Source organism: Pantherophis guttatus, chromosome 1 (genome assembly GCF_059756535.1).
Source record: "Pantherophis guttatus breed Tessera chromosome 1, ASM5975653v1, whole genome shotgun sequence".
NCBI classification, from domain to species: Eukaryota; Metazoa; Chordata; class Lepidosauria; order Squamata; family Colubridae; genus Pantherophis; species Pantherophis guttatus.
In genome coordinates, this window is record NC_142063.1 from 341,102,714 (window position 1) to 341,379,131 (window position 276,418).

The following is a 276,418-nucleotide window of genomic DNA, read 5'->3' on the forward strand; positions in this document are numbered from 1 at the left end:
GTGATGTCGAGTTGGCCCCACCCAGCCAGGTTTTGTGGCTCCCGGTGTTTTCTTTTCTGTGGGAAACAGGTCCAAATGGTTCTTTGAGTGTTTATTTATTTTTATTTATTTATTTATTTATTTTTAAATTTGTATACCGCCCTTCTCCCTGAGGACTTAAGGCGGTGAACAGCCAAGTAAAAGCATAAACTACAAACATTAAAATACAACTAAAAAGATATATATAAATTTGGCCCCATAATTAAAAACAATAACAAACAATTAAAAACATTTTTAAAAGTGTTAGGCCAGCCCGGCTTGCTGGAAAAAGAAGGTTTTAAGGGCACGGCGGTTTAAGGTTGCAGACCCCTGGCCTAACCCAAGCTACAGATATTCACAGGGTGTTGTCTTCAAAGAAAAACAAGGAAGTCTGCAAGGAATATAAATCCTTCCGTTCCCCACCATCCAGTCAGAGCTGATGAAGCTTCTTGGATGAGAAGTGAAACGTCTTCAAAGAAAAACAGGGAAGTCCAGTTGCCTCTTGAAAAAAAGCACTTTTGGGACAACCATGACCTGGATGACTAAGAATAGAATAGAATAGAATAGAATAGAATAGAATAGAATAGAATAGAATAGAATAGAATAGAATAGAATAGAATAGAATAGAATAGAATAGGGTAGGGTAGGGTAGGGTAGGGTAGGGTAGGGTAGGGTAGGGTAGGGTAGGGTAGGGTAGAACAGAACAGAACAGAACAGAACAGAACAGAACAGAACAGAACAGAACAGAAAAAATAGAAAAAATAGAGTGGAGTGGAGTGGAGTGGAGTGGAAGAGAAGAGAAGAGAAGAGAAGAGAAGAGAAGAGAAGAGAAGAGAAGAGAAGAGAAGAGAAGAGAAGAGAAGAGAAGAGAAGAGAATTGTATTGGCCAAGTGTGATTGGACACACAAGGAATTTGTCTTTGGTGCATACGCTCTCAGTGTACATAAAAGGAAAGATACGTTCGTCAAGAATCATAACGTACAACACTTAATGATAGTCATAGGGAACAAATAAGCAATCAAATCATATTAAGAAACAGTCAATATAAATCTTAAGGATACCAGCAACAAGATTACAATCATACAGTCATAAGTGGGAGGAGATGGGTGATAGGAACGATGACAAGATTAATAGTAGTGCAGAATCTTATATAGAATCTCCATTGACATCAAGCTATCTAGAACAGAATAGAATAACAGAGTTGGAAGGGACCTTGGAGGTCTTCTAGTCCAACCCATTACTCAGGCAGGAAACCCTACACCCCTTTAGACAAATGGTTATCCAACATCTTCTGAAAAACTTCCAGTGTTGGAGCATTCACAACTTCTGGAGGCAAGCAGTTCCATTGATTAATTGTCCTCACTGTCAGGAATTTTCTCCTTAGTTCCAGGTTGCTTCTCTCCTTGATGAGTTTCCACCTGTTGCTTCTTGTCCTGCCTTCAGGGGCTTTGGAGAATAGCTTGACTCCCTCTTCTTTGGGGCAGCCCCTGAGATATTGGAACATTTCTTCCATCGTAGCCAGGAAACTTACTGGTGCCTTGAAGGCAGCTTCTCTTTCAAACTAACCCATCTTACAGGGAGACTAAGACGGTGGAAAGGGGGAGCTTGGTAGGGAAGAAGCAGTTCTGGTTTCAAGTGAATTTTGGGTCTTTGAATCCTTTCAGCCCTAAACAATAGCCCCTCCCCTGTATAAACATAATGTGCATCATGTATTTATTATGTGCATATGTGCCCAGAGTTCAACATAAAATGGGTGGCTATATATGGTACATGTTTTAAATAAATGTATTATTAATTATTAATACACTATTAGAAAGCCAGTTTGGTGTAGGGGTGAAGGAGACTGTGAGTTCTAGTTCCACCTTAGGCGTGAAAGCCAGCTGGGTAACTTTGGGCCAATTACCAGGAGACAGAGAGTTCTAGTTCCTCTTTATATATGAAAATCATCTGGATAACTTTGAGCCAATCACCAGGAGCTGTGAGTTCTAGTTCTACCTAAGGAACGAAAGTCAGCTGAGTAACTTTGGCCCAATCACCAGGAGACAGAGAGTTCTAGTCCCACCTTAGGCGCGAAAGCCAGCTGGGTAACTTTGGGCCAATTACCAGGAGACAGAGAGTTCTAGTTCCTCTTTATATATGAAAATCATCTGGATAACTTTGAGCCAATCACCAGGAGCTGTGAGTTCTAGTTCTACCTAAGGCACAAAAGCCAACTGAGTAACTTTGGCCCAATCACCAGGAGACAGAGAGTTCTAGTCCCACCTTAGGCGTGAAAGCCAGGTGGGTAACTTTGGGCCAATCACCAGGAGACAGAGAGTTCTAGTCCCATTTTAGGTATGAAAATCAGCTAGGTAACTTTGAGCCAATCACCGGGAGCTGTGAGTTCTAGTTCTACCTAAGGCATGAAAGCCAGCTGAGTAACTTTGGCCCAATCACCAGGAGACAGAGAGTTCTAGTCCCATTTTAGGTATGAAAATCAGCTGAGTCCTAACAGTCCTAAAATGGGGCAAAACTCACTCAACCACTGTCTTGCTTACCAACGGAAATGTTGGCGCCCATTGTGGCTGTAAATCAAGGATTACCTGTCAATTTATTTTATTTCCTCAATTCGTTTGCCGCCCATCTGGTTGCAAAGAAGGCGACTCTGGGTGGCTCGGAAACATCTTAAATACAGATAGTCCTCGACTTCTGACTACAATTGAGCCCAGCATTTCTGTCGTTAAGTGAGACATTCGTTTAAGTGAGCTTTGCCCCATTTTACAACCTTCCTTGCCACAGTTGTTAAATGAATCACTTCCGTTGATGAGTTAGTAACCCGGTTGTTAAGTGAATCTGGCTTCCCCATGGGCTTGGCTTGTCAGACGGTCGCCAAAGGGGATCCCGTGACCCCCCTGGACACCTCAACTGTCATAAATATGAACCACTTGCCGACCGTCTCAGTTTCGATCACATGATCATGGGGAGTCTACAAAGGTGGAAACTTTGAAAAATGGTCATAAATAACTCCCTTTTTTCCGTGCCGTCGTAACTTCGAACGGTCACTAAGTGAACTGTTGTAAGTTGAGGACTACCTGTACACAAAAACAAATACGTACTATAAATAAATTCCTTTGCCAGGGCATTAAACACCCAGTCTTGATCTATAGAGGGGAGAGGGGAGTATCATTTGCAAGGACACCTCCCCCCCCCACTTCATTAACCCGGCGGATGGCGGGGGTGTGTGATGCTCTTTAAAAAAAAAAAATTAAAAAGCAAAGTCAACCCTTTTTAAATGGCCCATATGCTGCTGTTCCCACCTGTCTCCCCCTCCTCCTCTAGGGCACAGTTGGCATCTCCCCGCCATGGCAATGACGGTCCTACCCCCCCCCACTCCTCCTCCTCGCTGTGCAACATCCCACCTGCCCAGCCAGATGCTTCGCGCTTTCTCAGCCTGGTGAAATGAGGACACCAGAGCCCCCTCCCCCGCCTCCCCTTAAGCACCCAACCTACACACACAAACACACACACACACACACAAAGATGCACATCGCAGCCTGCCAATGCAATAGCGAGAGGCGTTTGCAAAAGGAGGGGGGGAGGCAGCTTCTGAAACAAGGAGGCTGATGACTACGATGGTTCTCGTTGTTGTTGTGATTATTTTTTTTTTCCTAACACGTTGTAGCGTATTTGTAAACATCGTTAATCCCAGGTCGGCAAGCAGATGGTGCCGTTAATTGCACCTGGGAAAGCAACGAGACCTCGAGGTGGATTGCATTTGCAGATGCCGATTAGAGCCCGGCGCGGTGGGGAGAGGGGGGGGGCATTCTGCAAAATCTTCCCTGAAGGATTGGAAATTCGAGGCAGGATAGAATTGGGGGAAGCAGAAACTCCAGGAAACGAGATTCCTCCACTGTTAGCCCGCGGAACAGATTGCCACATGAACCCAGAGGAGGGAATAGAAAGGGAATTTCCCAAATTTGCGGATGATACTAAGATGGCAGGAATAGCCAACACGCTACGTAGATGATAGGCTCAACAAGGAGCCTGGATAGCTCAACAGACTAAAAGCCTGTTATTAACATTCAGCTGTCTGCAATTATTGCAAGTTCGAATCTCCCCAGGCTCAAGGTTGACTCAGCCTTCCATCCTTTCTAAGGTAGGTAAATTGAGGACCCAGTTTGTGGGGGCAATAAGCTGACTTTGTATAAATATACAAAAAGATGAAGGCTATTGCTTAACACATTGTAAGCCGCCCTGAGTCTCCAGAGAAGGGCGGCATATAAATCTAATTAAAAAAAAAAAAAGAAAAAGATCCAGATGGATCTTGACAGACTTGAAAACTGGGCCCGATCAGTGATGGGTTTCAAATTTTTTTCCTACTGGTTCTGTGGGTGTGGTTTGGTGGGCGTGGCATGGCATGGCATGGCTTGGCTTAGTGGGCATGGCAGAGGAAGGACACTGTAAAATCTCCATTCCATCTCCAATCCAGGGGAAGGATACTGCAAAATCCCCATTTCCTCCTGATCAGCTGGGACTCGGGAGGCAGAGAATAGATGGGGGCGGGGCCAGTCAGAATTTTTACTACCGGTTCTCCGAACTACTCAAAATTTCCGCTACCGGTTCTCCAGAACTGGTCAGAACCTGCTGAAACCCACCTCTGGCCAGGCGTATGCACGGAAGGCCAGGCGCTTGCACGGAAGGGGCGCACGCAAAGCGAGCATGCACACGCGGGGCGAACCAGTGGTAGAAATAAGTGAAACCCACCACTGATGGTAACACTGCCTTTCTAGATAGTTTGAGGGTGTTGTGGGAATTACCATATTTTTCGGAGTATAAGACGCACTGGAGTATAAGACGCAGCTTAGTTTTTGGGGAGGAAAATAGTGGGGGGGAGGGAAATCTGCCAAACAGGTATTCACTGGCTAGCGTCCTTAGCCTGGTCAGCTTCAGCACATTAGTTTGCTGGTTTTTTATCCCCTGCTTGGGGATAAAAAAAGAGCTTCTGAGAAGAAGCAGCAATGAGAAAAGCAGGCAAAGCACAGCGGGGGGGGAAATCGCTTCACTCGCTAGCGCCTGGTTAAGGCTGAAAAAAAGCTTCTAAAGAACAGCTGAGAGTCGGAGCAAAGCAGGGAGATCACTTCACTCGCTAGCGCCTGGTTAAAGCACAACGGAAAAGTCGAGGGAGCAGGCAAAGCTGGGAAGATCGCTCGCTAGCGCCTCGGTAGGGCTGAAAAAAAGCTTCAAAAAAGCTACATTCAGAGTATAAGACGCACCCAGATTTTCAGCCTCTTTTGCGGGGGGGAAAGTACGTCTTATACTCCGAAAAATACGGTAGTTGTTTAGCAGAGTGATTCTATTCCACCATTTCTTTGATATTTAGCGTAACTCTTGACCTGCAGCAACCTGTCCTGTTGTCCTTGGTTGTGGCAAGCTGGCCTTAGTGAGTTGGCTCTGGCAGGTGGCCGTGGCAGTGGTGGGTTCCTCCTGGTTCGGCCCGGTTCTCCCGAGCCAGTAGCGGTGATGATATGACGTCATCGAACCGGTTCTGTCCCCCCGCAACTGAGCCCCCCCACAACTGAGCCCCCCCACCCCCCACGTTATTCTTACCTTTTATTTGGCTCCACTCCCAATCTATTGCTGCCTCCTGAGTCCCAGCTGATGGCTAGAGGGAAAAAAACTGTTTAAACTCTTGCCGCCTACAGCTGATCAGTGTTAAAAGAAAACAAATGAGTAGACCAGTGCCTGCAAAAATACCTGAGTAGATCAGTGCCTGCAAAAATACCTGAGTAGATCAGTGCCTGCAAAAATACATGAGTAGATCAGTGCCAGCAAAAATACCTGAGTAGATCAGTGCCTGCAAAAATACATGAGTAGTGCCTGCAAAAATACATGGGTAGATCAGTGCCTGCAAAAATACATGAGTCGATCAGTGCCTGCAAAAATACATGGGTAGATCAGTGCCTGCAAAAATACATCAGTAGATCAGTGCCTGCAAAAATACGAGTAGATCAGTGCCTGCAAAAATACATGGGTAGATCAGTGCCTGCAAAAATACATGGGTAGATCAGTGCCTGCAAAAATACATGGGTAGATCAGTGCCTGCAAAAATACATGGGTAGATCAGTGCCTGCAAAAATACATGGGTAGATCAGTGCCTGTAAAAATACATGGGTAGATCAGTGCCTGCAAAAATACATGAGTAGATCAGTGCCTGCAAAAATACATGGGTAGATCAGTGCCTGCAAAAATACATGGGTAGATCAGTGCCTGCAAAAATACATGAGTAGATCAGTGCCTGCAAAAATACATGGGTAGATCAGTGCCTGCAAAAATACATGGGTAGATCAGTGCCTGCAAAAATACATGGGTAGATCAGTGCCTGCAAAAATACATGGGTAGATCAGTGCCTGCAAAAATACATGGGTAGATCAGTGCCTGCAAAAATACATGGGTAGATCAGTGCCTGCAAAAAATACGAGTAGATCAGTGCCTGCAAAAATACATGGGTAGATCAGTGCCTGCAAAAATACATGGGTAGATCAGTGCCTGCAAAAATACATGGGTAGATCAGTGCCTGCAAAAATACATGGGTAGATCAGTGCCTGCAAAAATACATGGGTAGATCAGTGCTTGCAAAAATACATGGGTAGATCAGTGCCTGCAAAAATACATGGGTAGATCAGTGCCTGCAAAAATACATGAGTAGATCAGTGCCTGCAAAAATACATGGGTAGATCAGTGCCTGAAAAAATACATGAGTAGATCAGTGCCTGCAAAAATACATGGGTAGATCAGTGCCTGCAAAAATACATGGGTAGATCAGTGCCTGCAAAAATACATGGGTAGATCAGTGCCTGCAAAAATACATGGGTAGATCAGTGCCTGCAAAAATACATGGGTAGATCAGTGCCTGCAAAAATACATGGGTAGATCAGTGCCTGCAAAAAATAAATGGGTAGACTGGTACAGCTCTGCAAGCAGTTAAAAGCCTGGTAGACCAGTACCTCTGCTAAATCCTAAATAATTGTCACATGACCATCAAGCCACGCCCACAAAATAAGCCACGCCCACAGACCCCGTAGTAAAAAAATTTAGAACCCACCCCTGGGCCGCGGCGAATTGTCATAGACCCGCCTGCCACATGGTGCCACATAGACCCGCGTGCCGTGGTTGTGGCGAGCTGGCCGTGGAGAATTGTCATAGACCCGCCTGCCACATTTCCACACAAGCCATGTTGAGACAGACTAATGAAAGCAATCAAGATTTATTTGAGTTGGCTCTGAGAGACGCTGATTGATTAACTGAGCGAAGAAACTGCTGAACACCTATAATTCTGAAGAGTTTTGTCTCAGGTCTATGTATATACAGGTACAGGGAGTCCTTGACTTACAACAGCTGTTTCAAAGTTGCAACAGCACTGAAAAAAGTGACTTATGGCCCTTTTTCACACTTAATGACCGTTGCAGCATGTAATTGACATGTCAGTGGTGACATTCAAATTTTTTCCCTACCGGTTCTGTGGGCGTGGCTTGGTGGCGGGGTGGGGTCCTGTGACTGAGTGGGCATGGCCAACTTGATGTCACTCATAGCCACGCCCACTCAGTCACATGACCATCACCACCAAGCCACGCCCACAGAACCCGGTAGGAAAAAAATGTGTGTATGAGCACGAGAAGGGCTCATAGTGAATGCTGTGGCAGAGAGAAGCCAAACTTTTCTCCCACCATTCACAGTGGAGCTGCTGCTCCCTTTATGGTCCCCCCCCGGCCCCCTCCTTCCTGGGGGTCAAAGTACTTTAAAGGGACAGGCTGCCGCAGCTCCACTGTGAATGGAGGGAGAAAAGTTTGGATTCTCTCTGCTGCAGCATTTACCGTTAAATGGGTCAAGCGGCTGGAAGGGCTGAGCGGCATGGGCGGGGCCAACCAAGAGTGGTTTTTACCAGTTCAGTGAACCGATTCAAATCGTCCCTACCGGTTCGCCCAAACCGGTCGAAACCGGTCAAATTTCACCCCTGATTTGGACGCTTGGCAACTGGTTCATATTTATGACCGTTGCCACGTCACACGATCCCTTTTTTGCAAACCTTCTGAGAAAGCAAAGTCAATGGGGAAGCCAGGTTCACTTAACAACCGGGTTAAGAACAACTGCAGTGATTCACTTAACAACGATGGCAAGAAAGGTCGTAAAATGGGGCAAAATTCACTCAACAACTGTCTCGCTTGGCAACAGAAATGTTGGGCTCAATGGGGGTCATAAGTCGAGCACTTAATTTAATTTAATGCAATTTAATTCAATTCAAACTAGAAAACCAAGCGTCCAAAATAATAAATGAATACGGTAGGTACATCAGGAGATTTTGATTTTGATTTGATTTTGATTTTATTGGATTTATATACTGCCCTACTCCCGAAGGACTCAGGGCGGTGAAGAGCCACAGAATAAAACACATAAATACAAAATTTAAAATAGAATAAAACGAATTAAATAATTTGGCTAAGACAAATTTAAAATACCCAATAATTTAAAAACAAATTAAAATTTCCATTTAAAAGGGGAAAAAGATTTGCTGTTGTGTTCAGTAAAAATCCTTGCAAATAATCCGTGAAGAAACAACGGAGATAAGGGTAAAATAAAAATCTTGCAAACCACAACCAGCAAAATCACAGCGTTTTCATTGGGTATTAAAACCAGCAACTGCATACCGAACATTCGCAATCAGAAAACGTATTTCTGATCTTGCAGATATAACTTTTTTTTTTAAAGACAGTATTTTTTTACGACATGGAGCTAAGTGATTTTTATGTTACATATAAAGTTATATCACAAAGACAATAATATTTAGGCTTAAGGGGCAAATCTAAAATGGGAAAGAACATAAAAATGGGATTTTCACATTTAAAAATACTCAGGAAATGACTTGGAAGAGAAACAATGATCTACTTAATAGAGCGCATTCGTTGAACAGGAAGATAGAAACCCAGGAAGATAGCTAATTCCTCGGCATAGTTAAATCTTTACAATGGATCGCTCAATTTCCTTCTCTGATACTACTGGATCCTTTTCACTTCTCAAAAGGAGTGTTAAAGAGGGTGGGGCACAAAGAATAGAATAAGAGTTGGAAGGGATCTTGGAGGTCATTTAGTCCAACCCCCTACTCAGGCAGGAAACCCTATACCAGGGTATCAAACTCAAGGCCCGCGGGCCAGATTCGGCTCGTGGGAGTCTTCAATCTGGCATGCGTCGCCATCTTGTCTGCCAGCGAAAACAGAGCTCAGGAAGGCCGCGCACAAAACAAACCAAAATGAGAAATGTTTCCCCTTTTGCATTTGAGCATCCAAGAAGGGACAGGAAAGGAGAAAGGGAAAGAGGAAAGACAAAGAAAAAGATGGGAAAAGAGCAAGGAAGGGAAAAGAAGGAAAGAGGGGAAGAAGAAAGGAGAATGAAGAGGGAAGGAAAAAGAAGAAAAGGGAGGGAGGGAAGGAGAGAAGAAAGGAGGGAGGGAAGGAAGGAAGGAGGAAGGAAGGAAAGAGAGAAGGAAGGAGGGAAGGAGGGAAGGAAGGAAGGAGAGGAGAGAAGGAGGGAGGGAGGGTGGAAGGAAAGAAGGGGGAGGGAAGGAAGGAAGGAGAAAGGAGGGAGGGAAGGAAAGAGGGAAGAAAGGAGAGGAGAGGAGAGAAGGAGGGAGAGAGGGTGGAAGGAAAGAAGGGAGGGAGGGAAGGGAGGGAGGGAGGAGAAAGGAGGGAGGGAAGGAGGGAGAGGAGAGAAGGAGGGAGGGAGGGTGGAAGGAAAGAAGGGAGGGAGGGAAGGAAGGAAGGAGAAAGAAGGGAGGGAGGGAAGGAAGGAAGGAGAGGGTGGAAGGAAAGAAGTGAGGGATGGAGGAAGAAGGGAAAGGAAGGAAAGAAACAAAAGAAGGGAGAGAGACAATGGATTCTCCCCAGCCCGGCCCAGGCCCCCACAGGTGCGCCCGATACAGGTGATGTCGAGCAGGCCACGCCCATCTCAGCTATGCCCCCTCCCCCCCGAGGTCAAACACAACCCTGATGCGGCCCTCAATGAAATCGAGTTTGACACCCCTGCCCTATACTATTTCAGACAAATGGTTCTCCAATCTCTTCTTAAAAACCTCTAGTGTTGGAGCACCCACAACTTCTGGAGGCAAGTTGTTACACTGACAGTTAGAAAAATTAATCAGTGGAACAACTTGCCTCTAGAAGTTGTGCTTCTAAAAAGGGGCAGATCTTCCATCACACCATTACAGCTGGTCCTCAATTTATGACATAACCGAGCCCAGAATTATGGTTGTAAATTGGATCATCGGATAACTGCGCCTAATTTTACAAAATCTACCGTATTTTTCGGAGTATAAGACACACCGGAGTATAAGACGCACCTACCTTTTTTGGTGAGGAAAAGAAGAAAAAAAAATCTGCCTCTGCCTCTAAGCAATTTTGCCTCTTTGCAGCAAACAGCAAACAGCCTGCTTTACTTTCATTTTCGTTTTCAGCATAGCTTCATTAGCACAAGGGGAAAAAAATCTGCTCCAGCAATTTACCTCTTTGCAGCAAGCAGCAGAGCCCTACAAACAGCTGAGAGCAAATCAGCGGAGAGTCGGGAGGCTGATCCAATCAACTTGTGCTAATTAGGATGTGCTGAAAGTTAAAGGAGCTGTTTTTTCTTGCTGTTTGCTTGCAAGGAGGTAAATTGCTGGGAGGCAAAGGCCAAAGGATGGGGGCCAATGGGTGGGCGGGGCTACATTCGGTGTATAAGATGCACCTAAATTTTCATCCCCTTTTAGGGGGGGAAAGGTGTATCTTATACTCTGAAAAATACGGTATTTTCAGCCTGCGGAGCTGGCAGCGGAGTCGGACAGTGAGGAGGCTGAGGAAGAACATGGGCCAATCCTGGAGGCTGGGGAAGGCCCGGATGAGGGCTCTGCATCGGAGGCAGAGATGGGGCCAGGGCCATCGGGGAGTGAGGTGTGGACTTCGGAGCCTCCAGAGGCTGACAGTAGAGAGGCAGAGGAACAGGAGGAACCTGTTCCTACTGCACGCATGAGAAGAGCTGCCAGAAGGCAGGAGCAGCTGAAGCAGAGAGGACAACTCGGGAGTAAGGCCAAGAGATGATTGGCCCCTCCCATAAGGCTTAAAAGGCCAGCAACGGCTCTTTGCCTCTTTGCCGGAAAACAACGTTGAGAGAATTGCTTCTTGTTTTGGTGTATTTATTTCTTATTGGAGTCTTCTGCTTCTGAACTTTTGCCAAGAAATGCCTTTGGCAGTTTGCCTAATTATACCAAGGTCGGTGATAAACTGAGGAATGGTGTTTGGAAGAATTTGCTTTAATTTAGTTTGGACTAGGCTGAGAATGAGTTAATTCTCAGCTGTTCTAATAAAGTCTGTTTGTTTTTGAACTGTTTGCATTTAATACTAACTACTTGGACCTGGGTCACAACAGTAAAGCACTGTGAAGCAGCATATAAGTCTACGTGCTATTGCTATTTGCAGGCAAACTCTGCCCACTGCCAGGAGTTCGATCCTGACCAGCTCAAGGTCGACTCAGCCTTCCATCCTTACGAAGTGGATAAAATGAGGACCCAGATTGTTGGGGGCAATATGCTGACCCTGTAAACCGCTTAGAGAGGGCTGTAAAGCACTGTGAAGCGGTATATAAGTCTACGTGCTACTGCTAATGCCAGGGCCTTCTGCATCTGTATAGCCATCATCTTGATTTTTTTCATCCACTCCTGCAGATGCCTTTACTAGAAATGTTAAAAGAGCCTGTAGTACAGTGGTCTAAAGCACTGTTATTAATATCTGCTGCTTGCAATTACTGCAAGTTCAAATCTCACCAGGCTCAAGGTTGACTCAGCCTTCCATCCTTTCAAAGGTGGGTAAAATGAGGACCCAGATTGTGGGGGCAATAAACTGACTTTGTATAAATATTCAAAAGTATGAAGGCTATTGCTTAACGCATTGTAAGCCACCCTGAGTTTCTGGAGAAGGGCGGCATATAAATTAAAGCAAAAAAAAAAAAAAATGTTAAGGCAAATTATGGTTTGGAATATAATTGGCTCCAGAACCCAATTCAAGGTCAAATTTAATTTTCACTTCGTAAATCTTCGCCCGCATTTATTTAACTGTGCTCCCCAATGCTCAAAAATCCTAAACGTATCTCCTTCGTGAAGTTGAATTTTAAACTGTGTGCATCTTTGAGGCAGAGGTCTCCTTTGCGCTCCTGCAGAGGGATATTGGAGAACAGAAGAAAAAAACGAAAGAGGAATAGCAATTTTAAAATTCCTCCAGGCCTCTGAAATTGGATACGTGACCAAGCAAGGGCTGGAAATATTGGTAGTCCTCGACTTATGAATGCTCACTTAGCGACTGTTCGAAGTTATGACGGGCCTCCAAAAAGGTGACCCTGAGGACACAGATAAAACCTCCAAGTGCTTCAATGACTCTCTAAAAAGGATGCAAATGACCAGCTGTCTGCAAGGAATATAAATCCTTCCATTCCTCCACTATCCGGTCAGAACTGAAGAAGCTTCTTGGATGACAAGCGAAACGTCCTCAAAGAAAAAACAAGAAAATCCAGTTGCCTCCTGAAAAAAAACACATTTGGGACATCCAGATTCAAAGTTCCAATGGTTTGTCTGTCTGTCTGTCTCTCTCACACACACACAGAATCATGTGAATCAATGGTGGGTTCCTCACGGTTCGGCCGAGTCAGTAGCGGTGACGATATGACGTCACCGAACCAGTTCTGCCCACTCCACCCCTTGCCCCGCGTGTTATTCTTACCTTTTATTTGGCCCCACCCCCAATCTATTGCTGCCTCCTGAGTCCCAGCTGATTGGCTAGAAGGAAAAAAACTGTTTAAACTCTTGCCGCAGGGCTTCAAAGGGCCGCCCTACAGCTGATCAGTGTTAAAAGACAGTGTGGTGGTAGACTGATGCCTCCAAAAACAAATGAGTAGACCAGTGCCTGCAAAAATAAATGGGTAGACCAATGCCTCCAAAAACAAATGAGTAGACCAGTGCCTGCAAAAATAAACGGGTAGACCAATGCCTCCAAAAACAAATGAGTAGACCAGTGCCTGCAAAAATAAACAGGTAGACCGATGCCTCCAAAAACAAATGAGTAGACCAGTGCCTGAAAAATAAACGGGTAGACCGATGCCTCCAAAAACAAATGAGTAGACCAGTGCCTGAAAAAATAAACGGGTAGACCAATGCCTCCAAAAACAAATGAGTAGACCAGTGCCTGCAAAAATAAACGGGTAGACCAATGCCTCTAAAAACAAATGAGTAGACCAGTGCCTGCAAAAATAAATGGGTAGACCAATGCCTCCAAAAACAAATGAGTAGACAAGTGCCTCCAAAAACAAATGAGTAGACCAGTGCCTGCAAAAATAAATCGGTAGACCAGTGCCTGCAAAAATAAATCAGTAGACCAGTGCCTGCAAAAATAAATCGGTAGACCGGTACAGCTCTGCAAGCAGTTAAAAGCCTGGTAGACCGGTACCTCTGCTAAATCCTAAAGAATTGTCACATGACCACCAAGCCATGCCCACAAAATAAGCCACGCCCACAAAACCGGTAGTAAAGAATTTTAGAACCCACCCCTGATGTGACTGCATTTTGATGCTTGGCAACCGGCCCACATTTATAGCCGTTTGCAGCATCCTGCAGTCACATGACTGCAATTGATGACAATTTTTGCAGGTTTCCAGTGGGGGGGGGAAATGCTCATTGCGGACAATTGGAGGCTGGCCAATGTTGGTTATGAGATGGGCGGCTATATAAATGTTATGAATGAATAAATGTGTTTGCTTAAGGAGCACGGCATCCACTTTAAGACCACTGCAAAAAAAATGTCCTAAAAATGTGCCTCGGTTTACGACCGCCATTACGTGGGATGGAAATTCCGGGCTCCATTACAGTCGTAAGCCGAGAACTGACTGTACTTTCACTACAATGCCCAATACAAAGAGGAAACTGACCGGCCTCTATTTTGCAGTGGGGGGTGTGGGGTGGAAAACTAACTGCCTGAACTGGAAATCATGATTAAGAACCAATGCAAGGTGCAACTTTTAATCGCAAAATATACCGCATTTTTCGGACTGTAACACGCACCGGAATATAAGACGCACCAAGATTTCGAAGAGGAAAACAAGAAAAAAAATTAGTTTTTGGCCTCCGCGCATCTGGGTTTTGCCCTCCCTGGCCCCCAGCAGTATTTTGCAGGCCTCCCAAACGCCCTATGTGTCCTCTTTTTGCTAAAAAATTGGGCCATTTTTTGCAAAAACGGGATGCGTAGAGTTTAAGAGGCCTGCAGAGTGCTCCTGGGGACTGGGGAGGGCAAAAACATGACGTGTGCGGGGTTTGGGAGGCCAAAAATGGCGTATTTGGTGTATAAAATGCACCAACATTTCCACCCTCTTTTGGGGTGAGGGAAGTGCGTCTTTTTTTTTTTTTGACAAGTTTTATTGGTTTTTTCCCCCCAATACACACCCACATATTTTTTTAAATAAAGTATTGACCATATCATATCATATATAATTCATCATATCCAAATATATTTTACTTAGTTAACAGTTTCTGCCAAAGGGTTCTTTTTCCATATTTGTCAATCAAATCTTAATTTTTCTATTCTTATTTTTCTAAACAGTATCTTCTTTCACCCTCAAATTCTATTTTTTCTATTCTTAATCATATACATTCTCCTTAATTTTTATTAATTCAATCTTTATCTTAATATATTTAAACGTGTTCGGGGATGCCTTTTTTTCTTCCATTTCATCTTTTTTTGTTTTACAGCAATCTTTCTTCTCTTTCTCCTCCTCTCCCTCACTTCTTTTGTCCTTCCTACCTTCTTCTTCCCGCCTCTCCTATTCCTTCTCTACTTCCCCTTCCTTTCTCCCCTTCCTCCTTTCCTCCCTGCTATCTAACCTTCCCTCCTACTCTTATTCCCCTTTAGAAAAGTGTGTCTTATACTCAGTGGTGGGATTCAACCAGTTCGCACCTATTCGGGAGAACCAGTTGTTAACTATCTAGAGAGAGATAGAACCGGTTATTGGAAGAAATCTTATTTTGTTTTTTTCCACTTTACAGGGCTAATCCTGTAAGGAAGGCAGGAAGGAAACATTCTGGTGTTATCTCTAGCCTAATCTTTATTGCTTCTCTGGTTAACCCTTATTACATTGTAACAGCTAAGGCGAAGCGCCCAGCAACGTGAGTTACTCATGCCCATTGAGTTGGCCATGCCCACACAGTCACATGACCGAGCCATGCCTACCCAGCTGGTCATTAGGGCAGAGAACCAGTTGTTAAATTATTTGAATCCCACCACTGCTTATACTCCAAAAAGTATAGTAGTTTTCTCTTGGATTTTTTATCCATAGGATCGGCTTGTGATGGGGTGCATAGGGGATTATATAAAGTCAGATCAGGATGCCACAGAGAAAGAAATGGGGCTCTCTTCTCCACTCTTCGTGCCAACGAGAATAAATGCCCTGAGGCCTTGCGACAACCTATTCCACCCTTTTCTTCCAAGAGAAATTCATGAACACAAGACCACACCGCCATCTAGTGGACACGTCACGAATCCTTCCGATCCATCCCGCTAAAAAAAAAATCTAGCATGAAACCAAGAGGCTGCATCTTTTTTTTATAATGCGGGTTTTAAAATGCCGTCAGCTCCTGGCGGTTACGGATGAAAAATATTAAAAAGTTTTAAAAAACAACCGGAGGGTTAAATGATGCCTTTGCAGTGTAGGAGAAGTGGGCCCCCAAAACAAACTTCCTTCCCACCGTCATTCAGCGGTTTTTCACCCTGAATTTCTGACCTGCAGAGAGATTAAAAACTAGAAAGCGGTGACTTCCTTCTGACTTGGCAACTGAAGGCTTTTTTTTTTTTTTAATTTTGATTTATATGCCGCCCTTCTCCGGAGACTCAGGGCAGCTTACAATGTGCTAAGCAATAGCCTTCATCCTTTTTGTATATTTATACAAAGTCAGTTTATTGCCCCCACAAACTGGGTCCTCAATTTACCTACCTTAGAAAGGATGGAAGGCTGAGTCAACCTTGAGCCTTGGCGAGATTCGAACCTGCAGTAATTGCAGGCAGCTGGTCTTAATAACAGGGTGCTTTAGACCACTGTACTACCAAGGCTCCTTCACTGTACTACCAAGGCTTTGCTATAACGGGTGGATTACTTTGACGAAACTTTAGGCCAGAGGTCTTCACACTTGGCAGCTTTAAAAGACTTGTGGACTTCAATTCCCAGAATTCTCCAGCCAGCATAGCATAGTTGAAGTCCACAAGTCTTAAAGCTGCCAAGTTTGAAGACCTCTGCTATATAGGGATGCTATGCTGGCTGGAGAATTCTGGGAGTTGAAGTCCACAAGTCTTAAAGCTGCCAAGTTTAAGGACTCCTGCTTTCGGCATTCGAATACCAGGAAGGTGTTTATTATTATTCAGGCAGGACAAGACGCTCTTCAAATTTTGCAAAAGAGGATGCCAGGTACCCCTAAAGTTCCAAAGTGCAGATAAAGGACAAACAACATGGGGTGAAAATACATCCCAGCAGCCAGGCTGCCCCCGTTTTAGGGCTTTTTCCTCTCTAAGGTGCAGAATTCTTCAGCCGTCTGGAAGTCATTCTAGGCCAGGAGGTTGGTTGGCTGACTTTCCTGGTTGCAGTCTGTTGTAGTTGCAGACTCTGTGCCTTCTCCTTCGGATGCAGTGATTTTGGGATGGTTATTTCTCTGGTTGCATATGGCATGCAGAAGGATGCCTGAAAGAGGTGGGGAAAAAAAGGGAGGGGGTTGGAAGGAAAAAGAGAAAGGAGGGAGGGAGGGAGGGAGGGAGGGAGGAAGGAAGGAAGGAAAGAAAGAAAGAAAGAAAGAAAGAAAGAAAGAAAGAAAGAAAGAAAGAAAGAAAGAAAGAAAGAAAGAAAGAAAGAAAGAAAGAAGGGAGGGAGGAAAGAAGGAAGGGATAGAATAAAAGATGGGATGATGGAAGGAGTCGGAGAGAAGGAATGAAGGTGGATAAAGAGAAAGAAGGGAGGGAGGGAGGGAGGAAAGAAGGAAGGTGAATAGAGAGAAGGAAAGAAGGTGGATAAAGAGGGAGGAAGAAAGGAGGGGTAGATAGAAAAAAAGATGGGAGGGAGGGAAGGAAGGAAGGAAGAAAGGAAGGAGGTGTATAGAATAAAAGATGGAGGGAGGGAGGTGGAGAGAAGGAAAGAAGGGAAAGAGTGAGGGAGGAAAGAAAAGAAAAGATGGTAGATAAAGAGGGAAGGAGGGAGGAAGGAAGGTAGATAGAAAAAAAGAGGAGAGCAGAGGAGAGAAGAAAAGAAAGACAAAAAAGAAGGAAGAGGGAGAGAGGTGGATAGAGAGAAAGAAAGAAGGTGGATAAAGAGGGAGGGAGGGAGGAAGGGTAGATAGAAAAAAAGATGGGCGGGAGGGACAGAAGGAAGGAAGGAAGGAGAGAAGGAGGTAGATAGAATAAAAGATGGAGGGAGGGAGGTGGAGAGAAGGAAAGAAGGTGGATAAAGAGAAAGAAGGGAGAGGAAAGGAGGAAAGAAAAGGAAAGATGGTAGATAAAGAGGGAAGGAGGAAGGAAGGAAGGAAGGTAGATAGAAAAAAAGAGGAGAGCAGAGAGAAGAAAAGAAAAGAAAGACAAAAAAAGAAGGTAGAGGGAGGGAGGTGGATAGAGAGAAGGAAAGAAGATGGATAAAGAGGAAGGGAGGGAGGGAGAGAGGAAGGAAGGAAGGAAATATACAAACATATTAGCTGTTTCCAACCTCCTTTTTCTTCTCTCAGAAGCAAAACACACCAGACCGCATGAGAAGGCAAATCCTCTTACCGGCTGCCACTGACACATTTAAGGACTCCACCCCAAATTCCAAATCTCTTCCCGGAGAGATGGTCAGCATCTTGTGGCACAGCATTCGTGTCTCTGGAGATAGGCCGTAACCTTCGTTTCCTGTATGCACGTGACAAAAGAAAAATAAAATAAAATAGCAACTTAAATCTAGTGTTTCAAAACAGGGATTTATTTACTTTTTTTAGCACGCACGCCTCTGGGCTGGTCCCTCCCTTCTCAAACCCAGGTCTGTTGTGGGGACAGTGGGGAAGGTCGGACAAGGAGCTGGGAGACCCACATTCGAGGCTCTCTTCAGCCACAGTTGCGGCCCGTACGCGGCCTGTGCGGATTGTAGCTGATTCGGACAGCGAAGAGGCTGGTGTGGTGCTGCGCCAGCAGCCTGTGCAGCTGGCACTCGAGTCGGACAATGAGGAGGCTGGAGAAGATGTGGTGCCAGAGGCAGGGATTCAGCCAGGACCTTCAGAACCTCCAGAAGCTCCCTTAAGTGAAGAGGACGAAGAGGAGGAGCCTCTTCTCGATGCACGGGCGCACAGAGCTGCCAAAAGGCAGGAGTGGCTCCTCAGGAGGAGGTCTCCTCGAGAGTAAGGCTTACTCCTCGAAAGTAAGGCTTCAAGAGTGGCTAATTGGTCACTCCCTTAGCCTATTTAAGGAAGGACGACGACTGAGGCAATTTGCAGGGAACAACTTCGTTCACTCTCCTTCGCGTCCTGGTCTTAGTTCTCTTATCAGTTTCCTGCAAATTGCTTCTGGGCATTCTGCCAACCACAGTAAGCGTTCAGTTATTATTCTTTGAATTCTTGGTGGCTGTTAATGCAGTTAATTAACAGCTGTTGTTGTAAAAAAAACTGGTTTATTTAGTAAACTAAGGTTTGAACGGACTTTGTGTATGCTGCGTTCTTTGGGGTCCATAGCTGGGGCAGAACAGCTGCAGATGTTCACTGGATGTCTTTGAGCCAGTCGGTTTCTTCTGGCCCAGTCTACGGGTACAAGCAGTCCTCGACTTACGACATTCATTTAGTGACCATTCAAAGTTACGTTGGTACTGAAACAAGTGGCTTATGGCCGTTTTCCTCACGGCCATTGCAGCATCCCTTCATGGTCACGTGATCAAAATCCGGGACGCTTGGCAACTGACTCACATTTATGACGGTTGCAGTGTCACACCATCCCCTTTTGCGACCTTCTGACAGGCAAAGTCAATGGGGGCAAAGCCGGATTCACTTAACAACCGTGTTACTACCGGTAACTTTACCAACCGCAATGATTCACTTAACAATTGTGTCAAGAAAGGTCGTAAAACGAGGATGTTAGTAAATTAACAACTGCAATGATTCACTTTAACACAGTGTTTCTCAACCTTGGAAGCTTGAAGATGGGTGGACTTCAACTCCCAGAATCCCCCAGCCATCAGCGCTCAGTCGGTGAGTGGTGCTCTGCCTAGCCGGACCCGGGGGGGGGGGGGGTCCGCTTGGTGGGCACCAAGTGGTAAGAGGTGCCGGGCAGCTGCTCTCTTGCAAGTGGGGTGGGAGTTTTCAGGCGAGGGGAATGGATGGATAGATGGCAGTGGTGAAATCCAAATTTTTTTTTACTACTGGTTCTGTGGGCGTGGCTTGGTGGGCGTGGTGTGGCTTGGTGGGCATGGCAGGGGAAGGATACTGCAAAATCTCCATTCCCTCCCCACTCCTGGGAGAAGGATATTGCAAAATCTCCATTCCCACCCCACTCTGGGGCCAGCCAGAGGTGGTATTTGCTGGTTCTCTGAACTACTCAAAATTTCCATTACCGGTTCTCCAGAACCTGTCAGAACCTGCTGGATTTCACCCCTGATGGATGGGAGGCGGGCGAGCGCCAAGAACACTGGGGCAGCTCCCGATTAGCTCAGCTGATCTGTGGGTTGCCATTAAGGAGCCCAGCTGCCATTAGCTGACCGGGGAAGGGAAGGCCTGCCTTCTGTGTTGCCCACATCAAACTCTTCACTAGGGCTTATTTTCGGGGGAGGCTGTATATTTACGCCCACCCCAAAAATCAGGCTTGGCCTTATTTTCCGGACATGTCGTATTTTCGGGGAAACATGGTAGAAACTCTCTTCCTTTCCCCCGATCATTTCAGCAGAGTTACTAGGCCAACATGACAAGTGAAAGTTTAATTAGAGCTTTCGATTGATTAGCAATTAAACTGCCACCCAGCAAAACAAGAGCAGATGCTTCAGTTCAGACCTCTTGTCTTCGGCTCTCAGCTCAGAGGAAGAATTTGTTTTAAGAATTAGATGACCAAAGAATGCAGGGAGAAGGGACATTTTAAAAAAATGTGCTAAAGCCATGAACAAAAAAATAATAATGTATAAATACCATATTTTTCAGACTATAAGACGCACCTAAATTTACAGGAGGAAAACAAGAAAAAAATAGTTTTTGGCCTCCACTCATCGGATTTTCGTCCTACCAGGTACCCAGAATCACTTTGCAGTGTTCCACATGGCCTCTTTTCACCAAAAATGGGCCCGGTTTTGAGCTCCCAAGCCCTCCGTGTGTTGCATTTTCACCTTCCCAGGCACCCAGACGCACTTTGCAGTGCTCAGTTGCCAAAAACGGGCCCTTTTTCACTAAAAATGGCCCACTTTTTCGCCCACAGAGTGCTTCTGGGGGCCGGGGACAGCCAAAACGTGATGCGTGGAGGAATTGGGAGCCCAAAAACAGGCCCGTTTTTGACAAAAATGGGCCGTGCAGAGCACTGCAGAGTGCTTCTGGGGCCGGGGAGGGCAAAAACGTGATGCGCGGACGATTCAGGAGGCCAAAAAAGCCCATATTCCGTATATAAGATGCACCTAAATTTTCACCCACTTTTTGGGGGTGAAGGTGTGTCTTATACTCTGAAAAATACGGCATATAAAATTGTCTTTCTGAAACAATAGCTTCAAACTTAATCACAAGGAAAAAGGAACTGGAAAATTTTGTCCTAAAGAGAATGACTCTAGAAACATTGATGGTAGTGCTCAAAGAGCAACTTCTTGGCCCAACCCACTTCACAGGGATGTTGTTGCAGGGAAAACAGGAGAATTAATACATTTGCCGCTTTGAGTTGTATAGATAAGAAAGGTAAGATAGTAATAATAATAATAATAATAATAATAATAATAATAATAATAATAATAATAATAATAATAATAATACCGGAAAAATCACAAAGTACCGGGACTTACAAATTGAAGTTGAGCGACTGTGGAAAAAGAAATCGTGTGTTGTCCCGATTGTAATTGGAGCCCTCGGAGCAATACCCAAAGGGCTACCCCGCTATTTAGAAATTCTAAATTTGCCGGACTTGAACATTTTGACTCTACAAAAAACCACCTTACTTGGAACAGCTTACATCCTCCGACGATACCTTAACAGTTCCTAGGTCCTTGGTTAGGACTCGAGCTGCTGAGCTATTAACCAGCCTCAAAGGCTGTGAATCTCACTAAAGATTAACCAATAAATAATAATAATAATAATAATAATAATAATAATAATAATAATAATAATAATAATAAGATGATGATGATGATGATGATGATGATGATGATGATGGTGATGATGGTGATGATGATGATGATGAAAAAGGAGAAGGAGAGGTGAAGGAGGGAAGGCAAAGGAGGGAAGGAGGAGAGAAGGAAAAGGAGGGAGGAGAAGGAGGGAAGGACAGAAGGAAAAGGACAGAAGGAGATAGAAGGAGAAGGAAGGAGACAAGAAGAGAAGGAAGGGAGAAGAAGAGAAAGGAAGGAGAGGGAGAAAAGAAGAAGAAAGAAAGAAAGAAAGAAGAAGAAGGAGAAGGAGAAGGAGAAGGAGAAGGAGGAGAGGAGAGGGGAAAGGAGAAAAAGAAGAAAAGAATAAAGGAATGAGGAGTGAAGGGGAAGGAGAGAAAGAAGAAAAACAGGAGAAAGGGGGAAGGAGAGAGGGAGAGAAGTGAAAGGAAAGAGAGCGAAAAGAAAGAGGAGAGGGAAGAAGAGAAAGAGAAGGAGTGAAGGAAAAGGAAGGAGAGAGAAGAGAAGAGAAGAGAAGAGAAGAGAAGAGAAGAGAAGAGAAGAGAAGAGAAGAGAAGAGAAGAATTGAAAAATATTCCTCTACACTGTTTCCCATTCATCCAGGATTCAGGATCTAATTGGTGGTTCTTTTTAAGTTTCACCTTACAGTCTGACTACGATAAAAACACGATCAGATTCCTGATATCTCTCCCAATCTCCCTACTAACCTGCTGCTCTCTACAGGAGGAATCTCCTTTTCCTTACTGCTGGAAAGCAGTCTTCTCTAGATCTATTTGAACCAACAACAACAAAAAAAATTTTTCCCACACCGGAGGGAAGGTGGCAAGGATGGCCTTTCCTTGGCCCTCCCCCCCAACTTCTACTCCATGGAAAAAAAATACCTACCGAGTAACAGTAGGGTGGGTCCAGTCCAGCGAAAGTTGGAGCAAGTGACCACCGGAATGTCTTCCGGAATCTTTCCGTGGCCAACCGTCCCGAGAATTTCCCAGCCTTCTTCGGATTTTGTCTTGAGAGGGGGAGAGAGGAGGGAAAGAGAAAAAAAAAAACATCACTCAAGTTTCAGATCTGTGTGGAACATTTTGCTTTCTATACACAAAGCTCAATTCTTTTGTTTCCTGGAGGGAATAGGGAAAAAAAAATTCCTGGTTCGTTTTTGGTTAAGTCGCTATGCATGCTGCCTTATATAAAATAGCTAATAATCTACAGTTTCCCCCTGAAAATAAGACCCTGTCTTATATTTCTTGAACCCCGAAATAAGCTCTTGGCCTTATTTTCGGGGAGGTCTTATTATTTTGGGGCGCGTGGAGCAAGACGGGGCTTCTCTTGCCGTCTTACCTGATTTCCAGCTCTGTCTCCCTAACCCTAACCAGAGGAAATGGCGGGGATTGGCTGTGCATGCATTGAAATATTTTCGGGGAGGGCTTATTTTCAAGGGGGGGCTTATTTTAGGGCATGTGCTCAAAAGCCTGATTGGGCTTATTATCAGGGAATGTCTTATTTTCGGGAAAACATGGCAGGAAACAAAAAACAAATAAATAAATAAGAATAGTTTGTATTGACTAATCCAATGTTTCTCAACCGTAGCAATTTGAAAGGTGGGTGGACTACAACTCCCAGAATTCCCCAACCACTCAGAGTCACTTTAAGAGGGGAGATGGGCGGCATAAAGATTTAATAATAAATAAATATATGTATGCATAAACTCCCAGAATATCCCAGCCAGCATGCTTGTAGATGGGTGGATTTCTACTCCCAGAATCCCCCAACCGAGCCTGGTGGTGCAGTGGACTAAACTACTGTTAAAGTAGTATTTAGCTGCCAGCTGCCTGCAATTAGTGCGAGTTCAAATCTCACCAGGCTCAAGGTTGACTCAGCCTTCCATCCTTCCGAGGTAGGTAAAATGAGGACCCGGTTTGTGGGGGCAATAAGCTGACTTTGTATAAAATAGAGCACCGCTTAGGGGGTGCCAAAAGCCCTACTAAGCAGGTATATACAAAAGTATGAAGGCTATTGCTTAACGCATTGTAAGCCACCCTGAGTCTCTGGAGAAGGGTGGCATATAAATCAAACTAATAAATAAATAAATAAATAAATAAATAAATAAATAAATAAACAAACAAACAAACAAACAAACAAACAAACAAACAAACTGGTTGTGAATTTGGCTTTCCTCCTGATTCTTTCAACCCACCCGGTCGAATTTATGCCTGGGGGAAAACTGAGATTTTGAGAACCAGTTAAAAAACAAATCGAAGGGATTTGCACCATGTTTTCCAGTGTATGTGTGTGTGTGTGAGAGAGAAACGGGGGGGGGGGGGGGAAGAGAGACAAAAGAAAGAGGGATGGAGAAAAAGAGGGGGAGTGAGAGGGGGTAGAGAGAGAGAAATAGAGAGGAAGTGAGAGAGAGAAGGAGAAAGAGAGAGGAAGAGAGGGGGAAGAGAGAAAGAGAGGGGGATGGAGAATGGGAGTGAAAGACAGAGGAGTGAGAGGGAGAAAGAGAGAGGAAGGTAAAGAAAGAGAGGGGGCAAGAGAGATACAAAAAGAAGGATGGGGAGAGAGAGGGAGAGGGGGGAGAAAGAAACAGTGCAGGGGGAAGAGAGACAAAAAGAAAGAGAGAGAGGGGGGGAAGAGAGAGGAAGAGAGGGGGATGGAGAATGGAAGTGAAAGATAGAGTAAAAGAGAGAGGACAGGAAGGGAGAGAAAGAGAGGTGCAAGAGAGATACAAAAAGAAAGGGATGGGAAGAGAGAGGGAGGGGGGAGAAAGAGAAACAGTGCAGGGGGGAAGAGAGACAAAAAGAAAGAGGGAGGTGGGGAGAGAGAGAGGAAGAGAGGGGGATGGAGAATGGGAGTGAAAGACAGAGGGAAAAAGAGAGGGAAAAAGAGAGAGGAGAGGAAGGGAAAGAAAGAGAGAGGGGGGAAGAGAGATACAAAAAGAAAGGGACAAAGAAAGGAAGAGAGAGGGGGCAAGAGAGATACAAAAAGGATGGAGAGAGAGAAAGAGAGAGAGAGAGAGAGAGAGAGGGAGAGAGAGGGATTGTTTCCAACTTTTGCCCAATGCTGCCATCTCATGGCCATTTGTTGTATTAAAAGCAACTGGTACTCAAGCCATCCTTGACTTATGACCACAATTGAGCCCAACATTTTTGTTACTAAGTGAAACACGTGTTAAATGAGTTTTTTGTCCCGTTAATTTTTAGCAATTATTTGGCACTGCGGATAAACAACTCAAACTGGGTGCGGTTGCGAATGATTAAGGACAGGAGGATTATTACCTTAAGGAGATCTTGAACGTCATCAGTGCTAAATACATCAAAAACTTCCATGACGCCCGAGCTGGCTTTGCTGACAATGGGCGTCAGGGAGCAGCTGCAAATAGAAAAGCCACAGTTTAGGGGGGGAAAAAACCTCGAAAAGGATGACAAAATTTCACAATTACCGGTATCTCAAAAGCCACAAATTACAAAAACACTCACACCTCAGCAGAACAAAAATGGCAAAAAATCCCAACCCTAATCTGGTTGTTACAAGTTCAGTGAGAGATATGACAGAGTTACAAGGCATGCGATCCACAGTGTCACACACATACAAAGCGATTGCATTCTTCTTTTTAGTGGTAGACTATTACTGGAGATGGAGGCTCCTTTGCTGACTCTCAGAGCTAGTTATAGAATATAGAAGAACAGAGTTGGAAGGGACCTTGGAGGTCTTCTAGTCCAACCCCCTGCTTAGGCAGGAAACCCTACACCACTTCAGACAAATGGTTAACCAACATCTTCTTAAAAACTTCCAGTGTTGGAGCATTCACAACTTCTGCAGGCAAGTTGTTCAACGTATTAATTGTTCTAACTGTTAGGAAATTTCTCCTATAAATGTAGCTATAAATGCAATCTGGTTGCCAGCATCCAATTCAGTCACGTGACTACAAAGGGGAAAGACTTGTTGGAACTTCAAATCCAAGTTGTACGTAGCCCCTAGCTAGGTCTGTCAGAACTTCGAACGGCCACTAAATGGCCAGTCCTAAGTTGAGGACTACCTGTATCTGAAGGGCCATCGCCAGATAATGAAATCAGCCATCCTGAACCTGTTACCCTCCAAAGGCTGGGACAGCCACTAAGCGAGTACAGAAATGCTATGCAGGAATATTTATTCATTCATTCGTTTATTTATTATTTTATCCCGCCTTTATTACTTTATTACTTTTATAGGTAACACAAGGAGACAAATATCCCTAACACTCCTTCTTCCTCCTATTTTTCCCCACAACAACCCTGTGAGGTGAATTGGGCTGAGAGAGAACGACTAGCCGAAGTTGCCCAGCCAGCATTCGTGCCTAGGACAGGACTAGAACTCTCTCCATTTTCTAGTGATTGGTCCAAAGTCACCCAGCTGGCTTTCATGCCTAAAGTGGGACTAGAACTCACCATCTCCTAGTGATTGGTCCAAAATCACCCAGCTGGCTTTCATGGCTGAGATGGGACTAGAACTCACAGTCTCCTAGTGATTGGCCCAAAGTCACCCAGCTGGCTTTCTTGCCCAAGGCGGGACTAGAATTCACCATCTCCTAATAATTGGCTCAAAGTCACCTAGCTGGTTTTCATGCCTAAGGCAAGACTAGAATTCACCAACTCCTGGTGATTGGCCCAAAGTCACCCAGCTGACTTTCATGGCTAAGGCAGGACTAGAACTCACAGTCTCCTGGTTTCCAGGCCAGCATCTTAACCACTTCACTGAACTGACTCTCTTTTGTTCAACATTGTGTTAAATAATTATTCAACCAATATTGCTTTTTCCAGTCCGAAAAAGACCATCTCACCTGTTCCTTTCACTCATCACAATCCCGTCAACCCCTAGGAAGTGCGCCGTCCGCAGGACTGCCCCCAAATTCATGGGATCGTGTATCCCCTCCAAAACCAGCCAGATGCACTGCGACCCCTTGCCCACCAGGGCTCGGTGGAGTGGCCCTTCCTGCCATGCCAGGGAGCGAAGAGGGGAGGTTTCCAAGCATACTCCCTGATGGACACCCCCTTTACAAAGGGCATCTAAGATCTTCCTGTGGACCTTTTTCACCGGGATCCCATGTTCCTCGGCGTACTGGGAGAATTTTTCTGCCCCCGGAGGTGTCCTGTCTCGGCTCGCTTTGAGGAAGAGCTGGAAAAACGTCCGCTTGGACCGTCTGAGGGCCAAGGAGCAGGGAGCTGTCCCAAACAAAATATCCGAGCCTTTATTCCTTTCTGGGAGATGAAGACTTCTCTGCGGGTTTTTACGCTTGGAGACAAAATCGTCATTTCTCAGGTTCTGGAATTCTTCCTTAATGGTGGACGGTGCAGCTTTGGTGCGGAATTTTGGGAAGGGTTTATTCCGAAAGACATCAGCATGGCGGTTGTTTTTCTCGTGGGGACGCAGTGCGGAGTTCAACCGGTGAGTTTCCTTGAGTTTTGACGTTTCCGGGGAACGACCAGATTGCAAAGCTGCGATTTCTTGGTTGCTGACTTCCTGGAGAGGCTGATCTTCCAACAGCGGCGGTTTCTTCCACGCGGAGAAGTAGCGGGTGTTCTTAAAAGGAGTGGGGAGACGAATGACAAAGGGCAACTTGGCCGCTTTTCGGAAGCCGGCGTTAAAGGCATGGAGAGGGTTCATTCTACTGCTACTTCTTCATGGGTAACCTTAAGAAAAGAAGTGGTATATATATATACATACACTATTATTCCCCTCTTATTTCTATCTCTATTTTAACTTTTTTTAATGTTACCATAATATTCAATTTCTTTTCTTTTTCATCTTTCACCTGCTTTGTTATTCATGTTTCCCTTATTTAGCTCTTCACGTCTATTTATATTAAAGTTTCATCCTTCATTCTTTCATTGTTCAGTGTTTCAACATACACTTCTAGTACCAATCACGATCACTTAAACATATAGAGTAAATCTAATCCTGTTCTTTTCAACCATGCAATCCGTGTAATTCTACTATTAATACACATGCTTACATTAAAATATATTCTTCCATTATCTAATCCCCCATTAATTTTATCATTTCACTGCTAATCTTAAGATTTGTATGCATGTTTAATAATACCATCAGTCAATCTCTAATTTCCCATGCTTCATTCTTATTCGTAATTCCCATATTTCACTCTTCCTTATCTATTTATATTAAACTATTATCCTAATGTCTATCACACTACATACAAAATAATTATCCAGTCTATATAGTTCTAATTATTATTACACATGTTTTTGTTAAAATATGTTCACGGAGGATCTTTTTCTCTCTTTTTTCTATCCATCATCTCTTGCCTGGGCAAGGGCAAAAGCGAAATGTTTTCAATGGGGGAAAAAAATCAAGAAAGTCTTTGGAAAAAACACTTTTGGGACAGCAGATGAAAAGGAATAGACTGAATGGAAGATGTGAAAAAGGCAGGCATGCATGCACACAAATACATACACACACGCACACGAAATCCTCCTCCCAACCTGGCCAACATAAACCCTTAAGCCAAAATATTTTCCCTACTAAATTGCCATCGCTTCCCCATTACATGAGAATATTAGCTCAAGCTTGTGTGCACACAAGCACAGCTAGGAGTACCAAAGCCTATGCTTCCCAGCATATGGGGATGATGTATCCTGGAGCCTGAGCCATATAGGGAGCATCAGGCTGCAGGGGCCTCAGTCATAGTCAGGGAAAAGTTTCAAGATGCACCCAAAAGAGTTTAGGGAAGGAAGAATGAAATGTGGTTTATATCAGCATTTTTCAATCTCGGCCCCTTTAAGAATGCATGGACTTCAACTCCCAGAATGCCAAGCCAGCATGGACTCTATGACCGACCACGTAGATACTGCCCTGCTATGCACATTTTTGCTGGCATTTTTTTCTTTTTTTTTTCTTTTGCAAAGTCCTAAATATGCGTTCACCGTTTACCTGCTCCTTTCTCCGATCCAGAAATTCAGGGGTTTCTCGGCTCCACGTGGGTTGAATGAACTTCCGGGTTCAGGAAGGAACGCTCGTTTCCCGATCATAGAGTTCTCCCACGGAGATCATAGAGCGGCAACCGGAAGGAGGACTTTGTTTTGTTTTTGTTTTTTGGTGCCCCCTGTTGGCGGAGGATTAAGCGGCTGGATGCTCTTTCTTTGTTAGAAACCTTGAGCTTGATTGAGTGGCTGGGGATGATGGGGGTTGTAGTGGTAACCGCGGGAGGTTGGGTGGGAAGGCTGGGTGGATAGAGAATGTCGTGGGTGCGCATGACTGTGGAAAGGTAGTCAGGGTAGTCCTTGACCTACGACCGCAATTGAGCCCAAAATGTATGTTAATAAGCGAGATAGTTCTTAAGTGAGTTTTGTCTCACTTTACGACCTTTCTTGCCACAGTTGTGAAGTGAATCACTGCAGTGGCTAAATTAGGGGAGGTTTTTAAGAATAGATACTAGACAGTCACTTGTCTGAAATGGTATAGGTTCTCCTGCTTGAGCAGGGAGCTGGACTAGAAGACCTCCAAGGTCCCTTCTATTCTATTCTATTCTATTCTATTCTACTCTACTCTACTCTACTCTATTCTACTCTACTCTACTCTACTCTACTCTACTCTACTCTACTCTACTCCACTCCACTCCACTCCACTCCACTCCACTCCACTCCACTCCACTCCACTCCACTCCACTCTACTCTACTCTACTCTACATCCCATCCCATCCCATCCCATCCCTCTGTTCTGTTCTGTTCTGCTCTGCTCTGCTCTGCTCTTCTCTGCTCTGCTCTGCTCTGCTCTGCTCTGTTCTGTTCTAGTCTACTCTACTCTATTCCATCCCATCCCATCCCATCCCATCCCTCTATTCGATTCGATTCGATTCGATTCGATTCGATTTGATTTGATTCAATCCTATCCTATCCTATTTCTATTCCATCCCATCTCATCCCTCTATTCTATTCTATTCTATTCTATTCTATTCTATTCTATTCTATTCTATTCTATTCTATTCTACTCTACTCTACTCTACTCTACTCTACTCTACTCTACATCCCATCCCATCCCATCCCATCCCATCCCATCCCATCCCATCCCTCTGTTCTGTTCTGCTCTGCTCTGCTCTGCTCTGTTCTGTTCTAGTCTACTCTACTCTACTCTATTCCATCCCATCCCATCCCTCTATTCGATTCGATTCGATTCGATTCGATTCGATTCAATCCTATCCTATCCTATCCTATTTCTATTCCATCCCATCCCATCTCATCCCTCTATTCTATTCTATTCTATTCTATTCTATTCTACTCTACTCTACTCTACTCTACTCTACTCTACATCCCATCCCATCCCATCCCATCCCATGCCTCTGTTCTGTTCTGTTCTGTTCTGCTCTGCTCTGCTCTGCTCTGCTCTGCTCTGCTCTGCTCTGCTCTGCTCTGCTCTGCTCTGCTCTGTTCTAGTCTACTCTACTCTACTCTATTCCATCCCATCCCATCCCATCCCATCCCTCTATTCGATTCGATTCGATTCGATTTGATTTGATTTGATTTGATTCAATCCTATCCTATCCTATTTCTATTCCATCCCATCTCATCCCTCTATTCTATTCTATTCTATTCTATTCTATTCTATTCTATTCTATTCTATTCTATTCTATTCTATTCTATTCTATTCTACTCTACTCTACTCTACTCTACTCTACTCTACTCTACATCCCATCCCATCCTTCTGTTCTGTTCTGTTCTGTTCTAGTCTACTATACTCTACTCTATTCCATGCCATCCCATCCCTCGATTCGATTCGATTCAATCCTATCCTATCCTATCCTATTTCTATTTCTATTCCATCACATCTAATCCCTCTATTCTATTCTATTCTATTCTATTCTAGTCTAGTCTAGTCTAGTCTAGTCTAGTCTAGTCTAGTCTAGTCTAGTCTACTTTACTCTACTCTACTCTACTCTACTCTACTCTACTCTACTCTACATCCCATCCCATCCCTCTGTTTGATTCGATCCTATCCTATCCTATCCTATCCTATCCTATCCTATCCTATCCTATCCTATCCTATCTTATCCTATCCTATCCTAACGTGGTTGTTAAGTCAATCTAGCTTCCCCATTGACTTTGCTTGTCAGAAGGTCGCAAAAGGGAATCACATGACCCCGGGACACTGCGACCGTCATAAATGTGACTCAGTTGTCAAGCAGCCGATTTTAAATCATGTGATCATGGAGATGCTGCAACAGTCGTAAGTGTTGAAAACAGTCAAAAGTCACTTTTTTCACTGCCGTTGTAACTTCAGTCCCTAAACAAATTGTTGTAAATTGAGGACTACCTATATCAGTTGTGAAATCCAAGGTTTTTTACTACCGGTTCTGTGGGCGTGGATTGGTGGGCGTGGCAGGGGAAGGATACTACAAAATCCCCATTCCCTCCCCACTCCTGGGAGAAGGATATTGCAAAATCTCCATTCCCACCCCACTCCAGGGGAAGGATACTACAAAATCTCCATTCCCTCCCCACTCCTGAACCCGCTGGATTTCACCCCTGACCTATATGCATTGTTGGTGAAGAGCAAGGAAATTAATTTTAGGATTAGAGGAACCATATGAAAATGTCATTGAACAGCCAAGAAATGGGTCACTGAACAAATCAATCGGGTGAAATGCTCCCGGTTCGGACCGGATCACCCAATCCGGTAGCGATGGCGGCGGGTGTTTCGGAGAACCGGTAGCAAAAATCCCTGTGCGCACCTTCCCCCCATGCCCAGCTGAGCTGTGCAATCACCAGAGCCTTTTTTTTTAACTTTTAAAAGCATTTTTTTTACAACCTCTTCCGACGAAAAAATGCTTTTAAAAGTAAAAAAAAAAAAAGCCTCTGATGATCGCGCAGCTCAGCTGGGATCATCAGAGGCTTTTCAAAGCATTTTTTTCTGCAACCTCTTGGCCGAAGAGGTGGTTAAAAAAATGCTTTGAAAAGTCTCTGACGATCCCAGCTGAGTTGCCTGATCGGCAGAGGCTTTTCAAAGCATTAGAAAAAATGCTTTGAAAAGTTTTTTTTTAAAAAAAAAAAGTTGGCCACGCCCACCCAATCACATTACCCACCCACCACCCACCAAGCCACGCCCACAGAACCGGTAGTAACAAATTTTACATTTCACCCCTGAAATCAACCCAGAATCCTCAATCTAGGACCAGGCTCAAATTATCCAAGTTTGAAGACTTCATCCAAAGGCCCAGCTTTCTAGAGAGAGCTTTAATGCTACTAAAGATGGAAGGAAAGAGAATAGGATGAGCATTTTTCATACTGGAGGAAGAATCGTAAGACACACATTCTCCTCTCTTTATTTCCATGCCCCCCAGAGAAGGTAAACACCCCCCCCCACATCCATAGAAGTTGAAGAAGCTTCTTGGATGAGAAGTGAAACATCTTCAAAGAGCTTTGATGGTGCAGCAGATTAAAGTGCTGTTAAGTAGCACCAGCTGCCTGCAATTATTGCAAGTTCGAATCTCACCAGGCTCAAGGTTGACTCAGCCTTCCATCTTTCCGAGGTAGGTAAAATGAGGACCCGTATTGTGGGGGCAATAAGCTGACTGTATAAAAAAGAACACCGCTTAGTGGGGGGCGAAAGCCCTACTAAGCAGGTATAAACAAAAGTATGAAGGCTATTGCTTAACGCATTGTAAGCTGCCCTGAGTCTCCGGAGAAGGGTGGCATATAAATTGAACTAATAAATAAATAAATTGAACTAATAAAAGAAAAAACCAGAAAGTCCAGTTGCTTCTTGAAAAAGCACCTCTGGGACATAGAAGCTAAAGCAACCCCTGCCTCCCAGCCAGAATGGCCTCAAGTAACCCCGGTTAGAAGACTGAGACAGCCTGGATTGACAGGATTAAGGATTACATCAGAAAACACCAAGCCACACAGGATTTCCATTCCCCACTTTTCCCCAAGGAGAAAAGCCTTGATTCTGACCACTACCCAGGAAAACCAAAATAGGGACCATTACAATACAGAATCAGATAACAGAATAACAGAATTGGAAGGGACCTTGTAGGTCATCTAGTCCAACCCCCCCTCCCAAGCAGGAGACCCTACACCAGTGGTGAAATCCAAATTTTTTTACTACTGGTTCTGCGGGCATGGCTTGGTGGGCATGGTGTGGCTTGGTGAGCATGGCAGGGGAAGGATACTGCAGAATCTCCATTTCCACGCCACTCCAGGGGAAGGATACTACAAAATCCCCATTCCCAACCCACTCCAGGGGATGGATACTGCAAAATCCCCAACCTACTCTAGGGGATGGATACTGCAAAATCTCCATTCCCACCCCACTCTGGGGCCAGCCAGAGGTGGTATTTGCTGGTTCTCCGAACTGCTCAAAATTTCCACTACCGGTTCTCCAGAACCTGTCAGAACCTGCTGGATTTCACCTCTGCCCTACGCCATTTCTGACAGATGGCAGTCCAGTCTCTTCTTGAATGCTTCCAGTGATGAAGCTCCCACAACTTCTGAAGGCAACTTCCGTTCCATGGGTTGATTGTTCTCACCGTCAGAAAATTTCTCTTTATTTCTAAGCTGAATCTCTCCTTGATCAGTTTCCATCCATTTTCAGGTGCTTTGGAAAATAGCTTGACCCCCTCCTCTCTGTGACAGCCCCTCAAATGTTGGAACACTGCTATCATGTTTCTCCTGGTCCTTTTCTTCTAATCTAATCATCTCGTCTCATCTCAGGCTGATAAGCACCCACCTTTATCTCCCTTGACACGCTGCCAAGAACTAATTGGCAATTAACTTTGCAAGGCCACACGGAGCATAGAGTCAAAATGGAGCTTCAGAATTTAAACCGACGAACAACAGTTGCTTCCTGCAAAGGCTCACGTGCCTTTGCTCCTCTTTTATGTCTTATGGGAGGAGCCAATCATCTCCAAGCCCTACTCCTGAGTCGTCCCTTTTGTTTTAACTGTTCTTGCCTTCTGGCAGCTCTGCGCATGCGCACACTGGGAACAGGCTCCCCCTGTTCCTCTGCCTCGCTGATGTCCAACTCTGGAGGCTCCGGAATCTGCACATAACTCCCAGATGGTCCTGGAGTCCCATCTCTGCCTCTGATGCAGAGCCCTCATCCGAGCCTTCTCCTGACTCCAGGACTGGTCCATGTTCCTCCCAGCCTCCTCACTGTCCGACTCTGCTGCCAACTCCGCAGGCCGCCGGCGAATCATAACAGCTACAGAAATTTTGGCCTCAATTGTGGTCATAAATTGAGGACTACCCATGCTAAATAAAATGCCCTCTTTCAGTGATATTAAGGTGCGCACCTGGCACCTTAGCTTGAAGCCTTCCCTCCCTCAGCCATAGACTCTCATGGTTTGGCTTTGCTCCAGCCCCACCCGATATAGTCTACCTCACAGGGTTGTTGTGGGGAAAAGTAGAAAGGGAAGACGGATATATGTATGCTGGGAAAAACACAGGTCATAAATTAAATATTTCCAATTTTGTTTGGGAGGGGTTTTTTGGGGGGGAGGTGTTTCGTTCTAATCCCTGCAGTGTTTAATTTTTAACAAATCTTTAGCAGCAGAAGTTTTAAATCATTAACTGCATCCTACTGGGTCCTAAGTCCAGAGTGATGCTTTGGAAAACGATTCCCCTGAATTTGCCAAAGGGACATGTTTTCGACGCTAAAACAGAAGCAGGGAAGCGTGGCGGCTGAGATTAAATTAGGAACGCTTGTTACGAGGCTGGCCTCGGCCAGGAATTCTCCATTCACCTTAGGCAACCCACCGTGTTTTCAGCTTCAGCTCTGCTCTGCATACAACCTGAAAATAAAAATAAAGCTGGCCCATTTTGGCTAAATTTACGGGCACCAGGCTGAAAGTGAGCCTTATTTCTGGGTAAACATGTGGCAGGATGGGTCATTTTTACAAAATATTAACTCGACGTCTGTTTGTCAAAATGTTTGTTTGTTTCATGCCAGTTTTTTTAAAAACCCCAAAATTCTCCTTCCCAAATTGGTATTTCACAACTCATAATGAGGCAAGGTATTGCAAGTTTGCCTCCAGATGGAATGAGGGAGCAGGTATTAAAATATGCCTCTTGTTTGTGTTTGTGTGTTTCTATATATACAGGTGAAACTCGAAAAATTAGAATATTGTGCAAAAGTTCATTTATTTCAGTAATGCAACTTAAAAGGTGAAACTAATATATGAGATAGACTCATTACATGCAAAGCAAAATAGTTCAAGCCTTGATTTGTCATAATTTTGATGATTATGGCTTACAGCTCATGAAAACCCCAAATTCACAATCTCAGAAAATTAGAATATTACATGAAATCAATAAAACAAGGATTGTACATAGAACAATATCGGACCTCTGAAAAGTATAAGCATGCATATGTACTCAGTACTTGGTTTGGGCCCCTTTTGCATCAATTACTGCCTCAATGCGGCATGGCATGGATGCTATCAGCCTGTGGCACTGCTGAGGTGTTATGGAAGACCAGGATGCTTCAATAGCTGCCTTCAGCTCTTCTGCATTGTTCGGTCTCATGTCTCTCATCTTTCTCTTGGCAATGCCCCATAGATTCTCTATGGGGTTCAGGTCAGGCGAGTTTGCTGGCCAATCAAGCACAGTAATCCCATGGTCATTGAACCAGGTTTTGGTACTTTTGGCAGTGTGGGCAGGTGCCAAGTCCTGCTGGAAAATGAAGTCAGCATCCCCATAAAGCTCGTCTGCGGAAGGAAGCATGAAGTGCTCCAAAATCTCCTGGTAGACGGCTGCGTTGACCCTGGACTTAATGAAGCACAATGGACCAACACCAGCAGATAACATGGCTCCCCAAATCAACACAGACTGTGGAAACTTCACCCTGGACTTCAAGCATCTTGCAGTGTGTGCCTCTCCATTCTTCCTCCAGACTCTGGGTCCTTGGTTTCCAAATGAGATGCAAAAGTTGCTCTCATCAGAAAAGAGGACTTTGGACCACTGAGCAACAGACCAGTTCTTTTTTTCTTTAGCCCAGGTAAGATGCTTCTGATGTTGTTTGTTGTTCAGGAGTGGCTTGACGAAGAATACGACATTTGAAGCCCATGTCCAGGATCCGTCTGTGTGTGGTGGCTCTTGATGCACTGACTCCAGCCTCTGTCCACTCCTTGTGAAAGTCCCCAACACTTTTGAATGGCCTTTTCCTGACAATCCTCTCCAGACTGCGGTTATCCCTGCTGCTTGTGCACCTTTTTCTTCCACACTTTTCCCTTCCACATAACTTTCTATTAATGTGCTTTGATACAGCACTTTGGGAACATCCAACTTCTTTTGCCATTACCTTTTGAGGCTTTCGCTCCTTATGGAGGGTGTCAATGATGGTTTTCTGCACAACTGTCAGGTCAGCAGTCTTTCCCATGATTGTGATTCCTACTGAACCAGACTGAAAGACCATTTAAAGGCTCAGGAACCCTTTGCAGGTGTTATGGCTTAATTAGCTGATTAGAGTGGGACACTTTGAGCCTAGAATATGGAACCTTTTCACAATATTCTAATTTTCTGAGATTGTGAATTTGGGGTTTTCATGAGCTGTAAGCCATAATCATCAAAAGTATGACAAATCAAGGCTTGAACTATCTCGCTTTGCATGTAATGAGTCTATCTCATATATTAGTTTCACCTTTTAAGTTGTATTACTGAAATAAATGAATTTTTGCACGATATTCTAATTTTTCGAGTTTCACCTGTATAGCAGAGATCTTCAAACATGGCAGCTTTAAGACTTGTGGACTTCAACTCCCAGAATTCTCCAGCCAGCATATAGTAGCTATGGAGAATTCTGGGAGTTGAAGTCCACAAGTCTTAAAGCTGCCAACTTTGAAGACCTCTGCTATATAGGGATGTCCATGGGAGTGGGCGGGTGTCGGAAAAGACAAAATGGAAACCTGATTGGGCAATATTTTGCAGGTATCGTGATTTTGAGGGGGCGGGGCATCAAGCATCAACTTGAACTTTGCAAACCAGTGTTTTTCAACCTTATCAACTTTAAGATGTATGGACTTCAACTCCCAGAATTCCCCAGTCAGCAAGCTGTCTGCTTGTCCAAAACAAGATAAGGGAAGCCAGAATTCATCGTTGTACTTCAAAACTACCCAAACAGAGCAACTGGGGGGATTGGTGACATCTTACATGGTTGAGCCCCCAGTGATGTGTTTTTTGGAAAAAGATTAACAGAGTTGGAAGGGTCCTTGGAGGTCATCTAGTCCAACCCCCTGCCCAAGTAGGAGACCCTACACCATTTGTGACAGACGGCAGTCCAGTCTCTTCTTGAAAGCTTCCAGGGATGAAGCTCCCACAACTTCTGAAGGCAACGTCTGTTCCATTGGTTGATTATTCCCATTGTCAGAAAATTTCTCCTTATTTCCAGGTTGAATCTCTCCTTGATCCGTTTCCATCCATTATTCCTTGTCTGGCCTTTGAGTGGCTTGGAAAATAGCTTGACCTCCCTTCTCTCTGGGGCAGCCCCTCAAATATTGGAAGGCAGCTATCCTGTCTCTCCTGGTCCTTCTCTTCACTAGACTAGCCATGCCCAGTTCCTGCAACCGTTCATCGCATGTTTTAGCCTCCAGTCCCCTCATCATCCTGGTTGCTCTCCTCTGCACTTTTTCTACAGTCTCAACATCTTTTTTATAGTGATAAGAACATCCAATTGTCTTTTCTATACAGGTTGTCCTGCATTTACGACCGGCTGATTTAATGACTGTGCGAATGTGAAGTTTCCGAAAGATGCCCTAATTAATTCATGAGCCGTGAGCCGAACTTCAAAAGTTACGACCGACCCCAGAAAACGGAATTGGCAACCTGGATTTGAAATTCCAATACAGATAGTCCTCAACCTGCGACCACAATTGAGCCCAAAATTTCGGCTGCTAAGTGAGACAGTGATTAAGTGAGTTTTGCCCCATTTTATGGCCCTTTCTTGCCACAGTTCAGAGGTGGGTTTCAGCAGGTTCTGATCAGTTCTGGAGAACCGGTAGCGGAAATTTTGAGTGGTTCGGAGAACTGGAAGTAAAAATTTTGACTGGCCCCGCCCACATCTATTCTCTGCCTCCCGAGTCCCAGCTGATCGGGAGGAAATGGGGATTTTGCAGTATCCTTCCCCTGGATTGGGGTGGGAATGGAGATTTTACAGTACCCTTCCCCTGCCACACCCACCAAGCCATGCCACGCCCACCAAGCTACACCCACCACTGTATTAAAAATTTTTGAAACCCACCACTGGTGTCGTCGTAACTTCGAAACAGTCAACGGTCATGAACACATCCAATAGTTTTCTTGATGTGGTATGGAAATGGTTTGCTGATGGTTTGCCTGGTTTCCTCCAGCACAAACCAGACTTTAACCTGCTTAGCTTTATAAGTTAGTCTAAGCGAGCAGGTTTAGCAGACAGGCTTGGATTGAAATGTGATCAGTTTGTGGCATAATGTGTTGAGAGAAACTCAACTATGTTCTTGGCATGTTATGTGAACCAAGCCATCACCTGAAGTCATAAAAGGATTTTTTGGGGGGGATGTTTTATATGTATAGCCTGTTCATCCAGTTTTAGGGCTTCATGTGTTGCCACACCCTAACCAGAGTAGATATGATTTGGTCTAGTAGTTAAGGCACCTGACTAGAGAACAGGACACTGAGAGTTCAAATCCTGCCTGAAATATGAAAGCCAACTGGTTGACTTTGGGCCAATCACCAGGAGACGCTGAGTTCTAATCCCGCTTTAGGCATGAAAACTGGCTGATTTTGGGCCAATTGCCAGGAGACGCTGAGTTCTAATCCTGCCTTAGGCATGAAAACTGACTGGCTGACTTTGGGCCAATCGCCAGGAGACGCTGAGTTCTAATCCCGCTTTAGGCATGAAAACTGGCTGACTTTGGGCCAATCGCCAGGAGACGCTGAGTTCTAATCCCGCTTTAGGCATGAAAACTGGCTGACTTTGGGCCAATCACCAGGAGACGCTGAGTTCTAATCCCGCTTTAGGCATGAAAACTGGCTGACTTTGGGCCAATCACCAGGAGATGCTGAGTTCTAATCCCGCCTTAGGCATGAAAACTGATTGGCTACTTTGGGCCTAACACCAGGAGACGCTAAATTCTAATCCCGCTTTAGGCATGAAAGACACCTGGTGACTTTGGGGCCAGTCACTCTTTCTCAGCTCAACCCACCTCACAGGGTTGTTGTGGTAGGGAAAATAGGAGGACAGTGTACAGATAGTCCTTGACTTACAACAGTTCATCTAGTGATCATTCAGTTACAGTGGCACTGAAAAAAGTGACTTATGACCATTGTTCAGACTTATGACCATAGCAACATCCCCATGGTCACGTGTTTTATATTCGGATGCTTGACAACTGACTCACATTTATAACTGTTAGTGTCCCTATGATCACCTTTTCTGAGATTCTGACAAGCAAAGTCAATTGTGAAACCAGATTCACTTAGCAACCGGATTACTAATTTAACAACTGCAGCGATTCACTTAACAACAGTGGCAAGAAAAGTGCTAAAATGGGGCAAAATCCTCACTTAGCGACCTAAATCTTGGGCTCAATTGTGGTTGTAAGTTGAGGACTACTTGTATTGAATATGTTCAGCGCCTGGAATTATTTGTAAAAAAATATATATAATAAAGGCGGAATACAAAATAAATAAAACATAAAAATCCTATGATAAGTGTTATTATTCTGTTTAAAATGACACAAAGGGGCAAATGCTCAGGCACCTCCCAATACAACACACACAAAGAATAATTATTGCCTATAGGTGTCCCCCCCCCATTGTGCAAGGAAGGGCGAAAGTTGTGCATTTGTGACGTTTTTGTGCCAATGACCATGGCACACAATGTCATTGGAACTTGTAATGATGTCATTAAGTGAGGCTGCTTTAAAAAGACAAAGTTGGCAGCCACAATTGTACAGGTAGGCTTTAAGCTGAGCGACTGGATTTACGACCAGTCGCTTAATTTAAAGACCATTTGAAATTACAACGGATCTCCCAGAGCTACAGACAACTCATTTTCAAAATTACGATGGACACATTCACACACATGATCATCGGATTATATTCTGGGTGCTTGGCAACCAGCTCACTTTATGGCTATTGTAGCTTGATGATGATGATGATGATTTAGGAATCAAGCTATTCTCCAAAGCACCTGAAGGCAGGACAAGAAGCAACGGATGGAAACTAATCAAGGAGAGAAGCAACCTGGAACTAAGGAGAAATTTCCTGGTAGCGAGAACAATTAATCTGTGGAACAACTTGCCACCAGAGGTTGTGAATGCTCCAACACTGGAAGTTTTTAAGAAGAGACTGGACAGTCACTTGTCTGAAATGGTAGTGTCTCCTGCTTAAGCAGGGGGCTGGACTAGAAGACCTCCACGGTCCCCTCCAACTCTGTTATTCTATTCTATTCTATTCTATTCTATTCTATTCTATTCTATTCTATTCTATTCTATTCTATTCTATTCTATTCTATTCTATTCCAATCCATTCCAAATAAAGATTCTAATTCTATTCTATTCTATTCTATTCTATTCTATTCTATTCTATTCTATTCTATTCTATTCTAAAGTATTAATATTAGTATTATTGCTGGTTTCTTGGATTTACTTCTTGTTTCTGGCATAACGTTTCTCGTTCAGGAATATGACTGTCACATTCACTTAATGGCCGCTGCGTTTGCTTAACAATTGCCTCGCCTGATGACCGCAACTACTTACAACAGTACAGGTAGTCCTTTGACTTACGACCACAACTGAGCCCAAAATGTCTCTTTGTAAAGTGAGACATCGGTTAAGTGAGTTTTTTTGCCCCATTTTAGGACCTTTCTTGCCGCCGTTGTTAAGTGAATCATCGCAGTTGATAAGTTACTAACCTGGTTGTTAAGTGAATCTGGTTTCCCCATTGCCTTTGCTTCTCAGAAGGTCGCAAAAGGGTTTCACGTGACCTCGGGACACAGCGACGGTCGTAAATATGAACCAGTTGCCAAGCGTCTGAATTTTGATCACACAAGTCATCCCTGTGAAAAGCGGTCCTAAGTCACCTTTTTCTAGTGCTGTGCTAAACTTTGGTCACTAAATGAACTGTTGTAAGTCAAGGACTACCTGTATATCAACGAAAAAGCTGAAAATATTTGAACCTGCGATCCCAGCCCAACTCTGCTCTAACATGGAAACTGCTTCTAAGCTGGCTTGCTTTTGTTCATGTTTAATGGGTATTAAGGCTACTCCTCAGCGCCCAGAAAATATTGGAAAAATATTCTATTTGAACGGTTTGGGGCAGGGGTCTGCAACCTTAAACACTCAAAGAGCCATTTGGACCCATTTCCCACAGGGAAAACAAAAAACACAAAACACCAGGAGCCACAAAACCTGGGGGGCGTGGCCAACTGGTCACTCACTCCCACCCAGTCACATGACCCCCTAGCCATGCCTACCCATCCAGTCATTAGGACAGAGAACTGTTAAAAAATACCGGGAACCACAAAACCCGTTTCTCTCTTTCTCTTTCTCTCTCTCCCCCTCTCTCCCTGTATCTCTCTCTCCCCCCTCTCTGTATCTCTTTCCCCCCTCTATCTTCCCCTCTCTCCCCCCCTCTGTATCTCTCACCTCTCCCCCTCTCCTCTCTCTGTATCTATGTTTCTCTCCCCCTTATCTCTCTCCCGTCTCCCTATCTCCCCCCTCTCTCTCTGTATCTCTCTGTTTCTCTCTCCCCCCTCTCTGTATCTCTCTCCTCCCTCTATCTTCCCCTCCCCCTCTCCCCCCCTCTCCTCTCCCTCTCCCCCTCTCCTCTCTCTGTATGTTTCTCTCACCCTCTTATCTCTCTCCCGTCTCCCTATCTCCCCCCTCTCTCTCTGTATCTCTCTGTTTCTCTCTCCCCCCTCTCTGTATCTCTCTCCTCCCTCTATCTTCCCCTCCCCCTCTCCCCCCCTCTCCTCTCCCTCTCCCCCTCTCCTCTCTCTGTATGTTTCTCTCACCCTCTTATCTCTCTCCCGTCTCCCTATCTCCCCCCTCTCTCTCTGTATCTCTGTTTCTCTCTCCCCCCTCTCTGTATCTCTCTCCTCCCTCTATCTTCCCCTCCCCCTCTCCCCTCTCTCCCCCTCTCCTCTCTCTCTCCCCCTCTCCTCTCTCTGTATGTTTCTCTCACCCTCTTATCTCTCTCCCGTCTCCCTATCTCCCCCCCTCTCTCTGTATCTCTGTTTCTCTCCCCCTCTCTGTATCTCTCACCTCTCCCTCTCCCCACTCCTCTCTCTGTATCTATGTTTCTTTCCCCTTCTCTTATCTCTCTCTCCCATCTCCCTATCTCCCCCCTCTCTCTCTGTATCTGTGTATTTGTCTCTCACCCCTCTCTGTATCTGTTTCTCTCTCTCCCCCTCTCTTATCTCTCTCCCGTCTCCCTATATCCCCCTCTCTCCCCCTCTCTCCCTGTATCTCTCTGTGTGTGTATTTGTCTCTCCCCCTCTCTGTATCTATGCTTCTCTCTCCCCCTCTCTGTATCTCTCTCTCTGTGTATTTGTCTCTCTCCCCCTCTCCCCCCTCTCTGTATCTGTTTCTCTCTCCCTCTCTCTGTATCTCTCTCTCCCCCTCTCTGTATCTCTCTCTCACCTCTCCCTCTCTATCTCCTCCTTCTCTCTGTATCTCTCTCTCTCTGTGTATTTGTCTCCCTCTCCCTCTCTCCCCCTCTCCTCTCTGTATCTCTCGGATTTCCAAAGCCAGGGGAGGAGTGACTGGGAGGGGAGGGCGAGGGGCTGGGCCAGCCAGTGATGGGACAGGGAGCCACAGCAGAGGGCCCAAAGAGCCACATGTGGCTCCGGAGCCGCGGGTTGCTGACACCCGGTTTGTGGGGTGACCACCTAGGAAGAAAAAGACGGGGCAGCGTTTCGGTTTCAATGCATTTCCAGAAAATCGTACATTGGTTGCAAGTCCCAAAGGAAAGCTGAAGGAATCGGTTCATGAAACGTTCGCTGTCCAGATCTACTCTTGGTAGATTCCCCGAAAATCAGAATCCGGTGATGTAGTGTGCTGGGAACGGTTGCTTACAAATTAACCATGGTGGGGAGAACCAAGGGGTGAGTGGAGGAGTTATGGTGAAGGCTGGATTTTCCTGTTAGTTTCCACTGAGGTGAGCTCAGTTGAAGAGAGCTACGTGGGCGAAGGGGCTGTGGGTCAGGCCGCCCCATAAGGCCCTTAGAAAGTCATCCGTCATCTGAAGAAAACCCTGTTTGGAGAAAGGTTGTCCCATCCTCTTCTTCTTCCTTAGCTACGACATTTGTTCGGTGGGTCTCATCTGAATATCGCCGATCTGGAAGACACAGAGGGAGTTTGGTCATTGTTGCCGGGTGAAATTTGAGCGGGGAAATGTAGGTAGTCCTCAACTTACGACCCCAATGGAGCCCGCAATTGACGTGGCTGAGTGAGAAATTTGTTAAGTGAGTTTTGCCCCACTTTTACGACCTCTCCTGCCGCATTCAGGGGCGGGCTCCTGGGGATTCGGCAGGGTTTGGGCGATCCTCTAGTCAAGGATCGCCAGGGTTCGGCGAACCGCGAAATGCCACCCTTGGCTGGCGCCCACCCTTCCCCTCCCCTCTCCGGAATCTCCACACGGCCCGTTCATCATTCCAGATAAGTGCAGGGGGGCATGGAGGGTCTGGGAGGGCGAAAAACAGGCCTTCTGGAAGTTCCGGAACTCCGGAAACGGGTCTGTTTCCAGCCTCTGGAGGGCCTCCCGACCCCGGGGGGAGCAGTTTTTGCCCTCCCGGAGGCTCGAGAAAAGCCTCCAGAGCCTGGGGAGGGAGAAAAACGACCTGCTCCCTCACCGTAGTGCAGGCAGCTGACTAGGCCACGCCCACCATGGCCACACCCACCCAGCAACGGGGCAGCGAACCCGTTGCTAAAGGATCTGAAGCCCACCCCTGGCCTCATTCGTTAAGCGAATCACCACCATTCTTAAATTAGTCACACGGCTGTTAAGCAAATCCGGTTTCCCCATTGACTTTGTCAGAAGGTCGCCAAAGGGGGAATCACATGATTCCAAGATACTGGAACCGTCGTAAATGTGAGTCAGTTGTCGAGCACCCAAATGTAAATCACGTGTCCATGGGGATGCTGCAATGATCATAAGTGTGAAAATTGGTCAGGTCACTTTTTTCAGTGCCGTTATAACTTTGGTCACTAAATGAACTGTTATAAGTCGAGGACTACCTGCAACAAATTTCAAGGATCCTACAGAAGTGATGGTCACTTCTGGGCAGGGGTGAAATGCTCCCGGTTTGGACCGGATCACCCGATCCGGTAGCGATGGAGGCGGGTGGTTCAGAGAACCGGTAGCAAAAATCCCTCCCCCCCCATGCCCAACTGAGCCGCACAATCATCAGTGGCTTTTTTTTTTTTACTTTTAAAAGCATTTTTTCTACAACCTCTTTGGCCGAAAAAATGCTTTTAAAAGTAAAAAAAAAAAAAAAAACTCTGATGATTGCACGGCTCAGCTGGGATCGTCAAAGGGATCGTCAGCTGATGATCCCAGCTGAGTTGCCTGATCGGCAGAAGTTTTTTTTTCTTTTAAATGCCTCTGACGATCCAAGCTGAGTTGCCTGATCGGCAGAGGTTTTTTTTCTTTTAAATACCTCTGACGATCCAAGCTGAGTTGCCTGATCGGCAGAGGCTTTTTTTCTTTTAAATACCTCTGACGATCCAAGCTGAGTTGCCTAATCAGCAGAGGGTTTTTTTCTTTTAAAAGCCTCTGACGATCCAAGCTGAGTTGCCTGATCGGCAGAGGCTTTTAAAAGAAAAAAAGCCTCTGACAATCAGGCAACTCAGCTGGGATCATCAGAGCCTTTTGAAAGCATTTTTTTTAACAACCTCTTTGCCGAAGAGGTTGTAGAAAAAATGGTTTTAAAAGAAAAAAAAATTGGCCACGCCCACCCGGTCACATTAACCCCCCACCACCAAGCCACGCCCACAGAACCGGTAGTAACAAATTTTAGATTTCACCACTGCTTCTGGGATCTCCTTTTTAGGGTTCCTTAACAAGGGCGTCCAGCACTCACTAAGCCTGTTAGAGACTGAAGGCAGAAGTCTCCAAATTCAGCTTAAAACTTTTAAGACTTTGGACTTCAACTCCATAGTCATAGGAACCTGATAGAAGCAGATCAACATTTATGCATAGCATAATGTCATTGCATCCTTGCAGGGCCGGATTTTCCTATAGGCTAACTAGGCTTCAGCCTAGGGCCTCAAGATCAAGAGGGGCCTACACAGTGGTGGGATTCTGGGGGTTCTAGGGGGTTCGGCCGAACCCTTTGTTAAATTGCTGGCTTGCCCCGCCCCTCCGCACCACTATTTATTGCCAATAAATAGTGGTGGGCGAGGGGCGGGGGAGCCAGCAATTTAACAAAGGGTTCGGTGGTTTTTTTGTAATTTTATTGGCCCCCGGAGCTTCAGCATAGGCTAATTGGCCTTCCGGCTCTCAGCTGATTTGTCTCAGCTGTTTTGCTCAGGGCTCTTCTGCTTCCTTGCAAAGAGTGCTGATTTTTTTTCCCCCTAGCTATGCTGAGAAACGAAACTGAAACTGCTTTGCTGTTGCTGCAAGGTTGGAAAATTAGGCAGGCAGAATTCTTTTCTTTTTCCTCACCAAAAAAGGTAGGTGCAAACAATGGGAAATTTAGGGAAAAAGAGGAGAGTTCAGGATTTTAAAACACAAAAGAAAAAAAGCTCTTTAACTAGGGAATTGTAATAATTGAGATACTATTAATTGTATATTTCTGAAAGCAGAAATGGTTAAGTTGTGGTTTGGAGGAATATATGGGGGAAATTATTTGGTTTATTATTATTGGTAAATATAATTAATTCATTTGTAAGAAATTGGATTGCATGGAAATAATTGGAATATTCATGTTCATATTGATTAATATACAAAAAAGGTAGTTATATAACTAATTGATTTATATTAAAATGTTGAATTTATATTAAACAACTAATATTACATAATTAACTAATGTGAGGATGGATATAAAAATAGATGACAATGGGAAGGGGTATAATATAGAATAGAAGGGAAAAATTGAATTTGATTAAGATTAGAGATGAGGATGAAGGGTAATATTGGTTTTTTACAAAAATAGATGAGGAATAAATATGGCAAAAAGGAAATATAGAAATTGTAAATTTAATTGAAATGACTAAACACTGTTTAAATTTGTGAACCGGCCAAATACTCTGTTCAAAGAAAATACATTGTATGTTTGTATGTGTGTTTCTAATTATTGTTATTTATTCATATTTGTTCTCTTTTATTCTTTAAAGTTTAACAATTCATTCTTTATCTTAATATCTTTATATTTGTTTGGGGTTGGCTTTCTTCCCTTTCATCTTTTTTATTGTACAGCAATCTTTCTCCTCAAATCTACCACCTCTCTCTTTTCTTTCCTTCTTACTTTCTCTTCCTCCCTCTTCTTCTTCTCCTCCCTATTTCCTCTTCCTTTCTCCTTCTCCTCCTCTCTTCCTCCCTCTCTTACCCTCCCTCCTACTCTAATTTCCCTTCCTTCCTTCATCCCTCTCTATTGCTGTATCCTTTTATGCATATGGACTACTCAGAGGGCTGAAAAAGTTATTTCTGACTGGTCCTCGCACTTTTGACCAGTCCTCGAATTTACGACTGTCCTCACATTTTACGTTTTTGCCCTATCTTGTCACCATGGTGAAGAGAAGCAGTTGTGAAATGAGTGACATGGTTGTTAAGAAAGCTGCACGGGCATAAATGTGAGGATGGTCATAAGTGTGAGGACCAGTCAAAAATGCGAGGCCCAGTCAGAAATGACTTTTTTCAGCCCCCTGAAAAAAGTCTATGCACATAGCCACGCCCACTCGGTCACATGACGAGCTACCCACGCCTACACAGTCATGTGACCAGCTAGCCACACCCACCCAGTCACATGATTGCCAAGCCACACCCCCAACTAAGCCACGCCCACAGAACCTGTTGTTAAAAAAATTGAATCCCACCACTGGTGAAAGGGCCTCATAAGTGGAATAGCCTAGGGCCTCTTTTCATCTAAATCCGGCCCTGCATCCTTGAATTAGTGATTCCATAAAGTCAGAATATTTTTTTCATCCCTTGTGGTGATGTTTGGAGATGCCATTTCCTCCAGGGACCATCATGGAAATAATCTTCCCCCATCTTCCCACACATTTACAAAAAATATTCAGAGACTCCACAGTCCTACCTGTACATGAGGTGGGGCGCTGAGAACATATATTACAGCGTTGGCCATATCTTCAGCTTTTAAACACTAGGAAAGAGAAAGAAACAGAATGCAAAAAAGGATAACAGAATATCAGAATTGGAAGGGACCTAAGAGGTCTTCTAGTCCAACCCCCTGCTCAGGCAGGACACCCTATACCATTTCAGACAAATGATTGTCCAGTTTCTTCTTAAAAATTTCCAGTGTTGGAGCATGTACAGTAATAGCCAAAATTGTGGAAACCTTTTGGGAAAAGTGTATTTTCTAAAACTAGCTAATAACTTTTTTTTTAAATAGTCCCATAAAATTATATATCAATGCAAAGATAATTTAATCAAAAATGTAATGCAATAACTTTTATGAAGGATCTGCTATTAGAAGAGCAGTTACAGTCTAAAGAAGAAAAGTGAAATATGTAGAAAAAAACGAGATATAAAAAAATTATCACCCTAGAAAAAAAATACAAAAATTATCACGTCAGTTAATATTTAGTTGGGTAACCTTTAGCATGAATGACGGCCTTACAACGTCTTCCCATGGAGTGAACCAGTGGTGGATTGCCCCCGGTTCAGACCAGTTCTATAGAACTGGTAGTAAAACTGGCAGGAGGCTCCGCCCACTGACCCTGACGTCATCAGAAGCGATCTGCGCATGGGCAGAAGCAAGGCGCCTGCGTGAGCAAAGCAAGCACATGAGCGCGATCCTGTTGCGAACCGGTAGTAAAGGTAAATAGAACCCACCCCTGGAGTGAACCAAGTCTTTTAGTTCTGCAGCTGTTATAATGTGAAACCAATGGGGATTCTGGGAGTTATAATTCACTCAACTCTAAGCACACTGGCTGGGGGATTCTGGGAGTTATGGTTCACTCAACTTCAAGCACACTGGCTGGGGGATTCTGGGAGTCAAAGTCCACATAGCTTAAAATCACCAAGCTTGTGAAACATTGTACTGTACCATCTACCTTCCCGCTCACTCTACCAGCGTGACCTCACCGTTCAGAGTCCAAAATTACCTTAACGTGTCCCAGAGTTCAGGAATTTGGAAGCACAATCAGCTTTCTATCCAGGGCTAGAGGTAAGGTGGAGTCAAGAAGTCTAGAGACACCCACAATTCTAACCCCACATTACTCAGGATTCATCTCTGTTTGCCAAAATAGCCCAAAGATCTCTGCAGCTTAGCCAAGTTAGCAATAATGTTCAGCATTCATTCCGAGATAGAATAGCTTTGCTTGATGTTGTTAAAGGCATTAAAACTATACTTTTTCCAAAGGTTTTTTTAAAAAACTTTCTGAAAATAATATTTGGTGGGCTTTTTTAAAAAAAATGGTTTCCTGCATTTAGTTATTTTAATGTGGGTTGAGGAGGCGTATTTTATTTTTAAATCTATTTTGTAATAACTTTATCCTGCCAAGGTATTATGATAGGTAGAACAGAAATAATGTAAACAAACATATAATGCCTTGATAAGGCCACACTTGGAATACTGCATTCAGTTTTGGTCGCCACGATGTAAAAAAGATGTGGAGACTCTGGAAAGAGTGCAGAGAAGAGCAACAAAGATGATTAGGGGACTGGAGGCTAAAACATATGAAGAACAGTTGCAGGAACTGGGTATGTCTAGTTTAATGAAGAGAAGGACCAGGGGAGACATGATAGCAGTCTTCCAATATCTGAGGGGCTGCCACAAAGAAGAGGGAGGCAAGCTATTTTCCAAAGCACCTGAAGGCAGGACAAGAAGTAATGGGTGGAAACTAATCAAGGAGAGAAGCAACCTGGAAGTAAGGAGAAATTTCCTGACAGAAAGAACAATTAATCAGTGGAACAACTTGCCTCCAGAAGTTGCGAATGCTCCAACACTGGAAGTTTTTAAGAAGAGGTTGGATAACCATTTGTCTGAAGTGGTGTAGGGTTTCCTGCCTAAGCAGGGGGTTGGACTAGAAGACCTCCAAGGTCCCTTCCAACTCTGTTATCTTATTATACAACCCCAAGTGTGTGACATACTTGCACATGTGAAAGAAAGACATGTATGTACCTGTGTGTACATATCAGTCATATACGTATATAGTATATGTATACATATCAGCCGGTCACCAAAAAAACGAGAGGATAAAACCCTAAATTTATATTAATCGAATGAATGACTTCTAACTAAAGACCTATAAAATTGGTTGCAAAATTAATTGATTTCCTCTTTTGCATCTACCCAATATACTGACAGCAAAACTGAAGACTTTCCCCCACCCCCACCCCGAAATGACTGATGAATGAAGAGGTTGCTCTTACTAAGAACAGAAGTTGCTGAAAAGGAAGGAACAGGCAGGAAGTGCAAAGGTCTACTCAGATTATGGATTTCTTGGCAGATTAGCTTGAAGTTAAGTCTTGGCTAACCCATTTATAAAATCAATCTCGTATCTGTATATGCCAATAATCTCTCTCATATACAAGTGTTTTCTCACACGGAAACAAAATGAATAATTACAGTGATAACCTCCTTCTAACAGCCAAGAGGATACAGAAGAGGAGGGGAAAGAGAAGGGAGGAGATGGAATGGGGAAGGGGAAAGAGGAGTGGGGAGGGGGAGAAGAAAAGAAGGAGACGAGTGGTCCAGTGACTGATGATATTAGCTAGTTTGGGTAATAAAATCTCTGCAAGGAAACAACCAAGCTCAAAGAGCACCAAGGACTCCTCATTTCAATTATGAGCTACAAATATTTTCCTTTATTCAAAAGAGGAGAAAGAGAAAGTAGGGGAGAAAGGAGAAGGAGGAGGAGGAAGAGGAAGAGGGGGAAGCAGAAAGAAAGAAAGAGAAAGAAAGAAGAAAAAATGGAAAGAAGAAAGAAAGAAAAAGAAAGAAAGAGGAAAGAAGGAAGGAAAGAAAGAAGGAAGGAAGGAAGAAAAAAGGGAAAGAAGGAAGGAAGGAAGAGAGAGAGAGAGAGAAAGAAAGAGAATGGAAGGAAGGAAAAGAAAGAAAGAAGAAAAAAGGGAAAGAAAAAAGAAAGAGGAAGAAAAGAAAGAAAGAGAAAGGAAGGAAGGAAGAAAGAAGGAAGGAAGAAAGGAAGGAAAAGAAAGAAGAAAAAAGGGAAAGAAGGAAGGAAAGAAAGAAAGAAGAAAAAAGGAAAGGAAAGAAAGAAAGAAGAAAAAAGGAAAAGAAAGAAAGAGGAAAAGAAAGAAAGCAAAAAGGAGAGGAGGAGGAGGAAGAAGGAGGAGAAGGAGAAGGAGAAGGAGAAGAAGAAGAAGAAGAAGAAGAAGAAGAAGAAGAAGAAGAAGAAGAAGAAGAAGAAGAAGAAGAAGAAGAAGAAGAAGAAGAAGAAGAAGAAGGAGAAGAAGGAGAAGGAGAAGAAGAAGAAGAAAAGAGGAAAGGGACGATAGACAGGCTGTACCTGGAATGCTATATATCCAGTTTGAGGCATCATCAATCCAAAGGGACAGTGGCAAACTGAAGACTACTAAGATGGTGAGAAAGAGCTAAACAATTTGGGTATGATTAGCCAGAGAAAAAATAACTAAGGTAGAAATAGTAGCAATTTTTCATACAAAAAAAAAAAAAGGGGGGAATGGATTTATGCACCGTTACTCCCCCTTCCCAGGATAGGAATAAAATCCACAGAGTTTAAAACAAAGAAGGCAATTCCAGCTAAATCTATGGAGGAATTCCTTGACTCTACAAGCGGTCAGCCAGGATGCCTTATGAAATGGTGTCTCCTCCTTCCGTTGAGGTCTTCAAACTGGGTGATCATCATCTAACAAGAGTCTCCAAACTTGGCAGCTTTAAGACTTGTGGACTTCAACTCCCAGAATTCTCCAGCCAGCTATGCTGGCTGGAGAATTCTGGGAGTTGAAGTCCACAAGTCTTAAAGCTGCCAAGTTTGAAGACCTCTGAGTTCTCTAGCTGAGTGTTTCTCAACCTTTAAACCTCTCGACTTTAAAACTTGTGGACTTCAACTCCCACAATTCCCCAGCCAGCATGCTTAGACCTTACAACAACAAGAGTTACGCCTGGTTCAAAAAGCTGTCAATCTTCAGCCTTTAAAAGCCGTCTCTGCAGCCATTTCTCTTCTCTTGCCGATTCTCTTGTTTTCAACTCGCATCTTTTATTCTGATCAGTGAAGACCAAGGACGCCTAATTTCTAGGTCGTTACAGGTAGGCCTCGACTTACAACCACAACTGAGCCCAGAATTTCCTTTGCTAAGGAAAGGCAGTCGTTAAGTGAATTTTGCCCTATTTTACGACCTTTTTTGCCGTAGTTGTTAAGTGAATCACTGCAGATGTTACGCTAGTAACACGGTTGTTCGGTGAATCTGGCTTCTCCATTGACTTAGCTTGTCAGAAGGTCACAAAAGCGGATCATATGAGCCTAGGACACTGCAACGGTCATAACTATGAGACAGTTGCCAAATATCCGAATTTTGCTCTGGGATGCTACAACAGTTGTCACTGTGAAAAAATGGTGATGTTGCTTTTTTCCCCAGTGCTGTTACAACTTCGAACGGTCACTAAACGAATGGTTATAAGTCGAGGACTACCTATATCTGAGAAACTTGCCTTATGGCTGGATAAATACCTTACCATTTCGCAGGGAGGGAGGCTTCTCCTAAGACCAGATGCCCCCCAACCCCCCAATGCCAAAAATTACTATCAAATGAAAACTTAAAATGTCCCAAGTGGAAAATTATCAACAACCTTTGCAGGACAGGTAGTTTCGACTTACGACGGCAATTAGGAGCAGAATTTCTGTTCCTATGCAAGGCGGTTGTTAATTTGACTTATGTCCGGTTTTACAAACTTTTTTTTTTTTGCCAATTCTCTGCAGTTGTTAAGTGACTCATGCCGTCATTAAACAAATCCTGCTTCCTTCCATTGACTTTGCTTGTCGGAAGCCGGCTCGGAAGATCTCAAATGTTGATCACGTGATCCCAGGAATGCCGCAATCTTTATAAATACATGGCAGTTGCCAAAAGCACCCTAATTCTGATCACGTGGCCATAGGGAAGCTGTGACCATCATAAGTGTGAGGACTTTACTTCAGCGGCTTTACTTCAGTGCCGTTATAACTTTGAAGAGTCACCAAACCAATGATTGTAAGTCAAGGACTACCTATAATTATGTAAACCCAATGAAATTTGTATAAATTTAGATTGAATGGTAGGGATTTTTTTACCTGCCACCCCCAGAACCCATCCAATTTTGGGGTGCCCTGCCCAGAAGTTGAACGTGCCTATCCTAAACCCCAAATACAAACAACCTTACATTTCTCTTAACCAAAATCACCTCTCTATAGCTCTTTGGGGTTTTTTTCTTACCCTAATACTCTCATATGTGGCCGCAGCTCTTTCTGGATCATTATCATGCAGTTTAAAAGCGAATCCGGTCTCGACCAGACCTGGAGAAATACACTAAAGAAAGAAAAAAACAGGAATAAAACAGGAAAAAAGAAAAACAGCATCCTATTTTACATATATACACTGCTCAAAAAAATAAAGGGAACACAAGCAGAAGACATCCGAAATCTGAATGCATGAAATAGCCTTATTAAATACTTTGTTCGTTACATACAGTAGTTTTGTGTTCCCTTTAGTTGTTTGAGCAGTGTATAAACTCCTGTTTGTAAAGAACAAAGTATTTAATAAGGCTATTTCATTCATTCAGATCTCGGATGTCTTCTGCTTGTGCTCCCTTTATTTTTTTGAGCAGTAGATATATCAGTGGTGGGTTCCACTTCCTTCACTATTGGTTCAGAATTGTGACTGCATGAACAGCGCTTCTGCGCAGGCACAGACCGTCCGTGATGACATCGGGGCGGGTGGTGCAGCCTCCCGCTGCTACCGGTTCGTGCGAACCGGGTTGAACCAGTAGAAATCCACCACTGATATATATGTACAATATATATGTTGTGACCTGTCGGCTGCCAGCCCCTCCAGCAGCCAAATCGGAGGAGGAGGAGGAGGAGGAGGAAGAGGAGGCGGCGTGGGAGTCAGGGTCAGCATCAAGGCAATCGAGGGGGAAGAGGCAGTGGAGCTTGTAGAGAGAGAGAAACAGAGGCGGAGCCTGAGCCATCCGTCAACACTCAGATGGAGAGTCAACAGCCCCCAGGTCTGGAGGTGGCTGATGAGGAAGAGGAGGAACAGCTGGGTCCAGTGCCTGACGCTTGGATGCGCAGAAGGTAGAGGAGAGGAGAGCAGTGGAAATCTATGGGCCGGTCCTTGGGATGGAAGAGCCACCGCTGCTAGCGATCCACCCTAGCTGTGGGGATCAAAGGCAGGAGGCGGAGATGAATAGATGTGGCAGACAGGATGGACTTGTTAGCCTGCCGTGAGTGAGAAACATTTTGCCGGAGCTGCTGGCACTCCTGATAAAGGAATCTTTTGAGTTAACTTCAGAGGGTTTGTCGTGTTTGGGGAGCTGGTCCAGATGCCTTTTGGAAAAGCATATTTGGGACAACCATGAGCTGGATGACTGAGGATCTCCGTAGACATCTAAGTAACTCCAATCCGATGTTAAAAATAAATTCAGGGTTTCCTGCCCTAAGCAGGGGGTTGGACTAGAAGACCTCAAAGGTCCCTTCCAACTCTGTTATTCTATTCTACATCTTAATCAATTCTGGAAGGTTTACATCAATCATCTGGCCATGCCTATAATCTCTAGCCCGCTTTGAAGTTGATGTCCAAATATTCACGGAACCATGTATAAATAAATGGAATAAATAGAGTTATAAATAAAATAGTGGGGCTGTACTGAGTGGGAGTGATTAAAGTTGTAGCCCAGTGTTTCTCCATTGTGGCCATTTTAAAATGGCAGGACTTCAACTCCCAGAATTCCCCCAGCCAGCAAGGGAATTGCAGTTCACACATCTTAAAAGCATGCTGGCGGGGGAATTCTGGGAGTTGAAGTCCACCCATCTTAAAAGGGCCATGGTTGAAGGACACTACTGTAGACAGCCTGACTGGAAATTTGCCAACAATGCTCTATGCACATGGTGCAAACAAAGAGGACTAGCATCATGAATGTCCATAAACCTGGTCTGCTGATGAGGATATTCCAATCTGGTCCGTTTTGGAAAAGAGAAATCTATTCTGACTCACAAAGCAGGGCAGGGATGCAGGGAATTGAACCCAGGACTTGAGACAAGCAAAACAGTCCAATCAGAGTTACTCACGGTGGCTCGTATGTGTGTCTTTGCTTCTCTTAGTTCCTGCCGAAGCCCTTCGGTTAAAGCCGTGACAGCGTATTTTGTGGCGCTGTAAAAGTGTACAACCGACTCTGGGATGACCCTGTGACCGCCCATGCTGGACATGACGCAGGGGGGAAAAATGAAAGGCAAAAGAAGGGGAAAATATTTAGTATAGATAGTCCTCGACTTACAACCACAAGTGAGTCCAACATTTTGTTGCTAAGCAAGGAAGTTGTGCCCCATTTTACGAACTTTTTATTTATTTATTTATTTTATTGGATTCCTATACCGCCCTACTACTTTTGTCACAGTTGTTAAGCTTAGCGCATTGTAAGCCGCCCTGAGTCTCCGGAGAAGGGTGGCATATAAATCAAATTAAAAAAAAAAATAAAATCACTGCAGTTGTTAAGTGAAATACACACACACACACACACACACACTCACACTGCATGGATAGATAGATAGATAGATAGATAGATAGATAGATAGATAGATAGATAGATAGATAGATAGATAGATAGATAGATAGACAGACAGACAGACAGGCAGACAGACAGACAGACAAACATATAGATGATAGATATGGTAGATAGAGAGATTAGATAGATATATAGAGAGAGAGATAGACAGACAGACAGACAGACAGACAGACAGACAGACAGAGATAGTTATGGTAGATAGAGAGAGATTAGATAGATATAGATAGATAGACATATAGATGATAGATAGATAGATAGATAGATATAGACATAGATGATAGATAGATAGATAAACAGACAGATAGACAGACAGACATATAGATGATAGATAAATAGATAGACAGACAGACATATAGATGATAGATAGATAGACAGACATATAGATAGATAGACATATAGATGATAGACAGACATATAGATGATAGATAAACAGACATATAGATGATAGCTAGAGATAGACAGACAGACATATAGATGATAGATAGATAGATAGACAGACATATAGATGATAGCTAGAGATAGACAGACAGACATATAGATAGATAGATAGATAGATAGATAGATAGATAGATAGATAGATAGACAGACAGACAGACAGACAGACAGACAGACATATAGATGATAGCTAGAGATAGACAGACAGACATATAGATGATAGATAGATAGACAGACAGACAGACAGACAGACATATAGATGATAGCTAGAGATAGACAGACAGACATATAGATGATAGATAGACAGATAGACAGACATATAGATGATAGATATGGTAGATACGGTAGAGAGAGAGATTAGATAGAAGATAGATGATAGATAGATAGATAGACATAAATGAGAGAGAGAGAGAGATCTGTGTGTGTATGTATTTCACTTAACAACTGCACACACACATATTCACTCACAACAGCCACAACCTCATTCAGAGTGGCAGATAGTGAGGAATGCTGGGCCATGTAGTTCATGCTTGTTTTCCACAGCTTGCCCACCCAGAAGAAAGGGCCAATACAGGTAGTCCTCGACTTACGACCACAATTGAGCCCAGAATTTCTGTTGTTAAGCGAGACATTTGTTAAGTGAGTTTTGCCCCATTTTGCAACTTTTCTTGCCACAGCTATGAAATGAATTAGTGCAGTTGATAAGTTTTAGTAACCCGGTTGTTAAGTGAATCTGGGTTCCCCATTGACTTTGCTGGTCAGAAGGTCGCAAAAGAGGAGCACATGACCTTGGGACACTGCGACCGTCATAAGTACGAGCCAGTTGCCAAGCATCTGAATTCTGATCACATGACCCCGGGGATGCTGCAAATGTTGTAACTGTGAAAAACGGTGGTAAGTCTCTTTCTACACTGCCGTTGTAACTTTGAACAGTCACTAAACAAACTGTTGAAAGTCAAGGACTACCTTTATATGCATTGTCACAGATTTAGGACAGTTACAATGGTCTAATTGCAAAAATTCAGTTTTCCTTATTCATTCATTCGTTCATTTATTCATAGATGCCCATCTCATATCAGTGTGTGGCTCACAAAATTAAAGAATCACTGCCAAATACAAGAAACAAAATAAAGTAGACCCTAGAACTGTATTAAAATCAAATTAAAGAAATATCAAAAAGATAATCCGTGAGATTTGGGATATTTTCTTCAATTTAGCAATCTTTAGCGGCGCGTTGGTTACGCTGGATGGTCTGGTGGAAGGTGTAGTCCATATAAAGGACATATAAAGGATGCTGTAGGGCAGGGATGTCAAACTGGTGGCCTGTGGGACGGATGCATCACCCGCAGGCCACGGTCACCCCACCTCCGCGAAGGGGAAAAACATCGCAAAACGTCACATGACGGCAACGTGACGCAGCAAGTTTGACACCCATGCTGTAGGGGAAGGTTCCTTAAAAACCAGGAGATCGGGAATTCTAGCTTCCTTAGACATGAAAGCCTCTGGGTGACTTTGGGCCAATCACCAGTAAACTGTGAGTTCTAGTCCCGCTTTAGGCCTGAAAGCCAACTGGATGACTTTGAGCCAATCACGAGGAGTCTGAGAGTTCTAGTCCCGCCTTAGGCATGAAAGCCAGCTGGGTGATTTTGATCCAATCACGAGGAGACTGAGAGTTCTAGTCCCGCCTTAGGCCTGAAAGCCAGCTGGGTGACTTTGGGCCAATCACGAGGAGACTGAGAATTGTAGTCCCACCTTAGGCCTGAAAGCCAGCTGGATGACTTTGGGCCAATCACTAGGTGACTGAGAGTTCTAGTCCTGCCTTAGGCATGAAAGCCATCTGGGTGACTTTGAGCCAATCACGAGGAGACTGAGAGTTCTAGTCCCGCCTTAGGCATGAAAGCCAGCTGGGTGATTTTGATCCAATCACGAGGAGCCTGAGAGTTCTAGTCCCGCCTTAGGCATGAAAGCCAGCTGGGTGATTTTGATCCAATCATGAGGAGACTGAGAGTTTTAGTCCTGCCTTAGGCCTGAAAGCCAGCTGGATGACTTTGGGCCAATCACTAGGTGACTGAGAGTTCTAGTCCCGCCTTAGGCATGAAAGCCAGCTGGGTGATTTTGATCCAATCACGAGGAGACTGAGAGTTCTAGTCCCGCCTTAGCCATGAAAGCCGACTAGGTGATTTTGCGCCAGTTACTCTTTCTCTCTCAGGCCCAACCTTCCTTGCAGGGTTGTTGTGCGGAAAATAGGAGGAGTTAGCCACTTTGAGCTATTTATCAAAACAATAAAGGCAGAAAATAAATAAATTAGTTAAATAAATTAGTAAATAAGTAAGTAAGTAAATAAATAACTAAATAAATAAATAAATGTTCACTTGTGCAATTTCCCCACCTGTTAATGTTGATGATGTGTCCATCGTCAATATTTCTTTCCTTCATGGATTGGTAAGCTTCCCGCGTGCAGATGCTGACCGCTAAGATATTGACCTGGAAAAAACAGAAAGAAAGAGAAGGCGGCTGGAAAATCAATCAGGGGCTTTGGATTTAAATAAATTAGCAATTACCAGCCCTGTACCTAACTTTTCATGCAGTCCGCAACAGCCCCTGTGGGCCTCTATTGAGATCTCCCGAATAAATAGTCCCATCAAATTTTCTTTTAATGAAAAAATGAGGGTCTTAAGCTTATCTGCTCTCAATTATTTTACCGCTTTTCTTTTCCTCTTAGGTCCGTGATTGTGTTTGCTTTCGGGCAGTTAATGACTGTAATCAAAGGTTGGATTTTATTTGATAACAATAAACGCCGTGTTTAAATAAATGGGCAAAAAATATGCGAGAAGAACTAATCTTACCAGATTCTGATATTCCGCTCTGGGTGCTCAAAAGAGCTGGGCGCAAAAATAAATAAATAAATAAAATAAATGCAAAAACCGTGCAAGATTTTAAAACAAGGTCAAAAGGTGGCGCAACCTTGGTGATGTTCTGAGATGCTGGGGGGTGGGAGGCGCTGTTGAATGCTTATGCCATTGCTCAAACGAGGAAACAAACGGAGCAGGTCACTGACCTCTGAGGTAAATAATTTGAACAATACACTAAAGTTCAAATGAATAAACATGGCTTTACTATGGCCTCCTTCCAGGGAGGAGGAGAAGGAGGAGAAAGCACAAGGAGGTTGAGAAGGAGGAGGAAGAAGAAAAGGAAGCACAAGAAGGAGGTTGAGGTTGAGATGGAGGAGGAGGAGGAGAAAGCACAAGGAGGTTGAGGAGAAGGAGGTGGAGGAGAAGGTGGAGGAGGAGGGGGAAGCACAAGGAGGTTGAGAAGGAGGAGGAAGAAGAAAAGGAAGCACAAGAAGGAGGTTGAGGTTGAGATGGAGGAGAAGAAGGAGAAAGTACAAGGAGGAAATGGAGGTTGAGATGGAGGAGAAGGAGGAAAACGTACAAGGAGGAGGTTGAGGTTGAGATGGAGGAGAAGGAGGAGAATGTACAAGGAGGAGGTTGAGGTTGAGATGGAGGAGGAGGAGGATAAAGTACAAAAAAGAGGTTGAGGTTGAGATGGAAGAAAAGGAGAAAGTACAAAGAGGAGATGGAGGTTGAGATGGAGGAGAAGGAGGAGAACGTACAAGGAGGAGGTTGAGGTTGAGATGGAGGAGAAGGAGGAGAATGTACAAGGTTGAGGTTGAGATGGAGGAGAAGAAGGAGAAAATACAAAAAAGAGGTTGAGGTTGAGATGGAGGAAAAGAAGGAGAAAGTACAAGGAGGAGGTTGAAGTTGAGATGAAGAAGAAGGAGGAGAATGTACAAGGAGGAGGTTGAGGTTGAGATGGAGGAGAAGAAGGAGAAAATGCAAAAAAGAGGTGGAGGTTGAGATGGAGGAGAAGGAGAAAGTACAAAAAAAGAGGTTGAGGTTGAGATGGAGGAGAAGGAGGAGAAAGTACAAGGAGGAGGTTGAGGTTGAGATGGAGGAGAAGAAGGAGAAAGTACAAAAAAGAGGTTGAGGTTGAGATGGAGGAGAAAGAGGAGAAAGTACGAGGAGGAGGTTGAGGTTGAGATGGAGGAGAAGGAGGAGAAAGTACAAGGAGGAGGTTGAGGTTGAGATGGAGGAGAAGGAGGAGAACGTACAAGGAGGAGGTTGAGGTTGAGATGGAGGAGAAGGAGGAGAAAGTACAAAAAAGAGGTTGAGGTTGAGATGAAGAAGGAGAAGAACAAGAACAATGAGAAAGAAGAGGACAATTATATGGAAAAAGAGGAGGAGGTGGTTGGGTAGAGCAGCAGAAGAAAAATAATGACGAAGAGAAAGAAGAAACAAGAAAAGAGCCTTGGTAGTACTAGGGTTTAAGGCACCCTGTTATTAAGCTGCTTAAGACCAGCTGCCTGCAATTACTGCAGGGTTCGAATCTCGCCAAGGCTCAAGGTTGACTCAGCCTTCCATCCTTTCTAAGGTAGGTAAAATGAGGACCCAGTTTGTGGGGGCAATAAGCTGACTTTGTATAAATATACAAAAGGATGAAGGCTATTGCTGAGCACATTGTAAGCCGCCCTGAGTCTTCGGAGAAGGGCGGCATATAAATCAAATTAAAAAAAAAAAAAAAAAAAAAAAAAAAAAGAAACGATATGAAAGAAGTTGGTGGTCGAGGTAGAACAGAAGGAAGAGGGGCAGAAGAGTGAGGAGGAAGAGAAAGAAGAGGAAAATGACATGAAAGAGGAAGAGGAGATGGTGGTTGAGATAGAACAGAAGAAGGAACAGGAAATAAATCAATTATGTTGGCGCTGTCAATCGCTTGGATGGGCTGAGAAATCCAAAACTACAGAGCCACATACAAATACAAATTTGACTGTAGAAGATGTCAAGGAGCACACCAGCTCATGTGGAGGAACTTTAGCTTTCTTGACGTGCTGAACATTTTGGCAGCACGCCAAACACCCTCTGCGGATGGGTCAAGAAGGTTCCCTGGAGATTCCTTTCCTCCCCCCCACCAACTCACATCTATCATGGTTCTCCAACCCTCGGTCTTTCCAGACAGCAGAGGTTCTGGCCGTGCCAAGCCAGCATTGTTGATGCAGACATCAACCCCTTGATGGAGAGTCTTGATGGCGGAGAACATGGAGAGAATCTCTTCTTCCACCGAGAGGTCACACTTATATGGGATGAGGACGCCCGGATACCCAGCACTCTCGCACTCGGCTGCCAACTTCTGAAAGGGGAACAAGAAAAGAGAGTGTTCTCACTCGGCCTTCACAGACACAAGAAACAGACTCCCTGCAAAGAAAAATCACTATTTACTGATAACTCAGCGTTGCCCGGGTTTTTATGTATCCCAATCCTTACAGACTTTTAAAAGTATACATACAATATACACATTATATTGTAAAATCATACACAAAATCACTATAAGTCTTTGGGCCCCACCCTCTGTCCATCTGGCTGCCCATGCCCACCGGTAACCACCATCCGGTGGCAGGTGGCATTGAGGCTCCGCATGGTTGGCCACCAGGGTAACCACCTGGGCCAACACCCATCTGGTGGCAACAGTCCTCGTTGCTGTCCGGAATGACCCAGCGGGTAGCGCATGGCCACTGCAGAGGGCCACTGGGACTGATCAGCTGGGCAGTGCAGCCCCTATATTCATCCCAAAGGGTGTTAAGGCCGTATTACCCCCACAGTATTTGTTTCTAGAGAGTAAGTCATCTGTGTACCAAGTTTGGTTGAAATTGCTCGAGGCGTTCCAGAGTTATGCTGGAACACACACACAGCCGTTTATATATATTAACTGCCTTCATCAATAGAAAGTCCAAGCAAAAGTCCTGCAAGGAGTTAACTGAAAGAATAGTCCTTATCAGCTCATTATGATAAATGCAAGGCTGTGAGCTCCCAGCCAGGAGGCTGCCAATTAAGTCAGTTCAAACAGAGAAATAGACAAACTTCAATTCTGGCAAGGCAGGAAACACACAAGGAGCAAACTTTCCAGAAATGCGACTGGTTGTCTGCGACAACCAAACCATTCCACTTTCCTCCTATTTATTCCCCAGGCAGTCAGTGTCCACGTTTGTTTTACTTTCCAAGCTGGCTCATTGTCAGAGGTGGTATTCAGCCGGTTCGGACTGGTTCACCCTAACCGGTAGCGGAAATCACGGGTGGGCCCGCCCACACCCACGCCCACGCCCACATACCCCAGCTCTATGCCATCCTATTTAGGCACGATTTTGAGGCTGGGCACATGCATGGAAGGCGCACCGCGAGCAAAGTACATGTGCAGAAGGCTGGGCGCATGTGTGGAAGGCAGGTGTGCGTGCAAACCAGGCGCACGTGCGCACAAAGTGAGCATGTGTGCAGGGGCGAACCGGTAGTAACATAATGTGAAACCCACCGCTCCTCATTGTCCTCCATTATTCACCTCTCCTATCTGCTCTGTGCATACATAGATCTGGAACAGGCCCCAGCTGTTCCTCCTCCTCACTCATCTCTTGACTCCAAAGGCAGCTGCCTCTCTGGCTGGGAAATACCGGATAGCCTGGCTCTATCTCTGCATCCGACACTGAGCATCCATCAGCGCCTTCCCCAGGCTCCGGAACCTGCCCAAGTTCTTCCCCAAACTCCTCATCTGCTGGCAGCTGGCAGGCCACAACAGATAGAGACTGAGAGGGAATAACTGGAATTCATTCACATTTTCACGTTCCATGAAAACAAAAGTTTCAAAGTGGAGATAGGGGTGAAGCTGTGGTTACGGGGAAATCTGTTTGGTAGATATTTTGAAGGCGGTGATGGATCTGTAGGGGAGTTTGTGTACATCAGGATTAAATCTACGCCACTGCTTTAGACGACTCAATGCCAAAATTAGCATGAAGTCAAGAAGACAAGGTCTTACCTAACCACAGAAAGCATAAAATTATAACTTCCAGGAACCTTGGTAGTACAGTGGTCTAAGGCACCCTGTTATTAAGCTGGTTATTAAGACCAGCTGCCTGCAATTACTGCAGGTTCGAATCTCGCCAAGGCTCAAGGTTGACTCAGCCTTCCATCCTTTCTAAGGTAGGTGAAATGAGGACCCAGTTTGTGGGGGCAATAAGCTGACTTTGTATAAATATACAAAAGGATGAAGGCTATTGCTTAACGCATTGTAAGCCGCCCTGAGTCTCTGGAGAAGGGCGGCATATAAATCAAATTTAAAAAACCAAAAAAAACCCCAATGCCATTGCTATCTTTCCATCAAGAGAGCCTAGGTTTGTAATTTTTTTTTTACTTTTATTTTTTATAAATTGCTCAGGCTGGCAAACATATTCAACACACCTTCCTTCTCCTTTTGTTTTCCCCATAACAACAACCCTGTGAGGTAGGTTGGAAAGAGAGAGAGAGAGAGAGAGAGAGAGAGAGGGAGGGAGGGAGGGAGGGAGAGAGAGAGAGAGAGAGAGAGAGAGAGAGAGAGAGAGAGAGAGAGACTGGCCCAAAGTCACCCAGCTGGCTTTCACAGGACTAGAATTCATAGTCTCCTGGTGATTGGACTCAAAGTCACCCAGCTGGCTTTCGTGCCTAAGGCGGGACTACAACTCACAGTCTCCTCGTGATTGGCCCAGCTGACTTTCATGGTTAAGGTGGGACTAGAACTCTCAGTCTCCTCATGATTGGGCTCAAAGTCACCCAGCTGGCTTTCATGCCTAAGGCGGGACTAGAACTCACAATCTCCTGGTGATTGGCCCAGCTGACTTTCATGGCTAAGGTGGGACTAGAACTCTCAGTCTCCTCATGATTGGGCTCAAAGTCACCCAGCTGGCTTTCAGGCCTAAGGTGGGACTACAATTCTCAGTCTCCTCGTGATTGGCCCAAAGTCACCCAGCTGGCTTTCAGGCCTAAGGCGGGACTAGAACTCTCAGTCTCCTCATGATTGGGCTCAAAGTCACCCAGCTGGCTTTCATGCCTAAGGCGGGACTAGAACTCACAATCTCCTGGTGATTGGCCCAGCTGACTTTCATGGCTAAGGTGGGACTAGAACTCTCTGTCTCCTCATGATTGGGCTCAGTCACCCAGCTGGCTTTCATGCCTAAGGCGGGACTAGAACTCACAGTCTCCTGGTTTCTAAGCCAACACCTTCACCACTACACCTCACCGGTTCTATGCATATTATGCCTTTTTCTAGAAGTTGTTAGCCAGAAGAAGTGTTATCAGATTTCTGATTTAAGCACCCTAACTATATCCACCCTAAAATTGTTGGGGGAAATTTCAAGGTTGAGGCCTGTCTCCCGTGAACTGTAGGGAACGAAAAATAATTTGGAAATTATTTGAGATGAAATCGAAGCGAAGGAATGCCGAAAGGAGCATTTTAGACTTTATAGGGGACTGACTGTGGTATTATGAAAACAAACAAAAAAACCCAGAACTGAAAGAAGCTGTGTCCAAAGAAAAACAAACAAGGAAAGGAAGTTATAAATGCTGTGAGTTTGTTGAAAATACAGTGAGGCTGCAGATGTGAACGAGGTAGCTGGAGAAATACTAAAATATGGATACGGTTTGCATATAGAGTATAGAACAGAAAGGGACCTTGGAGGTCTTCTAGTCCAACCCTCTACTTATGTCAGGAGATCCTATACCAGTGATGGCAAAGCTGTGGCACGCGTGCCGAAGGTGGCACGCAGAGCCATATCAGTGGGCACACGAGTGTTGCCCTAGCTCAGCTACGGCCTTTCGGGCCTTCCGGGCCCACTGGAAGGCTATTTCCGGCCTCTGGAGGGCATTTTCGCCCTCCCCAGGCTCCTAGAAAGGCTCTGGAGGCTGGGGAGAGGGAAGAATGGGCCTTCCAGTCCCACCGGAAGTCGGCAAACAGGCCATTTCCGGCCACCGGAGGGCCTCCGGGGGGATGGGGAAGGCTATTTTCACCCTCCCCAGGCTCCAAGTAAGCCTCTGGAGCCTGGGGAGGGCGAAAAACGGGCCTACTGGGCCCACCGTGCCATCGCGTGCCAAAAGCGGGGGGAGTGCAGGGGTGTCACGCGTGCCTGCGTAGGGGGAGCGGGGTGCACTGAATTATGGGTGTGGGCACATGTGAGTGCGACCCCCCCTGCACTCCCCCGCTTTTGGCACACGATGGCAAAAAGGTTAGCTATCACTGTCCTATACCATTTCATTGTCCAGTCTCTGTCCCAAAGCTGCTTTTTCAGGCGGAAACTGGACTTTCTTGTTTTTTCTTTGAAGAGATTTCACTTCTCATCCAAGAAGCTTCTTCAGCTCTGACTGGATGGTGGGGAATGGAAGGGTTTATATTCCTTGCAGACAGCTGGTCATTTGCATCCTTTTAGAGGGTCGTTGAGGCCACTTGGAGGCTTATCTGTGTCCTCAGGAACCATTTGCACCACTCAGGTGAGCCTGAGGACCCAGATAAACCCCCAAGTGGCCTCCACGACCCTCTAAAACAGAGGTCTTCAAACTTGGCAGCCTTAAGACTTGTGGACTTCAACTCCCAGAAATGTCCCCTTAATTATTTGAGATCCTTGTGACTAAATATAAAAGGATTGTTTATGGCGGTAGCAGGGGTGTGTTGCCCGAAGTCTTAAATGTACATGTGGTTTTTAATCAGACAATGCCATGTTGTTGGCTGGCCCAAAGATCTACAATGAATGATAGATGCTATGATGCAACGAAGAGGAAGAATCGTAAAACGAACGTAGCAAAGTCCAAGGCAGTTGGTGTTTTGCAGGAAGAATGGCGTGAATGACTGCAAATTATACACAAATTGCAAAAAAAAAATAATAAAAAATACTCAAGATAAAGTAAGTCAATAAATAAGCAAGTAAGTGCAAGGATCGGTTGCCATTTTTTTCAGCGCTGTCATAACTTTGAACAGTCACTAAACAAATGGTCATAAGTTGAGGATTACCTGTGAAAGGAATTCTTTTGGTGGTAGAGCAGACAGATTCAGGAAAGAGATTTAAGCAGAAGATAGAGAACCATCACGCAGACATGGGACGGTTGCAAGAGTCTTGGATTAAGGAGGGGTTGGGCTAAATGACCTCTAGATCCTGCCAGCATTTTGGCCACAGATCCAATCAGACGCAAGCAGAATTGACTTTGACAACTGTACGGAAATCCAAGTCTTTTTCCCCCACTAATAAATGCATCCAGTTTTGGTTGCTGTGATGTAAAAAAGATGTGGAGACTCTAGAAAGAGTGCAGAGATGAGCAACAAAGATGATTAAGGGACTGGGGGCTTAAAACATATAAAGAACGGTTGCTGGAATTGGTTATGTGAATGAAAAGAAGGATGAGGGGAGACATGATAGCAGCCTTCCAATATCTCAGGGGCTGCCACAAAGAAGAGGGAGTCAAGCTATTCTCCAAAGCACCTGAAGGCAGGAGAAGAAGCAACAGATGGAAACTAATCAAGGAGAGAAGCAACCTAGAACTAAGGAGAAATTTCCTGACAGTTAGAACAATTAACCAGTGGAACAACTTGCCTCCAGAAGTTGTGAATCCTCCAACACTGGAAGTTTTTAAGAAAAGACTAGACAGCCCCTTGTCTGAGATGGTTTAGGGCAGGGGTCAGCAACCTGCGGCTCTGGAGCCACATGTGGCTCTTTCACCCCTCTGCTGTGGCTCCGTCACTCAAAATATGCGCCACAACCGCTAATGTGCGACACCCGCTGGCGTGCGATTTATTGAGCTTTTCAATCCCTGGTAGGCCAACCATGGATAAATCCAAGAAAAGAAAAGTTTCAGAAGAAAACAAAACGTTTAATTCAACTACTTATGCTAGTTTTGTGGCCGCTAAAGAAATAGTCAGGCATGGAAAGGGTTTTGTGGTTCCCGGTGTTTTCTTTTCTGTGGGAAACGGGTCCAGATGGCTCTTTGAATGTTTAAGGTTGCAGTATAGGGTTTCCTGCCTGAGCAGGGGGTTGGCCTAGAAGACCTCTAAGGTCCCTTCCAACTGCTATTCTATTCTATTCTGTTCTGTTCTGTTCTGTTCTGTTCTGTATTCTCTATTCTCTATTCTCTATTCTCTATTCTCTATTCTCTATTCCTTATTCTATTCTATTCTATTCTATTCTATTCTATTCTATTCTATTCTATTCTATTCTATTCCATTCCATTCCATTCCATTCCATTCCATTCCATTCCATTCTATTCTATTCTTACTCTACCCTACCCTACCCTAAATCACAGAATAAGTTGTAGTGCACACAACAGTACAGGTACCCCTCAATTTACAATCATTCGTTTAGTGACGGTTCAAAGTTAAAATGTGATTTATAAGCTTTTTCACACAAACATTGCAACATCTCTGTGGTCACACAATCAAAATTTGGATGCTTGTAATTATGGCGGTCGCAGAGTCCCAGGATCGTGCCATCCCCTTTTGCGACCACCCGACAAGCAAAGTCAATCGGGAAACCAGATTCACCTAACAACCGTGCTGCGAACTTAACAACTGCAGTGATTCACTTAACAACGGTGGCAAGAAAGGATGTAAAATGAGGCAAAACTCACTTAACAACGGTCTAGCTAAACTTTTGGGCTCACTTGTGGCCGCAAGTCAAGGACTTATCTGTATTTCTTCCTCAGATATACTTGCACCCTAGAACCGTGATGGCGAACCTGTGGCAGGCAGAGCCGTATCTGTGGGCACGCGAGCGTTGCCGTAGCTCAGCTCCAGCGCGCATTCACGTGCCGGCCACCTGATTTTCCAGCCTTCCGGGTCCACCGGACATTGGGAAACGGGCTGTTTCTGGCCTCCGGAGGGCCTCCGGGGTGGTGGGGAAGGCCGTTTTCGCCCTCCCCAGGCTCGTAGAAAGCCTCTGGAGCCTGGGGAGGGCAAAAAATGGGCCTACCAGGCCCACAGTACCATCATGTGCCAAAAGTGGGGGAAGCATGGGGGTAGTCGCGTGCGCATGCACAGGGGGGTGGGGCACATTGAATTATGGGTGTGGGCACGTATGCGCAACCCTCCCCGCACTCCCCCCACTTTTGGCGTGCAACAGCAAAAAGGTTAGCCATCACTGCCCTAGAATTTCCAAATACAAAGATCTGCCCCACTTTAACCCCTCGTTCTCTGGGAAAGCGTTACCAGGATGGGTAACCAGGTTCAACTTCCTGCCAGGCCTTCCCTCTGCATCGAATTCTTATAAGAACCACCACAATTATTCAGACTGCAAATTCCTGGTAGAGGCTATAAACGGCACCTTTGATCCATCCCTATCATGGATGCACCCATTACTTGTGTGCAGGGGTGAAATGTAAAATCTGTTACTACTGGTTCTGTGCGCGCGGCTTGGTGGGGGGGGGGTAATGTGACTGGGTGGGCGTGGCCAACTTTTTTTTTTTTTTAAACTTTTCAAAGCATTTTTTCTAATGCTTTGAAAAGCCTCTCTGCCGATCAGGAACTCAGCTGGGATCGTCAGAGACTTTTCAAAGCATTTTTTTTTACCACCTCTTCGGCCAAGAGGTTGCAGAAAAAAATGCTTTGAAAAGCCTCTGATGATCCCAGCTGAGCCGCGGGATCATCAGAGGCTTTTTTTTTTTTACTTTTAAAAGCATTTTTTCGTCGGAAAAGGTTGTAGAAAAAATGCTTTTTTAAAAAAAAAAATTTGATTTATATGCCGCCCTTCTCCAGAGACAATGCTCTAAGCAATAGCCTTCATACTTTTGTATATTTATACAAAGTCAGCTTATTGCCCCCACAAACTGGGTCCTCAATTTACCTACCTTAGAAATGATGGAAGGCTGAGTCAACCTTGAGCATTGGCGAGATTCGAACCTGCAGTAATTGCAGGCAGCTGTTCTTAATAACAGGGTGCTTTTAGACCACTGTACTACCAAGGCTCTTTGAAAAGTAAAAAAAAAAAAAGCCTCTGATGATCGTGCAGCTCAGCTGGGCATGGTGTGGGGTGGGGGCCACAGGGATTTTTGCTACCGGTTCTCTGAATCACCCGCCATCGCTACCGGATCGGACGATCCGGTCCGAACCGGGAGCATTTCAACCCTGCTTGTGTGTCTTGTAACACAGATAGCTGTCTTACAGGTAGTCCTCAATTTACGACAATGAAATCCAAAATTTCTGTTGTTAAGCGAGGCAGCTGTTAAGTGAGTTTTGCCCAGGGGTAGGATTCAAAATTTTTAATAACCAGTTCTCTGCCTGGTTGCTAGGTGGGCGTGGCCATGGTGGGCATAGCCTACTTGGCCCTCCTGCGCCATGGTGGCGGGGGGGGGGGGGCGTTTTTGCCCTCCCCAGGCTCCAGAGGCTTTCCTTGAGCCTCTGGGAGGGCAAAAACAGCCTCCCCCGGGCCCTGGAGGTCCTCCGGAGGCCCGTTTCCAGATTTCCAGAACTTCTGGGAGGGTTGTTTTCGCCCTCCCAGAGCCTCCACGCAGGCCCTGCATTTACCTGGCATCCAAAACGGGCTGCATGGAGACTCCTGGGAGGGGAGGGGCTGGGCCAGCCAGTCCTTGCACCTACCGGTTTGGCAAACCAGGTGTAAAATTAGCATCTGTTTCGCCCGAACCGGCTGAATCCCACCCCTGGTTTTGCCCCATTTCATGACCTTTCTTGCCATAGTTCTTAAGTGAATCACTGCAGTCGTGAAGTTAGTAACCCGGTTGTTAAGTGAATCTGGCTTCCTCCATCGACTTCGCTTGTCAGAAGGTCGCAAAAGGGAATCCTATGACCCCCACCCCCCCCACCTCCGGGACACTGCAACCGTCATAAATATGAGTCAGTTGCCAAGTGTCTGAATTTTGATCATGTGACTGTGGGGATGCTGCCCACGGTCATGTGATAAATGGTGACAAGTCACATTTTTCAGTGATGTTGTCGCTTCGGTCACTATATGAATGGTTGTAAGTTGAGGACTACCTGTATAAAGCCAAAATGGAGTTTTGTGTAAAGTATCTCAGGATATTCTGAAGCTCTTTGTGGGGAAAAAAAAAGAAAAGGAGGAAGACAAAATTCTCGTGTGGTGTTTGGCCACACTTCCTTCCTTCTTTCCCAGCCCTCCTGTTACCAGGAAGCCATGAATCACTGTTTGTATTTTTAATCCACCATTCTCATCCCATATTGCCAAGATTCCCATAAATGCATTCCTGTGTCTTATTCTAAGAGTCTCGGCTGACAAGGAAGATTTTAAAGTGACAGATAAATTCAGCCTTTCAGAATTCACCGTCAATCGTAAAGGAATTTATAAATAAATTTATGAAGCTATAAAGAAATTACTAACTAGACCATTTTGAAAAGGTACTTTTTCCAAAAGACAACTGGACTTTATTTTTTTTTCTTTTGAAAACATTTCACTTCTCATCCAAGAAGCTTCCTCAGTTCTAACTAACTGGTGGGGAATGCTCAGTTAGAACTGAAGAAGCTTCTTGGATGAGAAGCGAAATGACTTAAAGGAAAAATAAAGTCCAGTTGCCTATTGAAAAAGAACTTTTGGGACTAGGCCAGAAAGTGGGAGACTGGGAGTTGTAGTTCTGCCTTATCCAACATGGCTGGCTCAGGAATTCTGGGAGTTGAAGTCCACAGGTCGTAAAGTTGCCATAGTTGAAATGCCTCTCCTGAGGCATTGCAACTCAACATTTCAATTGTTACAATCCATGAAAGTCAATATAATTTCTTTTTTTAACCCTTTTTCTACAAACTGGCAGAGCCATCCAGCCCTGGGCTAATCCAATCAATCGTAACTATTTTACATGTCTTGCAAAAATCACAAGCCATGCTCCCTCTCGATGGAACTTCCAGCTTCAGGTAAAGTATACCTTTTAATCCCAGATGCTGAGAAGCACCATTTCCTTGCCTCATTCATAACACTGAAAAGATATCTTGATTTCTTGACTTTTTCCTTCAAGGGAGCCTGGTGGCTCAGCAGACTAAAAGCACTGTGGTTAACACCAGCTGTCTGCAATTATTGTAAGTTCGAATCTCACCAGGCTCAAGGTTGACTCAGCCTTCCATCCTTTCTAAGGTAGGTAAATTGAGGACCCAGTTTGTGGGGGCAATAAGCTGACTTTGTATAAATATACAAAAGTATGAAGGCTATTGCTTAACGCACTGTAAGCCGCCCTGAGTCTCCGGAGAAGGGCGGCATATAAATCAATTTTTTTTTTAAAAAAAGGGACTTCATATAGAAGAATGCACGATGCTCTCAGGTGACTTCCTTTCCCCTTCACAACAACACTGTGAGGTAGGACATTGTAAACCCTAGCATGATTGAGCCCAAGGACAGTCAGAGAGCTGACAATATTAAGAACCTTCTTCATCTGAATCTCCTTGCTCCCAAATCCTGTATCACATGGTCCAAAATGAAAATGGCTCTCGCAGATCGATGCACCTTTGGCCTGCCAGCTTGGGAAAAGAGAATTCTTTGCTAGGAATTCTCTAGGCCCCCCTTGGCAACCTATGGAGAATCTTGCCACCCAGCAGGAGAGTTTATTAATAAATGACTTAATGTTGACAATTTTTCCTTAACAGCCTGGTTAAATTAACAGCAACATAACCACTTAACACTTCAATGCCAGTAGCAAAATGGTACCAGTTGTTATTTGCAAATCCAGAGGGAAAATTATTGTTCTCCTGGGTATGCAAGCCTCATTGGGGGCGGGAATGGGGGGGGGGAGAGGAGGAGGAGGAGGAGGAGGAGGAGGAGGAGGAGGAGGAGGAGGAGGAGGAGGAGGAGGAGGAGGAGGAGGACAAAGATGGAAGATGAAAGGAAAGAATGGGGAAGGGATGAAAAGGGGGAAGGGAAAGAGGAAGGAGAAGGGACTGAGAAGGAAGAACAAGGAAGAACAAGGAAGGAAGAAGAGAAGGAGAAGAGACGGAGAAAGAAGAAAAGGGGAAGGAATGGAGAAAGAAGAAGAGAAGGACTAGAGAAGGAAGAAAAGGGAAAGACAAGGAAGAAGACAAGGAGAGCAGATGAAGAAAGAAAAGGGAAAGGGGAACAAATGAAGAAGGAAGAAGAGAAAGAAGGAATAGAAAAAGAGAAGGGAAAGAGGAAGGAGAAGGGATGGAGAAGAAAGAAAGAAGAGAAGGAGAAAAAATAGAGAAGAAAGAAAAGGGGAAGGGGAACAAATGTAGACGGAAGATGAGAAAGAGAAGGGATAGAAAAAGAAGGGAAAGAGAAGGAAGAAGGAATAGAGAAGAAAGAAAGAAGAAGGAATAGAGAAAAAAGAAAAGGGGAAGGGGAACAAATATAGAAGAAAGAAGAGAAAGAAAGGATAGAAAAAGAGAAGGGAAAGAAGGAAGAAGAGAAGGAGAAGGAATAAAGAAGAAAGAAAAGGGGAAGGGGAACACATGTAGAAGGAAGATGAGAAAGAGAAGGGATAGAAAAAGAGAAGGGAAAGAGGAAGGAGAAGTGATGGAGAAGAAAGAAAAAAGGAGGAGGAGGAGAAGGAAAAGGGGGTTGGCGAAGGAAGAAAATAAAGAGAAACAGAAAAAGAAAGAGAAATCTAAGGGGATAGGCAAGGAAGGAGAAAGATAGGAGAAGGGACACATTTTACCTGCCTTCTAATAAGGGAGGCGTCTCACCTTATCCAGTTTTTCCTACAGCTCACCTGGATAAAGCCAAAAGATTTCGGATACCCTTTGTTTCTCAACAACCAAAGAAATTTCCCTTTGCCAACCTGAACTGAAACACCCTCCACGACCTCCCCCAGAACAGTACAGGTAGTCCTCGACTTACGACCAACGGTGGGTTTCACATTATGTTACTACCGGTTTGCCGTGCGTGGGCACCAGAGATGGGTTTCAGCAGGTTCTGACCAGTTCTGGAGAACAGGTAGCGGAAATTTTGAGTAGTTCGGAGAACCGGTAGTAAAAATTCTGACTGACCCCTCCTCCATCTATTCTCTGCCTCCCAAGTCCCAGCTGATCAGGAGGGAATGGGGATTTTGCAGTATCCTTCCCCTGGAGTGGGGTGGGAATGGAGATTTTACAGTATCCTTCCCCTGCCATGCCCACCAAGCTACGCCCACCAAGCCATGCCACGCCCACCAAGCCACACCTACAGAACCGGGAGTAAAAAATTTTGAATGGTGCGCACGTTTGCTTCGTGCACACGTGGGCATGCTTGCTTCATGCATGTGTCCCCCTGGTGCGCACGCACGCCTGCCTTCCACACATGCTTGTGCTTTGTTCGCGCGTGTTCCTTCTGCACATGCGCCTGGCCTAGTGGTGGGTTTCAAAAAAATTTACTACTGGTTCTGTGGCTTGGTGGGCGTGGCAGGGGAAGGTTACTGCAAAATCTCCATTTCCTCCCGATCAGCTGGATTTGGGAGGCAGAGAATAGATGGGGGCAGGGCCAGTCAGAATTTTTACTACCGGTTCTCCAAACTACTCAAAATTTCCGCTACCGGTTCTCCAGAACTGGTCAGAACCTGCTGAAATCCCCACCTCTGGCCTGGCCTCAAAACCATGCCTAAATAGGATGGCATAGAGCCAAGATGGGGGGGGCAGGCCCACCCACTATTTCCGCTACCGGTTCCGGTGAACCGGTCCGAACCGGCTGAATACCACCTCTCCTTACGACCATAATTGAACCCAAAATGTATGTTGCTAAGCAAGACAGTTGTAAAGTGAGGTTCGCTCCGTTGTCCAACCTTTCTTGCCACACTTGTTAAGCGAATCCCTATCGTCTTGTTAAGCTAGTGACATGGTTGTTAAGTGAATCTGGGCTTCCCCATTGACTTAGCTCGTCAGAAGGGCACAAAGGGGATCACATGGCCCCTGGGACACTGCGACCGTCATAACTGTGAATCAGTTGCCAAGCATCTGAATCAGAGGTGGGTTTCAGCAGGTTCTGACCAGTTCTGGAGAACCGGTAGTGGAAATTTTGAGTAGTTCGGAGAACCGGCAAATACCACCTCTGACTGGCCCCGCCCCCATCTATTCTCTGCCTCCCGAGTCCCAGCTGATCGGGAGGAAATGGGGATTTTGCAGTAACCTTCTCCTGGATTGGGGAGGGAATGGAGATTTTACATTATCTTTCCCCTGCCACACCCACCAAGCCATACCACACCCACCAAGCCACACCCACCAGGCCATGCCACACCCACCAAGCCACACCCACAGAAAATTTTTTGAAACCCACCACTGATCATGTGACCATGAGGATGCTGCAACGGTCATATGAAAAACGGGTCATCATAAGCCACTATTTTCAGTGCCTTGTAACTTCAAACGGTCACTAAACAAACCGTTGTTAAGTCTGAAAAAAGTGACAGTTTTTCACACTTACGACCATGATCACGTAATCAAAATGCAATCACTTAGCAACTGTCTCATATTTATGACGGTTGCAGTGTCCCAGAGGGTTACGTTATCCCCTTTTGCGATCTTCTGACAAGCAAAATAAAATGGGGAAGCCAGATTCACTTAACAACCGGGTTACTAACTTATCAACTGCAGTGATTCACTTAACAGCCGTGTTACTTAATTAAGTGTAGTGATTCAGCCGTGGCAAGGAAGCTCACAAAGTGGGACAAAATTCACTTAACAAATATACCCGCTTAGCAACTGGAATTTGGGCCTCCATTGTGGTCGTAAGTCGAGGACTACCTGTAAAACTTTTTGGGGTGCCATCTCTTCAGAGAGAGAAGCCTAGAGCTGTATTCCCTCCAAAAAAGAGAACCATCAAGGAGGAAGAAAGAAAGGGTGCCAGGAGGAAAACAAAACGTGATTTAATTTACATTTGACATGGAAAGGAAATGAACGCAAGGCGGCTAATTACCCGTATATCTAATACTTCTCTGGTATTAAAATGAGAATTCAGTGGCAGCCGGCGGTGAATTACGGCCTTCGGTTCTCTGAACTGCCTCAGGCGCAGTGTGTTTTATTATATTGTGGATTTCATTTTCCGCAGCTTTTGTTTTTTAATTGCATACATCGCTCTGAGTCGTGTATCGAGGGAAGGATTGAATAATTGAATAAACAAGCAAACAAATATCCAAGCAACCCCTGAGGCTGGAGCCAAGCTTTCTGGGGACCACATTAAGGCCTAAAATAAAAGGGCCTTCCTACATTTTCTAGGATTTCTTCCTTACTCAAAATAGCATCGATTAAAGAATATTTGATTAATATCATCAAATGTGGAGAAGCTCCAAAATTTCTTTTAAAAAAAAACTTTGAGAAGAAATACACTTAGTCCTCAACTTATGACCGCAATTGAGTCCAAAATTTCTGTTGTTAAGTGAGACATTTGTTGAGCTTTGCCCCATTTTATGACCTTTCTTGCCTCAGTTGTTAAGTGAATCACTGCAGTAGATAAGTTAGTAACCCGGTTGTTAAGTGAATCTGGTTTCCCCATTGACTTGTTGGTCAGAAGGTCGCAAAAGGGGATCGATCACATGGCCGCCGGGACACTGTGACCATCATAACTGTGAATCAATTGATCTTGGGAATCCCTTGGTATGCCCAATTGGGAGCTCCTTTCGTTTCCTCATGAAATTGCCCATCGAAGTGGTACTTATTTATCTACTTGCAGTCACCTGCTGTTGGACGACAGGAGCTGGAGCATGCGATGGGAGCTCACTTCATCCTGCGCCAGCAACGGGTCTTGAACACGAGCCTGCTGATTGTCAGCCCAGCCTCCTAACTATATGAGCCACTGAGCTGCTAGAGATTTGCATGGCAAATTAACAACCATGGGAAAAAAATAATAAAATTGGGCGTGACTTACTTAACATCCACCTTGCTTAGCAACAGAAAATCTGGTTCCAGTTGTGGTCGTAAGGTGAGGACTACCTTTATTTTATTTTATTATTTGATTGAATTTTATTTATTTTTAAATTTATAAGGCCACCCATCTTAAGCAACCCTTGGAGGCTCACAACAACAATAAAATCAATCACCATAAAACAATAAAACAAATTTAGCAATTGAACCACTTTGGAAAATCGATCCAATTGGATTCCGATTCTCAAATTCAACAGCTGAATCTGTTTCCATTCAGATTTCTGTATCTAAAAAGGAACTGAAGCTGTGTGAAATGTAAAATTTGTTACTACCGATTCTGTGGGCGTGGCTTGGTGGGGGGTGGGAGGTAATATGACTGAGTGGGCGTGGCCAACTTTTTTTTTTTACTTTTAAAACCATTTTTTTGCTTTTAAAGCCTCTGACAATCCCAGCTGACTTGCCTGATTGGAAGAAACTTTTTTTTAAAAAGCCTCTGACGATCCCAGCTGATTTGCCTGATCAGCAGAGGCTTTTTTTCCTTTTAAAAACATTTTTTCTATAACCTCTTCGGCCGAAAAGGTTGTAGAAAAAATGCTTTTAAAAGCCTCTGATGATCCCAGCTGACCCACGCGATCATCAGAGGCTTTTTTTTTTACTTTTAAAAGCATTTTTTCAGCCAAAGAGGTTGTACAAAAAAATGCTTTTAAAAATTAAAAAAAAAAGCCTCTGATGATTGCACGCTCAACTGGGCAATGAGGGGGGAGGGCAGGGATTTTTGCTTCCGGTTCTCCGAACCGCCCTCCTCCATCGCTACTGGATCGGGTGATCTGGTCCGAACCAGGAACATTTCAACCCTGAGCTGAAGTATTCCAATAATTTCCATGGCATCAGGTTTGATCTGATGTTTCCTTTCGATGTTCCAGTTTTGGAAATTCAAGTTAATGGAACAGAATAACAGCATTGGAAGGGACCTTGGAGGTCTTCTAGTCCAATCCTCCTCCTCAGGCAGGAAACCCTATACCTGTGATGGCGAACCTATGGCATGCGTGCCACAGGTGGCACATGGAGCCATGTTGCCTGGCATGCCAGCTCAGCTCCATCAGCTGATTTTTGGCCCTTTTGGGCCCACCAGAAAAGGCCTGGGGGGGGAGGTCCGTTTTTCTTTCTCCCTGGCTCCAGATCTTCTCTATGCATCTGGGGAGGGCGAAAACAGCCTTCCCCACTCCCTTGGAGGCCCAAAACAGCCCATTTCTCAACTTCTGGTCTCCGAGGGGGTGGGGAAGGCTGTTTTTGCCCTCCCCAGATGCATAGAGAGGATGTGGAGCCAGGTGAGAAAGAAAAACGGGCCTACCGGGCCATGGCATGCCAGGAGTGGGGGGGAAGGGGGGTTGCGCTTGCATGCGCGTGGCAGGGCACATAGAATTATGGGTGTGGGCACACGAACGCACAAACCTCCCCCATCCCCGCCCCTTCCTAGCACACGATGGCAAAAAGGTTAGCCATCACTGCTCCATACCATTTCAGACAAACGGTTGTCCACTCGCTCCTTAAAAACTTCCAGTGTTGGAGCATTCACAGCTTCTGGAGGCAAGTCGTTCCACTGATTAGATGTGAATCAGAATCTGACCCTTCAAAATCATGTTTTTCAAATTTGGCAACTTTGAGACCTGTGGATTTCAAGTCCCAGAATTCCCCAGCCAGAATTCTGGGAACTGAAGTCCACGTGACTAAAAGTTGTCAAGCTTGAAAAACACTCTTTCAAAGGCTTACTATCTGTTATCACTTTTTTAAAGTCTCCATTTAAAAGGACATTCGGCACAAAGACAATCAGCAACTCTGCCATGAAAACATTTTAACCCCACCTTGTTAAAGTTTAAAAGCACACAAAGACGTACGTGCCCAAACATATACAGGGAGAAAAATCTTATATTGACTTCTGGCTCAAATACTCAAAGCCCACAAATCTTTTACTGGTTTGTAAACTTCTAAATACCTGATACTCCAAGTATATTTTTAGCAAAAGCAAAATCTACAATTGCCTCAAAGTTTTACATTTAGGAAGGAAACACGAAAGGTGTAAGAAGAGATTAGGCGAGACCTGACTCAAAAACAGTCACTGTGATATCACCACAATCTTAATTTCCAAAAAACACAACTCAATATTTAATTACAATTATTTACCCAAAATTCTATCAAAATGCCCATCCTGTGACCCATTACATTAAATCTTTAAATCCTAATCTCTTTTAACTAACACCTATATTTCTTAGGCTTATCACACATTATACTCTTCATTATACACAGAATCATTTCATTATTACAATATTATCATCTTCATTTTGTTATTCATATCAACAGTCACCTATTATATGGGCTGATATAATAGAGTGGTAAATGTTTAGATTAAGATATTACATAATTGTGGAAAAAAATTTTGTTTCGATTTTTATTTTGAAAGATGCAATGGTGGAGATTGGGAAAGAGCTCGATAAAGAGGAGAAAGCGATTGTGCCTATTCTTGACTGGATCAATGCTTTGTTTTTAAAAGATGTATTTTATGTTTATGTTTTAAAAAAAATAATAAATTTTAAAAAAAAACAGTCACTGTGAGAAGGACCTTGGAGTCCTAGTGGACAATCACTTAGCTAGCAGTGTGCAGCAGCAGCCAAAAAAGCTAATACAATCCTTGGTTGTATAAACAGAGGGATAGAATCAAAATCACGTGAATATTAATACCACTTAAAAAGCTTTATAAAGCCTGAGTAAGGCCACACTGCAATATTGCAACCAATTTTGGTCACCATACTACAAAAAGTATGTTGAGACTTTGGAAAAAGTTCAGAGAAGATCAACTAAGATGATCAAAGTCCTAGAGATTAAAACATATGAAGAACAGCTGCAGGATTTGGGCTTGGCCAGTCTACTCTAGATAAAAGAAGAATTAGGGGTGACATGATAGCAGTATTCCGGTATTTGAGGGGCTGCCACAAAGAAGAGGGGGTTAAAATTATTCTCCAAAGCACCAGAGGGCAGGACAAGAAACAATGGCTGGAAACGAATCAAGGAGAGAAGCAACTTGGAATTAAGGAGAAACTTCCTAACAGTGAGAGGACAATTAACCAGTGGAACAGCTTGCCACCAGAAGTTAGATGGAAACTAATCAAGGAGAGAGGCAACCTAGAAGTCAATGGCGAAGCCAGATTCACTTAACAACCGTCGCACTAACTTAACAAATGCAGTGATTCACTTATCAACTGTGGCAAGAAAAGACGTAAAATGGGGCGAAACTCACTTAACAAATGTCTCACTCAACCACAGAAATTTTGGCCTCAATTGTGGTCATAGGTCGAGATTATAATAATATTAGCCACTAAACAATGGTTAATATTAACCCCAATGCAGTGGTAGGTTTCAAAAATTTTTACTACTGGTTATGTGGGTGGCTTGTTGGGCGTAGCATGGCTCAATGAGTGTGGCTTGATGGGTGTGGCTTGTTGGGCGTGGCATGGGAAGGAAACTGTAAAATCTCCATTCCCACCCCACTCCAGGGGAAGGTTATTATAAAATCCCCATTTCCTCCCAATCAGCTGGGACTCGGGAGGCAGAGAATAGATGGGGGTGGGGCCAGTCAGAATTTTTACTACCGGTTCTCCGAACTACTCAAAATTTCCGCTACCAGTTCTCCAGAACTGGTCAGAACCTGCTGAAACCCACCTCTGCCCCAATGGCCTGAAAAAAAGCCATATTCACACCCCAGAACTACAAACTTGATTGGTTCATTTTAACTAAAGTTAAACCGGAAACCACCCCAAACTGTAAAGCAAAGGAGCGTCTGTATTTCCTCATGGAATTTGGCATCTTAAGAGTCAGTTGGATTGTAGTAACACAGATACTGCAGGAAATAAATAAATTAGATGCAAATCAAAATCGGGTTGGGATGAGATGAGAAATTGCAATTGGAAAAGGAGCCAGATCTAATCTTGTCCAATGCCCAAAACGGCACCAGAAGACAAATAAGATACAAGCCACAAGATTACAAAGGCTGATTTCATAACTTAGATCCTGGCTGCTTGAAGATGGGTGGACTTCAACTCCCAATATTCACCAGAGAGTCTGTTTTAAATTGGTTAGACTTCAGCTCCCAGAATTCTCCATCCAGCAAGGGAAGAATAACAGAGTTAATACCATTTCAGACAAATGGTTGTCCAGTGTCTTCTTTAAAACTTCCAATGTTGGAGAATTCACAACTTCTGCAGGAGAGTCGTCTTTCCATTGATCAATTGTTCTAACTGTCAGGAAATTTCTCCTTAGTTCTAGGTTGCTTCTCTCCTTGATGAGTTTCCACCCATTGCTTCTTGTCCTGCTCTCAGGTGCTTTGGAGAATAGCTTGACTCCCTCTTCTTTGTGGTAACTCCTGAGATATTGGAAGATGCTATCATGTCTCCCCTAGTTCTTCTTTTCATCAAACTAGACATACCCAGTTCCAGCAACTGTTCTTTATATGTTTTAGCCTCCAGTCCCCCAATCCTCTTTGTTGCTCTTCTCTGCACTCTTTCTAGAGTCTCCACATCTTTTTTACATCATGGCAACCAAAACTGAATGCAGGATTCCAATTGTGGCCTTACCAAAGCATTATAAAGTGGTATTAACACTTCACGTGATCTTGATTCTATCCCTCCGCTAATGCACACGGCTGGCTCATGTTAAATGATTGTCCACTAGGACTCCAAGATCCCTCTCACAGTTACTACTATTGAGCGAGGTGCCACCTATACCAATTTTTTTTTCTTGCCTAAATGTAGAACCTTACTTTTTTCACCGTTGAATTTCATTTTGTTAGATAGCGCCCAATGTTCAAGTCTGTCAAGATCCTTCTGTATCTTGAGCCTATCTTCTGGAGTGTTGGCTATTCCTGCTAGCTTGGTGTTGTCTGCAAATTTGATGAGTTCCTCATCCAAATCATTGATGAAGATGTTGAAGAGTCCTGGGCCTAAAACAGAGTCTTGGGGTACCCCATTGCGTACTTCCCTCCATGGAGATGCAGTTCCATTGAGGACTACACGTTGAGTGCGATTGGTCAGCCAGTTACGAATCCATCTGGTGGTGATGCTGCCTAACCCGTATTTTTCGATCTTGAAAGCATGCTAGCTGGGGAATTCTGGGAGTTGAAGTCCACACATCTTCAAGCAACCAGGGTTGAGAAAATAGGCCAAAAATAAAAATAAAAAATGATCTAAATCAAGAAGAGAGCACTCAAAAATGGTGATGATAATGATGGTGAAGAAGAAGAGAAGGAGAGATTTAATTGAAAGGTAAGAAGCCAATAGTCCTCTAGACTGCTCAAAAGACAACAACGCAAGACTTAAGTCAACTAAGCAAATCCAAGAAGATTCTACTTCATCTGTTCTCTTTGCAATAAATTTGGGAACAATTTTCTCTTATTTATCAGATGTAATTATCAATTATTCAACAATAGGCAGATTATCACCATCATCATCATCATGCACTGCAGATGTCTCTGCCATCTACACTGTACATCACGTTGCTTCTTGCTTGGAAAGCTTCATATCTACTGTGCCAATGGGGTTAGGTTTAACTTATTTATTGGTTAGATATTTATCTTGTCTTTATTATTTTTAAAAATGACTCAAGGCAGGAACATACCTAGTACTCCTTCCTCTTCCCATTTTCCTTACAACAACAGTCTTGGGAGGTGGGTTGGGCTGAGAGAGGATGACTGGCCTAAAGTCACCCAGCCAGTTTTTCAAGCCTAAAGCTGAATTAAAACTCACCGTCTCTTGGTGATTGGCCCAACGTCACCCAGCTGCCTTTCATGCCTGAGGTGGAACTAGAACTCACCACCTCTTGGTGATTGGCCCAACGATACCCAGCTGCCTTTCATGGCTGAGGTGGAACTAGAACTCACCACCTCTTGGTGATTGGCCCAAAGTCACCCAGCTGCCTTTCATGCCTGAGGTGGAACTAGAACTCACCATCTCTTGGTGATTGGCCCAAAGTCACCCAGCTGCCTTTCATGCCTGAGGTGGAACTAGAACTCACCATCTCTTGGTGATTGGCCCAAAGTCACCCAGCTGCCTTTCATGCCTGAGGTGGAACTAGAACCTATCTAGTGATTGGTCCCAAAGTCATCCAACTGCCTTTCATTCCTAAGGTGAGACTAGAACTTACCATCTCCTAGCCAGGCACCTTAACCACTAGATCAAACTGCCACTCCAAAACATCTGAAGGATGCCAGGGTGCCCATAAAGCAAGAAATAAAACAGAAGAGCTGGGCCTCTCCGGCAGAAAATTCTATGCTCCAAATTTCTCCCTTTTGGTTCTCTGAATTATTCCGGAGGTAGAGAAACGCTTTGCCTTGATTTCCAACAAAAGCAGACATTTGATTCAGACATTTGAAGAATTACAAGTGGGGGGGGGGACAACTTCCTAAGGTGTCACTTTGGTTTTGGCAAAGCGGTGTCACCTGCACATCCGCTGGAAAAAAAACAGTGAGTGTCATGCTTTGATCAGCAAGAATTCTTTAGAAATGGGAGGTCTTGTGGGGGGGCGGGGGGGGAGGTTGGCGACTTGTCAGCCAGGGGAGACACTCCCATATATAATCTGACAGCACAAAGGGGCGGAAATAAAGGCTTTGGAGGGTCTCTGGCACTTGAAACCCCCTCCTCACAAAAAAAAAATACCCGTCAGTCTTTTTCCTTTCCCTTCTGAAATTACTATCAAAGACAATGGCTTCTTTAAAAGTACCCTACAAAGAGTAAAAAAAAAAAAAGGGGGGGGTCATTGTTCCCCAGATTTCTAAATTCACCCTCCCTTAACAAAGGAAAAAGCGGGGCGGCCCCTTGCGAACAATGGGGCTGTTTCCTTCTATGTAACTCACCCCCCCCATTAATATGCTCCAGATTTCCCCTGACCCTGGAGAGGGGGGGGGTTTGGGTAACAAGCCACGTGCCATCTCTTGTCCCTCGCCCACCCATCCATGAGGGGAGGGGGCACCTTAGAGTTCTGCAGTCAGTAATAACCTTCTTTCTCCCCCCCCCACTTCTTGGTCCCTAAATGCACCCCAAACCTTCCCCTACTCCCCCAAGTATCTGTCCTCCTCTGAAGCTTTGTCTGCAGAAGGCAGGGCCGGATGGCTCAGAGAAAGCGAGCTCTGGGCTGGCGGGAGGGGGGGGGCATGTTGTTAAGATGGGGGGAGGGAAGGCAGAAGTCTCCCTCGAAGCCTTAGCTCAGCGCCTTCTCCTAGCGGAAAAGAGGAAGAAGAGAAGACCCCCAAAAAGAAGGATCCACCCTCTTTTTCTCTGTTGTTGGGTTTTTTTTGGTTTTGTTCTTTCTCTGTCCGTTTCACCCGCGGTCCTTCCTCTCTCCTGCCCTCCATGGCTCCGTTCATTCATTCCTTCGCTCATTCAGTCTCTGACATTCCTTTCTCCGTCAATGCTCCCGTATCTTTTCCCCCGCACATTTCCTTCCTTCCTTCCTTCCTCCTTAATGCTCCCGTATCTTTTCTCCGCAATTTCCTTCCTTCCTTCCCTCTTCCTTCCTCCCTCTTCTCTCCCGCTCCCTCTTCCTTCCTTCCTTCCGCCCTTCCTTCGCCTTACCTCTTCCTTCCTCCCTCTCCCCCTTTCTTCCTTACCTTTTCCTCCCTCTCTCCCTTCTCTTCCCCTCCCTCTCCCCCTTCCTTCCTTCCACCCTCTTCCTCCCTCCCTCCCTTCTCTTCCCCTCCTCTTCCTCTTCTTTACCTTTCCTTCCTTCCCCTTACCTCTTCCTCCCTCCCTCCCGCCTCCCCCGTTCTTCTCCCCTTTCTTCCTTACCTTTTCCTCCCTCTCTCCCTTCTCTTCCCCTCCCTCTCCCCCTTCCTTCCTTCCACCCTCTTCCTCCCTCCCTCCCTTCTCTTCCCCTCTTCTTCCTCTTCTTTACCTTTCCTTCCTTCCCCTTACCTCTTCCTCCCTCCCTCCCTCCTCTCCCCTTCTTCTCCCCTTCCTTACCTTTTCCTCCCTCTCTCCCTTCTCTTCCCCTCCCTCTCCCCCTTCCTTCCTTCCCTCTCCCCTCTGTCTTCTTTCCTTCCACCCTCTTCCTCCCTCCCTCCCTTCTCTTCCCCTCCTCTTCCTCTTCTTCTTCACCTTTCCTTCCTTCCCCTTCCCCTTACCTCTTCCTCCCTCCCTCCCTCTCCCCCTTCCTTCCTTCCTTCCTTCCTTCCCTTTCCCGTCTTCTTTCCTTCCACCCTCTTCTCCCTCCCTCCCTTCTCTTCCTCTTCTTCTTTACCCTTCCTTCCTTCCCCTTACCTCTTCCTCCCTCCCTCTTCTCCCCTCCCTCTCCCTCTTCCTTCCTTCCCTCTCCCCTGTCTTCTTTCCTTCCACCTTCTTTCCTCCCTCCCTCCCTCCCTTCTCTTCCTCTCCTTCCTTCCTTCCTTCCTTCTCTTTCTCTTCTTCTTTATCCTCCTTCCTTCCCTCCCTCCCTCCCTTCCCTCTCCCTCTTCTTTCCTTCCTCCTTCTTCTTTCCTCCCTCCCTCCCTCCCTTCTCTTCCTCTCCTTCCTTCCTTCCTTCTCTTTCTCTTCTTCTTTATCCTCCTTCCTTCCCTCCCTCCCTCCCTTCCCTCTCCCCCTTCCTTCCTTCCCTCTCCCTCTTCTTTCCTTCCACCTTCTTCTTTCCTCCCTCCCTCCCTTCCTTCTCTTCCTTTCCTTCCTTCCTTCTCTTTCTCTTCTTCTTTATCCTCCTTCCTTCCTTCCTTTCCTCCCTCCCTCTCCCCCTTCCTTCCTTCTCTCTCCCCTGTCTTCTTTCCTTCCACCTTCTTCTTTCCTCCCTCCCTCCCTTCCTTCCTTTCCTTCCTTCCTTCTCTTTCTCTTCTTCTTTATCCTTCCTTCCTTCCTTCCCTCCCTCCCACCCCTCCCTTCTCTTCCTCTCCCTCTCCTTCCTTCCTTCCTTCTCTTTCTCTTCTTCTTTATCCTCCTTCCTTCCTTCCTTCCCTCCCTCCCACCCCTCCCTTCCTTCCTTCCTTCCTTCTCTTTCTCTTCTTCTTTATCCTTCCTTCCCTCCCTCCCTTCCAGCCTACCTCGATCTTGTCCACGCTCCGGGCGCAGCCCACCACTTTCAGCCCGTGCTGCACCAGCGCCCGAGCCACGGCCGCTCCGATGCCCACCGAGGCGCCCGTGACCAGCGCCACCCGGTTCTTCCAGCGCTCCATGACCCCCGCGAGCCGCGCCGGCTGCCTGCCTGCCCGCCTGCCTCCCTCCGCTTCCCCCTCCTTCCCTGCCTCCCCGAAGCGCTGGAGCCCGGCCGGCCGGCGAAGCTTCTCCGGGGGAAGGAGGAGAGGAGGAGGCGGAGGAACCGAGCGGCGCACTCGCCTCCTTCTCCAAGGGCAGCCTCGCCCTTCGGCTGGCGAGAGAAGCCGGCAGGAGGCGGGGAAGCGCCGGCCGCGGCCCCCTCTCCCCTCCCCGGGGCAGGGTTGAAAGTTCCCCCTTGCCTTTGGCCAGCCGGTGGGGCCGCCTCCTCCCGCCCGGGGAGCAGCGCCAGGCAACGGCGGAGGGTTCCACGCGTGGGAAGCGGGCAAGGGTCGAGGCAGCCTCGGGCTCCTAGCCGGGACCCCCCCCCCCGACCTGCATTTCTGCCCTGCCCGTGCCTTTCCTTCCTCGGCAGCCCGGCAGTGATTGAGCCAGAGAAAGATATTTAAGGGGACTGGAGGCTAAAACGTACAAAGAGCGGTTGCTGGAATTGGGGGTGTCTAGTTTATTTTATTTATTTTATTTTTTATTTATTTCTTTATTTATTAATCAAATTTCTATACCGCCCTACTCCCGAAGGACTCAGGGCGGTGAACAGCCAAGATAAAATACAGATAATACAAATATTAAAAAATCCCCTAAAATTATTAAATATTTTATTTATCTTTTTTTGTAAAAAGTTTTATTTTAATTAAAAATAAAAAAAAACAACACACAAAGATCATCCTTACAAACAATCACAGACAGCATCTCAGTCGGTTAAAATCATTTCGTGCTTAGAATTTTTCCAAATCTCATCCTACAACAATTACTCTTTACTCAAATGGAAGATAGATATTTAAACATTTCATTGAAATTTCTTTTCATATATACCAGTGATGGCTAACCTTTTTGTCATTGCGTCCCAAAAGCGGAGGGAGCAGAGGGTGCATGTGTGCCCACATCCATAATTCAATGTGCCCCGCCCCGCCCTCCCACGCATGCACACGTGACCCCCCCACACACTTCCCCCTGCTTTTGGCACACAATGGCATGGTGGGCCCTGTAGGCCCGTTTTTCGCCCTCCCCAGGCTCCAGAGGCTTTCTAGGAGCCTGGGGAGGGCAAAAACAGCCTTCCCCAACCCCCCTGGAGGCCCTCCGGAGGCTGGAAACAGCCAGTTTCCCAACTTCCGGTGGGACCGGAAGGCCTGAAAATCACTTGGCCAGTGCGCGCATGTGTGCTAGAGCTGAGCTAGGGCAACACTCGTGTGCCCACCTATATGACTCCGTGTGCCACCTGTGGCACCCGTGCCATAGGTTTGCCATCACGGATATATACTATCTCATCTCCATACTTAATTGTCAAACCATTGATAAAATATCTCCCATATCAAATAATATTGTTGATCTTCCTGTCCTCTTATTTCAAATGTCAAATCTACTCATTTCAGCACAGTCCAACATTTTCCGAATAATTTCTTCATCGGTGATTATCTTCTCTCCTTTCCAATTTTTTGCAAATACAATTTTAGCCGCTGTTAAATGGGGGTGTTTAATTTGATGAAAAGAAGGACTAGGGGAGATGTGATAGCAGTCTTCCAATATCTCAGGGAATGCCCCAAAGAAGAGGGAGTCAAGCTATTTGTCTGAAGTGATGTAGGGTTTCCTGCCTAAGCAGGGGGCTGGACTAGAAGACCTCTAAGGTCCCTTCCAACTCTATTCTAATTCTAATTCAATTCTCCAAAGCACCAGAAGGAAAGGCAAGAAACAAGGGATGGAAACTAATCAAGGAGAGAAGCAACCTAGAACTAAAGAGAAATTCCATGACAGTTAGAACAATCAATGAGTGGAATGACTTGTCTCCAGAAGTTGTGAATGCTCCACACTGGAAGTTTTTTTTAAAGAAGAGATTGGACAACTGTTTGCCTGAAATAGAATAGGGTTCCCTGCCTGAACAGGACTAGAAGATCTCAAAGATCCCTTCCAACTCTGTTATTCTGTAGATTCCTTATGGTCTGGTCATAAAACGGTCTTTTCTTCTTATTCGCCAGTTGCAGCCCTTTCTGGACTGGGATGCCTTGCGCACAGTCACTCATGCCCTTGTCACCTCCCGGCTGGACTATTGTAATGCTCTCTACATGGGGCTCCCCTTGAAGAGCATTCGGAGGCTCCAAGTGGTCCAGAATGTGGCCGCGCTGGTGGTTATGGGTGCAACTCATTGTGCCCACGTGACACCCCTCCTGCGCGAGCTGCACTGGCTCCCAGTGGTCTTCTGAGTACGATTCAAGGTGTTGGTCACCACCTTTAAAGCGCTCCATGGCATAGGACCCGGGTACCTTCGAGACCGACTTCTGCCACCAATAGCCTCCCACCGGCCAGTTCGCTCTCACAGAGAGGGTCTCCTCAGGGTGCCATCGGCCAAGTTATGTCGGCTGGCAACACCCAGGGGGAGGGCCTTCTCTGTGGGAGCCCCAGCCCTGTGGAATGAACTGCCCCCGGAAATGCGTAAGATCTCCTACCTCCGAGTATTTCGCTGTGCACTCAAGACCCTGTTGTCCCGCCAGGCCGGGCTATCAGCGTAATAATTTTAAATTGGGTGTTTTAAATTTCTGGGGTTTTAAATTGAGCCGAATTATTTAATAATTTTAAATTATTTTAATTGATGTTTGTCTTGTGCTTTTAATAGGCTGTACAATGCCCTGAGTCCTTCGGGAGAAGGGCGGTATAGAAATAAAATAATAATAATAATAATAATAATAATAATAATAATAATAATAATAATAATAATAATAATAATAATAATTATTATTATTATTATTATTATTATTATTATTGATTAATCTTTAGTGAGATTCACAGCCTTTGAGGCTGGTTAATAGCTCAGCAGCTCGAGTCCTAACCAAGGACCTAGGAACTGTTAAGGTATCGTCGGAGGATGTAAGCTGTTCTGAGTAAGGTGGTTTTTTGTAGAGTCAAAATGTTCAAGTCCGGCAAATTTAGAATTTCTAAATAGCGGGGTAGCCCTTTGGGTATTGCTCTAAGGGCTCCAATTACAATCGGGACAACACACGATTTCTTTTTCCACAGTTGCTCAACTTCAATTTGTAAGTCCCGGTACTTTGTGATTTTTTCTTGCTGCTTATCTTCAATTCGTGCATCACCAGGTGTTGCAATGTCAATGAACCATACTTTTTTCTTTTCAACTATTGTTATGTCAGGTGTGTTGTGGACCAAGTGCCTGTCAGTCTGAATCCTAAAGTCCCACAAGATCTTGAATTTCTCATTCTCTAAAACTTTCTCAACCTGATGTTCCCAGTGGTTTTTGCTGTACTCAAATCCAAACTTCTGGCACAATTTCCAGTGAATGATCTTAGCAACACGGTCATGGCGTTGTAGGTAGTCAGATGATGATGATGATGATGATGATGATGATGATGATGATGATTATTATTTGGATTCAGTCTTGACTGGTGAGCCCCAGGGGGGGTGGACAGGCATATCCAATCTCCCCAACCTTGGCACTCCTGGCAGAGGGTAGGACAAGAAGAAATAGATGGAAACTAATCAAGGAGAGAAGCAACCTGAAACTAAGGAGAAATTTCCTGATTATTGGAACAATTAATCAGTGGAACAGTTTGCCTCCAGAAGTTGTGAATGCTCCAACACTAGAAGTTTTTAAGAAGAGGTTGGATAACCATTTGTCTGAAGTGGTGTAGGGTTTCCTGCCTAAGCAGGGGGCTGGACTAGAAGACCTCTAAGGTCCCTTCCAGCTCTATTCTATTCTCACAATAGAGGCAGAAATGGCCAGATGTGCCAGGTCAAAATATTTGTTGACTCAAGGGTGGTAGTGAACCTTTCATTGTGAGAAAGTCCTTGAAGAAGGAACATGGACTTCCAAGCCATCCTCAGCCATGGAACTTTCCTGTGGACTTAGGACTCGTCCTTTTTCTGCATCTGGCCTACCCCACAGGGTTGTTGTGGGGGGGGAAATGAGCGGAGTAAACACTATGCACGCTGCTGTGAATTGCCAGAGGAAAAAGAAGCTGTGGTTTTATTAACCTTAAATCAAATGAAATATAAATCATCATATAATCACAGTCTTTGGAAAAATAAGTATTGAGAGATAGGCAAATAATTGATAAGAGTCAGCCTCTCCCATATGCTATTCCTGGCTATAAAGCATTTACAAATTGGTGAACTATCTAAAATGAGCTTATATCACATGACCGCAGCCTCCATTTTGATTATTTTTTTGGGACACCCTCCAATAAATCACTCCGAATCTTCAATTGTAGTGATAGTCAAGGCTATGGTTTTCCCAGTTGCAATGGGTGGCTGTGAAAGTTGGACCGTAAGGAAGGCTGAGCGCCAAAGAATGGAGGCCTTTGAACTCTGGTGCTGGAGGAGACTCCTACGAGTCCCTTGGACTGCAAGGAGAGCAAACCGGTCAGTCCTAGAGGAGATCAACCCTGACTGCTCTTTCGAAGGCCAGATCCTGAAGAGGAAACTCAAATACTTTGGCCACCTAATGAGAAGGAAGGACTCACTGGAGAAGAGCCTCATGTTGGGAATGATGGAGGGCAAAAGAAGAAGGGGATAATAGAGAACGAGGTGGCTGGATTGAGTCACCGAAGCAGTTGGCATGAGATTAAATGGACTCCAGAGGATGGTAGAGGACAGGAAGGCCTGGAGGAACGTTGTCCATGGGGTTGTGATGGGTCGGACACGACTTCGCAACTAAGAACAACGAAGGATAGAAAAGTCCTGAATCTAACTTTGTGAAGCAAGGAAAGAAAACAGCTGACACAACAGACCAGCCTTTTCTCTAAGTACCTCCTGGCCATCACCTTCAAGGTTCATGTTCTCTACAGAAGAGTCTTCTTCACTGCAACTTCTTCTTGTCCCTGTTAAAGGCTGCGTGTGTCAAACCTGCCACCTGTAGCACTTTTTGTGGCTTCCCTCCGACGGTGTCCACTTCCTCATCTTCGCTTCTTCGGCTGAGCATCTGACAGCCAGGAGTTTTTGATCCTGACTGTCTCAAGGTTGATTCAGCCTTCCATCCTTCTGAGGTCGGTAAAATGAGGACCCATATTGTTGGGGTGGGGGGACGGGACAATATGCTGACTCTTGTAAACCACTTAAGAGCGTGCCGTGAAGCAGTATGTAAGTCTTAAGTGCTGTTGCTATCGTCAAGGAAGCTTCTGAAGGATTGATGGGGCTGGTGCAAAGGCCCGTCTTGGTATGCAGCAAGTGTGACTCTACACCAATTGTTATACACAATGCTTCCATTCTGTATGCACCCTGCATTTTTCCTGCCGTTTCAGCACCCTTCATTGAATGCATGCCTCCTCCCCAGTGTTTTTATCACAAAAATAGTTGCAGAGCAGGGGTGAAATCTACTTTCCTTCCCTACCAGTTTGGAAGTGCGCGGGCGCGTGTCACATGTGCGCACTGACCCTCTGCGCATGTGCAAACCCTTCTGTGCATGCACAGAGGGTAAAAAACAGGTTACTTCCTGTTTAAAACCAGGAAGTAATGACAGCTGGGTGGTTGGCCGGAGCCTCAAGCTGCCATCGCTACCGGTTCTCCGAACCACCGGCCGTCGCTACCAGTTTGGCCGAACCAGGCTGAACCAGGAGCATTTCACCCCTGGTGTAGAGACTATAGAACAGGGGTGTCAAACTCAAGGCCCAGGGGCCGGATCTGGCCCGCAGGGTGCTTAGAATTGGCCCACGGGGCCACCCTGAAACAGCAAAGGACCGGCCTGCAGTGCCTCTGCCAGTGAAACTGGAGTTGCAGGCGGCCGTCGCAGCCAAAAACAGAGCTCAGGAGCCCGTTTTCACTGGCAAGAGTGCTCGGTGACCCCGACAGAAGTGATGTCAAGCTGGCCACACGCACCCTGACCACGCCCGCTCTGCCACCCCCCCCAAGGTCAAACACAACCCTGATGCGGCCCTCAATGAAATCAGAGTTTGATGCCCCTGCTCTAGAAAGTATGTAGAGAAGAGCCACAAAGATGATTAGGGATCTGGGAGACTAAGTCACATGATGAACGATTATGGGAACTAGATATGTGTAGCCTAATTTTTTTAAAAAAAATTTATATACTGCCCTACTCCCGAAGGACTCAGGGTGGTGAACAGGCACAAAATAAAATACATAAGATACAAAAGTTAAAAAACATAATTAAAACCAGATTAAATAATTTAGCCCGAGACAATTAAAAATCCCAATAATTTAAAACAGATTAAAATTTTGATTTAAAAGAATTTTAAAACAGGGGAGAAAATTAGGCAAGGCTGGCTTGCTGGAATAGGAGGGTCTTAAGAGCACGGTGGAAAGTGCGTAGATCCGGGATCCTCCGTATCTCTGGGGGGAGCTTCTTCCAGATAGCAAGTGCCCCCACAGAGAAGGCCCTCCCCCTGGGGGCCGCCAGTCGACATTGTTTGGCTGACGGCACCCAAAGGAGCCCCTCTCTATGAGAGCGTACCGGCCGGTGGGAGGCTGTTTGTGGTAGTAAGCGGTCCCGTAAATAACCAGGTCCTAAGCCATGGAGTGCTCTAAAGGTGGTGACCAAAACCTTGAAGCCTAATGAAGAGAAGGATTAGGGGTGACATGATAGCCATTGTCCAACTCTTGAAGGGGGCTGTCACAGCGATGGGGGGGGGGTTGATTCACTCTCCGGAGCGCAGGACAAGAAGCAGCGGGTGGAAGCTGCTCAGAAGGACATCCAACCTGGAAATGAAGAGGAATTTCCTGACACTTAAGAACAATTAACCAGTGGAACGACTTGCCTCCAGAAGTTGTGGATGCTCCATCCCTGGAGGTTTTCAAGAAAAGATTGGACAAGCATTTGTCAGGATGGTATCGGCATTCCTTTCTTGGACAAGGGGGGGTTGGACTAGAAAACCTCCAAGGTCCCTTCTGCCCTATGGTTCTATAGCGGGGTTTGCAAAACAATGGTGGGTTTCAAATTTTTTTACTACCGGTTCTGTGGGTGTGGCTTGGTGGGCGTGGCATTGCTTGGTGGGCGTGGCTTGGTGGCATAGCAGGGGAAGGATACTGTAAAATCCCCATTTCCTCCCGATCAGCTGGGACTTGGGAGGCAGAGAATAGATGGGGGCGGGGCCAGTCAGAATTTTTACTACTGGTTCTCCGAACTACTCAAAATTTCCGCTACTGGTTCTCCAGAACTGGTCAGAACCGGCTGAAATCCACCTCTGATTCAAATAAACCGAAGAATTATTTCAGCCTAATGTAGAGTGCAAAAAGTGGTTAATTTATGAGGCATCTCTCCTGTGAAACCACAAAGTCTGGCGAATTTTTGAAAACGATGGTTAAGATAATCATAAACGGCTATATTGCATAAAATGCCAACCTGGGCCATAGCAAATAATTTCCAATATAGATATATAAATTATCTCCTCTTCTTTTTTTCCCCCGAGTTCCCTACCCCCTTCCCTTCCTCCCACCGGCCTTCTTTTTTAAGAGTTGGCAGATTAAAAACCACAGAACATAAGAAGCTTAAGAAAATCCCATTTAAAACACGAATATAACACAACATGGAGGCTGTGTTTACACAACACCCTGAACGGTAAACTAGTAAACTGTAAACATTTGAGCTGAACCTACTGAATGGCCTGTACAGTTTAGCTTGCTTAGTTTATGATTGAATGGCTCATGAGAACCCAGATTTTATTGGAAAATCCATGGTTGTGGATCAAAGCTTGCAACGAAGCACAATATCAAGTTTTAAAAAGCTATGTTAAAGCACCGCATATAAATGTGTCACACCTTTTCCTTTGTGCTTCCTTGATGCAAGCCTCTATTGCACTATTTTTCAGCTTCACTTACTTTTTGAGGTGTAGACTTCTCCTTCCCAGAATTCCTTAGCCAGCATGCCACCTGGGGAATTCTGGGAATTGAAGTCTACCCCTCTGATAGTTACTGAGGTTAAGAAATGTTGTTCTATTAGATCTAAATCTCGGTGTCAACCCTGAAGCTGGCCTGGCGGAAGCCATCTTGGAGCTTCAGTGATGCCACAAAATGGAGCTGAGGGATAGGGAGGGGGGGGGATTAGAGAGAGCTGGGGCTGTGTAGTCGAAACAAAATAACTTTCTCTTGGGAACCAAGGACGTTCTCACACCTGGCCGGAGAAAGGAGTGATGTGACTGGACCATGTGACTGGTTGTTTGGAGTTGAGAGGAAAACATTTAATTTTAATTAGGTGAAAAATTGCGGGAACCTTCAGAGTCCGTTTTCACCAGATATGTGCCAATATGGTATTTCCAATAAAGCTATTCCTTGAGGAATCGATCTGCCTCGGGAGTTTTTGCTTGATAGGGATCTATTACTTGGAACCCTGACACTCGGCATTTGGCGGTTCTCCTGGAAACATGCAATCTAAGAAAGGATGGGAGACCACCAGGAAATAAATAAAAAAAAAACCAACAACCCCAAAGAGGTGACCGTGGCAGGACACGCCTACACCAGTGCCAAGAAAAGTGCATGATGATAGTTGCAGAGTCTTCAGGAGTTTGTCTTTTATCATGATTACTGGATCCATAAGCCACAAACTACCCTGTTTCCCCGAAAATAAGACCCAACTGGAAAATAAGGCCTAACATGATTTTTCAGGATGCTCGTAATATAAGCCCTACTCCAAAAAATAAGCCCCAGTTAAGATCGTCAGCAGACAGAGGTGTTTAATACTGTATTTCCCCCAAAATAATACCTAACCGGAAAATAAGCCATAACTCGTCTTTTGGAGCAAAAATTAATATACGACCCAGTCTTATTTTGGGAGAAACACGGTATGGGATGCAAAACCAGTCTTTTTAAAATGATCACTTTGAACCCTCGCTTTTTTTCTCTGTTATGAACGAGGCAGCCTAACCAGCGCATTGCTGTATGCCGTGTTCTCAGCCTAAGTGATAAAATGTTATCGTTAAAAAAAATAATTTCAACCGCTAAAAATTAGACCTAACTTTCGGCATCCATCCGATTTCACGAACGACAGCAGAAACGAACACACTTTTTTTTTTTTTTTTGGCTTTTCTTATTTTTTTACTATGCATCTTAATAAATATTCTTTATTTTTTTAAATTTTGCACATCGCGCTTCCAACATATTACATCCAGAACATCTTTTTTAAATTTTCTTTTTTTGCAAATGGATGTCTTACTTTGTAAAATCTTTTTATATCGAGCTCATTGTCATTTCTGTACAGAATTATAAGTACAACATTACTTTTTTTCACTAAGCTGCTTTTTTTTATTTTTCCTGTTTGATAAGTGTCACAGTTAAGAGAAACATTGAATGAAAAGAGGTGGCTTTAAATTATGATAGTTTGGGAGGTGGGGGGGGGGGGGCTGGTCTCAATTCTCTTGTCAAAAATTATAGACCAGGAAGCCTGGAAATAAGGTCGGCAGGGAACTAAATTAAAGGGATTAAACTCAATTCCACCAGCCTCCTGCAGAGGAAAGAGAAGAAGGGAAGGGAAGGGAAGGGGAAAGGGCAAAGGAAAGGGGAAGGGAAAAGGGAAGGGGAGGGGGAGGGAAAGGAAAGAGGAGGGAAAGGGGAAAGGAAAAAGGAAAAAGGAAAGGGAAGGAAGGAAGGAAAGGGAAAGGAAAGAGGAGGGAAAGGGGAAAGGAAAAAGGAAAAAGGAAAGGGAAGGAAGGAAAGGGAAAGGAAAGGGGAGGGGAAGGGAAGAGGAAAACAAGGAAAGGGGAGAGGAAGGGGGAAGGTAGGAAAGGAAAAAGGAAAGAAAAAAGATAGAAAGAAAGAAAGAAAGAAAAGAAAACCACCGTCTTTTTTTTTCTTCTTTTTTTAAAAAGATACGATTTTGTTTAGTTGCTAAGAGAGACTGGTTTTCCGGAGAGAGAAAACGCGCAGTAGTCATTTTCGACAGTTTGACTGAAAGACAGAGCTAATTTTATTCGGTTTAGTTTGCTCCAGCTGTTGTCAACCAACCGCTGCACACCGGCCTCTTGTGATCATTCAAGCGGCAGTATCTGTTGAATTTCTCCTTCAGATGCTGTCGGTACCGTTCTCTATTGCTGTAAAAGGACTTGTTGTTGGCCATGAAGGACTGGATCTCATCTTGGGAGATGAATATTTCTTCATCGGAAGTGCATTCGGACTCATCCTAGAAAAGCACAAGGGAGAGACGAGAAATGCAAGTAGCCCCTCCACTTACCAACGTTCGTTTAGCGACTCTTCAAAGTTGCAAAGTTACCCCTGAAAAAAGGTGACTTACAGTGGCGTTTCACACTTACGGCCGTTTTGCAGCATCCCTGTGGTCAACGGATCAAAGCCCAGTTTTAACTTTGGGTGGCGGTGGCGCTGAAGTGAATGCACCCGTCGTTAAATGAACGCTTTCTAACCAGTGGGTTATTTGCAGGATAGCGATAGCAATTGCACTCAAGACTTATATACCACTTTACAGTGCTTTTCAGCCCTCTCTAAGCAATTTACAGAAGTCAGCACATTGCCCTAACAATCTGGGTCCTCTTTTTACCGACCTCGGAAGGATGGAAGGCTCAGCCAATTTTGAGCTGGTCAGGATCGAACTCCTGGCCGTGAGCAGTGTTAGTCTCTGCTCTATCTGCTCTATCGCAGTGCAGTCTGCAATAGCAATAGCACTTAAGACTTACCGTATTTTTTGGAGTATAAGATGTACCTTTCCACCCCCCTAAAAGGGGGTGAAAATTTAGGTGCGTCTTATACACCGAATGTAGCCCCACCCACCCACTGGCCCCCACCCTTTGGCCTCTGCCTCGCAGCAGTTTACCTCCTTGCAGCAAGCAGTAAGAAGAAACAGCTCCTTTCAGCTTCAGCACAGCCTAATTAGCACAAGTTGATTGGATCGGCCTCCCGACTCTCAGCTGATTTGTTCTCAGCTGTTTTGTGCAGGGCTCTGCTGCTTTTTTTTTTTTTTATTTATTTGATTTATATGCCGCCCTTCTCCGGAGACTCAGGGCGGCTTACAGTGCGTTAAGCAATAGCCTTCATACTTTTGTATATTTATACAAAGTCAGCTTATTGCCCCCACAAACTGGGTCCTCATTTAACCTACCTTAGAAAGGATGGAAGGCTGAGTCAACCTTGAGCCTTGGAGAGATTCGAACCAGCAGTAAATTGCAGGCAGCTGTGTTAATAACAGGGTGCTTTAAACCACTGTAATACCAAGGCTCTGCTTGCTGCAAAGAGGTAAATTGCTGGAGCAGATTTTTTTTTTCCTTGTGCTAAACAAGCTATGCTGAAAACGAAAATGAAAGTAAAGCAGGCTGTTTGCTGTTTGCTGCAAATAGGCAAAATTGCTCAGAGGCACAGGGAGATTTCTTGTTCTTCTTTTTCCTCACCAAAAAAGGTAGGTGTGTCTTATACTCCGAAAAATACGGTATATACCGCTTAACAGTGCTTTTACAGCCCTCTCTAAGCAGTTTACAGCGTCAGCATCTTGCCTCCAACAATCTGGGTCCTCATTCCATTCGGAAGGATGGAAGGCCGAGCCAACCTCGAGACGGTCAGGATCGAACTGCTGGCAGTCGGCAGAGTTAGCCTGCAATACTGCATTCTAACCACCACGCCATCAAGACTCTCAGCGGAAGTAAATTCTGGTTGATGGCAAAAAATAAATAAATGCTGAAAATTGTGGTCACATGACTGTGGGACATTGCAAACAGCCTTAAGCACCCAAATATGATCACATGACCGTGGGGGAGGGAAGGGAAGCACCACTGGAACTTTGAGCCTGGGTCCTAAACTCTGGGAATGTCTGTTGTTAATGTCAAAAAGTCACTAAGCCACTGCTGTTAAATCAAGAACTGCCTGTATGTCCTCTTTGAGTGACAGTTATCTTTGGACTTAATTGTCTAGGATGTATTTTATCCAGAGTCACAAACCATGAGCGATGCAAGAAGAGAGCCATCTTAGTCTACTATGGCAGAAAAATAAATAAATAAATAAATAAGCTGACTTTGTATAAAATATACAAAAGTATGAAGGCTATTGCTTAATGCATTGTAAGCCGCCCTGAGTCTCCGGAGAAGGGCGGCATATAAATCAAATAAAAAAAAAAAAATAACATCAGGAGCCTGGTAGCATCTTCTCTGACTAACAACTGTATTAAAAGGCTGGAGCTTTTGTAAGCTGCAGCTTACATTATGAGATGCCATGAGCGATTAGAGTCAGACGGATACAGTATTTAAATTGGATGGCTGAATGAATGAATGAATAGATGAGATAAAATAATAAATAAATAAGGCGAAATAAATAAATGACAAAGATGATTAGGGGACTGGAGGCTAAAACATATGAAGAACGATTGCAGGGATTGGATATGTCTAGCCTAATGAAGAGAAGGACCGGCGTGACATGATGGCAGTGTTCCAATATCTGAATAATAACATGAATAAATCAGTGGTGGGTTTCAAATTTTTTTACTACTGGTTCTGTGGGTGTGGCTTGGTGGGTGTCGTATGGCTTGGTGGGCATGGCAGGGGAAGGTTACTGCAAAATTCCCATTTCCTCCCAATCAGCTGGGACTCGGGAGGCAGAGAATAGATGGGGGTGAGGCCAGTCAGAATTTTTACTACTGGTTCTCCGAACTACTCAAAATTTCCGCTATCGGTTCTCCAGAACTGTTCAGAAACTGCTGAAACCCACCTCTGAAATAAGTGACTAAATGATAAGGAAATATATAAGGAAATGAACGAACAAATGGGTAAGTGAATAATTGAATAAATAAGTTAATAAGTAAGTAAGTGAATGAATGAATAAATGGGTAAGTGAATGAATAATTGAATGAATGAATAAGCAAATAAATGAATGAACAAATGAATGAATGAGTGAGTGAGTGAATAAGTAAATAAAAGATTGGACAAATGGGTAAGTGAATGAATGGGTATGTGAATTAATGAACCTCTCACTTTCCCCAATCTTACCTGAGCTAATACCAATTAATTCTCCCGATCATGAGCTCCAACATTTCTTGGAAGATAGAGACTTAACCACCCTGGTCCATATTAACCAAAGTTGCCTTCCCACTCCCCCCTCTTAGCAAAAGCAGACTACAAAGCCAACTCATCCTTGAAAGTCCCAAAGATGCTTTTTCAAAAGGCATCTGGATTTTGTTTTTTCCTGGAAGACAATTTGCTTCTCATCCAAAAAGCTTCTTCAGTTTCGGACTGAATGGCGGAGAATGGTCGCTAGCACTTTTTCTGAGTGGACAGTCCTCTCTCAACAGAGAATCAGAGGAGACCTGGAAAGGACTTCCGTTGAGGTCTTCAAACTGGGTGATCATCATCTAACAGGGGTCCCAAAACTTGGCAGCTTTAAGACTTGTGGACTGCAACTCCCAGAATTCTCCAGCCAAGCATAGTTGGCTGGAGAATTCTGGGAGTTGAAGTCCACAAGTCATAAAGTTGCCAAGGTTGGAGACCCCTGGACTAGAGGAGGAGAGAAGCATAACCCATAATTTCTGGTGGCAAGCTGTTCCACTGGTTAATTGTCCTCACTGTTGGGAAGTTTCCACTTAATTCTAGGTTGCTTCTCTCCTTAATTAGTTTCCATCCATTTTTTTTTTAATTTGATTTATATGCCGCCCTTCTCCGAAGACTCAGGGCAGCTTACAATGTGCTCAGCAATAGCCTTCATCCTTTTGTATATTTATACAAAGTCAGCTTATTGCCCCCACAAACTGGGTCCTCATTTCACCTACCTTAGAAAGGATGGAAGGCTGAGTCAACCTTGAGCCTTGGCGAGATTCGAACCCTGCAGTAATTGCAGGCAGCTGGTCTTAATAACCAGCTTAATAACAGGGTGCCTTAAACTTCTGTACTACCAAGGCCCTTTCTTGAGGAGTGGGAGAAAAACAGGCCTGCTGGGATGTAAGGATGCTGACCTGGCTGTCAGGATAATTGAGCCAGATCCCCATCAAATCAACAGGGTTCTTATTACAGGTAGTCCTCGACCTACGACAGTTCGCTTAGCGACCGCGCAAAGTGACAACGGCATTGAAAAGAGGGACCCATGACCGTCCTTCATTGGTTCTTGTCCTGCTCTCTGATGCTTTGAAAAATAAATTGATGGATACGACACTGCCTCTCTCCTGTTTACAACACAGTCCTTTCAGCAGTTCCAAAAAGGCTCCACGCCCATTTGCACTATTCAGGTGACCCCGAGGGCACAGAGAACCCTCCAAGTGGCCTCAGCGGCTCTCAGAGAGAGAGTGCTAACGACCAGATGACTGCTAGGAATATAAATCCTTCCATTCTCCATCATTCAGTTAGAACTGAAGAAGCTTCTTGGATGAGAAGCGAAATGTCTTCAAGGAAAAAGGAAGTCCAGAACCAACTCAGGAAGCTCAGACTCCCCGAGGAGCTGCTGATACAGTTCTACAGAGGAATTATTGAGTCTGTCATCTGCACCTCTATAACTGTCTGGTTTGGCTCTGCAACCCGACAAGACAGACACAGACTTCAGAGGGTAATTAGAACTGCAGAAAAAACAATGGCTACCAACCTGCCTTCCATTGAGGACCTCTATACTGCACGAGTCAAAAAGAGGGCTGTGAAAATATCGACAGACCCCTCGCATCCTGGACATAAACTGTTTCAACTCCTATCCTCAAAACGACGCTATAGAGCACTGCACACCAGAACAACTAGACACAAGGACAGTTTTTTCCCCAAATGCCATCACTCTGCTAAACAAATAATTCCCTCAACACTGTCAAACTAGTTACTTAGTCTGCATTACTGTTACTATTAATCTTCTCATGTTCCTATCATTCATCTCCTCCCACTTATGACTGTATGACTGTAACCTTGTTGCTGGTACCCTTACGATTTATATTAACTGTTTCCTAATATGATTTGATTGCTTATTTGTTCCCTATGACTACTATTAAGTGTTGTACCTTATGATTCTTGATGAATGTATCTTTTCTTTTATGTACACCGAGAGCTTATGCACCAAAGACAAATTCCTTGTGTGTCCAATCACACTTGGCCAATAAAGAATTCTATTCTATTCTATTCTATTCTATTCTATTCTATTCTATTCTATTCTATTCTATTCTATTCTATTCTATTCTATTCTCTATTCCTAATTCTATTTCTATTCCTATTCCTATTCCTTATTCTATTCTATTCTATTCTCTATTCCTTATTCTATTCCTATTCCTATTCCTTATTCTATTCTGTTCTATTCCTATTCCTATTCCTATTCCTATTCCTATTCCTATTCCTATTCCTTATTCTATTCTGTTCTATTCCTATTCCTATTCCTATTCCTTATTCTATTCTATTCTATTCTATTCTATTCTATTCTATTCTATTCTATTCTATTCTATTCTATTCTATTCTATATTCCTATTCCTTATTCTATTCTATTCTATTCTATTCTATTCTATTCTATTCTATTCTATTCTATTCTATTCTATTTCTTATTCTATTCCTATTGCTATTTCTATTTCTATTCCTATTTCTTATTCTATTTCTATTCTCTATTCCTATTCCTTATTCTATTCCTTATTCTATTCTATTCTCTATTTCTTATTCTATATCTCTATATCTCTATATCTCTATATCTTTATCTCTACCTCTACCTCTACCTCTACCTCTACCTCTATCCCTACCCCTATCCTAATCTTTGGGACAACCATGGCCTGGATGACCAAGAATCTCCACAGACGCTGGTCCTTGAGACTTACCAGGAGTTCCACCAAACTCTTCGTGCCCTTCCCTGATTCGGGAGCCGGGGCTGCCTCTGAAGATTCCGCACACAACAAGGCTGTTTTCCTGTGCTCCAGCCAAGGTACCGTAGGTGGCCCAGCTTTTTCTGTGCGACAACAGATTTCGGCATGGGGGTCTTTGGTCTTGTCTCGGTGGTAGTCTGTGTGCGTGGCAGTCCCCGGACCCTCTCGGTTACTTGTCTCCACCAGGCAGCTATTCAGCTTTTGGATCTGGAGGGGGAAAAAAAAATAGCAATAGCGCTTAGACTTATATACCGCTTCACAGTGCTTTGCAGCCCTCTCTAAGTGGTTTACAGAGTCAGCCGATTGCCCCCAACAATCTGGGTCCTCTATTTACTTGACCTTGAAAGGATGGAAGGCTGAGTCAACTTTGAGCCGGTCAGGATCGAACTCCTGACAGCAGGCAGAGTTAGCTTGCAATAGCCATAGCAATTATATACCGCTTTACAGTGCTTTACAGCCCTTTCTAAGTGGTTTACAGAGTCAGCCTATGGCCCCCAACAATCTGGGTCCTCATTTTACTTGACCTTAGAAGGATGAATGGCTAAGTCAACCTTGAGACAGTGGGAACTGACTCTCTGGCAGTGGACAGTTAGCCTGCAATAGCCATAGCAATAGCACTTAAGACTTATATACCGCTTCATAGTACTTTACAGCGCTCTCTAAGCGGTTTACAGAGTCAGCATAAAGCCATTTATTGTCCCCTTTTTGACGTCCAATCACTGATTGACTCCTTGGACATTCCCACTCTCTCTTGGGGGTTTATACTGAGCACTTTGGGAAACCCTGGTTTAGACCACCCTCTCTTAGACCAAGACAGCTAGGATTGCTCTGTTTTGTGGAGCTGGGCGGAAATCTACAAGGCAGTTTTGCAAATCTCCTTCCTGTTTCCTTCCTTCCTTCCTTCCCACACTTGGGGTTGTATAATATAATAACAGAGTTGGAAGGGACCTTGGAGGTCTTCTAGTCCAACCCCCTGCTTAGGCAGGAAACCCTACACCACTTCAGACAAATGGTTATCCAACATCTTCTTAAAAACTTCCAGTGTTGGAGCATTCACAACTTCTGCAGGCAAGTTGTTCCACTGATTAATTGTTCTAACTGTCAGGAAATTCCTCCTTAGTTCTAAATTGCTTCTCTCCTTGATCAGTTTCCATCTATTTCTTCTTGTCTTGCCCTCAGGTGCTTTGGAGAATAGTTTGACTCCCTCTTCTTTGGGGCAACCCCTGAGATATTGGAAGACTGCCATCATGTCTCCCCTGGTCCTTCTTTTCATTAAGCTAGACATACCCAGTTCCTGCAACCGTTCTTCATGTTTTAGCCTCCAGTCCCCTCATCCTCTTGGTTGCTCTTCTGTGCACTCTTTCTAGAGTCTCCACATCTTTTTTGTCCCTCCACATCTTTCAATCCCTCTGGTTTGCCCACCTACCCTCATTTTCCAACTTGCTCATGTCCCCGGAAGGGCGTCATTTGCCTATTTAGATCTATTTATATGGTCGCACAACTCAGATATAATTTTAGTTGAGAATAAAAAAGAATCATCGAATCAAATGAAAAAGACAGCAACCAAATACATAGCATTAAAACCAACAGACAATAATCAGAACTCAAAATCGAAGCTAATCCATCAGAACTAATCAAATCAGAATAATGAATCAGAATTCAGAACCAATCAAATCAGAATAAACAATCAGGAATCAGAACTAGTCAAATCAGAATAATCAATCAGAAAAATTAATCAGTCAGAAATCAGAACTAATCAATCAGAAATCCAGCTAATTAAAACAGAATAATCAATCAGAAATCAATACTCCTCATTCAGAACTAATCAATCAGAAATCAGAACCAATCAGAGAATAATCAATCAGAAATCAGATCTAAGCAAATCAGAACAATTAACTAGAAATCAGAAACAATCAAATCAGAATAATCAATCAGAAATCAGAACCAATCAGTCAGAACTAAAATATTTGACAACTCATCAATTGGGTATTCCCTCATCGTGAAGCAAGTCTTGGGGGACATCCATTTCTTGTTTTCTTGGGGGGGGGGCACTATCATTACAAAGGGAGGGGTCTACCCCTCCTGGGTCCCACTAAATGCAGAGTTTTGGGGAAAGGACCCACAGTCTGCCCTCTCTATTGGGGTATGTGGGAAGCATAACACCCCCCCCACACACACACACAAAGAAGGTTTCCCTTGGAACTGATGAATTCCCTTGGAGCTGCACTCAGCTCTGCCTCTTTAAGAAAGTTTACAAAACTTGGCTCTTCCAGCAGGGCCAGGGCAATTAGCAAACCCGATAACTGTTCAGCCATTTCATTTCTATATTCTCCAAGGCCTCATTATTACGTTTATCCCTTTCCCGTTCCATTTGGCCTTTACGAGACGTTTTAAAACCAAACTCCTCAGCGGCTTTGACGTGAGGCGGCCTCCTTCCAAAACGCATCGAACCAGCCAACCGGCCAATAAAATTGCAAATGGGATGATCTGATGATAAGACAGGACACTGGCGTCCAAACCACTTGGCAGCTTCATGGCTGCTAAGTGCGAAGATACTCAGGCTCTGCTCAAAACTGCACCGAGGTTCTTTTCGCCTTGGAAAGCAACACCCACAATGGTCCTAAAGGATTACCAGAGGCAAAACCAAATCTTTCCCCAAAAGGCAAGGAGTATGGGGAAAAAAATGCCAAACTTTCTTCTCTCAATCCATGAATTTTAGCCATACAGGTACAGGTATAATCCTTGACTGAACGACCACAAATTGAGCCCAAAATGTCTGTTGTTAAGTGAGACATTTGTGAAGTGAGTTTGGCCCCATCTTACGACCTTTCTTGCCTCTGTTTTTAAGTGAATCACTTCAGTGCAGTGGTGGGTTTCAAAAATTTTTACTACTGGTTCTGTGGGCATGGCTTGGTGGGCATGGTGTTGTGGCCCCGCCCTCTGAGCCTATCCCATCGGAGGAAGAAAGCTCCGAGCATGAGGAAGAGGAGTCAGCCAGGCCTCCCTCTCCAGGCCCCTCCCCTCTGGCACTGTCTCAGGTGCCGGCCGAGGGCGAGGAGATTAGCAGGGAGACAGGTGTCTCGGATGAGAGTGAAGGAGAGACATCATTCCTGGACGCATGCCTCCGAAGGCATGATAAACGATTGCAGCAGCTCAGGAGGCGTGCTAGGGATTAGAACTGAGTCACTGGACCACACCCCAGAGACTATATAATAGAGGATGATGGCCAGTGATCCCTGTGACGAACAAAAATAAACCTTGGATAGTCACTAGAGCATCGTCCGAAACTGCTGAGAGGAATATTTATTTTTGCTGGACTCTTGTACGCTGAATATATTATCTTTCTGTTTCTGTGAAAATAAAAGCACTTGGCAGACGGTGTGTATATCGCTGCCAAGTTGGAGATAAAGACTTAGGTGTGTGCCAAGTGCTTCCTTAACCCTCGGCTGGCTGTGTTTGTGTGTGTGTGTGGACGGGGACAGATCACATGGCTTGGCTTGGTGGGCATGGCAGGGGAAGGATACTGTAAAACCTCCATTCCCTTCTCACTCCAGGGGAAGGTTACTACAAAATCCCCATTTCCTCCTGATCAGCTGGGACTTGGGAAGCAGAGAATAGATGGGGGCGGGGCCAGTCAGAGGTGGTATTTACCGGTTCTCCGAACTACTCAAAATTTCCGCTACCGGCTCTCCAGAACTGGTCAGAACCTGCTGAAACCCACCTCTGCTTCAGTGGATAAACGAATCGGGCTTCCCCGTTGACTTTGTTTGTCAGAAAATGGGGCAAAAAACTCAAGTTAACCAATGTCTCACTTAACAACAGAAAGCTTGGGCTCGATTGTGGTCATATGTCGAGGACTGACTGTTAACTCATCAACTGCAGTGATTCACTTAACAAGTATGGCAAGAAAGTCTCTAAAATGGGGCAAAAACTCACTTAACCAATGTCTCACTTAACAACAGAAAAAACTGGCCTCAATTGTGGCTGTAAATCAAGGACTGCCTATACTCGTTGTCCGCAACATAGGATTGGTCCTTTCTCAACTTTAGCAACTTGAAGATGTGATCTGGCTGGGGAATTCTTGGAGTTGAAGTCCACCCATCTTCAATTTACCAGAACTGAAAAATAGTGTCTTATGCTTGGTTTTGTTTAATTAAAACTTACTCCCCCTCATCCTTTCTAACTTCTGTTTCTATATCTAGCCATTGATAAAATGTGTCCCATATCAAGAAATATTCAGTTTCTTCTTTATCTTTAATAAAGCAAGTGTTAATCTATCCATTTCTGCACAATCTAATATTTTTTTAATTACATTCCCCTCAGACGGGATTTCATCACTTTTCCATTGTTGCGCAAATACAATTCTAAATACAACTCGTTAAAGATGATTTTAAATGTTTTTAAATTTAAATTTTAAAATTTAAATTTTAAATAAAGATTTTAAATGTTAAGTATTAAGGTTATTTATATTATCATGTTATTATATTATTAATATGATGGTGACGACTAAATATAATGAAGATGTATAAATATGACTACCTAAACGAGCTACCCCCAGGGATACGACTGATCTCAGACCTCTGTACCTTCCGCCGGGCTCTGAAGACTTTTTTATTTCAGCAATCTTTTAATTGTTGAATTTTATGGGTAAGGGGTTTTAAATTGAGGGAAGCCAATATAAATTTAATTTTGTTTTTATAGTATTTTAATGTTTATATTGTATGTTTTTTAATTTTGGCTGTTCACCGCCCCGAGTCCTTCGGGAGAGGGGGCGGTATAAAAATTTTAAAAATAAATAAATAAATAAATAATAAATAAATAAATAAATGTAATTGTACCAAGAATACACACCGTTCGATGAAAATTGGGTGTTACATAAATAAAACAAATAAAACATGGGGGAAAAAATTCAAAATAGAAATCGCAAGACATCATGAAGAAAAAAAAAAAAAATTACTCCCGCTCATTTCCACCCAGATCCAAACACAAAAACGAGACATTCCTCTTACCCATTTATCCACACCTCTATCCAACTGCCACTCTATTCCTAAACTCACAAGCGTTAATTTATGGCTAATCTGGTTCCTCATTAACCGGCCTCATTGTCTCCTTTAAAAATAATTTTTTTAAAAAAATCACGCTAACAATGTTGGACAGCTTCTCTTGAACAATGATGCTGAACTCCCAGCCATGTAATCTGCTGCCCTCGGACTGGGAAGGGGCCCATGGGAACGACATGCACCGGGAGGAAAGAGGCCGAGGGGAGCCTGGCCAACATCCAAGCTAACCCTGAGCAAGCAAAAAAAAAAAAAAAAAAAACCCTGACCCCAAAATGCCCCCGCTTACGTGCTCAGCTTCACACTTCTTGTTTTTCTTTTTCTTCTTCTTGTTTTTGCCTTTCGTGTTAGTGTCTTCCGAATTCGCCCAGCATTCCACACAGCTGTCCCCATCCTCTTCTTTGTCTTCGCAACGGTGAATGCACGAATCATCCACTGCAAGAAAGAAAGAGAGGAAGGAAGAGGGGCTTGAGCAGGGTGGGGGAAGAAGACCCCCCCCCCCAGAAGCCAGGCCTTCCACCCAAATCGTGCTCCGGAGAGCAACCTTCCGAGTCGGGATCAAACGGGGAATTAGCATGGATTCATTATGTAAACACAAAACGGCAAGGGGTGGGATTCAAAAATTTTAGCAACCGATTCTCTGCCCGGTTGCTGGGTGGGCGTGGCCTACTTGGCCTCCTACACCACAGGGGGTGGGGTGGGATGATGGGAGTTTTCACCCTCAATAGGCTCTGCAGGCTTTCCTCGAAAATGGCCTCCCCCAGGCTCTGGAGGCCGGAAAAGGGCCCGTTTCCGGACTTCCGATAAGCTCATTTTTTTCCCTCCCCAGGCTCCAGAGGCTTTCCGGAGGCCAACCAGTCCTTGCAACTACCAGTTCAGAGAACCAGATGTAAAATTAGCATCCGAACTGGCTGAATCCCAACCCTGGTTTCACCTCCCATTATGTTGTGGCCCGCCAGCTGCCTGCGCGGATCGTGGCTGATCCTGACGAGGAGGAGGCTGGTGTGGTGTTGCGCCAGCAGCCGGCACTCGCGTCAGACAGCGAGGAGGCTGAAGAGGATGTGGTGCCAGAGGCAGAGACTCAGCCAGGGCCTTCAGAACCTCCAGAGGCTCCTTCAAGTGGAGAGAGCGAAGTGGAGGAGCCTCTTCTCAATGCTCGAGCACGCAGGGCTGTCAAAAGGCAGGAGTGGCTACTCAGGAGGAGGAGGTCTCCTCGAGAGTAAGGCTTGAGGATAATTGGCCACTTTCTTAGCCTATTTAAGTCACATGCCGTTAGTAAGTTTCTTGCTAGAAACAACTTGTAATTATCATCAGAGTATTTTTGGAAAAGTCTTATCGTATCATGCTTTCTGGGCTGGTTGCCAACCTTTGCCGGACTTTGGTTTATTCTTGCTACTTAATAAATTTGATAAGGACCGTTGGTGTGTGTCTATATCCTCCGGGAATCCGGAGCTGGGGCAGAACACATTAATGCCTTTGAGCTTTAGTCTTTCCGAGGTGACTACTAACTACTAACTAATAATATATAACATATGTTAAACATATGTAGAACGTCCCAAAGGTGTTTTTTTTTTTTTTCCAAGAGGCAACTGGACTTCCTGGTTTTTCTTTGAAGACGTTTCGCTTCTCATCCAAGAAGCTTCTTCAGCTCTGACTAGATGGTGGGGAATGGTGTTGTGACCTAGGCTTCCTGAGTCATTAAAACACACGAGTAGTCCCAAAAACCTCTTTTATTGCAACAGCTGTGAATTACGTTCGTTCACAGCTGAGTCCCAATTAGTTGCAAAAAGTCCTTCGGGAGAAGTCCTTCGGGATAATCACCTACCTTTATCTCGCTTGACACTCTGCCAAAAATCTACTTGGCAAAGCCACACAGAGTCCAGAATCAAACAGAGATGCCAACTGGGAACAGAATTAACAACGTTGCTTTCCTGCAAAGTGCCCATGTGCCTTTGCTCCTCTTTTAAGCCTTATGGGAGGGGCCAATCATCTCCAGCCCTTACTCCCAAGACGTCACTTTTGTTTTAACTGTTCGTGCCTTCTGGCAGCTCTTCGCATGTGCGCACTAGGAACAGGCTCCTCCTGTTCCTCTGCCTCTCTGCTGTCCGACTCTGGAGGCTCCGGAGTCCATGCATCGCTCCCCGATGGCCCTGGCCCCATCTCTGCCTCCGACGCAGAGCCCTCATCCGGGCCTTCCCCAGCCTCCAGGACTGGCCCATGTTCCTCCCCAGCCTCCTCACTGTCCGACTCCGCTGCCAGCTCCGCAAGCTGCTGGCGGACCACAACAAATGGAAGGATTTGTATTCCTTGCAGACATCTGGTTTCTTGGGTGAGAAGCGAAATGTCTTTAAAGAAAACCCAGAAAGTCTAGTTGCCTCTTTAAAAAAGCACCTTTGGGACCTGGATGACATATTTCCATAGACATATGAAGAACGGTTGCAGGATTTGGATTTGGCCAGTAGAGAAAAGAATTAGGGTTGACATGATAGCAGTATTCCAGTATTTGAGGGGCTGCCACAAAGAAGAGGGGGTCAATTTATTCTCCAAAGCAACAGAAGGCAGGACAAGAAACAATGGATGGAAAGTAATCAAGGAGAGAAGCAACCTGGAACTAAGGAGAAATTTCCTAACAGCGAGGACAATTAATCAGTGGAACAGCTTGCCACCAGAAGTTGTGGGTACTTCATCACTGGAGGTTTTTAAGACTCATCCTGCCCTGGCGCCCTTTTCTGAACATTCTCTGAGCTTTCAAGGATTTATTTATTTATTTTATTTCCCCACTTTTATTACTTTTATAAACAACATAAATAGGTTTTATAAACAATCTAATACTCCTTCTTTACAGCCCTTCCTTTCCACACAATAAGCACCCCATGAAATGCTAAGAGAGAGAATGATTGGCCCAAAGTCACCCAGCTGGCTTTCATGGCTAAGGCGGGACTAGAACTCACTGTCTCCTGGTGATTGGCCCAAAGTCACTCAGCTGGCTTTCATGGCTAAGGCGGGAATAGAACTCACTGTTTTCTGCTGATTGGCCCAAAGTCACCCAGCTGGCTTTCATGGCTAAGACGGGACTAGAACTCACAGACTCCTGGTGATTGGCCATAAAGTCACCCAGCTGGCTTTCATGGCTAAGGCGGGACTAGAACTCACAGTCTCCTGGTGATTGGCCCAAAATTACCCAGCTGGCTTTCATAGTTAAGGCGGGACTAGAATCACAGTCTCTTGGTGATTGGCCCAAAGTCACCCAGCCAGCTTTCATGGCTAAGGCGGGATTAGAACTCACAGTCTCCTGGTGATTGGCCCAAAGTCACCCAGCTGGCTTTGCATAAACCTTAATCTACTCACTATGCAGCCCCTTGTTTTCCTTTATGAGAAAAAGTCTACCTAAAAAATTGTAATTCTAGCCATTCCACTGAAATGAACAATGTACCAGGCTAAGTAGATCAATTCACTAGATTAATACAGCATCCACATCATGGTCACATTTAGGGGTTAATACTCCCTTAAAACTTTTTCTTTTTCTTTCTTTCTTTTCTTTTCTTTTTTTTTTGATGGGCCTTTAAGTCAGTCTTGACTTCTGGAAGATATTCCCAAAGGGAGGAAGAAAAAAAAACCAGAAAAAAGAGAAGCCACACAAACCTTTTACAGCATTCCTACCATTTTCATCGTGGTTGCAAATTCCTTCGGTGCAAGCGATGTCTGAACCCTCCCGTGAACCAGTTTCGCTGCCTTCCATGCTGGAAGAATAGCCACAATCGCTGCCATTACAGTGAGCAGATAAACCTGGAAGAGATATAAAGCATCAGTGGTGGGATTCAAATAATTTAACAACTGCTTCTCTGCCTTAATTACTGGATGGGTGGGCGTGGCCATGGTGGGCGTGGCCAGGGGGTCACTGGCCACGCCAGCACTCGGCCTCCTGCACCACCCTGGGAGCAAAAACGGGCTGGAGGAGGGATGCACCGGCCCCGCCGTGTCCCGTTTTGGGCCTAGTAGGCCTCCCTGCAGCCTCCTGGGAGCAAAAATGGGCCATATGGGGGGCGTGCACCCATGCCCCATTTTGGGCCTAGGAGGCTCCGTGCACTTACCTGGAAGGGGTAGGGAGGGGAGGGGCAGAGCCAGCCAGCAATTTAACTACTGATTCGCTCGAACCGGCCTGAACCAGTTGAATCCCACTGTTCACACGAACGGCCAAAGAAACAGGCTAGCCTGGTAAGACACCCCACCAGATCGGGAATCCACTGGCTTCTAATACAAGAGGTCCACAACCCCCGGTACGTGGACCAGAACCGGCCCGTGGCATGCCAGAAACTGGGCCACGCAAACAAGGGAAGACATGCAAAACCCCGTCCTGTCTGGTTCGCGGAAAAACCTTTCTCCAAGGAATCGGTCCCTGGTGCCCTAAAGGTTGCGATCCACTGCTCTAACATATACAATTTTAAACTTTACAACAGTTAAAGTGGTAAGAAGATAGCCACGTTAATGAAAGATCTGTTTTGGCCACCACTGTGTAGGTTTGTATGTATGTATGTTTATTTATTTGGGCTTATTAATGTGTATCCCGCCTTAGACATGTGCCTTATCATTTTTAGAAGTAACTTAAAAGTGGCAAAGTCATCCAACTGGTTTTTATGCTTAAGGAGGGACTAGAACTCACCGTTTCCTGGTGATTGGACCAAAGTCACCCACTAGCTCAAATGTCTAAGGCAGGACTAGAACTCACAGTCTCCTGGCGATTGGCCCAAAATCACCCAGCCAGCTCTCATGTCTAAGGCAGGACTAGAATTCACAGTCTCCTGGCGATTGGTCCAAAATCACCCAGCCAGCTCTCATGTCTAAGGTGGGACTAAAACTCATAATCTCTTGGCGATTGGCCCAAAGTCACCCAGCCAGCTTTCATGTCTAAGGCGGGACTAGAACTCACAGTCTCCTGGTGATTGGTCCAAAGTCACCCAGCCAGCTCTCATGTCTAAGGCGGGACTAGAACTCACAATCTCCTGGCGATTGGCCCAAAGTCACCCAGCCAGCTCTCATGTCTAAGGCGGGACTAAAACTCACAATCTCCTGGCGATTGGCCCAAAGTCACCCAGCCAGCTCTCATGTCTAAGGCGGGACTAAAACTCACAATCTCCTGGCGATTGGCCCAAAGTCACCCAGCCAGCTCTCATGTCTAAGGCGGGACTAAAACTCACAATCTCCTGGCGATTGGCCCAAAGTCACCCAGCCAGCTCTCATGTCTAAGGCGGGACTAGAACTCACAGTCTGCTGGCGATTGGCCCGAAGTCACCCAGCCAGCTCTCATGTCTAAGGCGGGACTAAAACTCACAATCTCCTGGCGATTGGCCCAAAGTCACCCAGCCAGCTCTCATGTCTAAGGCGGGACTAGAATTCACAATCTCGTGATTAGTCCAAAGTCACCCAGCTGCCTTTCATGGTGGGACTAGAACTCTCAGTCTCCTGGTCTCTAGCCTGGTGCTTTACCCACTAGCCCAAACTGCCTCATGTCTGTCCATCTGTCTGTCTGTCTGTCTGTCTGCCTGCCTGCGCCTGTGCAGAATGGTCTGTCAACATTCAGGAGTACCCACTGGCAGAAAAGCCTGAAGCATTCGGTTTGAATCTGCTGGATGTTCAATTAAACACACAAGGGAAGTAACACATGGCCCAATCTTTATTGGCTTGAGTTCAACAGAAGCTGGAGGACTACGGGTTCCATAATCCTGCTCTATCATAATAGCAGCAGGGCTGGATTACACCCTCCGCACAAATTCGGAGATTTTGCTCTCCCCATGGCAGGCCTTCCAAAGAACTACAAAGCTTTCTTTTCAGTTTCCGATTCACTTCGGCTTGCATCAGCCAAGCACAATGCTTGGGACAATCCGAGCTTTGATTACAAAAAAACAAACAACAACAAAAAAAAAAACACCAACCCAAAACAAAACTTAAAAAGACTGTTCCAAACAAACCACAGTCAACATAAACCACAGCTGAGAATTTGGCCGCAACACTGAACTGCGGTGAATTGAAATTAAAAACAAAAGCCTCCATCTCCTCGCAGCTGTGAAGTGGGAAGGAGCAAAAAGCCACAAATGCCATTATTGTCTTTTTTTTTTTCAAAAACTTTATTAAGATTTTTTAAAAAAACAAAAACAAAAGAGAAATAAGAAGAAAAATTGATTGAAAATTGGTTGAATTTTCTCTTTCCAATACTGTGCGTATGCCAATCTAGCGGCTGTAATTATATGGATCATTAAATGTGTCATTTCCTTTCTATATGGCTTCTTTATTATTCCCAGGAGGAAAATCTCTGGTGTTAATTCAATATCTTCATCAGTTATTTCATATAACCATCTCCTAATTTTATTCCAGTATCCTTTTGCTTCCGGGCATGTCCACCACATGTGAAAGAAGGTGCCTTGACCGTGGCCACATTTCCAACAATTGGGATGTATATTGGGATATATTTTCGCTAGTCTGGCCGGGGCTAGGTACCATCTATGAAACATTTTGTAATGGTTTTCCTTATATGTCACCGCTCTAGTCAATTTAAGATTTCTGTTCCATGCCTCCTCCCATTCCCCAAAATTTATATTGCGCCCTATATTTTTCTCCCATGCAATTATTTGGTTCTTCGTAACATCTTCGAACTTGTCATCGCTTAATAGATAATTGTTATTTGTTCCCATCAAGACTTTATCCAGTCCATTTGATCCCAGTTCTAAACCATATTGTTCTTTATCTCTCTGATATCTGGATTTTACTTGTGCATAAGTCCACCAATCTAAAGTTATTCCTTGCTCTCGTAAGATATCATTTGGTTTAAGCCACCCTCTTTCGTCTAGGATATCTTTATATCTGCCCATTTTCTCCCTCTCCCACCTATTTGGGTGGGTCAGGGCCTCCATCGTTGAGAGCCAATTTGGGATTTTTTTGTAATATTTTTGCCTAATCTGGGTCCATGTTTGTATCAGGGAATCTCTAATTTTATGTCTATGGAAATGTGTCTTCCTTTTCTTCTCCGTTTCCCAGATGTGGGCGTGCCAGCCTTTTTGCAGGTCATGGCCTTCTAAGGTAAGAATTCTCTTATTTTCCAGGGTGATCCAATCTTTTATCCATACTAGCTTGGCTGACCTGTAGTATGTTTCCCAGTCCGGGAGTCCAAATCCACCTATGTCTCTTTTGCCCCTTAAAATTTTAATGGAAAATCTCGGTTTTTTCCCCTCCCATATGAATTCTCTAATAATTTTGTCTAGTTCTAAAAAGAATTTTTTATCTAAATTTATCGGTATATTTTGAAATAGAAATAATATTCTGGGGAGGATGTTCATCTTAATTGTGGCTATCTTGCCCAAAAGTGAAAGTCTTATTTTTTTTTCCAGCTATCTAGGTCTTGTTTTATTTTTCTGATTAGGGGAATATAATTATCGTCTTTCAAGGTCGAACATCTTGATGTAATCCAAATTCCTAGGTATTTAATTTTTTTGGCAACCTGTAATCCTAGTGCTTCTTCTATCTCGTTTTTCTGGCTCTCAGTTGTGTTCTTGATCAATACTTTGGTTTTAGTTTTGTTCATTATGAAGCCTGCCACCTCTCCATATTTACTTAATTCCTCCAATACTTTAGGTCCCGACTCTATAGGGTCTTCAAGGATTAGGGCTACATCATCCGCAAATGCTTGCGTCTTATAAGTCTCCTTCCTGATCTTCAATCCTTTTATTTCGTCGTTAAATCTAATTTTCCTTAGAACAACTTCTAGGGCCAGAATGAACAGTAAAGGGGATAGGGGACAACCTTGCCTTACTACCTTACTAATTTGGAATGTTTTAGTCCTATCCCCATTCACCAAGATACTCGCCTTTTGGTTATTATAAATGGATTTAATCATCATTTCAAAATTTGTTCCGAATTTCATAATCTCAATTTGTTTAATCATGAATTTCCAATTTAGATTGTCAAATGCCTTTTGAGCATCGACAAAAATCAGAGCCATCTGTTTTCCAGGGTGTTCCTCATAATACTCTAGGGTGTCTAGTACAATTCTCATATTATCCCTAATTTGTCTCCCCGGTAAAAATCCATTCTGGTCTTTATATATCCAATTATTTAAAATCTTTTTCATTCTTTCTGCCATTATGCCCATGAATAATTTGTAGTCCGTATTTAGGAGCGAGATTGGTCTGTAATTTTGAATTTGTTTTGGGTCGGCACCTTCTTTCGGCACAAGTGTGACATGCGCCTCTTTCCATGACTCTGGAATTTTGTGGTCTAACAGTGCATCATTAAAAATTTCTACTAATTTCGGTTGGAGTATTTCTTCTAATTTTTTATATATTTCCCCTGGAAATCCGTCAGGTCCTGGCACTTTATTATTTTTCAATTTGGAAAGGGCTATTTTTAATTCTTCAATTGTAATCTTTTTGTTAAGCATTTCTTTCTCATCATCAGTTATTTGTGGGAGCTCTGCTTTTATCAAGTATTGTTCTATTTTGCCATCCGATATCTCCTCTTCTTTATATAGGGATTCGTAATATTCTCTCACCCTATCCCGTTTTTCTTCCTCATTAGTCAATAATTTGCCCTTAGAGTCTACTAAAGTATGGATTATTCCCCTTTCATTTTCCTTTTTTAATTTATAGGCCAGCCACCTCCCCGATTTGTTGGTATTCTCAAAAAGATATTGTTTCGTTCTTTTCATTCTTTGTGCCAACTCTTCTTGCTCCATGATATTTACTTTATGCTTCCACATCATCCAATTTTCTTTGGCTGCTTCATCTTCTGGATTATCTTGGAGTTTTCTTTCTGATTCTCCTATATGATTTAAGTACTCTTCCAGGGTCTTCCTTTCTTCTTTGTTTTTATGTGCAGTATATGAAATCACGACTCCTCTCAGGTAGGCCTTCATTGTGTCCCAAACTATTGCGCGGGATGTGCCTTTGTTTTCATTTTCCTTGAAAAAGAAATTTATTTCTTCTTTGAATTTTTGTATACAGTCTTTGTCGCCCAGTAATTTGGCATTAAACCTCCACCTCAGTATATAAATCTAATAAAACAAACAAAACAAACAATAAAACAAACCAAACTCAGAAAGCACAAAGGACCCCATAATCTTTCCTGGTCCTCCTGTCTGCAATCCCCACTTCCTTTATTTATTTATTTGTTTGTTTGTTTGTTTGTTTGTTTGATTGATTGATTGATTGATTTCTATACCGCCCTACTCCCGAAGGACTCAGGGCGGTGCACAGCCAAACAATAAAACACATACATACAAAATTTAAAAGTAGAATAAAATCAAATTAAATAATTTTGGCCCTGACAAATTTAAAACCCCAAACTTTTAAAACCAATTTAAAATTGAATGTATAAAATACTAAAAGATATTTAAAAATTAAAAATCTTTTATAAAAGAGGGAGAAAATTAGGCCAGGCCCGCCTGGTGAAATAGTAAGGTCTTTAAAGCGCGGCGGAAGGTGCGCAGATCCGGGATCCTCCGTATCTCTGGGGGGAGCTCGTTCCAGATAGTAGGTGCCCCCACAGAGAACGCTCTCCCCCTGGGGGCCGCCAGTCGGCATTGTTTGGCTGACGGCACCTGGAGGAGCCCCTCTCTATGGGAGCGTACCGGCCGGTGGGAGGCTATTGGTGGTAGTAGGCGGTCCCGCAAGTACCCAGGTCCTAAGCCATGGAGCGCTCTAAAGGTGGTAACCAAAACCTTGAAACGCACCCGGAAGACCACCGGGAGCCAGTGCAGCTCGCGCAGGAGGGGTGTTATATGGGAACGCCATGTCGCTCCCATTACCACCCGTGCGGCCGCACTCTGCGCCAGTTGGAGCCTCCGGGTGCTCCTCAAGGGGAGCCCCATGTAGAGAGTGTTGCAATAGTCCAGGCGGGAGGTGACAAGGGCATGAGTGACCGTGCGTAACGAGTCCCGATCCAGAAAGGGACGCAACTGGCGAATCCTTCTAGCACTGATGCTGTTACCTAGTTGGGTCAGGAAATATCTGGAAGAATACAACCAAGCTCAGAAAGCATTCAGGACCCCCCACAGTCCTTCCTGTTCCTCCTCCTCCCATCTGCAATCCACACTCCCTTGTAACACTGATGATGTTACCTAGTTGGGGAACGAAACGTCCACAAGGAAACAACAAAGTTCAGAGACCACCAAAGACCTCACAGTAAACAATACCCCAATCAACAGACAACCAACTCAGACGATCAGTAAACAACAGCCTAATCTAGGAACCACCAAAAATATACCCACCAACACTGATCGGTCAAGCTGCTTATATATAAACAGAGTGTGAACCCCACTCCCTGCTAGCACTGATGATGTTACCTAGTTGGGTCATGAGAGGTCTGCAAGAAAATAACCAAGCTGAGAGAGCACCGAAGACACCACAATCCTCCTCTTCCTTCTCCTCCACTATTCAAATCCCATTCCCTTCCAAGCACTGATGCTGCTGCTGTGGCTCTGTTATCTGAGCCTGTGTCATTGGCAGGAGAAGACTCCGAGAGTGAAGGAGTGGAGTTGGCAAGGCCTCCCTCTCCAGGACCCTCCTCTCTGGCAATGCCTTCGGTGTCCGCCGAAGGGCAAGAGATAGGGCCGGGGCCAAGCACGTCCATGCAGCCACAGATGGACAGTGATAAGGGTAATGAGTCTTGGCTGGATCCACGCCAGCGTCGCAGAGATAAGCGCGCACAACAGAAGAAAAGGCATGCCAGAGATTAGGCAGAGTCAACGGACCACACCCCACAGGATATAAAAGGGAGCGTGGTGGCCAGTCAAACCTTGTGACGAACAAAGCTGAAAGCTTCCACGCCATTCTGCATTGCCGGACTTTTGGCTATAGACTTTGCTGGATTATCTCTGGACTTGATTGACTCCGTAATTATTGAGCTGTTTCTTTTGATGTATCGGAAATGGGGAGAAGTTATCTCTCCTCTTTGTAAATAATAAACTCTTGGCAGGCAGCCACTAGGTTGTTGCCAAGTTCCGTTATCATAAGGAAAAGGATTTTGCCGGCTGGTTTGGTCTTTAACTCTTGAACGTCTGTTGGTGTGTGTGCGTGTGGTTGGGGACAGAACAGATACTACCTAGTTGGGTCAAGAGACGTCTGCAAGAAAACAACCAAGCTCAGAGAGCACCACACCCCGCATAAACAACTCGATTTGGTGATTTAACCAGAATTTGAGCAACCTCCACCAAGAGCTGGCTCCACCTACCTTTCTTTATTTTAGGTGAACCCAGTAAAGTGCCACCAGTGGGACAAGTGCACGAAGCATTCGCGTTGCTCACAATGACCTCGACGCAGCTGCTCCGCTCTTCCGGGCTGCCACAAGCTGTGCAGCTGGTTTCCAAGAAATTTTCCTTCAAAGAGACAGAAAAGAAATGTGAATATCGCAGAGACCCTGTTTGCGTGCATGCGCAACTAGGCAGTGACTTGTGCCGTGCAATCCGGCTGGTGCAAATGAGGGACTGTTGTGGCCCATACACGGCCTGTGCGGCTGGTGGCTGATTCGGACAGCGAGGAGGCTGGTGTGGTGCTGCGCCAGCAGCCTATGCAGCTGGCACTCGAGTCGGACAATGAGGAGGCTGGAGAAGATGTGGTGCCAGAGGCGGGGATTCAGCCAGGGCCTTCAGAACCTCCAGAAGCTCCCATAAGTGAAGAGGACGAAGAGGAGGAGTCTCTTCTTGATGCACGGGCGCACAGAGCTGCCAAAAGGCAGGAGTGGCTCCTCAGGAGGAGGTCTCCTCGAGAGTAAGGCTTGGGGCTAATTGGCCACTCCCTTAGCCTATTTAAGGAGGAACTTAAGGACTTTAAGGACTGAAGCAATTTGCAGGGAACAACTTGTTCATTCTCCTTCGTGCCTTGATCTTTGGTTCTTTGCAAATTGCTTCTGGGCTTTCTGCCAATCATAGTAAGATTAAGATTATTTATTCTTTGGATTTTTGTAGGCTGTTAAGAAAGTTAATTAACAGCCTTTGGAAAAAAAACCCCTTATTTAATTTAGTAAACTAAGCTTTGTACAGACTTTGTGTGTGCTGCGTTCTCTGGGGTCCGTAGCTGGGACAGAACAGGGACCATTTCACGTCGGGATCTTCCTTGGGAGCATCCTCAGGAAAACTGGGAAAGGTTGGGACCATGTGGGAGAGCTGCAAATGGTTACAGGTAGTCCTCGACTTACAACAGTCCATTTAGTGACCGTTCGAATGTTACAACGGCACTGAAAAAAGTGACTGACGACCGTTTTTCACACTGTTGCAGCATCCTTGTGGTCGTGGGATCAAAAGTCAAGAGACTTGACAACCGGTTCAAACCTATGACCGTTGCTGTGCCCTTGGGGTTCAGTGATTCCCCCTTTTGCGACCTTCTGACAAGCAAAGTCAATGGGGAAGCCAGGTTCACTTAACAACGGGGGGGGGGGGGGGTAACTAACTTATCAACTGCAGTGATTCACTGAAGAACGGTGGCAAGAAAAGTTGCAAAATGGGGCAAAACTCATTTGACAAATGCTTCACTTAACAACAGGAATTTTGGGCTCAATTGTGGCCGTAAGTCGAGGACTCTACCTGTACTTGTTGTCCGCAACATAGGATCGGTCCTTTAATGAACATTCAAAGTTACAATGGACCCACCAAATTATTTACCACCAATTTTCAAAGTTGTGATGGCTGCGCAGGCAAACCAGCAGTCAAATGATTAACTTTTGAGCGCTTGGCAACTGACTCACCTTTTTGGGTGTTTGCAGCGTCCTGTGATTTGCAACTTGTTGGCTAGTTTTGGGAGTTTACAGACAGTTCTTGACTTACAACAGTTCTTTTAGTGAGCGAAGTTACAATGGCACTGAAAAAGTGACTTATATGACCGTTTTTCATGCTTACGACCGCTGCAGCATCCCCGTGGACATCAAAATTTGGATACTTGGCAACCGACTCGTATTTATGACGGTGGCGGTGTCCCAGGGGGAGTTAAGCGATCCCCTTTTGCGACCTTCTGACAAATCAAATTGATGGGGAAGCCAGATTGACTTAACAACCTTGTTACTAGTTTAACCGTGGCAGCGATTCGCTTAACGACCGTGGCCAGAAAGGTCATAACATGGGGCAACCCCGGCACACTGCAACACGTCATAAATGCAGGCCAGTTGCCAAGCGCCCGAATTTTGATCGTGTGACCATGCAGATGCTGCAAACGGTCTTAAAAAGTTTTTTCAGGGATGCTGTAACTTTCCAACAGTCGCTAAAGCAGGGGTGTCCAACTCAAGGCATGTGGGCCAAATCCAGCCTGCGGATTGCTTAGATCTGGCCCTTGGGGCTGCCCTGGAAACAGGAAAGGACTGGCCTCTGCCAGCAGAAACGGAGCTCAGGGGGGCTGCACGCAGTTCCCCAGGCCCCGTTTTCGGCCTGGACTGCCTCCTGCTGCCCTCTGCCAGCAAAAACGGAGCTCAAATGAGTGCGTGTGGCCCCCCCTGGGCCCAGTTTTCAGCCGGGATGGCCTCCTGCAGCCCTCTGCCAGTGAAAATGGCCACCTGGGCCCCCAAAATCAAACACGACCCTGATGCAGCCCTCAATGAAATCGAGTTTGACACCCCTGCGCTAAAGGAATGTTGTAAGTCAAGGGCCACCTGCATCTCCACCCCGCTACGTTGTTGCCACCAGCTTCCAATTCAGGGAAAGACAACCTGAGGAACCTCCATCTCTCCCTCAACTTCAAAAACCAGGCCGCAATCCATTCAGGAGCTTAGCGTCCCTCACCTTTTCTTGGCTCCGCATGTCCTTCTCCTCCATCACTTGCAAAGGAGCCGGGATCTCGCAGACGCACTTATTTTTCCTCCGGTTCTTCCGTTTCTGGCGCTTCTTCTCCTGCTTGAGTTCTCGCACCCTCTCCTCTTCGGAGAACTCCTCGCACAGCTGCTCCAGCCGGCTGATGCCTTGCACCCTCTCCACCGCCATCTGCTTAGAAAGACAGCGATCAGCGGGGCAGGAAGAAGGTGGCGTTTTGTTGCTCCTTCCCTAAAACCATTATCCCTACACCGGGACCCTGTCTCCGACTCTTATTGCATCCGGTTTCAGATGCCAAGATATAAAAAACGATGTTGATGCAAAGCTGCATTTATGAAAGTGGCGGTTGCATCAGTGGTGGATTGCTACCGGTTCTCCCCGGTTCTTGCGAACCGGTAGTGGAAATTTTGAGTAGTTCGGAGAACCGGTAAATACCACCTCTGCCTGGCCCCGCCCCCAACCTATTCGCTGCCTCCCGAGTCCCAGCTGATCGGCTAGAAAGAAAAATCAGGGCTCATTTGACAAAGAAGAGAGAGAAAAAAAAACATGACACCGTAGCTTTAAATTGAGAAGCCAAGAAGCCTCTGAAATGATCGGCTAGAACCGATCCGCTCCTTGTAAACTGCTCAGTGGTGGTAGATTGGCAATTGAGGCCAAGCTGTCTGAAAGCGGTTTCTGATGCTCTCAGTGGTGGCAGAGCGGCAAAAAACTGTTTAAACTATTGTCGCGGCGTTTCAAAGGGCTGCCCTACAGCTGATCAGCAGTAAAAGGCAGTGTGGTGGTAGACCAGTGTGCTCCAAAAACAAATAGGTAGACTGGTACAGCTCTGCAAGCAGTTAAAAGCCTGGTAGACCAGTACCTCTGCTAAATCCTAAAGAATTGTTTGTCACATGACCATCAAACCATGCCCACAAAATAAGCCACGGCCAAAGAACCGGTAGTAAAAATTTTTAGAACCCACCCCTGGTGTGCATGCGAAACCATCCCTCTTCCTGTCCCCTGCTGCCCCCCAATCTGAGCTAGAAAGTTTGGAGATCTTTGTTCTAAGGGACACAGACAGTCATCTTCCCCCACTCAATTAAATTTTGTAGAGTGCTAGCAAAATTTATCGCTTCAACCCAGAATTCCACAGACCTCAATTATTTTCCTACTTCCTGTTTCTTTCCCTCCAGGTAATCAAGGGAACAAGAGCCGCTACCTCAAAGCTTTTGCGTAAAGCATCGACCCCCAGGTAGAAGAGCATCTGCCAGGTCTGTTCCTCAGCCCGAAGCTTCTGCCAGATGCGGTGCAGCCGTTCATAAAGGTGGATGCCCAAGCAGGTAAGGACCTCTTCTTGGGCAATGTCTATTGTCTTCGCGTGTCTTTCTCGTCTCCTGGTGAAAACAAAACGAAGACGGAAACATGGCAAGGAAGTCGTTAGGTGGGCACTTCTCCTTTTGCAACTCCAAGTTATTTTAGGAGTTCTCAGCAATCTGTACATCCGGGTAGACCTCGACTTAGGAGCATTCATTTAAGGACAGTTCGAACTTACGATGGCCTAAAAAAAAAAACCAACTTACGGGCCCATCCTCATGGTTATGACAGTTGCCTCGTCCCTGCAGTCACATGATTGCAATCCGGGTGTTTGGCAACTGACTCACATTAACGATGGGGTGAACTGTGTTGGGGGGGGGATCACACCAAGATTGCGATCTGCCACCTTCCCAGCCGCAAAATCAATTGGGGAAGCCGGATTTGCTTAACGACCATGTGATTCACTGAATGACCACAGGATTTGTTTGTTTGCTTGCATGCTTGCTTATTTGTTCTCCTTTTGTTATTTTGTTTTATTTCATTTCATTTCATTTCATTTTATTATTTTATTTTATTTTATTTTATTTACTTTATTTTATTTTATTTATTTATTTTATTTGCTTAATGTTTGAGAGAAAATTGTTATAAAATCGAATCCAATCATGTGATGACTCACTTAATAATTGCATCACCTAGTGGCCAAAATTCCACCGATGATCTAAATCCCACCCTTTTCATGGATTTGGGCAGTGGTGGGGTATGGGCAGTGATGGGATTCAGCCGGTTCGGGCAAACCGGTTGTTAAATTGCTGGCTGGCTCCTCCCCTCCCCACCCCCCCTTCCAGGAGTCCCCACGTGCCCCGTTTTGGCTCCGAGGTAAGTGCAGGTAGATCTACTAGGCCCAAAACGGGGCGCGGGCGGATGCGGCATAGTCCCCCCACGGCCTGTTTTTGCTCCCAGGAGGCTTTAGGGAGGCCTACTAGGCCCAAAACGGGACCCGGGGGGGCACCCCGCACGTCCCGTTTTTGCTGCCAGGGGGGTGCAGGAGGCCGAGTGCTGCCGGTCACACACCCCTGGCCACGCCCACCCAGCCGGTCATTAGGGCAGAGAACCAGTTGTTAAATTATTTGAATCCCACCACTGGGTATGGATATGAGGGAAAGGCCTCGGATTGTGATATTGGGTCTACCAACTTGTCCCTCTCAAGTTCCCTTTCTGAATGCCACTGGAGAGAAGTGATCTCCAACCAGGCTGCTTAAATTCATTTCTAATGGCCGAAACTTCACGGGTTTGTATCTCTTTAGAACAGTGGCCATTTCTGTGTCTGTGGACTCCCAACTCCCAGAATTCCACCGACAACACAGCCATTGTGAAGAAATCCGGCAGCTGAAGTCATAAATGTTAAAAACAGTCCTAGGTGACTTTTTTCCCCCAGTGCTGTTGTAAGTTCAAACGGTCACTAAATGAACGGTTGTTAAGTTGAGGACTACCTGGATACCATAAGGGAGAGACAGAACCAGCAACCAATCCATGAAGCAGCTGATGCAAACAGCTTAAGCTAATTTGGAACGCCCAACTTACTTTTCAAAAGGAACTCATGCAAAAAATATTCGTTTACCCGAACGTCTTAATCTTTCAAAAGCAACTTAGAACTAAGGAGAAATTTCCTGACAGTTAGAACAATTAATCAGTGGAACAATTTGCCTCCAGAAGTTGTGAATGCTCCAACACTGGAAGTTTTTAAGACGACATTGGGTAACCATTTGTCTGAAGTGATGTAGGGTTTCCTGCCTAAGCAGGGGGTTGGACTAGAAGACCTCCAAGGTCCCTTCCAACTCTGTTATTCTATTCTATTCTATTCTATTCTATTCTATTCTATTCTATTCTATTCTATTCTATTCCATTCCATTCCATTCCATTCCATTCCATTCCATTCCATTCCATTCCATTCCATTCCACTCTATCTCAAAAACCATGATGATGAAGGGTTATTTTTTTTAATGGAACTTTGTTTTCTCCTTTTAAATGGAAAAAAACAGGACAGGAAACTTGCCTTAATAAACACATTAGCGACACCCCCCCACCCCCCGTGAGTTTGCTTATTTATTTGACTTTTTTAACCCCACCTTTATTATTTATATAAATAACTCAAGGTGGAAAATTTACATAATATTCTTTTCCTCTTCCTATTTCCCCCACAACCACAACTCTGTTGTTTGTAGCAGAAGGGGATACTTCCTTAGAGCCAAGAGAAGGCTTAGTATGATGGCCCAGATTGTTGGGGGCAATGTGCTGACTCTGTAAACCGCTTAGAGAGGGCTGTAAAGCACTGCAAAGCGGTATATAAGTCTAAGTGATATTGCTATTGCAGGCAAACTCTGCCCACTGCCAGGAGTTTGATCCTGACCGGCTCAAGGTTGACTCAGCCTTCCATCCTTCCGAGGTCAGTAAAATGAGGACCCAGATTGTTGGGGGCAATGTGCTGACGTTGTAAACAGCTTAGAGAGGGCTGTAAAGCACTGCGAAGCGGTATATAAGTCTAAGTGATATTGCTATTTCAAACAGATATTCAGAGTTTTTAAACAAAAGTGCACTGGTTAAAACTGAGATGGTTCTCTAAATGTGATTCAACTGCATTTTCAGCTACAGATAAAGAATGCTGGGAAATATAGTCCAGTATCATGTAAAGGTGCACCATGGATTCGTGTACAGATAGTCCTCGGCTTATGACCACAATTGGACCCAAAATTTCCATTACTAAGCAAAAGAGTGGTTAGGTTTTACACCATTTAATGACCTTTCCTGCCACAGTTGTTGTGAATCTCTGCAGATATTAAATTAATAACATGGTTAAATGATGTTCAAGGTTATCAACATTGGGGGGGAGGGGGGACAACTGAAGCAAACTCAGTATAATAAGCTTAACTTTAAACATTCCTAAAAGTTTCCCCTGGGAAACTCAAGTTATTATAATGCACTGTAATAGGCAGGCCATTAAGCAGGAAGCCCGTAAAGACGTCAAAAATGTTTGTGGAGGGGAAAATATTCCAACCACAAATGCTCCATTCTCATCCAGGAGTAAAATGGGATCATCAGAAGTACTTTAAAGTCAAAATGGCTGCCAAAATGGCTTGTTGCCAAGTTGTAGGATGGTTCCGGTCAGTTGATATGAGGTTTTGAGAGGTTGGAATGTGTTAACTGAAAACATTCTGTGTCGTTTAGAAACCAGGATCAGAAATGGATTTATTGACTTCTACCCTGCCTTTATTATTTTTATGACTAACTCAAGGCATCGAACATATCCAACACATCTTCCTCCTCCTACTTTCCCCACAATAACCCTGTCAGGTGGGCTGGGCTGAGAGAGAATGACTGGCCCAAAATCACCCAGCCAGCTTTCATGCCTAAGGTGGAACTAGAACTCACTGTCTCCTGGTAATAGGCCCAAAATCACCCAGCCGGCTTTCCTGCCTAAGGCGAAACTAGAACTCACCTGGTTTTCATGATTAAGACTGGATTTGAACTCAACGATCGCCTACTTTCTAGCCTGGCGCCTTAACCACTGGCCTAAACAGGCTCTCTCAAACTGGACTGCAGGCTGATTGATAAAAGAGATTCCCCAAAGAATCCCTTAAAACAGGGGTCCCCCAAACTTTCCAGTTTGGTGGCTCGGCCCGGCACAGGAAGGGGAAGTGTGAGTGGCAGGCACATGCATGCACACACAGTTTAATTGTACGAGCGGCCCGCACACGCGTGAAGCTCTGCTCTCGCAAATGGAACTCGGCACGTGGGCAGAGAGCGCTGGTGCTCACACGCGAAGATCCACTCGTATGGGGACAAGTGTTCTCCACTTGCGTGAGGGGAGCCTTGTTGCAGGCAAGCAGAGGGAAGTTTCACGCGCTTGCCCAGTTCTCCCATAGCCCGGGTTTCGAACAGGTCGCGGCCTGGGGTTTCAGGACCCCTGCCTCATAAAACCACTGCTTGTGAAAGGAAATTGTTTGGCTTGCGTGGCGAACCCTCGTCCCAGCAGCATTGAGCAAACCCACTCAGAAGGCCCGTGCGCCAACACGTGCCAATAGCGCGGCAGACCAAGAGAGAGCTACGGCAGGCTGGCAGTCATCACAATGTATATCTTCGAGACAGAAATATACATTTTTTTTGAGGGGGGGGAAAAAAAAAAAAGAGAAGCAAAAGCGCTAGAAAGCCCAGTCTAGCCAATTACATACTCGTACCCTCCTGCGAACTCGGGTTCGGCTCGGCCGAGGAGGTGGGCGATGAAGTCGGTCTCGCAGCAGACGTGAATGTGGTGCTCGTGAGGGCAGCAGCGCAGGCCCTCGTAAAGGGTGGCGCAGTAGCCTTTCTCTTTGCTGCAGTCCAGCTCGCCGATCAGGATGGTGTAAGCCCGCAAGACTTTGTTTTTGCAGTCAGTGCAAAACCTAGTTTAAAGAAAAAGGGGGAATTATAGTATAATGCTTAATAGAAAGACATTTTTATGGGGTAAATAGTATGGGGGTTTTTTTCCCCTTAGGATGGAAACACTTGAGAGAAAGACTTTTTTTTTTATGCTAAAAGTTTTGTAATGATGGACAATTACCATATTTTTCAGACTATGAGATGCACCTAACTATAAGATGCACCTAAATTTAGGAGAGGAAATCAACAAAAAAAAGTTTTTAGCCTCTGTGGGCCCCATTTTCAGGCCTTTTCCAGCCTTTTTTTTCTGGCCGTTTTCTAAGCTTTTTTCGACTCATTTTTGGGGCTTTTTTGGCCCATTTTCAAGCCTTTTTTGGCCCATTTTCTGAGGCTTTTTGGTCAGTTTTTGAGACTTTTTTCAAGCCATTTTTTTCCAAAAAAAATTGGCCAAAAAAAAAAAAAAGCCTTGAAAACGGGCTGAAAAAGCCTCAAAAACGGGGCAAAAAAAAAAAGCCTCAAGAATGGACCGGAAAAAAGCTCGAAAATGGGGCATGCAGAGGCAAAAAAATGGCTGGCAGGTGGGCTCATCAATATTCGATCTATAAGACGCACAGACATTTTCGCCCCCTTTTGGGAGACAAAAAAGTATATCTTATAGTCCGAAAAATATGGTACATCTCAAGACGATTTAATGAATTTAGTAGTAAATATTCATTGAATTACAGTATGTGATCTATGAAATAGTGACTTTTAAGCTCTGACCATATTCTTTATTTACTCATATTTTATTTTCCATCCACAATGGATTTTTTCTCTTTTTTCTTCCTTTTTTTTTTTTTTTTTGGTTTACTTACTTATTTTATTCTTTAAATGTTTACTGACCCACACAGAGTAAAATGCAGAGGAGGAAGAGAAGGAGGTTTCCAATCCCAGTAACGTACCTGTGTTTTCGGAGGTAAGTTTCTAGTGTTTCTAATAGACAGTTAGAATCGATTAAGACTACTTCATCTCGACATTCCTGTGACATGAGTTCCCATATATCCATCCAGCAACCTCTGAAGAAGAGTAAAAAAAAAAAAAAGAGAGAGAGTATTTATTTATTTAGGGAATGTACATGACCATCCACCTCACTTGAGTAATTCTGGGCGGCATATACAAAAAAAAAAAGTAATTCTGGGCGGCATATACAAAAAAAAATCAAAAAAAAAAAATCTGTACAAGCTGGAAAAAAAAAGACCACAAAGCCACATACCCACATTTGACACAGCCGGGCATGGGGGGCTCCATCCCATCCCATCTCCATCCCACACTGGGAGGGACCAAGTATGAAGCCATGAGAATTAAATAACCAAATAACCAGCATTCACAAAACAATTTCCAGTAGTTTGCAAGACAATATTTTTGATCTACAGGTAGTCCTTGACTTATGACTGGTTGCTTGGTGGCCATTTGAAATTACAGATGATCTGGAAATAGCAATAGCACTTAAGGCTTATATATGACTTCACAGTGCTTCTACAGCCCCCTCTAAACGGTTCACAGAGTCAGCCTCTTGCCCCCAACGATCTGGGTCCTCATTTTACCGACCTTGGAAGGCTGAGTCAACCTTGAGCCTGGTGAGACTCGAACTGCCAAATTACAGGCAGCCGGCAGTCAGGAGAAGTAGCCTGCAGTACTGCACTCTAACCACTGTGCCACCGCGGCTCTTCCATCGCGGCGGACCAGAATTCAGAGTTTCATTGATCAGACCCAATGGTGACATGACCAAACTTTGAATGCTCAGCAACTTGGACACATTTATGGCTGTTTGGAGCATCCTACGGTCACATAACTGTGTTTTACAATGATTTTACTGAAAAATGGCACTTATTTTCAATTTTCGACAAAAGCAACGCACAATAGCTAACCGTTTGTTTAAGAAGTGCTGCCCAAAAGGCCATAAAATCACGTCGGCCACATGACCGACCTGTTTTATGAATATTATAACTTAGGACCTCATAAGTAGTCCTTGACTTACAACTGTTCATTTAGTGACTGTTTGAAGCTACGACGACACTGAAAAAAAAAAGTGTCTTATGATCGCTTTTCACTCTTACAAACCTTTGCGGCATCCCCAGGGTCACGTCATCAAATTTTGGATGCTTGGCAACTAGGATATATTTAGAACGGTTGCAGTGTCCCTTTTTGTGACCTTCTGACAAGCAACGTCAATGGGGAAGCCAGATTCACTTAACAGCCACACTGCTAACTTCATAAATGTAAGTGATTCACTTAATAACACTGGCAAGGGGGAAAAAAAAAGTAAAATGGGGCAAAACTCACTCAGCAACTGTTGTGCTTAATCGCAGAAATGTTGGGCTCAGCTGTGGTCGTAACTTGAGGGTTACCTGTTAACGGGCGAGCTCCATTACAGTCATAACTCAAGGACTACCTGTATGAAGTTTTTTGCAGCATTCACTGTTCGATTGTCCCAAAGGTGTTTCTTTCAGGAGGCAACTGGACTGTCTTGTTTTTTTTTCTTTGAAGACGTTTCGCTTCTCATCTAAATAGCTTCTTCAGCTCTCACTTGGATGGCCGGGAATGGATTTCCAAGAAAAATGGCAGACTACAAGCACCATTTGCACTTCCGTTTGAGATGCAGACAACACAGACTCATCCCCAACAGCCTGCACCTGCGTCTTCAACGGGGAAGGGACAGGACAGAAAACATCCTGCAGCCAAGTAGGCTCCACACCCATTTGCACCACTGCCTCAACGACTCTCTAAAAGAATGCAAACGACCAGCTGTCTTCAAGGAATATAAATCCTTCCGTTTCCCCACCATCCAATCAGAGCTTCTTGGATGAGAAGTGAAACGTCCTCAAAGAAAAAACCAGATAGTCCAGTTGCCTCCTGAAAAAGCACCTTTGGGACAACCATGACCTGGATGACTGGGAATCTCTGTAGACTTTCTTTCTTTCCTTCCTTCCTTCCTTCCTTCCTCCCTTCCTTCCTTCCTCACCATCCAGTCAGAGCTGAAGAAGCTTCTCGGAGGAGAAGTGAAACGTCTTCAAAGAAAAACCAGAAAGTCCAGTTACTTCGGGGACAACCATGACCTGGATGACTGGGAATCTCCATAGACTGACCTTCCTTCCTTCCTTCCTTCCTTCCTTCCTTCCTTCCTTCCTCCCTCCCTCCCTCCCTCCCTCCCTCACTTCCTTCATTTCTTCTCCACCATCCAGTCAGAGCTGAAGAAGCTTCTTGGATGAGAAGAACCATGACCTGGATGACTGAGAATCTCCGTAGATTGACCTTCCTTTTCCTTCCTTCCTTCCCTTCCCTTCCTTCCTTCCTCCTTCTCTTTCTCACTTCCTTCATTCCTTCCCCACCATCCAGTCAGAGCTGAAGAAGCTTCTTGGAGGAGAAGTGAAACGTCTTCAAAGAAAAAAAACCAGGCAGTCCAGTTGCCTCCTGAAAAAAGACCCTGGGGACAACTATAACCTGGGTCACTGGGAATCTCCTTAAGACTTTCATTGTTTGATGCAGTCCATTCCTTCTCCATCTGCCTTCCTTATGCCTACATTGGCCATCCTTCAAATGAAGACCTCCTCTCTTAATTTTCTAAAGGGAATCGTTCTACCAGTGCCAACCTCTTTTAAAAGACTCTTGACTTTTACCCACGAAAACCTGTTGAAAACCATACGGAAGTAGGCTTATTTGCTTTATATCTCTGAGGTTTTGGCAGTCTTCAGTTATTTTAGGCCTTGGGGGTTGAGATGTTCCTCAACTTACAACCATTTGTTCAGCCACTGTTCAAAATTACGATGGCAATGAAAAAAGGATTTGATCGTTTTTCCTTGCGCTTCGGACCATTACAACATCCCCAGAGCCAAGGGATCAAAATTAAGGTGCTTGGCAACCAGAATGTAAGTCCTCGACTTACAACAGTTCCATTAGTGGCCGTTCAAAGTTACGACGACACTGAAAAACGTGACTTACGACCGTTTTCCCACAGTTGCAATCTTTGCAGCATCCCCATGATCGCGTAATCAAAATTCAGATGTTTGGCAACTGGTTCGTACTTAGGACCGTTGCTGTGTCCCAAGGTCACGTGATCAACCTTTGGCGACCTTCTGACAAGCAAAGTCAATGGGGAAAACCAGATTCACTTAACAACCGGGTGACTAACTTATCAACGGTGGCAATTCGCTTAACAATGGAGGCAAGAAAGGTCGTAAAATGGAACAAAACTTAACAGGTGTCTCAATTTAACAGAAATCTCAGGCTCAATTGTGGTCGTTGAGGACTACCTGTATCTATGATGATGGCAGGGATGTGTGTCATGTGACTGCCATTTTGAGACCTTCCCAACCCGCTTCAGACAAGCAAAGTCAATGGGGGAAGCTGGATTCACTTAATGCTGCATAATTCATTCAACAACTGCAGCAATTCACTTCACATGAGCCGTGGTGGCGCAGTGGTTAGAGTGCAGTACTGCAGGCTACTTCTGCGGACTGCTGGCTGCCTGCAATTCGAATCTCACCAGGCTCAAGGTTGACTCAGCCTTCCATCCTTCTGAGGTGAGTAAAATGAGGACCCAGATTGTGGGGGGCCAGAGGCTGACTCTGTAAACCGTTTAGAGGGGACTGTAAAGCACTGTAAAGCGGTATATAAGTTTAAGTGCTATTGCTAAGTGCTAACAGCCAGGCCAAAAACAGTTGTAAAATTGGGTGCGACTCACTGAACAACCACCTTGCTTAGCAATGGAAATTCTGGTCCCAGTTGTGGTCGTAAGTCGAGGAGTACCTACTGGTAACTTCAAATGTCTCTATTTCTTCTTTGTTGCTGTTTTTTACAGGGTTGGATTTTTTAATCATTATAATTCTGGCCCTACCAAACTGTCTATAGCTGGGTGGCATTTGTGTTTTGTTTTATTTGGTTTTGCATGAAATGTACACAACCAGGTACAGGTAATCCTCGACTTACAAACAGTTCATTTAGCGACCGTTCGAAGTTATAACAGCACTAAAAAAGGGGACTTATGACCATTTTTCACACTTACGACCCCCAGGGTCATGTGATTTACATTTGGATGCTTGACAGCTGACTCACATCTATGACGGTTGCAGTATACCCTGGTCATGCGATTCCCTTTTGCGACCTTCTGACGAGCAAAATCAATGGGGAAGCCAGATTCACTTAACAACTGGGTTACTAACCGAACAAGTGCAATGATTCACTTAACAGCTGTGGCCAGAAAGGTTGTAAGATGGGGCAAAACTCACTCAATAAATTTCTCACTTAGCAACATAAAATTTTGGGCTCAGTTGTGGTCGTTAAGTCAAGGACTCCCTGCATCTATTCGCATTTGCGTGCTTTCGAAACTGCTAGATTGGCAGGAGCTGAGCTGAGGACGGGAGCTCAGCCCATCGCGTGGCGCTCGGGTCTCAAACCCGTTCGAATTGCTAGATTGGTAGGAGCTGAGCTGAGGACGGGAGCTCAGCCCATCGCGTGGCGCTCGGGTCTCAAACCCGTTCGAATTGCTAGATTGGCAGGAGCTGAGCTGAGGACGGGAGCTCAGCCCATCGCGTGGCGCTCGGGTCTCAAACCCGTTCGAATTGCTAGATTGGCAGGAGCTGAGCTGAGGACGGGAGCTCAGCCCATCGCGTGGCGCTCGGGTCTCAAACCCGTTCGAATTGCTAGATTGGCAGGAGCTGAGCTGAGGACGGGAGCTCAGCCCATCGCGTGGTGCTCGGGTCTCAAACCTGTTCGAATTGCTAGATTGGCAGGAACTGAGCTGAGGACGGGAGCTCAGCCCATCGCGTGGCGCTCGGGTCTCAAACCCGTTCGAATTGCTAGATTGGCAGGAGCTGAGCTGAGGACAGGAGCTCAGCCCATCGCATGGCGCTTGGGTCTCAAACCCAGGTTGCCGGCTTTCCAGCCGACAAGCCCAGCATCTTTACCCACTTAGTCACTGCGGCGCCCTATTTAAGAAACAAACAATTCAATATTTTCTGGTATGGTTTACCTGCTGGCTCCCTGGAAAGGTCCACAGTAGAAAGTGATCCTACATTTGCTCTCCTTCCTCTCTTCTTCGCTAGATCTCTTATCTGCACCTAACTTCTCTGTGCTCGGGGTGCTACCGTTCCCTTCGCTAGGGTATACAGCATTAAAAGAAGAATTCAGAGGCATTACCACTGTGTCAATGGATGTGTTTCTTTTGTGGATCCTTCGGCCTCCCTGGCCCCTTCATAAACCCACCTTTCAAACCCTCATAAAACAGAAAATGGATTATGCCCCAAGAGCAGAACAACCAGGCCTCCATCTGTGGTTATTGTACTCTGCTAAACTAATCAACGAAAGAAAAAGGATGAGCTGAAGAAGCTTCTTGGATGAGAAGCGAAACGTCTTCAAAAAAAAAAAAAGACAGAAAGTCCAACTGCCTCTTGAAAAAAAAAAAAAAAAAGCATCTTTGGCATAAAAAGGACGAGGCCCCACAACAGCATCAAAAGAGCCACACAGGCTTAGGATGGACAAGCAGAGCAATTAAAAGAATAAAAACAAAATAAGCCTGGAAATTTGGTAACCATTGAACAGCTCCATAAGAAGTGGTGGGATTCAGCCGGTTCGGGCGAATCAGTTGTTAAATTGCTGACTGGCCACGCCCCTCTCTGCCCCACCCCTTCCAGGAGTCCCCACGCACCCATTTTTGCTCCCAGGAGGCTGCTGGGAGGCCTACTAGGCCCAAAACGGGACGTGGGGGGGCGGGCACCCCCCACGGCCCATTTTTGCTCCCAGGGGGGTGCAGGAAGCCGAGTGCTGCCTGTCACACCCGCTGGCCACGCCCACCATGGCCATGCCCACCCAGCCGCTCATTAGGGCATAGAACCAGTTGTTAAAATTATTTGAATCTCACCACTGCCCATCAGGGTGCTTAAAAACTTGCCTCCTTGCAACTAAAGGGGAGTTAAAATTCAGTTTCCAGTAAAAGAGACGGAAGGGAAACGTCAGAGCTTGCTGTGTACAGGTAGTCCTCGACTTACGACGGTTCACTTAGTGACCGTTCTAGGTTACAATGGCACTGAAAAAGATGACGTGACCATTTTTCACACTTACGACCGTAAAAGCATCCCCACGGTCATAGGGTCAAAATTCAGACGCTTGGCAACCGACTCATATTTATGACGGCTGCAGTGTTCCGGGGTCATGGAATCACCTTTTGCGCCTCTTTCTGACAAGCCAAGTCAACGGGGAAGCCGGATTCACTTAACAACCCATGTTACTAATTAAACAACTGCCGTGATTTCACTTAACAACAGTAGTGAGAAAGGTCATAAAATGGGGGAAAACTCAACAGCTGTCTCACTTAGCAACAGAAACACTGGGCTCAGTTGTGATCGTAAGTCGAGGACTCCCTATACTCTGAAACCCACAGAGTCGATTTTTATTTTAAAAATCGACTGCAATTTTTATTAAAAGTTCATACGGGAGGTCTGAGGTCCTCAGAAAATGTTTTGTAGAGGGTGCTAAAGGTGATTTTTTCAAGAGGCAACTAGACTTTCTGGTTTTTCTTTGAAGACGTTTCGCTTCTCATCCAAGAAGCTTCTTCAGCTCTGACTGGATGGTGGATAACTTGCAAGGAATATTAATCCTTCCATTCCCTACCATCCAGTCAGAGCTGAAGAAGCTTCTTGGATGAGAAGTGAAACATCTAAAACATATTTTATTTTTATTTTTTAATTTTTTAGTTTTTAAGTGTTTTGTTTATTGTTTTTAATTAATGGGGCCAAATTTATATATGTATATTTTAACTGTATTTTAATATTTGTACTTGATGTTTTTACTTGGCTGTTCACCGCCCTGAGTCCTCAGGGAGAAGGGCGGTATACAAATTCAAAATAAAATAAAAAATAAATAAAAAAAGCAATGGATGGAAACTAATCAAGGAGAGAAACAACTTAGAACTAAGGAGGAATTTCCTGACAGTTAGAACAATTAATCAGTGGAACAATTTGCCTCCAGAAGTTGCGAATGCTCCAACACTGGAAATTTTTAAGAAGATGTTGGATAACCATTTGTCTGAAGAGATGTAGAGTTTCCTGCCTGGGCAGGGGGTTGGACTAGAAGACCTCCAAGGTCCCTTCCAACTCTGTTATTCTATTTCTATTTCTATCTTCAAAGAAAAACCAGAAAGTCCAGTTGCCTCTTGAAAAAGCATCTTTGGGACAACCATGACTTGGACGACTGAGAATATCCATAGACGATTTGTAGAGGGGTCAAAATTCAATTTTATATCCCCAATGCTGTCACTTGCAATTGCATGCACACCCCAAAAATAAACATTAACGCATGCTCTGATACAACTTTTTTGGGGGGTAAAAATATCACTAAAATGGATTAAATTGCTCGTTTTGACTCATCGTGCTGGCTGGCTAGAGAAGATCCCCACTAAGACAGTGCCACCAAGGGGCAATTATTGGTGCCAACATTCGCCACGGGTGTTTATGCTCCTAATTTTTCAACCTAAACAAACACGGCCTTGGTAGAGAAAAATCTGTTTTTAACTCTGCTTTTTTTAACCTTACGGTTTGATGGCAGCGGGCACAAAAAATAACCATTATTTTGCCCCTTTCTGCTTTCTTTGTACATCCAGCAGTTTACCAACTAAGCCACTTCCTGCCAAGGGGTGTCCTAAGATGTGCCCGGAGAACCACCATCTGACTGGCACCCGTTTCGTGAGTGTGCTTCGTATTAACACTTACCCCAAGGGTTTCGGTTTGTGAGTGTCCAACGAATGCAATTGGCACCGCTTGTTCTTCTTACTTTTCGGAATTGCGTCAATCATTTCATTTAATTTGGACCTTTGGGGGGGAGAGGGAGGAAAGAGGGAAAATGGGGAAAAAAAACATTAATAAAAAACCCCGAAAAGTCTGTTCAACATTATATTTCCTATCCAACATGATTTTGTACGAAGTACAGATGCTCTTTCATAAATTTTGACTGTACAGGTAGTCCTCAGCTTACAACAGCTCATTTAGTGACCGTTCAAAGTGAGAAGCAACTTATTATCATTTTTCACACTTGCGACCATTATTTATTTATTTATTAGTTCAATTTATATGCCGCCCTCCTCCGAAGACTCAGGGCGGTTTACAATGCACTTATAGCAATAGCCTTCATTCTTTTGTATATACCTGCTTATTAGGGCTTTTGGCCCCCCCATAAGCGGTGTTTCTACAAAGTCAGCTTATTGCCCCCACAATCAGGGTCCTCAATTTACCTACCTCGGAAGGATGGAAGGCTGAGTTAACCTTGAGCCTGGTGAGATTTGAACTCGCACTAATTGCAGGCAGCTGGCAGCTAAGTGCTACATAACAGCACTTACTCCGCTGTACCACCAAGGCTCTTCTTGCAGCATCCTCGTGGTCATGTGATCAAAATTCAGACCCTTGGCAACTGATTTGTATTTATGACGGTCTCAGTGTCCCGGGGTCACACTGATCCCCTTTTGCGACCTTCTGACAAGCAACGTTGAACGGGAAACCAGAGTCACTTAACAAAACTGAACAACTGCCGTGACTCACTTAACAACTGTGGCAAGAAAGGTCCTAAAATGGGGCAAAACTCACTTAACACCTGTTTTGCTTAGCAACAGAAATTTTGGGCTCAGTTGTGGTCATAAGTCGAGGACTGCCTGCATTTTGAACAGATGAACAGAGTTGGAAGGGATCTTGTAGGTCATCTAGTCCAACCCCCCGCCCAAGCAGGAGACCTTACATCATTTCTGACAGATGGCAGTCCTGTCTCTTCTTGAAAGCCTCCAGGGATGAAGCTCCCACTATTTCTGAAGGCAACTTCTGTTCCGTTGGTTGATTATTCTCAGTGTCAGAAAATTCCTTACATCATTTGTATAATGTCAACAGCTATCTTGGGATTGCGGCTAGCGTGAGGTTTAGGTGTGGACTATGTGGGTAAAGGAGTGGCATAATCCACATCGGAAACCAGAGTTTGCCTAAATCAAGACACGCCAAGATGCATGGCGTCTTGGCTTGCATCTTGCCAAGACGCCATGCGTCCACCACATATGGTAGTATGTTCCTAATTTGTGGCCGCATCTCCAACACTTGGTAGATAAATTTGAAAACATTTTGGCCAATCTCGCTGGGGGAAAATACCATCTATAAAACATTAACTGGCTAACTGAACAACTGGAGTGATTCACTTAACAACGGGGGTGAGAAAGGTCGTAAAATGGAGCAAAACTCATTTAACAACTGTCTTGCTCAGCCACAGAAATTTTGGGCTCCACTGTGGTCATAAGTCGAGGACTACTTGTATAGAGACAGCTTGATAAAGGCTTTCCTCGTTTTTTTTGAAAACAAAAATCTTCCCACACCAGTCCTGAGTGATATGGCAAGGCGCTGGCCCTCAGCGATCTTACCCATGCACGTAGAAAAGCGTGTAAAGCTTCTTGGCATCCCTCATGCAGCTCGGAGTGACAGACAGAACTCCCTTGGACCCGACCGTGAGGGGCTCAAGAGCGGGATTGCCGGACTCCACCAGCTGAGAGAAGAGGCGCTCCACGCTACGGCGGCAGCCGACGCAGGGGACAAGCTGAGAAAGGGCGCTCAGGACTTCGCGTGATGTCGCCATCATAGCGATACTCAAATCTTGCTGCTTCAGCATGCTATGCCTCTGCAGAAGGGAAAAGAGCAAGGAATTCTTTAAATTAGAATAGAATAGAATAGAATAGAATAGAATAGAATAGAATAGAATAGAATAGAATAGAATAGAATAGAATAGAATAGAATAGAATAGAATAGAATAGAATAGAATACTTTATTGGCCAAGTGTGATTGGACACACAAGGAATTTGTCTTTGGTGCAAACGCTCTCAGTGTACATAAAAGAAAAGATACATTCGTCAAGAATCATAAGGTACAACACTTAATGATAGTCATGGGGTACAAATAAGCAATCAAATCATATTAGGAAACAGTCAATATAAATCTTAAGAATACCAACAACAAAGTTACAGTCATACAGTTGTAAATGGGAGGAGATGGGTGGTGGGAACGATGAGAAGATTAATAGTAGTGCAGACTTAGTAAATAGTTTGACAGTGTTGAGGGAATTAGTTGTTTAGCAGAGTGATGGCGTTCGGGAAAAAACTGTCCTTGTGTCTAGTTGTTCTGGTGTGCAGTGCTCTATAGCATCCTTTTGAGGGTAGGAGTTGAAACAGTTTATGTCCAGGATGCGAGGGGTCTGTAGATATTTTCACAGCCCTCTTTTTGACTCGTGCAGTATACAGGTCCTCAATGGAAGGCAGGTTGGTAGCCATTGTTTTTTCCGCAGTTCTAATTATCCTCTGAAATCTCTGTCTGTCTTGTTGGGTTGCAGAACCAAACCAGACAGTTATGGAGGTGCAGTTCAAGGCAACACTGACCATCATAGGTTGGAAAATAAAATTAGTTTGCTTGTTTGCAAAATTTATACAGCCACGCACCTGAACAGAGTAACAGAACTGGAAGGGACCTTGGAGGTCTTCTAAGTCCAACCCCTTGCTCAAGCAGGAGACCCTCTACCAGCCAAACCAATGGGTGTTTTTTCTATCACGGCAACCTGGTCTACCCAAATATGGGAAGGGGCATACTGCTTTTATTTCTTTGTCAGTAAATATAAATTCAACATTCAAACCAGGGGTGGGTTCCAACTTTTTTTTACTACCGGTTCTGTGGGCATGGCTTATTTTGTGGGTATGGCTTGATGGTCATGTGACAATTCTTTAGGATTTAGCAGAGGTACTGGTCTACCAGGCTTTTAACTGCTTGCAGAGCTGTACCGATCTATCTATTTATTTTTTGCAGGCACTGGTCTACTCATTTGTTTTTCGAGGCACTGGTCTACCCATGTATTTTTGCAGGCACTGATCTACCCATGTATTTTTGCAGGCACTGATCTACTCATGTATTTTTGCAGGCACTGATCTACTCATGTATTTTTGCAGGCAATGGTCTACTCATGTATTTTTGCAGGCACTGATCTACTCATGTATTTTTGCAGGCACTGATCTACTCATGTATTTTTGCAGGCACTGGTCTACTCATTTGTTTTCTTTTACCACTGATCAGCTGTAGGGCGGCCCTTTGAAGCCCCGCGGCAAGAGTTTAAACAGTTTTTTCCCCTCTGGCCATCAGCTGGGACTCAGGAGGCAGCAATAGATTGGGGGTGGGGCCAAATAAAAGGTAAGAATAACATGGGGAGTAGGTGGGGGGGTGCAGAACCGGTTTGGTGATGTCATATCGTCACCGCTACCAGCTCGGGAGAACTGGGCCGAACCGGGAGGAACCCACCACTGATTCAAACCAATCGTTGTCCAATCTCTTCTTGAAAACTTCCCGTGTTGGAGCATTCACAACTTCTGGAGATAAGTTGTTCCACTGATTTAATTGTTCTCACTGTCAGGAAATTCCTCCTTAGTTCTAAGTTGCTTCTCTCCTTGATGAGTTTTCATCCATCCATACCATTCTCTTCTTTTCAAAGAAATTAAACCAAAGTCCCTTTTGAAAAAATCGAGACAACCATGACCTGGATGATTGAGAATCTCCATAAACATGTCCAATCTCTTCTTAAAATCCTACAGTGTTGGAGCACCCACAACTTCTGGAGGCAAGTTCTTCCACTGATGAATTGTTCTGACTGGTTCCAGGTTGCTTCTTTCCTTGCTTAGTTTCCATCTATTGCTTCTTGTCCTTCCCTCAGGTGCTTTGGAGAATAGCTTGACTCCCTCCTCTTTGTGGCAGCCCCTCAAATATTGGAAGACTGCTATCATGTCTCCCCTAGTCCTTCTTTTCATTAAGCTAGACATATCCAGTTCCTGCAACCGTTCTTCCTATGTTTTAGCCTCCAGTCCCCCTAATCCTCTTTGTTGCTCTTCTCTGCACTCTTTCTAGAGTCTCAACATCTTTATTGTCAGCATTCTGATGCTGCCATAAAAAGACGAGGCTTGACGTTTCACCTACTTATTTTCTCTGTAGATAATATCCCCTAGGAGATGGGATGGGAGAGGGGAACATTCCTGTGGGTTGAGGTCAGAAGCTGGGGAGACTGACTTGGAAGATGGCCAATGAGAAGATGAGAATTGGGGAACGGAAAGGGAAGGGTTTGTGGGTCAGAGGGTTAGTATCGGCTACGACGAAGTCCGGGCCAGATCTGTCGTACTCAATAAATAGAATATATCAGCAAAGATTAATTATTTGGGAGTGCAATTTATTTGAGATGACATCGAAACCTGACATTTATATCATGGTGACAAAACTGGATGCAACATACCATCTTAAACAAACGACTCTGGGTGGCAACAAATAATATATAAAAATCATAAACTAAATTTATAGCACTTAAGACTTATATGCCACCCCACAATGCTTTACACAGCCCTCTCTAAATGGTTTACAGTCTCAGCGCATTGACCCCCAAAAACCAGGGTCCTCATTTTACCGACCTCGGCAGGACGGAAGGCTGAGCCAACCTTGAGCGCCGCCAGGATCGAACTTGAGTTCTTCCTATGCTTTAGCCTCCCGTCCCGTAATCATTTTTGTGATTTGAAAGCCCCAGCGCTTGGCTCTCGCAACGCAAGAGAGTACCGTACCTGAATGAACTGCTTCAACTGGCCTCCATTGTGCTGATGTCCATCGAGGTTTAGCATGTTATCAGGAAACTCCATCACCATCTGCACGAGAAAAACAACATGGACAGTTGAGTTCTGGGGTCAGGGGGAAGCAGACACTGGAGATCCCATGTGCCATTTGTACTGTTTCTTTTGCCCCGGTGATGTCCATCATTACATAAAACACACGCACATAAGTATCTATGGAGATTCTCAGTCATCCAGGTCATGGTTGTCCCAAAAGTGCTTTTTCAAGAGGCAACTGGACAATCTTTCTTTTTCCTTGAAGACGTTTCGCTTCTCATCCAAGAAGCTTCTTCAGCTCTGACTGGACGGAGGGGAATGGTAGGATTAATACTCCTTCTGTCTGTAAACCTCCAGGTGGACTCAACGACTCTCTGAAAGGATGCAAATGACCAGCTGTCTGCAAGGAGTACAAATCCTTCCATTCCCTACCAACCTGTCAGAGCTGAAGAAGCTTCTTGGATGAGAAGTGAAACGTCTTCAAAGAAAAACCAGAAAGTCCAGTTGTTTCTTGAAAAAGCACCTTTGGGACTACCATGTCCTGGATCACTGAGAATTTCCATAGACATTTGGTGAGCAAACCTTGTCCTTCCTTAGACACAAAGCCAGCTGAGCATCTTTTGGACAGTCAGGCCACCTGTGACAAAATTGAACAGCTGTCATCTTGCAAATCTTTCAAGTTGCCATGAGCAGGAGGGAGGGAGAACTGATAAGATTTCCCTAACTGAAGCTACATTCCATAGATGCTTTCTTACCGCAATCAGTAGGGAGGGTGTTGGATTTCACAGCCAGCCAAAGTGGTTAATTGGAGAATGTGATTTACGATATGGCCAGGGAGGAGAGGAGAGACAGGGTCATAGGGGAACGTAAATCTACGTGGGATTAGTTCTAACTGCATCTGAATATTGCCGAAATGGTGCTCCTAATAAATGACTGTATTTCTTTTGAAGTTTGGCTCATGGCTCATGAATTAATTAGGGCATTTTTCGGAAACTTCACAGACAGTTAGACAACCCTCTCTGAACAGCATGTGGGGGGGGGAGGGAAGGGCGTGTGTGTGTGTGTGTAAACAACACCATCTATCTCCAGTCTACAACACAGTCCTTTCAACAGTTCCAAGAAGGCTCCGCACATCCATTTGCACCACTCAGGTGACCCTGAGGACACAGTCAAAGCTCCAAGTGGCCTCACGGATGCTCCAAAAGGATGCAAATGACCAGCTGTCTGCAAGGAGTATAAATCCTTCCATTCCCCACCATCTAGTCAGAGCTGAACAAGCTTCTTGGATGAGAAGCAAAACATCTTCAAAGAAAAACCAAGAAAGTCCAGTTGCCTCTTGAAAATAGCACCTTTGGGACAACCATGAAGTCAACTTGCAAAGCTTTCAAGTTGCCATGAGCAGGAGGGAGGGAGAACTGATAGAGCTGATCGATTTCCCTAACTGAAGTGCATTCCATACATTCTTCCTGACCGCAATCAGAAGGAGGGTGTTGGATTTCACAGCCAGCCAAAGTGGTTAATTGGAGAATGTGATTTATGACATGGCCAGAGAGGAGGGGAGAGACAGGATCATAGGGGAACGCTACGTGGGATTAGTTCTAACTGCATCCGAATATTGCCGAAATGGTGCTCCTAATAAATGACTGTAGTTCTTTTGAAGTTCAGCTCATGGCTCATGAATTAATTAGGGCATCTTTCAGAAATTTCACACATGAGCTGAATGACTGAGAATCTCCACAGAAATCTACCCAACTATGCTGGCTGAGGAATTTTGAGAGTTGAAGGTCATAAGTCATAAATCCGCCAAGGTTGGATTCCCCTTATCTGGGTGGTCATTAAGAGTCAATACCAATTTGATGGTTCATCATCCATCCATATATAGACGATCAGAAGTTGTATCTGAATGTGACCTCCAGTCCTGTACAGGTATTCCTCGACTTACGACCACAGTCGAGCCCAAAATTTCTCTTGCTAAGCGAGACATTTGTTGAGTTTTGACCCATTTTATAAATTCCTTGCCACAGTTGTTAAGCGAATCTCTTGCAGTTGTTGACTTAACAACTGGGTTGTTAAGGGGATCTGGCTTCCCCGTTGACTTTGCTTGTCAAGGTCACAAGAGAGGATCACACAGCCCCCGGGGATGCTGCAACCAACATAAATACATGCGTCCGAATTTGGATCACGTGACCCTGGGGATGCTGCAACGGTCGTTAAGTGTGAAAAATGGTCGTAAGTCACTTTTTTCAGTAAGTATAACTTCAAATGGCCATTAAACGAATGGTTATAATTCGAGGCCTACCTGCAGGCTGCGCTGACCTTGCTTGCACCTCAACCTTGAAGAGTTCAGTTCTAAAAGGAGCAACAGGTGGCTAAGCCTTATGACTTTCAGGAGGGCAACACAATCTCAAGGTCCCCGTTGCTCAAGACCTTCTTAAAGGGACCACGACGGCATGCATTCTGGCAGCACTCTTTCAAATCAGTCTGCCCCTTTAAGGACTTGTTTATTCATTTATTTATTTTTTTTATTCAATTTGTATCCCGCCCTTCTCCTAGTGGACTCAGGGCGGTGCACAGCCAGAACTAAAACACATACCAATACAAAATTTTAAAATTTTAAAAGAATTACATGACTTTGGCCCAAAATTTAAAACATTCAAACTAAATCCCATTGACAATTTAAAAAGCTAAAAAAAAAAGGGGGGGGGGATTTCACGCCAGCCCTGCTTGATGGAAAAGGAAAGTTTTTAGGGCACGGCGAAAGGCCTGGAGATCTGGTATCCTTCGTATCTCCGGGGGCAAATCGTTCCAGAGGGCAGGAGCTGCCACGGAGAAGGCCCTCCCTCTGGGGGTTGCCAGCCGACATTGCCTGGCTGACGGCACCCTGAGGAGTCCCTCTCTGTGGGAGCGTACTGGTCGGTGGGAGGCTGTCGGCGGCAGAAGGCGGTCCCGCAAATACCCAGGTCCCATGCCTTGTTGTGTTACCCCCTTCTCTTGTAACACAACAGCCTCTTTGTTTTGAAGGTGAACAGAAATGCTTGCGCTGCCACAAATCAATGAAAACTTCAACACAACCACAGAAAGTTGATGGGAGTTACAGGACATCGCTTAATGATTGTTCGAAGTTATGATGGACACACCAGGGGTGGGCTTCAAAAAATTTAGCAAGGGGTTCTCTGCCTGGTTGCTGGGTGGGCGTGGTCTAGTCAGCCTCCTGCACCACGGCGGGGAGCCGGCGTTTTTGCCCTTCCCAGGCTCCAGAGGCTTTTCTTGAGTCTCCAGGAGGGTGAAAACAGCCTCCCCAGACTCCCGAGGCCCTCCGGAGGCCGGAAACGGGCCTGTTTCCAGCCTTCCCAAACTTCCGGTAGGCCCGTTTTTCGCCTTCCCTGAGCCTCCGTGTGTGCCCTGCACTTACCTGCATCCAAAATGAGCTGCGTGCGGACACCTGGGAGGGGCAGGGCGGGGTGGGCGGGGCCAGCCAGGAATGGGATTTGGGGGTTGCCCCGGTCACGTGATTGCATTTTGGCCATTTGGCAACCAGCTCACCTTCATGGCTATTTGCAGCATCCTGTGGTCAAATGACCATGATTTGGGGGGTGGGGAATTTTTTTTTTTTTTTGCTAGTTTCTGATGTTTACTTCCAGTTTCTGCCAAAAAAAACCCAACCACCCATTGGATTCACCCAATGGATTTCCTTAATGACGGCAGCATTTGCTTAACGACGCTTTGCTGAACAACTTCTGCAAAATATGTCAAACCATCAGTTCCGGCCACATAACACCTCAACTTAGGACTGTAATGATGCCTCAACTTATGATTGTAATTCCAATTACTTCCGTTTTCCGGCCAAAAATGCCCACTAGGTTAAAACGGATTCATTTAATGACTGTGGCATTTGCTTAACCACTGCTATGTCCACTTAACTGCCACAAAAAATGTCAAAAAATCAGGTGCGGCCACATAAAGCGTCTTCTTACGATTGCAATGATGTACGACCATCGTTCCTGGTTCAATGATGGTCATAAGTTGGGGACTATCTTTGTAATGAAACTAGGGCACGAATGAGAGTACGTGGAATGCCTAATGAATACAGGTAACTTACAACAAGTCATTTGGTGATCAAAGTTACAACAGCACTGAAAAATGTGACTTACAACCGTTTTTCACACTTACAACCTTTGCAGCATTCTCATGATCGTGTGAACAAAATTCGGACGCTTGGCAACTGTTTCGTATTTATGACGGTTGCAGTATCCCAAGGTCGTGCAATTCCCTTTTGCGACCTTCTGACAAGCCAAGTCAATAGAGAATCCAGATTCGCTTAACAAGCCTGTTACTGACTTAACAAATGCAATGATTCACTTAACAACGGTGGCAAGAAAAGTCGTAAAATGGGGCAAAACTCACTTCACAACGGAAACCTTGGGCTCAATTGGGGTAGTTCAAAGACTACCTGTATTAGGTATTTAATTTGGAACTTTTTCCAAGCAAGTCAAGGAGCTGTGGTCAGGTAGTCCTCAACTTACAACAGTTCATTTAGTGACCGTCCAAAGTTACAACGGCACTGATAAAAAGTGACTTATGACCGTTTTTCACACTTACGACTGTTACAGCGTCCCCACAGTCGTGTGATCAAAATTCAGACGCTTGGCAGCTGACTCATATTTATGACGATGGCAGTATCCCAGGGTCAGGTGATCAGCATTTGCGACCTTCTGACAAGCAAAGTCAGTGGGGAAGCCGGATTCACTTAACAACTGTGTGACTCATTTAACAGCCGCAGTGATTCACTTAACAGCTGGGGCAAGAAAAGTCATAAAATGGGGCAAAACTCACTTAACTAATTTTCTCTTAGCAACATAAATTTTCGGCTCAACTGGGGTCATAACTCGAGGACTAACAGTATAAGTCAAAGTGGTGTTGATATTGCTAGCCTTGTGTAAGAATTTGAAGACCTGCCTTTGCTCCCAAACGATGGAAAAAGATAAATTGATGGCATGTTTTATCTGGTTGAGTTTCATAATTTTTAAAATGATTTTTTTTAAAAAAAAAAATTGATTTATATACCGCCCTTCTCCAGAGACTCAGGACAACTTACAATGCGCTAAGCAATAGCCTTCATACTTTTATATATTTTTACAAAGTCAGCTTATTGCCCCCACAAACTGGGTCCTCAATTTACCTACCTTAGAAAGGATGGAAGGCTGAGTCAACCTTGAGCCTGGTGAGATTCGAACTTACAGTAATTGCAGACAGCTGGTGTTAATCACAATGCTTTTAGTCTGCTGAGCTATCCAGGCTCCTTCAATTTTATACAGGTAGTATAAAACTTAGAGCCACGGCCGTTCCACGTTACAACAGTACTGAAAAATAGTGACTTATGACCGTTTCTCACACTTATGACTGTTGCAGCATCCCCATGGTTGTGTGATCAAACTTTGGGTGCTTGGCAACCGGCAATGTATTTACCATACAGCTGGTCCTCGACTTACAAACAAGTCATTTAGTAACCATTCAAAGTTACAACAGCACTGAAAAAAGTGACTTAGGGCCGTTTTTTTCACACTTAATGACCGTTGCAGCATCCCTGTGGTCACGGGATCAAAATTCAGATGCTTGGCAACAGGTTCATACTTATGATGGTCGCAATGTCGTGAGGGTCCTTTGTTCAGCTTTTGCGACCATCTGACAAAGTACAAGTCAATAGGGAAGCCAGATTCACTTAGCAACCCTGTTACTAACTTAAGAATTTCAGTAACTCACTTAACAACTGTGGCAAGAAAGGTCGTAAAATGGGGCAAAATTCACTGAACAAATGAATTTCACTCCGCAACGTAAATTTTGGGCTCAATTATGATCGTAACTGGAGGACTACCTGTATTTAAAATATTTGCAGCAGTGTTTCTCAACCTTGGTAGCTTGAAGATGGGTGGACTTCAACTCCCAGAATCCCCCAGCCAGCAGCGCTGGCTGGGGGATTCTGGGAGTTGAAGTCCACCCATCTTCAAGCTACCAAGGTTGAGAAACACTGATTTGTAGCAACAATTGTCACTTGCCACTACCCTAGGGGGGGCATGCCAGATTTGTTCAATGACTGGCCGGTTCACTATTTGCTTAACAATCACGGCAAAAAGGGTCATAAAATGACTCACCTAACATATGCCCTGCTTGCCAATGGGGCTCAATTACGGTCGTGAGTCGAGAACTACTTGTACGTCTTAATTTTGGATCGAGAGCTGCCCAGGCATGGTTGAAAGATGGACGGCTATATAAATGTTTTAAATAAATAAATAAATATTTAAGGGCTAAGAAGCATGCTGGTCAGGTGCCTGCTCCCAACTCACCTTTGCCCCCGGTGCCAAATCCCTGGATTTCTCAAATTGTCCTTTGAGAAGATCAAAGGTCTTTGAGGAAGGACCTTGTCGGCTTTTTTTCTAGCGCCAAGCAAAGGCCTTTGACCTAATCCAACATTCCTCCGTCTTAAGTCACAAGCAAGGGTGCCCTCTCTTTGCAAGCATTTCTTTTAGATCGTATTTTATTCTAATTGTATTTTAATTGCGAGTTATTCCAATCTCACTTCTTTTACCAAACCTTTGTAATGATTTGTCTTTGGAATTCTGCACTTGATATGGCCCAATGGGCTAATCAATAAATAAAATTGAATTGAAAATTGAAATTGCATTTCTTTGGTCCCTCTGCCCACTTCTCCGGGATTAGGAAAGCTACCAAAAGCTGCTTTCTAACAATACGGAGGGCATCTTAAAGCTAATAATAAATAAATAATGAACCCTGATTAAATTTTTATGGATCAAATAAAAATTGGGTGTCTTCGAACAGCTGGGGAAAATGCTGACTTCTGAGGGGGGAAAAATAGCCAAGGTTGACATTGTTAACGCAATCCTTAAGACTGGGATTTTCATCATAAATTGGTCGTTAAAGCACAGCAAGATTGTATGACTGGTCCTGATTTTACAGTCCTTTTTAACTGCGTTAATTAAAATAGAATTCTATTGTTAATGGAATAGAGTAACAGAGTTGGAAGGGACCTTGAGGATTTCTAGTCCAACCCCTGCTTAAGCAGGAAACCCTACACCACTTCAGACAAATGGGTATCCAACATCTTCTTAAAACTTTCCAGTGTTGGAGCATTCACAACTTCTGGAGGCAAGTCGTTCCACTGATTAATTGTCCTCACTGTCAGGAATTTTCTCCTTAGTTCTAGGTTGCTTCTCTCCTTGATTAGTTTCCACCCATTGCTTCTTCTCCTGCCCTCAGGTGCTTTGGAGAATAGCTTGACTCCTTCTTCTTTGGGGCAACCCCTGAGATATTGGAACACTTCCCTTGAGGTCATCTAGCCCAACCCCACAGACGGCGCAGGGAACCAAATTAGAGCAACCCTGACAGGCAGTCTTGAACACTTCCAGTAAACGAGAGCCTACCACCTTGCTAAGTCATTCGTTCTATTTTCAAACCACATCCCTGTACCTTTTTAGAACTAATCCCAGGTCTTCTCGGAGATAATTATCAGAAGTTATATTTAAATATAATCTACCTACAGATCCAACAGTGACCTTTATAGAGCAAAAGCTTCTTTTAATGCTCCACCTTTCTGAATTTATCTTCAGCCGAGATGCTTAGCACCGGGGGTGGGGGTTCAAAAATTTTAGCAAACGGTTCTCTGCCCAGTTGCTGGGTGTGTGTGTGTGTGTGTGTGTGGCCATGGTGGGCGTGGCCTACTTGGCCTCCTTCATCACGGGGGAAGGGGAGCGTTTTCGCCCTCCCCAAGCTCCGGAGGCTTTTCTCGAGCCTCCGGGAGAGCGAAAACGGCCTCCCCAGGCTCCGGAGGCCTTTCCTAAACTTCCAGTAGACCTGTTTTTCGCACTCCCCGAGTCTCCGTGCACGCCCTGCACTTACCTGCATCCAAAACAGGCCACATGGGGACTCCTGGGTGGGGCCAACCAGGAGTGGGATTTGGGGGTTCTCCGAATTGCACAGAATCTTAGCTAGAGGTTCTCCCGAACCCCTGCGAACTCCCAGCAACTCACCCCTGGAGATGCTTAACGCCCTGGTTGTGCCCGGCTGAGAAATGGCAGGCAGGGAGCTGCCTTGCACAATCAGATGTCCCTTCACAACTATAAAGCACTTCAGAGAGACTGCTGGGGTTAAGACAGGGGCTGTTTTCCAAGGCAGAAGAAGCTGGTGGGCAATCTGTTGCTAAAGGATGCAGGCATCACCAAAACCCAGACTTTTTCATTAAACGGCCAAAATCTCGCACAAGCCTGGCAACTCTCACCCACGGGATCTCATCCGGGACACTGAAATGCAGGAAGGTTTGAGCCATTTTTATGGGTTTTTTTTTTTTTTTTAGTTTGGGAATGTATTCCTGGTGATGAGAGACTCTGATGTGGAAGTCCTTGGCACTCCTTGGACTTTGGTGGTTTGCAGGCAAGACATTTCATTCGCCCCAACTCGGTCCCTTCGTCGCTAAGTACAGGCAGTCCTTGAGTTACAACCATACTGGAACTTGCCCAATACGGTTCGTAAGTCATAAAACTGATTGTCAGGTGACCGACGCGATTTCACATTTTTTTCGGCGGTCATTAAAGGAAAGAAAAAGGGAAAAGATTTTGGTTATAATGGGGAGAATTATAATTGCTAGATATTGGAAATTAAATGTTGACGTAAAATTAGAAGAATGGTACAATGAAACATGGAAATTTGCATTAAATGATAAATTGACTTGTGATATTAAAATTAGAAGTGGTATATATAAAGAAAATGTTTTTTGGAACACTTGGCAACCATTTGTGGACTTTGCACTTGGGAGATTGGATGAATCGGCACCAGTACCTTATCAAAGAGATTTCTGGAAGAATTGAAGACTTCAATTTCCTAAAACTTCCTTTCCGTTTGTATAGCACGTTGGGGGAAAAAAAATTTTCTTTCTTTACTATTGATTTTTTGTATTGATTTTTTTTCCCTTTCTGTTATTCTTTAACAATAAAAATACAATAAAAAATTAAAAAAAAAAAAAAGAGAAAGGGAAAAGAAAAACAGCCAAGGGCTGAAGGCCAAAATTATTTGAAAATTATTTCACCTGTCTCACAAGTGTCGGTATCTGTGGGAATGAGGGGGGAGAATTCCAAATAAATTGGAAGTGGCATATAACAACGTAAAGCATAATTTTATTTAGAAAAGAAAAAGAGCCAAGGGCTGCAGGCCAAAAGTATTTGAAAATTATTTCACCTGTCTCAAAAGTGTCAGTATCTGTGGGAGCAATCGGGAGAATTGCAAACAATAAATAGTGAAAGCATTTTTAGTGTTGCCGCGAAAAATCCTTTGTATGTGCATTGTAACATTGCATGGATGTATGAAAGGGACTGACCTTATGGAGTGACTGCCGATTCTTCGTGTCCCTTTCTTTCCAGTGACAATTACGGTGTTTCTTCGAAAATACAACTAGGTCTTAATTTCTTTTGACTCCCGAAAAAACAGCTAGGCCTTCTTTTCGAGGGGTGTCTTAATTTTCCCCCCATGCGCCTGGCCTGGCCACCGGGCCGCTTCTTTTGCAGCCGAAAAGAGAGAGCGACGCGACCCACGCGCCTCGCGCACCCTTGCCTATCTGTAACGGTCACTCCAGCTACCGGTAGCCGTCCACCCAAAAAAAGCCTGCCGTCGTCCATTCCGGCAAGCCTGGCCGCACATGCGCTTAAATAGGGCCAAATTTTGGGGGTAGGTCTTAATTTTAACTCAATTTTAACGGATCTTCTTTTGGGGGTGGGTCCTGTTTTAGGAGAAACCCGGTAGTTACCACGGTGGTGAACGGTTGTAAGTCGAGGATTACCTCGCGGTCCGCATTTTCTCGTTGTGTTTGGCAAGTTTCAGTTGCATGAACACTGGTATTTTTAAATAAATTGTGTTTCCGAACAAATAAAACAAATGGCTTACTTTATTGCAGGGCCTTGAAATTGGAACATTATTGTAGAATGACTTTTGTTGGGCACAGTTCCACTGCAAACTACTCATTGCTGAGGTGATGACCTCAGAAAGGAGAACTTTATTTTCTACCTTATTTGCACGTCACGTTAGAATTAGAATAGAATAGAGCTGGAAGGGACCTTGGAGGTCTTCTAGTCCAGCCCCCTGCTCAAGCAGGAGAACCTGTACCAAGCGGCTGTCCAGTCTCTTCTTAAAAACCTCCAGTGATGGAGCACCCACAACTTCTAGAGGCAAGTTGTTCCACTGGTTAATTGTCCTCACTGTTAGGAAGTTTCTCCTTCATTCCAGGTTGCTTCTCTCCTTGATTAGTTTCCATCCTTTGCTTCTTGTCCTGCCCTCTGGTGCTTTGGAAAATAATCTGACCCCTTCTTCTTTGTGGCAGCCCCTCAAATACTGGGATACTGCTATCATACTGATGTTTCTTTCTTCAATCAACGGTAAATTACAACTGAGCACGTATGAAAGGGACTGACCTAAAGGTGTGACCTCCAGTTCTTCATGGGCCTTTCTTTCTAATGACAATTACCGTAGATACCACAGCCATGAAATCGTTGGCTATGGGTGCTGTTTTGCTGAAAACCAGAAGTAATCGCACAGGTAGCCATGTTGACCAATGCTCGAAGTGCGGTCACACAACCACAGTGGACGCAACCATTAAAACTTTGAATCCAGATCATAAGTTCCCCTTTTTATCAGGTAGGTCATAACTCTGAACGACTAGTCATAAGTCAAGGACTATGGGTGGAAACTCATCAAGGAGAGAAGCAACTTAGAACTAAGGAGGAATTTCCTGACAGTGAGAACAATTAATCAGTGGAACAATTTGCCTCCAGAAGTTCTAAATGCTCCAACACTGGAAGTTTTTAAGAAGAGGTTGGATAACCATTTGTCTGAAGCAGTGATGGGTTGCTCCCAATTCTGTCCAGTTTTTTAGAACTGGTAGTAAAACTGGCGGGAGGCTCCGGCCACCTGCCCTGACATCATCATGGGTGATCTGCGCACGCGCAGAAGCGCACGACCAAAGCAGAACCGGTAGTAAAGTTAAGTAGAACCCACCCCTCGTCTGAAGTGGTGTAGGGTTTCCTGCCTAAACAGGGGGTTGGACTAGAAGACCTCCAAGGTCCCTTCCAACTCTGTTATTATATATACTGTATATTTTTGGGGAAACAGGATATATATATCCTGTTTCCCCCAAAATAAGACATCCTCTGATAATAAGCCTAATCGGGCTTTTGAGCGCATGCACTAAAATAAGCCTCCCCCTGAAAATAAGCCCTCCCTAAAAATATTTAAATGCAGAGCTGGAAATCAGGTAAGATGGCAAGAGGAGCCCCATCTTGTTCCACGCACCACAAAATAATAAGACCTCCCCGAAAATAAGGCCAAGCGTTTATTTCAGGATTCAAAAAAATATAAGACAGGGTCTTATTTTTGGGGAAACACGGTGTGCGCGCGTACACACACACACACACACATATCAAATTTATATTTGCTGATAAAATAAAGGGAGACTAGTATAGATCTATTTCAAGCTATTTAGCTCTCATCAGCTAGCCATACCCTTATTCGGATTCGAACTTGGGCTAGCTGGGTAGCCCAAGTAGCTAGTAAGGGTATGGCTAGCTGATGAGAGCTAAATAGCTTGAAATAGATCTATACTAGTCTCCCTTTATTTCTTTATCAGCAAATATAAATTCGGTATAAAATGGTTTGTCGTGAATGCGACTGCTTGAGGGCTCCTGGATTGGAGCTGAAAGGCAAAAGGGAGCAGAATGCCCCCTCCCATATTGGGGTAGACCAGGTGCCTCAGCAGAAAAACACTGTATGTATGTATGTATGTATGTATGTATGTATGTATGTATGTATGTATGTATGTATTTCTCTTTAGCCAGGTTCTTCCTATGTAAACCAAGATTTTTATGCAGCCCTAGTTCAGTGAAATCCCAATCCACTAGTTTCTAGGCTTTTTTTTCCAGCAGCCAGCAAGCTCCCTGCTGCCCATTGGGAGACTAAGGAGACTAAGATAGATCTCTTTCGGACTTATAAGCCTTCATCAGTTAGCCACACCTTCATCCCATGTATCCTCCCTGTAAAGGTACAGTATTTGTTTACGTAGGAAGAACCTGGCTAAAGAGAAATACACATAAAGACCTACGAAAAGAAAACATATATATACACACACACACACATACACACACATACACACTACCTATAACATCGTCAAGAGCACTGATGATCTTACCTAGTTAGGATCATGAAACATCTGCAAGAAAACCATCAAAGCCAGAGGACACCAAGCCCCCACAGTTCAACCCTAAAATCTAAATATTTTTATCTTCCATCGGAGATCCAGGGACTTTCTAACACGCCACTGGTGCAGTCTAAGAATGTTTCCCTTGGACGTTTCCCAGTTCGAAAACTCTCTTTTGTGAAATGGCACCCGAGGCGTTAAGGCAATTGCCACCCTCATCACAAAACTGCACTCACGAGAGACACACCCACCGCCGCCTTAGAAAGCAACCGCTGCGATGATTAAAATAAAAGTGCTTGCAGTTGTGCGGTGAGTTCACGAAGCGATTCAGGCTGAGATCAAAGGGCCCCTTTCAAGTGGTCTGCCTGAAAATAATAATAGAGGACTATTGTTTTCCAGGCTTAAGCGGAGAAACTCATTTAATTCCTATTAATGACAAGGCTGGGAAAACTATAATCCGAAGCATACAAAGGGCACCAGGTTTCCATCTCGGTTAATACTGAACAACCACAGTAGCTAAATTGGCCTTTGGCAATATGGGAAGTCCTCGACTTACAACCATTTGTTTAGTGACTGTTCTAAGTTACAAAGGCACTGAAAAAAAAAGCGAGTTATGGCCCTTTCCCCCCCCCCACATTTACGACAACTGAAGCATCCCCAAGGTCACATGATCAAAATACAAAGTGCTTGGCAACAGGCTTGTAGAGGTAGTCCTCGACGTAACGACCACACACAACTGAGCCCTAAATTTCGGTTGTTAAGCGAGATATTTGTTAAGTGAATTTTTCCCCCATTTTACGACCAGATGTTCAGTCATTGGATTAGTAAGATGGTTGTTAAGTGAATCTGGCTTCCCCCATTGACTTTGCTTGTCAGAAGGTCGTAAAACAGGATCACATGACCCCGGGACACTGCAACCATCATAAATGTGAGTCGGTTCCGAAGCATCTGAATTTTCGATCACACGATTGTGGAGATGCTGGAAATGTCGTAACTGTGAAAGGCGGTCATTAGTCACTTTTTCCAGTGCTGTTGTAACTCTGAACAGTCGCTAAGTGAACTGTTGTAAGTTGAGGACCTGTATTTTTGATGGTTGCACTGCTCAGAGGTCATGTGATTGCCATTGTAACCTTCCCAGCCGGCTTCCAACAACTCAAGTCAATGGGGGAAGCCTGATTCGCACTCCGAGCATCCAAGCGCATGTTGTCCTTGACTTCCAACCGTTTATTTAGTGACCAGTTCAAAAGTGACTTACAATCCAGTCCTTGCACATACAACAGGGGTGTCAAACTCGATTGCATTGAGGGCCGCATCAGGGTTGTGTTTGACCTTCGGGGGGGTGGGGGAGTGGCCAGGGTGGGCGTGGCCAGTTCGATGTCACTCGTGTCGGGGGCACCTGTGGTGGCCCGAATGCTCGGCCAGCTACAATGGCTCCTGCAACCCTCTGCCAGCGGAAACGGAGCTCGGGAGGGCCACCCGTGGCCCACCCGAGCTCCGTTTTCGCTGGCAGAGGTCCCACAGGCCAGATCGCAGTTTCGCTGTTTCCTGGTCAGCCCGAAGGCCAGATCTGGCCCACAGGCCTTGAGTTTGACACCCCTGACCAGGGGTGGGTTCTAAATTTTTTTTACTTCCGGTTCTGTAGGCGTGGCTTATTTTGTGGGCGTGGCTTGATGGTCATGTGACAATTCTTTAGGATTTAGCAGAGGTACTGGTCTACCAGGCTTTTAACTGCTTGCAGAGCTGTACCGGTCTACCCATTTATTTTTGCAGGCACCGGTCTACTCATGTAACTTTGCAGGCACTGGTCTACCCATTTATTTTTGCAGGCACCAGTCTACTCATTTGTTTTTGGAGGCACTAAACTGCCTTTTACCACTGATCAGCTGTAGGGCCGCTCTTTGAAGCCCTGCAGCAAGAATTTAAACAGTTTTTTTCCTTATAGCCCATCAGCTGGGACTCGGGAGGTAGCAATAGATTGGGGGTGGGGCCAAATAAAAGGTAAGAATAACACAGGGGGGCGGGGGGGGGGCAGAACCGGTTCGGTGATGTCATATCGTCACCGCTACCGGCTCGGCGGAACCGGGTCGAACCGGGAGGAACCCACCACTACCCCTGATATATAAGAACTGTGGTCGCAGCCTTCCGAGGGTCACATGACTGGAATTCAAAAGCTTAGCAAGCAGCGTGTATTTACAATGGTTGCAGCATCCCAGGGTCACGTGACAAAGTCCATGGAAGCAGGATTCGCTTAATGACCTCATGATTCACTTAATGACTGCACTGATCCCCTCGTAAACCGTGGCAAAAAAAAAAAAAAAAAGTATTGAAATCCTGCACGAGTCACTTAACTGCCTTGCTGATCCTAATTGCAGTCATAAGCCAAGGACTAATGACCGGGATATTCAGAAAAATAGGAAAATGGGGGACTTCTCATTCTACCCATTAAAATCACCAATTTAGACCAATGATCCTAACTGGGCCCTCCTTCTGCCAGCCTGATCCAATAGCCTTATCTCCAAGTAGAGGTTGGCTAAGCTACCCGAAAATAAGAAGCAAGCAGGTTAAGATGGGAGTTGGAAGCCGTGGATCAGGGCCTGGGTAGGAGAGTTAAAAAGAACGCAGCCCTGAGAGAGATGGGGGGAGGGAAGGCGGAAAAGGAAGGGGGGAGGAAGGAAAAAAAGGAAGGAAGGAAGGAAGGGAGGGAAGTTAAAGGAAGGGTGGAAGGAAGGAAGGAAGGGAGGGAAGTAAAAGGAAGGGTGGAAGGAAAAGGAAGGAGGAGGGAGGGGGAGGGAAGGAAAGAAAAGGAAGGGGGAGGGAAGAAAGGAGGAGGAAGGAAGGAAGTAAAAGGAAGGGTGGAAGGAAGGAAGGTGGGGAGGGAAGAAAGGAGGAGGAAGGAAGGAAGGAAAAGGAAGGAGGAGGGAGGGGGAGGGAAGGAAAGAAAAGGAAGGGGGAGGGAAGAAAGGAAGAGGAAGGAAGGAAGTAAAAGGAAGGGTGGAAGGAAGGAGGGAAGGAAGGAAGGAAGGGGGAGGGAGGGGGAGGGAAGGAAAGAAAAGGAAGGAGGAGGGAAGAAAGGAGGAGGAAGGAAAAGGAAGGTGGAGGAAGGGAAAGAAGAAAGGAAGGGGGAGGGAGGGAGGAAAAGGAAGGGGGAGGGAGGGAAGGAAGGTGGAGGAAGGAAGGAAGGAAGGAAGGAAGGAAGGAAGGAAGGAAAAGGGAGGGAGGGAAGGGGAAGGGGGAGGGAAGAAAGGAGGGAGGAGGGAGGGAGAAAGGGGGGAGGGAGGGAGGGAGGAAGGAAGGAAGGAAGGAAGGAAGGAAAGAAGGAAAGTGAACAGATTGGAAGAGTATTAAATGAGTGGAGAAAGTTAAAAAAAAATCCACAAGTAAATTTCTGAAATATTTTGCGGGTGTCACCTTCAAAATTAGGAAGAAATTTCTCTACTTGGTTCCACTGGGAATTAGTCTCTTTCCTGCCCAAACCTCTATTTTGCACAAAAAAAAAAAAAAAAAAAACAAAAACCAACCTGCAAGCGAATAATACAAGCAAGCCAACCCTGCCACCCTACCCCCCCTTCCTCCCTTCCTTGTAAACAAAAAAAATTAAAATGCACATCCTCAAAACGAAGCGTGCAAAAAACCGGACAGGTGTTGCAAAGCCACCCGAAGTTCCACCCTCCACGATCTGGGAAAAGTGGGGGGGAGGGGGGGGGGGACAGGGACCCGACCCCCGTCCGAGAGTTAAAAGTGACACCAAACAACGCAGCCATCTTCTCCCCTTCCCCCCCCCCGCAGTTTGCATGTGTGGGTCCTTTATCCCCCCTCCCCACCCCCACCCCACCCCACCCCACCCACAAAGCTGCACAAGGCCTCCGATGGGCGATATAGACGCTCAGGTTCCAAAATGGCCTCGACTCTCCGGCTTAGGCCTCCCGAGTGAGTGCATGTGTGTTGCCCGCTTGTGTGTTTTTGTGCGCGCGTCTGTGTGTGTGTGTGCATGCATGTGTCTCCCAGACCGTGGGTAAGGGAAAAAGCACATTACGGGCGGGCACTGGAGGCAACCCCGGTGTACCAATTACTGCAAAGGGAGGGCTCCGAGGCGGGGCCGGAGGCCTTTTCCAGAGTCTGCAAGGAAAAGAGGACGACGAGGGGAAGGGGGGGGGGGGGAATTGCTTGCCTAGGGATTGCAAAACACCCGTTGTGTGGCGTTGTTGCAAACCTCTCCGTGTGTCCCCCCCCCTCCGCCCTCCGGCGCAGAGTGAAGTGGCCCGCGCGACTCGCTTACCGTCAGGGTGTCATCGATGTAGAGGGGGATCTGCAGCCTCTCGAAGAGGAATTCTTCCTCGCTGTCTCTGCAAACTGCCACCAGACGCGCCATCTCTGTGTTGCCCGTTGCTCTGCCTCTTCCTTCCAAAAGCCTGAAAGCAGCCAAACCCAGAGCAAGTAAATACAACCTTCCGTTCCTCTGCCACACTTTCACCAGCAGAGGGAAAGTCAACCCTCGTTAGCCAGGACAAAGATTCGACAAAAAAAAAAAAAAAAAAAGGAAAGTGGGAGGAGAAGGAGGAAGAGGAGGAGGAAGGAGAAGTAAAAGGGGGAGGAGGGAGAAGGGGAAGGGGAAGGGGAGGAGGAGAAGAGGAGAGTAAGAAGAGGAGAAGGGAAAAGGGAAGGGGGGAGGAAGAGGAAAGGGAAACGCAAGAGGAGGTAAGGGGAAGAGAAGAAGGAGGGAGGAGGAGGAAGGATAAGTAAAAGGAGGAGGAGGGAGAAGGGGAAGGGGAAGAGGAGAAGAGGAGAGGAGGAGAAGGGAAAAGGAAAGTGGGAGGAGAAGGAGGAAGAGGAGGAGGAAGGAGAAGTAAAAGGGGGAGGAGGGAGAAGGGGAAGGGGAGGAGGAGAAGAGGAGAGGAAGAAGAGGAGAAGGGAAAAGGGAAGGGGGGAGGAAGAAGAGGAGGAGGAAAGGGAAATGCAAGAGGAGGTAAGGGGAAGAGAACAAGGAGGGAGGAGGAGGAAGGATAAGTAAAAGGAGGAGGAGGGAGAAGGAGAAGAGGAGAGGAAGAGGAGAAGGGAAAAGGAAAGTGGGAGGAGGAGGAGGAGGAGGAGGAAAGGGAAATGCAAGAGAAGGTAAGGGGAAGAGAAGAAGGAGGGAGGAGGAGGGAGGATAAGTAAAAGGAGGAGGAGGGAGAAGGGGAAGGGGAAGAGGAGAGGAAGAGGAGAAGGGAAAAGGAAAGTGGGAGGAGGAGGAAGAGGAGGAGGAAAGGGAAATGCAAGAGAAGGTAAGGGGAAGAGAAGAAGGAGGGAGGAGGAGGGAGGATAAGTAAAAGGAGGAGGAGGGAGAAGGGGAAGGAGAAGAGGAGGAAGAGGAAAAGGAGAAGGGAAAAGGAAATGGGAGGAGGAAGAAGAGGAGGAGGAAAGGGAAATGCAAGAGAAGGTAAGGGGAAGAGAAGAAGGAGGGAGGAGGAGGAAGGATAAGTAAAAGGAGGAGGAGGGAGAAGGGGAAGGAGAAGAGGAGAAGAGGAGAGAAGGAGGAGAAGGGAAAAGGAAAGTGGGAGGAGAAGGAGGAAGAGGAGGAAGGAGAAGTAAAAGGGGGAGGAGGGAGAAGGGGAAGGGGAGGAGGAGGAAGAGGAAAAGGAGAAGGGAAAAGGAAATGGGAGGAGGAAGAGGAGGAGGAGGAAAGGGAAACACAAGAGAAGGTAAGGGGAAGAGAAGAAGGAGGGAGGAGGAGGAAGGATAAGTAAAATGAGGAGGAGGGAGAAAGGGATGGGGAGGAGGAGGAGAGAAGAGGAAGAAGAGGAGGAGGAGAAGAAGGAAAGAGGGACACACCTGATCTAGGTGCTCCTTGGATGTCTACCTATGGGTTTTTATTTTATTTTATTTTTTTATTTTATTTGAACCAGGAGAAGGGATTGCTTTCAGGATTTACTACCCTGGTTTGAGAAGAAGATAGGAAGCACCGGTTGCAGGAACTGAGTATGACCAGTCTATAGAAAAGAAGGACAAGGGGGGAAGTGATAGCAGTCTTCCAGAATTTAAGGGGCTGCCACAAAGAAGAGGAGGGGGTCAATTTATTTCCCAAAGCACTTGAAGGCAGGACAAGAAACAATGGGTGGAAACTAATCAAAGGAGAGAAGCAACCTGGATTTAAAGGAGAAACTTCCTAACAGTGAGGACAATTCACCAGCGGAACAGCTTGCCACCAGAAGTTGCGGATGCTTCATCACTGGAGGTTTTTAAAGATGATGTTGGATAACCATTTGTCTGAAATGGTATAGGGTCCTATAGGGCCTGAGCTGGGGGGTTGGACTAGAAGACCTCCAAAGTCCTTCCCAGCTCTATTCCGATTGACAGCCCTTCTTTTCATTAAAGAAAGCTGGGGGAATAGAAGAGAATGAGGTAGCAACTTGGCCCTTTGAAGAGTGGTGGACTTCAACTCCCAGAATTCCCCAGCCAGCCTGCGCTATAAATATGAGCAAGTCGCTGGCTGGGGAATTCTGGGAGTTGAAGTCCACCACTCTTCAAAGGGCCAAGTTTGGACACCCCTGGTCTAGAGAAATGGAAGGACTAGGAGGGTGACATGATAGCAGCATTCCAGTATTTGAGGGGCTGCCACAAAGAAGAGGGCGTCAAACTATCCTCCAAAGCACCAGAAGGCAGGACAGGAAACAATGGATGGAAAATAATCAAGGAGAGAAGCAACCTGGAATTAAGGAGAAACTTCCTAACAGTGAGGACGATTAACCCGCGGAACAGCTTGCCACCAGAAGTTGTGGGTGCTTCATCACTGTAAGATTTTTAAGAAGAGACTGGATAGCCACTTGTCTGAAATGGTATAGGTCCGTGATGGCAAAACTATGGCACGCGTGCCACAGGTGGCACGCATAACCATATCAGTGGGCACGCCAGCTCAGCTCTGCGCATGCCGGTCAGCTGACTTTCGGGCCTTCTGGGCCCACCAGAAGTAGGGAAACAGGTTGTTTCCTGCCTCCGAAGGGTCTGGGTGGGGTTGAGGAAGGTCCGTTTTTCTTTCTCACCTGGCTCCAGAGCCTCTCTATGCATCTGGGGAGAGCAAAAAGAGAGGCTCTGGAGGCTGGGGACAGCAGAAAATGTCACTTCCTGTCCCATTGGGAGTTGGGAAATGGGCCGTTTCGGGCCTCCGGAGCGCCTCCGAGGGGTTGGGGAAGGCTGTTTTCGCCCTCCCCAGATGCATAGAGAGGATCTGGAGCCAGGTGGGAAAGAAAAATGGGCTTACTGGGCCATCGCATGCCAGGAGCAGGGAGGAGGGGGGATTGAGCGCGTAGGGCAGAGCGCATAGTATTATAAGTGTGGTCACACACGCGCGCCAACCTCCCCCACCCCACCCCCTCTTGGCACGCGATGGCAAAAAGGTTAGCCATCGCTGGTATAGGTCCTCCTGCTTGAGCAGGGGGCTGGACTAGAAGACCTCCAAGGTCCCTTCCATCTGTTATTTTGACCTGTGGTTCTGTCTCAAGGATGAGAAGCAGAGAACCATCTTACGACTCCTGGAGTTGTGGGATGCCTGAACATGTGCTTCTTAAAGCTCTTCCGAGGAGGAAGGAATGGAGTCCACAAAATGTAGGTCATAAAGACCGGCTGGAACACACCCATGCTAAGTAAAAGCACTCGAGGTTTGATTTGCGGGTGTGTGAACTCCCATGGATTCTTTCCCACAGACCCACAACAAAAGGAAAAAAAGTAAGCAGGCATCTGAAATTTCAGTACGGATCAACTTGTGAATACAGGTAGTCCTTGACCTATGACCACATCTGAGCCCAACATTTCTGTTCTTAGCTGAGACATTTGTTAAGTGAGTTTTGCCTCATTTTATAACTTTTCCTCCCACAGCTGTTAAGTGAATCACTGCAGTTGATAAGTGAGTTGTTGAGTGAACCTGGCTTCCCCATTGACTTTGCTCGTCAGAAGGTCTCAACAGGTGATCAATGTGACCTTGGGACACAGCCAAGGTCATACATAGGAACCAGTTGCCAAACATTCTGAATTTTGATCACATGACTCAGGATGCTGCAAAGGTCGTAATTATGAAAAAGCGGTCTTAAGTCATTTTTTTTCAGTGCCGTTGTAAACTTTGAACAGTCACTGAATGGACTGTTATAAGTCAAGGACTACCTGTCCATTATGGGGATAACACAGGGGTGAAATCCAGCAGGTTCTCACAGGTTCTGGAGAACCGGTAGTGGAAATTTTGAGTAGTTCGGAGAACCTCTGGCTGGACCCTGAATGGGGTGGGAATGGAGATTTTGCAGTATCCTTCCCCCAGGAGTGGGGAGGGAATGGGGATTTGGCAGTATCCTTCCCCTGGAGTGGGGTGGGAATGGAGATTTTGCAGTATCCTTCCCCTGCCACGCTCACCAAGCCGCGCCCACAGAACCGGTAGGGAAAAATTTTAGATTTCACCCCTGGGATAACAGCACAGATTTCAGAATGATTAACCAATCATTCTGAATTAACTATAGAACTAATCATTCTGTAGATCCAGTTCTACAGAGGAATTATTGAGTCGGTCATCTGCACCTCTATAACTGTCTGGTTTGGCTTTGCAACCCAACAAGACAGATACGGATTTCAGAGGTTAATTAGAACGGCAGAAAAAACAGTGGCTACCAACCTGCCTTCCATTGAGGACCTGCATACTGCACGAGTCAAAAAGAGGGCTGAGAAAATATCTACAGACCCCTCGCATCCTGGACATAAACTGTTTCAACTCCTACCCTCAAAACGACGCTATAGAGCACTGCACACCAGAACAACTAGACACAGGAACAGTTTTTTCCCCAAATGCCATCACTCTGCTAAACAACTAATTCCCTCAACACTGTCAAACTATTCACTAAGTCTGCACTACTATTAATCTTCTCATCGTTCCCACCACCCATCTCCTCCCACTTATGACTGTATGACTGTAATTTTGTTGCTTGTATCATGTGTACCCTACGACTATCATTAAGAGCCTTGGTAGTACAGTGGTCTAAGGCACCCTGTTATTAAGCTGGTTATTAAGACCAGCTGCCTGCAATTACTGCAGGTTCGAATCTCGCCAAGGCTCAAGGTTGACTCAGCCTTCCATCCTTTCTAAGGTAGGTAAATTGAGGACCCAGTTGTGGGGGCAATAAGCTGACTTTGTATAAATATACAAAAAGAATGAAGGCTATTGCTGAGCACATTGTAAGCCGCCCTGAGTCTCCGGAGAAGGGCGGCATATAAATCAAATTTAAAAAAAAAAAAAAGTGTTGTACCTTATGATTCTTGACAAACGTATCTTGTCTTTTATGTACACTGAGAGCGTATGCACCAAGACAAATTCCTTGTGTGTCCAATCACACTTGGTCAATAAAAAATTCAATTCTGTTCTAATCCGAACCCAAATGTGTTCACCATCAGCCTGGCCGAATTGAAAAGCAAAATTAATTCAAAATGTTGGGGTCAATTGTGTTGCGTCTGAATCCGGTTGCTCAGAACTAGAGACTAAGGAAAGGCAGAGGTGCCTTCATTATGTCAATGTTTTCTCACACATGTAGGATTCTCTCTGAATCATAGTAGCAACCGAAACACAATTTAAAAAAAAACACTTGGCAGTTGAAAACACAGGTGAGTTGGACGCCGTGGTGCTGCTGTTAAAACACAACAAAACTGGGGGATTTTCCACTGAACAACATTCGTAACTGTGCTTCATATACAACAGCATATGCCCGTGATGGCGAACATGCCACAGGTGGCACGTGGTGCCATATTGGTGGGCACGCGAGCTCAGCTCTGGCGCACGTGCATGTGCTGGCCAGCTGATTTTCGGGCCTTCTGGGCCCACCAGAAGTAGGGAAATAGGCTGTTTTCTGCCTCTGGAGGGCCTTGTGGGGGTGGGGAAGGTCCATTTTTTGCTCTACCCAGGCTCTAGAGCCTCTCTAGGAGCCTGGGGAGGACAAAAATGGCCTTCCCCATCCCCCCAGAGGCCCTCCGGAGGCCGGAAATGGCCCATTTACTGACTTCCGGTCCCACCGACTTTCAAATCTATGTGGTGGGACCGGAAGTTGGCAAACGGGCCATTTCTGGCCTCTGGAGGGCCTCTGGGGGTTGGAAAAGACTGTCTTCGCCCTCCCCAGGCTCCTAGAGAAGCTCTGGAGCCTGGGGAGAGCAAAAAATGGGGCTACCGTGCAATCGCGTGCCAAAAGCGGGGGAAGCGTGGAGCATATAATTATGGGTGTGGGCACACGCATGCACGCCCCCACCCCCGAGCTCCCCCCGCTTTTGGCACGTGATGGCAAAAAGGTTAGCCATCATTCATGACTCAAACCAGGTTAACATTATCAGTGCTAATCAATGACGACCAGTTGATTAGCACTGATGATGTTACCTAGTTGGGTCATAAAACGTCTTAAACACATAAAACGTGCAAGAAAACCACCAAGGACCCTCACAGTCCTTCCTGCTCCTGCTCCTCCCGTCTGCAATCCCCACTCCCTGGTAGCCCTGACGATGTTACTTAGCTGGGTCATGAAACGTCTGCAAGAAAACCCCCAAGCTCAGACAGCATCAAGGACCCCCCAGTCCTTCCTGCTCCCCCTTCCCCCTCCCGTCTGCAATCCCCCCTCCCTAGTAGCCCTGACGATATTACCTAGTTGGGTCATGAAACGTCTAAAAGGAAGCAACCAAGCTCAGAGAACACCAAGGACCCCTCATGTCAACCCTGGGCTACAAATATTCTCCTCTAGCAATCTAAGATTTGTTAGTGTTCAGTTTGCACTTAGTATAGTGCATAAACCCAGCTTATAGGTTGGGACAGGGTACATTCAGAAAATTCAGAAACTTTAGTTACTAAAATATACCACTGTCCCCCACCCGTCCATTAGACACATATCAGCAGCGATATCTTTGTGAGGGGAGGGGCATTTAAATTTTAAGCTTGCCTTAAATCTCAACATAATTATTCATAGCAAAGGTCTCACCTCTGGGCTTTACTTCAAAGAATAATAAAGGACCAAAGACTTTAAATCACCATTCGTGGCGTTCTAAATAACATATACACCCTCGTATCTTCTTTGCACACTCACAAATTACAATTCCCTTTACCAGAGTCAAGTTTTAAGTTCACTCCAATTTTCCCTTTTTCCATTTCTACTTATCTGAAAGAAAGAAATTTATCTCACCACATATGCAACAGATGCAATAATGAAGCCTTGCCAAAAAAATAATAATTTTTTTTTAGTCCAGTAACACCTTTTTAACAGAATAATAGAGGTGGAAGGGACCCTGGAGGTCTTCTAGTCCAACCCCTTGCTCAGGCAGGAAACCCTATACCATTTCAGACAAATAGTTGTCCAATCTCTTCTTAAAAACTTCCAATGTTGGAGCACCCACAACTTCTAGAGCTGTTCCACTGATTAATTGTTCTGTCAGGAAATTTCTCCTTAGTTTTATGTTGTTTCTCTCTTTGAATTGCAATTTAGAACTAAGGATGATTTTTTCAAAGTGCTGACCTTCCTCATTTATCAGCCGGAAGACTCAAATGCAGGAAATCCCCACTGACACTTACACAACATCTGACCAACAACTTTTAAAATCGTTTCCTAATGGAAAGTCAAATGTGTCACTGAACGTCCAGTTATAGGACATATACATGAGTCCATACAAATGTGCCAGGCCTTGAATGACCATGCGAGCAATGGACAATCCCGAAGAGGATTTGCACCTCACATAGTGTCTTTTTACTTTTACTTTTATTTGATTTGTATACCGCCCTACTCCCGAAGGACTCAGGGCGGTGAACAGCCAACAATAAAATACATACATACAAAATTTAAAAAGCAGAAATAAAATCGAATTAAATAGTTTGGCCCAGACAGATTAAAACCCCAATCAATTTATAACAGATTTAAACTTTGAAAATTAAAAGATATTAAAAATATTAAAATATTAAAATTGTTTAAAAAGAGGGAGAAAGTTAGGCCAGGCCCGCCTGGTGAAATAAAAAGGTCTTGAGAGCACGGCGGAAGGTGAGCAGATCCGGGATCCTCCGTATCTCCGGGGGGATCTCGTTCCAGATAGTAGGTGCCCCCACAGAGAAGGCTCTCCCCCTGGGGGTCGCCAGTCGACATTGTTTGGCCGACGGCACCCAGAGGAGCCACTCTCTATGAGAGCGTACCGGCCGGTGGGAGGCTATTGGTGGTAGTAGGCAGTCCCGCAAGTACCCAGGTCCTGAGCCATGGAGTGCTTTAAAGGTGGTAACTAAAACCAACACTCTGCCAACACTCTGTATAAATGGGGCGTAATATCCTACCCTAGGTGGGATTGCAGGATCCCACGTCAAACTGTAGATCACCTCATGACCGGCTGTAAGCTGATTTTTTAAAAAAATATAAATAATGTTGGGCTTCAATAGTTTGTTAGATGGCTTAGACCAGGGGTGTCAAATTCAAGGCCCGGAGGCCAGATTTGGCCGGAGGTGGTGGGGTGTATTTAGATCTGGCCCACGGGGCCGTCCTGGAAACAGCGAAGGACCAGCCCGTAGTGCCTCTGCCAACGAAAATGGAGCTTGGGAGGGTCATGGGCAGCCCTCCCGAGCTCCGTTTCCGCTGGCAGAGGGTTGCAGGAGGCCATCGCAAGCAAAAACAGAGCTCGGGAATCCGTTTTCACTGGCTTGGGCCACCACAGGTGCCCCCCCCGATAAGAGTGAGGTCCAGCTGGCCATGCCCACCCTGGCCACACACACACCCGAGGTCAAACACAATCCTGATGCAATGGTCCTCAGTGAAAACGAGTTTGACACCCCGGGCCTAGACACTGCAATTTGAACACAGCTCTTTTTAAGAGCTGTGTTCAAATATCAATATATAAAATAAGATACAATTTATATTTTATTGTTTTCCTAATCTAGATGAAATGTTTTGCTAGCCCATGCATGATAATGCCATACGCTAAATAAATAAGTAATCAAAGATATAAGCTTTTGTGAGCTGCCGCCCACTGTGTACCCGATAAAGCAAGATGCAGCTCACAAAAGCTTAACTTATTAATATTTATTAACCACTTATCTCACAATCGAGTAAATATGCCTTTGAATAAAATGGGTCAGCCAGGACAGGGGCTACCAGACTCCTGCTGAATCTTTGCTACCATAGACTAACGTAAGCCCTGAAATGCATATTCACAACCATCCCCGTAAATAATTATCTGCACTCAGGGCCTACCACATACTTATGATGCATGTGGAAATATTTTGAGCACCTAGAGGTATATATCAGGAGAGCCAGTCTGGTCTAGTGGTTAAGGCAACCGGGTGAGAAACTGGAAAGCTGAGTTCTAGTCCTGCCTTAGGCGGAAAACCAGCTGGTTAACCTTGGGCCAGTCACTCTCAATTCTAGGAAGGCGGCCGTGGCAAACCACTTCAGAGCAACCTTGCCAAGAAAACTGCAGAGACTTGCCCAGGCAGTCACCAGGAGACAACACAGATTCAAAGACACAAAAAACAAGTGCACCATATAATATGCAAGCAAGTCCTCCTCTTACAACAGTTCATTTAGTGACCGTTTGAAGTTACAACGGCACTGGGGGGGAAAAAGTGACTTAGGAACATTTTATGAACACTTATGACCGTTGCAGCATGCCTATGGCCACGTGATTTACATTCAGATGCTGGACAACTGGCTCGTATTTATGATGTATCCAAGGATCATGGGAATCTTCTTTTGAGATCTTCTGACAAAGTCAATGGGGAAGCCAGATTTACTTAACAACTGGGTTACTAACTTAACAGCAGCAATGATTTACTTAACAAATGTGGCAAGAAAAGTCACAAAACTTCACAAATTTCTCACTTAACACCAGAAATGTTGGGCTCAATTGTGGCCGTAAATCGAGGATTACCTGTATCACAGATTTGTGCCAGGGTTGAGTTTACCTTATGCAAGATCACATGTCGGTTGAGTTCATACAACAGGCTAAGCCAAAACAACTTCACACTGCAACCCCAATTTACCGTTTACAACATAGAACACAGAATTAAAGGGCTGGAAGGGACATCGGAGGTCTTCTAGTCCAACCCCTTGCTCAAAGCAGGAGACTTTTATATACCATCCTGGTCAAATGGTAGTCCAGTCTATTTTTGAAACCTTCCGGTAACAGGGCACCAGCAATCTGTGTTTCCCCAAAAATAAGACCCTGTCTTATATTTTTTTTGAACCCTGAAATAAGCGCTTGGCCTTATTGCCATGCACTCAAAAGCCCAATTGGGTTTATTATCAGGGGATGTCTTATTTTGGGAGAAACAGGGTAATTGCAAACGAGGTTCCGCAAGGCCACTTTTTCTAGGAAAAAAATAAACTTTTGCTGTGCCAAGATATAAGCAGGACACCAAACTCCACGCTACCGAGCCAAAGCCTCTGAATTACAGCAGGACCCCAAAAGCCAAGCCTGCTAACAGCACGCAAAATCACCTACGAGAAGCATTGTTCTGTTTTCTAGAACTAAGCAACCCGGGAATTGCAGGCAGACCCAACTTGCAAAAGTATTTTAGCAACCAAAATCAAGAGCTCTTGCCAGCAATGATTAAGTTGAAGCTTAACCTGTACACACTCATCCAATACGCCCAAGGGGGCAAAAAAAACAAAAAACAAAAATGCAGCTTGTTTCAAAGCAGAAAGAAAAAGTAATTAGCAGCCTGCCAACTTTTTTTCAAAAGAGAGAATTTTTTTGGATTTTTTTTTTCTTAATCAAGGGCTATTTCACTCTCTGACTACCTCTCCTTTTGACTTTCCCACCTTCTTTGCATCTTTGCATCACCCCCACCCCCACTTTGGCATTGCAAATTTTGCAATTTTTTTCCCCCCAGGGAGTCCTCCAATAATAGGGAGAAAAGGTTTTTTTTTAGAGGAAAATGGCCTCCCCCCTCTTTCTTCAGGGAGGGGGGGTATTTTTTAATTATTATTATTTTTTTGCATTTTGAAAGGAAGCAGGTTAGGCCCAGGAATCCTCCCCCCCCTCCCCAGGATATAAATACAACGGAAGAAAATAAATTAATAAAGCAACGAGTAGGTCAAAGCATAACCTTCGCTCTTCCTCCTCTTCCTCCCCCCTCCCCCCGCTCACCACCACTTACTGCTCCGACAGGCTCCACCTCTATTTAAATTTACCTTCCTTTTCCCCCCAGCCCGCCTCTCCTATTGGCTGAAGCGACTGAAGCTTGCAGGAGAAGAAACTGCCACACCTCGAAGCGCCGAAACGGGCGATTTTTTTGGCCTCTCTCTCTTCCCTTCCCCTCCCTCCCTCTTTCAGGAGGGCAGCATGGAGCCTCCTCGTCCGGCTTTGGCTCCGCCCCTGCCCCTCCTCCTCCTGCCCCCCCTCCTCTCGCGAGAGACGGAGAAGGCCGACCTCCCGCCTTCCCCCACCCACCGCCCCGACCAACCGCTCGCAGGGCTCCGCCTCCTGGGCTCCCAAACCCCGCCCTCTTTCGACTCCCCCCCCCCTCAGGGCGACTAACTGCTCTTTCAGGGCGTGCCTCGGCTGAAGCTGTCACCTCTGCCACAAGCTCCGCCCCTTCTCTTTTTTTTTTCCTTTATGTAAATGAACCTTGCGTGGCCCGCCCCTTCCTCGGCCTTCCCCTTCGCTTTTTCCGCCGCGGGCTCAAATCGAAGAAAGGAGGGTGGAAGAGCGTTTCCTTTATATAGGTAAGGCCGGAAAGAGGCTCCGGCTTGCGGCCTTCTGCGCATGCGCGAGAAGGAACGCTTGACGTGAAGTGGAACCCGCAAGCCCATTCCCCGCCTTTCTTTCTTGGAAACTGTCACAAATAGCCCCTGCCGCCGGCGCGGCGAATAAGACGCTGAGGTTTTGCGCATGCTCAGTGAGCCGTTTCTTCCGCCTCGAGAAATAAGTTCGAGCGGGAAAAGGTGGGAGATGAGGCGACGTCCATCTCACGCTCGCCCTGAGGCGAGAGTGAATTTAACGGGCTGTTTTCGGGATTAAAAAAAAGGGGGGGCGAAATTGCGCTTTGGGCAACGTTCCTGAAGAATTTTCCCCCTCATGCATTTTAAATAGGAACTGGTCCTTACGCTTCGTTGGACGCTTCTTTTAAACCGTTTTTGGTCTCCCTTATACAAAAAAAAATTATGAGGCGACTTTGCCCTCCGAAATATACATGTAGTCCTCGATTTACTACCACAATGGAACCTGAAATTTCTGTTGCTAATTGAAACATTTGTGAAGTGAACTTTGCCCCACTTTATGAACTTTCTTGCCACAGTTAAGTGAATCACTGCGGTTATTAAGAATAGAATAGAATTTTTTTATTGGCCAAGTGTGAATGGACGCACAAGGAATTTGTCTTGGTGCATATGCTCTCAATGTACATAAAAGAAATATACATTCATCAAGAATCATAAGGTACAACACGGTACAAATAAGCAATTATTAAGGTAGTAAAACGGTAGTTAAGTGAATCTGGCTTCCCCATTAACTTTACTTGGGGGGGGGGGATGTGCCAGGACACTGCAACAGTCACAAATGAGTCCTTGCCAACTGAATTTTATTTATTAGTTTGTCAAACATGTACAAGATAGTGGGTATGAATATGAACATGGACATGAACGTGGGAAATAAATACAATTTTGTTCATGTGATCATGGTGTTGGAAGGAAAATCCATCTGGTTCAGTTTCAAGCTGGGAGAAATGCTGGAAACAACATGGAGGCTGATTGGAAAGAAAGGTTCATTTATTGCTGAACAGAACCACCAGAGTTTGTGGTTCTAAGTCAGCTGAACAATTAGCTAGACGAGTGTCAGGATTTTTATACAGGTCTTGAAATGCTGCCGAGGTGTCTGTGTGCAAACTCTTATCTCCTTAAGTGCTGGCATCTACTGTGGGCTATTAAGGTGGGGGGGGCTGCTTTCTGCCTCTAAAAATATATTTCTCTTTTAGGGAAATACAATATTCTGCCTTTTTTAGTATTTCCCCAAATATTTCATTGGGAGGGGGGGCTTCCCACAATGGGGATGCTGCAACAGATGTGTGAAAAATGGTCATTAAGTCCTTTTTTCAGTACTGCTGTAATTTTGAATAATCACTAAGCAAACTTGTAAGTTGAGGACTACCTGTACATTAATAATATTTGAAAGAAGATATCCATATTTTAATGGCTTAACATATACCTATGTTCACCCCAAAACGGGTTATCAATATTTAATTAATTAATTAATTGATTAAATTTATATACCGCCCTACTCCTGAAGGACTCAGGGTGGTGAACAGCCAAAAATAAAACACATAGATTACAAAATTTAAAAGACAATATAAAACCACATTAGATAATTTGGCCCGGGACAAATTAAAACACCCCCAATACTTAAGACAAATTTAAAATTTACAATTTAAAAAGTTAAAAGGGAAAAGATAGGCCAGGCCGGCCTGATGAAATAAAAAAGTCTTGAGGGCGTGGCGGAAGGTGCGTAGATCCGGGATCCTCTGTATCTCCGGGGGGGGGGGGGGAGCTCATTCCAGATAGCAGGTGCCCCCACAGAGAAAGCTCTCCCCCTGGGGGCCACTAGTTGACATTGTTTGGCCAATAGCACCTGGAGGAGCCCCTCTCTATGAGACGTAATGGCCGGTGAGAGGCTACTGGTGGCAGCAGGCAGCAGATATAAAACAAGGTATATATCTTCTTTCCCCTATAGCTAAGGTATAATGTATGCCTGCTTTCCCCCCAAAAGTATGCCTTATGAATGTTTAAATGGAGGGATAATATATAACTTGCTTTCCCCACACCAAATATATTTTAAAGAAGGTACAACGTAAACCTGCTTTGCCCCCCAAAATACATCATAAATATTTAAAAGAAGCTTGGAGATGCACAATGCCGAATCTGGAGCCTTTTCTTGCAATCGACTGAGAAATGGCACAGCAATAGAACAGAAAAAAATACCTGTTCCAGACAGGTGTCCGGCAGAAGATAATAAACCTGAATCTGAAATCAAAATGGAACGCTGCTTCTACAATTCAAGGTCATACTGACAGCAAATTGGATACCAGCACTCAGGTAAAACTGAAGGGTTTAATCATTTACGTCCATTTGGAAAGAAAGGTCATCTTATGATCTTTATCCATCGTTACAGGTAATCCTCGACTCAAGACCACATTTCAGCCCAAAATTTCTATTGTTAAGAAAGAGGATTGTTAAGTGAGTTTTGCTTCGTTTTACAACTTTTCTTGCCACAGTTGTTAAGTGAATCTGACTTCCGCACTGACTGCTTGTCAGAAGGTTACATGACCCCAGGATACTACAACTGTCATGAGTCAGTTGCCAAGTGTCTGAACTTTGATGACATAACCATGGGGATGCTGCAACAGTATTAAGTGTGAATAAAGGGCATGTCACTTTTTTTAGTGCTGTTATAACTTTGAATGATCACTAAACAAACAGTTGTAAGTCGAGGACTACCTGTATATTATTGCATTCACAATATGGATCAACTTGGCATTAAGCAACTATAGGGTTGAGGTTCTGCTAACAAAACTTGGCTTGTACCTGGACTGCTAGTTAGTACCTAGCTTCTAGCCTGCCCAGTATTTTGCCATTCCATTTGTCACTCCAGGGGTTGTGACAACCCCCTCGCTAGGCTCTTCATCTAGCATTTTAGCATCATAAATAAATTGGAAGTGGCATATAACAATGTAAAGCATAATTTTATTTAGAAAAGAAAAATAGCCAAGGGCTGCGGGCCAAAAGTATTTGAAAATTATTTCACCTGTCTCAAAAGTATCAGTATCTCTGGGAGCGATGGGGAGAATTGCAAATAATAGTGAAAAGAATTTTTTGTGTTGTCATGAAAGATCCTTTGTATGTGCATTGTAACATTGCATACATGTATGAAAGGGACTGACCTTATGGAGTGACCTCTGGTTCTTCATGTCCCTTTATTTCTAGTGATTATTAGATACCACAGTCATGAATGGTTGGAAGTCAAGGATGTTAAGTCCACATTTTCTCATTGTGTTTGGCAAGTTTCAGTTGCATAAACACTGGTACTTTTAAATAAATTGTGTTTCAGAACAAATACAACAAATGGCTTACTTTATTGCATGGCCTTGAAAATGGAACATTATTGCATAATGACTTTCGTTGGGCATAGCTCCACTGAGGTTATGAGCTCAGAAACGAGAACTTTATTTTCTATATTATGTCACGTTTGTTTTTCTCCAATGAATAGTAAATTACAACTGCTAATGTATGTAGCAGTTGATCCATTTCCAGAAACCTAAGTAGAATGGCCGCCTTTAATTTTTATACTTTGATTTACCTTCCGTATTCTCAATTGAGGGCCCAAAACTAGCCTAAATATATACGTCAGTTGGGCTAAGTAGAAATAGCAGGTGTAAGAAACCTTCAAGCCACACCTGATCCTCCAGCACTGATATTCAATTGTATCATTGAAATATATATTTTTCTAAAATAAGAATCAAAACAGGTATCTTTGTTTTTATCAATTTTATCCTTTAACCCCCTACAAAAAAAATTGTCCCAATCCACTTGAGTGATAATGGTTTTTATGTTTCATAATGTTACAAAAGTTTGTAAACATATATTATTGACAAGACGTTTTCTCTTGTTTAAAATAATTCCGTTCCATTTTCCAAAAATCGGAAATGGGCTATTAAATATCCCAGTTAAAAATATATATACCATCTTATGCATATATATCGCAAACCTAAGGAAAAACACCCAAGGCTTTATATTTCATAAAGGCATTGCAGCTTTTATCATTTTTATTGGCAATATTTTTGTGCCTTCAAGTCAATGTTCATACCTGGGAACTGCCTAGATATGTCCTGCAGCTTTGTAAATTACCACCATTTTAAAACTATATTTTTTGCTTGTAACATATACATAACTAAACAGTTTGTAAACATATACAAATGCAGAATTAACATGGCAGAGAGTGTGCTGCTGTGCACTGTATCAACATGCATATTTACAAGACCAGTTAAAACATTGGCTAGCAAAAAATGCAGAAGCTGGTTTTTGTTCACAGCATTGATCATGCACATACTCTGAGATTCGTTTTTTCTGTGCCGAAATTCCAAATCAGATTTTTTATATGTTGATGAGTGTAGAACATTCCAACTACTAGGAATATCGGCCCCACCCACAACAAGCTTTGTGAATATGAGAATGAGATCAACCACTAAAAAAGAACTAAATGCAATCAAGCAGCTAGCAATGATCCATATACAAAAAGAAAGATTTGCCATTCGTCGGGACACGGTGTCAATGTACATCTGAGCAACGAAGAGACATATAAAAAGGAGGAAAATGGCCTGTAAAAAGTAGCAGATTATTTTAAGCCATCCTCTTGCTGTTGTTCTTTTTCCTAACAAATATAAACCTACTTGCACACTAGCCATGTAGATAGCAAGGTAACCAATGACAGAAAATATGCCCTCTCTGTTGGCATTTAGAAAACCAGTCCTTGAATCTTGCCCATTGCTTCCATGCAAAATAAACATTTTCAGAGGTGTAATCTCAAGAAAGCATTCATAAACCACAGCTAACATTACTGCGACTATCCAGGCTTTGTGCACGGGGAATACAGTCAGAAGGAGCGATGCACCCATTCGTATAGCAGCTAAAGTGAAGAAAAAGTTCCAGTGCACACCATACTCAGTGACATGCTCATAATAGTCAGCTGCTTTAACACTCATTAGTCGTCCAAAGCCAAGGAGTAGGAGAGGCCATACGGTCAACAACTGCCTTGTGAAATAAAAGAATTTGTTTTGGGACGCACCAGGTTTCAACCGAACTTCTGGACAAACCACACCATTTCCAAAAACAAATATTCCAACTCCCAAATCCATCAGCCCGGTCCCATAAGACTCCGTTTTGGCATACCTCCGGGGATACTGTGGGAAGTCTACAGCCAGGATGTTAATGGATGTCCATAAATTGATAAACACTCGAAGCGAGGTTATGGCGGGAATGTATTCTGGGTCCAAGTTGGTTCTCAGAAAATCATCTAAGATTTGCTTAAGATTTACTTGGGCATAATTTGTCCGTTTAGTATAAATGACAAAAATCAAGCCTGTGCAGAGTGCCATAATGGAGAGGATCACAAAAGGGAGTGTGGAAGCTAAAATTGTACAGGAAAGTACTAGAGGGACGATTAAAACAGTGAAGTCTAGAAAAAAATTGCCATATATTGAGCATAAAGGTCTTCTGTTATGGAGAAAATACAAAATTAGGAGCAGTCCTCTGGTGAGAACACATAATGGTGCAAGAGGTAAGCTAACAGAAATTTCAAGTAATGTCGTTCCATTTAGGTTACTTAGAAAAGCTTCTTTTACCAGCTGCTGTGACATTTCTCAGCCTCTGCAAAGTTACATTTAAAACAAAAATCAGAATGGCAAGACAATTAAAACAAGAATCAAAAGCAAACATCTGGGTTTACTTCAAGATAGATTCCCACCTTTCAGAGACTTCTTTCCAATTTCTCAATGTACAATAGAGGATTTATTGGACAAAAGAATGGACAATACATTTCTTTTGGGAACAGTTGATGAAAGATACCAGTTAGCAATAATATATTATCTCCCCAGCTAATCCTTGTCTTATGATTGTAATGAACCCCAGAATTATGACTGTAAGTCATGCTAGCCATTAAGGAGCTCATCACGTGACTGTGCCCAATTTTATTACTTTTTTTGCTCTGGTTAAGCAAATGTGACAGTCATAAAGTGAACTATGTGGTTATGAACATTAAACAAATCCACTGTCCGCAATGGGCATTTTTGCCAGAGACACCAGTTTCCAGCCTGAAAGTTGTAAATTGCAGCCATAAATGCAATCATGCAGAGTGGCCATTTGAATTTCAAATCCTGGTTTGTAAATACCTTTTAGGGAGGTTGTCGTAAGTGAATGGTTGCAAGCTGACAATTATCTGTAAAGCAAAGCTTGTGCCCTTGTTTATTTTCAATTTGGAATCCCTTGACAAAAGGTGAATCCATAATAATAATAATAATAATAATAATAATAATAATAATAATAATAATAATAATAATAATAATAATAATCCTTAGGTTGGCTTTCTCCACGCGAACATATACCAGATAGAGGAACAACTCACAGAATCCCCAACAAGTAGTCGTTCCCAACATATCTGGAAGATCACAGCTTTGAAAAGATACTGTAGAATTATAACCATTTGGTAAGAACTGAGGTAGAAAATAGCTTCTAGTGACATACCCAAGCCCATTTTTCCACCATATCCAAATCATTCTATTTTAATCAACTAATGGCTTTCAACAACCCAAACTAGGACATGCAGTTACAATGTCATCATGCAGAATGTAGCATTGCTTGTTGTCCCTGCTCACTCCCTCTACTTTATGGAGACACCTATGCTGGGAATTAAAGTTGGATTTTGTCATCCCAGTCATCTTATTTTAACATGTCCATAAATGACGTCATAACTTGAGACACTTAGGAGATGAGAGATCATGTGGTCTTTAGCTACTACTCAGGTAGCCCACCATGTATATTATATTGTACATCTCCACCCCGGACCGACCACCCCAATGATGCCCTTGAAGTGATGTCCCGGTGCCTGGAGGCTGTATGGATCTGGATGGGGAGAAACAGACTCAGGCTCAACCCATCCAAGACCGAGTGGCTGTGGTTTCCGACATCCCGATATAGTCAGTTGGTGCCATCACTGACTATTGGGGGCGAGTCGTTGGCCCCCACGGAGAGGGTCCGCAACTTGGGTGTCCTCCTGGACTCACAGCTGTCTTTAGAAGGGCATCTGACGGCTGTGGCCGGGAGGGCATTTTATCAGGTTCGCCTGATTCGCCAGTTGCGTCCCTTTCTGGATCGGGACTCGTTAAATACGGTCACTCATGCCCTCGTCACTTCCCGCCTGGACTACTGCAATGCTCTCTACATGGGGCTCCCCTTGAGGAGCACCCGAAGGCTCCAGCTGGTCCAGAATGCGGCTGCGCGAGTGGTTATGGGAGCGACATGGCGCTCCCATGTGACCCCCCCTCCTGCGCGAGCTGCACTGGCTCCTGGTGGTCTTCCGGGTGCACTTCAAGGTTTTGGTTACCACCTTTAGAGCGTTCCATGGCCTAGGACCGGGGTATCTACGAGACCGCCTTCTGCCACCAGTAGCCTCTCACCGACCAGTACGCTCCCATAGAGAGGGACTTCTTAGGGTGCCGTAGGTCAAACAGTGTCAACTGGCGGCCCCCAGGGGGAGAGCCTTCTCTGTGGGAGCACCTGCCATCTGGAACAAGCTCCCCCCGGAGATACGGAGGATCACTGATCTGCGCGCTTTCCGCCGTGCCCTCAAAACACTCCTATTCCAGCAGGCTGGCCTGGCCTAATCTCTTTTTTGAATTGTTTTTAAATTTTTTAAATTTTAAATTTGTCTTATAAAATTGGGGTTTTTAAATTTTGTTTTCTGGGCCAAATTATTTAATTGTATTTTAATGATTTTTTAACATATGTATTATATGTATTTTATCTTTTGGCTGTTCACTGCCCTTAGTCCTTCGGGAGTAGGGTGGTATATAAATTCAAATAATAATAATAATAATAATAATAATAATAATAATAATAATAATATCATCCTCTCAGCTGACATCTATTAGATTGGGATGGTATGCAAAACTTGCACTGTGTAAGGCATTTCAAGCACTGAACCATCTTCAACAACTCACCAAACTTCAGATGTGACTAAATGCAACGTGAGTGTGTTTTTTTCTGGCAGTCCACTGACCCACTGATGGGTCACTTTCTAAAGTTGTCTCTAATAGCCTCCAGATTGGTTGGGTTTCAATTCTCAGAATTCTTCAGCAGGGCCATTTTTAAAAAACTTTTGAGGGTTAAAGTCCACATATTTTGAGAAGACTGTCTAGGACAATGATGGCTAAGCTTTTTGCCTTCGCGTGCCAAAAGCGGAGGGAGCGTGGGGGGTCATGCGTGTGCGCGCCCACACCCATAATTCAATGCTTGAATTTTGGCACGCGATGGCACAGTGGGCCCAGTAGGCCCGTTTTTTGCTCTCCCCAGGCTCCAGAGCCTTTCTAGGAGCCTGGGGAGGGTGAAAACAACCTTCCCCACTCCCTGGAGGACCTCCAGAAGCTGGAAACGGCCCATTTGCCAACTTCCGGTGAGACCGGAAGGCCCATTTTTCACTCTCCCCAGGCTCCAGAGCCTTTCTAGGAGCCCGGGGAAGGCAAAAACGGCCTTCCCCACCCCTCCGGAGGCCAGAAACAGCCTGTTTCCCGACGTCTGGTGGGCCCGAAGTCCCAAAAATCCGTTGGCGCTGAGCTAGGGCAACGCTTGCATGCCCATGTACATGGCTCCATATGCCACCTGTGGCATGCGTGCCATAGATTCGCCATCACCGGTCTAGGAGGAGCCAAGGGAACAGCACTCACTCATCCTCCTTTCTGCCCAGGGTTGCTGAGCTGAAGGGTTTTCTCCAGCCACATAAACAATTTTGGGAAGCAGATGAGAAAGATTTGTGTAAGATGATATATTCTGACCAAAGATATTGTGATCCAGAAATGACCACCACAATTTACACAGAAAAACAATAGCCCTTCAGTTAATAAAGCTAACCCCCTTTTCCTTCTCATTTTCCATTCATCCCTTGGTGCATTTCTACTCATTACTTCTCCATATAACTCCTGGAAAATACTGTATGAGAAAGGTAAAGCAGAAGTCTAACAAAGAAATGTAATAAAAAAATAAGTACTTTGCATAAGCAGATAATTCAAGGAAGATTCATCACTGTTCTCAGCATGTTTTTTTCTGGCTAGCAGATTCCTTAGAAATTCCTCAGTCTGCTGAAAAACAAAATAGTTATTCTTTGAAATCTACAAATTCAAAGAAATATTGCTATGCATTCTGATTGACAAGGCATGTTGAACATAACAAAACATTGCAGTACAAAATGTAAAGTGTTGCTTTAGGGTTCCAGTAAACACATTCGGTTTTACTCTATTCCATTTCTATTCTGTTTATTCCCAAACTGATCTAGAGTGCTGAAATGTTAATCTCTTTTTTGGGTTCATTAGTAAATATGAAATTTGGAGTTTTGGTTTTTCTCCCATAAGGAAGGGGCAGAGAATGATTAAAATGTCAATGCACAGAATATTTATGCGATTTGTAAACTAATTGTGAACACATTTCTTTGAACTATTGACAATAAAAATATTTTAAAAACAGTAAAATCAAACAAGCAATTAAGTATTCAATCAGATACCAGCACTGCTCAGTTGTGACAAGAATCACAGAAAATTTAAAGTATTTAAAATTAATTTCCTTTTAACAGGAACAGTTAAAATAATTAAATTTAAAATTCAAACCAAATCCCCTTGGAAGCTTCTCCCCAGGCAGCGAATGACTCTGGAACCATCCCTTCTGAAGCAATTAAATAAATACGAGCTTACAAATATCCCCAAATTTTGAATATTAATTCAGTCAGGCTGGGAGACGGCAACAGGAAGAGAGAAAAGTTTAAAATCCAGTTGAATTACCCATTTCTTTGCATTTTTTCAAATATTCACCCGGAAATGCTTTGAAAGAATAACCTATATGAGTCACCAGGGAGACCAACTCCTTAAAAAAAAAGTAAACGACTTGAGTTGGTTAAATGAGAATATTGCCTCCACAAGATGACGCAGCTTAGAGAGAAGAATTGCCCTTTCAAAAGAATATTGTGTTTGAAAGCCTGGGATACAGTTTCTTCTTTGGCTTCCGCTGCGGACTATTTTAAACTTCCTGCTGTTACAGCACCGTACATACACAAAAAGTAAAGAAGGAATCAGTTTCCTAGCGACATTTTCATCAGCGATTATCCTCCTAAATCGAACTGCCTGATTCACCACGCCGTTTGAGCAATGAATGCTCGTTTGCTATTAAAAGTGCAGAGGACTACAATGATACGCAAATTTATGTTCTGATATGTATGTGAATTCCTTCGAGTCCATCAAATCGGAGCCTTACTGAATCTTAAAGTGAACTCAGACATAGATAAGATCAGTCACTGAAATAAGGTCCCGTTTACAAGAGGTTTATTCTAGGCTTGTAACTTCGACCCAAGCTTCTAAATCCATTTTTTTTTTTTTGCACAGAGAAAGTTATTTTTTTATCCCAAATAGGAAAAATGCCTTTCCACTGACATTTATAAAATTTCGAGCAATTTGGGCTAATGGGACCTACAGAAACCACGGCTTTGGTACTTATCCTAACCAGGATAGCCGCCTCCCTCCTGCCCTTCCTTTAAACTCTGAAACAATCCAAGACCGACGAATCCTGCGCTTGGCGTCTCCACCCGTTTAGAAGCGATTCCTCCAGATTACAGGCGTTGAGTGACATCTTCCCTTTCCGTAAACGGAATCCCTTCAAGTAGAAAGCTAGCCCTTTAGCGACCCTTTTAAGCCAGCTGTTTTATTCGAAGGACCGCGCGCGCACATCCTTGCAATATAAAGAATTGCAGGCAAAAATCGACGAAACATTTTGCTCCTTTGGCGAAAACGCAGGACCGCGTGCGGCAGTCGCAAAGCATTCGAGCACGTGATACCACTCCGGCTCAGCTCTTTCCACGGGCCACGTGTTGCATTTTCCCAGGGGTTGCGTCTTTCGGGGAAGTTTAAACTTTTGCCGAGTCCAGGACTTTCCCACCCCGACTTCCTCGCAGGAAAACGCACACCAGACTTGCAAGAGCCCTCCGCCACCCTCCTTTTGCTAATCTTTCCTCCCCAGAAAAAACGCACGGGGCTTTTGGGCTGCGCATCCCGCCGGCGGGACGCTCAATCCCGGGAGCCAAGCCTTTTGGTGATTCAAATTCGGCAGCCTCCGCCTCTTGCTCCTGCCCCGCCCTTGCCTGGACTGGGACTGGGACCAGTAGGGAGCGACCTCAGCCTTCCTTCCCCGGTTGTTGTTAGAGGACATTTCCTTCGGCTTCCCCAGGACCACCACGAAACTCCGATTCTAGCTTTATCCGCTTTCCATACCTATCTATATGCGGCGGGTGAGTCCGATTGGGCAATACTTCGCTCTGTTTTCTCTTACACCCCCCTCCCCCCGCAATCTCCATAGCTAAACCAGAGCACTGATTAATTTCCTCTGCCCCCTTAATATGCCCTCAAATCTTGAGAAATAAAAGATGTAAAAAGAGCAAGAGTTCGGCTGCGCATGTACGGAGTTCCTTCTTGCTTCCCAGGCCGAAGCTAAACCGTGGGAGGGGAGAAATCTTGGCAGAAGCAGTGTTTTGTTGGAAAAAGTAGTTGCCAGATTGTGTAAGAGAAGAGACAGCTAAGAGGCCCGGCTTTCCTTTAATTCCAACATTTGCAAAAATAATAATAATTTTGTAGCAAGTTATCCAATAGTAACAATATGTTATTCTTTTTTTTAAAAAATAACAGGTAAGGGCCCTTTTATAGGAAATGAATATAGGTCTGTCAGTACAATACATTCAAGTTGATCCTAGCTTTCAAACCATATTGGCTTAACTGTGGCTCACACGATACACATAAAAAATAAAATTGTCTTTTGGTGTAGTGTGTTGGTGAGCCAACCTGAGTATATGTTTGTACACAAACCTTTACGGTCAAAACTGCTGGAATTTAAATACCAAATTTTAAATTCATCGATGTCCAAAATAAGCTAATTCATTCACAAAATAGTTCCGATGGGTCTGCCTGATAGTTCTTTTGATGAGTACAATGCCATAACTCAATGGAACTTTTTATACCCAAGGATAATCTACCTCCAGCATGTGAAAAACTGAAATATCCTGCTTGGTCAGCTGTTGGTAAAATTTTTAAAGTTACAAAGCCAGAGAAAAGTGGCTTTTTAAAAAAAATATGAAATGTTTATATGAAAAGTCCCATAGATTTCAATAGGACTTTCTTACATTAAAGATTAAGGCTTAATGAAAAAGATGAAGGCAACTGGGGAATTTTTAAGGCTGTTTGAGATTGTTACCTATTTAAAAGTTTGGCATAACAGGTGAAATGTGGAAATCTTGACGAAACCTTGTTTATGGCTACACATGGTATATGAACCCAATTAAATATATTGTGTTCTATAAATCATGACCATAGCCTCATATTTGCTATCTGGAATGCTCCCGCTAAAAATCTGGGACAAAACTCTTCTAACCTCAATCAACTTGTGTTGCCAATTCTGGGCTGGGTTGTTTGACAATGGGACCCCAACATCTTACTCAAATCCAGACCTTGTCTCCATTTCCCTTAGCAACTGGTGGTTTTCTCTACTTATCTTTTTCTTCCTTGATGAATATCCAGTGGGCAAATTTGGCCTAAGGCTAAGACTAATCTTTAAAAGAATTATTCTTGTGTTTATGTTTTTAATTGGAATTTGTGCTACAATGCTGTAGTAGTCTTCTGTGGCCATCAGCTTCTCAATAGATCCATCAAAAGGAAGGGATTTTTTTTCAATCAAAGAGCTTCTACCCAGTGTTTATACTGCAATTCCACTAAGTCTTATTCATGGGGGCTCCCAGAAATATTGTGTCCCCTAAATGAAGTTCTAATCTGAGGCAGGAAAAAAAGAGGGCAAGCATTAAGAATTAAAAGGTTTCTTCTGATTCAAGAAGATTGTTTTTATATCCTTAAATCCTGAATTTTGCATGTGTGTTTTGTTTTAAACCAGTTTGGGGTGAGGTCGGAGAAGAAAACTTGTTTACAGCCCTTTGTATGGATTGTAGGTTATTTGAAGGACAGATAAAATTCACAAAAAGCCATAGTATATAACAATAGATCTTCACTGTTAAGGCTAGAGTAGCTTTATTGTTATAAACAGTACAGCAGCTTGTTCTTCTTGACTGTGAGGGTTTAGCTTGATTTAAATTAAATTATAAAATCAGAAGCCAGTGCGTGTTGTCTTGATTCATTCCCAAGCCAATACTTGAGGTCAATGCTAATCCCTTTCTTTGCACTGTCTGGGTCGGCAAGAGGCAAAGCGTGGCCGTATTTGCATATGGAATAAAGGAAACAGATTCTGGTAATCAAAAATTGCCATGGTAAACCCTAAGGCAGAGTCTATTAACTGCATTGGTTGGCTTTTCAAAACCCAGAAAGTAAAAATTATTCTTAATATGATTGATAAATTCAGCCACTGTGATTTGTACAGTAGATCTTCCCTGTACCTTAGTGATTTATTCCATAAATCTGTATAAACCATGGTTCCTTTTAAGGCTGATCGGCTATGCTTGATACACTATGCTGATTAATGGTTAATACTATTAAGATTTCCAAAATTAGCACTTTTCCAGGATTTGCTCAGCACATGCAACCATAAACATTGTTTCCTATGTTTTATCATATTTATATGTATACTGTGAGCTTATGCACCAGAGACAAGTTCCTTGTGTGCCTGATTACACTTGCCCAATAAAGAATTCTATTCTGTCCTGTCCTGTCCTGTCCTGTCCTGTCCTGTCCTGTCCTATCCTATCCTATCCTATCCTATCCTATCCTATCCTATCCTATCCTATCCTATCCTATCGAATTATAATAAACATTACTTGGTTCTTACATAGCTCTAAGCTGGAAACTCTGATATACAAAATGGAATGTTTAATTCAATTATGGCTTATATGTCTTGTTTCTTACCTACTTACTTGCTTAAAAATGGCAATGCAATGCAAAAATGGACCATCAAGATCTTTGTGAGCATTTTCTCCTGGCAAATTTGCAGAGAATTTAATGCTTGCCTAATAATAATAACAACTGACCTTGCCTTGGCACAAAAGCTAACAGAGTTAGAACCAATTAGCTTTTGTAGGTGAGACTTGAAGGACTACCGGTATAATTAGACTTCTTTTTCTTCTGTTCAATTGTGCCCAATTCTCAGAGACTACCCTGCAGTTTTCTTGGTAAGATTTTTCAGAAGTTATTTGCCATTGTTTACTCCTAGGGCTGAGAGAAAATGACTGGCCCAAGGTCACCCAGCTGGCTTTGTGTCCAAAGCAGAACTAGAACTCACGTTCTCCTAGTTTCTAACCTCCTTTATGCGGAAGGAGGAAAACTGCTTCTAGGCAGATACCGGTATAAGATTTCTATGAAAAGAAACAGTTGTTTTTCTACTGCCTTTTCTGCTTAAAATATATGGTAGTAATAATGGTTTCATTATAATAATGTTAGAAAGAAACTAATATAAATTGTATTATTGTACAATATAATTCTTTGTGAAGTTGAGGGAAGAAGCTTAATAGAGAAAATAACAGGAGGTGAAATATAAACCTACTCTATGCATTAATAAGCAAGTATCTAGTGTAGTTTAAAAGCTATGATCTGCCAGTTGCTTCGAAGTGGGATGAAGCTAGCAATCAAAAAGCATGTTTTCAGACTTTTTTCCCCCCCTTGTCCTCATAAAACTTTCCACAGACCACACCCATGCAAAATTGTTCTGACTCTTTTTTCCCTTCAGGCATTCCTCCTCTCTCTGCTAATGTGCGTATAACAATCTGGAAACAGATCTCTTGTACTGGAGAAAAATTATTGGATTATCTTCAACTCTGGCAGTCCACAACAGTAGCAGTGTGTGTTGTATATTTTGTAAACAGCTGCTTCACAGGTTTCAGGTTAGGAAGAACATGCAAAGGTCCTTCCTTTCATAGCACTTACCAAATACATTGAAGATTTGGAAGAAAATTAAAAGTAAATACAATTTATCTGCCAGAAACACACACAAGAAAAAAACCTGCAGGTTTGAAAAAGCCTGATGGAGTAATTTTGATGATTAATCCACAATTAAAACTAAAATTGTTATTAACAGATGAAAATGGTAGGTATGTGGTAGTTGAAATCAAAATGCAAGGAATTAAATATTATACAGGTAGTCCTTGACGTATGACCACAATTATGCCAAAATCTCTGTTGCTAAGTGAGACAGTTTTGCCCCATTTTATGACCTGTCTTGCCACAGTTGCCAAGTGAATTAATGTAGTTGTTTGGTTAGTAACCCAGTTGTTAAATGAATCTGGCTTTCCCATTGACTTTACTTGTCAGAAGGTCGTAAAAGGGGATCACATGACCCCAGGATACTGCAACCCTCATAAAGTGTCTGAATTTTGACGACGTGATCATGTGGATGCTACAATAATCGTAGGTCATGTCACTTTTTTCAGTGCCCTTTAGTTTAGTTTAGTTTACTTTGTCATTGTACCTTGTACAACGAAATTAAATGCCATCTTGTGTACATTATAACTATAAAAATAAAACACAAACACACATCCGTCACATTCACATGCGTTAATATTACACTATACAGTAGAATTCAATATAGTGACTGCCCTGGGATAGAAGCTGTTTTTCAGCCTATTTGTCCTTGTTTTTATTTTCCTGTACCACCTGCCAGATGGTAATAGTTCAAAAAAAGGATGCCCAGGATGAGTTGGATCTTTAAGAATGTTTTGAACTTTCTTTTGAGCTTGTAACTTTGAATGGTCACTTTGCAACTATACAACACTATGGACTGTTGTAAGTTGAGGACTACCTGTAAATTGTTAGTCTTTACATACCAAATGATGACAAGGGTTCATGCAATTAGTGCCTAATGAAACCATACAAATTTTACTAGTGGATGCCTCAGAGCTCTGTTTCTCTTCTCATCTTCTCTGAGCTGAAGAAGCTTCTTGGATGAAAAGAGAAATGTCTTCAAAGAAAAACAAGAAAGTCCAGTTGCCTCTTGAAAAAAAAAACTTTGGGACAGAGCTCTAAGGTCAGAACTGAAGAAGCTTCTTGGATGAGAAGCATCTTTGGGGCAACTATGACCTGGATGACTGAGAATCTCCATAGACCTTTAGAGTCCTGTATGAATCAATTTATCAATCCAATTCATTCCAATTACTGTATGAATCCGTTGGATTTCTTTTGAAGCTTGGCTCAAGGCTCATGATTTAATTAGGGCATCCGTCAGAGCCCTGACAGCTACATTTTTCTAAACCAGAATGCAGTTTGATTTACTGTGATTCGTGAACCTATTAATTGCAGAAAGGCAAATAATGTTGCATGTGTCATGATGTCACACACATGTAGATGTCATGATGCATATGATTTCATTGTACCAAATTCCTTTGTCAACAAACCTTTAAACTGAGGGTTTAATAACAACAGTTAATCTTGAACTTACAACCATTCATTTAGAGAGCGTTTGAAGTTACCTCAGCATTGAAAAAGGTGATTTATGACCATTTTTCACATTTACAACTGTTATAGCAACCCCATGCTCACCTGATCAAAATTCAGATTTTTTGCTAACTGTTTATGACGGTTGCAGTGTCCCAGGATCACCTTTTGTAACCCTTCTGACAGGCAAAGTCAGTGAGGAAGTCAGTGTTATTTGCTTACTAAACAACTGCAGTGATTCACTTAGCAATCGTGGCAACAAAGGTCATAAAATGGAGCAAAACTCACTTAACTGTCTTGCTTAGCAATGGAAATTTTGGGCTCCGTTGTGGTCATAAGTTGAGGACTACCTGTATTGCAATGCTGAGCACCCATTTACGTGAGATAGCATGGACCCAGAAGGGCAAAATTCATGTAAAATGAAAAAGATAGAAATCACACCAGAAGGCAAATCTCACAAGGTTTCATGGCAGAAATGCGGATTTTTTTTTAAAAAAAAAATACTGGTAATGTTTTAAATTTAGGTTCCTGTAGATCAGTGGTTCTCAACCTGTGGGTCGGGACCCCTTTGGGGGTCAAATGACCCTTTCACAGGGGTCACCTAGGACCATTGGAAAACACATATTTTCAATGGTTTTAGGAATAATTTTATTGTTGGGTGTCACCACAACATGAGGAACTGTATTAAAGGGTCCCAGCATTAGGAAGGTTGAGAACCACTGCTGTAGATGATATCCTGAAGTGTTTGGAATAATATCTCTCTTACATTAGTCTCTTAATTCAGGGATGAAATCCAGCAGGCTCTGACAGGTTCTGGAGAACCGGTAGCAGCAATTTTGAGTAGTTTGGAGAACTGGCAAATACCATCTCTGGCTGGCCCCAGAGTGGGGTGGGAATGGAGATTTTGTAATATCCTTCCCCCAGGAGGGGGGAGGGAATGGAGATTTTGCAATATCCTTCCCCCACGAGTGTGGAGGGAATGGGGATTTTGCAGTATCCTTCCCCTGGATTGGGGAGGGAATGGAGATTTTGCAGTATCCTTTCCCTGCCACGCCCAGCAAGCCATGCCCACAGAACTGGTAGTAAAAAAAAATTGGATTTCACCACTATCTTAATTCTTCTATCTCTGCTTTTAGGCTAATGGCTTCACCGCCCATCACAATGGGGACGATAACTCTTTGGACAAAGAAGTTGAATCTTTTCTGAGTGACCAACAACAATTCTCTTGCATCAGTGACCTTACCAAAGTGAATCCTGTAACCACCACAACTGGTAAGAGTTCAAACTCTCTTAAAGAAAACAATTTGCTTCAGAGCTACTCCTTTTTCACACACACACAATTGGGTTACTTGCCTGTTCATGAAAATTTTTCTCTCACTTGAAATCAACAGTCAGTTTGCAGTATAGATTGTATCGCCTTTAATATAATTTGATTTAATAGGCTCAATTGAGGTGAGGAGTTGCCTCTTGTAACATCAGAGATATTCGTCATTTCAACAATAACATCATGCAAAAATGACAGGTAGTCCTTGACTTACCACCACAAGCCCAGAATTTTTGTTGCTAAGTAAGACATTTGTTAAGTGAGTTTAGCCCCATTTTTACAACCTTTAATTTAGTTGTTAAGTGAATCACTGCAGCTTTTAAGTTAGTAATATGGTTGTTAAGTGAATCTGGCTTCCCCCGTTGAGTTTGCTTATCAGAAAGTCGCAAAAGGGATTCACATGACCCTGGGACACTGCACCTGTCATAAATATGAACCAGTGGCCAAACATCTGGATTTTGATCATGCGACCATGGGGATGTTGCAACGGTCGTAAGTGTGAAAAATGGTCATAAGTCTCATTTTTCAGTGCCTTTGTAACTTTGAATGGTTGCTAAATGAACTGTTGTAAGTTGAGGATTATCTATATGCCTTTGTGCATAACGCCACTATTTGATATTATGAATTTATACACATGAACATCAACTCCAAAATTCCCAAGCCAACTTGGCAATTGCTGGGGAATTGAAGCTCGCGAAGTCCAATGTGAAATCAGCTTTGTCTGCCCAAAAAGACATTAGCAGACGAGGCAGAGACTTACTGTTCTGTATTTTGAAAATGGTAACTAAAGTAGATCGTTCAAAAGAGAACGGGTAGTAAATATTGACAAAACATTCTGCTATCTTTAGTTCTGAAGTGTCTGCAAGCAAGATATGCTATCGATGTCTTTTATACCAAAGCGGGGTGCAGCCTTGTGGCCATCAACCCCTTCCGTCCAGTTCAGTCTCTCTACTCACAAGAGCTCATGAAAGAATACCACGCTGTTGCTCGTCTTCAGGTGAGTGGGTATGCCGAAGTGGCTGATTGCTGCCTTTCTGAAAAACCAAACTTTAGTTACTGTATGTTAGAGTAATGCTTTTCAATCTTGGCAACTCTAATATGCCTTCTAAGCTTAGTGGTTTTCTTGCAGACGTTTCATTACCAAACTAGGTAACGTCATCAGCTCTAGCATTGGACCCCACAGTTCAACAAAATATTCTCTTCTATCAGTCAAAGATGTGCAGAGTTCCGGTTTGCGAGCTTCGGCGACGGCGGTGACTTTTTAAAGACCGCCAGCCCCGCCGCCTGTAGAGCCGCCCCGCGAACGAGGTGCGGCTCGAAAACTCCGAAATCTTGAAGATTGCAGGAGCAGAGACAGCAGGGTACAGGTTGAGCCCCTGTAACCCCCCCAGGGAATTGCTTCTGGGGGTGAAAACAGGTGTGGCTCCCTTCCAACCTGCGGAGACTCCGGGCGGCGTGGGACGATTCTGCCTTCAGCAGAACAAGCCGGCAGCAGCAAACTTTTAAAGTGAGAGGAATTAATTTTAACAAACAGCGGAAATATCAACTTGAATCCAGAAACTTGAAAACTGCAAGTATTGGTGCTTTGTTGACTTTTTAAATCAAAAGAGAAAGTGAGCGAGTGAAAGTGATTTGAAAAAAAATGGCGTCCAGCGTTTGAGTTAACGAGCTAGTGAAAGTGGATTTGTGAAGCCTCCCTGCTTTGCTACAAAGTTGTAAAATTGCTACAAAGTTGCTCTATCTAAAGAAAAAATTTCTTTTGCTAAAATTTGACTTTGCTTTATTCTAGTTCCACCTGATTAAATCTGGGGGACTTCTTTAGAAGTTTCTGTGGAAGAGGGAAAGGAAAAAGAACTTCCCTCTTCAAAAAAACTAGCTTACGTGGCACGATGGCTTCAAAGAAGCAGGAAGGGAAGGCATCAGTGGGGGGATCCCCCACACATAAACATCAAACGCAACTTCCCCCTGCTCAACAGTTACAAACTCAGAAAAAAGAATTTGATGTGGCAGATTTAAAAGAATTTATTTCTAAAACTTTGGATGATAAATTTCAAGAATCACAACAGGAGATAGATGATAAACTTCAAAAATCACATCAGGAGATAGATGATAAACTTCAAAAATCACATCAGGAATTTTTGCAGGAAATTAATGAAGTTAAAGACATGGTGAAACAGAATCAAATTATGGTGACCAAAAAAATATCAGAAGTGGCGTCTGGCCTGGCAGATTTTATTGGGAAAGTTGATTTTAAAGTTGAAGAATTTAAATCAGAAGTTAATGTTAGGATGAAAGATAATGACTATAAAATTGATGAAGTTGACAATAAAATGCAGAGAATTGAAGATGAGATTGTTATGATACAATTCCGGGCGATGGAATTTGCCATACGGCTTCGGGGAATTCAAGAGGAGGAAAGACAGGACTTGAGACAAGTTTGCTCTGAAGCCCTGGCTAAGATTTTACAAGTTAATCCTGATTTGGTATTTCATAAAATAGATAAAATTTACAGAGTGAACTCTTGGGTGGCCAGGCAAAGACAATTACCCAGAGATGTGGTCATATACTTTACTGAGAGAGAAATTAGAAATGATATCCTGCAAAAATCTTTTCACACTTCTATACAAGTGGGGGGCTCACGGCTTGTAATTTTTAAAGAATTACCTCCTAAAATGCTGAAAGCTAGAAAAGAATTTGATTTTCTTGTTAAGGAATTGAAAAATTTACAGATACCCTTCCGGTGGGATGCACCAGCTGGGGTAATTTTCAGATATAAGGGAGAAGGATATCGGTTGAATACCGTGGAGAAGGCGCAACACTTTTACAGTACTATTCTTAAGGAAAGAACACCATCTCCACGTACATCTACAGTTTTGGAGATTAAGGAGAGTGAAGAGAGGCAATTGAAAGAACAGTCTAAGCAGGAATTAGAAAACGTGCAAGGTGCAGAAGGAGGTATTCTGAGTGAGCCATTGCTGGATTCTTCTCCAATTTTGGATTTGATTCAGTTGACTGAAGTTAAAGATCAACGTATAACTAGAGCTCAATCCAAGCTACTTAAACAAAAGCAACAACAACAACAGGAAAGACAAGACAAGAAGGCAGTTAAGAGCACTGCACAAGAGATTGGCGCTATGGGAGGAGCGAGATCGAAGCTCTCGGATGAACTTCAAGCATATTGCTCTGCGCTCCAGAAAGAGGCTAATGACCTTTAAGTGTTTATCTTGGAATGTCAATGGGTTGAATTCAGCACAGAAAAGGAAAAAATTATTTACATATTTGAAACAATTTAATAATGATATAATATGTTTACAAGAAACGCATATTACAACTCAAGATCAAAAATATTTGATAAACTCAAAACTAGGAGTACATTATATATCTTCAACTTCGCAGAAAAAGAATGGTGTGGTTATTTATGTAAATAAAAAATTAACAGCAAAAGTTATAGAAGTAGATCAAGATGGTAGATTTGTAGCAATTGAATTGTTTACAGCAAATGGGCAAATTCTTTTGATTGGAATTTATGCTCCCAACCAACAACAGGATTATTTTTACAAGATGTTACATACTAAAATATTGCAATGGGACTACAGATCTATTTTAATTATGGGAGATTGGAATGGAGTAATTGATTCTAAATTAGATAAAAAGAGCTTGGCAAAGTCTAGAATTAGATTACCACAGACCTTTTTTGATATGAAAGAAGATATGGAACTAAAAGATGTTTGGAGAATACATAATCCAAATGAATTGGATTACACTTTTTTTTCTGATAGACATAGATCCTTTTCTAGGATTGATTTTATCTTGTTGTCAAATGATCTACTTGTTAAGACAAAAAGAACAAAGATTTTTCCAAGAACTTTGACTGATCATAGTCCTGTATGGATAGAAATCGAGATGGATAAGGTTGAGAGACGTTCTTGGAGATTAAATGAGAATTTGTTTAGATATGAAAAAAATATAATAGAACTTAAAAAGCATTTGAAAGAATTTTTTGAAATAAATTTGAATAAAGGTACCCCAGTTGAAATTGTTTGGGATGCAAGTAAAGCTTATATGAGAGGGGTACTTATCTACATGAATTCTAAACATAGACTGTTCCGACAAAAGAAAAGATCTGAGTTGGAAATGGAAATAAAGAATAAAGAACAGTTACTTATTAAAAACCCAACAGATGAAAGAATACGAAGTGCTATAAAACTTTTGAAAGACCAATTCCAAATGCTTATGGCGGAACAAGTTGCAACAAGCTTACAATATGCGAAGCATAATACATTTTGCAATGCTAATAAACCGGGCAGATGGTTGGCCTACACATTGAGGAAAAAACAAAGTATGCGGACTATTGACAGTATCGATATTGGAGGGAAAGAAATTTTTCAACAAAAATTAATTAAAGAAGCTTTTGTGGATTATTATACTAAACTATATGCTAAAGAAGAGGTGCAGAATGGACTTATAGAAAAATATTTAAAGGATAAGAGAGTTACAAAAATTACTGATCAACAAAAGGAAAGAATGAATTATCTTATAACAGAGGAGGAGATAATAGTAGCAATTAAACAGCTAAAAACAGCTAAAGCTCCTGGCACGGATGGTTTGACTGCAGTGTATTACAAAACTTTACAAGCTGAAATGGTGGGACAACTTAGAGATTTATTTTGCAATATTCAACAAGGGGGTAAAATACCCCCATCCTGGACAACTGCTTATATATCTTTGATACCAAAGGAACAAGTTGGTCCTAAAAAACCAGAGAACTACAGACCAATATCTCTTTTGAACACAGACTATAAAATTTATGCGAAGGTATTAGCCAACAGGTTGATGCCAGTAATCCAAAAGGTGATTCATGAGGACCAAGCGGGATTTATTGAGGGCAGATACATGAAGGACAATGTAAGGCAAGTAATAGACTTATTGGAATATCTTGATAAGAATAAACAGATTTCTGCAGTGCTGGTCTTTTTGGATGCGGAGAAGGCCTTTGATAGAGTGGATTGGAATTTTCTACTAAAGACTTTAAAAAAGATGGGCTTTGGGGACCAATTTACACAGGCGATCTCAGCAATTTATCAAGAGCAAAAAGCACAGATTATTATTAATGGAAGTTTGACGACAGAGTTTAAAATTGAAAAAGGAACAAGACAGGGATGTCCGTTGTCCCCACTTTTATTTATTTTAACATTGGAAGTCTTGCTAAATACAATACGGGACTCAAAAATTTTGAAAGGTATAATGATAAGGCAAGAGGATTATAGAATAAAGGCATTTGCAGATGATCTGGTGGTTACCCTATCACAACCAATGGAATCAACAATCCTGATGAATGACATTATACAAGATTATGGTAGAGTTTCAGGTTTTAGACTGAATTCAAAAAAGACTAAAATGATAGTCAAAAATATGACACAAGATCGTAAACATGAGCTTGAAAGGAGGGCAGGTTTTGAAATTGTACCTAAGGTAAAATATCTTGGAGTTCAGGTTGCAGAATCAAATATGAAATTGTTTCAAAATAACTATGAGGTGTTGTGGCGAGAGGTTCAGAAAGACATGGAGACTTGGAAAAAGCTGCAACTGTCTTTACTTGGAAGAATAGCAGCAGTTAAGATGAACATGTTGCCAAGATTTCTGTTTTTGTTTCAAATGATTCCGGTGCTTAAAAGTGATAAACAACTGAAAGTTTGGCAAACTGGACTTAATAAGTTCGTCTGGAACGAGAAAAAGCCGAGAGTGAAATTGAAAATTATGCAAGATGTTCCAGAAAGAGGAGGCCTTAAACTTCCAAACCTACAGTTATATTATGATGCAGCAGCTTTAACTTTAACAAGTGATTGGTTTGGGGGTAAAAAGGCTGGAATATTGAATGCAGAAAGTTTTGATCTTGAATTTGGATGGCATGCTTACCTATTTTATGATGACAAAGTTGATAAAGTATTTAAAAGTCATATACTTAGAGACTCTTTGATGAGAGTTTGGAAGAAGCACCGACTCAAATGGGATTATAAAATACCGCTATGGCTGGATCTTGGTCATACCTTGTGGAATACAAATATAATGTCACTCGGGGGGGTTTTATACAAAGAGGTTCTTTTTACAGATGCGGGCAGATGGCAGTTGAAGACATTGCAGACACTGTTGGATGAAGGGATTAATTTAACCTGGTTACAATATAATCAATTACAATTGAGATGGAAAGAGGACCAAAAAACTGGTATTATGTTGCATGAGGAAGAATTGGTTAGACATATAAGAGAGAAAGGTCTAATGCATATTAAAAGGCTTTATAATGTTTTGCTAGAAAGGGATTCAGAAACGGAATTAGTTAAAGATTGCATGATTAAGTGGGCACAAAATTTTGAAGAACCAGTGATGTTGGAAACATGGGAAAAAATTTGGGTTCAGAATGTTAAATTTACACAGTCGCAGAATCTGAGGGAAAATTTTTATAAAATGTTTTATAGATGGCATTTAGATCCTAAAAAGTTGTCATGTATGTACCCTAATGTTCAGCCAAAATGTTGGAGATGTGAATGTTTGGATGCTACGTATTATCATGTTTGGTGGACCTGTAGGAAAGTTAAGGCTTTTTGGATAAAAATATGGTGGGTCATGCAGAACGTTTTGAAGAAAAAAATTCAATTTTCTCCACAATTGTTTTTATTGGGCATAGTTAAGGGTTTTACACGGGATGAAACAAAATTAATATTGTATATGATAACAGCAGCAAGATTGTTGATAGGTAAATATTGGAAGAATGAAGCTTTGCCTACTATCGAGGAATGGACTTCGAAGATGGCCAGTTTTGCAGAGATGGCGAAGATTTCAGCATATTTAAAAGATTGTTCACAAGAGACTTATGAATGGGAATGGAAAAGGTGGATAGAATATGTTCAGAACAAATACCAAATTAGAAAGTATCAAATAGCTTTTATTTGAAAACAATGTATTAGAAATATTTTAATATAAAGAGACAAAGAGGGAAAATTATATAGGGGGAGGGATGGGTTCAGGTATATATATCAGTGTTATTAGTTATGAGTACATAATAGGGAAGTCTGGGGGGGGGAGGGTTAGGGAGGGTTAGGGAGGACGGGAAGTTTGGGGAGGGAGGTGGGGGGGTGAAAAAAGGGGTGAAAATGTAATTGTAAAACTTTTGCAATAAAAAAAAAAAAAAAAAAGATGTGCAGAGTTCAACTCCCAGAATTCCGCAGCCAGCATAAAGCACTAAGCAGAACATGTGCTAGCGCAGTGATGGCTAACCTTTTTGCCGTCGTGTGCCAAAAGTGGGGGGAGTGCGGCGAGGTCGCCCATGTGTGTGCCCCTGCACATGCCCCCCCCCACTTTTAGCACATGATGGCACAGTGGGCCCGGTAGGCCTGTTTTTCACCCTCCACAGGCTCCAGAGGTTTTCTAGGAGCCCGGGGAGGGCGAAAACAGCCTTCCCCACCCTCCCGGAGGCCCTCCGGAGGCCGGAAACAGCCCGTTTCCCAACTTCTGGTAGGACAGAAAGGCCCAAAAATCAGCTGGCCAGCGCACACATGCGTGCTGGAGCTAAGCTCACGTGCCCACTGATACGGCTCCGTGTGCCACCTGCGGCACCCGTGCCATAGGTTCGCCATCACGGTGCTAGGGCATCATTGCACAAATTATGTAATTTGCAGTTGGTTTTACTTATTACAATATTTCACATGCTCAGTCTTTGTTTACTAGTTTGGCTGCTAAGTTTCAAAGTACCATATTTTTCGGAGTATAAGACGCACCAGAGTATAGGACACACCTACCTTTTTTGGTGAGGAAAAGAAGAAAAAGAAATCTCCCTCCGCCTCTGAGCAATTTTGCCTTGTTACAGCAAACACCCTGCTTTACTTTCATTTTCGTTTTCAGTATAGCTTGATTAGCACAAGGAAAAAAAAAATCTGCTCCAGCAATTTACCTCTTTGCAGCAAGCAGCAGAGGCCCTAGCAAAACAGCTGAGAGCAAAACAGCTGAGAGTCAGGAGGCTGATCCAATCAACTTGTGCTAATTAGGCTGTGCTGAAGCTGAAAGGAGCTGTTTTTTCTTGCTGTTTGCTTGCAAGGAGGTAACTGCTGGGAAGCAGAGGCCAAAGGGTGGGGGCCAGTGGGTGGGGAAGCTACATTCAGTGTATAAGACGCAACTAAATTTTCACCCCTTTTAGGGAAGAAAAAGGTGCGTCTTATACTCTGAAAAATACGGTAATTTTGCTGCATGGAATTTTACAATTGTTTTTTCTGATTTGTACGACACCTTGATACAGGCCTATAATAAAATATTGCTAGTACCCATATTTTAAAACAAAGCATTGGACTGAAGCTTTCTGTCATTTAATTTTTTGAAATATATTGGGGGAGACCAGTGAGAAGCAGTGCAGTGCATGGTGGAGGTGATGAGTTAGGAGTGAAAAGACCTAGCTTTTAGTGTTCTCTTAGGAATGAGTTCAGGTCAGTATTTTTTCTTAGCCCTAACAAACATAGACTCTCTGACAGGCCAACTAATAAACAAAACTACGCCAGCACAATGTGTATTGGTAGCTTCAGGGTAAGAAATCAGTGAGCACAATGTAAAAACAAGCAGATCTTGCGGTGTGGGAAGAATTCAAAGAAAGACTACAACTACTGTTGGAGATTAGAAGACAGGGCATTGGCAAGAACCAAGGCACATGAACAGGCCAACCCTGGCTTTAGTTAATTTTCCTATTCTGGTTCAGTCCACAGGGTTCATGTCCAGTTGTGTCCATGAGTTGTGTGTGTATCAAAACAGACAAGATGGCAATCCACCATCCATCCAGGATGCTACTGTTGAGTCCCTTTTGCTGAAAGGTTTCAGTCTGCCATTGAATTGCCTGTTTTCATTTTTCTTTCCAATTGCTTGTGTACTTTTTCTTCCTTAGGAATTAAAACCTCACATTTTCACGGTGGCAGAAGAAAGCTACCGAAATGTCCAGAGCCAGATTCCATTAGTCAATCAGTCCATAATTGTTAGCGGGGAAAGTGGTGCTGGTAAGGTAAGCTGAGATCTCTTTAAAACTGTTTTGGGGAAATTTTGCATGCTTCTTTCTGGTTGAATCAAACTATACATATGTGCAACCAGCAGATTTTTTGACCTGGCTTCAGAAGGTTGCCACTCTAACCCACTTTTCTGTGTTAGAAGTTAAGGCTTTGAGTTTCACCCTCTTCCAGTTTTGACTTGAATGGAATCAGTTTGTTCTTGCATCTGCATAACTGTACTGGATCAGGATTAAAGAGAGATTCCAGATCTTGTTAAAGATGGTGTTTGATTCAAGATCTGTTTCTAGACATGGACCTCCCGCTGCCTGATGAAGTTTTATGCCACTGTTGCAGCTTCATCTGACATCCCGGAAGGCAGTATAACAGTGGAGAGAATAGAGCAACGAGTGTTGGATTCCAATCCTGTCATGGAAGCTTTTGGTAAGTATGATCTTTTTAATAAACAAAATGTTTGCTCTAGGACAGGGGTCCCCAACCCTCAAGCCGAGGCCTGTTCAGAACTAGGCTGCATAAGCAGTGCGTGCCCGCCATTCACACAGAACCATCCATCCTCTCCTCCCACCGGTCTGCCAAGCCGACAAAGTTGGGGACCAATGCTCTAGCAAACGGAACAATCCAATTCAATTAAAAAATAAATCTGATCCAATGTTTCTCAATCTTGGCAACTTTAAGATAGGTGGACTTCAACTCCCAGAATTCCCCCTGCTGGCTGGAGAATTCTGGGAGTTGTAGTCCACCTGTCTTAAACTTGGCAAGGTTGAGAAACACTGATCTAGTCTGTTCAAACCGTTCCAGACCATAAATGTCCATAGCAAGCTATCAGAATAATCAGACGTGCATTATGATGTCATCTAACAAGCTTTATTCTTTTTGTACCTCTGCGCAATATTGTAATGTAAGGATAAATTTTGTAGTGCAGCCCGTTTTGCTGAGACACCTGTGAAAAACGGGCTGCAATACAAACTTTATGTTTATGTTACAATATTGTGCAGAGGTACAAAAAGAACAAAGCTTGTTAGATGAAACAAGAAGCGTTCTTCTTAGTTTAAAAATACTCCTCAAGGCGTAGTTCTTGCATGTAGTTTTTTCCAGCCGATTATGAAGTCAGACATACCCAACAAAAATTGTCTAAACACAGTCATGAATAAAAAAGTGTGACTGGCTTTCCACATTGCCCCAAGCTACATTTTGTAAAAAAAAACCAACAACAACCCACAACTGGTTGATTCACAAAAGGCACTAAATTATATAAAGGAGTGACCACATTTGGGGACCTTGAGGGCCACAAGATGTAAGGCAATTAAACTAATTGGATTTTTAAAAATTATAATAGTCCAGTTCTGAGCCTTGCATTACTTTCCTGCCTTGAATAGTGAGATGCTGCAACCTGTTTTCAGCATTATTAGCTAGATAGACTATAGAAGAAACAGGATCTTAGGCTACACACACACACACACACACACACACGCACACACACACACACACACAATTAAATCACAGCCAAGATTACACAGCATGTTATGTCAAATTCCCTTGCATGTTAGCATAATGCCCAATTTCTCTTTTACCTTAATTCATATTTCCTTTAACCTTTGTGATAGACATGTGTGTCTTGCATATTGCCAGTTTATTTTGTTAATTTCACAGGAAACGCATGCACCCTTCGGAATAACAACAGCAGCCGCTTTGGGAAATACATCCAACTTCACTTAAACAGGTATTGTCAATTCACTCACATAGTGATATTCTATTTTAATATTGCAATGATCAAGTTTCAGATTTAAGGTTAAAAAGATACATTCTCTTTTGAGTCCAGTTCACCTCCTGGTGATCTTAAGCATTTCTTCCACGACTTTTATTTTTATAATATATTTTATATATACTGTATTTATATATTTATAAATTTTTATACTGTATTTATATATATATATATTTGAAAAGTCAATGGATTTGAGCTCCAATCCAGTCTGAAACTTTGGAAAATATATTTGAAAGATGTCATACAGGCAGTCCCTGATTTATGACCCAGATTTCAACTGGATTGCTGGTTTTAAGTCATTACAGTCGTAAGTCAAGGGTCTCGTGATCAGACCTGATTTTATGACACTTTTTGCAGTGGTCATTAAGTGATTTGCTGTGGTTGTGAAGCAAATCCACAATCATTACATGGATGCTGCATTCATAAGTGTGAACCATTCTTCCAAACAGGTGTCTTTTGCCAGAAACCAGCAAAAAAAAAATAAATGCCAGAAACCAGCAAAAAAGTCACAAGTTATGGTCACATGATAGAGGCACATTGCATCTGATCATAAGGCACACTGATTGCCAAGTGCCCAAAATGTGGTCACATGACTGCCATGGGAGGAGTAAGTGGCACGACACTTCATAATTGTCATAAATGCTTTAGGGGCCATAAAGTAGCTGTTCCAGGCCTATAATACAGGTAGTCCTAACACGACCATAATTGAGCCCAAAATTTCTGTTGCTAAGTGAGACATTTGTTAAGTGAATTTTGTCCCATTTTACAACCTGTCTTGCCACAGGTTGTTAAGTGAATTATTGCAGTTGTTAAATTAGTAACATCCTCGTTAAGTGAATCTGGCTTCCCCATTGACTTGCTTGTCAGAAGGCCGCAAAAGAGCTTAGGACACAGGAACCGTCGTAGGTATGAATCTGTTGCCAAGCATCTGAATTTTGATCACATGATCATGGAGATGCTACCGAGGTCATAAGTGTGAAAAACGGTCCTTAGGTCACTTTTTTCAGTGCCGTGGAAACTTCAAATGGTCACTAAGTGAACTGTTTTAAGTCGAGGACTGTCTGTAATTTCAAACAGTCATTAAGCCACTAGTTGTAAATTGAGGACTCTGTATTCTGGGCAAGGATTTATGCATTGCATCCAGGGCTGGGATCAAAACAAGCAAGACAACCAATGCGGCATTAAGGTAGAAGGGTGGAGCTTGCATCATGCATTGCCATTTGCCATCCTGTCTACTTTGAATGCCCATCAAATATGTTGGAACTACATCTCCCAGAATCCTCAGCATTTGTGGCCATTGATTGGCATTCATGAAGTTATAATCCTTGCTTTTTGCTATCCATTGGGTTGGGAAAGCCTGTATGTGAAGAAAGGCCTTTTGGAATAGAACGGGAAATATAATTTTGCTGGTTTTCCACTGCTCTTAGAGAGCCTATGAATTTAATTTTAAACTGCCATTCTGCAGATCTCAGCTTTTAACAAGTGCTTCCGTTCAGACTTTTCTTCTGGAGAAAACAAGAGTTGCTTATCAAGCCCCTCAGGAAAGGAATTTCCATATTTTTTACCAGGTTTGTATCTCTATTGTGTTTATTTAACATAAATCAATTACTTCGTTTTTAAAAATTTGTATGCATATAAAGACACTTAAAATTAGTTCTGCTTTGTTGCTGAGGGTCTCAGTATGAGTAATATCCTTTTTTTTCAGTGGAATAACCAGTTTGCTTCAATTGTTTGGGGGAAAATAGGAGGGAGGAATATTAGATTTATTCACTGTCTTGTGTACACACACACACACACACAAACACACACACACACACACACACACACACACACACAGGTAGTCCTCAACTTACGACCACAATGGAGCCCAAAACAGGTTGCTAAGTGAGAAATTTGTTATGTGAATTTTGCCCCATTTTACAATTTTTCTTGCCAAGTTTGTTAAATGAACCAATGCAGTTATTAAATAAGTAATACAGCTGTAATTTTGAACGGTCACTAAGTGAACTGTTGTAAGTCGAGGACTACCTGTACCTACTCAGAACAGCTTACACCCTGCGAGGATGCCTTTAACACCACCAGACAAAAACACCCGCCTATCCCGGATCCTTGGGAAGGACTTGATAGGTGGACAAAAATACTGCCTCCAGTCTAAGCTTCTGGCGAATTGTGCGACCAACCATAATATGCCAGCAAAGTCAAGATTCTTTGAACTGAGCCTGACTTCTAGGAACATTGCAAATTTAGCCATTCAAGGGATGCAAAAGAGAGTTGCCATTGTCTTCTTTCCATAATTTCCCAATTTATCCTGTAATCCTGGGATTTCTTTATGATCTCCCATCCAAGTACTAACCAGATTCATTCCTTCTCAGCTGTAAGTTTAGTTACTAGATGCCTATGAATTCTTTGTCTAATGGTTAAACCTATGCTGGCTGGAAAATTCTGGGAGTTTTAAATCCACAAGTCTTAAAGCTGCCAAGTTTGAAGACCTCTGGGTTAAACCATAGTTGCTTTTAAATATTGATCCTGTTGCCATCATTGTGTTAAACTCATTTAATAATCTAGTTTCTGAATTCTCTCAATACAAGTATGCCTGATTTAATATTAACTTTGGGTGCAGAGGGTAGTATGTTATACAGCTGGTTTGGTTTGGTTTGTTTCCAGCTTAGCCGGTATTGGCTGACCTAAAAAAAATGAAAAAGTTTCAGTTCTGGTTAGACTTTGGACAGGAGGCCACCAGGAGATCCCAGAAATGTAAGCTAGAAGTTGCCATGTGCCCAAATTCAACTTAAGCAAGACGATCATCACTGTACAAATTCAGTAAATGTGTTAATTCGGTAAGCACATTCAGCAGGTTCTGTAAATGCAGCTGTATGAGGATGACAGTCAGTACCTAGGACACCAGTGTAGGTTTGAGGGAAATTGCCAAGCTGTTTTTCTTTTTACTTTCCAGATTGCAAAGGGAGCCACGCAGGATGAGCGCCGAGAATGGGATCTTCTGGAGACTGCGCGTTTCTGTTGGCTTCCAAATTCTGAAGAGACTCTAGAAGGTAGCATTTGGAAACCCAGACCTTTAGGCTTTTTTTAAAGAAACGGAGGAGATTGACTGTACGCCTACATAAATAGAATTTAATGTAATTAATATAATTTCCTTAAGATGAATTGCTGTTGCAGAAAAGGCGACTAGATGAAAACTGCTGGAGCAAATTCTGAGGCTAGCATTCAAACAAAGATAAGGACAAAATCCTATGGTGAACTCCTATGCCTTTTATTAAAAAACTCTCAGTCCTATTCATTTGAAAGGATTTTTACATACCGTGTTTCCCCGAAAATAAGACATCCCCTGGTAATAAGCCCAATTGGGCTTTTGACCGCATGCGCTAAAATAAGCTCCCTCCCCTCCGAAGATAAGCCCTCCTCAAAAATATTTAAACACATGTGGAACCGGTCCCCATTTCCTCTGGTTAGGGTTAGGGAGACAGAGCTGGAAATCAGGTAAGACAGCAAGAGGAGCCCCGTCTTGCTCCATGCGCCCCAAAATAATAAGACCTCCCCAAAAATAAGGCCAAGCACTTATTTCAGGGTTCAAAAAGACAGGATCTTATTTTTGGGAAAACACAGTAATTTCTGAGGCACTTCAATAGGATTATTTAATTGGAATTTAGTCCCCAGCAAGCCCTGAGATTTTGGTTTGGTTTTAGAAAATTTATTTATTCAGAAAATGTATATGGCTGCCCAACTCACTCTTGGTGACCCCGGACAGCTATTGGGGATGAAACCCCAACACAAAAACCAATAATCTCTCCCCACCCATCCCCACTTCTCTCAGTACTGCCTGGATGTACAACATGAGGATTTCCAAATTTCGAAGTTTAATGTGAGAAGTAGGGAAAATACTTTTAAGTACAAGAAAAGTGACAATATTTTCTTTCTTTCTATCATGAAAGAGAAAATAAATTTGCTTTTGTCCCATCCATTCTGTTCTTGGACTTCAGCAGTTTGGCCTAATTCAGTACCAGTGCATGTTAACTCAAGGCTGTTGGTTCAGTTGTCGCAACAAATCATCGTTAGGCCTTACAAATCATGATTTGGGACTACATTAGAGCCACCTGATCTTCAGGAGAAAAGAGAGAACCTCCATCTAACGAATGTCTCTTTGCCTTGTAGAAGACTGCTTTGATGTCACTCGGGAGGCCATGACCCACCTGGGTATTGACAGTTTCACCCAGAATAATGTTTTTAAGGTCAGTTAAACCTTGGCTCAATAGCAGTTGGATTGAGTGATAGGATTTGTCAGGCCACCTAATCAGCACGTATTGATCAGTGGTGAAATTGATTTTTTTTTTACTACCGGTTCTGTGGGCGTGGCTTGGTGGGCATGGCAGGGGAAAGATACTGTAACAGTAACAGAGTTGGAAGGGACCTTGCAGGTCATCTAGTCCAACCCCCTGTCCAAGCATCTGCCTCTACTCTCTCCCCACACCTGGGGGAAGGATACTGCAAAATCCCCATTCCCACCCTACTCTGGGGCTAGCCAGAAGTGGTATTTGCTGGTTCTCCAAACTACTAAAAATTTCCGCTACTGGTTCTCCAGAACCTGCTGGATTTCACCCCTGGTATTGATCTCTGAGGGTGATTTAGCATATCCTGAATTTCAACAGCCTGGCTTCATGCCATTTTTGTCTGTGTTCTTTGGGTTTCTTTTCAAATGGATTTATTTTCAAATCTTCTGCTGGTCATTTTCCAGTAAACTCAGTTTCTGAGTATGGATCCTTGTTCATCCCAAAAACATCACCCATACAGAATACAGAGAAACCAACTAGCTTGCAATCTCTCTTTGTTACAGATACTAGCTGGTCTTCTCCATTTGGGCAATATTCAGTTCTGCGAGTCAGAAGATGAGGCACAACTCTGTGAGTTAGAAGACCTGGCCAAAGGTGAGCTGCCCAAGAGCCAGTCCTCCAATCTCAAAACAATCTGGTTTCAGCTTTGCCGAATCATGGTTTAAATCATGGCTGAAGATGATGTAAAACCAGCCATTTGGATCTTATTCAGCAAAGTACATCATAATACAGGTAGTCCTTGACTTACAACAGTTCATTTTGTGACCATTCAAAGTTAATGGCACTGAAAAAAGTGACTTATGACCATTTTTCACACTTATGACCGTTGCAGCATCCCTATGGTCATGTGATTTACATTTGGATGCTTGACAACTGACTCAGGTTTATGACGGTTGCAGCATCCCAGAGTCCTTCTGACAAGCCAAGCCAATGGGGAAACCAGATTCACTTAACAACCATGTTACTAATTTAAGAACTGCAGTGATTCACTTAACAACTGTGGCGAGGAAAGTTGTAAAATGGAGCAAACTCACTTAACAAATTTCTCACTTACCAACATAAATTTTGGGCTCAGTTGTGGTCATAAGTTGAGGACTAACTGTATAACATAGGAACCCAGTTGGCTATCCAACAGATCTTTGTATCTGTATAAATTGTGTGTATGTGTGTGAGTATAGTGGCTGACTTAGAAAATTTTAGGATGGATAGTCGTTTTCCCATTTCATATTTCTCAACCACCCCTAGATCAAGCCAATATATTCTCCTAAGCTTTATACTGTAGAGCAGAAATTTAGCTAGGCTATTTTAAGAAAATAGTGGCTGATTTTTTTTTTTTAATGATTCTTTTAAAACAAGGCTTTGCAGAGACTGCTTCCCGGCTTTTAAGAGTGCCTGGGGAGCAGTTGTTGGACACACTCAGGATCCGGACGATAACCGCTGGGAGACAACGGCAGGTGTTCAGGAAGCCTTGCCTCAAGGCAGAGTGTGAAACAAGGAGGGACTGCCTGGCCAAGGTGATTTATGCCAGGTAAGTCCTTATACCAGCATGGTTGCCTGGAATTCTGAGAACTGAAGTCCATACATTTTCAAGTTGTCAGGGTTGAAAAACACTGCCTTAGATACTTCATAAAAGCATCAAATGTTCATCAGATGTCCTTAAAAGTCTATGTTTTCCTTCCTCGTATCACATTTTAAGATGCCGTGTATCTTTCTGATTTTAGCTGATAGATCTCAGTTTGTGCATCTCTCGCTATTCTATTCCTTAATATCTCATTTTCTCAATGAGGCCCCCCCAGAGGGTAAGCTAACCTGGAAGGAAAAGCATAATCTTCATGACTGATTATTAGCTTTGGATTGGGCCTTCAGTCCTGTTTATGACACCCGCCTACAACTGAGCCAGCCATGTGCAGCAGCTGCCAAAAAAGCCAACACAATTCTAGGCTGCATAAACAGAGGGATAGAATCAAGATCACGTGAAGTGTTGATACCACTTTATAAGGCCTTGGGGAGGCCACACTTGGAATACTGCATCCAGTTTTAGTCGACACAAAGTAAAAAAGATGTGGAGACTCTAGAAAGAGTGCAGAGAAGAGCAACAAAGATGATTAGGGGACTGGAGGCTAAAACCTATGAAGAACGGTTACAGGAACTGGGCATGCCTAGTTTAATGAAAAGGAGGACTAGGGGAGACATGATAGCAGTCTTCCAATATCTCAGGGGCTGCCCCAAAGAAGAGGGAGTCGAACTATTCTCCAAAGCACCTGAGGGCAGGACAAGAAGCAAAGGGTGGAAACTAATCAAGGAGAGAAGCAACTTAGAAATAAGGAGAAATTTCCTGACAGTGAGAACAATTAATCAGTGGAACAACTTGCCTCCAGAAGTTGTGAATGTTCCAACACTGGAAGTTTTTAAGATGTTGGATAACCATTTGTCTGAAGTAGTGTAGGATTTCCTGGCTGGGCAGGGGGTTGGACTAGAAGACCTCCAAGGTCCCTTCCAACTCTGTTATTCTATTTCTTACTCAGTATTTGTATATCCAGCTTTTTTGTTGTTATGTAAAAGCATATCTGCTTCTGCTGATTAGAGTGATACAGTTTTTCATCTTTCTTGCAGGATCTTTGACTGGCTGGTGTCTGTGATCAACGAAAGCATCTGTGCCTCAAATTCCGTGTGGAACAACTTCATAGGTAATATTTGGGGCCATCTTGGGTACATAACTGCTGGCAGAAATAGTTAGAATCTGCATTAAATAATTTTCTGTACATTAAAGCTTCTGCGGTCTGGGAATCACCCAGTTTCTTTCAGGGTGCTGATTATTGCCTTTAAATGGTTTGGGATGAGGCTACAGGTAATCCTCGATTTACAACCACAATTGAGCCCAAAATTTCTGTTGCTAAGCAAGGCAGTTGTTAAGTGAGTTTTCCCCCATTTTACAACATTTTTTTGCCACAGTTGTCAAGGGAACCACTGCAGTTGTTAAGTGAAACGTGGTCATTAAGAGAACCTGGCTTCCCCGTTGACTTTGCTTCACCTCCAGGTCTACTAGATGTTTACGGTTTTGAATCTTTTGTGGAAAACCACTTGGAACAGCTCTGCATCAACTATGCCAATGAGAAACTGCAGCAGCATTTTGTCGGCCATTTTCTAAAGGCTCAACAGGTAATTGCTAGTGAATTTTCTCCAAGGATTCTTCTGCAAGTATCAGTTGTTGTGTCCCAGGGACTTTGGACAAATTAAAATTATCTTCTCCCTCCTCTCTTTATTTTCCTGATTTCGATTCCTCCAGGAAGAATATGCCGAGGAAAGTCTTGAATGGTCCTTTGTAAACTACCAAGATAATCAAACCTGTCTGGACGCCATTGAGGGGAATCCTGTTAGCATCTTCTCCTTGCTTAATGAGGTGGGTCCAAAGCTTTCCTTTCTTCCCTTTCAAATAAAGTCCATTCAATCATAATCAGTAAGTCAATACCAATGTAATACAAGACATAAGGGAAAAAAGGAATGTAAAAGGCATAAAGGAATGCCTGATTTAAAGACCACAGCATTGTCCCAAAGGTGCTTTTTCAAGAGGCCACTGGACTTTCTTTTTTTTTCCTTGAAGATCGTTCACTTCTCATCCAAGAAACTTCAGCTCTGGCTGGATGGTGGGGAATGGAAATATTTATACTCCTTGCAGACAGCTGGTCATTTGCATCCTTTTGGAGAGTTGTTGAGGCCACCTGGAGGTTTATCTGTGTCCTCAGGGTTACCTGAGTGAGGCAAATGGGTGTGGAGACTTCTTGGAACTGCCAAAAGGATTGTGTTGTAAACAGGAGATGGGTGGTGTCGTATCTCTCCCCATCTGTTGAGAGCGGGCTGTTCAATTTGGATATAGATGGCCTGTTTGACCCCCTCTTTCAAACCAGCAGTTCTCTCTGTCCAGAATGTGGACTTTGCTGTCTTCAAAGAACCTCCATAGACATTGACCACGGTATTGGATTTCCCCCTTTTTGGACTGCTGCAAAATACTCATCTATGTCTAAATTTGGTTGGCTTTGGTCCTCTTTCCTCCTCCTCCTCCTTCTTCCCACCCTCCCATCTAACTTTCCCCCACTGTGTCTCTCTTTTCTTTGACAGGCCTGTCGTCTTAACTGGACCTCCAATGCTGCACAGTTTCAAAGTCGGATTGAGATTGCTCTGTCCAAGAACACCTGCGTAAGCCGAGACAAATTTAGGAAGGAGCCAAACTTCATCGTATCCCATTACGCTGGTAGTGTCTGCTATCGAATTGAGAGTATGGTGGAAAAAAATAAGGTATGTTTGGTTATCACTTGTGTTTCTTCATTTAAATGAGAGACAGGGAAACCAGAGACCTCTCAGTTGTTTTTTGGTAAGTCTCATTTGAAAATGAGGCCAAAATCAAATTCCATTGTATTTAATTCTTCAGTAAAAGAAAACTTTTGATAGGTTTACTAGATGGGCAATTAAAGAAAAGCATCCAATTATTTAATAAAGTAAACCTTAGTTCATCTCTCTCTTTTTCTCTCCCTCCCTCCCTCCCTCTGTCTCTCATATTTCTTACTATTTTCTGATATAACAAATGTCACCCTTTTAAAAGTGAGTTGTAAAAATGGGAAAGGTGCTGCCACAGAGAAGGTCCCTGCACATGCTGCTTGAATCTTTGGTAACAGGGAACAATACCAATTTAAACCATCATCTACTGACCATAGTGGCCAACAGAATGCAGAAGATAACATTTATTCATATGAATATTTTTTCATACCATTTTATTTAAGGGGCTGGAAAAAATTCTCCTGCAGTTCCTCCAGCAATAATATGAAGTCATCATCCCCAGAAAATTTTAAATTTTGTGTACAAATGAACATATCTCTGGCTGTTGGTTTGGGTCTCCTTTCTGAAGCTTTTGTGTGGCAACAGCTTTTGCTTACAAACCCACAAAAAAGTTAGACAGAGATAAACCTTTCTGTACTTCATGGTTTGTGCCTGGAGTGGCCATACTCCATCCATTAAGCAGTGCCGTCTGATAGGACCTAGGAAGTGGCCTGCTCTGTGGAGGCACCCGCCCTTTGAAACACCAGCCCCTGCAAGATGCATTGGGGGTGGAACAAGGACTGGAATTTTTATCAGAAGCACTTTCTCTTGCAACACTTAAATGCAGTTAGGCTTGTTCTGTATGTTTATGGTTCACTATGATAAAGTCTGATAATTTGCTTCTGATTTTTCTTTAAAAATACAGGATCCCGTTCCCCCAGAGTTGGTCCTATTGCTGCAACAATCCCAGGACGCCTTGCTTCAGAAATTATTTCCCGTAGAAGAGACAAACACCAAACCTGATGAAAATGATACAAAGACTCAAGCAAAACCTGCACTTGTCACAGTCGTCTCAAAATTTAAGGTTCATCCCATTTACAGATTTCAGTTTAGGTTGTGCCTCATTCCCCCCCTCCCCCGTGCTTTCCTCCTACAACAGTGAGCCCCAAAACCTGTGTTTGTTAAACCAGAGGAAGAGGAGGAAGTGAGATTCTTAGAACAGGAGATCACAGGTAAGGGAGGTAGGATGGTCTTTTGGGATGTTGTATGAGTAGAGGACAAATCATTAAAGTGTAGGTAGTCCTCACTTACTTTGTGTTCAATGACCATTTGAAATTGTAACAGAACTGAATAAGTAATACAGGTAGCCCTTGACTTACGAACACAACTGAACCCAAAATTTCTGTTGCTGAGTGAGAGTTTTGCCCCATTTTATGACCTTTCTTGCCATAGTTGTTAAGTGAATCGCTGCAGTTCTTAAGTTAGTAACATGACTGTTAAGAGAATCTGGCTTCCCCATTGCTTGTCAGTAGATCACAAAAGGGGATCACATGGCCCCAGGACATGGCAACTGTCATAAATACAAATCACTTGGTAAGCATCTGAATTTTGATCACGTGACCCTGGAGATGCTACAGTGGTCATAAGTGTGAAAAACGGTTATAAATCACTTTTTTCACTGCCGTTGTAACTTCGAACTGTCGTAAGTCAAGAACTACCTGTACTTTTGAGCGGTCCTTGAAGTTCTGACCATCGCAGGACCCTGCAGTCACATGATCAGGATTTGGGCACTTGGCAACCAGCTGTCACTTAGGATGACAGCACCACTCCACAGTCACATGATCTTTAGGCTTCCCTTAAGCAAAGACATAGGGGAAGCCAGCAGGAAAAATCACAAATTATTCCAGTCAGTCCCTTGGCCTCCCTATGAGCGCATAGTGTCCTGCTTCTCCCAGTTTTGCTTTGCTTTCACATCCTGCTTCCCCCAGGCTTCTTATGAGGCGTGATTCCGATGAGCTTAGCAAGCACAGACTGCTGGCTGCAGTGGGAAGGAATATATATAAAACCAGGAGACCAGGGGTGAAATGCTACCGGTTTGGACCAGTTCGGGCGAATCAGTAGCAGCGGTGGCAGGTGGTTCGGAGAACCGGTAGCGGCTGCCGCGGGAGGCTCCACCCACCTGCCTGGATGTCGTTTTTTACTCTCTGCGCATGTGCAGAAGGCTTTGCATATGCGCAGGAGGTCCAAAATCACACATGATGCACGCGCGCACTTCCGAACAAGTAGGGAAGGTAAGTAGATTTCACCCCTGCAGGAGACAATATATATTTGGGATGCTTTAGAAAAGAGCCCTGCTAATGAATTGCAACTTTGAACAGGAATGCATTTCGCTGCAACGTTTCACTGCAGATCAGTTTTTCTTTTCAAAACCCTCATGGCCCCATTTCTCCTGTTTCTCTTGCAGGGTTCCCTCGAGCAGCTGATGGAGATCCTGCACAGCACCACCCCGCAATACATCCGGTGCATTAAGCCCAACGCAGACTGCAAGGCGGCCCTTTTCAGAAAAGAGGAGGTGACCTGTACACTAATTTTTATTGATTGATGTTTTCCCCTCCACCCCCAAGGGCATCTTATAGGACAGGGATGTCAAACTCGAGGCCCGCGGGCTGGATCCAGTCCGCGGGGTGCTTAGATCTGGCCCGCGGGACCGTCCTGGAAACAGCAAAGGACCAGCCCATAGTGTCTCTGCCAGCAAAAATGGAGCTCAAGAGGGCCACCACTAATTTGCAGTAGGATTGCACCAACTAATTTATAAAAAAGGGAAGCCCTTAGCACTCATTTAGTTATAGCGGAAGTGGGGAGAGCATGCTAGCACTGATGATGTTACCTAGTTCGGTAATGAAACTTCTGCAAGAAAACCACCAAGCTCAGAGACCGACAAGGATCCCATAATTCCTCCCTGAACGACAAATATTCTCGTCTATCCATATCAAATATCTTCTACTTTGTGGAGTCCTTTCTTTACATTTCTTCTGTCTTTCAAAATTAAGGCTGTCAGGGTTTTGATCGATCCCATCCTGGCTATGAGATGATCACCCTGATTAATTAGAGGATGGACCGTGGCTTTCTCCAAGTTGCAATATTCTGAAATAAAACCCGAAGAAGTATTCTCTAATAAAACTCTTTTATTTGTAAAAGTAACAAAACATCTATCTATCTAATTAGCTACATTTGGCAGTGTTTCCTCTGCCGGACCATTCCTGGCAGAGAGAACAAAGGGAAGAATAGTAATAATGGAATGTGGGGTGGATGCGGATACACATAGCTTACTGATAAGAAGTTGGCAAGCTACGGAAAGTCTGACAGTCCAGAAATAATGAGCTCAGCTGGTAAATAAAAGAACGCAGTGACAAAGGCATAACCCCATTATCCCAGAAATATTTATAAAGGATCTGTTGGTTTTGCTGATACCACCAACCCTTTCCTGGGTTTTGAGGAGCCCTGGTAGTTCAGTGGTTAGAATGCAGTATTGCAGGCAGACTCTGCTCACCGCCAGGAGTTTGATCCTGACCTGCTGAAGGTTGACTCAGCCTTCCATCCTTCCAAGGTTGGTAAAATGAGGACCCAGATTGTCAGGAGCAAGGCACAAATAATGCTGACATTGTAAACTTCCCAGAGAATGCTGTAAACACTATGAGGCGGTATATAAGTCAAAATGCTATTGCTATTGCTATCTTTTACACCCCCCCCAAATCTCTTGTTTTAGCATATGTCAGCTATCTAACTCTCCAGTAATACAGTTTGAAGGGGGGTATACACTATTTAATCTAACTCCTCTCTTAGAGCAGGAATCCAAATTAAAACACCCCTAATCAGTGGTGAAATCCGAACCAGTTTACTACCAGTTAGCTGGCTGTGCATGTACGCTGCGCACCAAACGCATGCTGTGCAGTACGTGCCAAAAGGTGGCTTGGGTAAGTAGAACAATGGGGAGGGGGGATCAGCTGTGCCACGCAATTTAGCTTTGCTAGAAAGCAGGATTTCCTGCTTTCTAGCGAAGCTAAACCGTGCAGCACAGCTGATCGTCAGAAATACCGGTTGAGAGGAACCGATAGCGTTTTTTTTTAACCCAAATCAGTAGCATTTCACCCCTGCCCCTAATGAACACATCCACTGTCAAAGTATCTTATTCTTTGGATTTTTTCTCTAACCTTCAATTAGAACCTGCCTCCTGGTAATTAAAATCCATTCTAAGCTCTGAAATGAGAATGGAGAAGTACTCGCCTTCTTCTGGGCTTCTTTCGGATATTCATCACATCACTTCTAGATCAATTTTTATCAAGTTTAAGCATATCCAGGACTTTCAATTTCCCTTTGTAGGATTTAGTTTTCTACACCGCTTATGATTCTCATTGCCCTTCTCAGGCCCTTCTGTCTCTGAACCCCTCTTGGAGTGTGGTCCCCAGAAGTGGAAACAGTTTTTTGGGTGATGTGCTCTTCAAAGCTTCTTTCTGTTCCAGGTTCTGCATCAGTTGGAGGCGTGTGGCATTGTAGAAACCGTCAACATCAGTGCAGCTGGCTTTCCGATTAGGTAAAGCTACTCAAGAGGTTGCATTTCTTTCCTTATTTATAATTTTCCTGACTTTTTATTTTTTCCTGCATTTTTCTCTCATTGCCCTGTGGTGCGGTGGCCTAGAGGTAGAGCTCTCGCCTCACAATCAGGAGGCTGTGAGCTCGATCCTAGGTAGACACAGATATTTCTTTCTCTGAGCACACTGAGAATATCTAGGTGGCGCAGTGGTTAGAGTGCAGTACTGCAGGCTACTTCAGCTGACTGCTAGCTGCAGTTCAGCAGTTCAAATCTCACCAGCTCAAGGTTGACTCAGCCTTCCATCCTTCCGAGGTGGGTAAAATGAGGAGCCAGATTGTTGGGGGCGAGAGGCTGACTCTGTAAAACCGCTTAGAGAGGGCTGTAAAGCACTTTGGAGTGGTATATAAGTCTAAGTGCTATTCCTTGGGAAGGAAGCAAGCAAGCAAGCCAGCCCTGGTGGCGCAGTGGTTAGAATACAGTATTGTAGGCTAACTCTGCCCACTGTCAGGAGTTCGATCCTGACTGGCTCAAGATTGACTCAGCCTTCCATCCTTCCGAGGTGGGTAAAATGAGGACCCAGATTGTTGGGGGCAAGATGCTGACTCTGTAAACCGCTTAGAGAGGACTGTAAAAGCACTATGAAGCGGTATATAAGTCTAAGTGTTATTGCTATTGCTATTAATAATTGGCATGACTTATTACCCTAATTCCAGGCTCAATTATGGTGATAAGCCGAGAGCTGTTTGTACAGAAGTAGACAGAATTGGATTATGCAGCAGATCATTTTCCCCCCCTCCCCTACTGCTTCCTGGCAGGATTTCCTTCGGAAGCTTTTTAGAACGTTATGGGCTGCTGAAGAAATTAAAGAAACGGAATCTGAGAGCAACGTCCAGTCAAGGAAATAACTTTTCCCCTGATGCAGAGAATGGTAAGCTTACTCTAAGTGGTAATAGCATGGACTATCTCTAAGGTTATTTTTTTCATGTTTATTAAGGTTTTATTTTATTATATAAAATACAAAAAAGAGAAGAAAAAATACGAAATTAAGGGGGAAAGGGGGTGTGAGATACAAGGGGAAAGAGAAAAAAGAAAGAAAAGGGGGATTGACTTCCAACTCTTCTGAGCACAGTATAAGACAAACACACTTCAACATCAACTTTTTGCTTTTACACATTAATATATAATTAAGGTAAAGGTAAAAGTTCCCCGCGCACATATTTGCTAGTCATTCCCGACTCTAGGGGGCGGTGCTCATCTCCATTTCAAAGCTGAAGAGCCAGCACTGTCCGAAGACGTCTCCATGGTCATGTGGCTGACATGACTAAATGCCAAAGGCGCACGGAACGCTGTTACACAAAGGTGGTCCCTATTTTTCTACTTGCATTTTTTACATGCTTTCGAACTGCTAGGTCGGCAGAAGCTGGGACAAGTAACGGGAACTCACTCTGTTACGCGGCGCTAGGGATTCAAACCGCTGAACTGCCAACCTTTCAATCAACAAGCTTAGCGTCTTAGCCAGTGAGCCACTGCATCCGTTTGAATCCCTAGTGCCGCGTAATGGAGTGAGCTCCCATTACTTGTCCCAGCTTCTGCCAACCTAGCAGTTTGAAAGCAGGTAAAAAATGCAAGTAGAAAAATAGGAACCACCTTTGGTGGGAAGGTAACAGTGTTCCGTGCGCCTTTGGCGTTGAGTCATGCCGGCCACAGGACCACAGAGACGTCTTCGGACAGCGCTGGCTCTTCGGCTTTGAAACTGAGATGAGCACCGCCCCCTAGAGTCGGGAACGACTAGCACATATGTGCGAGGGGAAGCTTTACCTACCTTTACTGTAACACCAAATCTTTTTAATCAACAAAACCAAAGTCAAAGTTTCATTATTATTTTTTTCTTCTTCACAACTATCTCTAAGATTAAATGACTTTATCAGCTTGGGGCATTCAAGGTCTTTAAGCTTCTCTTCCATTTTTTAAATGTTTTGTTCATTTTCTCTATTCTTCATATTCCTCCCTTTGCTTTTCGATTTTCTGAATGTTTTCTGAAATTTGTGAATTTGCAGATTTCAGAAGTCATAGTGCATGGGGAATTGAGCTGTAAGGGTTAAGTTGGGTTACATTTTGCAGAACATTCCTCTTAAACATCTGTCACAAGCAATGGTTGTGAGAAGTCATTTATGTGCAGTTTTCTTGGCAAAGTTTTTCAGAAGGGATTTGCCATTGCTCATTCCTGGAACTGAGAGAGAGAGTGATTGAGCCAGGGGTGTCAAATTCGATTTCATTGAGGGCCGCATCATCAGGGTTGGGTTTGATCTAAGGGGGCCAGGATGGTGGTGGTCGGGCATGGCCAGGGTGGGAGTGGCCAGCTTGACATCATTCGTCGAGGCTGTTTTTGACCGTGACGGCCTCCTGCAGCCCTCAGCCAGCAAAAACAGAGCTGAGGGCACCAGGACTCCATTTTCACTGGCAAAGGGCTGCAGGAGGCCATTGTGGCCAAAAATGGAGCCCAGGCAGGCTGCAAAGCTGGCTGGGGAATTCTGGGAATTGAAGTCCGCCAGGCTTAAAGTTGCCAAGGTTGGAGACGCCTGCTCTGGAAAGTTTTAGCCAAATATATATGAATTCCCAGATGATCACTTGAAGAATCACACTTACAAATAACTCAGTGTTCCTTTCTGGTAGGGAAGTCCATCTTATTTGTCACTATTTTTAGAAAAATAAGCACCTAAATACAGGTAGTCCTCGATTTATAACGGTTCGTTTAGCAACCGTTCAAAGTTACAAGGTTACACTGAAAAAAAAGTGAGTTATGACGATTTTTCGCGCTTACGGCCTTTGCAGCATCCCCACGGTCACACAATCAAAATTCAGGCGCTTGGCAAGGGGTTCATATTTATGACGGTTGCAGTGTCCTCTGGGTCATGTGATCCCCTTTTGTGACCTTCTGATCAGCAAAGTCGATGGGGAATCCAGATTCACTTAACAACCATGTTGCTAATTTAATAAATGAAATGAAGTCGTAAAGTACGAAAGGAAGCCTGGATAGCTCAACAGACAGAGCACTGTAATTTAACACCAGCTGTCTGCAATTAAAGTAAGTTTGAATCTTGCCAGGCTCAAGGTTGACTCAGCCTTCCATCCTTTCTAAGGTAGGTAGTTTGTGGGGGCAATAAGCTGACTTTGTATAAAAATATACAAAAGTATGAAGGCTATTGCTTAACGCACTGTAAGCTGCCCTGAGTCTCCGGAGAAGGGCGGCATATAAATCAAATTAAAAAAAAAAAAAGTGGGGGAAACTCACTTAACCAATGTTTCCCTTAGCAACATAAACTTTGGGCTCAATTGTGATCGTAACTCGAGGACTACCTGCATACTAATCCGGGAATAATTATTGGTGTTTGGTTTAGTTTTTGATTATTATTTTGTCAGCTAATCAAATGAGTTGCCCGCTTTCTTTCCAACTGCCCTTTTGGTTTTCCTAGTTCTCCTTGGATTCCTCTTCCACTCTTCCCAAAACTTGCTTCTCTCTCTCCAAGCAACACACTTCACCCTTCTCTCCTTGCTTTAGCAGAACAAGGCTGGCTAGTAGAGGTAAGCTTAGATTAGGACTCCCCCTGCTATGGGGCCAAACTACATGGGTTGGTAAAGGTAAAGAATTCACCTGTCTAGTTGTGTCCGACTCGGGGTCGGAAACGGGCTGCTCATCTCCGTTTCTTAGCCAAGGGAGCAAGTGTAGTCCGAAGAGACTTCCGTGGTCATGTGACCAGCATGACTATACGCCAAGGCGAACGCTGTTATCTTCCCACTAAAGTGGTACTTATTTATCTACTTGCATTTGCATGCTTTCAAACTGTTAAAATGGGCAGCAGCTGGGGCAAGTACATCATCTCACGGGACTGTTGTGTACAGTTACTCCTTGATTTACTAGTGTAATTGAGCCCGTAATTGCTCTCGTAAGTCACGATGGTTGTTAAGCAGATCGTCCCGTGTCCACATCTGTTTTTATGACCCTTTTTGTGTGTGTGTGTGTGTGTCATAAAGTGAATGTGTCAGCTCCCCCATCATGTCCTGCCATTCTGTTGGAAGGTGGGAGCGAGGGGGAGAGAAGGCTCACTGGCATTTTCGCGAGCCACGGTGGTGCAGTGGTTAGAGCGCAGTACTGCAGGCTACTTCTGCTGCCTGCCGGCTGCCTGCAATTTGGCAGATCGAATCCCACCAGGCTCAAGGTTGACTCAGCCTTCCATCCTTCTGAGGTGGATCAAATCAGGACCCAGGTTGTGGGGGGCAAGAGGCTGACTCTGTAAACCGCTTAGAGAGGGCTGTAAAAGCACTGTGAAGTGGTCTATACCGTATTTTTCAGAGTATAAGACGCTCCGAACTATAAGACACACCTACCTTTTTGGTGAGGAAAAGAAGAAAAAGAATTCTGCCTCTGCCTCCCAGCAATTTTGCCTCGTTGCAGCAAACAGCCTGCTTTACCTTCATTTTTGTTTTCAGCATAGCTTGATTAGCACCTGAAAAAAAAATCTGCTCCCAGCAATTTACCTCCTTGTAGCAAGCAGCAGAGGCCCCTGCAAAACAGCTGAGAGCAAAACAGCTGAGAGTCGGGAGGCAATCAATTTGTGCTAATTAGGCTGTTCTGAAGCTGAAAGGAGCTGTTTCTTCTTGCTGCTTGCTGCAGGGAGGCAAACTGCTGGGAGGCAGAGGCCAAAGGGTGGGGGCCAGTGGGTGAACAGGGCTACATTCGGTGTATAAGACGCACCCAAATTTTCACCTCCTTTTAGGGGGGAAAAAGGTGCGTCTTATACTCTGAAAAATACGGTAAGTCTAAGTGCTTTATTGCTTTTGCTGTGACTGTAACTGCTTGGGAATTAGGAGGGGACTGTCTTCGGAGATAGAACGGATTCTCTCTCGGCCGGTTCCAGCCTGACTTCATGGCTGTCATGCTTTGAGGGTGACCTGTTACCTATCTAGCGCCTCAGAGTTTCCATAACAACTTTATGGCATCTCGTTAGCTGCTGGTGGACTGGTCAGGGGGTTTGGGCTTGGGGAAACGAAAGAATGCTGTGTGCTTTGCGCGGGCTTTTTCAGATTCAGCCTCGCTTTCCTGCAATCACTTTTCTCCCAGTAAATGTTCTTTTGATTCACCCGAACGGATTCAAGAGTCTGACTTTCCTGAGGAACTAGTTGAGTCGGGTCCTTACAGAAAGTTGCAGTCGTAAAGCGAACACCACAGTCTCTAAGTGAAGCCATTGTTTGCTGTGTGGCTTTTTTTTTTCCCCCCTGGAAACTGAAAGTAAACAATAGTTTCTGGAAAAAAACATTATGGTCACATAACCGCAGGATGTTGCAAACGACAGTCAATGCAGACTGGTTGCCCAATGGCCAAAATGTGGTTACGTGATAGCAGACTGGGGGAATGGCCACTCTTAACTTCAAATCTGGGTCATAAGAGCCGAGGTGGCGCAGTGGTTAGAGTGTAGTAACTGCAGCTACTTCAGCTGACTACTAGTTCAGCAGATCAGCGGATCAAATCTCACTGGCTCAAGGTTGACTCAGCCTTCCATCCTTCCGAGGTGGGTAAAATGAGGACCCAGATTGTTGGGGGCAATATGCTATTTAGTATACTCTCGATTGTTGTAAGCCGCCCAGAGTCCTCGGAGAGTGGGCGGCATAGAAATATGATTAATAAAATAATAAATAAATAAATAAATAAATAAAAACTCCCTTCTTCCATTGTAACTTCAAGCAGTGGCTAAGCAGTCAGTCATAAGTCAAGGACTACCTGTAGATTCAATAAAGAAGACAGAATCCATAAACGCTGCACCCATTCCATGCAGGAGGGGAAAGATTGTGCATATTTAGATCCCACAGCATCATCTGCTTTGCCATTTCCAAGACATTTTAGTCAGTCCCATTTTACTAAGAACCTGTTAGGTTCAAACCCATGTAGTTTGGCCCACAGTGACTGCTAATACTTTAAAACATTTTACTGTGTTTTTTTGTTTTTTTAATTGTCTTAACAGGCAAATCAGTAACTCCTCCTATAGAAGAAGAATGTGACACTTTGCAGTCTAAGGTCCAAGATATCCTTCGGGAAGTGAAACCTATTAATTCTTCCGTCACACCTGGAGAAACAAAATCACCCAACCTACCCATGTTTTGTGGCATGACCAAAGTATTTTTGACCAACTCCACGGTAGGAATTATGCAGCGAGTTTTGGAAAGGAAAACAAAATGTTGTCCGGGGCTGGAATCAGGGTGAATTTTGCCAAGATAGGAGTTTATCTTTCTTTATCTTTATCTTTATTTGATTTATATACCGCCCTACTCCCGAAGAACTCAGGGCGGTGAACAGCCAAGTGATAAAATACATAAATACAAAATTTAAAAACAAAATAAAACCGAATTAAACAATTTGGCCCAGACAAATTTAAAACACCCCAATCATTTAAAAACAGATTAAAATTTTCATATTAAAAAAGAAAAAGGGAAAAGATTAGGCCAGGCCTGCCTGGTGGAATAAAAAGGTCTTTAGAGCACGGCGGAAGGTGCGCAGGTCCGGGATCCTCCGTATCTCCGGGGGGAGCTCATTCCAGATAGTAGGTGCCCCCACAGAGAAGGCTCTCTCCCTGGGGGCCGCCAGTCGACATTGTTTGACTGACGGCACCCAGAGGATCCCCTCTCTATGAGAGCGTACCGGCCGGTGGGAGGCTATTGGTGGTAGTAGGCAGTCCGTAGGTAACCAGATCCTAAGCCATGGAGTGCTCTAAAGATGGTAACCAAAACCTTGAAGCGCACCCGGAAGAAGTTTTGTAACTTCAAAGGTTTCTAGCCCTCATGAAGACATATGAAAAACAAGCCTGGGAGGTGGAGGCAAGGCACTTTAGTGACTTAGATTCAGGCCTTCCCGTTCTCCTTTCTCTCCACCTATCTTGGATGTGGGGAAAGACAAAATCATTTCGATTGGCATAATTGAGGGGTGAAATGCTCCCGGTTCGGATCGGATCAGCCGACCCGGTAGCTATGGCGGCAGGTGGTTCGGAGAACCAGAAGCAAAAATCCCTCTTCCCCCCCCCCACTCCCCCCACCCCCATGCCCATCCAATCGCCCGGTTACCCACTTGCTGCTTCTTTTAAAAAATGCTTTTAAAAGGTAAAAAAAAAGCTCTGACAATCCCAGCTGAGCCCCACGGTCGTCAGAGCCTTTTTTTTTTTTTACTTTTAAAAGCATTTTTTTACAACTTATTCGGCCAAATAGATTGTAAAGAAAATGCTTTTAAAAGGTTAAAAAAAAGGCTCTGATGATCCCAGCTGAGCTGCCTGATCATCAGAGCCTTTTTTTTTACTTTTAAAAGCATTTTTTTACAGCCTATTCAGCCGAATAGGTTGTAAAAAAATGCTTTTAAAAGTAAAAAAAAAAAATCATGCACCACAGTAATAGTAAACCGGTTCAGATTTCACCACTTTATAATTGTTTTGTAAACCAGAAAAGAGGAGATGAGGATTTGCCCTGACCATGTAGTTCTGACTTTGGGGGGAAATAAGAGAGTATGTGGGGAGGAATCTGTTTTGGCTACACCGAGGTCCAACAAGAAAATATTTTTTACATTTTTTGTCATAGTTGGAGCTTCTCGAATTCCAAAGAGCTTCTATCTTATCAGAGAAAGCATTCTGCATCCAATGCTGTTGGAGAAGGTTTCGGAGGAAGAAAATTGCCAGGCAGAGGTGGTCTGCAACCATCATCCAGTCAGGTGAGGAGGACCAAGAGATCTGGAAGAGTTTCTACATGTCCTTTGAGCGGAGAGACATAGCTCAGAGTGAAACTTCTGCTTTGCAGGTTCAATCCCGGACATTTCAATTTAAAGGGACCAAATTAGGGAAACGCCTCCTCCTTCCCTCTGGAAAGTCTTAAAAACACTGGAGATTTTTAAGAAGAGATTGGGGAGCTATTTGCCTGAAATGGTGTAGGGTTTCCTGCTTGAGCAGAGAGTTGGACTAGAAGGCCTCCAAGATCCTTTCCAACTCTCTTATTCTGTTATTTTCCCAAGTTCCAAGAAAGTCAGAAGAGCCATTTGTCCTGGTATAAGAGAGTTGCTATTTGTGTCCCACTAACAGAGTGTTTTTCAACCCTGGCAAACTTGCAAGTTGTATGCACTTCAATTCACCACGTTTCAGTGGTGAAATGTAAAATTTGTTACTACCTGTTCTGTGGGTGTGGCTTGGTGTGGGGCGGGTAATGTGACTGGGTGGGCATGGCCAACTTTTTTTTTTTTAACTTTTAAAAGCATTTTTTCTACAACCTCTTCGGCTGAAGAGGTTGTAAAAAAATGCCTTTAAAAGGCTCTGACGATCCCAGCTGAGTTGCCTGATAGTCAGAGGCTTTTGTTTTCTTTTTGTTTTCTTTCAGCCGAAGAGGTTGTAGAAAAAATGCTTTTAAAAGTTAAAAAAAAAAAGCCTCTGATGATCGCACGGCTCAGCTGGGCATGGGGTGGTGGGCAGGGAATTTTGCTACCGGTTCTCTGAACCACCCGCCACCATCACTACCGGATCGGGTGATCCGGTCCAAACCGGGAGCATTTCACCCCTGCTTCAACTCCTAGTCAGCATAACTGACTGGGGAATTGTGGGAGTTGATGTTCATGAATCTTAAATTTGCCAAGGTTGAGAAACACTCCTCTAGCATATTTCTTAATGCATTTTTTTTCCTCTCTCTTTTTGGTAGCTGTTCGCCAGTGGCTAGCTAGGAAACATTTCCAGAGGTTACGTAAAGCGGTTAGGATTATAAAACAGACCTGGAAGAAATGGAAGGTAAGAGAAACAAGTTGAACAAGGAACAAAATCATCCAAGTGTTTTCTTTTTTTTTTTTTTTTTGAAAACTGGAAACAAAACGAGGTACATGCTGCAGTTCTGGGCCAAGACCTAAGCAAGGTTTTTTTTAAAAAAGTGCTTTTTAAGGGTTTCTAGTCCTTATGACTGCAAATGCTCACCGCCCCGAGTCCTTCGGGAGAGGGGGCGGTATAAAAATTAAATAAATAAATAAATAAATAAATAAATAAATAAATAAATAAATAAATAAATAAATAAATAAATAAATAAATAAATAAATAAATAAATAAATAAATAAATAAATAAATAAATAAATACATGCATGCATGCATGCATTAAAAGATGTCAGTGAAGACTCAAAAACAGATTGGGTAGAGGCATTGACAAAATTGGAGGGTTTCCTCAAGATGATTCAAACAGGATTATAAAGAATTGCTTTCAGATATAACAGAGGAATAATGATGCTGTAGGTGCTAGATCAGGGATGTCAAACTCAAGGCCCGTGGGCCAGATCTGGCTCACGGGGTGCTTAGATTTGGCCCGCGGGGCCACCCTGGAAACAGTGCAGGAGGCCATAGTGGCCAGTGGCCTCCTTTTGCATTTGAGCATCCAAGAAGCGACAGAAAAGGAGAAAGGGAAAGAGGAAAGAAAATGAAGGAAAGATGGGAAGAGAGTAAGGAAGGAAAAAGAAGGAAAGAGGGGAAGGAAGAAGAAAGGAGAATGAAGAGGGAAGGGAAAAGAAGAAAAGGGAGGGAGGGAGGGAGGGAGGAAGGAAGGAAGGAAGGGAGATTATGAGAGGGAGGGAGGGTCTGAGGGAAGTCTTTCCTTAGCATTTGGCCACCAGCAGCCCTGCTGCCCTTTCACCATCCCCTTGTTTCCTTCGCCTGACTTCTCCTGGCGGTCTCCTATCACTGAGGATGCCGGGTCTCCTTGTGTGGAGAGGGAGTGGGCCTCCCTGTGACCCATGCCCCCACCCCACCCCCCGCACACACCATGAGCAACCTGGCCAAGCAGAACAGCAGCAGCAGCCTTGAGGAGGAGATAAGTGCAACCGGGCATCCCCTCGTGGAAGTGGGGCTGGGCTGGGCTGTGGGGTCCCGGTGCCCTGGGAGCTTGAGGCCCGGACTGGGCTCTTGCTCTCCGCTGCTTAGGGCTCTGGACAGCCTGCACCACCTTCCAGGGGTCCTCTGTGTGGCCTGAAAGGGACGGCGAGGCTGCTCTGAAGGACAAGGGTTTGGTGCTTCCTCTGGTCTCGCCTTCCTCCGTTGGAGACGATGGATCCCCCAAGCCCCGCCCAGGCTGCCACAGGCGCCCCCGACACGAGTGATGTCGAGCTCGCCACACCACGCCACCCCCACCCCAAAGGAACCTGGATAGCTCTGCGGACAAGGCACTATAATTTAACACCAGCTGTCTGCAATTAAAGAAAGTTTGAATCTTGCCAGGCTCAAGGTTGACTCAGCCTTCCATCCTTTCTAAGGTAGGTAAATTGAGGACCCAGATTGTGGGGGCAATAAGCTGACTTTGTATAAAATATACAAAAGTATGAAGGCTATTGCTTAACGCACTGTAAGCCACCCTGAGTCTCCGGAGAAGGGCGGCATATAAATCAAATTTTTAAAAAAAGTGAAAAACAACCCTGATGCAACCCTCAATGAAATCGAATTTGACACCCCTGTGCTAGACAGATTCTACCTCCGCCCCTTGCATCCTGCTCCCTCCCTCCCTATCTTTTAATTGTAATTTTGTATTTTTATTTGTATCACAAATATTTATTTTTGACGTTTATTACTTTTATTGTTGTAAGCCACCCAGAGTCCTCTTGAGGCAAGATAACGCGGCAAATAAATCTTATCAGTAAAATAATAAAATAAATATGCGTGTGCGACCTCACAACACACAAAAGGGGTGGAGTTTATGTCACAATGGGTTGACACAGCTTTCATCATGTGCCCCCCCCCTCACACACACACCCTACTGACACTTAGGTAGCTAAGTAAGATTTGTGGGAATTTAAAGAAATCCCATGTGTTTGCCTCCCTACATAAGGCAAAATTTAAGTGACAAAAATGGGAAAAGCCGTTCAGCTAGTCCTCAACTTACAACCATAACTGGGACTGGAAAATTCATTGTTAAGCGATGCAGTCATTAAATGAGGCATCATATGACCGTAACCCAATTTTACAATCTTTTCTGCCACGGTCATTAAGTGTGACATATGATCATGATTTACGACCTCTTAGTAGCTTCCACATTGACTTTGTTCGTCGGAATCCAGTTGGGAAGGTTGCAAATGGTAGTAACATAACCTGGGATACGCAACCAACCTGCCAATTGCCAAGCACCCAAATTATGACTTAGTGACCGCAAGGACACTGCAACGGTCATACGTGCGAGAACCGGTTGTAAACCATTAATTTTTTTCAGGACTGCTGCAGCTTCAGTCACTAAATGAGTGATTGTAAGTCAAGGACAACCTGTAATCTCTCCCTTCTTTTTTTTTTTTTGATGATTGCATGTTTGAAATTGTGTCGTTGTACTGCTTCCAGATAATTTTATCCAGAAGAGAAATAAATCTTTTTTCTTTTCTCAATGATTACTTGGTGGGTAAATTGGAGTATTTTTTATTCCTCTTCCGTAGACCAAGATGGCAGTGATAGCTGCAGAAGAACTGGATGGTTTGGAAGAACTTCCCTCTGTCCTTGGGACAGCTGCTCCCTCAGGCCAGGCTGCTAGAAAACTGGAAGTGGACAGATCCTGGCCTCTGAATCCCATCCTCCACGTCTGGCCTCTCAGTCTTGTTCTGTCAAACACCCCAACAACACTGGAGGGACTCCAGAGAGACCTTGCTCTCCTCACTTGCCTCCAAGTCTTACAGAAGATGAACGGGACCAAGGCGGAAACCAGGTTCCCTGTACAAGGTGTCAACTCCATCCGAGCTCCCCCACAGGTAAGGATTATTGTTACACCCACTTCCACGCTTGACTTTTGCTCACTCACACACTCACATCCAGTGGTGAAATCCATTTTTTTAAACTACCGGTTCTGTGGGTGTGGCTTGGTGGACATGGCAGGGGAAGGATACTGCAAAATCTCCATTCCCACCCCACTCCAGGAGAAGGATAGTGCAAAATCCCCATTCCCTCCCCACTCCTGGGGAAAGGATATTGCAAAATCTCCATTCCCATCCCACTCTGGGGCCAGCCAGAGGTGGCATTTGCCAGTTCTCCAAATTGCTCAAAATTTCCGCTACCGGTTCTCCAGAACCTGTCAGAACCTGCTGGATTTCATCTCTCCTCACATCCCTGGAAAACAGCCACGCTTAAATCATTTTCAACCAAACACTGAAGCGCAATCATATATATATATATATATTTAAATACATGGAGACCCAGTGAATTTTAAATAACTCCTATGTTAGCCGTCCCTAGCATAGTAGAGGTAGTCCTCAACTTATAACCACAATTGAACCCAAAATTTGTGTTTGCTAAGTGAGAAATTTGTTAAGTGAGTTTTGCCCCGTTTTACGACTTTTCTTGCTACGGTTGTTAAATGAATCACTGCGGTTGTTAAATTAGTAACATGGCTGTTCAGCGAATCTGGTTTCCCCACTGACTTTGTCAGAAGGTCGCAAAAGGGGATCACATCAGTGGTGGGTTGCGCCCGGTTCTGTCCGGTTCTTGTGAACCAGTAGTAAAACTGGCGGGAGGCTCCGCCCGGATGTCATAATGGACAATCTGCGCATGCACAGAAGCTACTGCCCATGCGCATGCTCCCATTCCGAACCGGTAGTAAACGTAAGTAGAACCCACCCCTGGATCACATGACTCCAGGACACTGCAGCCGTCATAAATATGAGTCCGTTGTCAAGCATCTGAGGGTAAATCACATGATCACAGGGATGCTGCAATGGTCATAAAAGTGTGAAAAATGGTCATAAGTCACTGTTTTCTTTTGGTGCTGTAACTTTAACTGTTGTAAGTTGAGGTAGTCCTTGATTTATGACAGTTGGGACCAGCATTTCCATTGCTAAGCAAAACCGTTCTTGAGTTGCCCACGAGTTTATGGCCTTTTTTGCCACGGTTGTTAAATGAATCATGCAGTTGTTAAGCGAATTCAGCTTCCCCCATTGGCTTTGCTTTTCGGAAGCTGTCTGGAAGGTCGCACATGGTGATCACATGACCCAGAGATGCTGCAACCATTGTAAATACATGCCGGTTGCCAAGCCACCGTATTTGGGTCACCTTTTTCAATGCTATGACTTAGAACAGTCGCTAAGTGAATTCGGGGACTACCTGTAGCTTTTTTAATCTTATGGAATATGTAGTCCATAGTAATATATATGGTGGCTGCTGAACTAATTAACTGACCCCATCTCCCTCCTATGCTTCCCAGTCCCCCTCCGTCCATCTTTTTAAATTTCATGTTCATTGTTTTATTCCTTTGCTATTGTTATGTTTACATATTTTTTTTCGTTTTATGATTGTGACTCACCTGGAGTAGACCCAGGTCAAGATGGGTGGCAGATCAAATTAACCAATAAATATCTCAATATAAAAAAATTGATTGCACACTTGCTGTATCACTGGGCATTGCTTTACATATGTAAACTGTGCCCCAGTTTGTCTTCACTGTAAATAACCCTCTAACTTGCAATTATCGTATCTTTTTAATTTATATAATGCCTTAGTCCTCTAGCATCTTTTTTTTATCCTCAGGGCTCCATCAAGTTCCACTGCAGGAGGTCTCCGCTGCTTTATGCCAACACCAGGCCATACAGCCACAGCTGCAGAGTGACCGGGTTCAACCAGATTCTCCTTGATAAATGTGCAATACCTTGACTCTGAAAGGGTCCTCCTGGGCCATTGATCTGTCCTGTATTTATTGCTGCTCTTCTTAGGATGCTTCCTGGAGGACCAGAGAACTTAAGCGCTTCTTCCACATACAGAGATTGTCTAAAACGGTGTTTCTCAACCTTCGCCCCTTTTAAGATGGGTGGACTTCAATTGGCTGGCTGGGGAATTCTGGGAGTTGAAGTCCACCCATCTTAAAGCAGCCCCATTTGGGATGGTTGTATGCATATAGCAGAAACAGAGCTACTTCCAATGCCTTATTTGGCCTGATAGCATCTGGTAACCTCGTTCTGTGAAAGGATCCCATCTCCTTCGTCATCTGATCCTTTATTTTCAGAATCAGGAAGCAAATCTTAACAACTCTTGTGCATGCCTTGAAAATGATTGGGAAGTGCTCAAAGCACTTTGCTGCTATTTAATAAAACAGCCGAGCTTTTTCCAGGTTTCCACCCAAGACTTTAAATGATGTTACTTTAAGGTATCCAGTGGCTTTAAGTAGAACCTTAAAGCAACAGCAGTTTTATTTTACGTTTCTGCAGAAGCCTCGGTCAAAGCGGACTTTTTAACAAATTGCAAAGAGGTGCCGTTTTTGGATCAGTATGGGCACAAAATTGCCCTTCCAAATCATTTTTGAAGCACGTAACAGCTCTACATCTTATTAAAGCCAGGAGTCAGTAGAATTTTAATCCTGCTAGTTTTGAGGGTGCTATTTTTTTTTTTTAAGTATCTGTATGCAAGTCTATTCCCTTTGGATAGAAATCTTCAGGGTTTTTTTTAAATGGCCACATTTGAAATACTCATTTATCACCAAAGACACCATTTTAATGTAGTGAGAGCTTTATATTTTTTAAAAAAAATTCTACTGTACTTGTCAGTGTCCCCAATGTAATAAGGAAAAAGCCTGATGCTGGGCATTTTTTTTAAAAAAAAAATCTAAAGGGTTATTTTAAAAATTCTTCTGAGATGCAGCTGTTTTGTTCAAAATATGTCTTAAATATGTATGACATATTCTGTTAAATATGTCGGAAAAAAAGAATAAATTATTAAAAGGCAGATGTCAAAGTAATAGTCTCTGATCACTCTTCCTAGCTTCTGGGGTGCATTATATTCTGTATAAATTAAGATGTAATAAACTTGAGATGGTTATAAATATTGTTGGCTTTGATATCCTTACTGCATCGGTTTTATACACCAGAAGTTAAAATCTTAACTTTCCTTCCATTCCCACATAATATAAAATCAGACCAGAGTGTGAAAAGGAGGTTAGACTTTATTAAAGAATTTATTTAATAAAAGCATTTTTCTCCCTTTCAAAATCAGAAGAATTGCCACTCTGAAACTGGCAAAAATTTGGTGGTTCAAAAAATAATAATTCAGCTTGTGAAAATGACCCTCCCCACCTACCCCCCCCTGCTTGGATCAACCGTTCTTGGGAACAACATAGCTCATTCTGTCCTAAGAGATTCCAACACAAGAGTTGGCAGTGAATAAGACAAAGCATTTCCAAATTTGCTAGCCACTTTCCTGGGCTGGAAAAACCTCTACTTGACTCCTAGACATTCACTCTGGAATTTCGTTCTCCTTCACTTCTGGCTCGACAGTCCTCAGGCAACAATCTGCAAACTCCACGAAGACAGGTTCCTGCATGTATTTTTTCATGAGAGCGCTCTTATCTTTGGCTTGGTCAATGGTAAGCAGCAGCGTCCGGAGGTGAGGATTCGAAAGGATGGCTTGGAGCTCTTCCGAGTCCTCTGTTTTTAGAAAAGTGGGGGTGGGGGGGAGGAAGAAGGATGAGCTGAGAATTTCAGATATGGAAAAGTTCTCGGCATCTAAGATGTCTGAAGATCCGGGGAGGGGGGTGGGGAGTCAAATACAGGTGTCAACTTGCAAAGCTTTCAAGTTGCCATGAGCAGGAGGGAGGGAGAACTGATGGAGCTGATTGATTTCCCTAACTGAAACTACATTCCACAGATGCCTTTCTACCCACAGTCGGTAGGAGAGCTTTGGGCTTCACAGCCAGCCAAAGTGGTTAATTGGAGAATGTGATTTATGACATGGCCAAGGAGGAGGGGAGAGACAGGATCATGGGGAAACGTAAATCTACGTGGGATTAGTTCTAACTGCATCCAAATATTGCCAAAATGGTGCTTCTAATAAATGACTGTATTTCTTGTGAAGTTTGGCTCGTGGCTCATGAATTAATTAGGGCATCTTTCGGAAACTTCACAACAGGTAATCCTCGATTTACAATCAGAATTGAACCCAAAATTTCTGTTGCAAAGTGAGACAATTGTTTAAGTGAATTTTGCTTGGCAACTGGCTTATATTTATGACGGCTGCAGTATCCCGAGGTCATGCGATCAAACTTTTGCGACCTTCAGTTAAGCAAAGCCAATGGAGAAGCCAGATTCACTTAACAACCATGTTACTAAACAACTGCAGTGATTCACTTAACAACTCTGGCCAGAGAGTCGTAAAATGGGGCAAAACTCCCTTCACAACCTCCTTGCTTAGAAGCAACAGAAAAATTGGGCTCAATTGTGGCCATAAGTCAAGGACTTCCTGTGCTTCTAATCAGAAACGGCTTATTTTTTAATTCGTTCCCTCCATGGCAAGGAAATCACCAGGATTTCACTAATAACCTCATTCAAATAAATATTTGCAGGAGATTGAAATAGGTAAGTTTCCTTAATGGTAGGTTACTCATTTATTTTATGCCAAAAACTTACTCAATAGCTGAAGTTTCTGGAGAGGCACCCTATCGTCTTCATCATCTTCGGTCAAAATGTCATCCACAGACCAAGGACCGCCTAAAATGCCGAAAAGAAACAATTCCATTACTAAAGAAGTCCAGAAGAAGTAGCATCTACACAGATTTTACCATTGTGCTACTGGCCCTTGGAATGGTCCCCAACCCCCAATCTATGGACCAGTTGGGGGCTGCTGGTGTAGAGCAGTGATGGCTAACCTTTTTGCCATCGTGTGCCAGGAGAGGGGGGGCGGGGGAGGGTCGCATGTGCACGTGCCCACGCGCATGTGTGCGCAACCCTCTCCCCCCCACCACTCCTGGCACAGGATGGCCTGGTAGGCCCGTTTTTCTTTCTTACCTGGCTCCAGATCCTCTCTGTGTATCTGGGAACGGCGAAAACAGCCTTTCCCACTCCCTTGGAGGCCCTACGGAGGCTGAAAGGGCCCATTTCCCAACTCCCAGTGGGACAGGAAGTGACATTTTTTGCTGTCCCCAGCCTCCAGAACCTCTCTAGGAGTCTGTAGGAGCCTCTCTAGGAGTCTCTGGAGGCTGGGGACAGGAAAAAATGTCCCTGTCCCACCGGGAGTGGGGAAATGGGCCCTTTCAGCCTCCGTAGGGCCTGCAAGGGAGTGGGAAAGGCTGTTTTCACCATTCCCAGATACACGGAGAGGATCTGGAGCCAGGTAAGAAAGAAAAACGGGCCTTCCCCACTCCCCGGCCCTCCAGAGGCAGGAAACAGCCTGTTTCCCTACTTCTGGTGGGCCCAGAAGGCCCGAAAATCAGCTGGCCGGCGCGCCCATGCACCCCAGAGCTGAGCTGGCGTGCCCCCTAATATGGCTCCGTGTGCCACCTGTGGCACGCGTGCCATAGGTTCGCCATCACGGGTGTAGAGTCTCCTGCTTAAGCAGAGTTGGACTAGAACAGGGGTCTCCAACCTTGGCAACTTTAAGACATGGACTTCAACTCCCAGAGTTTCTGGGAGTTGAAGTCCACAAGTCTTAAGTTGCCAAGGTTGGTGACTCCTGGACTAGAAGACCTCCAAGGTCCCTTCCCACCCTATTATTCTAGGAGGGTGAAAGTTCGTTCGCCGAGCTTGTGGGTCCCACAAGCTCACAGAATGAACCTTCACTCTCAACCTACACCCGAGCTAGAGACATTCACCACTATTGCTATTGTTCTACTTTTATGCTTTGAAAAGCTACATAGGATGAAGGAGCAAAACATTTCAATTCTGCCATTCCCGTTGCACTCTCTCTCCAAATCAACATTTCACAACTTTTTGCAACTTCAAGACGGGTGGACTTCAACTCCCAGAATTTCCCAGCCAACCATCTTAAAGTTGAAAATCCACCCATCTTAAAAAGTTGGCAAGGTTGGGAAACGTTGCTCCAAATAAAGTGGTTTTCTCCCCGTTTCTCATTCTTCTTATGCCATATCCGTCATCGGATGTCGGCGATCATGTTGGCGATCTTGTTTTTATCAGCAGCTGCATGAAAAAGTGCTGCTGAGTTTTGTCCAAACCGGTCCCTTAGATTTTGGAAGCCATGATGATGTTCTTCTGCCTGGACCTCGTTTGCCTTCGATCTTAACTTGGAGGATTAAGTGAAGGATGCCATATTTTTCCGGGTGTCGCATCACATGTCCGAAATATTCTAACTTTCCCTTTTGGATGGTTTTGATGATTTCCCTTGGCTTTCCCAAGCGGCTTATCTCCTCCTCATTTCTGATTTTGTCAACCCAGCCGCCTATAAATCTACATCCATTTCTCATACAGAAAGAAAACCCATTTTCCTTCCAGCTCACGACTAAATATTTAAATATCGTTAAATATCGTTAAATACGGTCACTCATGCTCTCGTTACTTCCCGCCTGGACTACTGCAATGCTCTCTACATGGGGCTCCCCTTGAGGAGCACCCGGAGGCTCCAGCTGGTCCAGAATGCGGCCACGCGGGTGGTTATGGGAGCGACGTGGCGCTCCCATGTGACCCCCCTCCTGCGCGAGCTGTACTGGCTCCCGGTGGTCTTCCAGGTGCACTTCAAGGTTTTGGTTACCACCTTTAGAGCGCTCCATGGCATCGGACCGGGGTATTTACGAGACCGCCTTCTGCTACCAATAGCCTCTCACTGACCAGTACGCTCCCATAGAGAGGGGCTCCTCAGGGTGCCGTCGGCCAAACAGTGTCGACTGACGGCCCCCAGGGGGAGAGCCTTCTCTGTGGGGGCACCTACCATCTGGTACGAGCCCCCCCAGAGATACGGAGGATCCCGGACCTGCGCACATTTCGTCGTGATCTCAAAACTTTTTTATTTCAGCAGGCTGGCCTGGCCTAACTCTCCTCTTTTAAATTTTTAATTCGTGATTTTATAAATTGGGTGTTTTAATCTGTGTTTCGGCCAAAATATTTAATAATTTTAAGGGATTTTTAACATTTGTATTATCTGTATTTTATCTTGGCTGTTCACCGCCCTGAGTCCTTCGGGAGTAGGGCGGTATAGAAATTTGATTAATAAATAATAAATAAATAAATAAATAATATGTACCTTCAGCTCTCTGTGATTTCTCCCTCTGAATGGAGCAGGAAGCATCTGAATCTGCAGGCCGCGTGGCTGGATCCGCTCCGGAAGCGCACTCTTCTATTAAAATTCCAATCACATTTTTTTTTAACCTTATCCTACTTGGTTTGGCGTTACAGATCACACAGCCCTGCTTTCCATCCCTTAAGACAGCAGCTGCAAAGCTTAAAGACGTTACTCCAGATTTGCATTTGATTGCAGGTAGTCCTCGGCTTATGACTGCAATTGAATCTGGAATTGCAGTCGTTAAGTGGGTCACCCCAATTGTATGAATTGGGCGGAATTTTTGCAGCGGTTGTTAAAAAAGTGACATGGTCGTTAATGAACGCAGGGATCAACTTTATCCAATGAGTGTCTTTTGCCGGAAATTAAGAATGCCGGAAACCAGCAAAAGCCACCAACAATCACAGTCACGTAACCGGATCCTGCAAAATGCCATAAACATGAGCCAGTTGCCAAAGGCTCAATGCAATCACGTGACCACATTGTGTGTATGTGAAGCTGTGTGTGCATATAGCTGTCAGAACCCCAGAAGCATGTCATTTTGGGGTGTCTGTTATAATTTGAAATGGTTTCTTAGCTGTTCAAAGTTACAATGGACTTCCCCAGATCATCTTCTTTTAATGACCCCCATAATCCTTTGCAGGGTGGAGTCTGGGCAACTAAATGGAGCTGAGAGTTTACTGGCCGGATGCCCTTCCCTGTCACCAATGCAGAGGTTTTTCTCAGCAGATATATTGTCAGGGTATGAAGAGTTAACAGCTGTAAGCTGATGAGAGGTTGTAAGCGGAGGCAACTGGAAGCTGATGTAATGGAATGAGGTTACTGCCACTTTAAGAAGCTGGGTAAGAAGCTGCCTATACTATATAAGGGAAGCCATTAGCAGGCGTTTCCCTCTCCTCGTGCCTTCTCCTCATGTTCTCTCTCATCGTGTATCTCATTGCTCTCTGTGTGTCAGTCAGGGTGGATAAAAATCAATGATTTTTTTTAAAAAATCAAAAAAATCGGATTTTTTTTATTTAAATCGGATTTTTTTTAATTTTTATTGAATTTATTTTAATAAAAAACTTTTGGGGTAAAAATCTATTGCAAAATAATTTTCTATTTAAGATACATAAATAATTTAGTTTATTCAGCATGAAATGGAGCTTAGTTCTGTAGCATGAGGCTGTATATTCTGCAACACTGGGACTATCGGTGAGTCAACAGTGGGTCCAAGGAGTAGCAGAGATGACAGCTGCTCTTTAAAAATTATGATTTAAATCGAGTTGATTTAAATCAAGCCTTTTTACTAGTGATTTAAATCATGATTTAAATTGTGATTTAAATCAACTCGATTTAAATCAAATCCACCCTGGTGTCAGCAGCTGTATTATAAGGTATTTAACCACGTATAAGTCTGTAAATATTTAGTTGTATATAAACCACTGTTATTTATCTAAAGGCTCTGTGTGCTGTGTTCTGCTCCTGGGTTTATCTCATAATACTAATTACACTGCCTAAACTCTGACATATATTCTCATTGTGCCCAGACAGGGAAATATCAGCCTGTACCTAGGATCGAACTCACAGCCTCCTGATTGTGAGGCGAGAGCTCCACCTCTAGGCTATCGCACCACAATGGACTTCCCCAGATGAAAACAAGAAAAAAAAAAAAACAATATAGAATTTGACCAGAAGGGAAACAAAGCAGATGGAAAACAAAACCGATGCTTCTCAAATTTCTAGGACTTCAGATCCCATACGCCCCATCCAATATAGATTTTGGGAAGGCTGAGATACAGAATTACAATTTGAATTAATTGAATAGGGAGGCAGATGAAAAGGGAATTTACCTTTATGCTTCTTGTAACAGGGCACTGAACAACTGAAAAAACAAAGAGAATAATCCATCAGGGCAGGAGTTTTAAGAGCAAAAGAGTTAGAAAAGAAAAATATGGATTGATCCCAAGTTTCTGTATTTCAACCTAGCTCTGGATCTGGTGGGAGGAATGCACTCTGCACATGTGCAGAGGTCTCCTTATTGCTCCTTCAGACATTATACAAGGCTGAATGCTAACACAGAAAGCAAATACCAACCATTTAAAGGGGAAAAGTTAATTTGATTCCAGAGGCTGAGATGCACACAACTCACTTAATTTACCCATTTTTCAAGATTCATATTACACACCAAAGTATCCACCAGACCAAAGAGCTGGAATTGCACAACACAGAAAATTTTTAAATTTTTAAAAGAGATAGCAACTAAACAAAACTCTAATCAAGATTGCCACATTCTGGGAATGCATTTGCAAAATCAGAGTTTCTCACACTTAGGAATTTTTAAGACGTGTGGACTTCAACTCCCAGAATTCCCCAGCCAATAAACAAATCAATTTTATCCAATGAGTGTTTTTTGCTCGAAAACAGAATGCATAGCTGGCTGGGGAATTCTGGGAGTTGAAGTCCACACTTCTTAAAAATTCCTAAGTGTCAAAAACACTATGCTAGATCTCTCCCTAACCTTTGTACGTTCAACCTGAATCAACCCACAAACCCCAATGGACCATTTCTGAGACAGTGAAACAATTTCTAGATTTCTAAGCCAGCAATTCTCACTTAGAAGAGATTGCACCTAAGAAATCCCCCATTGCATTACAACCCGGGCGAAGGAGAGAGGCGGGGAAGACATTCTGCTCGGCCAGTGATCCCCAAATCACCCACAACCTACCCTTCCCACCCTTGCAAGGGATCCCCCGAGTATCTATAATAGAATGTTATAAATATAAGCAAATAGGAGGATGAAAGATATGTTCAAAGAAATATTAGATGGATGGATGGATGGGATAGATGATCGATAGATAGGTAGAATATATATATAGATTAAATGATTGATTGATATGTGATTGTTAGACAGAAATAGAGATATAGTTAGACAGAAATATAGATTGATAGATCAGATAGCTAGATGATAGCTGGATATAGGATGGATGAATAGATTATACATAAAGACGATTGATTGATATGGATAGATGAGATAGATCAGATAGAATAAATAGATAAACTAGAAATATATATATGAATGGATGATAGATGATAGAATAGATAGATAACTAGATATATATATATGTAGATAGATAGATAGATAGATAGATAGATAGATAGATAGATGAATGGATGATAGATGATAAACTAGATATATATATATAGAGAGATGAATGGATAGATAGAATAGATAGATAACTAGATATACATATATAGATGAATGGATGATAGATAGATGATAGATAAACTAGATATAGATATCTAGTTCATCTATATAGATGAATGGATAGATGATAGAATAATAGATAAGTAGATAGATATATATAGATAGATGGATGATAGATAAACTAGATATATATAGATGAATGGATAGAAGATAGAATAGATAACTATAACTATAACTATAACTATAACTATAACTATAACTATATATATATATATATATATATATATATATATATATATGTAGGTCTTTGGTTATTCGGGTCTTCTCCCACGTAAAATTGGAAGTGTCTTGGCGACGTTTCGACGAAGTTTCATTCGTCATCTTCAGGCTGGTGTTCTCGGCTTCGTGCTTCCAGGAGCACGAAGCCAAGAACACCAGCCTGAAGATGACGAATGAGACTTCGTCGAAACGTCGCCAAGACACTTCCAATTTTACGTGGGAGAAGACCCGAATAACCAAAGACCTACATACAAACACCCGCGAAAACCTGAGAAAACAAATATATATATATATATATATATATATATGTATGTATGTATGTATGTATGTATGTATGTATGTATGTATGTATGAATGGATGATAGATGATGGATATGAATGGATGATAGACAGACAGATAGATATAGGATGGATGGATAATAGAAAAAGACAATTGATTGATATGGATAGATAGATAGATAGATAGATAGATAGATAGATAGATAGATAGATAGATAGATAGATAGATAGATAGATAGATACTTTCTGTATGAGAAGTGGGGGGGGGAAACCACTTTATTTGGAGCAACCTTTCCCAATCTTGTTAACTTTAAAGATGGATGGACTTCAACTCCCAGAATCCCCCAGCCAGCCATGCTATAAGAGAGAGACAGACAAGACAGACATAGACGTGTATTTATATCCATAAAAACAAATAAATGGGGCGCCCCCTGTTCTTGCAAAGCATCTTCAACCCTCCTTAGTCCGGACACCCCCTCCAAAGAGACCCTCCCTTCCCGTTCCCCAAGATCCCCCCCCACCTCTCCTTGCAAACGCCAAACCCCGAGAGCAGCGGGAAGCCCCTTCCCCTCGCACAAGCGGCCTCTGAGCATAAGCAGAGCGCGCCCCTGGTACCCACTATCTCTCCCGGCAGCCCGGACAGCGGTACTTCGCGGCCTGGCGCCCCTCTCGGCCGCAGACCACGCATCGCCCTCCGCCAGGGATCCCCGGCATGGCCGCACCAAGCCCGGCTCTCCGGCTCTTCTGCTTCTTCCGGCCCGCCTGCCAGACCGCCTCCCAGGCGGGGCTTGGCTCCAAACCCGGCCGCTGCTCCGCCCGCAAGTCCCCTCTCCCGCTCGGCTGTTAATACAGAATAAACAGAGTTTGGGAGGGACCTTGGAGGTCATCTAGACCAACCCCGCCCAAGCCCAAGCAGGAGAGAAGCCTACGCTAAAGGCTGCGGAGACTCGGGAGTTCCCGGAGTTGCGACTTCTGGCGGCTCAAGCCTGCCGTTTGCAAAGGAGGTTTACCTGTCACCTCAGGGTCACCTGTAGTCCGCCATTTCTCCTCTGGAAATCCATTTCTTCCCCCCCCCCACACACACACACACCTGTCGAGAGTCTGTAGAGATTCTCAGTCATCCAGGTCATAACTGACCTAAGTCTTTCCCCTTTTTAAATGGAAATTTAAAATTCGGTTTTAAATGATTGGGGTTTTAAATTGGTTCAGCCAAATTATTTAATTCGTTTTATCTTATTTTCAATTTTGTGTTTATATGTTTTATTCTGTGGCTGTTCACTGCCCTGAGTCCTTCCGGAGTAGGGCGGTATATAAATTCAATAAAATAAAAAAATAATAAAATAAAATAATTATCCCAAAGGTGTTTTTTTTTTTTTTTCCAAGGAGGCCACTGGGTTTTCTAGTTTTTCTTTGAAGACGTTTCGCTTCTCCTCCAAGAAGCTTCTTCAGCTCTGACTGGATGGTGGGGGAATGGAAGGATTTATATTCCTTGCAGACAGCTGGTCATTTGCATCCTGTTAGAGAGTCCTTGAGGTCACTTGGAGGTTTATCTGTGTCCTCAGAGTCACCTGAGTGGTCCAAATGGGTGTGGAGCCTTCTTGGAACTGCAATCTATAACACAGACCTTCTATAAATCCTTCCATTTCCCACCATTCAGTCAGAGCCGAAGAAGCTTCTTGGAGGAGAAGTGAAACGTCTTAAAAGAAAAACTAGAAAGTCCAGTGGTCTCTTGAAAAAAAGCACCTTTGGGACAACCGTGAGCTGGATGACTGAGCATCTCGACAGACTTTTAGCTATGCAATTTGGGATGAAAGCCCTTTGAATGGTGTGGGAGTAGGAATGGAGTTCCAGAGGAAAAAAAATTGCAGACTACAGGAAGCATTTTCACTACTCAGGTGACCCTGAGGACACAGGTAAACCTCCAAGTAGCCTCAGTGAGTCTCTAAAAGGATGCAAATGACCAGCTGTCTGCAAGGAATATAAATTCTTCCATTCCCCACCCTCCAGTCAGAGCTGAAGAAGCTTCTTGGAGGAGAAGCAAAACATCTTTAAAGAAAAAACAAAAGGAACTTTGGGATAATGACAACTCTTCACCAGCAGGTGGCGCTAGATAATAATTTTCAGTACAGTAATCACATTTCCCCTGCTGGATGCAGCAGACAAAGTAGCCAGAAGTTATTCTATGGAGTTCAGATGTTATACAGGAACATGATGTAATATGAATCTGCATATCTTTTCACAGAGAGTTTAAGGAGACTGAATTTTATCTGCTATTCTGCTAATGTTGCCAAATGACAATTTATTAACCTTAAATCAGCCTTTTTTTTTTTTATCCGATGCCCTCCAGATAGCTTGAACTTCAGATCCCATAATCCTCAGCCTGGATGGATGACCTTGGGCCTGGGGGTCAGTGGCGTTTAGAGATAAGTTAGTTTGAAGTGGAATCAGAACCAGGAAATTGGTATTAAGTCCATAATATCTTTAGATGCCAAGTGAAAGATTTTTAAAAAGCAGAAAATACGTTACGTGGGGGAAAAAAGAAGAATTTGAGCAGGATGAGAAGGAGAAGGGCATTTGCAACCTTCCTCCAGACAAGCAAAGTCAATGGGGGAAGCCAGATTCACTCAATGACCTCATGATTCACCTAACAACTGCATGATTTGCTTAACCACCATGGCAAAAAAAGGTTGTAAAATGGGGCATTGCTAATTCAACAAACTCCTTGTTTAGCCGTGGAAATTCTAATCACAATTGTGGTCGTAAATTGACGTCCTCACCTGTATAAGTGTATATACTTATATATATTGCATAAGGTGAATTTGTCTTTTCTTATGTGCGGTTAATAGAATTAAAAGGTAAAGGTAAAGGTTCCCCTTGCACATATGTGCTAGTCGTTCCCAACTCTAGGGTACGCTGCTCATCTCTGTTTCAAAGCCAAAGAGCCAGCACTGTCCGAAGACGTCTCCGTGGTCATGTGGCCGGCATGACTCAACGCCAAAGGCGCACGGAACGCTGTTACCTTCCCACCAAAGTGGTCCCTGTTTTTCTACTTGCATTTGTTTTTTTACGTGCTTTCGAACTGCTAGGTTGGCAGAAGCTGGGACAAGCAACGGGAGCTCACCCCATTACGTGGCACTAGGGATTCGAACCGCTGAACTGCCGACTGTTTGATCGACAAGCTCAGCGTCTTAGCCACTGAGCCACTGCATCCCTTATAATAGAATTAGGTTTTATTAAATCAGGATTCCCAAATGTCAAGCTTTGCTTAAAATTCATGTGTACAGGCAGTCCTCCAGTTACGACAGTTCATTTAGTGACAGTTCACAGTTACAACGGCACTGAACAAAGTGACTTATGACCATTTTTCACACTCACAACCATTGCAGCGTCCCCATGGTAATGTGATCAAAATCTGGACACTTGGCAACTGGTTCATATTTATCACGGTCATAAATGGGGTCATGTGATCCCCTTTTGCGACCTTCTGACAAGCAAAATCAATGGGGGGGAAACCCAATTCACTTAACAACCGTGTTATTCACCTAACAACTACAGTAATTCACTTAACAACTGCGGCAAGATAAAGTCGTAAAATGAGGCAAAACTCACTTAACAACGTTTCACTTTACAGAAAACAGAAAATTTTGGGCTCAATTGTGGTCGTAAGGCGAGGACTACCCGCATTGAAGCTAGGCACCAGGCTACCGCTTGTTAAATATTACTTGTCTTATTTACTTAATATGAAATCTACTAAGGAAACAATAATATGTGGATTTTATTTTAGCTACATTCATATATTCATTGAGGTGCAATAGGAAAAGTAAGCAATTCTGACCATGCCTTTTGTTAAATTCTGTTTGTTATCAATAACGCACGATATTAATCTCATTACAGTTTAAAGTGAAGTTGGCTTTCGTTTCTAAGCAACACTTGAGTTCAAGATAAAGTTTCAATGAAAGCATAAAATTAATTTTGAGTTAATAATCATGGCGGGCTATCTGAATATCGGACTGGATGCTCTGAACACTATTATTAGATGCATTTTTTAAGAGTGGCAAGTTACATTTAAAGAGAAGCAGAAACTAGGGAACAAACAAAAGGGGAGAGAAAACTTAAGAGACACGGTAAATGCAAAGAAATTAAGAACGCAGACAGGTTTGCTGCCGTAAAAATAAAACAAAACATTATGCAGGAAAGAAAAGAGGGAAAATCTAATCTAGCTGAAATTTAAGTACTATGAATTTTGGAGATCAGTTTTCAAATTTATTAATCAGAAAGGAGAGATTAGCAAGGAAAAGAAATTGCAGAACACTGAAATGAAATATCTGTATAGGTAGTCCTTGACTTAACGACAGTTCACTTAGTGGGCCATTCAAAATTACCTCAGTGAGCCTCAGTGGTGCAGTGGTTAGAGTGCAGTACTGCAGGCTACTTCTGCTGACTGCCGGCTGCCTGCAATTTGACAGTTCAAATCTCGCCAGGCTCAAGGTTGACTCAGCCTTCCTTCCTTCCTTCCGAGGTGGGTTAAAATGAGGACCCAGATTGTTGGGGCTGACTCTGTAAAGACCACTTAGAGAGGGCTGCAAAACAATGTAAAGCAATATATAAGTCTAAGTGTTATTGCTAGAATAGAATAGAATAGAATTTTTATTGGCCAAGTGTGATTGGACACACAAGGAATTTGTCTTGGTGCATATGCTCTCAGTGTACATAAAAAAAAAGATACGTTCATCAAAAATCATAAAGTACAACAAGGTTACAAATAAGCAATCAGGAAACAATATCTATATAAATCATAAGGATACCAGCAACAAAGTTACAGTCATACAGTCATAAGTGGGAGGAGATGGGTGATGGGAATGATGAGAAGATGAGAAGATTAATAGTAATAGTAATGCAGACTTAGTAAATAGTTTGACAGTGTTGAGGGAATTAGTTGTTTAGCAGAGTGATGGCATTCGGGAAAAAACTGTCCTTGTGTCTAGTTGTTCTGGTGTGCAGGGCTCTATAGCGTCGTTTTGAGGGTAGGAGTTGAAACAGTTTATGTCCAGGATGTGAGGGATCTATAGATATTTTCCCAGCCCTCTTTTTGACTCGTGCAGTATAGAGGTCCTCAATGGAAGGCAGGTTGGTAGCCATTGTTTTTTCTGCAGTTCTAATTATCCTCTGCAATTATCCTCTTCTAATTATCCTATTGCAGTCTAACTCTGCCCACTGTTAGCAGTTCGATCCTGACCGGCTCAAAGTTGACTCAGACTTTCATCCTTCTAAGGTCGGTAAAATGACGGCCCAGATTGTTGGAGGCAATATGCTGACTCTGTAAAAACCGCTTAGAGAGGGCTGTAAAGCACTGTAAAGCGGTATATAAGTCTAAGGGCTATTGCTACAACGGCAGTGAAAACTGTGACCTATGACCATTTTCATAATGATGACCTTGGCAGCATTCCCACGATCACGTGGCAACTACTGTATTTTTCCCCTCTATAAGACACGTCCCACGTATAGGATGCCCCTCACTTTTCTTACCCCAAATTCAGAAGCCTGGAATGCTGCCTCGGGGAGGAAACTGGGAGGGGGGATTGTATGGAGCAGGGTGATATGTAGTCATAATAACATTCCTTTCTCAGAGAGTCAAGGACATCTTGCCCTGCACCTGGAGGGGTGTGGCTGGGAGGCATCTCCAGTTGGGACGGTGCTTTGATTGGACCATGTGACGGATATGTGGGTGCTGGGCAAGGACTTGGACTTTCTTTTGGGCGGGGAAAACCTGGAAACTTTCAGATCCGGGTTTTCCCAGATGTGTCAATATGACATCTCTAATAAAAGGGAACTTTGAGGAACTTCTAGGCTCGGAGTCTTCTTTCGTTGGGGTTGTTACTTGGAACCCTGACATGGGGCCCGTTTCAACGCCTGGAACCCAGATGCCCTCCCTTCCCCCACAAGCATTTCTTTGCTAACTTGATTTCCAGGCCCGTCGCATTTCTCTCTGTCATGTGCAGGGAAACAAGTTTGTGGAACTAAAAAAAAACCCAGTTCAATCAAGAGCTGGAGGATGGGGATGGGCCACGCCTTCTCCTCTCGGCCCCCTTGTATAAGACGCCCCTCCATTTTCAATTAAATATTTTTAAGAAAAAGTAGCATCTTATACACGGAAAAATACGGTAATGTCAGTGTTCCAAGTAACTTCAAGCCTTGGAGTCCTATTTCGTTGGAGGTGTTTCTTGGAATCCTGACTGGCAATTCATATTTATGACCATTGCTACGTCCCGGGATCATGTGATTCCCTTTGGCGACCTCCTGACAAACGAAGTCAATGGGGTCAGCTAGATTTACAGAACAATTGGGTTGCTAACTTATCCACTGCAGTGATTCATTTAACAATTGTGGCAAGAAAAGGTTGTAAAATGGAGCGAAACTCACTTAACGAATGTCTCACTTAACAACCGAAATGTTGGGCTCAATTGTGGTCGTACGTCGAGGACTACCTGTTCCGTTAACTGTTCACCAGACAGTTTAGCCTCCAGAATCCTCATAATCTATGCACACTTTCCAAGGTCTCAGCATTTTTTTTTTGTATTGTGGTTGTTAAGGATATTCTTGGCTCATAACCGATGTAATGGGTTATTGAGCAGAGTACCCCTTGAGTATGCACATGAAAGTGGCTAAGAGTGAATAACCACAGTTAATATACTGACACACTGAGTTGTGGTAGTCTTTTACTTTTTAGAAAAAAGTAAAGCAAAGTCCAATAAACAATTTAAGTCATACACAGATAAGGTGATAGTTAAAGTATCAATTCAGGGATATTCCAAGTACAAAGTCTTCTTACCAGTTGTTGTCATTACACAATAAAACAGTTCTTCTTGAGTTTCAAACAGGAATAAGTTCAGTATTAAAACATTCAATAAATAGTAGAAAGCAACAAGTAGCAATGATCAAACAGTGATCATACAGAGAGAACGGGTAGAGAGTAACAGCAAATAAGCAGATAAAATGGTGTCATGTCCACAAGCCATGATTCAGGCTTCCCCTTAAGTACATTGGCTACAGAGCTTAGCCAATCAGGATACAGGATGATGCAATACAGTCTTAAAGCAATATAATACCTTGTGACAAACATGTATTGATAGTTTATATATTGCCTGACCAACTAGTTAGACAATAGCCATTTCCTAACAGTGGTGACCAGAACTAGATGCCGTATTCCAAGTGTAATTGTTTAGATGCCTAATCAAATTAATCAAATTAATCAAATTAGCAAAGTGAAAGGGAGGGGAGCCAGATTTGCATAACGACCACACGATTCACTTAACAACTGTGGCAAAGGGTCATAACATGGGGCCAAACTCACTTAATAACTGCCTTGCTTAGCAATGGAAATTTTGAGCTCAATTGCGGTCGTAAAAGTCGAGGACTAACTGTATTTCCCTTTTGTTATCGCATTTCTTTTTCGCTTACCCTCTCTCTTACCTCTTTTCTGCACTTTGAATAATGTTGATTCTCCTGAAAGGGCAGGTAATAAATCCTGCTGTTAATTTATGTACTGTCCGTATTTCTTAAGGCACAGCCATAAAACCAATTTAATTCCTCTTTTTAGCTGGCTGGCCGAACGGTTGTCGAACGCTGCAAAATAAATTATTTCTTTAATTGGGTCGGTGATATTTAAAACAGTGAAAAATTGTTTTGGTTGAAGGAAAAGAGCACAGTCACAAAATCTGTAACCACCATATAATGGAAGATACATTTATTCAGGACTGATCTGCATTTTATCAGCGAAATGAACCACGTTTTTTTATATCCCATTAACGTCATTTTATACCACATGTTCTGGAGAGAAGTGTTGAATCAGGATATTTAAAATGTTTGGTTTTCTCTTTTTTTTTTTTTTTTGCAAAAAGTTTTTTTATTTTTTTTCCAAACATACAAATTACATCTTTTCAGAATAGAGCTTTGATCCAGTCATCAATTTGTTCAATTTTTGGTCATTTTTAACAAAATTTTATCTATTCTATTTTGCCATAACATTTACTTCTTAATCTTAAATCACATATTCAACTAATACCATCTTTAAAAAAATTGACACATATTTACTTAATCAAAACAATTACCTTTCTATTAACCCACCTTAAATCTTAATTCAATTAATAAGCCATAATCCATTTCAGTACAGTTCAAACATATTTATGTCATGATACTCATTAAATCCTTATTCCATTATTACTTTATCAAATTTAAATCTTATCTTTAATCTTAAAAATATAGTAATTTAACATTTAAACATAGTTCTTAGTTCAAATAATGCTATTTAATGCAATTTCCCAATTATCCCAAATTCTATCTGTTAAACCGTACCATTTATATAACACCAATTAAATGATTTTTGTTTATAAGTCATAATCATATATTATTTCAATTTTCTTTTCTTTTTTACTTAAGTAAAAATGTTCAAATTATTACAATTGTTATACATATTTAAGCACTATCCCAATTATTGTAGCTGTCAATTTTCTAATTTAATGTTTGCTTTTCTCTTTAAGGGATAAGAAAAAATACCTATCCCAAATGTATGAAGAACGGTTGCAGGAACTGGGTATGTCTAGTTTAATGAAAAGAAGGACTAGGGGAGACATGATAGCAGTCTTCCAATATCTGAGGGGCTGCCACAAAGAAGAGGAAGTCAAGCTATCCTCCAAAGCACCTGAGGGCAGGACAAGAAGCAACGGGTGGAAACTCATCAAGGAGAGAAGCAACTTAGAACTAAGGAGAAATTTCCTGACAGTTAGAACAATTAATCAGTGGAACAATTTGCCTCTAGAAGTTGTGAATGCTCCAACGCTGGAAATTTTTAAGATGTTGGATCACCATTTGTCTGAAGTGGCATAGGGTTTCCTGCGTAAGCAGGGGGTTGGACTAGAAGACCTCCAAGGTCCCTTCCAACTCTGTTATTCTATAATTCTATATCAACTCATATCCACGTACACCAGGGGTGGGTTCTACTTACCTTTACTACCGGTTTGCACTGCCGTGCACTGTTCTTAATCTGTGTAATCTTCTGTAATCTTCTGCATGTGCAGAAGCGTTCTGATGATGTCGGGGTCAGTGGGCGGAGCCTCCCGCCGGTTATACACGAACCGGGGACAACCCACCACTGACGTGCACCCATATGCAAAAGATGTTTTTTTTTTCCTTTTTGCTTGTTTTATTCTCTCTTGCTTTATTTTCCTTTCCAAGTAGGCCTTGACTTCGACCGCAATGGAGCCCAAACTGTCCGTTGCTAAATGAGACATTGGTTAAGCGAGTGTTGCCCATTTTATGAACTTTCTTGCCATAGTTTTTAAGTGAATCACTGCAGCTGTTAAGTTAGAAACATGGTTGCTCAGTGAATGTGGCTCCCCTATGGATTTTGCTTGTCAAAAAGTCGCAAAAGCCAGTCACGTGACACCCCCCCCCCCCGTCATAAATATGAACCAGTTGCCAAGCATCTGAAGTTTGATCCTTGATATCAGCTGGCTGTCAGCTTTGGATAGCAATATGGGCAGGTATCAATGAAAATAAAATAAAATGTGCTCAGAGAAACAACTGAGATCAGTTTAAACAAAATGTTGTGGTCCACCAGCAGCCTGCGGAGCTGACAGTGGAGTCGGACAGTGAGGAGTCTGGGGAGGACAATGGGTCAGTCCTGGAGTCAGGGGAAGGTCCGGAAGAGGGATCTGCATCGGAGGCAGAGATGGGGCCAAGGCCATCTGGGAGTGATGCGCACATTTTCTGATTGCCTGAGTTCACGAACATATATAAAACAATATATTTCTAAACCCAGGTTGAGCATATTACCTGTTTTAAATCTAAATCTTTTTTTTTTTTTTAAGTCCAACTTTTCCTCTAACGTTTACCACTGTTTTGGGGGAGAGCTGTTAATCCAAGCCATTTTTTCTGAGATGTCTTCTGTAAATTTTGGGGCACAGCAAAAGGTAATAGTTTCATTATTGGGTAAGCTTTTTTGGGTGTTCATAACTCATTATATTAGAGGCACTATCTGGCTGAGATCCATCATACGGGCAATTAGTTGAGTAAACAGATATAACCGATGGAAAATAACCAATAAAATGACTTTTTTTAAAAAAGCCAAGTGTAACATACTTACTGTAACAAGAAGAAAAAACAATATAAAGCAAGCATTATAATCCTCAGAGAATTATTCTGATTAATAATTCATTCTGGAGGAAGTTCACATTAAAGTCTTGAATTTTCAACCTGAATTTGTACTGTGTTTCCTTGATGGTCCCTGAGATTTAAATTTTGAAACAATTTTGCTTGTTCCAGGTTTTTTCTCCTGTTGGCGGGGAACTGTCCACTCCTTCAGGTGCTGAAACTGAGTAGCAGTACAATACCGTACTGTAAATCTGCATTCAGAGAACCCATCGAAAATCAGCAATGTTTATCTTAAAATCCTCTTATTTAGAGAAAGGGAGGACTACATACTCAATCAGAATAAATCAGATTGATATGCTATGTCTAGTTTAATGAAAAGAAGGACTAGGAGAGACATGATAGCAGTCTTCCAATATCTCAGGGGCTGCCCCAAAGAAGAGGGAGTCAAGCTATTCTCCAAAGCACCTGAAGGCAGGAGAAGAAGCAATGGGTGGAAACTCATCAAGGAGAGAAGCAACTTAGAACTAAGGAGAAATTTCCTGACAATTAGAACAATTAATCAGTGGAACAATTTGCCTCCAGAAGTTGTGAATGCTCCAACACTGGAAGTTTTTAAGAAGATGTTGGATAACCATTTGTCTGAAGGGTTTCCTGCTTAAGCAGGGGGTTGGACTAGAAGATCTCCGAGGTCCCTTCCAACTCTGTTATTCTATTCTATAAATACTTCCCAAAAGATCTCAAAGAGAGAGATACACAGATATCATACAGGTAGCCCTTTGACCTATGGCCACAATTGAGACACCAAAATTTCCATTGCTAACAAGGTGATTTTTAGATAAGTCATGCCCGATTTTATGACCATTTTTTAACCACGGTTATTAAGCATATCACTGCAGTTGTTAAGTGAATCATGCAGTTGTTAAGTGAATCTGACTTCCCCCATTGACTTTGCTTAATCGGACTGGGAAAGTCGCAAGCGGCAGTCACATGACCCCCAAGGAGCTGCAACAACCATTCATAATACATGCCAGTTTCCAAGCCCTCAAATTTTGATCACGTTAACATGGGGATGCTACAATGGTCGTAAGTAGGAGGACCAGTCATAAGTCCCTTTTTCTATGATGTTGTGACCTTGAATGGTCACTAAACAAATGGTTGTAAGTTGAGGACTACCTGTATTTTGTCATGCCCCATTGTATAAGGTTTTACATATCTTCCACCTGCTCCCTTTCCATTCTCTGAGTCAAGGTTGACTCAGCCTTCTATCCTTCCAAGGTCGGTAAAATGAGGACCCAGATTGTTGGGGGTAATATATATTTTGTATAACCGCTTAGGGAGGGCTGTAGAGCACTGTGAAGCGGTATATAAGTCTATGTGCTATTGCTTTTTTTTTTTGTAAATTTTTTATTAAAAAACAAAAACAAAGATAAAGCATTCCCTCTTTCCTTATGCAGTGTGTCGTCTGGGTACAAACATCTCTGGGCTACATCATTCCTCATTTATCACATCTTTCACATTCACATTAATTTTATAAGCACATTAAACATTAATTTAATGTACATTAATTAATGTACATTAATTAATTTTAAGTACATTAAACATTTAAATATTTATGGTATTATTATTATTAAAAGATGCTAAGAAGAAAATGGGGACTTCTACAAGCCCCCATTTTCTTCTTAGCATCTTTATACCATATTAACATCAAATATCGTTATTCTCTTCATACGTATACATATACTAACAGTTTTCATCTTATTTATAACTCTTTTTAAATATATTTTCTACTTATTTTTGGTCTCTTTCATTTCCAAACTCCATTTTATTCTCCAACCATTGATAAAATACTTCCCATATCATATAATATTCAGTTTGCTCTTTCTCCTTAATTGCTAACGTTAATCTATTCATTTCTGCACATTCTAATATTTTCCTTATCACCTTCTCTTCAATGGGAATCTCTCCACTTTTCCAATGTTGTGCAAATACAATTCTAGCTGCAGTTAATACATGAATAGTTAAATATACTCTTTATTATAGGTTTCCACTTTTCCAATTGTGCAAATACAATTCTAGCTGCAGTTAATACATGAATAGTTAAATATACTCTTTATTATAGGTTTCCGGTAAAAGTCCTAACAGAAATATTTCTGGTTTCAACTCATTACTTTGTTGTATCATCTCTTCCAACCAATTTTTTCCCAGTGCTATTGCTATTCTATTACTTTGGAGTATGTCCCATTGAACTTCAATGGGATTTATTTCTGAGTAGATATGTAAAGGACAGCACCATCCATCATACCAGCTGTCGATCATTCACAAGAGGCAGAAATTCACAGGTCCAGAGATTCCCCCAATATCAGGTCTGTCCAATGACTTGTACTTCAATGCGGTTGTTGGAAGGAAGTTTCAGAAACCTGAACCTATGTCCCAACTTCTTCATATTCAGAGAGTATATGATGGGATCTCCTAGTGAATTAATAGTGATCATCATTACCGTGAGGTTTCTGAATATATAGATAGCTCGAGAATGCTCACTGGGACATTGTTGAGTGGCTGAATCAAACACAACCCCAGCGAAGAAAGGAGCGTAGGAAAACAAAGCCAGAACCCAAATCAGCACACTGGTTCTGGCAACCTGGACTTCAGCTAGGCGGTAGGTAGCGTGGCACTGCCCTACAGTTTCCATACTTCCTTTGTGTTTCCTCAAAAAGATGATGATGTTTAGGTAAGTGAAGAGTGGTAGAACTAACACCACTAGACAGTGAGGAATAGTGATGAAGGTGAGATAGTCCATGCACAACGGACTGTACAGAGCGGAGATCTTATCCTTCTCCAAGCAGTTCCACCCCATTAGAGGCATGAACCCCAAGGAGAAGGCACACGCCCAAATACCCAAGGCAGTACTCAAAATCTGGTTCCTGGTAATTCGGCATCTCATCCTCAGACTTCTGGATACAGCCAGGTAGCGTTCAATCCCAATGATGACTAGGTTATAAATGGTGGCCAGGATCGACATGGCGTAGAAGGCGTAAGCTCTGAGAAGTTCCTTGGACCCCACCACGGTGCTTTGAGGGTCCGTGATGAACAGCATGGCGATCCAGAAGCCTGAAGAGCCGCAGAGGAAGTCGGAGACAGCCAAGTTGCAGAAAAGGATGAAGATGGGTTTGTGAAACTCCTTGGAGAACACCATCCCAAGGACCACTCCTGAGTTGAAGACAGCGGAGAGGAAGGTGATGAGAAGTTGAGGGATGCCCAAGGCCAACACCAGGGGGCGATTCCATATGAGAGCAGTGATGTTGTTTAAACAATCATGCTTCCGGATCATGGTGAGGATCAGGCCTTGAATCTCAGGCAACCATCCAAGCTGAGATGCTAAACATCAGAGGCAAGACGTCAGAATGGAAGGCTGGAACTAAGATCCCAGGTCAAAGGCGAGATCAGGAAAGGCGCAGATTGTTATTCACACCCTTTCTGGATCTTGGAAGAAAACTTTTTTGGTTGAAAGGCTGGGATCCTTACTGCCATCGAAGATATTCCAAATCGTGGACTCTTGTCGATCGTATGAGGCCACCGCTCACCCAGCTAAAGATGTAGATGAACCTGAAGATTTAAAGGTTCTCCAAAACACCTTAGAGCAAGCGAAGAAGCAATGGGTGGAAGATCATTAAAGAGAGATCCAACCTGAAAATAAGGGGAAAAAAAAATTCCTGACCAGTTAGAACAATTAATCAGTGGAACAGCTTGCCTCCAGAAGTTGTGGGTGCTGCTTCATCACTGGAGGTTTTCCAGAAGAGATTGAACAGCCATTTGTCCAGAATGGTATAAGCATGGGGTTGGACTAGAAGATCTCCAAAGGTCCCTTCCAACCCAATGATTCTATGCTCTATCTCTGGTGCAATTACTCTCTTTTTCTTCTCCTATTCTGCAACCCTGGACTGGTCTTGGGTACGATGACCTCCCGTTTTGCTGATCCATGGGGAGAAGACTCAACAGCAGGCATTCCTGTTTTCCTCGCATCGCCCAAACAGTGAGTTAAACGTTAACTCCCAGAAATCTAATCAGGAGGGCTATCGGCTCCTCACTCCAAGGTTGCTAGGTTGATCTCACGTAGCAAAGGTATCCAATAAATTCTAGCTAATCTCTCTGCCCAGCCGGGCTGCCTACACTGGAATGATATTAATTAAAGGATAAATATTGCTGATGAAAAGCAAACAGAGATATTTCCATTCCTTCCATACATCAGAGTTCACCAAGTTGTTGTGCCTTAGATCAAAGGTGTCCAACCTTGGCGACTTTAAGACTTAACGATGGGGCTGGGGAATTCTGGGAATTGAAATCCACAGGTCTGAATAGAATAGAATAGAATAGAATAGAATAGAATAGAATAGAATAGAATAGAATAGAATAGAATAGAATAGAATAGAATTCTTTATTGGCCAATTGTGATTGGACACACAAGGAATTTGTCTTGGTGCATACGCTCTCAGTGTACATAAAAGAAAAGATACGTTCTTCAAGAATCATAAGGTACAACACTTAATGATAGTCATGGGGTACAAATAAGCAATCAGGAAACAATCAATATCAATATAAATCGTAAGGATACAAGCAACTAAGTTACAGTCATACAGTCGTAAGTGGGAGGAGATGGGTGATGGGAACGATGAGAAGATGAGAAGATTAATAGTAGTGCAGACTTAGTAAATAGTTTGACAGTGTTGAGGGAATTATTTGTTTAGGAGAGTGATGGCGTTCGGGAAAAAACTGTCCTTGTGTCTAGTTGTTCTGGTGTGCAGTGCTCTGGTGTGCGTTGTTTTGAGGGTAGGAGTTGAAACAGTTTATGTCCAGGATGCGAGGGGTCTGTAAATATTTTCACAGCCCTCTTTTTGACTCATGCAGTATACAGGTCCTCAATGGAAGGCAGGTTGGTAGCCATTGTTTTTTCTGCAGTTCTACTTATCCTCTGAAGTTGGTGTCTGTCTTGTTGGGTTGCAGAGCCAAACCAGACAGTTATAGAGGTGCAGATGACAGACTCAATAATTCCTCTGTAGAACTGGATCAGCAGCTCCTTGGAAAGTATGAGCTTTCTGAGTTGGTGCTGAAAGAACATTCTTCGTTGTGCTTTTTTGATGACGTTTTTGATGTTAGCTGTTGATGAACTCGATGAAGTTGCCAAGGTTGGACATCTCTGCCTTCGATGGTTATGATTTGCTCTCAACTTAGTTATCACAGTTAATGATGCTGTTGGGGAATTATCTAAAATATCTACCATGTGCTAAATGGAGTCTGGCCAATATTGGTAGTAAGAGTTCAACTTTGGAAACTCTTTGGAAAGTTCAACTGAACTCAACACTGGAGGTTTTTAAGAAGATGTTGGATAACCATTTGTCTGAAATGGTATAGGGTTTCCTGCCTAAGCAGGGGGTTGGACTAGAAGACCTCCAAGGTCCCTTCCAGTTATTCTATTCTATTCTATTCTATTCTATTCTATTCTGTTCTGTTCTGTTCTGTTCTGTTCTGTTCTGTTCTATTCTATTCTATTCTATTCTATTCTATTCTATTCTATTCTATTCTATTCTTCTAAAGAATGTGAGTCCCAAGGGTGCTTTTTTAAAGAGGCAACTGAACTTTCTTGTTTTTCTTTGAAGACGTTTCGCTTCTCATCCAAGAAGCTTCTTCATTCCAAGAAGCTTCTGAAGAGCTGAAGAAGCTTCTTGGATGAGAAGCGAAATGTCTTCAAAGAAAAACAAGAAAGTCCAGTGGCCTCTTGAAAAAAAAGCACCTCTAGGACAACCAGGACCTGGATGACTGAGAATCTCCATAGACACTCACATAAGTAAGATTGATACTTTATTTTAATTGTCTAAAGTCTTAATAAAAATCTATATGGCTGCTCAAGAAAACAAAAACAAAGAAAAACTCAAAAAAATTGATGGACCACTGGGACTTTTTCTGCCATCCGTTTTCTATGTTTCTATCTCACAATAAGTGACTCTTGAGTGACATACTGTATAACAACCCAATAAAAGATTATGGCTGTATTGGCCCAGCAGGTGGCAGCACCTAATTAATTTTGGCTGATCTCAGAAAGTTGAGTGAGACCTGATGTACATTTGGATGAGAGACCACTAGGAAATCCCCAGCTCTATAGGCCTAACTGGGAAATCAGCAACGACCAACCTCCAAGAAAAAAATTACAGGGATGCTGTAAAAATTACAGCATTACAAGAATTTTATAGCACTCAAACTCCACTAAGAAGTCTTTTCCTTATTAAAGTATAAGTCATCCTTGATCTACGACTACAATAGAATTTTTGTCGCTAAGCAAGGCAATTGATTAAATGAGTTGCACCATTTTTAAAACAATTTTTTTTTTCATAAAGTAAATACTTTATTCATGAAGTGGAATTAAAAGATTAAAAAAATACTTTACTCATGAAGTAGAACAGAACAGAACAGAACAGAATTCTTTATTGGCCAAGTGTGATTGGACACACAAGGAATTTGTTTTGGTGCATAGGCTCTCGGTGTACATAAAAGACAAGATACATTCGTTAAGAATCATAAGGTACAACACTTAATGATAGTCATAGGGAACAAATAAGCAATCAAATCATACAAGGAAACAATCAATATAAATCTTAAGGATACCAGCAACAAGGTTACAGTCATGCAGTCATAAGTGGGAGGAGATGGGTGATAGGAACGATGAGAAGACTAATAGTAATAGTAGTGCAGACTTAGTAACTAGTTTGACAGTGTTGAGGGAATTACTTGTTTAGCAGAGTGATGGAGTTCGGGAAAAAACTGTCCTTGTGTCTAGTTGTTCTGGTGTGCAGTGCTCTATAGCGTCGTTTTGAGGGTAGGAGTTGAAACAGTTTATGTCCAGGATGTGAGGGGTCTGTAGATATTTTCACTAACCCTAACCCTAACTGTAACTCTAACTTTAACCCTAACTCTAACCCTACGGTCTGACCTAAGCATAGTACACAAAATTATCCGCTAGAACGTCCTACCTGTCAACGATTTCTTCAGCTTCAACCACAACAATACACGAGTAACAATAAACACAAACTCAAGGTAAACTGCTCCAAAGTCAATTGCAGAAAAATGCGACTTCAGCAACAGAGTGGTTAATGCCTGGAATGCACTACCTGACTCCCTGGTTACATCCTCAAACCCTCACAGCTTCAACCTCAAATTGTCTACCGTGGACCTCCCCACATTCCTAAGAGGTCTGTAAGGGGCGTGCACACAGGTGGGTTTCAGTAGGTTCTGACCAGTTCTGGAGAACTGGTAGCGGAAATTTTGAGTAGTTCGGAGAACCGGTAAATACCACCTCTGACTGGCCCCGCCCCCATCTATTCTCTGCCTCCCAAGTCCCAGTTGATCGGGAGAAAATGAGGATTTTGCAATATCCTTCCCCTGGAGTGGGGACGGAATGGAGATTTTACAGTATCCTTCCCCTACCATGCCACCAAGCCACGCCCACCAAGCCATGCCCACAGAACTGGTAGTAAAAAATTTTGAATCCCACTACCAGGCATGCATAAGCGCACTAGCATGCCTTCCGTCCCTGTCCTGCCGTCCCCATTTATTCGTCCCCATTTCCTGTGTTCATCTCCATGTTTATTGTCAGCACTTCAACCTGCATTTACTCTAGTGCTGACATAAGAAGGAGAAGAGGGGGCAGCTGGCAAGAGGACGCTTGACTTCTCACCTACTTCTTTTCCCTGAAGATAATATCCCCTAGGAAATGAGATGGGAGGGGGGACATTCCTGGGAGCTGAAGTACTAGATATGGGGAGAGTGATTTGGAAGAGGGCCAATGAGACGCAGAGAATTGGGGAATGGAAAGGGAAGGTTTGGGGTCAGGAAGTCAGTGTTGGCTACGCCACAATTGGGGACAGGTTGTCGTGCTTAATAAAATGAAAGATTTCTTCAAAGACTATTTGTTTGGAAATGCAATTTATTTTATTTGAGATGACATTGAAACCTGACATTTATACTTATTCCTGTTATCTCGTACATGCTTGACAAACTAAATAAATAAATAATAAATAAAGAAGCAGCAGGTGGAAACTAATCAAGGAGAGAAGCAACCTGGAACTAAGGAGGAATTTCCTGACAGTGAGAACAATTAATCAGTGGAACGACTTGCCTCCAGAAGTTGCGAATGCTCCAACACTGGAAGTTTCTAAGAAGAGGTTGGATAACCCTTTGTCTGAAGTGGTGTGGGGTTTCCTGCCCAAGCAGGGGGCTGGACTAGAAGACCTCCAAGGTCCCCTCCAACTCTGTTATTCTATATATATCCTATATGGTCATTGAAGCAAATATGGGTTCCCTCTTTGACTTTGCGTGTTAGAAGCCAGCTGGGAAGATCACAAATAACAATGATGAGACAAGCCCCCCAACCCCCATCCCCCCCCAGGATCGGCAACTGTCATAAATGCATGTCAGTTTATTTATTTATTTATTTCATGTATTTATATGCCGCCCTTCTCCAGAAGGACTCAGGGCGGCGAACACAAGTTAAAAACATGTACAATAAAATCCCATTTTAAACCAAATTAACTAATAAATAATAAATAATAAAACCCAGAATCAGAGTCAGCCTATTTGCTTGAACAGCCAAGTCTTCCGGTTCCGACGGAAGGAGCGGAGATCAGGAGCCGTCCGGAGCTCAGTAGGTAATTCATTCCAGAGGGTGGGAGCACCCACAGAGAACGCCCTACCCCTGGGCGCCGCCAAACGACATTGGCTCGCCGTCGGAACCCTGAGGAGAGCGGCCCTATGTGAGCGAACAGGACGGTGAGAGGCAGGCAGGAGAAGGTCCTGCAAATATCCCGGACCTAAGTCATGTAGGGCCTTATAGGTGAGAACTAGCACCTTGAAGCGGACCCGGAGTACCACTGGTAAACAGTGCAGCTCACGCAGGAGGGGTGTTATATGGGAGTAACGAGGGGCTCCTGTAACAACCCATGTGGCTGCATTCTGGATCAGCTGGAGTCTCCGGGTGCATCTCAGGGGCAGGCCCATGTAGAGGGAATTGCAGTAATCCAAGCGGGAACTAACCAGGGCATGAGTGACGGTGCGAAGGTCATCTCGGTCCAGGAAAGGGCGCAATTGGCGCACCAGGTGAACCTGTGCGAAGCACCCCCTGGTCACGGCCATCAGGTGGTCTTCTAGGGACAGCCGAGCATCCAGGAGGACACCTGGATGCCAACCGCCTGAATTTTGATCATGGGATCAAAATGGGAATGCTGCAACCATCAGAAGTGCAAGTGCATAACCAATCAAAAGTCGCTTTTTTGGGGTGACAGTATCTTTGAACACTCTCCAAACAAAGGGTCATAAATTGAGGACTACCTATGTGAAGATTCTAACAAGAGTTGGACTACAATAAAAAATGTTCAGCATTTATTTCATATACATATATATATGTATATATGAAATAAATCATCATCATATTTTAATGACCTCATAATCCCTTGACGTGTGGAGTCTGGGCAACTGAATGGAGCTAGCAGAATGTTTGCTGGCCGGATGCCCTTTCTGTCACCAATGCGGAGTTTTGTTCAGCAGATAAATTCTCATATATTCCTCTGTGCCCAGAGAGAGAAATATCATCCTCTACCTAGGATCGAACTCACAGCCTCCTGATTGTGAGGCAAGAGCTCCACCTCTAGGCCATCACACCACTCCATATATCAGTGTTTCTCAACCTTGGTAGCTTGAAGATGGGTGGACTTCAACTCCCAGAATCCCCCATCCAGCACTGGGATTGTGAGCTCTTGCCTCACAATCAGGAGGCTACCTAGGTTGAGAAACACTGCCATATATATATATGAAAATATAAGAAAAGAAATATAGTATAAAGAGAGAAAAGGAAAGAAAACGGCACCAACTTCTGACTCTGTTTAGCACAGTAGAAAATAACAACATTACAACCACAAGTTTTTTGCTTTTACACAACAGTATACACATAACAATAAGCCTAGTTATGTAACAAAAACAACATCAAAGTTCCTTTTTTCTTTTCCATCGCACGCACAAAATCCAGAAGCAATTTCAGAACGAAAACAAAGTTAGATATATTCTCTTCTTTGGATAAAAGAATCGATTTGACCATCTCGTTTAGCATTTATTTCTACAGATTTTTGGTCTCTGGGGAAATTGCTTTCCGCCAGCTCAAGCTGTTCATCCATCAAATTGAGCAATGCCTTTTTCAGCTTTCTCTACAGTGGCTGTTTTCTACAATGCCTTCCAGATACACGGGGATTTCAACTCATAGTACCTGCAGAATAACTATGGAGTGGTTAAGGCCAAAAGATTCACTCCATCGGGGGTTTTAAGGGGAGAAATGAATGCTGGAAAAATTACTGAAGATTAGGTCAGACTTTCAATGCATTAAGTCCCTAAACCTTCTCTTCTCTTCTCTTCTCTTCTCTTCTCTTCTCTTCTCTTCTCTTCTCTTCTCTTCTCTTCTCTTCTCTTCTCTTCTCTTCCTATTCCTATTCCTATTCCTATTCCTATTCCTATTCCTATTCCTATTCCTATTCCTATTCCTATTCCTATTATTTTCCATTCCATTATTCTCTTCTCTTCTCTTCTCTTCTCTTCTCTTCTCTTCTCTTCTCTTCTCTTCTCTTCTCTTCTCTTCTCTTCTCTTCTCTTCTCTTCTCTTCTCATTCCTATTCCTATTCCTATTCCTATTCCTATTCCTATTCCTATTCCTATTCCTATTATTTTCCATTCCATTATTCTCTTCTCTTCTCTTCTCTTCTCTTCTCTTCTCTTCTCTTCTCTTCTCTTCTCTTCTCTTCTCTTCTCTTCTCATTCCTATTCCTATTCCTATTCCTATTATTTTTCATTCCATTATTCTCTTCTCTTCTCTTCTCTTCTCTTCTCTTCTCTTCTCTTCTCTTCTCTTCTCTTCTCTTCTCTTCTCTTCTCATTCCTATTCTTATTCCTATTCCTATTATTTTCCATTCCATTAGTCTCTTCTCTTCTTTAGAAAGAGAATGTTGTGAAATGTTATATTTTTTCCCAGGAAAAATAGATCAACTATCAAGGTCAGGATAATCCTGTCACACCAGAGCAGACATGCAATAAAGATCCATGGAACAGAACAGTTGTTCTGTTCAGTTCTTGGCACCAGCTTTGTTTACGTGACTTCATTCAGTTATCAGAACTGTCAGTTTTGACAGCTTCAGTGGCTGCTTGGGGAAATAAAACTGGCATTGCAGTTGGTTCGTGAAAGGAAACACCTGTCAGTCAAGAAACGGAGCTTGTTGAAAACAAGGATGACCTTTGCTGAGCTGAGGAAAATCCACTCAGAGGTGACACACGCAGTCCTTGAAAGACCATTCTCAGGACCGACATTTTTTTAAAAAAAACATTCTTCTTTGAAGGCCACCGGAAATCAGATCTCAGGATTTGACTCTTCGATTCTTTGTTGCTTCAGGAAAAATCAGATTCTGCTTCCAAACATCAGAAAGGAAGATGAGACTTTGACATTAGGCATTTACGGAGGAGAAAGTGGCCTATAAATGGAGTTGTGAGGCAGCAACACACCAGAGTGTCACCGCAGGGGATAAAAAGTCAACATTTTCAAGGTTGCAAGCACAACGTCATCCTTCTCATGTTGTAGGTTTCGAGTTTTCTCTTGTAAGACATCTTTGGAAAGCCACAACTAAGATTTCTCCGTGGGTTCCCTTGGTACTTACTTACATCGCCATCTTGGATTTTCACTTCCCTCACAAAGTCTTCTCCAGCATCAGTCAGCTGCTGGAAGACAGAATTACAGAATAATAGTGTTGGAAGGCACCTTGTAGGTCATCTAGTCCAACCCCCAGCCCGGCCCAAGCAGGAGACCCTACACCATTTCTGACAGATGGCAGTCCAGTCTCTTCTTGAAAGCTTCCAGTGATGAAGCTCCCACAACTACTGAAGGCAACTTCTGTTCCATGGGTTGATTGTTCTCGCTGTCAGAAAATTCCTCCTTATTTCCAGGTTGAATCTCTCCTTGGTCAGTTTCCATCCATTATTCCTTGTCTGGCCTTCAGGTGCTTTGGAGAATAGCTTGACCCCCTCCTCTCTTTGGCAGCCCCTCAAATATTGGAAGACTGGTATCCTGTCTCCCCTGGTCCTTCTCTTCACTAGACTAGCCATGCCCAGTTCCTGCAACCGTTCACCGTATGTTTTAGTCTCCAGGCCCCTAATCGTCCTGATTGCTCTTTTCTTCACACTTTCTAGAGTCTCAACACCTTTTCTATAGTGTGGTGACCAAAACTGGATGCAGTATTCTAAGTGTGGTCTTACTAAGGTTTTACTCTTTGAGCTTGGTTGTTTTCTTGAAGATGTTCCATTACCCAATTATATAACATCATCAGTGCTAGAAGGGAGTGGGGTTTCCTCTCTGTTTATATACTAGTCACCTCCTCACCAGCAATCAATGCCCAGATAAGCAGAGATTAACACCAAGATTAATACTAGACCAACAATCAAACTGTAAACAATACCCCAATAATGGAACTAACAGCCTAATCGAGGAACCACCAAAAACATTCTGACCATCACTAACACAACAAGCCACTTGTATATCAACACAGAGTAAACTGCACTCCCTTGTAGCACTGATGATGTTACCTAGTTGGGGCTTGAAATGCCTGCAAGAAAATAATCAAGTTCAGAGAGCATCAAGGACCCCACAGTCGTTGTCCTCCTCCTCCTCCTCCTCCTCCTCCTCCTCCTCCTCCTCCTCCTCCTCCTCCTCCTTTCTGCAAACCCCACTAGCACTGATGATATAACCTAGTTGGGTCATGAAACGTCTGTAAGAAAACAACCAAGCTCATGCAGAATAGATGGAAAAAAGACCAGAAAATTGGTATTACACAAAGTGAAGAAAATTTGATAAAACAAATTAGGGACCAGAGTCAAATGCACATAAAAAGGTTGTATAATATGTTGATAGAAATAGACTCGGAGACAGAGTTAGTTAAAGATTGTATGATAAAATGGGCACAAAATTTCGAGGAACCAATAATGATGGAAACATGGGAAAGGATCTGGGTAAGAAATGTTAAAATTTACACAAGCTCAAAATCTGAGAGAAAATTTTTATAAAATGTTTTATAGATGGCATTTGGATCCCAAAAAGTTAGTTTGTATCAGTGGTGGGTTCCTCCCGGTTCGGTCCGGTTCGGCCGAGCCGGTAGCGGTGACGATATGATGTCACTGAACCGGTTCTCCCCCACCACCCCGCCCTTTCACCCTCCCACCCCCCCACGTTATTCTTACTTTTTATTTGGTCCCACCCCCAATCTATTGCTGCCTCCTGAGTCCCAGCTGATGACTAGAAGAAAAAAAACTGTTTAAACTCTTGCGGGGCTTCAAAGGGCCGTCCTACAGCTGATCAGTGTTAAAAGCAAACAAATGAGTCGGGTCGTAAATGCGAGGACTGGTCGTAAGCGCGAGGACCTTCCAGAAATGACTCTGACCAGCTAGCCACGGCCACCTAGTCACATGACCCCCAAGACACACCCACAAAATAAGCCACGCCCACAGAACCGGTAGTAAAAAAATTTAGAACCCACCCCTGGCTTGTATGTACCCAAACCTACAACCCAAATGTTGGAGATGTGATTGTGTTGATGCTACCTATTTTCATGTTTGGTGGACTTGTAAAAAAGTTAAAGCATTTTGGATAAAAATATGGTGGATTATTCAAAATAATTTGAAAAAAAAGACTAAAGTTTACTCCACAGTTGTTTTTGTTAGGTATAATTACAGATTATACGGCTATAGAGACTAATTTGATTCTGAACTTAATAACTGCAGCAAGACTCTTGGTGGCGCAGTACTGGAAGAAGGAAGATTTACCTACTATTCAAGAATGGACATTAAAAGTAGTAAATTTAGCAGAAATGGTGAAAATTTCAGCATATCTAAAGGACCATTCAAGTGAGAAATATATGTTAGAATGAAGAAGATGGATTGATTATATTCAAGGCAAATATCAGACTAAAAAATTTCAAATAGCTTATGAATGATCAAAGAGATTTTATAAAGTACTAAAATTTAGTTTAGTAAAAGGGGAGTTAAAAGTTCAAGAGGGGGATAGGAGGCTATAGATAATTAGCTTATGTTAGCTTATGATTGTCAAATGTTATACCCTGTATTTTGCTCTGGGAAGTGGGAGGGGGGAGGGAGGGGAAGGGGAGGGTTGGAAGGGGAGGAGGGAGGGGGAAGGGGAAATGTCTGTAAAACTTTTTAAAACTTTTTAAAACTTTTCAATTAAAAAAAAATAGAAAACAACCAAGCTCAGAGAGCATCCGTGACCTCACATCTTGACTTTAATTCATCCCCACATTTTCTTTATTAAAAAATGTTTTTTTTTTAAAAGGAATAGAATAGAACCTCCTGGGACTAACAAATCAACCAGATTGTCAGATAGGAATGAGTCTGCAAGATTTGAGTCAGCTGATTTATGGAGCAACCCAGCCCAACAAAAATGCCTATTGGGAGAAATAGGCACCAAAGTGGATAACATTTTTTAAATAATAAAGTCCATCTCACACAAGCTGTCTCTGGGAGCTGTACAATAAAAGAATTAAAATTTACAATAAAACCATCTGAAATCACAAATAATTAAACAGAATTGAGAACAAGATCAAAAGAGGGTGAAGAACCCTAGTGGCGCAGCAGACTAAAGCACTGTTATTAACACCAGCTGCCTGCAATTACTGCAAGTTCAAATCTCACCAGACTCAAGGTTGATTCAGCCTTCCATCCTTTCTAAGGTAGGTAAAATGAGGACCCGGATTGTGGGGGCAATAAGCTGACTTTGTATAAATATACAAAAGTATGAAGGCTATTGCTTAACGCATTGTAAGCTGCCCTGAGTCTTCGGAGAAGGGCGGCATATAAATCAAATTTAAAAAAAATCAAAATATTATACAAGCAAGTCCTTGATTTTCAATTGTTAGTTTAGCAACCAATCAAAGTTACAACAGCAATGAAAAATTGTGACTTATGACTGGTTTACACACTAACAACTGTAACACATTTACAGGTGATCAGAATTCAGGCGCTTGTGTATTTAGCAGGAGCAAGAGCATTTAGGCTTATATGCCGCTTCACAGTGCTTTATAGCTCTCAAGCGGTTTTACAGAGTCAGCCTCTTGCCCCCAACCATCTGGGTCCTCATTTTACCTGACTTTGGAAGGATGGAAGGCTGAGTCAACCTTGAGCCAGTCAGAATCGAACTCCTGGCAGTGAGCAGAGTTAGCCTGCAACAGCAATAGCACTTAGACTTATATACCGCTTCATAGTGCTTTACAGCTCTCTCTGAGTGGTTTACGTCAGCATTTTGCCCCCAACAAACTGGTTCCTCATTTTACTGACCTCAGAAGGATGGAAGGCTGAGTCAACCTTGAGCTAGTCAGGATCGAACTGCTGGCAATGAGCAGAGTTAGCTTGAAAATAGCAATAACAATAGCACTTAGACTTATATAATATTTTATAATGCTTTACAACTCTCTTTAATCAGTTTACAGAGTCAGCCTATTGTCCCCAACAATCTGGATCCTCATTTTACCGACCTCGGAAGGATGGCATATTGAGTCAACCTTGAGCCCCACCAGGATCGAACTCCAGACGGTGGGCAGAGTTTGCCTGCAATACTGCATTCTAACCACTGCGCCCCCTTTCAAATATATATCCTGCAACCATGTATTTACGATGGTTGCAGCAATCCCGGGGTTATGTGATGGCCATTTGTGGCCTTTCCACTGGCTTCTCGCAAGCAGAGTCAATGGGGGTGTTCTGTCCCCGTCCCACACACGCATCCTCGCCAGAGTTAATAAGCCACACGACAAAATCTTTGAAGATAAAGCTGGCAGCAACCCAGTGGCTAAGTGCCAATTCAGACTTTACTCACACAAAACAAAGATTAGACTGCAAGCATTCCGATAAAACAGGCAAAGTTTCAACAATACAAGGATTAGTCCAAATGCAGTCCGACAAGGCAGGCAGAAGTCCAGTAATGCAGAGATCATGGATTATTTCTAGTTTTTGCTCGTCACAAACTGAACCGGCCACCACACCCACATTTATACCCTGTGGGGTGTGGTCCAGTGACTCAGCTAATGTCTGGCACGCCTTCCCCTCTGCTGCGCACGCTTCTCTCTGCGCCACTACCGAGGATCCAGCCAGCACTTATATCCTTCGTCGCTGTCCACCTGTGGCTGCGGGGATGTGCTTGGCTCTGGGCCTATCTCTTGGCCTTCGGTGTCCTCCGGAGGCATTGCCAGAGAGGAGGGTCCTGGAGAGGGAGGCCTTGCTAACTCCTCTCCCTCACTCTCAGAGTCTGCATCTGTCGATAGCCCAGGCTCAGGCAACAGAGCCACAACAGGGGGAAGATGGATGGGATTATTAGAGACTGCAGTGATTCATTTAACAATGATGGCAAAAGAAGTTGCATAATTGGATGCAAGTTATTTAACAATTGACTTGCTTAGCAATGGAAATCCTGGTGCCAATTGGGGGTTGTAAGCAGTGATCACGTGACCCGCAGGATGCCACAACCATCATAAATACATGCCAGTTGCCAAGCAACCAAATATTGATCAAATGACCCTAGGAGTGCTGTGACAGTTGCAAATATGGGTAGTCCTTGAGTTATGACCACAATTGAGTCCAGAATTGATGCTGCTAAGTGAAACATTTGTTAAGTGAGTTTTGCCCCATTTTACGACTTTCCTTGCCACGGTTGTTAAGTGAATCTGACTTTGCTGGTCAGAAGGTTGCACAAGGGCATCAGAGGACCCGCGGCGATGCTGCAACGGTCATAAGTATGAGTCAGTTGCCAAGAATTGTCTGAATTTTGATCACGTGACCGTGGGGGAAATGCTGCAACGGTTGTAAGTGTGAAAAATGGTCACTAAATGAACTGTTGTAAGTCGAAGGCTACCTGTATGGGAATGAATTGTAAGTCCTTTTTTTCAGTGCCATTGTATCTTCAAACAGAATAGAGCAGGAAGGGACCTTGGAGGTCTTCTAGTCCAGCCCCCTGATCAAGCAGGAGATCCTATGCCATTTCAGACAAGTGACTGTCCAGTCTCTTCTTAAAAACCTCCAGTGACAAAGCATCCACAACTTCCGGTGGCAAGCTGTTCCACTGGTTAATTGTCCTCACTGTTAGGAAGTTTCTCCTTAATTCCAGGTTGCTTCTCTCCTTGATTAGTTTCCATCCATTGTTTCTTGCCTTGCCTTCTGGTGCTTTGGAAAATAACTTGACTCCTTCCTCTTTGTGGCAGCCCCTCAGATACTGGAATACTGCTATCATGTCCTCCCTAGTCCTTCTTTTCTCTAGACTGGCCAAACCCGAATCCTGCAACCGTCCTTCATATGTTTTTGTTTCCAGGCCTTTAATCGTCTTAGTTGCTCTTCTTTGCACTTTTTTTCCAAAGTCTCAACATCCTTTTTTTGTAATGTGGTAACCAAAACTGGATGCCGTATCCCAGGTGTGGCCTTTACTAAGGCTTTACAAAGCGGTACTAAATGATTTTTAATTGCTCAATGAATTTTTGTAAGGACTTTCTGTATGGGGAAAAATTCTGCAGCCATGCAAAATTCTCTGCAACCTTCATCCAGCAATTGCGTGAATTTTCATGCCCAGCACAAATTCTCCATGCAGGAATCTGAGCAAGAGAGAGGGATACCCTTCCCCAATTCAAAGGACACCCCTCTGGTTAGAAATGCAAGCTGACACATGTCAATCATTACATCCACCTGAAAGAGGCTTAATTTTAATCCTCCGGCGTTTCCTTATCACCCAGTTCAGCTTCCCATCTGTAAAACCCAACTGGCTGCAGGAAATTCGGAGTCCATCCATAGAGATAAGGCTAATCCTGGAGAATGTACCGCCTGACAACCAGAGCAATAAACTGCAATAAAAATAATGGCTAGAGAAATGATGTTCAATTCGTCACCTATCTGTGGCAGAGATAAAGCACGGAGATATGTCATTTGCACATCACCCAGATGCTTCGCCTTGAATCTTGCCCCTCATTTTCCTGTTCTGTGGTTATTGCTGAATAAAAGTCACAATTTAGAGGCAGCTGTAGGTAGGGTATTTCCCCTTCATTTTTTTCCCCTGCTGTTTTTCCACTACGTGTTATAAACGAGACTTATTAAAAAGTATCCCAAAGAGTTTGGGTGAAATTCTGATCAGAGCGGTATGTGTGTGTGAGACAGAAAGAGGTTTTCTCCTTCAGGCGAACATGGTTTCTCCTTTTTAATGATAACTTTACTAAAATTTGTAAACCAAAAAGATAAAAATCTAACAGAAACTAATAATTAAGATAAGACAAAGGGAGGGAGGGAGGGAGAGAGGGAGGGAGGGAGGAAGGAAGGAAGGAAGGAAGGAAGGGGCAAAAAAGAAGAGAGGAAGGAAAGAAGGAAGAGGAAGGAAGAGGCAAGAAAGAAGGTAGGTAGGAAGAAGGAAGGAAGGTAAAAAAGGAAGAGGCAGGGAAGAAGGGAGGGAAGAAGGGAGAGAGGGAGGAAGGAAGGGAGGGAGGAAGGAAGGAAGGAAGAGGCAAAAAAGAAGAGAGGAAGGAAGGAAAGAAGGAAGGAAGAGGAAGGAAGAGGCAAGAAAGAAGGTAGGTAGGTAGGAGGAAGGAAGGAAGGAAGGAAGAGGAAAGAAAGAAGAGAGGAAAGAAGGAAGGAAAGAAGAGGCAAGAAAGAAGGTAGATAGGTAGGAAGAAGGAAGGAAGGAAAAAAGGAGGAGGCATGAAAGAAGAGAGGGAAGGAGGGAGGAAGGGAGGAAGGAAAGAAGGGAGGAAGGGAGGAAGAAAGAGGAAGAGGTAGGAAAGAAGGTAGCTAAGTAGCTAGGGAGGGAGGGAGGGAGGAAGGAAGGAAAAGAAAGAAAGAAAGAAGGGAAAAAGAGGAAGAGGCAGGGAAGAAGGGAGGGAAAGAGGGAGGGAGGAAGAAAAAAAGAAAGAAAGAATTCAGAAAGAGGAAGAGGCGGGAAAGAAGGGAGGAATGGAGGGAAGGAGAAAGGAGGGAGTGAGGAAGGAAAATCTAAAGAAACTATTTCCAAATTTTTTTTACAACTGTTTTCGGTAGAGATTGACTTCTTACTCTAAGGTGAGAACACTTTTCATTTTGTCTACTAAGTGGGGGGAGCCCCTGTTTTTCTAAAGAGCTGCAAAGAGCACACTTGCCATTGTCGTCTGCGCTGCTGCACCTTCTGGGAATAAATTGTGTTCCTGAGAAATACTCGTTTCCCTTTTTCCTGAGAAGTTTTAGAAAAAATGACTCAGCCAGTTCCTCAGCGCTCTCTGTGCCTTCCTATGTCTTTCCCAATCCCAAAATGCAAGAATGGCAAATCGCAGTTCAGACCACTGGTGAAATCCAATTTTTTTTACTACAGGTTCTGTGGGCGTGGCTTGGTGGACGGGGCAGGGGAAGGGTACTGCAAAATCTCCATTCCCACCCCACTCCAGGGGAAGGACACTGCAAAATCCCCATTCCCACCCCACTCCAGGGGAAGGACACTGCAAAATCCCCATTCCCTCCCAACTCCAGGGGAAGGATACTGCAAAATCTCCATTCCCACCCCACTCCAGGGGAAGGATACTGCAAAATCTCCATTCCCACCCCACTCTGGAGCCAGCCAGAGGTGGTATTTGCTGGTTCTCTGAACTACTCAAAATTTTTGCTACCAGTTCTCCAGAACCTGTCAGAACCTGCGGGATTTCATCCCTGGTTGAGACTTTCCCTGACTTTCTGTGGAAACATATTTTATATTTTCTTCAAAGATAAGTATGCTACTAAGCCAAATTTATTCAGTTTTTTTTTTTTCTCTTTCTCTTTCCAGGGGAAGGATACTGGAAAATCTCCATTCCCTCCCTACTCCAGGGGAAGGACTTTCTGTGGAAACATATTTTATATTTTCTTCGATGCAGATAGCATGCTTGAAAGATAAGTATGCTACTTAGCCAAATTTATTCGGTTGTTTTTTTTCTTTTTCCTCCATTGAGGGAAACCCTTTTTCAGTTCAGCTGGCAAACAAGTAGTCCTCGACATACGGCCATTCATTTAGTGACTGCTCAAAGTTACAACGGCACTGAAAAAAACAACTTATGACCATTTTTCTCACTTATGACCGTTGCAGCATCCCCATGGTCATTTGATTTACGTTCAGGTGCTTGACAATTGACTCACATTTGCGACCTTCTGACAAACAAAGTCAATGGGGAAAACCAGATTCCACTTAACAACCGTGTCACTAACATAACCACTGCAGTGACTCACTTAACAACTGTGATAAGAAAGGCTCATAAAACGGGGCAAAACTCTTGCTGAGCAAAGGAAATTTGGGGCTCAACTGTGGTCGTAAGTCGAGGACTACCTGTATCCAATTATACCAGGTAGTCCTCGACTTATGACCACAATGGAGCCCAAAATTTATGTTGCTAAGGGAAACATTTGTTAAGTGAGTTTTGCCCCATTTTATGACTTTTCTTGCCACATTGATTAAGTGAATCACTTAATAGAGCCACCCCGTTATTAAATGAATTTGGCTTCCCCATTGACCTTGCTTGTCAGAAGGTCGCAAAAAGGGAACACATGACCTTGGCACACAAAGACGGTCATAACTATGAACCAGGGGCCAAGAATTTTAATTTTGATCGCATGATCATGAGGATGCTAAAAAGGTTGTAACTCTGAAAAACGGTCGTAAGTCACTTTTTTCAGTGCTGTTATAACTTCAAACGGTCACTAAAACAACTGTTATAAATTGAGGATTACCTGTATTAGCGAATGTCTAGTTTTGGCTAAAAGATCGAAGATACAGCATGGGCCAAAAATATTGGACATAATATAAACTTGGATGAATGGGAAACGATCTGGAATAGAAACTACAAACTAATAAAAGCGGCAACATATAAAGAAAACCAATATAAAATGTTATACAGATGGCACTTTGCACCTGCGAGATTAGCAAAAATCTATCCAAATGTAAGCCCCAAATGTTGGAAGTATGGACATCACCAAGGTACCTTCTTTCATATGTGGTGGTCCTGTCCCAAAGCGAAGAGGTATTGGAGAAAAATACAAAATTGGCTACAAGAATCAACTAATGAAAAAATTGAATTGATAACTGAAACATTTCTCCGGGGAATACTAAAGACTAAATATGGGGAAAAAAGAAGATATTTAATTATACATATATTCACTGCAGCGAGAATAGCATATGCCCAATATTGGAAAGGAAAAGATACACCACAAAGGAAATTATTATTCAGAAAGTTTTAGAGTGTGCCGAAATGAACAAATTAACGTTAGAATTAAATGAAAAAGAGGATTCAGAATACTATACGGTGTAGGATGATTGGTTCAGGTGGATTGATAACCAAATAAAAAATAGATGAAAGTTAATACAAATTTTAAGATATATATATGTACCTGGAACTATGAAACATAAAGGAAGAATTGATCTAACCTGTGTGGAAAAGTAACCCTGTCTGACTGATTGTATTGTATTGTATTATAATAAATTTCAATAAACTGGAAAAAAAAAGATCGAAGGTACAATATACACGCTTTAGCGAAACGCTTCCAGTTTCAACAGGGTGTGTGATCAATGCAAGTTCCACCTGTGTTTTATGTGCATGGCCCCATCACAACCACACCTTGACACTCCCGGGTTTCAAGGAAAAGAACACAACTATCACTTCATCATTGTATTCATCCAGGCAATGATAAGTAAATGTTAAAAGATAAGAAGAAGAAGAAAATTGCACAAGCGCGTTTATCGTTGAGAGTTGTCATGGGAGAGAGGTAGTAAAATTGATGGGAGTCGGTTGAGATAGTGGAACTGACAGCTTTGATTAAAGAAGAGACAATGGCTAAATTTATTACGGGTTGGAAAGGCCTTTTGGACTATTTGTGGGAAAGAGGGGGAAAAAATGAAATTATGACATACGGGTTTAATGACTAGCAATATGCAGAGATCATAAAAAAATGTTAAGTTGTAATTTTAGATTAAGAGATGAACTTAAGTTTTTACTTGTCTCTGCTGAAAAAGGAATCGTGAGTCATTATTTTTGGTGTGTAAAAATAATGTTCTTTTTTTTTTTGACAAAAAAATTATTTTTTAAACAAATATAAAAAAACAAATTAAAAATACCCATCTTCAATACAAATACAAACAATGTGTCGGTTGGTTACAAATCTTTTGTGCATCTTCACTCTATTTATATATATGCATATATTATTATCCTCATTAATCATATATTTAACTATGGCTGTTTCTTCCCTCATTTCATACAAAATAGTCTAGAATTTGAGTTAATTTGTATTATGCCATACATTCTCCTAAATCATTCCAATAATAGTCCATCTTTATATTGTATTTTATATGAATCCCTTTCTTACATTAAAAAAAATCTCAATCATATTTCATTTCCATGTCTTTTAATCTAACCATTGGTAAAATAAATCCCATGTCTTGTAATATTGTTTATTTTCTTGTTCTCTAATCTCAAATGTCAATTTACTCATTTCTGCACATTCCATTATTTTCTTAATAACTTCGTCTTGCGTTGGTGTTTTCTCATTTTTCCAATTGTTGGCAAACACAATTCTAGCCACTGTTAATACATTCACAATCAAATATCTCAATTCTCTATTGTATGTTTCAGGTACAATCCCCAATAAAAAAATCTCTGGTTTAAAGTCTATGTGTTTTTGTGTCATTTTTTCCACCCATGTATGGATTTTAATCCAGTATCTTTTAGCTTCTGCACACATCCACCACATATGGTAATATGAGCCCGGTAATAATGTTCTTGTTATATATTTTTTTCATTTTACTCTACAACTCTACTTCTTATTCTTTTCTCTATTCTGTCCTCTTAACTTATCCCTTTCTTCGTCTTTAGCGGGAGAGGGGTGTTCGGTTATTTTTTTATGTTAAAAAAGTGAATAAAGCAAACGTATTTACTGTATTAAAAATTAAAACAGAAGAAATATATAAAGAAAAGAATTGTCATCCTAAAATCAAATTACAACATTCGGGTTTCTACATGCTTTTCCATGATTCATCATTGTTTCGTTTTTTTTCCACATACACAAAAATGTCAATTACACTAATGTTTTTCAACCTAGGGGTGGACTTCTTTTTTATTTATTTATTTATTTATTTATTTATTTATTTATTTATTTATTTATTTATTTATTTATTTATTTATTTATTTTTATATGCTGCCCTTCTCCGGAGACTCAGGGCGGCTTACAATGCGTTAAGCAATAGCCTTCATACTTTTGTATATTTTTATACAAAGTCAGCTTATTGCCCCCACAAACCGGGTCCTCATTTTACCCACCTTAGAAAGGATGGAAGGCTGAGTCGACCTTGAGCCTGGTGAGAATTGAGCTCGCAGTAGTTGCAGGCAGCTGGATGTTAAATGCTGCCTTAGTAGGAGGCATTAGCCTCCTACGCCACTCAGGCTCCTCAGTTCTGGGACTTCAATTCCCAGAATTCTCCAGACAGATTGAAAAACGCCAGTTTATACAAACAGGCCACTGGGAATTCAGTTCTGTTTAATATAATCAATATTCAGATATACTATTCAGTAGTCTAATTGGATTCAAGCGGCTACAGGGAGTCCTTGAGATATGACCATAATTGAGCCCAAAACTTATGTTGCTAAGCGAGATGAGTTAAGTGAGTTTTGTGTCCCATTTTATGACTTTTCTTGCCACTGCTGTTAAATGAATCACAGCAGTTGTTACATTAGTAACATGGTTGTTAAGGGAATCTGGTTTCCCTCGTTGACTTTGCTTGTCAGAAGGGTTAAAGGTCGCAAAAGGTGATCACATGACCTAGGACATTGCAACCGTCACAAATACAAGTCAGTTTCCAAGCGTCTGAATTTTGATCACATGATCATGGAGATGCTGGAATGGCTCTACGTTGGGAAACTGATCATAAGTCCCTTTTTTCAGTGTCGCTGTAGCTTCGAGCAGTCACTAAACGAACTGTTGTAAGTCGAGGACGATATCAGAGGAAGGGTTTGCAACGAATCTCTTTAATCTTCACCCTGCTCGCTTCTTTTTCACCCAAAGATTTCTACTCAAATACTCATTTTTTTCCCCCCTTTTCTTTCCCTTAAAAGAAAAACAGGAGCTGAAAAGCAGAGATGCCACGTAAAACATTCATTTCCTCTTTCACTAGGAATTTATGAAACCGTTGGATTGATATATCAGGACAGCAGCCATCTGGAACCTGATTCCAAAAGTATTCCCAAAACTGGATCATCATTTCTGTTTTTCCTTAACAAAGACCTTCCCACCTTCTAACTTGGATGCCACATCACGTCCTCTCGTAAACTGTGCAAACATTCTTTTAATAGGAGGCAGAAATCACAATCCAGATGGATTTCTGCAGCTGAAAAATCATGGATTTTGCAAGACAAATGCGTCAAATTGTCAAGATTTGGGGCGGGGGTGGGTGGGCAGGACACAGATTCATCGATTGAAGCAAAATTGATTTTTCCCCCCTGTTAGGAAATGGCTATTGCCTAACTGGTTGGGTTGGCAATATATATATAAACCATCAATGCATGTTTGCAGTCAAAATGCACTGCGCGAGCTGCACTGGCTCCCGGTGGTCTTCCGGGTGCGCTTCAAGGTTCTGGTTACCACCTTTAAAGCGCTCCATGGCTTAGGACCTGGTTACTTACGGGACCACCTACTACCACCAACAGCCTCCCACCGACCAGTACACTCCCACAGAGAGGGGCTCCTCCAGGTGCCGTCGGCCAAACAATGTCGGCTGTCGGCCCCTAGGGGGAGAGCCTTCTCTGTGGGGGCACCGACGATCTGGAATGAGCTCCCCCCAGAGATACGGAGGATTCCGGATCTGCGCACCTTCCGCCGCGAGTTGAAGACGCTTTTATTTCATCAAGCTGGCCTCGCCTAAATCTTCTCCCTTTTAAGTGTAAATTTTAAATTTTTAATGTATTTTAAAATTATGGGTATTTTAAATTATGGGTATTAATTCAGCCAAATTTATTTAATTCATTTTATTCGATTTTAAATTTTGTATATCTATGTGTTTTATTTCATGGCTGTGCACCGCCCTGAGTCCTTTGGGAGTAGGGCGGTATAGAAATTCAATAAAATAAATAAATAAATAAATAAATAAAAATGTATTGTATAGCCTTAAGACTGTAATACTGTATTGCATCATACTGTATTCTGATTGGCTAGCTCTGTAGCCAACGTACTTAAGAGGAAGCTTGAATCATGGCTTATTGTTCTTATTACATTATTATTGCTACCTCTGCTCCTCTCTGCCTGTTCTCTCTGCATGATCACTGCTTGATCATTGCTACTTGTTGTTTTTCTACTGTTTTACTGATTGTTTTACTGTTGTACTTGTTCCTGTTTGCAACTCTAAAAAGAACTGTTTTATTGCATATGACTACAACAACTGGTAAGAAGACTTTGTTCTTGGAATATCCCTGGATTAACAATTTAACTATCTTTATCTGTGTATGACCTGGATTGTTTATTGGATTTTGCTTTACTTTTTCCTAAAAGTAAAAGAATATCACAACTCAGTGTGTCTGTGTATTGACAGTGTTTATTCACAATCACTCTCAGCCGTTTCTCATGTGCACACCCTTGCTACTCAAGGGTTACTCTGCTCATATTCCTTAACACCCCCACTTTCTAAGCAATCGATCAAAATCTGCCTTCCTATAACTTAAATCCATTTTTCAGCCTTCTGTCCTCAGGGATGAGATAGAACAGATCTTAACCAATATTTCTAACTATTGGTAGTCCTTGAATTATGACTGTGACTGAGTCCAAAATTTCTGTGGTTAAGTGAGTTTTGTCCCATTTTACGATCTTTCTTGCCACAGTTGTTAAGTGAATTGCTGCAGTTGTTAAGTGAGTAACTTGGTTGTTAAGTGAATTTGGTTTCCCCATTGCTTATCAGAAGGTTGCAAAAGGGGATCACTTAACCCCGGGACACTGCAACGGTTATAAATGTGAGTCAGTTGCCAAACATCCTAATTTTGATCGTGGGGATGCTACAATGGTTGTAAGTGTGAAAAACTGTCAGATAAATACCGGTAAATACCACCTCTGGATGGCTCCATGGGAATGGAGATTTTGCAGTATCCTTCCCCTGGAGTGGGGTGGGAATGGAGATTTTGCAATATTCTTCCCCTGCCATGCCCACCAAGCCCCGCCCACAGAACCAGGGAAAAAAATTGGATTTCACCCGTGCAATGGGGGAACCCAAACTCGCTTAACAACCAAGTGAACTACAGTAACTTATCAATTGCAGCAATTCACTTAACAACCGAAGCAAGAAAGGTCACAAAGTGGATCAAAGCTCACTTAAGAAATATCTCACTTAGCAAGAGAAATTTTGGGCTCAATTGCGGTCGTAAGTCAAGGACTACTTGTACAAACAACAAAGGAAACATCAGAGAAGCACCGAGAGAAGGAACATCCTGATGAGATTTACTGGTCAAGAGGTTAACCCATTAACCATGATTAAAGAGAGGGCTGAACTTGAAAAGAAATCGGAAGTACCCATCAAGAGAGAGAGGCACTTGACAAAAAGTCTTGAGGAGCGTAAACAGGAAGAACTTCCAACAATGTATGTTGTGGTCAGGTGGAGGTCAACCTTAGTTGAGCTTCATCAAGAGAAGTGGTTGGAAGGGATCCAAACGAAGTAAGGATGGGTTGGAAGAGCGGTGGAAAAGCAAGGAGAAAAACTGAAGGGGAGAGGAACAAAGGAAGAGGTCCATACGAAGGGAAGACCTATCCTTTTTTAAAACCCAAGCTGGCAATGATTAAAAGAAGGGGAAGGAGACTAATATTGTTAGAGTGAATTGGATTGATATGAATGAATACCCAGAATCAACTTTGCCTATACTTTAGATTGAACAAGAAAGATAGAGATGAAGATAGAGATGAGGAGTTAGGCATTTTTTTTTGTTTTATGTATGTTTAAATAATATTATTTATTATTTTTTATTATTTATTTATTACATTTTTATACCGCCCCCTCTCCCAAAGGACTCGGGGTGGTGAACAGCCAAATTTAAAAACACACAATACAAATATTAAAATACATTAAAACGAAATTAAATTATCTTTGGCTTCTCCAATTTAAAACCCCTTGCCCATAAAATTCCCCAATTAAAATATAACGAGGATTACTTAAATTTGATAAATGTGATAGAGATTACTAATATTGTTACTGCGAATTGGATTAATATGAATGATACCCAGAACCAACTCTGTCCACACACAAAATGGATATATATTTTAAAAAATAATAAAAAATATAATAATAATAAAAAAAAAAACCAAGGGAAAGGAGAAAAGGAGCCTGGATAGCTCTGCAGACTAATGCATTGTAATTTAACTCCAGCTGTCTGCAATTACTGTAAGTTCGAATCTCACCAGGCTCAAGGTTGACTCAGCCTTCCATCCTTTCTAAGGTAGGTAAATTGAGGACCCAGTTTGTGGGGGCAATAAGCTGACTTTGTAAAAATATACAAAAGTATGAAGGCTATTGCTTAACGCATTGTAAGCCGCCGTGAGTCTCCGGAGAAGGGCGGCATATAAATCAAATTTAAAAAAAAAAAGAGTTATACACTTAAATTATACAGTAAATTATACAGTTATACACTTAAGTTATACAGTAACATAAAAGTTAGAAAAATTATTTATTTACTGGTGCAGCCACCCATCTCACAGCAATTACAAACATCAAAGAAAAGAACAAAGATTTTAAAAAATGAATAAAAAATAAAAACACCTTAAAAGCAAAAATTAACCGAGAAAATTGATAGAATCAGAACATTGCCACAACTGACTCTCTCCTCCTTGTATTAAAATATATGGCTTAATTAATATTCTGCTGATGGATCTGTGAGCTTGTCCTCAGTCCAACTATTGGAGAGGAATAACGATTTTCAATTCCAACACTTAAAAACATATTTTATTGTACAGAGTTCAATAAGAACAAAGCTGAAAGAGTGAAATAAGAGTCAACATTGAACAAGATGTTCAAGTGTCAGTACTTTATAATACACTTTATAATGTCCTCGTAAGACCACACTTGGAATATTGCATCCAGTTTTGGTTGCCAGAATATTAAAAAAAATGTTGAGAGTCTAGAAAATACAATTCATTAATTCTGCGGAATTCCCTAATTTAGCCTGGAAGCTAAGACTTACAAGAAATGGTTGCAGGAACTGGGTATGTCTAGTTTAATTAAAAGAAGGACTAGGGGAGACATGATAGCAATCTTCCGATATCTCAGAGGCTGCCACAAAGAAGGAGTCAAACTATTCTCTAAAGCACCTGAGGGCAGGACAAGAAGCAACAGATGGAAACTAATCAAGGAGAAAAGCAATTTAGAACTGAGGAGAAATTTCCTGACAGTTAGAACAATTAACCAGTGGAACAACTTGCCTCCAGACGTTGTGAATGCGCCAACATTGGAAGTTTTTAAGAAGAGGTTGGATAACCATTTGTCTGAAGTGGTGTAGGGTTTCCTGCCTAAGCAGGGGGTTGGATTAGAAGACCTCCAAGGTCCCTTCCATCTCTGTTATTTATTTATTTATTTATTTATTTATTTATTTGTTTGTTTGTTTGTTTGTTTGTTTGTTTGTTTGTTTGTTTGTTTGTTTGTCAGATTTATATGCCCCCCTTCTCCCGTAGGACTCACAACAATAAAACAACCTGACAATAGATAAAGATTAAATAATATTAAAAACCAATTTAAAATCCCCAAATCCCCAAATTAAAATCCACGGCAGATCAGGGAAGTTGCTGAAAGAACCATGTATTTAGGTCGGCGCAGAAGGTGCGAAGGTCGGGGGCCGTCAGGAGCCCAGTGGGCAACCCATTCCAGAGGGTCGGTGTGATGACAGAGAATGCCCTCATCCTGGGGACCGCCAACCAACACTGTCTGGCCGAGGGGACCCGGAGGAGGGCAGCCCTATGTGAGCACTGGGCGGTAGGAGGCCGGTAGGAGGTGATCCTTCAAATACCCCGGGCCCATGCCGTGAAGGGCTTTATAGGTGAGTAGCAGCACCTTGAAGCGGATCCAGAGGACCACCGGCAACCAGTGCAGCTCGCGCAATAGTGGTGTTATATGGGAGTAGCGGGACGCACCCGTAACTACTCGTGCGGCTGCATTCTGGACCAGTTGGAGCCTCTGGGTGCACCCCAAGGGCAGCCCCATGTAGAGGGCATTGCAGTAATCCAACCGAGAGATAATAAGAGCATGAGTGACCGTACGGAGGGCATCCCTGTCTAGAAAAGGGCGTAACTGGCGCACCAGGCGAACCTGTGCAAATGCCCCCCTTGTCACGGTCGTTAGATGGTCCACTAAAGACAGCCGTGAATCAAGGAGGACGCCAAGATTACGAACCCTTTCCGCAGGAGCAAGACACTCCCCTCCCATCAACAGTGATGGGGGAGCTAGATCATGGGACGCCGGTATCCACAGCCACTCTGTCTTGGAGGGGTTGAGTCTGTTCCTACCCATCCAGACCCGTACCGCCTCCAGGTACTTAGACATTACGGAAAGGGCATCCTGGGTTGGTCAGGGGTGGAGATGTAAAATTATTCTGTTATATACATCTATATATACATACATATGATCAATATAAAAGTATATAAAGAATATATATATGTGTGTGTTAGTATATTTACATATAAAAAATCAACTAAGTAATATCAGTCAATTCCATCTATCAATTGCAAAAGGCAGCTTTACTTGCAATAATACCTTTAACACCATCAGACAAGAACATCTGCCTATGCCAGATCCTTGTGAAGGACTCAATAAATGGACAAAACTGCCAAATCCAGCCTCAACATCTGGATGACTCCGCGGCCAGCCGTAATAATACCTTCGATTTTTGCAAGAGAGTTTGCAAATGAAGAGGGACTTACGAGAAAGATAAGCAGCTGAGAATAGGTCCAGGAGGAACGGTGTGTGAATCAGAAACAGGATGTGGCTCAGACTGGTTAGAAATTCCAATTTCATGTGCACGTACCACAGGAGAAGACAAAAGAAAAAATTGGCAAAGCTGGAAGGCTGCCTGTCGAATAAAAAAAGGCCCGTAGAGTATTTATGAAGGCAAGGGACAGCGTGTCCTTCTTCAGAGGCAAAAAGAGGATGAGTGGAAATGCTGTTCCTTCCATCCGCCTTTGTAGCTTTAAATATAATTTACTTTGTATTTAAATTTATGGGGTTTTTTTAAACATGCATGCTGTTGCATAAGGGATGTAGCAAGGTAAAGAAAGAGAAATCTGTATTACCCTTCTCCCAATTCTGGAATTTAAAAATAAAGTCTTTCTTTCTTTCTTTTTCTTTCTCTCTCTCTCTCTCTCTCTCTCTCTGGCAGGCCTGAAGTTCCAATGTAGTATGTAGCTTGTAGTATGCTTTCGTTGAGGGTGTTACGTGGAACCCTGACAATTTAATTATATATTTTTCTAATTATATATCCACATCTATCCATTTATCTCTATCTATCTATCTATCTATCTATCTATCTATCTATCTATCTATCTATCATTTATCAATTATCTATATTTATCTGTCTCTGTCTGTCTATCTATCTATCTATCATTTATCAATCATCTATATCTATCTGTCTCTGTCTGTCTGTCTATCTATCTATCTATATCTATCTATCTATCTATCATCTATCTATCTATCATTTATCAATTATCTATATCTATCTGTTTCTGTCTATCTATCTATATCTATCATCTATCTATCTATCTATCTATCATCTATATCTATCTATCTATCTATCATCTATCTATCATTTATCAATCATCTATATCTCTGTCTCTGTCTATCTATCTATCATTTATCAATTATCTATATCTATCTGTCTCTGTCTATCTATCTATCATCTATCTATCATTTATCAATTATCTATATCTATCTGTCTTTGTCTATCTATCTATCTATCTATCTATCTATCTATCTATCTATCTATCATCTATCTATCATCTATATCTATCTATCTATCATCTATCATTTATCAATCATCTATATCTATCTGTCTCTGTCTGTCTGTCTATCTATCTATCTTTTATCTATATCTATCTGTCTCTGTCTATCTATCTATCTGTCTATCATCTATCTATATCATCTATCTATCTATCATTTATCAATTATCTATATTTATCTGTCTGTCTATCTATCTATCTATCATTTATCAATCTATATCTATCTGTCTCTGTCTGTCTATCTATCTATCTATCATCTATCTATCTATCATTTATCAATTATCTATATCTATCTGTTTCTGTCTATCTATATCTATCATCTATCTATCTATCATCTATATCTATCTATCTATCATCTATCTATCTATCATTTATCAATTATCTATATCTATCAGTCTCTGTCTATCTATCTATCTATCTATCTTTTATCTATATCTATCTGTCTCTGTCTATCTATCTATCTGTCTATCATCTATATCTATCTATCATCTATCTATCATTTATCAATCATCTATATCTATCTGTCTCTGTCTGTCTGTCTAACTATCTATCTTTTATCTATATCTATCTGTCTCTGTCTATCTATCTGTCTATCATCTATCTATCTATCATCTATCTATCTATCATTTATCAATTATCTATATCTATCTGTCTTTGTCTATCTATCTATCTATCTATCTATCATCTATCTATCTATCTATCTATCTATCTATCTATCTATCTATCATCTATATCTATCTATCTATCATCTATCTATCATTTATCAATCATCTATATCTATCTGTCTCTGTCTGTCTGTCTATCTATCTATCTTTTATCAATCTCTATCTGTCTCTATCTATCTATCTATCTATCTATCTATCTATCTATCTATCTATCTCTGCTTTTTACAAATAACTCAAGTGACTAACTCTTCTTAAAAACCTCCAGTGACAACACACCCACAACTTCTGACAGCAAGCTTTTTCCATTCCTTAATTCTAGGTTGCGGGACTAGAACTCACCGTCTCCTGGTGATTGGCCCAAAGTCACCCAACTGGCTTTCACGCCAAAGGTGGGAATAGAACTCACCATTTCCCAGTGACTGGCCCAAAGTTACCCAGCTGACTTTCATACCTATGGCGGGACTAAAACTCACCGTCTCCCAGTGATTGGCGCAAAGTCACCAAGCTGACTTTCATATATAAGGCAGGACTAGAACTCACTGTCTCCTGGTGATTGTTCCAAAGTCACCCAGCTGGTTTTCAAGCCTAAGACAACACCAAAACTCACCATCTTCCAGTGATTGGCCCAAAGTGATTGGCTTTCACGCCTAAGCAGGGACTAGAACTTACCGTCTCTCAGTTATTGTCCCAAAATTACCCAGCTGACTTTCATACACATGGTGGGACTAGAACTCAATGTCTCCCAGTGATCGACCCAAAGTCACCCATCTGGCTTTCACGCCTAAGACAGGACTAGAATTCACCAGCTCCTAGTTTCTAGCCTGGTACCTAAACTACTAGACCAAATTGACTCTCTGCCTGTCTGCAAATTTTCTTTTTAACAGTCCTGGAAATCCCATTAACATTTCCTATTACGTGGACAGGAAGAAGATTTATCAATCTCAGCAACTAACCCTTCCTTATGTGGCCACTTCCCACCCCCCACCCCCACTTTCCATGTGCAAGAAATGCATTTTGTAAAAATTCCCAGGTCAATTTTCCCAGGTCAATATTCAGCACGGAGAACTACTAGGAGGTGAATATTTTAAGGATACTTAGGAACCAGACCTTTTGAGGTTTAAAGTTTGCAAAACAGTTTGGGACAGATAAGGAAAAATTGTAGGTGGTGGTGATTGTATTTAGACTTGGAAAAAGATCAAAGGTAACTGAAGAATTTAGAGATTTGGGGGTTGTGTGTGGCAGGGTTTGCCAAGCTTGGCAACTTGTGCCAAGATGTGTAGGAAAAGGACAATGCAGATCGTTCTCTCTTTTACCTTGCCCTACCTCCATCCGACAGCACACGGATACAAAGATGTATAGTACATTCCTTGGACTTAGATCGACCTTAAATCAATAGGATCATACAAACAATGGAAAGAACATCAGAGAAGCACCAAGAGAGGGAACATCCTGATGAGATTTACTGGTCAAGAGGTTAACCCATTAACCATGATTAAGGAGGGGGCTGGATTTAAAAGAAATCAGAGGTACCCAGAGAGAGAGAGAGAGAGAGAGAAGGAGGGAGGGAGAGAGAGAGTGGGAGGGGGAGAGAGGGAGAGAAAGAGAAAGGGAGAGAGAGGGGAGAGGGAGAGAGAGAAAGGGAGAGGGAGAGAAAGAGAGGGAGAGGGGGGAGAGGGAGAGAGAGAGGGAGGGGGAGGAGGAGAGAGAGAGAGGGAGAGAGAGAGAGAGGGAGAGACACTTGACCAAAGGTCTTGAAGAGCGTAAACAGGAAGAATTTCAAACAATGTGTGTTGTGGTCAGGTGGAGGTCAACCTTATTTGAGCTTCATCAAGAGACTTCATCTCTGAAGTGGTTGGAAGGGGTCCAAAGCTGCTGGGAAGCTTTGGAAGAACAGTGGAAAAGCAAGGAGGAAAACTGGAGCAAGAAGGAGGTCTACATCAGTGGTGGGTTTCTACAGGTTCAGGCGAACCTTTAGGTCCGACTTTCAGCCGTGAGTGAACCGGTTCTCTCATTCTTTGAAGTGGGCCTGCCCGCCCAACCCTGCGTTATACGCACCTAAATTTCTGCTTCCGAAGCCCAGCTGATCAGGGTGTCAGAGTGTATTGCCGGTCCTCAGCTGTTTTCCTTACTCTCAGCAACACGGAAGTTCAATTTTCTGAAAATTGCACACACACGCGCAGTGAACCGGTTGTTAAACCGGTACGATCCAACCCCTAGTCTACATGGCTTGGGACCAGGTTATCTGAGGGACCGTCTCTTGCCGATCACATCTACCCGACCCATCAGAGTGGGGAGGCAGGGAATGCTGCGGGTCCCATCTCCGAGGGAGATACACCTAGTGGGACCCAAAAGAAGGACCTTCTCTGTGGTGGCTCCCTCTCTCTGGAACATCATCCCCCCAGAGATTATAATGGCCCCACTCTAGTACTCTTCCGGAAGGTGCTGAGGACCTGGTTCTGCCAGCGGGCCTGGGGGGGACGGGATGGAGCCCATAAAATGGCTCATGTGATCTGCTGTCACTGCGGCGGGGTGGGTGGGAGGTGGGGGGTGATTTTGTTATATTGTACTATATTAATTTATTTGATTCTTTTTGTTTGATTCTTTTTATTGTCTTAAATATGGTTTTATATTCTGTAAGCCGCCTTGAGTTGCCGTTCCCAACTCTAGGGGGTCCATTTCATCTCCATTTCAAAGCCGAAGAGCCAGCGCTGTCCGAAGATGTCTCCGTGGTCATGTGGCCGGCATGACTCAATGGCGCACAAAGACGCACAGAATGCTGTAACCTTCCCACCAAAGGTGGTCCCTATTTTTCTACTTGCATTTTTTTTTACGTGCTTTCGAACTGCTAGGTTGGCAGAAGCTGGGACAAGTCATAGGAGCTCACCCCGTTACGCGGCACTAGGGATTTGAACCGCTGAACTGCCGGCCTTTCGATCGACAAGCTCGGCATCTTAGCCACTGAGCCACCACGTCCCTTTCCCATTATTTTCCTATTTATATTTCCATATTTATTACTTTCCCATTATTCAGGTGCATAACAGTAACTCTTGTTATTGTGGGGTCATGCCAGGCCTTCTATATTTCTTTGTGGTTTGATAACTGCCTTGTTGTTTATTTTTAATATTGTACTCTCCCAAGAGTCACTTACATCGGGCAGCTTTACAAATCCAATACATTAAATTAAACATGACATAGTACTCTTTTGCCATTTGTTGCCAGTCTTTCTTTTTGGAAGGACGTTACATAAACCACACTCTGGTGAATCTTTGAAACATGGGGGGAAAGAAGAGTTCTTTTAGCTTTTCTCATTGCTTTATTGAAAATATATATACATATTTACAATATATATACATACACACACACATGTATACCTACATGTATACATACATACATACATACATACATACATACATATATATAAAGTGTTTTTCTACTGATGCACTTGGTCTACCCCAACATGTGGGAGGGAGCATACTGCTTCCCTTTCACCTTTCAGCTCCAATCCAGGAGCCTCAAGCAGTCACATTATATATATATATATATATTTCCTGACAGTTTGATCAATTCGGAGCCTGGATACCTCTGCAGACAAGGCACTGTAATTTAACACCAGCTGTCTGCAATTAAAGTAAGTTCGAATCTCGCCAAGGCTCAAGGTTGACTCAGCCTTCCATCCTTTCTAAGGTAGGTAAATTGAGGACCCAGTTTGTGGGGGAAATAAGCTGACTTTGTATAAATATACAAAAGCATGAAGGCTATTGCTTAACGCATTGTAAGCCGCCCTGAGTCTCCGGAGAAGGGCGGCATATAAATCAAATTTAAAAAAAAATATTAATCAGTGGAACAAGGTGCCTCTAGAAATTGTGGGTGCTCTGTCGCTGGAGATTATAATCTTCTTGATAGAAACTGGACAGTCATTTTTCTGGAATGATACAGGGTCTCCTCTAGAGCAGAGGGTTGGACTAGATACAGTGGTCCCCAACCCCCGGTCCGCGGACCGGTGCCGGGCCGTGGAGTACCTGGCACCGGGCCGCGCAGCGGCCGGGGGACATGAACGCTGCAGCGCAAAGGCTCCTGGGCCGTGCGCAATGGGCCGTGCGCAAAAGCTCCTGGGCCGTGCCCCCACCCCTGCGCGCGCTCAGCGGGCCGCGGCGATAAAAAGGTTGGTGACCACTGGACTAGAAGACCTCCAAGGTTCCTTCCAACTCTGTTGTTCTGTTATATACCATACATGCATACATGCATACATACATTCATACGTACATATGATCAATAAGGTCATATAAAAGTATTTAAAGAATGTATATGTGTGTGTGTTAGTATATTTATATATAGGAAATCAAGAAATGAAGTAATTATATATATAGAAATTAATAAAGTATACGTTAAACATTTTACTATTACAGATCAATATTAATTATATTAATCTGCAATAGTAATATGTATAAAATATACTTTTTATTACGTAATA

The 276,418-nt window shown here is 43.5% G+C and overlaps 7 protein-coding genes across 47 annotated transcripts; 1 reads left to right on the forward strand and 6 right to left on the reverse strand.

Moving 5' to 3' along the window:
• Positions 1-16,441: 16,441 nt before the first annotated feature.
• MRM1 (mitochondrial rRNA methyltransferase 1) lies at positions 16,442-28,406 on the reverse strand. 2 transcript variants are annotated; one of them, XM_034434608.3, is made up of 6 exons: positions 28,315-28,406; positions 26,207-27,056; positions 24,666-24,759; positions 22,279-22,399; positions 17,853-17,972; positions 16,442-16,782 (listed from the first exon to the last, which is right to left on the reverse strand). In XM_034434608.3, exons 2-6 carry the CDS (start codon positions 27,028-27,030, stop codon positions 16,649-16,651), a joined length of 1,293 nt encoding a protein of 430 aa, XP_034290499.2. In that variant the 5' UTR covers positions 27,031-27,056; positions 28,315-28,406; the 3' UTR covers positions 16,442-16,648. The 2 variants fall into 2 exon arrangements, with proteins under 2 accessions (XP_034290499.2, XP_034290500.2); XM_034434609.3 differs by lacking the exon at positions 28,315-28,406 and adding an exon at positions 27,982-28,044.
• Positions 28,407-42,268: 13,862 nt separating this feature from the next.
• DHRS11 (dehydrogenase/reductase 11) lies at positions 42,269-83,876 on the reverse strand. 2 transcript variants are annotated; one of them, XM_060693234.2, is made up of 7 exons: positions 83,402-83,876; positions 59,686-59,895; positions 57,101-57,195; positions 53,783-53,912; positions 51,930-52,022; positions 46,612-46,677; positions 42,269-42,692 (listed from the first exon to the last, which is right to left on the reverse strand). In XM_060693234.2, exons 1-7 carry the CDS (start codon positions 83,531-83,533, stop codon positions 42,651-42,653), a joined length of 768 nt encoding a protein of 255 aa, XP_060549217.1. In that variant the 5' UTR covers positions 83,534-83,876; the 3' UTR covers positions 42,269-42,650. The 2 variants fall into 2 exon arrangements, with proteins under 2 accessions (XP_060549217.1, XP_087745922.1); XM_087889796.1 differs by lacking the exon at positions 51,930-52,022 and having other exon boundaries at positions 83,402-83,861.
• A 9,515-nt stretch (positions 83,877-93,391) lies between these two features.
• On the reverse strand, positions 93,392-165,562 carry GGNBP2 (gametogenetin binding protein 2). 33 transcript variants are annotated; one of them, XM_034434597.3, is made up of 15 exons: positions 165,351-165,562; positions 154,048-154,180; positions 137,483-137,563; positions 134,273-134,526; positions 132,594-132,692; positions 129,860-129,985; positions 124,794-124,907; positions 123,666-123,875; positions 119,345-119,519; positions 118,120-118,317; positions 115,587-115,731; positions 108,030-108,155; positions 104,659-104,804; positions 99,268-99,519; positions 93,392-93,696 (listed from the first exon to the last, which is right to left on the reverse strand). In XM_034434597.3, the coding sequence occupies exons 1-15, from the start codon at positions 165,533-165,535 to the stop codon at positions 93,493-93,495; spliced, it is 2,448 nt and encodes an 815-aa protein (XP_034290488.2). In that variant the 5' UTR covers positions 165,536-165,562; the 3' UTR covers positions 93,392-93,492. The 33 variants fall into 33 exon arrangements, with proteins under 33 accessions (XP_034290488.2, XP_034290489.2, XP_034290487.2 ...); XM_034434598.3 differs by having other exon boundaries at positions 123,672-123,875; positions 165,351-165,560; XM_034434596.3 differs by having other exon boundaries at positions 108,012-108,155; positions 123,672-123,875; positions 165,351-165,560.
• Positions 165,563-168,829: 3,267 nt separating this feature from the next.
• PIGW (phosphatidylinositol glycan anchor biosynthesis class W) lies at positions 168,830-175,588 on the reverse strand. 5 transcript variants are annotated; one of them, XM_034434589.2, is made up of 3 exons: positions 175,312-175,588; positions 174,528-174,618; positions 168,830-171,136 (listed from the first exon to the last, which is right to left on the reverse strand). In XM_034434589.2, exon 3 carries the CDS (start codon positions 171,124-171,126, stop codon positions 169,615-169,617), a length of 1,512 nt encoding a protein of 503 aa, XP_034290480.2. In that variant the 5' UTR covers positions 171,127-171,136; positions 174,528-174,618; positions 175,312-175,588; the 3' UTR covers positions 168,830-169,614. The 5 variants fall into 5 exon arrangements, 4 of the variants coding, with proteins under 4 accessions (XP_034290480.2, XP_087746085.1, XP_087746093.1 ...); XM_087889959.1 differs by having other exon boundaries at positions 174,528-174,615; positions 175,312-175,552; XM_087889967.1 differs by having other exon boundaries at positions 175,342-175,483.
• An 814-nt stretch (positions 175,589-176,402) lies between these two features.
• MYO19 (myosin XIX) lies at positions 176,403-222,121 on the forward strand. Of its 3 annotated transcripts, XR_015733130.1 has the most exons (25): positions 176,403-176,807; positions 183,069-183,204; positions 184,105-184,253; positions 192,177-192,290; positions 192,582-192,714; positions 193,942-194,011; positions 195,519-195,621; positions 197,007-197,103; positions 198,221-198,297; positions 198,900-198,990; positions 199,753-199,924; positions 201,010-201,083; positions 201,434-201,555; positions 201,683-201,796; positions 202,513-202,689; positions 203,633-203,791; positions 205,172-205,279; positions 207,228-207,298; positions 208,114-208,226; positions 210,772-210,880; positions 213,316-213,488; positions 214,913-215,042; positions 216,014-216,099; positions 218,760-219,068; positions 220,837-222,121. XR_015733130.1 is itself a non-coding variant. In XM_034434584.3 (24 exons), exons 1-24 carry the CDS (start codon positions 176,799-176,801, stop codon positions 220,957-220,959), a joined length of 2,910 nt encoding a protein of 969 aa, XP_034290475.2. In that variant the 5' UTR covers positions 176,551-176,798; the 3' UTR covers positions 220,960-222,121. The 3 variants fall into 3 exon arrangements, 2 of the variants coding, with proteins under 2 accessions (XP_034290475.2, XP_034290477.2); XM_034434584.3 differs by lacking the exon at positions 210,772-210,880 and having other exon boundaries at positions 176,551-176,807; XM_034434586.2 differs by lacking the exon at positions 210,772-210,880 and having other exon boundaries at positions 176,725-176,807; positions 192,628-192,714.
• A 100-nt stretch (positions 222,122-222,221) lies between these two features.
• On the reverse strand, positions 222,222-230,807 carry ZNHIT3 (zinc finger HIT-type containing 3). The gene is made up of 5 exons (XM_034434593.2): positions 230,664-230,807; positions 228,132-228,163; positions 226,264-226,356; positions 223,701-223,781; positions 222,222-222,722 (listed from the first exon to the last, which is right to left on the reverse strand). Exons 1-5 carry the CDS (start codon positions 230,756-230,758, stop codon positions 222,532-222,534), a joined length of 492 nt encoding a protein of 163 aa, XP_034290484.2. The 5' UTR covers positions 230,759-230,807; the 3' UTR covers positions 222,222-222,531.
• An 11,745-nt stretch (positions 230,808-242,552) lies between these two features.
• On the reverse strand, positions 242,553-243,521 carry LOC117657333 (lysophosphatidic acid receptor 1-B-like). The gene has a single exon (XM_034405474.3). It carries the CDS (start codon positions 243,519-243,521, stop codon positions 242,553-242,555), a length of 969 nt encoding a protein of 322 aa, XP_034261365.2.
• Between the last annotated feature and the right edge of the window lie 32,897 nt (positions 243,522-276,418).

Coding starts and splice junctions, on each gene's coding strand:
- MRM1 (XM_034434608.3), bottom strand. CDS start 27,030: ATGAACCCTCTCCATGCCTTTAACGCCGGCTTCCGAAAAGCGGCCAAG. Junction 17,973..22,278: donor ACCCACCCTACTGTTACTCG/GTAGGTATTTTT, acceptor ACGTGCATACAG/GAAACGAAGGTTACGGCCTA. Junction 16,783..17,852: donor AAATGTGTCAGTGGCAGCCG/GTAAGAGGATTT, acceptor CACCTCTTTCAG/GCATCCTTCTGCATGCCATA.
- DHRS11 (XM_060693234.2), bottom strand. CDS start 83,533: ATGGAGCGCTGGAAGAACCGGGTGGCGCTGGTCACGGGCGCCTCGGTG. Junction 59,896..83,401: donor GGAGCGTGGACAAGATCGAG/GTAGGCTGGAAG, acceptor TTCCCCTTTCAG/AAGTTGGCAGCCGAGTGCGA. Junction 53,913..57,100: donor CACATCATCAACATTAACAG/GTGGGGAAATTG, acceptor CGTCATGTCCAG/CATGGGCGGTCACAGGGTCA.
- GGNBP2 (XM_034434595.3), bottom strand. CDS start 165,535: ATGGGCTTGCGGGTTCCACTTCACGTCAAGCGTTCCTTCTCGCGCATG. Junction 119,520..123,665: donor GAGTTCGCAGGAGGGTACGA/GTATGTAATTGG, acceptor TGTTTTCACCAG/GAGACGAGAAAGACACGCGA. Junction 99,520..104,658: donor AGAAGTGTGAAGCTGAGCAC/GTAAGCGGGGGC, acceptor TTCCCCCTCCAG/ATCCAAAAGCTGAATAGCTG.
- PIGW (XM_034434589.2), bottom strand. CDS start 171,126: ATGTCACAGCAGCTGGTAAAAGAAGCTTTTCTAAGTAACCTAAATGGA.
- MYO19 (XM_034434584.3), top strand. Junction 198,298..198,899: donor CCCAGAATAATGTTTTTAAG/GTCAGTTAAACC, acceptor TCTTTGTTACAG/ATACTAGCTGGTCTTCTCCA. Junction 207,299..208,113: donor GCAGCTGGCTTTCCGATTAG/GTAAAGCTACTC, acceptor GCTTCCTGGCAG/GATTTCCTTCGGAAGCTTTT.
- ZNHIT3 (XM_034434593.2), bottom strand. CDS start 230,758: ATGCCGGGGATCCCTGGCGGAGGGCGATGCGTGGTCTGCGGCCGAGAG. Junction 226,357..228,131: donor CTGTTACAAGAAGCATAAAG/GTAAATTCCCTT, acceptor GAATTTTAATAG/AAGAGTGCGCTTCCGGAGCG. Junction 223,782..226,263: donor GAAATCACAGAGAGCTGAAG/GTACATATTATT, acceptor TCGGCATTTTAG/GCGGTCCTTGGTCTGTGGAT.
- LOC117657333 (XM_034405474.3), bottom strand. CDS start 243,521: ATGATCCGGAAGCATGATTGTTTAAACAACATCACTGCTCTCATATGG.